General features: G+C 43.4%; 5 protein-coding genes and 1 non-coding gene across 22 annotated transcripts; 3 read left to right on the forward strand and 3 right to left on the reverse strand.

The window, feature by feature from the left end:
• Positions 1 to 25,406: 25,406 nt before the first annotated feature.
• LOC144498462 (glioma pathogenesis-related protein 1-like) lies at positions 25,407 to 35,930 on the reverse strand. The gene is made up of 6 exons (XM_078219611.1): positions 35,757 to 35,930; positions 31,352 to 31,597; positions 29,120 to 29,232; positions 28,952 to 29,034; positions 26,510 to 26,533; positions 25,407 to 26,416 (listed from the first exon to the last, which is right to left on the reverse strand). Exons 1-6 carry the CDS (start codon positions 35,928 to 35,930, stop codon positions 26,286 to 26,288), a joined length of 771 nt encoding a protein of 256 aa, XP_078075737.1. The 3' UTR covers positions 25,407 to 26,285.
• Positions 35,830 to 59,365, forward strand: LOC144498461 (uncharacterized). Of its 4 annotated transcripts, none has more exons than XM_078219609.1 (6): positions 35,830 to 35,949; positions 46,986 to 47,185; positions 48,974 to 49,046; positions 51,301 to 51,391; positions 56,725 to 56,822; positions 58,092 to 58,640. In XM_078219609.1, exons 1-6 carry the CDS (start codon positions 35,895 to 35,897, stop codon positions 58,382 to 58,384), a joined length of 810 nt encoding a protein of 269 aa, XP_078075735.1. In that variant the 5' UTR covers positions 35,830 to 35,894; the 3' UTR covers positions 58,385 to 58,640. The 4 variants fall into 4 exon arrangements, with proteins under 4 accessions (XP_078075735.1, XP_078075736.1, XP_078075733.1 ...); XM_078219610.1 differs by having other exon boundaries at positions 58,095 to 58,637; XM_078219607.1 differs by lacking the exon at positions 35,830 to 35,949 and adding an exon at positions 39,407 to 39,579 and having other exon boundaries at positions 58,092 to 59,365.
• A 1,604-nt stretch (positions 59,366 to 60,969) lies between these two features.
• On the forward strand, positions 60,970 to 102,657 carry caps2 (calcyphosine 2). Its single transcript, XM_078221132.1, has 18 exons — positions 60,970 to 61,029; positions 61,211 to 61,282; positions 68,078 to 68,124; positions 70,102 to 70,147; positions 72,999 to 73,124; positions 77,567 to 77,755; positions 80,448 to 80,570; positions 81,098 to 81,165; positions 82,105 to 82,227; positions 83,462 to 83,536; positions 85,471 to 85,566; positions 87,281 to 87,374; positions 88,791 to 88,909; positions 91,960 to 92,027; positions 94,686 to 94,840; positions 95,402 to 95,521; positions 96,265 to 96,361; positions 101,403 to 102,657. Exons 2-18 carry the CDS (start codon positions 61,217 to 61,219, stop codon positions 101,576 to 101,578), a joined length of 1,788 nt encoding a protein of 595 aa, XP_078077258.1. The 5' UTR covers positions 60,970 to 61,029; positions 61,211 to 61,216; the 3' UTR covers positions 101,579 to 102,657.
• Positions 102,658 to 105,072: 2,415 nt separating this feature from the next.
• rlig1 (RNA 5'-phosphate and 3'-OH ligase 1) lies at positions 105,073 to 119,270 on the forward strand. 2 transcript variants are annotated; one of them, XM_078219623.1, is made up of 7 exons: positions 105,073 to 105,366; positions 107,742 to 107,859; positions 109,898 to 109,990; positions 114,658 to 114,774; positions 114,881 to 115,075; positions 116,027 to 116,196; positions 117,079 to 119,270. In XM_078219623.1, the coding sequence occupies exons 1-7, from the start codon at positions 105,277 to 105,279 to the stop codon at positions 117,274 to 117,276; spliced, it is 981 nt and encodes a 326-aa protein (XP_078075749.1). In that variant the 5' UTR covers positions 105,073 to 105,276; the 3' UTR covers positions 117,277 to 119,270. The 2 variants fall into 2 exon arrangements, with proteins under 2 accessions (XP_078075749.1, XP_078075750.1); XM_078219624.1 differs by lacking the exon at positions 109,898 to 109,990.
• cep290 (centrosomal protein 290) lies at positions 119,252 to 234,737 on the reverse strand. Of its 13 annotated transcripts, none has more exons than XM_078219613.1 (55): positions 234,644 to 234,734; positions 227,188 to 227,315; positions 227,020 to 227,097; positions 225,023 to 225,092; positions 224,879 to 224,925; positions 223,199 to 223,342; positions 219,494 to 219,547; positions 218,912 to 219,064; positions 217,265 to 217,447; positions 215,675 to 215,764; positions 215,440 to 215,562; positions 215,228 to 215,248; positions 212,424 to 212,547; positions 208,743 to 208,915; positions 206,068 to 206,230; positions 203,765 to 203,865; positions 203,575 to 203,662; positions 201,352 to 201,446; positions 195,668 to 195,760; positions 194,785 to 194,869; positions 190,168 to 190,310; positions 184,642 to 184,806; positions 180,986 to 181,135; positions 179,889 to 180,004; positions 179,083 to 179,185; positions 176,961 to 177,191; positions 175,512 to 175,685; positions 174,070 to 174,181; positions 171,588 to 171,793; positions 170,733 to 170,884; positions 169,599 to 169,710; positions 168,348 to 168,803; positions 166,380 to 166,544; positions 164,154 to 164,261; positions 163,161 to 163,295; positions 162,109 to 162,378; positions 160,118 to 160,225; positions 158,817 to 159,016; positions 157,008 to 157,221; positions 155,640 to 155,777; positions 154,336 to 154,557; positions 153,082 to 153,213; positions 147,481 to 147,626; positions 143,484 to 143,639; positions 139,850 to 139,973; positions 135,766 to 135,900; positions 135,465 to 135,551; positions 133,479 to 133,643; positions 132,070 to 132,192; positions 130,860 to 131,032; positions 129,214 to 129,355; positions 127,019 to 127,092; positions 125,840 to 125,940; positions 122,893 to 122,993; positions 119,252 to 120,762 (listed from the first exon to the last, which is right to left on the reverse strand). In XM_078219613.1, exons 2-55 carry the CDS (start codon positions 227,287 to 227,289, stop codon positions 120,574 to 120,576), a joined length of 7,515 nt encoding a protein of 2,504 aa, XP_078075739.1. In that variant the 5' UTR covers positions 227,290 to 227,315; positions 234,644 to 234,734; the 3' UTR covers positions 119,252 to 120,573. The 13 variants fall into 13 exon arrangements, 10 of the variants coding, with proteins under 10 accessions (XP_078075739.1, XP_078075738.1, XP_078075740.1 ...); XM_078219612.1 differs by having other exon boundaries at positions 201,352 to 201,455; XR_013498704.1 differs by lacking the exon at positions 129,214 to 129,355 and having other exon boundaries at positions 201,352 to 201,455.
• On the reverse strand, positions 151,953 to 152,035 carry trnat-ugu (transfer RNA threonine (anticodon UGU)). Its single transcript has one exon. It is a non-coding gene; the product is annotated as a tRNA-Thr (tRNA).
• Positions 234,738 to 245,691: the final 10,954 nt, after the last annotated feature.

Here is a 245,691-nt window from a genome sequence, read left to right on the forward strand (position 1 = left end):
TATGTGCTTCGCCGAGACTGGCAAGATTGCTACCAAATACAAAGCCAGTATTATCTTGACGAACTGGTGGTGACGCTACTGTTTGTGGTAAAGGCAACCGGCTAATTGCATCTGCATGTGATTTTTGTATTCCAGGGCAATGATGAAACGCATAACTACGCTGCCAACAAAACAGTCCATCTCTGCACCCTTGCAGCGGCAATTGGCAGCAAGGCTTATCTCCTCTGAATAGATCGAACAATGGCTTGTGGTCTGAAACTATTATAAAATGTTGTCCATAAATATACTGATGGAACTTTTTGACCACATAGATGACAGCCAAGCTTTCCTTGTCTTTTTGGGTATATTTCCTCTCTATATCTAGAACTTCAACGTTCTAGAAGTGACGGTAATGGGCCTTTCTGCACCAACATTGAATTTAGGAGTCGTAGCGTTATGTTGCAACTGTACACAACTCTGGTGCGGCCGCACTTGGAGTACTGTGTGCAGTTCTGGTCCCCACATTACAGGAAGGATGTGGAGGCTTTGGAGAGGGTGCAGAGGAGGTTTACCAGGATGTTGCCTGGTATGGAGGGGAGATCCTATGAGGAGAGGCTGAGGGATTTGGGATTGTTTTCGCTGGAAAGGCGGCGGCTAAGAGGGGATCTTATTGAAACATATAAGATGATTAGAGGTTTAGATAGGGTGGATAGTGATAGCCTTTTTCCTCTGATGGAGAAATCCAGCACGAGGGGGCATGGCTTTAAATTGAGGGGGGGTAGTTATAGAACCGATGTCAGGGGTAGGTTCTTTACCCAGAGGGTGGTGAGGGATTGGAATGCCCTGCCAGCATCAGTAGTAAATGCGCCTAGTTTGGGGGCGTTTAAGAGATCCGTAGATAGGTTCATGGACGAAAAGAAATTGGTTTAGGTTGGAGGGTCACAGTTTTTTTTTAACTGGTCGGTGCAACATCGTGGGCCGAAGGGCCTGTTCTGCGCTGTAATGTTCTATGTTCTATGTTCTAACAGGGCATCTGGTGGGACAAAACAGCCCCAATGCACACAGAGAAGCATCATAGCTACTACCAAGGGTTTTTTTGGGTCAAAATGCAGTAAGGCAGATAACGGTAGAGCCTGTTTTTAACATTTATGAAGGCTTCCTTCTGTTCTTCTCCCCATTTCCATCTTTGGTGTTTTGACAGCTAGTGAAGTGGAGCTAAAATGGTGGGTTTAAGAGGGAGTTTAAAATAATTTGGGACTAAAAAACTAACAAACCAGAGTAGATTAATTTAGAGTGAAGTCACAAAGTGCCTGGAATATATTTTACAAAGGTACAGTTTGCATGGAGACACATATAACCACTTTAGAGAATTTAAACATGTATTTTTGAAAACACATTATATTCTGTATTAAAAGCATACACCTTGGCTAATGACACACTGCTCTAAAGCATGATAGGAAGTAAAACAAAAAGAACCACATTCCTCAGAACAATGCGGCTGCTGAGCAAAGGGAAAAAGTTTATTGGTATGGGTTCCAGACAGTGCTAGAGATCTCAGACAGGCCAAATGAATAGACCGTACATTACACAAGATAAAACAGTGTCAGGAGACTGTGAGAAATTCTTAAAGTTCATGAATTGATCACATAGATCCATGCTGTCTGAGAGTAAATGTTATTGGCCAATGTAAATAATAATGTTTGGCTCACACCCTGCTGTGGTGGGCAAGAAAGCAGGCAAATGAGTTTTGAAAATTGTATCATTGTAATACTGAGTGATGTAACTTCAGAGTAGATTTGGACTTCCCTAAATCTCTCTCCCATATACATTGGTCAATAAAAGAACGTCTTTATCCAGAATACTGTCTCCACGAGTCTGTGTTAGCAGAGAAAGCCAGCATCATACATGGTCTCTGAAAAACACTCCTACAGGTGAAAATATTTTTAAAATATCTGCCATTGTAGTTTACCATCCCCAGAAATGATTTCAGCTCGGTTACGTCCTTTGGCTGTGGGATCTCCTTGAAGGCTTTTGCCTTTTCTTCTAAACAATGTAGTCCTTTTGAATCAATCCTGAATCCTAAGTAGATAACTTCTTCTGACTGAAATGCATATTTCTCCCATTTCAGCCAAACCCTGCTTCCTTAAACCGTCTCAATACTTCTAAATTTGATGTGTTCTTCAGGCAAAGTACCAGTGATCAGTACGTCTTCCAGATAACCTACTACATTGAGATCTCTTGACTCTCCATATGCTGGAAAATGGCACAGGCATCTGATGAGACTCCAAAAGTCAACCTTGTATACTGATACAAACCCTTCTGCGTTTTGACTGTCACCAGCTTTAGCGAGTCCTCATCCAACTCAAGCTGCTGATAGACATGGCGAAAGTCCAATTTAGTATACTTGAAACCTCCTGTTAGGTTAGCATAGAGATCTTCAATTCTGGGTAAGGGGTACCTGTCTCTCTGTGCTACTCTATTGACAGTTAATTTTCAATCCCCGCAAATTCTTACTGTCTGATTCAATTTCAAACTGAGGACTATGGGTGCAGCCAATTCGGAGAATTGTACTGGCTTTATAATGCCTAAATCTTCCAGTCTCTTAAGCTCGATTTCCACCTTCTGATGAACAGCATAAGGTACCGGATGGGCCTGAAGAAATTTAATTGTCGCTTTCTGATTCAGATAGATTTTAATTTTAGCTACTCATATATATCCTGCTTTGTCTAGTAAAAGACCTCAGAATATTTATACAGTAGCCCCTGAAAACCTCCATTCCTCAGATTTAAAATTTCTAGCCAGTTTAGCGGTTAATCACACCCCATTAAACAAGGGCACGGAGGCAAGCACTGCTGTCTCACCCGGGTTCAATTCCGGCCTCAGGTCACCATCTATGTGGAATTTGCACATTCTCCCCACGTCTGTGTGGGTTTCCTCTGGGTGCTCCGGTTACCTCCCACAGTCCAAATATGTGTGGTTTAAATTGATTGACCATGCTCAACTGCCCCTTAATGTCAGTGAGATTTGCAGCTTAAATACATGGGGTGACAGGGCTAGAGCCTGGGTGGGATTGTTCTAGGTGCAGGTTCGATGGGCCAAATGGCCTCTTTCTGCACTGTAGGGATTCTAGGGACTTTTAGCTTTGATTACCAATACCGGCAGCTTTGCTGCCTATTTCTGATATGGCACTGTTACTATACATTAAGTTTGCAGTGTCTCTCTGGCATATGTGGACAAAATGAAACCTGACTCACTTAGTCTTAATGGCTGGACTCCTTTTTGAAAAAGGCGAAATGCCTGTTCCCTATGACTATGGCCATCGTCTCTGTATCAATTTACATTTTGTGCGTTTTGCCATTTACCTGCAAAGTTATCTCTATTGGGGGCACTTTGCTTAGCCGAACCTGTTTGAGGGTGAATGACTCAGATTGTTGCCAGGCTCCTCATCCAAATTGTTTAAGGGAGTTAAGTGAATAGGCCCTTTTATTTGCACTGACTGTACTGACTGCTTTGCTCTGTATCACACCTTTAAATGACCTTGACACTTGAAGCACACATAGTTCTTCCATCAACATACCTGTTGGGAGTGTTTTGCACCACATTGAAAACACACTCCAGCCCTTACTGTTGCACCTCTTCTATCAGGCACTGTTACATCAGCTCCAGGGCTGCCTTGTGTCACAATCGTTTCCAGCCACAAATGACTGACCTCATTTGGCATGCCTTGCAAACCTTGCAGCACAGTTACAGCCTGTTCCGGCATGCAGTTGCCTAGGTCAGCCTTGGTTTCCGTCAGTAATTTTGTTTGTATTATTAAGCTGTTTATTCTACAGACCATTCTGCCCCTTAAGCTATAGTTCGAGTACTTTAGAGGGGTCGGTTTTTGTCCAGTGTGTGCAGGAAGGCTTCCTGACGCAGTATGTAGATAGACCAACAAGGGGCGAGGCCACATTGGATTTGGTACTGGGTAATGAACCAGGCCAGGTGTTAGATTTGGAGGTAGGTGAGCACTTTGGTGACAGTGACCACAATTCGATTACGTTTACTTTAGCAATGGAAAAGGATAGGTAGATACCAAAGGGCAAGAGTTATAGCTGGGGGAAAGGAAATTATGATGCGATTAGGCGAGATTTAGCTGGCATAGGTTGGGGAAGGAAATTGCAGGGGATGGGCACAATTGTAATGTGGAACTTTTTCAAGGAACAGCTACTACGCGTCCTTGATAAATATGTACCTGTCAGGCAGGGAGGAAGCAGACGTGTGAGGGAACCGTGGTTTACTAAGGAGGTTGAATCTCTTGTGAAGAGGAAGAAGGAGACTTATGTTAAGATGAGATGTGAAGGCTCAGTTAGGGCGCTTGAGAGTTACAAGTTAGCCAGGAAGGACCTAAAGAGTTAAGAAGAGCCAGGAGGGGACATGAGAAGTCTTTGGCGGGTAGGATCAAGGAAAACCCTAAAGCTTTCTATAGGTATGTCAGGAGTAAAAGAATGACTAGGGTAAGATTAGGGCCAGTCAAGGACAGGAGTGGGAAGTTGTGCGTGGAGTCTGAAGAGATAGGAGAGGCACTAAATGAATATTTTTCGTCGGTATTCACACTAGAGAGGGACAGTGTTGTTGAGGGGAGTACTGAGATGCAGACTGTTGGACTGGATGGTATTGATGTTCATAAGGAGGAGGTGTTAGCAATTGTGGAAAGGGTAAAAATAGATAAGTCCCCTGGGCCGGATGGGATTTATCCTAGGATTCTCTGGGAGGCTAGAGAGGAGATTGCAGAGCCTTTGGCTTTGATCTTTGTGTCGTCATTGTCTACAGGAACAGTGCCAGAAGACTGGAGGATAGCAAATGTTGTCCCCTTGTTCAAGAAGGGGAGTAGGGGCAACCCTGGTAATTATAGACCGGTGAGCCTTACTTCTGTTGTGGGCAAAGTATTGGAAAGGATTATAAGAGATAGGATTTATAATCACCTCGAAAGGAATAATTTGATTAGGGATAGTCAGCACGGTTTTGTGAAGGGTAGGTCGTGCCTCACAAACCTTATTGAGTTCTTTGAGAAGGTGACCAAAGAGGTGGATGAGGGTAAAGCGGTTGATGTGGTGTATATGGATTTCAGCAAAGTGTTTGATAAGGTTCCCCATGGTAAGCTTTTGCAGAAAATACGGACACATGGGATTGAGGGTGATTTAGTGGTTTGGATCAGGAATTGGCTAGCTGTAAGAAAACAAAGGGTGGTGGTTGATGGGAAATATTCATCCTGGAGTTCAGTTACTAGTGGTGTACCGCAAGGATCTGTTTTGGGGCCACTGCTGTTTGTCATTTTTATTAATGACTTGGATGAGGGCGTGGAAGGATGGATTAGTAAATTTGCGGATGACACTAAAGTCGGTGGAGTTGTAGACAGTGCGGAGGGAAGTGGCAGGTTACAGAGGGACATAGATAAGCTGCAGAGCTGGGCTGAGAGGTGGCAAATGGAGTTTAATGCGGAAAAGTGTGAGGTGATTCACTTTGGAAGGAGTAACAGGAATACAGAGTACTGGGCTAATGGTAAGATACTTGGTAGTGTGGATGAACAGAGGGATCTGGGTGTCCATGTGCATAGATCCCTGAAAGTTGGCGCCCAGGTTGATAGGGCTGTTAAGAAGGCGTATGGTGTGTTAGCTTTTATTGGGAGAGGGATTGAGTTTCGGAGCCAGGAGGTTATGCTGCAACTGTACAAAACTCTGGTGCGGCCGCATTTGGAGTATTGCGTACAGTTCTGGTCGCCGTATTATAGGAAAGATGTGGAAGTGTTGGAAAGGGTGCAGAGGAGATTTACCAGGATGTTGCCTGGTATGGTGGGAAAATCGTATGAGGAAAGGCTGAGGGGCTTGAGGTTGTTTTCGTTAGAGAGAAGGTTAAGAGGTGACTTAATAGAGGCATACAAGATGATCAGAGGATTAGATAGGGTGGATAGTGAGAGCCTTTTTCCTCGGATGGTGTTGGCTAGCACGGGGGGACATAGCTTTAAATTGAGGAGTGAGAGATATAGGACAGATGTTAGAGGTAGGTTCTTTACTCAGAGAGTAGTAAGGGCGTGGAATGCCCTGCCTGCAGCAGTGGTGGACTCGTCAATGTTGAGAGCGTTCAAGTGGTTATTGGATAAACATATGGATGATATTGGAATAGTGTAGATTAGAGGGGCTTTAGATTGGTACCACTGGTCGGCGCAACATCGAGGGCCGAAGGGCCTGTACTGCGCTGTAATGTTCTATGTTAACATTTCTGTTAATGCTGGGCCAAATTCACAGCATTCTGTCAGTTCCCTAAGTTTGATTTATTATTGTCACATGTATTAATATACAACGAAAAGTATTGTTTCTTGCGCGCTATACAAAGCATTCCATTCATAGAGAAGAAAACGAGAGAATGGAGAATGTAGAGAGTGTAGAGAAAGATCAACGTAATGCAAGTCCATTCAAAAGTCTAAAAGCAGCAGGGAAGAAGCTGTTCTCCAGTCGGTTGGTATACTTTTGTATCTTTTCCCGACGAAAGAAGGTGGAAGAGGGAATGTGTGGGCTGCGTGGGGTCCTTAATTATGCTGGCTGCTTTGCCGAGACAGCGGGAAGTATAGACAGAGTTAATGGATGGGAGGCTGGTTTGTGCGATGGATTGGGCTACATTCACGACCTTTTGTAGTTCCTTGTGGTCTTGGGCAGAGCAGGAGCCATACCAAGCTGTGATACAACCAGAAAGAATGCTTTCTGTGGTGCATCTGTAAACGTTGGTGAGAGTCGTAGCTGACATGCCAAACTTTCTTTGTCTTCTGAGAAAGTAGAGGTGTTGGTGGGCTTTCTTAACTATAGTGTCGACATGGGGAGACCAGGACAGGTTGTTGATGTTCTGGACACCTAAAAACTTGCAGTTCTCGACCCTTTCTATTTTGTCCCCGTTGATGTAGACGAGGGCATGTTCTTGCCACAAAGCCTGAGCCTGTCTCCCCTGGCTCACAGCTTGCCATGAGAAATTTGTATCTCATCGTTAACGATTGCAGGACAGAGGTTAAAATGATTTTTGACCAGCTCCACAATCGGGGGTGGGGGGGGAAATGATCAGTGATGGGGGAAAACACAGGTTTCTCAAAGCATTGTGTACACTTGTACATTACCCCGGGAGATCAGGGCACAGAAAGCGCCCCTGCAGCTGGCTTCCAGCTGTGAATAGATTCCGCCCACTCACTGCTGGCAAGAATCATATTTTGCCTCATTTTTTTCTAAGTGCCCTACAATTGCATCTGGGAGCTCGCTCAAAAAATGGGCGCGATTCCCTCCCATTTTCATGCTTGTCCAGCACTTTTTTTTGGTAAGATCGCCCCCTTTAAACTTTAAAAAAAGGCTTGGTTATCTGCTGTACACGCTGTGCAATTGTTCATAATAAGTGTACCACTTATACTGACATTGCAAACTTTTTGCAGGAAGAAGCCTCGTTTCTGCAAACCTGGGATTAAAAAATCGGCGAACAGTTTAGACACGATAACCTTGATAATATTTCGCCCAGTGGATGCTGATTGGATGTTATAAAGTCCATACACTAAATATTTACAAACACCAAATGAGTCCAAGAGGGTATATCAGCTATTTTTTAAAAAGATGTCGAAACCATATCGAGCGTCGAGCGCGGATTTTAATTCCATCCCGCCCGCTAACCGCTCTGCGCATTCTCCAACCTTCCTTGGTGCAGGGTGGCCTTAAAACCGCCTCGAGGGTTCCGCCTTCCTCGGCGGAGGACAGCCTTGAAACCGCCTGACGGTGCCAACACGCAGGCGCACTCGCCCCTCCTCCCGCACTGATGCCGGCGACCAAACCACCATTCCCGCCACTTTCTCCCCTCACCCACGCTGGGCTCGCACCCACAGTCCGGATCTTTCCTTTCCCCCGCCAACTACTTCTCCGCATCACTGTTGGCTTCAAGTGACTTTAGCAAAGTTGTTTGTCGGACATAAGGTTTACCATGAAATGCATGTTACTGGCTCCGGGAGTCACCGCAGAGCGGTGCTTGTTGTGCTCGTCCACGCACAGCTTGACAAATTTCGCGTCCATGGGGTACTTTTCCGCGAGCGATGGGACGAAAAGCAGCGATTGCAGCAGGAAAGGTCCAACGGCCGTCGCCGCCATGGAGCCGCGTGAGTGGGAGCGCGGCCAGGGAAACGTCGCGAGATGGGGGCTGGGAGAGCGAGAGGAGGGGCGGGGCGGAAAGCATGAGGGGGCGGGGCTGAGAGCGTGAGGGGGCGGGGCGGAGAGCGTGAGGGGGCGGGGCGGAGAGCGTGTGGGGGCGGGGCTGAGAGCGTGAGGGGGCGGGGCGGAGAGCGTGTGGGGGCGGGGCGGAGTTGACAGGGGAAATGAAGGTATAAATTGTCAAATGTGTATACATCCTCAAAGAAACGCAGAGATTAAAGACCTCAAAAGAAACTAGAAATTATTGAACATAAAGACGAACCTGCGAAAAGAATTGAAGTTCTAGAAAAGGCATTAAACAACAAGATGACATGGTGGAAAGAAAACTCAGGGAAAAAAGTTGCAAAAAAATTACAAAATGAAGTTAAAAAGGAGAATTTAAATGAGGCAATAGTGAATAAGCTGAACTCTAGGCAAAGCAACTAGAAATAAGGACTCCAGTGAAGAATTGAATCAGGAGAATAAGAGCTTGAAGAATGAACATTAACATTGAGAAATTAACTGAAGAGGAAAAAAACACTGAAATTGACAGCGCAAAGAAACTGAGATTACATGCCAGAACAAGATTGCTGAGATGGTCATTAATGGAAAAGCACAATCGCCAAAATGATAAAATGGCAGCTGAAAAATCTGGTGATTTGAAATGCTGGAAAGGGAAGAAACTTTATCACACAACCTAAGTACCAGAAACAGTGTACAATGAGCATTCCTTCACACATGACATACCAAGATTGTGAAAGGACTGTCAAGACTGTGTTGTATTGTGATGGGAAGTAAACATTGTATTGTATTCTCTATTAGAAAGGAGAAATGTTTTTGGAAAAGAAAGGGGGTTGTGATGATATGTACTTGCATGCATTATAATGTAATGTGCTCAGCAGTGCAAGGGTAGACGTGGCACTGGAGAGTGGCACCACCCATAGTATGATCTACGTAGTTACATGTCAAAGAACAGTCAAGAACTGAATTCATTAAGCGGCATGACTGCATAGATTAGCTCCATGCAAGACTATACTTGGAACTGTATATACTTAAAGCCTATCAGTAAACATGTTCATACTTAAATAAACAAGCCTTAAGATCTCACCAATAAGCCACCACAACATAAAGAACCCATATTATTTACATAATATGATATCTATGTATTTTGACCATGGCTTTCTTCAGCTTGCAATCTGCTGTTTTACCTATTTGATGCAGTTTCTTGCTTCACTGATTATTCCTCTGGTTGGATATATTAAGCAACGATTCTACTAAAATGAATGGCTCCTTTGCAAAAAACAAAATACTGAAGCTGCTGGAAATCTGTAATAATAACAAAAAATGCTGGGGCTAACATTTCCAATCAGAACCCTTTCATCAGATCTTTTGCAAATTCCTCCTCAAAATTGCAACACATTCACAGATAGTGTGTGTTGTTTAGTTTCTTTCTGCGGTGAAACATTTCACATTTGTCTGCATTCAGTTTGCCCTTCTATCTTGCCTTCCCTGATAAATCCTAAAGAATGTGCCCTCATTCGCTGCATTCTATTGTAAACTTTCTCTAATAGTTTAAGTTTATTTATTGGTGCAATGAAATTACTGTGAAAATCCCCTAGTTGCCACACTCCATCCAGTGCCAGTTCAGGTACAGTGAGGGAGAATTTAGCATAGCCAATGCACCAAACCAGCATGTCTTTTGGACTGTGGGAGAACCCGGAGTAAACCTACACAGACATGAGGAGAGCGTGCAGACTCTCTGCAGACAGTCACCCAGATAGTGTTCTGAAGTCTGCACACAGTACTGCAGCTGCAAATTAACTTCTTAGTAATTTATTTTTAAAAATTCATAAGCCCTCAATAAAGCTTGTTCCTTTTTCTGTAGTTTACAAGTTCTCATTTTTCGAAGTGCAATATAACCATTTAAGTTAAAACAACGTTGATGTAGAATAACAAAGCCTGAAATTCCTATATAGAACCATAGAACCATAGAAAATTACAGCTCAGAAACAGGCCTTTTGGCCCTTCTTGTCTGTGCCGAACCATTTTTTGCCTAGTCCCACTGACCTACACTTGGACCATATCCCTCCACACCCCTCTCATCCATGAACCCGTCCAAGTTTTTCTTAAATGTCAAAAGTGAGCCCGCATTTACCACTTTATCCGGCAGCTCATTCCACACTCCCACCACTCTCTGCGTGAAGAAGCCCCCCCTAATATTCCCTTTAAACTTTTCTCCTTTCACCCTTAACCCATGCCCACTGGTTTCTTTCTCCCCTAGCCTCAGTGGAAAAAGCCTGCTTGCATTCACTCTATCTATACCCATCAAAATCTTATACACCTCTATCAAATCTCCCCTCAATCTTCTACGCTCCAGGGAATAAAGTCCCAACCTATTCAATCTCTCTCTGTAACTCAGCTTCTCAAGTCCCAGCAACATCCTTGTGAACCTTCTCTGCACTCTTTCAACCTTATTTACATCCTTCCTGTAACTAGGTGACCAAAACTGTACACAATACTCCAAGTACTCACCAATGCCTTATATAACCTTACCATAACACTCCAACTTTTATACTCCATACTCCGATTTATAAAGGCCAATGTACCAAAGGCACTCTTTACGACCCTATCCACCTGTGACATCACTTTTAGGGAATTCTGTACCTGTATTCCCAGATCCCTCTGTTCAACTGCACTCTTCAGAGTCCTACCATTTACCCTGTACGTTCTACTTTGGTTTGTCCTTCCAATGTGCAATACCTCACACTTGTTTGCGTTAAATTCCATTTGCCATTCTTCAGCCCATTTTTCTAGTTGGTCCAAATCCCTCTGCAAGCTTTGAAAACCTTCCTCACTGTCCACTACACCTCCAATCTTTGTATCATCAGCAAACTTGCTGATCCAATTTACCACATTATCATCTAGATCATTGATATAGATGACAAAGAACAATGAACCCAACACCGATCCCTGCGGCACACCACTAGTCACAGGCCTCCACTCAGAGAAGCAATCCTCCACAACCACTCTCTGGCTTCTTCCATTGAGCCGGTGTCTAATCCAATTTACTACCTCCCCATGTATACCTAGCGACTGAACCTTCCTAACTAACCTCCCATGAGGGACCTTGTCAAAGGCCTTGCTGAAATCCAGGTAGACAACATCCACCGCCTTCCCTTCATCCACTTTCCTGGTAACCTCCTCGAAAAACTCTAATATATTGGTCAAACATGACCTACCATGCACAAAGCCATGTTGACTCTCCCTAATAAGTCCCTGACTGGAACAGACTGGAATGACTGGAACAACTCTAAATGACTGGAATGCAAGGTACAGGGTGGTGAAGATCAATACAACTTTACTTCTGCCTTTTGATTCTGAAGTTATAGTGTATATAGGGAAAGGAAGCCATCTTGGGAGCATGTGCTATACAACACATACCAATATGCTAGCTATCAGGCAGGCAGAATTCTAAGCAATGTTAGACTGTGTTCCGTCAGTAAATATAAATTGGATTAATGGTTGATTATACTGTATCACAATGTTTTAAAACAAGCATTTTCAATCTTGAATATCACCAGCAAGCCCAACATTTGTTACCTATCCCTTGAGAAGCTAATTATGGACCATTCTTCGTGAACCACTACAACCTGTGTGGTGAGGCTAATTCAATGGGGAAGTAGCGAGTTCCAAGATTTGATCAGGCATCAACGTACACAAGAGTCACTTGGAGGGAAGTTGAGGATTAACGGTGTTTCCATACACCTGCTGCCCTTGTTTTATAAAGTTGTGAAACTTGGGATTTGGGAGTTTTTTAATTCTTTCAGGGGGTATGGGCATCACTAATGGCTAGCATTTGTTGCCCATTCTTAAGTGCCCTTGGAAAGGTGTTGGTGAGCCACCTTCTTGAACTGCTGCAGTTCAAATGGTGCAGGTTCATCCACAGTGCTGTTCGGGAGATTCAGGATTCAGTGATAGTGAAGGAACAATCATGTAATTTCAAGTCAGGATGGTGTATCTATTGATTCTGAAATTATAGCATACATAGAGGAATAGAAGCCATCTTAAGAGGGAGCATGTACTATACAGCAGATACCAATATGATAGTTATCAGGCAGTCAGAATTCTAAGCAATGTCGGACTGTTCTGTCAGTAAATATAAATTGAATTAATGGTTAATTATACTGCTGAGTTAAGTATTCACAGTGTTTTAAAGCAAATATTTTTGACTGACATTTGTTATCCATCCAAGAACATACAAAATAGGAGCCCAACATTTGTTATCCATCCAAGAACATACAAAATAGGAGCAGAAATAACTCATTCAGTCCCTCAAGCCTGAAGATCATGGCTGATCTGTTTGTGTTTCAAATTTTACATTCCCATCTATGCTGAAACCCTTTGATTTCCTTGCCTAACAAGAAACTAACTACCTCCGCCTTAAAAATGTTGAATGACACCACTTTCCGAGGCAGAGAGTTCCAAAGTCATACAACCCTTTGGTAGAAAATAATTCTCTTCACCTTAGTCCTAAAAGAGCAACCCTTAGTTCTGGCATCCCTCACAAGAGGAAACATTCTTTCTACATCTACCTTGTCATAGAAACTCTACAGATTGAGGCCATCCGGCCCATTGAGCCTGCACCGACAACAATCCCACCCAGGCCCTATCCCCGTAACCCCACGTATTTACCCTGCTAATCCCCCTGACACTAAGAGCCGGTTTTAACCTCGCCAATCTACCTAACCTGCACATCTTTGGACTGTAGGAGGAAACTGGAGCACCCGGAGGAAACCCACACAGACACGGGGAAACCATGCAAGCTCCATTCAGACAGTGACCCAAGACCGGAATTGAACTTTGGTCCCTGGCGCTGTGAGGCAGAAGTGCTAACCATTGTGCCACTGTGCCGCCCACTTGTCAAAACCACTCAGGATCTCATATACTTGGATCAAGTCACCCCTCACTCTTCTGAACTTCAGTGGGAAACAAGACTAATCTTCCCTCGTGAGACAACCCGCTCATTCTAGGCATCAATCTAGTAAATCTCAACTGAATCACGTACAACTTATTTACATCCTGCCTTAAGTAAGACCAAAACTGCATGCAATATTAAAGATGCAGTCTCACCAATGAAGCATAACATCCTTACTGTTATGTCAAATTCCTCTCCTAATAAAGAATAGTGTCCAATTAGCCTTCTAATTACTGTACCTGAATAATACTTTGTGACTCGAATACCTAGATTTCTCTGCAACTCAGAGTTCTGCAGCTGTTCTCAAAACTCTTGTTTTTTTATTCTTTCTGCAAAGTGAGTTATACTCCACCTGCCAAAGTTTTGTCCATTCATTCAACCAATCGATATCCACGTGCAACCTATTTATGTCCTTTTCACAACATATTTTCCTACCTATCTTTGTGTTATCTGCAGATTTAGCTCGCATACCTTCACTCCCCTCATTTAAGTCATTGATATAAATTGTAAAATGTTGAGGCCACAGCACAGACCCCTGCTGGATTTGCTCGTGATCAGCATTTTTTCTGCTCCCTGCCAGCCAGCCAACTTTCAATCCATGCCAATTTGCTACCATGTACACCAAGAGCTTTTATTTTCCGCAATAACCTTTAATGTGACACTTTATCAAATGTCTTCTTGGAAACCCAAGTATTTAGTCTACAGTGCCCCCCAGCCACCCCCTCCCCCAACCCCCCCCTTATCCAGAGTGCATATTACTCATAGAAACTAGGAGCAGGAGTAGGCCATTCGGCCCTTCGAGTCTGCTCCGCCATTCATCTTGATCATGGCTGATCACCAAATTCAATGTCCTGATCCCTCCCTTCCACCCATATCCCTTGATTCCCTTCAGCCCCAAGAGCTATATCTAATTTCTTCTTGAAATCAGACATTTCCTTCTAAGAGCTCCAATAAATTGGTTAAAAAATATTTCCTTTTCACAAAACTATGGTGACTCTTCCCAATAACCATGAATTTCGCCAAGTGTCCAGCTATAACTTCCTTAATGATCAATTCTAACATCTTCCTCATGACAGATGTCAAGCGACCTGACCTATAGTTTCCTATTTACTGCCTCCTTCCTTTTTTGAATAGAGGGTTATATTTGCTACTTTCCAGTTTGATGGAACCATCCCAGAATCTAGCAAATTTTGGAAAATTAACACATGGTTAATCTATATCTCATTAGCCACCTCTTTTAAAACCCTGGGGTGAAATCTGTCAGGACCTATCCACCTACAGCTCCATTTGCTGCTTTTATCCTTGATGGTAGAAGTCATGGGTTTGAAAGGTGTTATGGAAGGAACATTGGTGAGTTGCTGCAGTGCATCATGTAGATTGTACATAATGTTGCCAGTGTGTCTCACTGGTGGAGGGAGTAAATAAATGTTTAATGTGGTGGATGGAGTGCCAAACAAGCTGGCACTTTGTCCTGGATGGTGTTGAGTTTTGTTGGAGCTGCACTCATCCAGACAAGTCAGGAGTATTCCATCTATTTTTGTTGTTAATTTGTCTACCTTATTGCGAATACTCTGTGCATTCGGATAATTTAATTTATTGAACCGTGCTAGATAAAACGTGGACTGCAGCGATTCAAAACGGCAGCTCACCACCACCTTCTCAAGGGCAACTAGGGATGGGCAATAAACGCTGGCCAGCCAGTGACGCCCATGTCCCATGAATTAATTTTTAAAAACCTGCTTATTTGAAAACTTTGTTGCAGTTTTCAATCTCTTTTTTAAATCAGTTTGTGGCTGCCAATGACTGAAACGAGGTACAGCTACAGCTGTCACTAACCAAGTTTATAACCATGGATGCCTTTTACCCGAAAGGTTAAAGCTTTGTTCACTGATACTTGTACTTGCTCTTTCACTGCTAGTTTGCATTTAATTGTTTTTAGTGTTTAACTGAATTGTATTGTTGTGAAATTTCTGTTGCTGCAACGTTAGCCTCTTGGGCAGGTTGTTTTTATAAATGAGAAATAGTTCTGAATTGACTTATCTGGCTAAATTATGGTTAAATTTTTTAAAAAGACATGTTTCTTTAACATTTTTATACTTTGTTAGTACGATGGCCCTATTTGCTGCTAGTTCTTGTTTTCTCTACTTGCATATTTGCTAACTACTTTTCTCTCTTTCATTTCTATCTGTTTCCCTTTCTTGTGCCTCGCTGCCCAGGTTCCAATCCCCTGGCCACTCTACTTCAAATCCCTCTCTCACAGTGCTAATGAAGTGAAGTGAAAATACTGTGCTATTTATCTATTTTATGTTTCTGTAGAATGTTTTAAAGTTCAGTATTTTAATACAGGCAGTTGGTGTGTTTGGAAAACATACAGCTCAGATGCTGGACGACAGGATAATTACTCATTTTAGCCATGTTTTGTTTATTTAGGAGAGGGCTAAAGGGACTATTGTTTATAAATGGTGATTTCCCTTGGTTTTTTTTGATTAAAGGAATGGAACGTATGATTCGGTATGCAAGGTCATGTGATGACATAGTAATGGGTGGAGCTAGGTTTTGTAGCTCTCTGTTTTCAGTTTAGAGTTCAGTTGCTAACTGGAGCTGTTTAAAGTCAGAAGTCTGTGGTATGATCTTACTGGCTTGCTGCACCAGTTGATCAGCATAGCAAACCAGGAGGATGGCATGAGAAGCCAAAAATCCAATTCATGATGGGCGTAAGCTCCCGCCCCCGCCCCCACTGGCACAAAGCTCCCAGCTGTCAAAAAAATTGACAAAGTGCCGGATGGTTGCAGTGCTGAGCTCACCCAAAGGACCGGCATGGAGAACTCCCATTTTCACGCCGTTATGACACTTAGAAACCTTTGGGAAGATTCTACCCTTGCTCTCTCTCTCTCTCTTTGCAAAGTCTGTCTCTGAAAAGTCTCTGACAGCTTCAAGACACTCTTCACAAATTTATAGCAAGTATGCCTGGATTTGTTAACTGTATTTAAAGTTGCAATTAAGTCTATAGAAGAATGTTGCTTATTTGGAATTGAAATAATGATAAATTAGAAATTAGAGGGTTTTTTATGTTTAAAGATTGTTCAACAGTTGCGAGTTAAACTGTTTCATTTTGATTGACATATATTTAACTGTCATGAATGAAGCTTGTCTTAATAAAAGATCCCTAATTTGACAGTAGAATCACTCCGGAGCAAAGTATCCTATCCTCACATTTATGCCAAAAATAAAAAATGTGAGAGTCCAGTCTGACTTCATAATATATCTTTGGGTTCTGATCCGCGAGGGTTGCGGATCAGAACCCAAATCAAAACCCATGAGGATATTGGTCCCAGTCCTGTTGGGGTGTAACCTGTCTCGCTTGTACAAGTCCTATCTTTTCCAAAATTGGTCCCAATGCCTCAGGAATCTAAATCCTTCCCTCCTATGCCATCTCTCTAGCCATGCATTCATCTGGTCTATTCTTCTATTCCTGATCTCACTAGCATGTGGCATTGGGAGTAACACTGAGACAATCACCTGTGAGATCCTGCTTTTTCATTTATTTCCTAACTCCCTATATTCTGTTTTCAGGACCTCAGCCCTCATTTACCTATGTTGTTGGTACGAATATAGACCATATTCACCCCTCTGCCTTCAGAATATCCAGCAGCCGCTGTGTGACATCCTGCACCCTGACATCAGAGAGGCAACATACAATGCTGGTCACGTTAGTGGTCGCAGAAACATCTATTTATTCCCCTTACAAGAATTCTCTAACACTATTGCTTCCCCCCAGCCCACTCCCCTCCCCTGCGCAGCTGAGCCACTCATGGTGCTACGAACCTGGCTCTTGTAGCATTCACCCGAGAAATCATCTCTCCCCACAGAACACGATGGAAAATCAGTTCGAGAGGGAGATGGACCCAGGGGAGTCTTGCACTTCCTGCCTGGTGCTTTTACTCTATCCAGTGGTCACCCATTCCCTATCTGCCTGTGCACTCTGTCCATGAAGATCTCATCCTTGTGGATTCTCCATAGTCACCAGCTCAGCCCCATATCAAATGTGAATTTTGAGTAGCTGTAACTGGAGATAGCTCTGGACTTATGATCACCCTTTACACTGTTGCTGAGTTTCCCCATTGAACAGGAGGAGCATCCCATGTGGCTGAGCTGCCCTGCCATGATGTACCCTTAAAGTACTACTTCACCTAGTTTAAGAATATTATGGACAGTAGATAATATTCACCAGATCCTGTTTACCAAGGCCACTGTTCTTCTTTCTGAAGAAAGGTAGAAACGAAAGGATCACTTTGTTCCCTCCTCACTCCCTCAGTCACCAAACTCCAACTTAAAACCCGAATGGTGCCCAAAGCAGCACTTCGGTCCCTTGTAGGTGGGGAGTCAGGAAGTGAGTCATTTTCTTCAAAAGACTTCTGACCTGTTCGAGCAGCTACAATGTTTATTTTGCAGCAACAGTTTTTAAGAAGGGTCATTAACCTGAAGCATTAACTCTGCTTCTCTCCAGAGGTGTGCCTGATTGCAGAGCAGTTCCGGCATTTCCTGTTTCTATTATATATCAGGCTCAGTTGAGTTTCTGATCAATATGGGCTAATATCAGTGCTATTGAATCTCTTATGAAATTCAAACATATCTGTCTCTAGGGTGTTTGCTCAGCAGAGGTCAAAGACTACGGGTCCTGGCATGCCTGGCAGAACCAGTCCATGTCATGCATGCTCAACTCAGTGTTCTGGAACTCGAGTGCCTGCGTTGCACAAAAACAACAATCATAGACTCAGCAAGGCACCATAAAAAGAGGGAGTACTACGACAGAAGATGATCCAAAGGATGATCCACTGATATCCACTGGGGCGGCACGGTAGCACAGTGGTTAGCACTGCTGCTTCACAGCTCCAGGGACCTGGGTTCGATCCCGGCTTGGGTCACAGTCTGTGTGGAGTTTGCACCTTCTCCTCGTGTCTACGTGGGTTTCCTCCGGGTGCTCCAGTTTCCTCCCACAGTCCAAAGATGTGTGGGTTAGGTTGATTGGCTATGCTAAAAATTGCCCTTAGTGTCCTGAGATGCGTAGGTTAGAGGGATTAGTGGGTAAATATGTAGGGATATGGGGGTAGGGCCTGGGTGGGATTGTGGTCGGTGCAGACTCGATGGGCCGAATGGCCTCTTTCTGTACTGTAGGGTTTTTTTAAAAAAAGGTGGGTGAGATCCAGAAAGAGGGACCACTGGAAGAAACCATCAGGACAGGAGCAAAGAGACTCCAGACAATAAATGAAATACTATGTGATCGGTCCATACAAGTAGTGCTCAAAGAAGCCACAGGAAGCAGAAGACCATTGATTGTGTGCTGTGGGCCAGTGGAGTAAAAGTAACTCTTGGGAGCAGTGTTCCTCTGCTCAGTTTGGCCAAAAGAGCTGAACTTTTGCCCATGTGCCGGCACTGGAATGCAGCCTTAGGAACCCAGTGGAACGGGGCTCGAAGAACAGAGATTAAACCATTGAAAGGTGTGCAGCTGTTGATTCAGTCCAAATTGGGGTGTCTTTTGAGGGAATGCAAATGCTAGGGGACGATTTACCCCAGTCTGAAAATGGGTGTGTTCCACATCTGTATTTTGGACAAGTTTGGCACTGCAATCTATCCACTCAGTTTTTCTGACAGCGGGGAGATTTGCACCGGTGGTGGGGGAGGGTAACACCAGCAGTGATTCTCGCCGTTGTGAGGTAACGCCAGCGAGGGGGAAGCATCCGGGAAGCCGAAAAATGCCAATCCAGACGTGCAAAAACGATTGAAATGCAGTCTATCCTAAGGGCATGAAGCCAATCTCACTGGCAAAACAGGGCCGGGAACATTGCGTGCGACACCAAACTGATTCACGCCCAGGAATGCTGATAGTGGGGATTCAGCAATAGTAATGCCATTAAATATCAAGGGGCAATGGTTAGATCCTGTTCTGTTGGCGATGGTCATTGTCTGGCACTTGTGTGGCCTGAATGCTACTTGCCACTTGTAAGCCCAAGCCTGGATATTGTCCAGGTTTTGCTACATTTAAACATGGAGTGCTTTAGTACCTGAGGAGTTGCGAATGATGTTGAACATTGTGCAATCATCAGCGGACATTCCCATTTCTTATCTTAGTGAACCAGATGGATTTTTACAACGGTCAATGATAGTTTCATGGTCTCCGTTACCGAGATTAATTTTTCAATTCCAGATTTAAATTTAATTGAATTCCATTAGTGCCATTATGGAATGTGAACTCATGTCCCCAGAATATTAGCTTAGGCCTCTGGATTACGAGTTTAGTGACATTGCCACTATTGCCATTATAGAATATGAACTCATGTCCCCAGAACATTGGCCTAGGCTTCTGGATTACTAGTTTAGTGACATTGCCACTGTTGCAGTTTAATGATATTGCCACTGGAGCACAATCTTACCCGTTGCTTTAGATGACAATTTGACACATTTATATTTTAATTTCAAAACTAATTTTGTTTTAGACATACCAGGAACAATTTGATGATATTAATGCCAGAGTGAGGGGGATATCAGTAGCCTGTTGATTCATATCTTCACAATGCTAAATAAAAGTGAGTGAGTCCATTTATCTCATCTAACTCATCCTTGCATAAAAACCTATAACCATTGCTCCACCCCCAGTTCACAATATCTAATGGGAATGGAATAACTGATTTATCCCGCTTGTTTGAAGTGTCTGAGAAGCAATGCTCCAGGGCTTATGGCAATGAGCTTGTCCCTATCTAGAGCAGGTACATTATATATAACTGAATGATATCTGTGTGTTTGTTAAATTTCTTATAGACAATTAATGAAGGAAGAAACATAAATCAGTTTCAGATTTATTCACAAAATAAGACATTACAAATGTACAGCTCCTAATTCTACAACCCACCATCAGTCAATAAGTGTCTCTTTATATGTGCTTAGGTCATTATTTCATGGGTGCCCCACCTCCAACTGTGGACACAGACTTAATTTATACAATCAGGATTCCTTTTTTCGTAAACTTAAAAAAATCACAAACAATATTTTAAAACAAATCAAAGAAAAATTATTTTCCAAATTGTCTTTAAAACATTACAAGACACCTCTCGCCGATTGGATAGGTAACTGGCTGTCTGATCGAAGACAGAGGGTGGTGGTCGATGGAAAATTTTCGGATTGGAGGCAGGTTGCTCGCGGAGTGCCGCAGGGATCAGTGCTTGGTCCTCTGCTCTTTGTGATTTTTATTAATGACTTAGAGGAGGGGGCTGAAGGGTGGATCAGTAAATGTGCTGATGACACCAAGATTGGTGGAGTAGTGGATGAGGTGGAGGGCTGTTGTAGGCTGCAAAGAGACATAGATAGGATGCAAAGCTGGGCTGAAAAATGGCAAATGGAGTTTAACCCTGATAAATGTGAGGTGATTCATTTTGGTAGGACTAATTTAAATGTGGATTACAGGGTCAAAGGTAGGGTTCTGAAGACTGTGGAGGAACAGAGAGATCTTGGGGTTCATATCCACAGATCTCTAAAGGTTGCCACTCAAGTGGATAGAGCTGTGAAGAAGGCCTATAGTGTGTTAGCTTTTATTAACAGGGGTTGGAGTTTAAGAGCTGTGGGGTTATGCTGCAACTGTACAGGACCTTGGTGAGACCACATTTGGAATATTGTGTGCAGTTCTGGTCACCTCACTATAAGAAGGATGTGGAAGCGCTGGAAAGAGTGCAGAGGAGATTTACCAGGATGCTGCCTGGTTTGGAGGGTAGGTCTTATGAGGAAGGGTTGAGGGAGCTAGGGCTGTTTTCTCTGGAGCGGAGGAGGCTGAGGGGAGACTTAATAGAGGTTTATAAAATGATGAGGGGGATAGATAGAGTGAACGTTCAAAGACTATTTCCTCGGGTGGATGGAGCTATTACAAGGCGGCATAACTATAGGGTTCGTGGTGGGAGATACAGGAAGGATATCAGAGGTAGGTTCTTTACGCAGAGAGTGGTTGGGGTGTGGAATGGACTGCCTGCAGTGATAGTGGAGTCAGACACTTTAGGAACATTTAAGCGGTTATTGGATAGGCACATGGAGCACACCAGGATGATAGGAAGTGGGATAGCTTGATCTTGGTTTCAGATAAAGCTCGGCACAACATCTTGGGCCGAAGGGCCTGTTCTGTGCTGTACTGTTCTATGTTCTCTCTTCTGTGAACCCCAATAATCGTTTGGTACAAGTTCCTCTTGTAATCTTCTTATAAGTAATCTAATTAATAACATAGTTCTGAAATTCCACAGTGTCATGAAGATGCCTGGGTATCCTTGTACACCAGTCAATGAAAGTGGAGAGGCAGGTTCAGTAAACAATTAGGAAAACAAATGGTATGTTGGCCTTTATTGCAAGAGGATTTGAGTTCAGAGTTAGAAATATCTTATTGCATTTATGCAAGATTTTGGTGAGACCACACCTGGAGTATTATGTGTAAATTGGTCTCTGAAGAGGGAGTACAGCAGAGGTTCACTGGGCTGATACCGAGGTTGGCAGGGCTGTCCTATGAGGAGAGATTGGTTTGACTGGGCCTGTTTTCACCAGAGTTTGGAAGGATGAGAGGAGATCTGATTGAAATGTATAAAATTCAAACAGAGTTGGACAGACTAGATGCAGGGAGGATGTTTTCCCTGGCTGGGGAATCTAGAAACAGGGACATAGTCTCAGGATATGGAGTAGACCATTTAGCACTGAGATGAGGAAAAATCTCCTCACTCAAAGGGTAGCGAACTTGTGGAATTATCTATCACTGAAGGTTGTAGAGGCCAAGTCACTGAATGTATTCCAGAAAGATTTTTTTTAGATTTTATTGGCATTAAGGGGTATAGGGAGAAAGAGGCAGCATGGCATTGAGATCAGGGATCAACCATAATCATATTGAATGGCTGAGCAGGCCCGAAGGGCAGAATGTCCTGCTCCTGCTCCTAGTTTCTATGTTTCTATGCCTGGCAGTTTCCCCTTTTAATACCAATTGTCATTGTCGTATTTGCTTTTAGTTGAACAAATCCTCTTTTCAGCAAAATTGATCTCACTGAAAAATGTCACAACCTCAAGATCAGGCCAGAGATGCATTGTTTAGTTTCTATAGTTTCCCTCTGCATCACTTGCCTCTTTAGGCCATTTCAGAGCAATCTCTCCCTGAAATTTTCCACTCTGTGAAAACACAGCTTTTATGTCAATTGATCCATATGCCCATTAATATGTAACCAAAGAGCTAAAAAAAAAGATTTTCAGGATTACTTTTCCAAATGTGAGAGAGTCCACACTAACAGCTGCATTGCTCAGTCATGCTCCAAACTGAGCAACTAGCCTTGCTTTAACTTTGAGTCCCATCCGCACAGATCTTTTCTGTACATATCCATCTATGACAAGACTGCCCTTGCATCTGGTACTTCAGAATAAACTTCAAATTCCTTCCAATATCTAATTCCTTTGGTTTTACCTCTCAAATTGGTTTACCCTCTAGTTTATTGGCAGCCACCAAAATGGCATAGTCATAAGGACTTCTGTTGCTAGTCCAGTCTAAAGACTGTCCCCGTAGCCCTCCTTTCATTGTGTAATTTATTCAACCTGCATTTCAATGCATTTTGGGACTACTACTGTAAGATCACTCTCTCACATGGCAGATACTCTTTCTCCGGTATTTGATTGTTTTCTATCAGTCAAATCATTTTTAGACATGCTAGGCAGAATCTTACCAAAAAATGGCACAGTGACAGGACCTGACTGAAAACCGGCGTGTTCCTCTTCAGAGAAACAGGCAGGTTTTGTCGCCAGATCTTATGACACTTTGTTAGAAAGTAAAATGGGGGGAATGATTCATGCCATCATAGAATCCCTACGGTGCAGAAGGAGGCCATTCAACAACAATCGAACCCAGGTCCTATCCCCGTAACCCCACATAATGCCCCAATACTAAGGGAAAGTTTAGCATGGCCAATCAACCTAACCCGCACATCATTGGAGTGTGGGAGGAAACTCAGAGGAAATCCACGCAGACACAGGGAGAACGTGCAAACTCCACATAGACGGTCACCCAAGGCCGGAACTGAACCCGGGTCTCTGGTGCTGTGAGGCAGCAGTGTTAGCCACTGTACCGTCCCTGCCACCGTGCCGCCCCATCATATTGCAGGGCAGGGCCTAAACATGCCAGCAAAGGGCTCTCCAATCAGAGGAAAGAAATAACCTCCCCCTCCCACTCTACCATGCAGGTCTCATTTCCCCCTCCCCGCCCCCACAATGAAAACTGGCAAGCAACACCCTCTTTCTCTCCCCCTCCCCCATGAGGCAGCACTAGGATCCAATCCCTGGCATTGCTCCCAAGCACAGTTTGGCACTGCCAGGTTGGCATGGTCAACTGGCATAGGGCACTGCCTTGCCATGCCCCTCTTCCCCAGGAGCTATACTCACCTTTACTCCCCCGCGGGGATCCCCACGACAGGTTCATGTCTGGGTGAATCTGTTATAAACCTCATGTCAGGTCAGCAAGGTTTGAAAATATGGCTAGTGGTCAACATATGGTGGGTAGGGGGGGTGTTTAATAATATTAAAATTTATGTAAATGCAGTAAAATGAGATTTTCGCCGTTTGTGAGCATGAACCTAGCTACGTCACTGGAAAGGTGTGGGGAAAATCGTGGAATGTGATATCTCCAGAGAGAATCACATTTCCTGATTCTCTCCAGATTTTCAGTTCGCGTCACCGTTCTCTCTAATGGCGAATGCAGCCTCGCACTATTACAACTTGTAACACGTGTTCTTACTTTGCATTATTTCACCCATTCTGACAGTCCATAGACCTCGCTTCTTGGCCATTTAACCAAAATTTAAACCTGTTAGTCATTTTTCCTGTGTCTCACAAAAGTCGCTTCCCTCCATTCACTGAATAATTCTAGGACATATTTCACCCAAATTTTCACTTCAGGCCTTTGGATGCGCTGTCTTGTGCTTCATGATCACTTAGCCTACCACAATCCAGCCCTGATCTATTGGATTATCTCCAGATCTTTGGTCAGTTGCTCCAATATCTTCTTCTGTGATGCAGTGTGAAATGGTGTTTGGTTGTATCCCTGTGAAGTACTACATAGATTCTATATAAATGCTAATTGGCGTTATTACCCCAATGCTGGTATTTTTCACAGTATAATTTTTGGGGTCATTTGAGTGGATGGAAGTTTCATCCCAACGGCTCGTCAAGAATTTTGAGGCTACTGTTTTAACATATAACCATATATTCTATGTTTATTCAGGGAAGTCGATGAAAAATACTTCCTATATTTCATTGACTATGGGCCCGATTTTACCATCAGGTTGCGCCCGTTTTTAGGTGCGAAAACTCGGTAAAGTCGGACATGAGGGAATAGAAATGACCCTGGTAATTATAGACCAGTTAGTCTTACTTCGGTGGTTGGTAAATTGATGGAAAAGGTCCTTAGAGATGGGATTTACGACCATTTAGAAAGATGCGGATTAATCCGGGATAGTCAGCACGGATTCGTGAAGGGCAAGTCGTGCCTCACAAATTTGATAGAATTTTTTGAGGAGGTAACTAAGTGTGTTGATGAAGGTAGGGCAGTTGATGTCATATACATGGATTTTAGTAAGGCGTTTGATAAGGTCCCCCATAGTCGGCTTATGATGAAACTGAGGAGGTGTGGGATAGAGGGAAAGTTGGCCGATTGGATAGGTAACTGGCTGTCTGATCGAAGACAGAGGGTGGTGGTCGATGGAAAATTTTCGGATTGGAGGCAGGTTGCTAGCGGAGTGCCACAGGGATCAGTGCTTGGTCCTCTGCTCTTTGTGATTTTTATTAATGAGTTAGAGGAGGGGGCTGAAGAGTGGATCAGTAAATTTGCTGATGACACCAAGATTGGTGGAGTAGTGGATGAGGTAGAGGGCTGTTGTAGGCTGCAAAGAGACATAGATAGGATGCAAAGCTGGGCTGAAAAATGGCAAATGGAGTTTAACCCTGATAAATGTGAGGTGATTCATTTTGGTAGGACTAATTTAAATGTGGATTACAGGGTCAAAGGTAGGGTTCTGAAGACTGTGGAGGAACAGAGATCTTGGGGTTCATATCCACAGATCTCTAAAGGTTGCCACTCAAGTGGATAGAGCTGTGAAGAAGGCCTATAGTGTGTTAGCTTTTATTAACAAGGGGTTGGAGTTTAAGAGCCGTGGGGTTATGCTGCAACTGTACAGGACCTTGGTGAGACCACATTTGGAATATTGTGTGCAGTTCTGGTCACCTCACTATAAGAAGGATGTGGAAGCGCTGGAAAGAGTGCAGAGGAGATTTACCAGGATGCTGCCTGGTTTGGAGGGTAGGTCTTATGAGGAAAGGTTGAGGGAGCTAGGACTGTTCTCTCTGGAGCGGAGGAGGCTGAGGGGAGACTTAATAGAGGTTTATAAAATGATGAGGGGGATAGATAGAGTGAACGTTCAAAGACTATTTCCTCGGGTGGATGGAGCTATTACAAGGGGGCATAACTATAGGGTTCATGGTGGGAGATACAGGAAGGATATCAGAGGTAGGTTCTTTACGCAGAGAGTGGTTGGGGTGTGGAATGGACTGCCTGCAGTGATAGTGGAGTCAGACACTTTAGGAACATTTAAGCGGTTATTGGATAGGCACATGGAGCACACCAGGATGATAGGGAGTGGGATAGCTTGATCTTGGTTTCAGATAAAGCTCAGCACAACATCGTGGGCCGAAAGGCCTGTTCTGTGCTGTACTGTTCTATGTTCTATGAGGCGAATAGCGCGATCCGCGCCCACCTCCGCGCCAGTTCCCCCTTTACCAAGGCCCGAAAATGGCCACGATCGGGACCGCGCCCAAAACGGCGCGACAGCCATTTAAATGCATTTAAATTGACTTAATGGGCTGCACACCAAACCTTACCGGCACTTCCCCCTTTACCACCACGTTCGCCCATCCAGAATCTGCCCAGCACTTAGAATCGAAATGGTAAAATAGGGCCCTTTGTAACCAATTCATTTTTTGCACATCAAAATGCAGTTGTTTGATATAAAATGCCACTTCCTCCTGTCCCCTCAAACATATCAAACTTAATGTTTAACTGTACAGTGATCTAAAATCAATAGAATATTGATGTGTTACAGATAAGCAAATATGTTTGGAAATTTTCTTTGTACAATATATACTCCAACAGCAATAAGAATACAAGACAATGTCCTTGTTACTAAAGCAGCAGTACAGTAATTATCACATGAGGAATCTGAATCACCTGCAAGAAACAAAACAAACAGAAGCAATTAAGTAAATCACATTCCCTTACATTGAAAAGTAACTTTTGGGTGTATACTAAAAGCATACTCACTTGACATCTCAAGTGTCCCATTCCCTGATAAAAAAAGAAAAAAGAGAAATAAATAGGTAATACAGCAACTCCCCTTTTTAAGTTGCTTCATTCACTGCTAGATATAATGGGGCAGCACACGTAGCACAGGACATTTGCTTTAGTGTGGTTTCCTGCCAGGCCAATGCCCCGATTGGTAGCAGCATTTTGGAGTAGCCTCTCTTGCTGTATCCCTCCTCAACACTCGCGCTCGCCAATTCCCTCCCTGACACTCCTGCTTTCGGTTTCTCTCCCCAACTCCTGTTCACCACTTCCTTCCCCAACTCTCCCACTTGATGCTGCCTCCCCAACCCTGCCGCTTTCTGCTTGCCTCCACGACCCTCCCACTCATCGTTTCTATTCCCAACCCTCTCACTCACCACATCCCCCCCTTCCCCCCCGCCCCGAACCTCCTGATCATTACTTTTACCCCCCACCTCATCGACCCTCCTGATCATTACTTTTAACCACAATCCTCTCACTTGCAGGCTCTCTCACTCTCAGACTCGCTTTCTGTCTTGCCACCCCTTTCCTGAGTCATAGAAATAGAGTAAGAAGTCTCACAACACCAGGTTAAAGTCCAACAGGTTTATTTGGTAGCAAATACCATAAGCTTTCGGAGCACAGCTCCTTCGTCAGATGGAGTGAATATCTGTTCTCCAACAGTGCACAGACACAGAAATCAAGTTACAGAATACTAATTAGAATGCAAATCTCTACAGCCAGCCAGGTCTTAAAGGTACAGATAATGTGGGTGGAGGGAGCATTCAACACAGGTTAAAGAGATGTGTATTGTCTCCAGACAGAAATAGAACCATAGAACCATAGAAAATTACAGCTCAGAAACAGGCCTTTTGGCCCTTCTTGTCTGTGCCGAACCATTTTTTGCCTAGTCCCACTGACCTGCACTTGGACCATATCCCTCCACACCCTTCTCATCCATGAACCCGTCAAGTTTTTCTTAAATGTTAAAAGTGAGCCCGCATTTACCACTTTATCCGGCAGCTCATTCCACACTCCCACCACTCTCTGCGTGAAGAGGCCCCCCCTAATATTCCCTTTAAACTTTTCTCCTTTCACCCTTAACCCAGGCCCTCTGGTTTCTTTCTCCCCTAGCCTCAGCTGAAAAAGCCTGCTTGCATTCACTCTATCTATACCCATCAAAATCTTATACACCTCTATCAAATCTCCCCTCAATCTTCTACGCTCCAGGGAATAAAGTCCCAACCTATTCAATCTCTCTCTGTAACTCAGCTTCTCAAGTCCCGGCAACATCCTTGTGAACCTTCTCTGCACTCTTTCAACCTTATTTACATTCTTCCTGTAACTAGGTGACCAAAACTGTACACAATACTCCAAATTCGGCCTCACCAATGCCTTATATAACCTTACCATAACACTCTAACTTTTATACTCGATACTCCGATTTATAAAGGCCAATGTACCAAAGACACTCTTTACGACCCTATCCACCTGTGACGTCACTTTTAGGGAATTCAGTACCTGTATTCCCAGATCCCTCTGTTCAACTGCACTCTTCAGAGTCCTACCATTTACCCTGTACGTTCTACTTTGGTTTGTCCTTCCAATGTGCAATATCTCACACTTGTCTGCGTTAAATTCCATTTGCCATTTTTCAGCCCATTTTTCTAGTTGGTCCAAATCCCTCTGTAAGCTTTGAAAACCTTCCTCACTGTCCACTACACCTCCAATCTTTGTATCATCAGCAAACTTGCTGATCCAATTTACCACATTATCATCCAGATCATTGATATAGATGACAAACAACAATGGACCCAACACCGATCCCTGCGGCACACCACTAGTCACAGGCCTCCACTCAGAGAAGCAATCCTCCACAACCACTCTCTGGCTTCTTCCATTGAGCCAGTGTCTAATCCAATTTACTACCTCCCCATGTATACCTAGCGACTGAACCTTCCTAACTAACCTCCCATGAGGGACTTTGTCAAAGTCCTTGCTCATAGCGAGGGCAAGAGAATTGGTGAGCAGGAGAGGTGACGAGCTGAGGAGTGGGAGTAAGTCAGTGAACGGGACATCAGCAGGAGAAGGAGTTAGCATATTTATTTTATATTTTTCAAATTTATTTTAAGCGGAAAGCTATTTCATTTATGGATATAGCAATTCAAGAACATTCAGTATTTCAATTTATAGGGTATTTTCTTGTTTAATTTCCGACGACGAAGATCCTACAGAACCATAACTACATCTTTAAATTGATTGTAATCAAAAAATCTGATTCGCTTAAAAGTTTTTTCTATTAAAGTTGCACAATTTAGGAACACAGCTGCAACATTAAACAAGAAATTACTGTTTGCTGACAAAATTACCGAGTTGGCTTTTGCCTGTATTGTGGGCATGAGACACCACATATACAAAGAGAAAAATGTGCCTCAAACTTACTGCACAAATTATTCTCACAACGATCTTTAAAGCATTCACTGCAGGCTTTTCCTGTTAAATAAGGGTGCGTTGGATAATTTCCACTGCAAAGAAAAGAATGGTGCGTAAATATTTATATTATGAACATTAATGCCATCAAAAATGAATCCAATACTAAAAGTGACTTACGCTGGTCCATAATCACAAACAAAATTGACTGAAGTGCGAGCTGAAAAGCGAGCAATTCCTGATGGACAGATGTGAAATGCACAGCCAACTTTGTAACTTGAAGCCCAGACCAGCTTGAAATAAAATAGGGAAGAGAAATCACAAATTGTGAGTTAAAGCAAAACCTGAAACATAATCACCTGAAGTATTAAACTCAATTGGGTACTTCACAATTCTCTCCTTTATTAATTGATAGTTTATTCTGATTTATACTCTATAGCCCCTTGTGCAATCTCCTAGTGAGGTAAGGCATGGTTTAGTGGCAGCTAAGTTGATACAGAGGATATTAAAGAGTAGCCAACAAACTGATTTTTTTTTGACAAATCAGGGACATTTGGTGATATTAATTCTAATTTAATGGGCACAGTTAAAATTGCCCTCCTGGAAAGCACTGGTAATGCCCCGTTTTAAATTTTATCTAAGCAGCTGACAAAGACACTCAAAATCACCAGGGTTCTTCTTTAAATATGCATGTCGGGTCCCAATGTCATAATTGAGACTAATTTTAGTTGAAATATGCAGGGAAACTAGGTTGCTTTTTTTCTTGTCATTTGCTGCACTACTGTAGAATAGTTGTATAGGAACCAGACTTATTAATCAAATTCCTTAAAGATAGTTTAAAATCACTCAAACCAGAATCACATTAAGACTGCCTATTTCTCCTATCTCTTAACTTCACACTTGTCTCAGGTCTTCTGATGCTGAAATCCTAATTCATAGCTTTGTTACCTCAAGACTTGACTATGCAACTGTTCTATTCAAGCTTTGCCAGATCCCACATTCTACCCTCTGTTAAACTTGGGGTAAACTGCTGCCCACATCTTAACTCGTACCAAGTCCTGTTCCCATCGCCCTTGTGTTCGGTGATTTACATCGGCTCCCAAACAAGCAATATATTGATTTTAAAATTCTCATTCTTGTTTTCAAATCTCTCCATGGCCTCATCCCTTCCTATCTCCATAATCTCCACCAGCCCCGCAAACCTCTGAAATATGCAGCACGGTGGCACAGTGGTTAGCATAGCACAGTACCAGGGACCCAAGTTCAATTCTGGCCTTGGGTGACTGTCTGCGTGGAGTCTGCACGTTCTCCCCGTGTCTGCGTAGGTTTCCTCCGGGTGCTCCGGTTTCCTCCCTCAGTCCAAAGATGTGTAGGTTAGATGGATTGGCCATGCTAAATTGCCCCTTAGTGTCAAGGGGATTAACAGGGTAAATACATGGGGTTATGGAGATAGGGCCTGGGTGGGACTGTTGTTAGAGCAAGCTTGATGGGCCAAATGGTCTCCTTTCTGCACTGTAGGGATTCTATGATTTCGCTCCTCTTGTGCAGCACTGATTTGAACCGCTCTACCTTTGGTGGCTGTGCCATCAGTTTCCTGGACCCCAAGCTCTGGAATATCCTCCCTACACTTTTCCACCTCTCTACCTTCATGTCCTGCTTTAAGATACTCCTCAAAACCAACCTCTGACCAAGCTTTTTGTCATCTAAACTAATATCTTCTTCTGTGACTTTGTCATACACTGTTTTATCATGCTCCTGTGAAGTGCCTTGGGATGTTTTGTTATATTAAGAGTAGTCTATAAATATTATTATTGTTGAAAGCTAAATCTTACATTGCGACAGGGAAGAAATGAACTAAAATGCTCTAATTCCAACATGTTGATTAGTTTTACTTTCTATAAAACATTGAGTATATAAAAAGGACGCACGAAAGTGGATACCTGATAGCCACATTGTTCAAAGAATGATACACTGTCAGTTGTACCTGCCCACCTCTTAATGTATTTCCTGAATGTTGTAGATAGACTAGTGTGTCCCTACCAAAACTGGTTAAAAAGCTAATAGATGGCCCAGTGAGTCATGTGTAATATGTACATTTAGGCACAGAATATAAAAGTAAGAGGACATAATTCTGTAAGACTCAGATGTTTTAGGATAGGACAAAAGAAACATGTTCAAGAAACACAGAAATACCTGCTTCTAACATCTTGAATACATGGAAGTTCAAATGTGAAAATGGGCCATTTAGCCTAACCAATCTATGTCAGTGTTTACCAGCCCTGTGAGTAAGTAGTCCTAATCATATTATTTTGTAAAATAAAATCAATAAGGAGGATTTCAAAAAACAGTAATGGAAATTCTATTTTTGATTTTCAATTTGACCTGTGAAATTATTTGTACAAAATAGATTACCTGGGTGTAGTGGCCACATATCTTTGAACACTGTCGTGAAGCATAATCGTAATATTGAACCTCATTATGCCAGCCTGTTATTGCCCTGGTGACGTTTAAAGAGGAACCTTCTGAAACATAGATGTTTTCTCCGACAACATCGAATACTGGATGAAGTTTTCCTCGCACTTGCAGGTCTTTGTTATGTTCAAATTTGCAGTTCTTACTCCATTTTAAGGCTACATTAGCAAGAATCTGATCCCAAGACTAAAAAAAATGAAGAAGAGAGATGTGTCTCAGATTTCAAAAACATAACTTCTTTATTGGATATTTGCTGCAAACAGTCTTCTTAAAACCTTCTCCACCTGATACGTCAACAAATGCGGAGACTTCCTTTGCTAGTATGACTGAGATCCTCTGCTCAGCCACCCTCCCACTTCCACTGGGCCAAAATTCCTCCAAAGTTACCCACTGCCTCGCCCTGAACTTGCATGTTTCTCTCGTGCCTTATTTTCTCTCATGTCCTCTCCAAGCTCATTTTGTGCATGAGATTCACCTCCTACTACCTGGACAATTGCTGTCCAGATGTTACTTTTTAGTTCCCAAGTTAGGAAGGCAGCTCACCACCACCTTCTCAAGGGCAATAAATGCTGGTCTAGCCAGCGACGCCCACATCCCATAAATTAATTTTTAAACAACTGATATTGGTAACAGTTCTCTTTCTTCAGTTGTTGTCCAACTCTCAAAAGCTGCCATAACCACCTCTATACAAAATAAAAAGCCTTGATCCCACCATTTTTGCAAATATCCATGCCACCTCCAATCTCCTTTGCGTCTCCAAAGTTATTAAACATTCTATTGCATCCCAAATCTGTTCCCATCTTTCCTGAAATTTCAAGCTTGAATTCCTCCACTGAGGTGTATACCCCCGTCACAAGACTGAAATGGCTCACATCAAAGTCATACGTGACACCCAAAGCCACTGTGACAAAGGTTAGCTATCCTTCCTCATTCTTCTCAGCCTGTTTGCTGCCTTTGATGCACGTAACTACCTCCTCCCCCTCCTACGTTTATGTTTCTCCGTCATCATCCAGTTGGGTGGAACTGCAATTGTCTGGTTCCATGCTTATGAATGAGCAACTCACCCAGTACCAATCCACTATTACCCTGAACATTCTTTTTCAATTAACAGTCTGTTTCTTTTTTGAATGTTTCTACTGAACCTAGCCCCACCACACTCAGGCAGTGTATTCCAAACCCTAACTTCCCTAAAAAGGTTTCTCCACATATCACTTAATAATTACTTTAAATCTGTGCCCTCTTGTTCTCGATCCTTTTATGAGTGGGATCAGTTTATCACCAGCTACTCTGTCCAGACACTTCATGATTTTGTGTAGGTCTATCAATCCTCTTCTTAACTTTCTTTTTGCTAAGAAAAGCAGTCCCAATTTCTCCAATGTTCATCACTGAAGTTTCTCATCCATGGAACCATTCTAATGAGTATCTTCTGCACTTTCTCTAATACTTTCAAATCTGCCACTTGCTAATAGACAACTGAATACCCCCTGAAATAAGGTATATAAACAGGCTGTCAAGAAGGAACAATCACTTCAGATAGGAAAGAGCTTCTTGAGGTGGACTAAAGTTGGCTTTGGACTAACACTTTGGTTAGCTCAAAAAGACAGAACAGAGGGCACTGCCACCTCCAGCCATGGAGATCAGCTCATTCATCCGTCCATACTATCTAGGGCCAGAAAACCATTCTCACCTGTTATGGCTTAAATATCTTTCCTGTCTATTTAGATTATGTATCATATCCAAAACATTGCTTCCTAATGAGCTGCTCTAAAATCACCTATGACTTTGACATCCTTTTTGGGTTATCTACGAATCTAAAAATGGCAAGAAAAGCACCCAATTCTGAGCGGAAAGCACTCTAGCTGAGTGATAGTAATCGGATTTAGTTAATGACCGCAAACACCTGGCCATGATTTTCATCTTAGATTCATAGGGTGAATTTTCTCGTCCCACCCACCATGGGAATCGTAGTGGGCGAGGGGCAAATCATGGAAAGGTCTGTTGACCTCTGGCGGGATTTTCCAGTTTCGGGGTGAGCCCAGCCGGAAAATCCCACCCAGAGAGTTTCCCAGCGCAGAAACAGGCTCTTCGGCCCATCGTGTCTGTGCCAGCCTCAGACGTCTGTTTTAATCCCGTTTTCCAGCACTTGGTCCGTAGCCTTATATGCTGCAGCATTTCAAGCGCTCATCTAAATGCTTCTTAAATATTGTGAGGGTTCCCGCCTCTACCACCCTTTCAGGCAGTGAGTTCCAGATTCCCACCACCCTCTGGGTGAGAAAGTTTTACCTTAAATTCCCCCTCCAAATCTCCTGCTCCTTACCTTAACTCTATGCCCCCTGGTTACTGACCCTTTACGAAGGAGAAATGTTTCTTCTTAACCACCCATCTATGTCTCTCATAATTTTGTACATTTCAATTAGGTCCCCCCTCAGCTTTCTCTGTTCTAAGGAAAACAACCCCAGCCTAACCAGCCTCTCTTCATAGCTAAAACGCTCCAGCCCAGGCAACATCCTGGTGAATCTCCTCTGCACCCTTCCTAGTGCAATCACATCCTTTCTATAGGTGACCAAAACTGCACACAGTACTCTAGCTGTGGCCTAACGACTGTTTTATACAGCTCCATCATAAATTCCTTGCTCTTATATGTTATGCATTGGCTAATAAAGGCAAGTATCTCATATGCCTTCTTAAACACCTTACCTATTTGTCCTGCTGTGTTCAGGGATCTTTAAACATGAACCCCAATGTCCCTCTGATCCTTTACTTCCCCGCGTCCTATCGTTCATTGTGTATTCCCTTGCCTTGTTAGTCCTCCCAAAATGCATCACCTCACACTTTTCAAGGTTAAATCCCATGTACCACCATTCTGCCCATCTGACCAGCCCATCTGTATTGTTTGACAAGGTGCCGCATAAAAGACTTGATCCAGAAGAGGATTGGGATAGAGTACTAGATTGGATTGAGGATTGGCTGACTGACAGAAAGCAGAGGGTTGGGATACATGGGTCCTTCTCTGGCTGGTGAAATATAACTAGCAGGGTGCCGCAGGGGTCCATCTTCAGACCTCAACTGTTTGCAATCTATATAAATGATTTGCCCTCTTTTTAGGTCAAACCAAATAAACAAACTCAGATTAAGTCAGGAAAATATAAATGATTTGCAAGCAGGGCCAGAGATAAACTAGCAAAATTTGCGGATGATGCTAAAATAGGTGGGAAAGCAGGCAGTGAAGAAAATATAAAGATTTTACAGACAGACATAGATAGGCTCGGAGAATGGGCCAAAATTTGGCAGATGGAGTTTAATATGGATAAGTGTGAGGTCATCCATTCTGGCAGAAAAATAGTAATGCAAATTATCACCTAAATAGAAAGCAGATCCAAAATATATCTGGGAAGAGAGACCTCTGGCAGCTCATACATCGCAGAACATCATATAATAAAAAAGCAAATGTGATGTTAGCATTTATTGCAAAAGGACTGCAATATGAAAGTAGAGAGGTGTTAGAATTGTATAGGGTGTCGGCGAGACCAGATCTGGAGTATTGTGTTCAGTTTTGGTCTCCTTATCTGAGGAAGGATATGGTGGAAGGATATGGTGGCATTGGAGGCAGTTCAGAGAAGGTTCATCAGATTGATTGCGGGGATGAAGGGGTTGGTGTACGAGGAGAGATTGAACAGTTTGGACTTGTACTCGCTGGAGTTTAGAAGGATGAGAGGGGATCTGATGGAGGTATATAAAATTTTAAAAGGGATTGATAAAGTAAATGTGGACCAAATGTTTCCTCTTATGGGGCAATCTAGAATAGGAATAGGTTGAGAGGCAGTAGATTTAAAACTGAGATGAGAAGGAGCTACTTCTCGCAGAGGGTGGTGAACTTGTGGAACTCGCTGCACGGTGGAGGTATCCTTGAATAGTTTCAAGAAGGAGATAGATGTATTTCTAATAAAAAAAGGGATACGGGGAACAGGTGGGGAGGTGGATTGGAGACCAGGGAGAGATCAGCCGTGAGTGCTCTTAGGGCTGAATTTGCCGATTTCAGCTTCCTAATCGCTATTTACCACACAACCAATTTTCGTGTCATCTGTGAACTTGTGGATCATTGAGATGACAACCGTTTTGACAAATAGGTTTGGTCCACTCACTTGAATAGTTGAAAGTTAAGAGTTCACAATTTCACCCAAACTACTTCAACTTAAAATATAAGAACTATACTTCACCGCAGAACGAAGCGAGAACAGACTCGTTTCACAGGAAATAATACGCCCAATCTGTCCCTATATTTCGCAATCATATCAATTGAATGATAAGGTTGTAAAAACATTTTTAAGGTGTCCCGTTTCCATACCATGTACAGCATGTTGCTTGCAGGAGGGTTTACTTTCGATCGATACAAGTTGTGACTGCGGATGCATTCCCTGATGAAATCTTCATTATTAATGTCATTTGATAATGCGATACCAAGAACAGCAAAGTAGAACCACAAATGAAGCGAAACGCTGGAGCACCACGATCTCCACATTCTGCCACCCGTCTTCAGAGTAAGTTAAACTTCCGTAACTTTGCAACTTATTCAACAGAAGTTCTCCAATTTCACGCCAAAAAGTGTTGCAAGTTATGACTGCAAAACAGATTTTCATACGAAATGTAACTTCCCTTTTAATTTCCGTCGAAAAAGATCATTTTTAACTTCATGAAACCGCACCGTTTGGATTGACACAATCAAAAACCAAGGGGTGTGTCCTGAATGTCCGCCAACACTCCTTCAAGGCACCTTTACTCAGAATGATGTGGAGATTGGGGATAATGTCCTGATACCGGCCAACCTAACACTCGCAAAGATTGCACACGGGCTTGAACTGAAACCCAAGTTTTGCAGCTCCGCTTCCGAACTCACAGACCAGGGAATCTCACGGAAGGAGGCCATTCGGCCCGTCATAGAGGTTTGCCGCATGGAAACAGGCCCTTCGGCCAGACGTGTCCACTCCGCCCAGTTTTTACCACCAAGCTCGTCCCAATTGCCCACGTTTGGCCCATATCCCTCTATACCCATCTTACCCATGTAACTGTCTAAATGCTTTTTAAAAGACAAAATTGTACCCGCCTCTGCTACTGCCTCTGGCAGCTCATTCCAGACGCTCACCACCCTCTGTGTGAAAAAATTGCCCCTCTGGACCCTTTTGTATCTCTCCCCTCTCACTTTAAACCTATGCTCTCTAGTTTTAAACTCCCCTACCTTTGGGGAAAGGTGTTGACTATCGTGTCTGCACCGCTTTCCAAACAAGCATCATGACTCAGTGCCTGACGAAAATGCTGGAAATACAGGCAGAAGAGGAGGCAGAAACAGAGGAAATATTTCAGCTCCATGACATTTTCATCAGAACTGGAGTGCGGGGGAGTGGGGGAGCGATGATGGAAAAAAGGCAAAGGTCTCTGATAGAGTGGAAGACAGCTAGGAGATATTAAATGACAAAAGGATTGATGGTGCAAAGGGAGTGGTCATGAGACAAGTAAAGAGGCAAAAGGGGCATGAGATTTCTGTCCCGCTGCATGGTCAAAGAGCAGGGTGGGAAATTTGAGTAGGAGCCTAAAAACTCGAATCGCACCCACAGTTGGACCATTCGCGATCCTCCCAGGCCATTTTTGCCAGTGCAATCTTATTTAAATGCTATTGGTGAGCCCAGGAAATAATAGTCCAGGCTCACTTACCTTTCCCACCTTGCTGGTGGAGGCTTTCACCGGTGAGGATCACAGGTGGTCCCCACCAACGGGGACCAGACGTGATGGCCTCGCCGGTGGGACCAGGGGCCATTGAATCTCCCCAGGTGGTCAGGGGGGGTCACTGGGGGGGGACTGGTGATCAGGAGGGGTGCTCGGGGGGGGGGGGGGGGGGGTCTGTGGGGTACTGGTGGCAATCGGGGGAGGTGTATCTATGGGGGAGATTGGCAATGGGGGGTTCGTTGTGAGGGTGGGTGATCGGGGGTGGCGATCATGGGGGGGCGGGTGGGAAAGGGGCAATGTCCACGGTGGAGAGGGTTGACAGATCTCCCATACAATTGTACACAGTAAATGGGAGATTAGGGCGCATGCCTAGCAGTCAGCTTCCCCACCAAGCTAGCCCCGCCCCCCCACTGGCTGAAACTCCCAATTGCCAGACAGAGTGTGGGAAAATTGTGTGGGGTAGCTCGCTGATTTTGACACTTGGAATTATTTTGGTAACAGTCCACCGAAGATGTCCAGTGAAGGGATGAGTGGCAGAATGAGGCCCCTCGGGCCTGCTCCGCCATTCAATAAGATCATGGCTGATCTTTTCATGGACTCAGCTCCACCTACCCGCCCACTCACCATAACCCTTAATTCCTTTACTGTTCAAAAAGTTATCTATTGGCTGGTATATACATCAAAAGATACATAGAAAATAGAAGCTGGAGGAGGCCATTCAGCCCTTCGAGCCTGCTCTGCCATTCATTTTGATCGTGGCTGATCATCCAACTCAATACCCTGATCCCTCCTTCCCTCCCATATCCCTTCAGCCCCTCGAGCTACATCTAATTCCTTCTTGAAATCACACAACTTTTTGGCCTCAACCACTTTCTGTGGTAGTGAATTCCACAGATTCACTACTCACTGGGTGAATAAATTTCTCCTCACCTCAATCCTAAAAGGCTTACTCCTTATCCTCAAAACTATGACCCCTAGTTCTGAAGTCCTCCACTATCAGGAACATTCTTTCTGAATCTATGCTGTCTAATCCTGTTAGAATTTTATACATTTCTAAGAGATCCTTCTCACTCTTCTGAACTCCAGTGACTATAATCCTAACAGACTTAGTCTCTCCTCATCTGACAGTCCTGCCATCTCAGGAATCAGCCCGGTAAACCTTCATTGCACTCCCTCTATAGCAAGGCCATCTTGCCTCAGATAAGGACACAAAAAATCACACACAATATTCCAGGTGTGCCTCACCAACACCTTCTACAATTGCAGTTTCCACCTGAAAGCAAAGAAAGAGCAAGAGAGTAATACTCTCTTCCTCGTTCTGTGAGACAGCAGTGCTAACCACTAGATGTGGCACGGTAGCATGGCATGGAAATTTCCACTCCATCTGACGAAGGAGCAGTGCTCCGAAAGCTAATGGCATTTGCTACCAAATAAACCTGTTGGACTTTAACCTGGTGTTGTTAAAACTCTTACTGTGTTCACCCCAGTCCAACGCCAGCATCTCCACATCTCCACATTTATTGCCCAACCTTAGTTGCCCTTCAAAAGGTGGTGATGAGCTATCTTCTTGAAATGCTTCAGTCCCTGAGGTTTAGTTACATCGGGTAAACACAGTAAGAGTTTTAACAACACCAGGTTAAAGTCCAACAGGTATGCCTTATTTATGAGCAGATATCCACTCCATCTGACGAAGGAGCAGCGCTTCGAAAGCTAGTGGCTTTTGCTACCAAATAAACCTGTTGGACTTTAACCAGGTGTTGTTAAAACTCTTACTGTGTTTAGATACATTCAGTAAGAGTTTTAACAACACCAGGTTAAAGTCCAACAGGTTTATTTGGTAGCAAATGTATTTAGGTACATCCACAGTGCTGTTAGTTTTGGGGAATTCCAGGATTTTGACCCAGCGACGGTGAAGGAACAGTGATATATTTCCAAGTGAGGATGGTGAATGACTTGGAGAGGGACCTCCAGGTGGTGGTGTTCCCATAGAGAAGGTGCTCCAGTTGTGTCATTGATAAAGCTGCCACATCTAATTTAAGGAGGCTGGGTTCTCCCAGTCATTAATCCACAAAAAGTTGTAACTACTTTTAAAGAGGTAGAATCAGAATTATAGAAAAAAAATTAACAACTTAACAGTATTTCCTGCATCGACCCGACACTGCAAACATGTATGTTTCTACCTTTCCCACTGTCGCAGAGTGAGAGGGGCAGGCTGGGCACTCAGTGCTGGGGGAACGCGATTGAGTTTCGAAACCGCTGGTGCGGCGGCTGCGGCTGACGATCCGTAGGAGTGAGCGGGGCGGCGGGCAGGCCGGTGCTGAGCATGGCGCTGGGGCAGCAGACAGCGCTGGCCCTCTGCCTCTTCCTGTGTGTCTTTGTGCTGATCCCCAAACTCTTCCCATGGGGAGAGGGACAGACCCCGCACCGGCCAGCAGGGCACCGACCCCCAGGTGAGGGGAGGGGACTGAGCAATGGGGGGGGGAACTGACCAATGAGGAGGGACTGACCAATGGGGGAGCCGCATGGGGGGGCATCATTGGGAGGGACTGATCAATGGGGTGGGGGGGGAATCGTAGGAAGGGACTGACCAATGGGGGCATCATAGGGAGGGACTGACCAATGGGGGGAGCATGGGGAGGGACTGACCAATGGGGTAGGGGGAATCGTAGGAAGGGACTGACCAATGGGGGCATCATAGGGAGGGACTGACCAATGGGGGGAGCATGGGGAGGGACTGACCAATGGGGTAGGGGGAATCGTAGGAAGGGACTGACCAATGGGGGAACATCATTTTGAGGGACTGCCCAGGCGGGGGCGGGGGCGGGGGCGGGGGCGGGGGGGGGGGGGGGGGGCATCATTGGAAGGGACTGATCAATGGGGGAGCATCATGGAGAAGGACTGACCAATTTGGGGAGGGATGGTTGGAAAATTGGGCACAGACCATGATGAGGGATATGGGCATTAACCTGTGGGGGTGTTTAGCACTGACAACGTGGGTATGATGTGGGCACTCACTTGATGAAGGGGCAATGCCCCGAAAGCTCGTGCTACCAAATAAACCTGTCGGACCTTAACCTGGTGTTGTGAGACTACTTAATGTGGGCATGGGAGGAGATACAGGCACACTGGGCGAGTGGTATGACCACTGTGCAGCGGCTACAGTGACTGACTGGCAGAACTAAGTATGGACAATGACTGGCTTGGAGTATAGACAGTGACGAAAGGATTGGTCAGGAGGCCAGATAAAGTGTTTATATGCACTTTGTGGCAGCCAGCATCCTGCAGGGGCCATGGACTGACGAGCTGTAAAACCAGAATGGGAACATGGGAGAACTTCCCTGCTCTTCTTCAGATAGAAGTCTCACAACACCTCCAACAGGTTTATTTGGTAGCACAAGCCACTAGCTTTCGGAGCGCTGCCCCTTCGTCAGGTGAGTGGGAGTTCTGTTCACAAACAGGGCATATAAAGACACAAACTCAATTTACAAAATAATGGTTGGAATGCGAGTCTTTACAGGTAATCAAGTCTTAAAGGTACAGACAATGTGAGTGGAGAGAGGGTTAAGCAAGGTTAAAGAGATGTGTATTGTCTCCAGCCAGGACAGTTAGTGAGATTTTGCAAGCCCAGGCAAGTCATGGGGGTTATAGATAGTGTGACATGAACCCAAGATCCCGGTTGAGGCCGTCCTCGTGTGTGGAACTTGGCTATTGGTCTCTGCTCAGCGACTCTGCATTGTCGTGTGTCGTGAAGGCCGCCTTGGAGAACGCTTGCCCAAAGATCAAACACCATCCACCAGGTACACGGTACATACACCATGCAGACGCTATGACAACGGATGAATGAACACCGCTCAACAACCACCAGGCAGGAGTGTTCTCTTCCTGTCGGGGAACACTTCAGCGATCATGAGCATTTGGCCTCTGATCTTCGGCTAAGCGTTCTCCAAGGCGGCCTTCACGACACACAACAACGCAGAGTCTCACTAACGCAAAATCTCACTAACTGTCCTGGCTGGAGACAATACACATCTCTTTAACCTGTGCTTAACCCTCTCTCCACTCACATTGTCTGTACCTTGAAGACTTGATTACTTGTAAAGACTTGCATTCCAACCATTATTTTGTAAATTGAGTTTGTGTCTTCATATGCCCTGTTTATGAACAGAACTCCCACTCACCCAATGAAGGGACAGTGCTCCGAAAGCTACTGGTTTGTGCTACCAAATAAACCTATTGGACTTTAACCTGGTGTTATGAGACTTCTTACTGTGTTCTTCAGATAGGACCATGGAACCTTTTACATCCACCTAGGAGTCTAGATGGGGCCAGAGTTTCATTTCTCATTGGAAAGACAGCACTTGTGCTATTGCAGCTTTCCCTTTGTATGAGTGTCAGCCAAGATTTTGCCCCCAGCCTGTAGACTGGGTCCTGAAAACAAAACCTTCTAACTCAGATGAGTAGAGTGCTACCAACTGAGCTGTGCCTGACAGGATAGGTGTTTGTGTTTTAACAGTCTACCAGATTTGATGCAGTGACGAGTAAGGTTTCTTTTCATGAACATCCTGTTTTTCTAGATAGATTATCTTTGTAAATGTGGAGATAAGTATCTGGCAATATTTTAGTCTCTAGTTGCAGTGATGAAAAGTAGTAAATCTTTCATTTACAGGAAGCTTCACTAAGATAATCATAATGTATCCTAACTAATTCCGTTTGTTTTCTCACAACACTTATTAATTTTGTGACCTGTTATGGTTTGTGCTTATTCAAATAGAACATAGAACATAGAACATTACAGCGCAGAACAGGCCCTTCGGCCCACGATGTTGCACCGACCAGTTAAAAAAAAACTGTGACCCTCCAACCTAAACCAATTTCTTTTCGTCCATGAACCTATCTACGGATCTCTTAAACGCCCCCAAACTAGGCGCATTTACTACTGATGCTGGCAGGGCATTCCAATCCCTCACCACCCTCTGGGTAAAGAACCTACCCCTGACATCGGTTCTATAACTACCCCCCCTCAATTTAAAGCCATGCCCCCTCGTGCTGGATTTCTCCATCAGAGGAAAAAGGCTATTACTATCCACCCTATCTAAACCTCTAATCATCTTATATGTTTCAATAAGATCCCCTCTTAGCCGCCGCCTTTCCAGCGAAAACAATCCCAAATCCCTCAGCCTCTCCTCATAGGATCTCCCCTCCATACCAGGCAACATCCTGGTAAACCTCCTCTGCACCCTCTCCAAAGCCTCCACATCCTTCCTGTAATGTGGGGACCAGAACTGCACACAGTACTCCAAGTGCGGCCGCACCAGAGTTGTGTACAGTTGCAACATAACGCTACGACTCCTAAATTCAATCCCCCTACCAATAAACGCCAAGACACCATATGCCTTCTTAACAACCTTATCTACTTGATTCCCAACTTTCAGGGATCTATGCACACATACACCTAGATCCCTCTGCTCCTCCACACTATTCAAAGTCCTCCCGTTAGCCCTATACTCAACACATCTGTTATTCCTACCAAAGTGAATTACCTCACACTTCTCCGCATTAAACTCCATCCGCCACCTCTCGGCCCAACTTTGCAACCTGTCTAAGTCTTCCTGCAAACTACGACACCCTTCCTCACTGTCTACCACACCACCGACTTTGGTGTCATCAGCAAATTTGCTAATCCACCCAACTATACCCTCATCCAGATCATTAATAAATATTACAAACAGCAGTGGCCCCAAAACAGATCCCTGAGGTACACCACTTGTAACCGCACTCCATGATGAATATTTACTATCAACCACCACCCTCTGTTTCCTATCCGCTAGCCAATTCCTGATCCAATTTCCTAGATCACCCCCAATCCCATACATCTGCATTTTCTGCAGAAGCCTACCATGGTGAACCTTATCAAACGCCTTACTAAAATCCATATATACCACGTCCACTGTCTTGCCCCCATCCACCTCCTTGGTCACTTTCTCAAAAAACTCAATAAGGTTAGTAAGGCACGACCTACCTGCCACAAAACCATGCTGACTATCACCTATCAATTCATTACTCTCCAAATAACTATAAATCCTATCCCTTATAATTTTTTCCAACATCTTGCCGACAACAGAAGTGAGACTCACCGGTCTATAATTCCCGGGGAAGTCTCTGTTCCCCTTCTTAAACAATGGGACAACATTCGCTAACCTCCAATCTTCTGGTACTATACCAGAGGCCAACGACGACCTGAAGATCAGAGCCAGAGGCTCTGCAATCACTTCTCTTGCCTCCCAGAGAATCCTTGGATAAATCCCATCCGGACCAGGGGATTTATCTATTTTCAGACCCTCCAGAATATCCTGCACATCCTCCTTATCAACTGTAATACTGTCTATTCTACTCCCTTGCAACCCAGTGTCCTCCTCAGCTATATTCATGTCCCCTTGCGTGAACACCGAAGAGAAATATTGGTTCAATGCTTCACCAATCTCCTCCGGTTCCACACATAACTTCCCTCTGCCATCTATAACTGGCCCTAAACTTGCCCTAACCAACCTTCTGTTCTTGACATACCTATAGAACGCCTTAGGATTCTCTTTAACCCTATCCGCCAAAGTCTTCTCATGTCCCCTTTTAGCCCTTCTAAGCTCGCTCTTCAACTCCCTCTTAGCCAATCTAAAGCTTTCTAGTGCACTACCCGAGTGCTCACGTCTCATCCGAACATAAGCCTCCTTTTTCTTTTTAACCAACAAAGAAACTTTTTTGGTGCACCACGGTTCCCTAGCCCTACCAATTCCTCCTTGCCTGACAGGGACATACCTATCACAGACTCGCAGTAGCTGCTCCTTGAAAAAACTCCACATGTCGGACGTTCCCAGTCCCTGTAATCTCCTAGTCCAACCTATGTTTCCTAATTCTCTCCTAATAGCCTCATAATTACCCTTCCCCCAGCTAAAACCACTGGCCCGAGGTTCATGCCTATCCCTTTCCATCACTAAGGTGAACGTAACCGAATTGTGGTCACTATCACCAAAATGCACACCAACTTCCAAGTCTAGCACCTGGTCTGGCTCATTTCCCAGCACCAGATCCAATATAGCCTCACCTCTAGTTGGCCTGTCTACATACTGAGTCAAAAAACCTTCCTGCACGCTTTGAACAAAAACTGACCCCTCTAACGAGCTAGAGCTATAACAATTCCAGTCAATATTAGTCAAGTTAAAATCCCCCATAACAATTGCCCTATTACTTTCACTCCTAAGCAGGATTGACTCCGCAATCCTTTCCTCAACCTCTCTAGAACTTTTAGGAGGTCTATAAAAGACTCCCAACAGGGTGACCTCTCCTCTCCTATTTCTAATCTCCGCCCATACTACCTCAACAGATAAGTCCTCATCAAACCTCCTCTCTGACACTGTGATACAATCTCTGACCAATAATGCTACCCCTCCCCCTCTTCTACCTCCTTCCCTACTTCGACTAAAACATTTGAACCCCGGGACCTGCAGCATCCATTCCTGCCCCTGCTCTATCCATGTCTCTGAAATAGCCACAACATCGAAGTCCCAGGTACTGATCCACGCTGCAAGTTCACCCACTTTATTGCGAATACTCCTGGCATTGAAGTATACACATTTCAAACCCTGCTCCACCCCACCTCTGCAATGCCGTGCATTGCAGTCCCCATCCATGCATCCCTCACTTTCAGCCCCACTACTCAGGATCCCTCCCCCCCCCCGAATCAGTTTAAACCTCCCTGCATGGCCTTAGCAAATTTACCCCCCAGGATATTAGTCCCCTTCTGATTAAGGTGTAGACCATCCTTCTCATAGAGGTCACACCTTCCCCAGTACGAGCCCCAATTGCTTAAGTACCTGAACCCCTCCCTCCTGCACCATCCCCTCAGCCATGAATTCAAACCTTCCCTCTCCCTAGAGGGAATGACTAGCTCCTTTTCTAAAAGTGCATTTTATGACCTTTTTAGGCATTATTTTATCTGGCTAAAGTTCAAGCACCAATGCTTGATGTGTGACAAGTTAATTCAAATAAATGTGCACGGGAAGTTGTGCAGTTAATTCCCACTGGGACATTTTTAGTTTTTGGTGGAAATTTTCACAGTATTTAGCATCATGCATCATTTTAAGTTGCACTTGGGGACTTTTGCGAGTTCCACTTACAAACATTGACTGGTGGATTCTGGAAGGATGTTTCCTGTTGTGGGAGAAACCAGAACTAAGGGACACGGCTTAAAAATAATAAGTCTCCCATTTAAGATGGAAATGAGGAGAATTTATTTTTTCTGAGGGCTGTGAGCCTGTGGAACTCTCTTCTCCAGAGATTATAAGATAAGGGAGCAGAAGTAAACTAGTCAGTGAGATTTTGACTGATCTGATGTGATAATTCACAACTCCAGTTTCCCGTCTTAACCCCATAATCTTGATTCCCTTACTGATTAAAAATCTGTCTCAGCTTTGAACATACTTAAGGACCCAGCCTCTATAGAATTCCACAGATTCACTACCCTCTGAGAAAACAAGTTCTTCCTTACCTCTCTTATGAAATGGACGACCCCTTACTCTGAGATCATGCCCTCTGGTCCTCGATTCTCCCACAAGAGGAAACAATCTATCAGCATCGATCCTGTTAAGCCCTCTGAGAATCCTATATGTCTCAATAAGGTCACTTCTCATTCTCTTAAACTCCGATGAGTACAGGCCTAACCTACTCAACCTCTGAGAGTGGTAGAGGCAGAATTATTGAATATTTTTACGGCAGAGGTAGATAGACTCATGGGAGTAGGCAAGAATGTGGCATTGAGGCCATTATCCAATCAGCCATGACCTTATTGAATAATGGAGCAGGCTTGAGGGTTCAGATGGGCCTACTTCTGCTCCTACTAATGAAATTCCTGGGATTGAAGCACAGAAAGGCTATTGTCCACGCTTGGCAACCAGGAATGTGGGGTTTGACTAGGAATTTACCGTCCCTTGGTTCTTTTCAAAATTATCCTCTTTATGTCCCCTGTAGGTTACGTAGGAGCAGGAGTAGGCCAGTCAGCTTTTCAAGCCTGTTCCACCATTCAATAAGATCATGACTGATCGGGTTGTGGTTTCACCTCCACTTTCCTGTCATTGTTGTTCCCCCACTATCACCACTATAACCCTTGACTATCAAAAATTAGTCTAACTCTGCCTGGAATATATTCTCCCTGACATCAATTTTGTTGCTGATTTTTACCTCCTGGTCTTTTAGCCCTGTTTTTACCTTTTGGTGGAGCATAAACACTGGCATGAACTGGTTCGGCCGAATGGTCTGTTCTGTGCTGCGTATGCTGTGTCATCCTATTTGATTTGTGCAGCTGTTGTAACACAAAGGAACGTGTCTCCACACTGAAGAGATTTGGTGTCCTTGATAAATTTCCAGTTGATAAGGTTGCCTGCTGATACTTGGTTCCCTTAGGAACATGGCTGCCTCTGACTGCTGTCCTATCTTGCCTATGCTTTTAACATAGGTTTAGCCAGATAAGTTATTACTTCTCTTCAAATTGTCTTGTTTTTACCCTTGTCAACTTTTACTACTTCACAACTGTCATTTGCCGGAGCCAGTGGGCCTTTAAGATCACAGAAAAAGTGAAATATAGCAATCGTGAAAGGCACCAGCAGTCTAACATAGACACATTTTGATGAAATGCTTGTTCTAACTGAGCAGTTAATAGACACTGGAGCCTTCTCAGCTAATGCATCATTTTATATCACTGAATTCGACTCTTTCAGTGCATGGTATCACTGGATAAATCAGTTATATGGAGTATCATGTCATGTTGAATGCCTTTTCCTCAAATCTCTTCATTTGATACATATTACAGTTCCTGGAAGAGACCAGCCTTTGATTAGACACTCCCAACCAAATAGTCCCAAAGGGCCACCTAATCTCAGGATGAGAAGTATAAATCAAAACAAAGTGACTGGCGAGAAGACTCAGGGCAGAAACAAAGGATTTGCTTTCCAATTGATGCCACTTTATGCAATAGGAATAAGTATATATGCAGTTTACAAACTTGTGCAGGTAAGCACATCTCTGTAGCACACTTTATAAATAAAATAATATTGTAAGAATGCTTGTGAATGCTGCTCACCTTTGAGACTGACAAAGTGTTCATATTTTTACTCTTTCTAATGTTTTATCATTTGCCAATATGACAGTAATTTTTTGCTCTGTCGATCCGTGTGTACAGGACATTGCTTTTCTGTCTATGACATCGTTTTCCAGTATAACAAATGTATCAGTGATTTGGCAATGTAATATTTACAATTCCACAGGATGTGGGCACACAAGCTAAGCCAGCATTTGTTGCCCATTCCTAAAATCTTGAGAAGGTGATGGTGAGCTGCCATCTTGAACCGCTGCAGTCCATGTGGTGTATGTACACACAACACACAGTCCTGTTAGGAAGGGAGCTCCAGGATTTTGACTCAGCGTTGATGAAGGAACCGTGAGAGAGTCCCAAGTCAGGATGGTGAGTGGCTTGGAGGGCAACTTGCAGGTGATGATATTCCCATGCATCTGCTGCCTTTGTGCTTCTAGGTGGTAGAGGTCATGAGTTTGGAAGATGCTGTCAAAGGACCCTTTACAAGATGCACTGCAGCAACTCGTCGAGGGCACGCACTGTTTCTACTGTGCGTCAGTTGTGGAGGGAGTGGATGTTGAAAGTGGTGGATGGGGTACCAATCAAATAGGCTGCTTTGTCCTGGATATTGTCGAGCTTCTTAAACGTTGTTATTTAAGTAGGGCAACGCACATCATCATAGGAAGAAAAGGTCCTGCATTTATACATTTATCTTTCACTTTTATAGCCAGTAAATTATTTCCAGAAGTTATAAGCAAAGCAAGGATGCCAATTTGTGCACAGCAAGGTCCCACTAATCGAGGGCTGCCTTCAAATATTGCTGTTATTCGGCTACAAATTTAATCTCTTTCCTCTTTGAGTCGCTTCAAAATCCCTTCAACAAACTTCTGTTTATTTCACTTTAGGTACCAAACTCAACCTTACAATTTAATTATTTTACTGAACATTAACTCTTCACTGAACATTAATTCTTTACTGGAAACAGATACTACTGGTTTAGAATGAAATGGCCACATCCATTCCTGATGTCGATTCTGTCCTCATGGTCCATCTCTGAAGATGCTCTTAAGGGCACTCTTGCGATGGTTGAGCTCTGAGTTATCGCTGGAGACAAAGGGCTGAAACGTGGTTTAATCCTCAAACTGTCCTAACCTTCCAGAAAGTTCTGTGGCACTCAGACCAATGAAGTTGCTCGCAGAAAACTCCATGATGTTTAGCATAAATGGCATGTCGATCACATTGCCTTCACTCATATATGGGTGTGGCTTCGCCATGTCTATCTCCAATTAAACAACTTCCCACATTTGACCAACACAGGAAGTGTCAGGTCACAGCTCACAGACCAGATCACACCTTACAGCTATAACTTGCATCTGTGTTTGATTATAGCTTGACCAAAAATCCCAGCATGCTTAACTCTTAAGTCACAATTGCTCTTTAAAGCCAATATTGCCATTATTGCTGTTAAAATCATTGTTGGTAGTTGTTCTTTCTCCATCCACAGAGCCATGGGAGTTTTTACATCCAGCTGAGCAAGCCTCGCATTCAGCAGAGAGTTGCACTGAATCGTGAAGTCTAAAAAATGAGCTCTTGTGGATAGGCTGCTTCCAAAAATCAATGATCCAGGCATCCTATTAGAGTGAAAGCAGCTTGCAGTTATTATAAAGGTTTTACAGAGCTCACTGCCGTACCTATAATTGTTTGAAATATCTTTTCTGGCGTTTCAGGTAAAATTCGATGAAAATGAAAGGAAAAGCAACGAGAAAAATAAGGAAGTTGACAAAAAAAGGAAAAATACAGGTATATATTCAACCACACATTTAACTGTGTGGGACGTGCAATATTTCGGTAATGACTAGTTGATACAGTTTGTGGTACAATTTTGCTTCTGCAGAAATCAATACCATTCCATTGTGACGGTGACTGTCAACTATAACTTCTGAGCCCCAGGGTATTGGGGCAACCCCAAAGATAGCTCCACTCCCAGAAGTTCCCCAATAAGAATTGCATGGCAATTTCCTGGGAAATTCACATTTCTTTTGGGCAATTGCAGTGCACTGGGAACCATTCAATAATGCGACTTAAATTGCAAAGTTTGGCTGGTGCTGACTGTCATCCAGCAATACTAATCCAGGAACAGTTAGAGTTATAGAGTCATAGAGGTTTACAGCATTGAAACAGGCCCTTCGGCCCAACTTGTCCATGCCGCCCTTTTTTTTTAAACCCCTAAGCTTGTCCCAATTGCCCGCATTTGGCCCATATCCCTCTATACCCATCTTACCCATGTAACTATCTAAATGCTTTTTAAAAGACAAAATTGTACCCACCTCTACTACTACCTCTGGCAGCTTGTTCCAGACACTCACCACTCTCTGTGTGAAAAAATTGTCCCTCTGGACACTTTTGTATCTCTCCCCTCTCACCTTAAACCTATGCCCTCTAGTTTTAGACTCCCCTACCTTTGGGAAAAGATACTGACTATCTAGCTGATCTGTGCCCTTCATTATTTTATAGACCTCTATAAGGTCACCCCATCAGCATCCTACGCTCCAGAGAAAGAAGTCCCAGTCTATTCAGCCTCGCCTTCTAACTCAATCCATCAAGTCCCAGTAGCATCCTGGTAAATCTTTTCTGCACTCTTTCTAGTTTAATAATATCCTTTCTATAATAGGATGACCAGAATTGCACACAGTATTCCAAGTGTGGCCTTACCAATGTCTTGTACAACTTCAACAAAACGTCCCAACTCCTGTATTCAATGTTCTGACTGATGAAACCAAACATGCCGAAAGCCTTCTTCACCACTCTGTCCACCTGTGACTCCACTTTCAAGGAGCTATAAACATGTACCCCTAGATCTCTTTGTTCTGTAACTCTCCCCAACGCCCTATCATTAACTGAGTAGGTCCTGCCCTGGTTCAGCCTACCAAAATGCATCACCTCGCATTTGTCTAAATTAAACTCCATCTGCCATTCGTCAGCCCACTGGCCCAATTGATTAAGATCCCGTTGCAATTGGAGATAACTTTCTTCACTGTCCATTATGCCACCAATCTTAGTGTCATCTGCAAACTTACTAACCATGCCTCCTATCTTCTCATCCAAATCATTAATCTAAATGACAAATAACAGTCGACCCAGCACTGATCCCTGAGGCACACCGCTGGTCACAGGCGTCCAGTTTGAAAAACAACTCTCTACAGCCACCCTCTGGCTTCTGTCAAGAAGCCAATTTTGTATCTATTTAGATACCTCACCCTGGATCCCGTGAGATTTAACGTTATGCAACAACCTACCATGCGGTACCTTGTCAAAGGCCTTGCTAAAGTCCATGTAGACAACATCAACTGCACTGCCCTCATCTACCTTCTTGGTTAAAAGAATTAAAAATGCTTTAGCTTCTGGGTAATAATAGCACTGACCCAACTCACCACCCTACCTGCCACACCTTGCAGGTCCCCCTCCCCACCACACCTCAGACTCTCCAAGGGACTCCCACCAGTTCTCACTTATCCATCCCAACTCTGCTCCCGACCCCCCCATGGAACATCCATGACCTCTCCCATGGGACTCCCCTCACATCTCAACTGTCACAACCCCTGACTACTGCATCTTCCCCACCCCCCACCTGATCTACCACTGGGCTTTCCTCACCCTCCAGACTATCACCACCTCCCCGAATCCCCACAGGACTCATCCCACCTCCCACTACCATCTCCAGCTACTAATCCCCAGCCCAATCCAATTGGACTTCCACCCCATGATCTAGGCAAGTTCAATTCAAGAGAGCATTGGATGATTAGAAACAATGTGCAAGGATATGGGAGTAAAGGCTGGGGAGTGGCACTAAGTCATAATGCTCATTTGGAGAGCCAGTGCAGACACAATAGACTTAATGGTTTCTATCTGCATCATAACAATTTTGTGATTCTGCACTGAAAAGTCACCTGACATAGTGCACTCAAGTCCCTAGCTGAGCCACAGGTAATATTAAGACTTGGACTGCGAGCAGCTCTAGGTAACGTTTTAGTAACTTCAGAAACTTTTGTACTAGAAATTCAGCTTTCTGAATTGGAAACGCGTTTGGCACAGACAGAGAGAATGCTGGACTCATTAGTAAAAGAATTAGATCCACTCACCAGCTGGTAAGTGATTGTTGCTCTTTCTCAGGTTTGTTTTGTACTAAACATCCTTATTGGCTAACCAACGCGTTATCCCTCTTCAGCCTATTGGTAATTTTGATTCGATTAACCATTGCGTCATCCATTGTTTCTCTTCTGTGACTCATCTCTATAGCATTTTCTTTCATGGCTCCCTTTTAGTTTCTATACCTATCTTCCTGACTTCTTCCAAAGGCAATAGCATCGTATTATTTTCACTAGACTAGGAGACCCAAAGTAATTCTCTGGGGACCAGGGCTCAGATCTCACCATGGCAGATGGTGAAATTTAAATTCAATTAAAATCTGGAATTAAAAGCCTAGTGATGACCATAAAACTATTGTTGGTTTGTTGTAAAACCCAACTCATAGTGCAGAAGGTGGCCATTCGGCCCATCAAGCCAGCACAAACAACAATCCCACCCAGGCCCGTAACCCCATGTATTTACCCTGCTAGTCCCCCTGACACTAAGGGGCAATTTAGCACGGCCAATCCACCTAACCCACACATCTTTGGATTGTGGGAGGAAACCAGAGCACCCGGAGGAAACCCACGCATACAAGGGGAGAACGTGCAAACTCCGCACAGACAGTTACCTGAGGCCAGAATCGAACCCGGGTCCCTGGTGCTGTGAGGCCGCAGTGCTAACCACTGTGCCACCATGCCGCCCGGTTCACTAATGTACAGCAATGTGGTTGACTCTTAAATGCCCTCTAAAATTACCCTAGTAAGCTACTCAGCTCAGTTCAAGGGTAGTTAAGATGGGCAATAAATGCTGCTCCAGCCAGCGATGCCCACATCCCATGAATGGAACAAAATGCCCACTTCATGTGTCAATATGTTATCTCCAGTGTCCCACAAGGTTCAGTTGTTGGCTCCCCTCCTTATTACTTTATATAAACTGAAGCCATTCCATATATGTACATTGATCTATAGCTTTGCTTCTCTGCCATCACCCATGAATTCATGATTGTTGCTATGCTGACAACAATTGTTGATAAGCTGAACTGACTAACTTTGACCAGGACACCTTGCTTAGTTCTCACCATAACCTCCACTTTTCAGGCTCTGTTTTGAACCCTCTCCCTAATTGCTTGTTCCGGCCACCCTTGACCCTACTTAATCTTAGTCTGCTGTTCTTCCCAAACTTAAGCTACAAATCACATACACAGTCAATCACCAAGATTGCCTCTTCAATCTCTGTAACGTTTCCAGCATGCCCAATGGTCCACTCACTGGCCTCAGGCTCTCCCCGGAGAAACCCAGCTCATCCAAAACTGTCTGCAACCCTCCTGGTCCTAGTTGCCTGTCACACTTGTCCTCACCAACCTCCATTGGCTCCCACATCTCTTGGCGTATTTAGCTGAAGATCTTTGTTCTTATCTACAATTCCATTTGTGTGATTGCTTTACTCTATCAATATTGCAGCTCTTCTTCTCTGCTCACACGTTCAGCTGTGCTGAATTTGGACGACATGTTCCTTTCTCCATGCCCTTCCCACTATTTCATTGGTGGCAAACCCCACAGCTCTCATGGTTTTCCCATTAGAGCTGCCTTACTTCATCTGTTTCTGTTTTTAAGAGTCCTCCAAACATACCTCTTTGACTTTGTATTTGGTCGCCTCGCCTAAATCTTGAATCCTTGCCCAGTTTGTACATTTCCCACCTTCCACCTCCCAATGAAGTGCCTTCACTGTTAAAAGGGCTACAGCTAGCTGCATCAGTGATTTAAAATTGAATTTATTCACTTGGGATATAAATAAAGAACAAAGAAAAGCAAAGCACAGTAACAGGCCCTTTGGCAAGATGCCTGCCTAAACTAAAACGTATGCACTTAGGGAATCTGTATCCTTCTGTTCCCATCCTTTTCATGTATTCGTCTAGATGTCCTTAAATGCCGCTATCGTACCTGTTCCCACCACCTCCCCAGGCAGCGCATTCCAGACATTCACCACCCGCTGTGTAAAAAAAACTTGCCTCACACATCTCCTCTAAACTTTTCCCCATGCACCTTAAACCTATGTCCCCTAGTACTTGACTTTTCTAACCTAGGAAAGCGCATCTGACTATCCATTCTGTCCATGCCACTCATAATCTTGTAAACCTCTATCAGGTCACCCCTCAACCTCCGTTGTTCCAATGAGAACAAACCAAGTTTATCCAACCTCTCCTCTTGGCTAATACTCTCCAGACCAGGGTATGGGGTCTACCACTTGCTCAGTCCCAGTTAATTAGCTATCCAATTAATTCAAGCCTAATTGCTGCTCTTCAAATCCTAACCCCGTACCATTTTCCTAAATCTCAACAAGTTGTGCATTCAGCAAAGACTGCTCTGGTTATTTATAAACATTTTATACTCTGTGCATTGTGCCTCTAGTTGTTGGAAACATAGGACTGTACAGGATCGGAAAAGACTCTACAGTCCACCTGGCAGATCCCACAGATAGTTATTAGGTAGGAAAATCTTAGTACTGAAACTATTGTAAACTATCCACCTCTGGTTGATGTTAATCTGTAATTGCATTCATGGATTTCTGCTTTATGGCAGCCCCTGCCATCTGCTATCATTGACCACTTATCATAAACAGAGGATTAGAACTTAACGTGTCTGACGAATTTCCTTATACAAAAGAAAAGTCTGAAGATATAGCGTAACTTCTAATTTGGCCTCTATGCCAGATTACTGAGGTACATGTAAAGGTTTACCCCCTGAATGAATTAGTGTTTGCTAGCTTGAAATAAATCACTGTTGCAACTCAATGCTGTAAGCTCAAACAAGAGGCAAAACAGAAGCGTGGGGCAACAAGTGGGAGTTGTAGGCTTTTACTCTGAATGGAAATTGACATTAAAGAAATTGTAGGGCTGCTGAGGAAAGGCAGGGGAGTGGCACTAGGTGAATTGCTCTTTCAGGTGATTAGCACAGGCACGACAGGCTGAATGGCCTCCTTCTGTGATATAATCATTCTAGGGCCCTGATTTTACCGGCACGGCCGCCTTGAAATGGGGATGGGCGAGGCTCGCAGAACGGCATTCCCCATTAGCCTCGGGTGCGACCTTACGAGCCTCGGGCGGCCGTGCCGGTTAAAACAGGGCCCCTGATTCCAAATAAGTTTTACAATGAGCTGGAGATGATAACAGTGCGTGAATTTGTATGAATGTGTTCTATGCCTGGGCCAATGGAATGTAAACATTGTCTGGACCAGTGGAATGAACAGACATTTACAATATTGTAACAAATGAAGATCATGCTGATCCAGCCTTTGTTTAATACACAGCTGATACAGGAACTAATCCCACGTAGTACATTATATAATTTACTTTCTCCCCACATTATACAGAGAGTAAGCTTTGGTTGAGCAGGAGAGAAAAGCACGAGAGTTAGAGTAGATGGTGAGAAAAACACGTGTTGGGGCATGCAGAGGAAGAAAGTCACTAGTTGGAATGTGTAGGCGCAGAAGAGAGAAAGCTACAAGAGTTGAGCTGAGTAAAGAGAGAGAAGCAAGAAAGTTGGGCTATTGAGTGAAGGTGAGAGGTAGCAGCTGGGATGGAATTAAGTCCAGTAAAGTTACTGTCGACCAGGACTGTCTTTGACCATAGCTCCAGACCCTTTGAGAGAAACAGGAAAACAAAACTCCGGGTAACGTTTTACAGTTAACCTGCTAGTTGCCAAAAATTGATTCAGCCAAAGTAACAAAACTTTACCTGTTTCCGCTCAGAGCCAAGCTCTGGAGTTAGAGACAATGAGATCTTCTGTTTATTTGCGATGCCGACATTGTAACTAGCAGCTAGGCCTCAGTTACCCTGAATTATTTGTGGCTACTTGATGTATTTAGCTTGCACCAAGTTTTTGTTTTTTAGGAGTTGCCAATGAATGGAGAAAAATTACATTATGCTACTGTGCAGAGGGACCTGGGGGTCCTTGTGCACGAATCGCAAAAACTCAGTCTGCAGGTGCAGCAGGTGATCAAGAAGGCGAATGGAATGTTGGCCTTTATCGTGAGGGGGATAGAATATAAAAGCAGGGAGGTCTTGCTGCAACTATACAAGGCACTGGTGAGGCCACAGCTGGAATACTGTGTGCAGTTTTGGTCCTCTTATTTGCGAAAGGATATATTGGCCTTGGAGGGAGTGCAGAGAAGGTTCACCAGGTTGATACCGGAGATGAGGGGTGTAGCTTATGAGGAGAGATTGAACAGATTGGGTCTGTACCTGTTGGAGTTTAGAAGGCTGAGGGGTGATCTTATAGAGACATATAAGATAATGAAGGGGCTGGATAGGGTAGAGGTTGAGAGATTCTTTCCACTTAGAAGGGAAACCAGAACTAGAGGGCACAGCCTCAAAATAAGGGGGGGCCGGTTCAGAACAGAGTTGAGGGGGAACTTCTTCTCTCAGAGGGTAGTGAATCTCTGGAATTCTCTGTCCATTGAAGCAGTGAAGGCTACCTCGTTGAATATGTTTAAATCACAGGTAGATAGATTTCTGATCGATAAGGGAATTAGGGGATATGGGGAGCAGGCGGGTAAGTGGAACTGATTCGCTTCAGATCAGCCATGATCTTGTTGAATGGCGGGGCAGGCTCGAGGGGCTAGATGGCCTACTCCTGCTCCTATTTCTTATGTTCTTATGAATGTCTTTTTTATAATTTACTGCTTAAAGAACTAGTTAAATTGCACAAGATCTAATATACTTACAACATTTTGTTTGAACCAAAGAAGAAGCACGGGAAACAACAATTAATAACTATCTGGAGTGAAACTTGTTCACAGTTAAGTATTAATTTGTGCCAACAAATCTCACGGTAGCACTGTGGTTAGCACTGCTGTTTTACAGCGCCAGAGACCTGGGTTCGATTCCCAGCTCGGGTCGCTGTCTGTGCGGAGTCTGCACATTCTCCCCGTGTCTGCGTGGGTTTCCTCCGGGTGCTCTGGTTTTCTCCCACAGTCCAAAGATGTGCGGGTTAGGTGAATTGGCCATGAAAAATTCTCCCTCAGTGTACCCGAACAGGCGCCGGAGTGTGGCGACTGGGGGATTTTCACAGTAACTTCATTGTATTGTTAATGTAAGCCTACTTGTGACAAATAAATAAACTTTTACTTTACAAAGTATCCAACTGTTCTGTATGATTAGAATACTTAAAGCAGGGACCCTATTCCTAGCAGCCCTGTGTTTGCTATTAGTTGTAATTGATATAATATGATGCTTAGTTTGCAAGGTAACTGCATTTCCTAGGTGAAACAATGCTAAACAGCTATACCAAATAATATCTTGAACCCTGCTTAACTTTAACATTTCACTCTTGTTATTTTGCATTCACTATAGTGTCGATGCCGTCGCTTCTGAGCAGAAGAATGAAATTATGACACAGCTTCTACAATTAAGACAGCTGGTGAAAGAGAAACAGGCACCTCAAATTGATGGTAAATGATTATACAGTAAAGCATTGAGGTTTTCTTGTCAGTGTCACTTCAGTTTGTAGCTTTTCCTTTTAAAGCTCTTCTTAAAACCACTTCTTTGACCAAATATCATGATGTGGATTTGCCGGCGTTGGACTGGGGTGGGCACAGTAAGAAGTCTCACAACACCAGGTTAAAGTCCAACAGGTTTATTTGGTAGCGTGAGCTTTCGGAGCGCCGCTCCTTCATCAGGTGAGTGAAAAGTTGGGTTCGCAAACAGGGCATATATAGACACAAACTCCAAGTAAGGCTTACATTAACACTGCAATGAAGTATTTCCTCCCACATCCTGAAAAATGTGCTGGTTAGGTACATTGACCCGAACAGGCGCCAGAGTGTGGCAACTAGGGGAATTTCACAGTAACTTCATTGCAGTGTTAATGTAAGCCTTACTTGGAATTTGTGTCTATATATGCCCTGAGTGTGAACCCAACTCTTCACTGCCCTGTTGAAGGAACGGCGCTCCGAAAGCTCGTGTTGCCAAATAAACCTGTTGGACTTTAACCTGGTGTTGTGAGACTTCTTACTGGACCAGATGTCATTCAGTGTCAAATTGTTTTCTGATATTGCGCCTGTCCCCTAGGGGTATTTTACAATGTTAAAAGTCCGATGTAATTTTTAAAAATTCATTCATGGGACATGGGCATTGCTGGCTGGCCAGCATTTATTTGTCCATCTCTAGTTACCCTTGGAGGGCAGTTGAGAGTCAACCACATTGTTGTGGCTCTGGATTCACATGTAGGCCAGACCAGGTGAGGATGACAGATTTCCTTCCCTAAAGGATATCAGTGAACCAGATGGGTTTTTCCGACAATCAACAATGATCATCAATAGAATCTTAATTTCAGATATTTTTTATTGAATTCAAATTCCACCATCTGCCCTGATGGGATATGAACCCAGATCCCCAGCTCATTAGCTGAGTTTGTCTAGTGATAATATCACTAGGCCATCACCTCCTCAGTTGTTGATCCCATAACATGATGGTAATCTGTATATTTTTAAATGTTCATCAATGCAAAAGCTTAAAGTACTCTTTTAAAAGAGATAGTACTGTTGGAATTAAAGGGGATATTTGGAGAGAATATTATATTAAAAAGGCAGAATTTTTTCTTATTTTTCTTTAATTCTTAGGAAACTGCTATTTTTCTCCCAGTGAAATACAGTTTAATATAATTAAAAATATATATTTGTGTTTAGTATTGTGATTGAAATGTTTTCTTCCAAATCCAGAAGAAATGACTCCAGTATCTGAGAATCTCAAAGAATGTATGCAGGACATCGAGATAAAGACAGAAGTGTTTGATGAGCAGGCCTCCACAGAGAGTGAGGAAGACTTGATAGAGGACATTGATCCAATAACTGACAACCTGCTTGCATCATCCTATTTTGATGAGATTGAGTCTGGGAGCAGCATTTCCACAGAGGACACTGAAGGGGATTCTGAAACGGTTGCAGATTTGTCAGAAACTCAGGAACCTATGGAGTTGAGAAGACGCAACAAAGTAATTGAGCTTGGGAAATGAATTGATGAAGGACCGTGTATAGCCATACTTTGTGCATCACTGATCCATTTTGCTTATTGTTGTGTTGTTTTGCAGAAATATTGATCTGTTGCTGGTGGTTTATTATTTAAAAACACAATCCAGTAGCAGATAATTTTTGAACTTTTTTTCCATATATACATAGTACCATACAAATATGTTGTATTTAACACCATTATTTGCTTGTTCTGTGATAGTGATAATGATCTTGGTTGTTTTTATATTAAAAACACTGAAGAAAATATGTAGCATTGCTTTATTTGGGTCAATTAGTAATTATACAAGTGTTCAATTTACTATGTATGCACAGAATTTTCCTTTTTGCCAATTGCTAGAGTCAAAGCTGAGAGATATTGCCATGCTTTTACAGTGAGGGATGTTTGGTGTATTAATTATTCATACATAAAATTTTCTGCATAATCTTTGACTAAACTAATTAACAAATTAAACTAATTAACAAACCAAATTGACAGTCACCAGAAGGAAAATGCACAGACCACAAATTGTATTTATTTCAGCGGTGGTCTTGCAGACCCCTGGACACAGTTCCGATCTGCCTGCCTTCCAGACACAGCTCTCAGTTGCTCATGCAATCTCCTTTCACATTCCACTGGGCACTACACAGGAGATTGATCACTATCTGCAAAGGGAAAGGACAGATTAATGAATTTGATTCTTCATCACAGCAGGGAACAAGTCAAAAAATAATAGAAGCTAATGGCCTGAGAGCATAAGAAATAGTTGGAGTAGGAGCCTGTTCAGTTGGATCATGACGAACCATCTAATTCAACTCTGCCTTCCTACACTATCCACATATCCGTTAATTCCCATAGTATGCAAAAATCTATTGACCCTATGTCTTGAATGTACCAATGACTGAGCATCCATAACTTTTGAGACAATTCCTTTGAAGAAATTTCTCTTTATTTCAGCCTAATAAATAAACTTTAAATGGATCACCCTGAATGTGCTTCGTGCCGATTGCCAGGACTAACAAAGTTGGAAATTGTGCTTTTTATCAAACAAATTCCTTGTGTGATTCAATGCGAATTTGAGGCCAATAACAATTTGTATTTATATAATGCCTTTAACATTGTAAGTGTACCCAAGGCAGATTTTAGGAGCTCTATCAAACAGACTTGATACCAAACACAAGCAGATATTGGGTGATCAAAATCAGAGTTCAATTTTAAGGAGCTTCTTAAGAGAGATGCAGAGAGACTCTGTATAGGAATTCTAAAGCTTATGACCTAGACAGCTGCCAATGGTCAAGTAATTAAAATACTGAGTTTTGAATCGGAGGGCCATCTTGGAGGGTTATAGGCTGGAGGAGGTTCACAGTGATCAGGAGGGAGAAGGCCATGGAGGGATTTAATAAGAAGGATGAGAACTTTAGATTTGAGGCACTGCAAGTCTGGGAACCACTTTCTTTAAAGCTTGTGTGGCGCTGTAGCACAGTGGTTAGCACTGCTGCCTCACAGCGCCAAGGACCCGTGTTTGATACCCGGCTTGGCTCACTGTGTGGAGTTTGCACATTCTCCCCGTGTCTGCATGGATTTCCTCCGGGTGCTCTGGCTTCCTCCCACAGTCTGAAAGACGCACTGCGGTTCGATGCATTGGCGATGCTAAATTCTCCCTTAGTGTACCCGAACATAGAATAATAGAAACACTATGATGCAGAAAGAGGCCATTCGGCCCATCAAACCTGCACTGACAATCCCACCCAGACCCCATCCCTGTATCCCCACATATTTACCCTGCTAATACCTCTACCTTACGCATCCCGGGACACAAAGGGGCAATTTAGCTAGCATAGCCAATGTGCCTAACTCATATTTTCAGACTGTGGGAGGAAACTGGAGCACCCGGAGGAAACCCAGGCAGACATGGAGAAAACGTGCAAACTCATGGGCGGCACGGTAGCACAGTGGTTAGCACTGCTGCTTCACAGCTCCAGGGACCTGGTTCGATTCCCGGCTTGGGTCACTGTCTGTGTGGAGTTTGCACATTCTCCTCGTGTCTGCGTGGGTTTCCTCCGGGTGCTCTGGTTTCCTCCCACAGTCCAAAGATGTGCGGGTTAGGTTAATTGGCAATGGTAAAATTGCCTCTTAGTATCCTGAGATGCGTAGGTTAGAGGGATTAGCGGGTAAATGTGTGGGGACGTGGGAGTAGGGCCTGGGTGGGATTGTGGTCGGTGCAGACTTGATGGGCTGAATGGCCTGTTTCTGCACTGTAGGGTTTCTATGATTCTCACAGACAAGCTGGGAACTGAACCCAGGTCCCGGAGTGTTGCGAATAGGGAATTTTGCACAGTAACTTCATTGCAGTGTTATTGTAAGCCTACTTGTGACACCAATAATTGAACTACTCCAGTCTAACCAGAGCTTTCTCTATCTGATGTGCTGTGCGTTAAGGGGTAGGAGCAGCAAATATAATATCACTGAGTGTAATTTTTCATTTGTTGTAAATGCGACTCAGTAAAAGTGTGAGTCCAATGGTGCAACTATTGTGGTTCCATATAGACTCTGTAAACGCTGGTACGCATGCGCTTGCTGAGGCCGGAAGTGCGGACGGACGCGGTGGGTGGTCATGACAACGCGGGGTGATTGACGTGAGGCAGTCGCCAGGTGAGTGACAGCAGGCCCGGCCAGGGACTGGGAGCATCCCCAGGGCTCAGGTAAAGGTGTCGCTTCACCTCCTACAGCATCGCTCACCCACTTCCTGAGGAATCCCACAGCTTTGTAGTGGACGACTGAACTTTTTTTTGAAATCCCCTCCAGTTGACCTTTGTTTGACTTCATTTTACAGCTTTAAATGGATCTGGAAGTGAAAGGCATTGGCACAGCATCAAGGAATTTAAAAAGGCAGAAATCTGCACAGGTAAAAATCAAGAATGCCCCTTTCCGACTTGTCCACTTTGGCAGGAAGAATTGAAAAGCAGTATAAGTTTAAAGTTTATTGATTAGTGTCACGAGTAGGCTTAATTAACACTGCAATGAAGTTACTGTGAAAATCCCGTAGTCGCCACATTCCGGCGCCTGTTCGGGTACACTGAGGGAGAATTTAGCATGGCCGATGCACCTAACCAGCACGTCTTTCTGATACACGCATACACAATGCCAACGTCCAGACTCCGCACAGACAGTGACCCAAGACATGAATCGAACCCGAGTCCCTGGCGCTGTGAGGCGGCAGTGCTAGCCACTGTGCTGCCCATAAACTATTTAAATAGAGAGAGATAGCACAACTTGGTAGTACAGAGGGGTGTGACAATCAGCCCCAGATGAGGTTGGCTAAAAGTTGTTGCTCCAAGCAGTGCCCTTCAATTTGACACCATCCAGTTGGGATATCCCCAAATTTTCACAAACCCAGGTGAGGAATCATAGAATCTATAGTGCAGAAAGAGGCCATTTGGCCCATTGAGTCTGCACTGACAACAATCCAACCCAGACCCTATCCTTGTAACCTCACATATTTACCCTTCTAATCCTCCTGACACTAAGGGGCAATTGAGCATGGCCAATCCACCTAACCTGCACTTATTTGGACTGTGGGAGAAAACCAGAGCACCTAGAGGGAACCTATGCAGACACGGGGAGAATGTGCAAACTCCACACAAACAGTGGCCCGAGGCCAGTATTGAACCCGGGTCTCTGGCACTGTGAGGCTGCAGTGCAAACCACTGTACCACCGCGCCGCCCACAGGAGGGATGGCTGGTTCTGTCTTTATTCGACTCACCTTTTGCTGGTAGCAGCAAAGTTTTAAATAAATGAGGTTCCCTTTTCCACACCCAATAGTTATGTTTAAAAAGGCAGACAGGGAAGTGGAGTCCAGACCACAACTGGCTCAGCCGTGATCTTATCAAATGGTGGGCCAGGCTCAAAAGGCCGAATGGCCTACTCCTACTCCTAATTCCTATGTTCCTATGACTCTTCCCCAAATAAAATATTTCCATGTTCAAATTGCAAACCCACAAGAGTTTTTTTTAAGGTATTTATTAAAATCAAGATGATGCACTGTTTATTATCCCACTTTTAAATGTTAGTGACTGAAATTGTTAAATGAGAACAGAAGCTGCTGGAAAACACTCAGTTGAGCAGCATCTGCAGAGAGAGAAACAACAACAACTTGCATTTATATAGTGCATTTACCAAAGCAAAACGCCCCAAGATTTCTGCAAGAGAATTATCAGATGACATGTGACTACCAAACCACAAAAGATGATAATGGGACAGGTGACCAAAAGCTTGGTCAAAAAGGTAGATTTCAAGGAATGTCTGAAAGGTGAGAGAGTTAACTTTATGAACGAAATTCCAAAATTTAGGCTTGCAGCATGGTCACTAATGATGGAGTGAGAGAAATTGGGGATTATGCCATCAGTTATCCCTCAACTAATGACACTAATACAGATTATTTGGTCATTATCTTGTTGGTTGGATCTTACAGTGTGCAACTGGTTGTTATGTTTCGCCACATTAGAACAGTGACTATTCGGTTACGTTCACCTTAGTGATGGAAAGGGATAGGCATGAACCTCGGGCCAGTGGTTTTAGCTGGGGGAAGGGTAATTATGAGGCTATTAGGAGAGAATTAGGAAACATAGGTTGGACTAGGAGATTACAGGGACTGGGAACGTCCGACATGTGGAGTTTTTTCAAGGAGCAGCTACTGCGAGTCTGTGATAGGTATGTCCCTGTCAGGCAAGGAGGAATTGGTAGGGCTAGGGAACCGTGGTGCACCAAAAAAGTTTCTTTGTTGGTTAAAAAGAAAAAGGAGGCTTATGTTCGGATGAGACGTGAGCACTCGGGTAGTGCACTAGAAAGCTTTAGATTGGCTAAGAGGGAGTTGAAGAGCGAGCTTAGAAGGGCTAAAAGGGGACATGAGAAGACTTTGGCGGATAGGGTTAAAGAGAATCCTAAGGCGTTCTATAGGTATGTCAAGAACAGAAGGTTGGTTAGGGCAAGTTTAGGGCCAGTTATAGATGGCAGAGGGAAGTTATGTGTGGAACCGGAGGAGATTGGTGAAGCATTGAACCAATATTTCTCTTCGGTGTTCACGCAAGGGGACATGAATATAGCTGAGGAGGACACTGGGTTGCAAGGGAGTAGAATAGACAGTATTACAGTTGATAAGGAGGATGTGCAGGATATTCTGGAGGGTCTGAAAATAGATAAATCCCCTGGTCCGGATGGGATTTATCCAAGGATTCTCTGGGAGGCAAGAGAAGTGATTGCAGCGCCTCTGGCTCTGATCTTCAGGTCGTCGTTGGCCTCTGGTATAGTACCAGAAGATTGGAGGTTAGCGAATGTTGTCCCATTGTTTAAGAAGGGGAACAGAGACTTCCCCGGGAATTATAGACCGGTGAGTCTCACTTCTGTTGTCGGCAAGATGTTGGAAAAAATTATAAGGGATAGGATTTATAGTTATTTGGAGAGTAATGAATTGATAGGTGATAGTCAGCATGGTTTTGTGGCAGGTAGGTCGTGCCTTACTAACCTTATTGAGTTTTTTGAGAAAGTGACCAAGGAGGTGGATGGGGGCAAGGCAGTGGACGTGGTATATATGGATTTTAGTAAGGCGTTTGATAAGGTTCACCATGGTAGGCTTCTGCAGAAAATGCAGATGTATGGGATTGGGGGTGATCTAGGAAATTGGATCAGGAATTGGCTAGCGGATAGGAAACAGAGGGTGGTGGTTGATAGTAAATATTCATCATGGAGTGCGGTTACAAGTGGTGTACCTCAGGGATCTGTTTTGGGGCCACTGCTGTTTGTAATATTTATTAATGATCTGGATGAGGGTATAGTTGGGTGGATTAGCAAATTTGCTGATGACACCAAAGTCGGTGGTGTGGTAGACAGTGAGGAAGGGTGTCGTAGTCTGCAGGAAGACTTAGACAGGTTGCAAAGTTGGGCCGAGAGGTGGCGGATGGAGTTTAATGCGGAGAAGTGTGAGGTAATTCACTTTGGTAGGAATAACAGTTGTGTTGAGTATAGGGCTAACGGGAGGACTTTGAATAGTGTGGAGGAGCAGAGGGATCTAGGTGTATGTGTGCATAGATCCCTGAAAGTTGGGAATCAAGTAGATAAGGTTGTTAAGAAGGCATATGGTGTCTTGGCGTTTATTGGTAGGGGGATTGAATTTAGGAGTCGTAGCGTTATGTTGCAACTGTACACAACTCTGGTGCGGCCGCACTTGGAGTACTGTGTGCAGTTCTGGTCCCCACATTACAGGAAGGATGTGGAGGCTTTGGAGAGGGTGCAGAGGAGGTTTACCAGGATGTTGCCTGGTATGGAGGGGAGATCCTATGAGGAGAGGCTGAGGGATTTGGGATTGTTTTCGCTGGAAAGGCGGCGGCTAAGAGGGGATCTTATTGAAACATATAAGATGATTAGAGGTTTAGATAGGGTGGATAGTGATAGCCTTTTTCCTCTGATGGAGAAATCCAGCACGAGGGGGCATGGCTTTAAATTGAGGGGGGGTAGTTATAGAACCGATGTCAGGGGTAGGTTCTTTACCCAGAGGGTGGTGAGGGATTGGAATGCCCTGCCAGCATCAGTAGTAAATGCGCCTAGTTTGGGGGCGTTTAAGAGATCCGTAGATAGGTTCATGGACGAAAAGAAATTGGTTTAGGTTGGAGGGTCACAGTTTTTTTTTTAACTGGTCGGTGCAACATCGTGGGCCGAAGGGCCTGTTCTGCGCTGTAATGTTCTATGTTCTATGTTCTACTACATTGCAAAAGTACTTGATGGGCTGTATAATGCTTTGGGATGTTCTGAGGTTGTGAAAGGCTATATTGTTTTGTTTTAGAAACCTATGCCAGGAGGCCATGGATTCAAAGAGAACTCAAGGTGTCAAAAAGGGAGCTTTATATTTGGGATGTTAAGGGGTATGGAGTAAAGGCAGGGATTTATGATTTTAAAAAAATGAATCACAGTGGACCAACTTCCAGTCATGTTCCTAAACTTCTGTAACCCAAAATAAATTTAATAATTAATTATTAACTTAATGATGAGCCAATTTCAAAATAATCACAGTACAATTTTCTTTCGACAGCCTTGAAATAGCAGTCTGAACTTTGTCTTTTAAAGTGTGACCTAAATCCCTAATGCCGTTTTAATCTTTGGTGAGGATGTAGAAAGCTGTAATATGGATTTTGTTTTCGACATTATTAACATTTTGCTTATCATTTTATCATCCTGCCTACAGCTAATTCATCACACCTGCTGGTGCTTTATTTATTCTCACTACTGGTACATTACACATTTCTGGCTAATTAAGTTCACTTTCAGTTCATCTACTTGTGATGTTTGTGAGGCTATTACACTCCTTGCTAACTCATTAATCCAACTGTCAATTTGTCACATTTGCTGTTAGTTGATTTTGCTAACTGTTAGTTTTATGATCAGCAGAAGCTCATTAAGATGGAGGGCTTATCTTACAAAGAAATGTTGAACAGATTGAGCCTATACCCATTGGAATTTAGAAGAATGAGAAGGTGACCTTATTGAAACATACAAGATCCTTACGGAACTGCTTGGAGTCAGTGGACTGGTCAGTACTTAAAAACTCTGCGACCAGCCTGAACGAGTACGCCACCACACATTAATAAGTGTGTAGAAGACTGTGCCAAAGAAGCAAATCCGTGTGTTTCCCAACTGAAAACCATGGATGAACAGGGATATCCACTGCTTGCTGCAGTCTAGGTCAGGCGACCCTGACCTATACAAGAAAGCCAGATACGATCTAAGCAGATCTATCAAAGATGCCAAGAGACAGTACTGGACCAAACTAGAGTACCAGGCTAGCAACACCGACCCCTGTCGACTATGGCAAGATCTGCAAGACATAGCAAGCTACAAGATGAAGGCTCCAGTGCACCACTCCCTGATGAGCTCAATGCATTCTATGCCTGATTTGAGCAAGAGGTCAGCAAGAGCATGCCCTCCACCCTGGAAGCCTTGGATGAACCTGTATCTGGGGTCACCATTGTAGATGCCAGAGTAGCTTTCTCAAAGGTTAACCCATGGAAAGTGATTGGCCCGGATGGGGTCCCTGGCCGAGCACTCAGATCCTGCGTGGATCAGCTGGCGGAGGTATTCACAGACATCTTCAATCTCTTCTTACAACAATCTGAGGTCCCTATCCCCTTCAAGAAGACGACCATCATCCCAGTACCAAAGAAAAGCCAAGCAGCGTGTCTTAATGACTATTGTCCCCCGGTGCTCTGACATTCACCATTGTGAAGTGCTTCAAAAGACTAGTCATGGCACGAATCAATTCCAGTCTCCCTGACTGCCTGGATCCACTACAGTTTGCCTACTGCCACAACAGGTCCACAGTAGATGCCATCTCCCTGGCCCCGCACGCAACCCTGGAACACCTAGATAACAAGGACACCTATGTCAGACTCTTATTTATTGACTACAGCTCAGCCTTCAACACCATTATTCCGACAAAATTCATCTCCAAACCCTGTGGCCTGGGCCTCGGCGCCTCCCTCTGTAACTGAATCCTGAACTTCTTAACCCACAGACCACAATCAGTAAGGATAGGCAACAACAAACACCTCCTCCACGATCATCCTCAGCACCGGTGCTCCACAAGGCTGTGTTTATCATCCCTCTACTATGTCCTTGTACACCTGTGACTGTGTGGCCAAATTCCCTCCAACTCGATTTTCAAGTTTGCTGACGACACTAATGTAGTGGGTCAAATCTCAAACAATGACGAGACAGAGAACAGGAATGAGGTAGAGAATCTGGTGAACTGGTGCGGCAACAATAATCTCTCCCTCAATGTCAACAAAACGAAGGAGATTGTCATTGACTTCAGGAAGGGTAGAGAACATGTCCCTGTCTATGTCAATGGGAACGAAGTAGAAAGGGTCGAGAATTTCAGGTTTTTAGATGTCCAGATCACCAACAACCTGTCCTGGTCCCCCCATGCCGACACTATAGTTAAGAAGGTCCACCAATGCCTCTGCTTTCTCAGAAGACTAAGGAAATTTGGCATGTCAGCTATGACACTCACCAACCTTTATAGATGCACCATAGAAAGCATTCTTTCTGGTTATATTACAGCTTGGTATGGCTCCTGCTCTGCCCAAGACCGCAAGAAACTACAAAAGGTCGTGAATGTTGCCCAATCCATCATGCAAACCAGCCTCCCATCCATTGACTCTGCCTACACTTCCTACTGCCTTGGCAAAGCAGCCAGTATAATCAAGGACCCCCCGCATCCCGGACATTCTCTCTTCTACCTTCTTCCATCTGGAAAAAGATACAAAATCTGAGGTCACGTATCAACTGGCTCAAGAACAGCTTCTTCCCTGCTGCCATCAGACTTTTGAATGGACCTACCTTGCATTTTGATCTTCCTCTACACCCTAGCTATGACTGTAACACTACATTCTGCACTCTCCCATTTCCTTCTCTATCAACGATATGCTTTGTATAGCGTGCAAGAAACAATACTTTTCTCTGTATGCTAATACATGTGACAATAATCAATCAAATCCTGAGAGGATTTAATAGGATGGATATTGGAATATTGACTTGTTACTAGCTATTACTTTATACAATCACTACAGCTTAATTTAAGTTGACTGATAATGGCATTGTAGCCACTATCATTTAATAATGCTTGTTTTATAAATTACCTTTTGTAAACAGGGTTGGAGGATACGTTCCAGTGATGCATATGGTCCTCGCCCTGATGAGTAAGTTATCAAACTTAATTTATTAATATACTTTGATTTTAACTTTGCTTTCATGCACAAGCCTTTCCATCTTCACTTGCCTTTAGGCGGGATGGTAAAACTGCTACGTGTGGTTTTTCTCCACGATCACGTCCTCAAGCAATCTTCCTCTAATCAGTTGATAAGTGGAGTTTTACTTGGTGCTGGTGTACTTGGTCACCGCCTTTGTCCTTTCCGACACGGCGTGCTTGGCCAGTTCCCCGGGCAGCAGCAGGCGCACGGCAGCCTGGATCTCCCAGGAGCTGATGGTGCTGCGCTTGCTGTAATGGGCCAGGTGGGAAGCTTCACCCGCGATGCGCTCGAAAATATCGTTCACAAACGAGTTCATGATGCCCATGGGCTTGGAGGAGATGCCGGTGTCGGGGTGTGGATGTAGATGGAGTAACTCTTCTTTCTGGAACTTTTCCTCTTGTCGCCCTTTGCTGGCAACATTTTCTTGCACTTTCTTGGTGCCCTTCTTGAAAACCGGTGCTTTCTTCTCATCAACCATTGTCACAGTTAATTTCAGAGCCAGAAGGCAGTTTTATTTGCCCATTAAAGGCAATAGCCCAATTCCTATTGGGCTCACCCAGGCTTTAGAGACTGATTGCATTTGCTCTGAATCATTCTTGAGGTTCTCCTTATCTTTTGGAACTCAGGATATTTGTTCTATTTTTATTTTATCCACATTAAGTATTCTAACTCTTTCTTCTTCAATTGGTCTCTTCTCTATGGCTGTTCTATACATTCTTGCATTCTATGCTGGTATTTCTTGGTGAAATTCTCGGCAGCACTGTGGAGGATAAGGGTCTATTGACTGGAAATTCTGAATGTTTGGGGCATGCAAATAAAACACCCGAATCTGGGGAAATGTTCAGAAAGGGGGTTAGAAACACTGGTGTGTGGGCATACCCAGGGATCGATCTGCCAGCATTGGAACGGGTGCACTGGAGCATTATGGGGATGGGAGATTAACCAGTGGGAGAAATAGGTTTCTGGGGACCTTTGAATCTTTGACAGGGTGGAGTGTGAGCACTGAGGTGGGATTCGGGAGAATCCTGGGTGTCAGACTGGAAACACTTGGAAGCAAGGGCCTGGTGAGGTGCCAAGAACATAGCACACACAGGAGGGAAGCAGGTCAGAGATGCCACCTGGATATAATGACACGGGGAGGGGCAGAGAGGGTGGCCAGGAGTGGAAGCAATGCAGCCACTGGAGGTAGTAGCTTTTTGTCTTTCAGGGTGACGGTGGTCCCTTGAAGCAAGATTAAATTGTGGTCATTGTATCTTAAGCAAAGTTAGTGGAGCAGAGTTAGTGTTGAGTCAAAATATAATGAAGCATTGGGACCTATCTTTAGCACTGCTCTTTGGAGGTGTAAGCTGGAAAGGGGCTGAAACACTTTCAGGTAAAATTTTATTTCTGCAACTTGTGAGGTGTGAAGATCTGGCTGCCAACGTGCTAAATACATTCTGATGTATCAAGGCAGGGTTCCTATTCATGTAAAAGACCACGGTTGTCACTCACTTATATATTTTTAAAAATTAATTCACAGGTCAATGACAAAGCTGACATTTATGGCCCATAACTATTTGGCTTTGACATCCGGGTCATCTTGATTCACTGCAGGTTGTGGTGAAGGTCATCCCACAATGTTGTAGGGACGGGGAGTTCCAGGATTCTGACCCAGCGACGGTGAAGATATTTGTCCACGTTCGAATTGTGTGAGACTTGGAGGTGGTGATATTCCTGTGCACTTATACATCGAGGTAGCGGAGGACAGGGTTTGGGTGGTGCTATTGAAGAAGCCTTGACGAGTTGCTGCCGTGCATCTTACGTATATTGCATACTGGTACGCCGGTGGTGGAGGGAGTGAATGATTTTTTAAGGTGGTTACAGGGCTTCTGATTTGTACTGTAACACTCTCTCCCTGCAATTACAGCAAAACTTTCTTCGTTTCAGTGTTCCTGCATTAGACTTGAGGAGACTTGCCGATTCAGATAGTGAGGTAAGCAATGATTCGTTCTCTGAAAAAGAATTTTTAAAATGCCATTGTGATTTTGCAACAGCTTAGTCCAGAACTGAGAGTGTTTTTGTTTTAAATATTTTCCTAATATGGATTGAAATTACAGCTGCAGTCCCAGAGAATGATTCAGATTTCGTTCATATGTTTGAAGAATGCTGGCTTTATGAAGTATTCGCTTTCCTATTCTGACGATAAAGAAGAGAAGCTTTAATACTAGAGAATGAAAATACATTGTTTCTGTAGGAATTCTGCGTTCTTAACCTCTTTGTTTTATTTTGTTGCTACAACTTGCGTGCATTTCTTCTAACCTGAACATTGTGGTTTGGGCACTAAAATAAAAGCAAAATACTGCAGATGCTGGAAATTTTACAGACTCGAAACATTCCTTTCTACTGATGCTGCCAGATCTGCCGAGTTTTTCTAGCATTTTCAGTTTTTATTGTGGTTTGTACAGTTGACACACACTCTTAGATTGCTGCAACGTAAAAACACACTGCTCAACCCACAAAATATACACTGGTGCTCTTGCTCCAATGGTATCATCTAATCTAATCTCACTCTTTCCCCACGGCCTTTTAATGATATCCTTTCTCAAAGAAAATCTTGCTCCAATGGTATCATCTCATCTAATCTCACTCTTTCCCCACGACCTTTTAATGATATCCTTTCTCAAAGAAAATCAATTACTTGAAAGATGCACCTGAACTGTCCTTCAACATTACTTGGTGGCATTTACGTGTTGATAGTGGTGTAGCGATATTGTCCCTGGACTAGTAATCCAGAGTCCTAGCATAATGTCCTGGGGATACTGGTTCGAATCCAACCATAGCAGATGGTGGAATTTGAATCCAATAAAAATCTGGGTTTAAAAGTCAAATGATGACTATGAAACCATTGTTGATTGTTGTAAAAACCCATTATTTATTGACTACAGCTCAGCCTTCAACACTATTATTCCCATGAAACTCATCTCCAAACTCCGTGGCCTGGGCCTCAGCACCTCCCTCTGCGACTGGATCCTGAACTTCCTAACTCACAGACCACAATCAGTAAGGATAGGCAACAACACCTCCTCCACGATAATTCTCAACACCGGTGCCCCACAAGGCTGTGTTCTCAGCCCCCTACTATGTCCTTGTACACCTATGACTGTACGGCCAAATTCCCCTCCAATTTGATTTTCAAGTTTGCTGACGACACCACCGTAGTGGGTCAGATCTCAAACAATGACGAGACGGAGTACAGGAATGAGATAGAGAATCTGGTGAACTGGTATGGCAACAATAATCTCTGAATGTCAACAAAACGAAGGAGATTGTCGTCAACTTCAGGAAGCGTAAAGGAGAACACGCCCCTGTCTACATCAATGGGGACGAAGTAGAAAGGGTCGAGAGCTTCACGTTTTTAGGTGAACAGATCACCAACAACCTGTCCTGGTCCCCCCATGCCGACACTATAGTTAAAAAAGCCCACCAACGCCTCTACTTTCTCAGAAGACTAAGGAAATTTGGCATGTCAGCTATGACTCTCACCAACTTTTACAGATGCACCATAGAAAGCATTCTTTCTGGTTGTATCACAGCTTGGTATGGCTCCTGCTTTGCCCAAGACCGCAAGAAACTACAAAAGTTCGTGAATGTAGCCCAATTCATCACGCAAACCAGCCTCCCATACATTGACTCTGTCTGCACTTCCCGCTGTCTCGGCAAAGCAGCCAGCATAATTAAGGACTCCACGCACCCCGGACATTCTCTCTTCCACCTTCTTCCTTCGGGAAAAAGATACAAAAGTCTGAGGTCACGTACCAACCGACTCAAGAACAGTTTCTTCCCTGTTGCTGTCAGACTTTTGAATGGACTTACTTTGCATTAAGTTGATCTTTCTCTACACCCTAGCTATGACTGTAACACTACATTCTTCACTCTCTCGTTTCCTTCTCTATGCATAGTATGTTTTGTCTGTATAGGGCGCAAGAAACAATACTTTTCACTGTAAATACATGTGACAATAATAAATCAAATCAAATCTGGTTCACTAGGGAAGAAAATCTGCTGTCCATACCTGGTCGGGCTCATGTGTGTCTCCAGATCCACAACTATGTGGTTGACATCTAACTGCCTTCTGAAATGGCCTAGAATGGCAATTAGAGATGGGCCTTAATGCTGCCCACATCCCATAAAAGAAAGAAACTCATGTAAGGACACTCCTGTGGAACACCTTGGAATGTTTTTTGTGTTTCCTCTTCAGTTCTGTGCTCAAAGGTAGATCCAAGGCACAAAGCATCACAACCTCCTGATTCCAGCTGGAAAGAGATGATCAGCTGTGTCAACCATGTTGTAGGCATCAATCTGATCCACAGTGACTGTTCAACCAACTCAAACAACCAGCCCTCCCACCCTGTAGAGTTCAAGTTACTGTGACAACATACATTTTTACATGAATGTTGTAGTCTGGATAGTGATGGAAGAGCCTCTAATTTATTTCCTTCACATGGGTGACCTTGATAATCTTACCACCTGCCACTGGCATTTGTTGGAAGGATTGAAAAGTTGATACTCTACCTGTTTGGCCATTTTAAGAAGGCACCTTCCTTGGCCATCAAGGATGGGATTTGAATCTGGAGCCTCTGGCTCAGATGCAGGGACTCTACTCACTGTGCCACAAGACCTCCCAATGGGGCATTTAAAGGGTTTTAAATGGAGCTCTTTAAAGTATAAGTTATTCAACACATAATTGCAATAGAGGCAACCTGCAATGATAATTGTTATTGGACCACAAAGGGAGAGCCTCTTTGAGGTGATGAGTAATGTCAGTATCAATCTTGTTCTTGCAGAATGATTTATGCTACACACCTTTAACGAAAGAACATCCTCGCTTAGCGCCTCCCGATTCTACCTCGACTGTTAGCTGGGGTACACCCTTCCCAGCTCCATTCTCCCGTCGTCGGGCCACCCCTCAGGTCTGTTTGTTGGAAGAAGTGGCTGACCATTCATCAGAGTGCACTGGTCGGCACAGTACTTGTTTTTATTTTAAATTATTCTGATTGCAATGGAATCAAAGTATCATTCAGTACATCATGCCTGTGTCAACTCTTTAAAACATCTACGCAGTTAGTTCCACTCTCCCAAACACCTTCCCATAACCTTGCCTAGTTTTTTTTTCTCAAGGGGACATCCAGTTTCCTTTTTAAGCATTTCCATTGGATCCGATTCCACCGTCGTTTCATGCAGTGCATTCCAGATCATCATATGCCACTTTTTTAATTTAAAAAGCCGCTTCATCTACCTCCACTGTCACCCACCCATCCCTGCCCGTCACAGCTGAGCACCTTAGATCAGTACCCTATGGTTATTGGCCTTCTTGCCTCTATCAAAACCCTTCATAACTTTGAATACCTCCCCTAAACCTCTTCTTAACATTGTCTGCTCCAAGGAGAGCAATCCTAGTTCCTCCATGTAATTAAAGCCCCTCATTCCTGGCACCATTCTAGTAAATTTCCTCTGCACCCTCTTCAAGGCCTTGGCATCTTTTCCAATGTGTGGTGCCCAGAATTGGACATGATAGTGCAGCTGATAGAACAACTGATTGACAGATAAAATAATGACTCCTGAATTAATTGAATGAAGTAACCATAAATACGAATAATGTGTGTCCCCTCGCACCCCAACTAAGGTAGGTAGTCTGACACCGCCCCAAAATGCTGTCAGAAGGCCCATCCATCCTCACCTGCCAATCAATTTCCAATTGAATCTGACCCCACGATATCCACTGGGGTCAAAGTGGGGGTGGTGGGGTGTGGTGGGGGGGTTGGTGATATCCCATCTTGATGCACTTCCACAGAGGAGGGTTGTGGGATTCAACACAGCTGAAATCCAAAAATAACCCAAAGCTCCATTTATATAACATAATTGATAAGCAACAAAATCACCGGTTAGAACTTTTAATCATAGAATCCCAACAGTGCAGAAGGAAGCCATTCGGCCCATCGAGCTTACACTGACAACAATGCTACCCGGGCCCTATCCCCGTAACCCCACATATTTCCCCTGCTAATCCCCCTGACACGAAAGAGCAATTTATCATAGCCAATCCACCTAACCCGCACATCTTTGGAGTGTAGGAGGAAACCGGAGCACCCGGAGCAAACCCACGCAGACACGGGGAGAATGTGCAAACTCCACACAGACAGAGACTCAAACCGGGAATCGAACCCGGGTCCCTGGTGGTGTGAGGCAGCAGTGCTAACCACTGTGCCGCCGTGGGCATTGGGGTTGGGCAGTAAATGCTGGCATCGCCAGCAAGATTTGTATCTTATAAAGGAATAATTAACAAAATAAAGCAGATATTCTCACACTCCTTCCCCAGGTTTGCACGTTCTGAAATCAGCATAATTCTATGGCCTATATATTATGTATTATGTATTTTTTGAATTGTAACATCTTACATACAGCAATCTCCTACAATCAGCAACGTGATAAAGACCAGATAATCTGTTTTTTGGTGATGTTGATTGAGCAATAAACATTGGGCCAGGAATCCAGGAATAACTTCCCTGCTCTTTTGCAAAATGGTGCCATAGGATCATTTGCACCCACCTGAGTGGGTGGGTGTACATAATGTTGTATCCCTTATTGAACAAAAATCTATTGATTTCTGTCTTCAATGAGTCAGCGTGGAAACAGATCCTTCAGCCCAACTTGTCCATCCCGCCTTTTTTTTTAACCACTAGCTAGTCCCAATTGCCCACGTTTGGCCCATATCCCTCTATACCCATCTTACCCATGTAACTATCTAAATGCTTTTTAAAAGACAAAATTGTACCCGCCTCTACTACCACCTCAGGCAGCTTGTTCCAGACACTCACCCCCCTCTGTGTGAAAAAATTGCCCCTCTGGACCCTTCTGTATCTCCCCCCTTTCACCTTAAACCTATGCCCTCTGGAACCACAGAACCATAGAACATTACAGCACAGAAACAGGCCTTTTGGCCCTTCTTGGCTGTGCCGAGCCATTTTTTGCCTAGTCCCACTGACCTGCACCTGGACCATATCCCTCCACACCCCTCTCATCCATGTACCTGTCCAAGTTTTTCTTAAATGTTAAAAGTGAGCCCGCATTCACCACTTCATCTGGCAGCTCATTCCACACTCCCACCACTCTCTGTGTGAAGAAACCCCCCCTAATATTCCCTTTAAACTTTTCCCCCTTCACCTTAACCCATGTCCTCTAGTTTTTTTCTCCCCTAGCCTCATTGGAAAAAGCCTGCTTGCATTCACTCTATCTATACCCATCATAATTTTATACACCTCTATCAAATCTCCCCTCATTCTTCTACGCTCCAGGGAATAAAGTCCTAACCTATTCAACTTTTCTCTGTAACTCAGTTTCTCAAGTCCTGGCAACATCCTTGTAAACCTTCTCTGCACTCTTTCAACCTTATTAATATCCTTCCTGTAATTAGAACAAAGAACAATACAGCACAGGAACAGGCTCTTCGGCCCTCCAAGCCCGCGCCGCTCCCTGGTCCAAACTAGACCATTCTTTTGTATCCCTCCATTCCCATTCCGTTCATGTGGCTATCTAGATAAGTCTTAAACGTTCCCAGTGTGTCCGCCTCCACCATCTTGCCCGGCAGCGCATTCCAGGCCCCCACCACCCTCTGCGTAAAAAACGTCCTTCCGATATCCGTGTTAAACCTCCCCCCCTCACCTTGAACCTATGACCCCTCGTGAACGTCACCACCGACCTGGGAAGAAGCTTCCCACCGTTCACCCTATCTATGCCTTTCATAATTTTATACACCTCTATTAGGTCACCCCTCATCCTCCGTCTTTCCAGTGAGAACAACCCCAGTTTACCCAATCTCTCCTCATAACTAAGCCCTTCCATACCAGGCAACATCCTGGTAAACCTCCTCTGCACTCTCTCTAAAGCCTCCACGTCCTTCTGGTAGTGTGGCGACCAGAACTGGGCGCAGTATTCCAAATGCGGCCGAACCAACGTTCTATACAACTGCAACATCAGACCCCAACTTTTATACTCTATGCCTCGTCCTATAAAGGAAAGCATGCCATATGCTTTCTTCACCACCTTCTCCACCTTCTGTGACGTCACCTTCAAGGATCTGTGGACTTGCACACCCAGGTCCCTCTGCGTATCTACACCCTTTATGGTTCTGCCATTTATCGTATAGCTTCCCCCTACGTTAGTTCTACCAAAATGCATCACTTCGCATTTATCTGGATTCATCTGCCATTTCTTTGCCCAAATTTCCAGCCTATCTATATCCTTCTGTAGCCTCTGACAATGTTCCTCACTATCTGCAAGTCCAGCCATTTTCGTGTCCAATTAGGTGACCAAAACTGCACACAATACTCCAAATTCGGCCTCACCAATGTCTTATACAACCTCACCATAACATTCCAACTTTTATACTCAATACTTTGATTTATAAAGGCCAATGTACCAAAAGCACTCTTTACGACCCTATCTACCTGTGACACCACCTTTAGGGAATTATGTATCTATATTCCCAGATCTCTCTGTTCCACTGCACTCTTCAGTGTCATACCATTTACTTTGTATGTTCTACCTTGGTTTGTCCTTTCAAAGTGCAATACCTCACACTTGTCTACATTAAATTTCATTTAGACTAGTTTTAGACTCCCCTACCTTTGGGAAAAGATGTTGACTATCTAGCTGATCTATGCCCCTCATTATTTTAGATCTCTATAAGAGCATCCATAAACCTCCTACACTCCAGGGAAAAAAAGTCCCAGTCTATGCTCCAATTGTCCCAGCATCCACAGCTTTTTGTGGAAGTAGGACATTGATGATCCAGGTTTCTACTATCCTTCATGTTGGAGGGTTGGGATGTGGAATGGTTTCTGATTTCACCCCTGACCTTCATTGCTTCTATGAAATTAGCTATAGGTCTAGGGGCTAAATGGATCAAAGGATATGGAGGAAGGGGAGGAAATCAGGATATTGAATTCGATGATCAACCATGATCAAAATGAATGGCGGAGCAGGCTCGAAGGGTCAAATGGCCTACTCCTGCTTCTAGTTTCTATGTACATCTTTCTAAAAGGACGATTTTAACTGAACTGTGTATAATTGGGCGGCATGGTAGCACAGTTAGCACTGCTGCTTCACAGTTCACGGTTCGATTCTAGGCTTGGGTCATTGTCTGTGCGGAGTCTGCACCTTCTCCCCGTGTCTGCGTGGGTTTCCTCCGGGTGCTCCGGTTTCCTCCCACAGTCTGAAAGACGTGCTGGTTAGGTGCATTGACCCGAACAGGTGCTGGAGTGTGGCGATTAGGGGAATTTCACAGTAACTTCATTGCAGTGTTAATATAAGCCTTACTTGTGACTAATAAATAAACTTTAACTTTAACTTTCAGCCATGTCCGGTAGAACAGTTGGCCATACCCGAAACTCTGCCTGCACCTTCAGAGAGATACAAGCTGAAATATCAGCAGTTGGAGGAGGAGATGAAGATGAGTTACAAGCAACACAGCCAATCAACAACACAGAGGAGCAAAGCAATCTCTTTGTGTCAGCAGCCTCCATCAGCCAATCTCCAGATGCAGGTATCTTGTCTAGAAAGTAGCAGAAAAATTCAACTTGCTTTTGATTCAGGGCAGGTTTGTGAAGATCCGTCCTCATGTATGTTTTTCCTTAATTCCTTCACGGGATGTGGGCATCATTGGCAAGGCCAACATTTGTTGCCCATTCCTAATTACCCTTGAACTGGGCTATTTCAGAATCAACTGTATTGCTTTGGACCTGGAGTCCCATGTAGGCCAAATCGGGCAAGGACGGCAGATTTCCCTCCCTAAAGTGCATTAGTGACCAGATGGGTTTTTACAACAATCGATGATAGTTCCATGGTCACCATCGCTGAAACTAACTTTCAATTCCAGATTTATTAATTCCACCAGCTGCCATGTTGGGATTTGAATCCATGATCCCAGATTTTGACCCTGGGCCTCTGGGCCAGTGAAATTACCAACTGGGCCACAATTTCCTCCTGAAGTAGAGGGCAGTTGAGAGTCATTCACATTGCCGTGGCTCTGGAGTCACATGTACGCAAGACCAGGTAAGGACGGCAGATTTCCTTCCCTAAAGGACATTCGTGAACCAGATGGGTTTTTCCCACGATCAACAATAGTTTCATGGTCATCATTAGATTCTTAATTCCAGATTTTTTTTATTGAATTCAAATTCCACCAGCTGCCATGGCGGGATTCGAACCCGGGTCCCCAGAACATTAGCTGAGTTTCTGGATTAATAGTCTAGCGATAATACCACTCGGCTATCATCTCCCCTGACCTAATTGAGGAGTTTAAAGATGATTAAAGGAATCAATGTACAAGATACAGCAAAGTTATTTCTTCTTGTGGGGGAATTCAGTACAAGAGGGCATAGCCTTAAATTTAGAGCTAGGCTGTTCCGGGGTGATGCTAGAGGCTCTTCTTTACACAAAGGGTTATGGAAATCTAGAATGTACTTCTGTAAGAAGCAGTTGAGGCTGGGGATTGATTGACAGTTTCAAAGCCAGGATTGATTGATTTTTGTCATGTAATGGTATTGAACGGGAGGCCTTGTGGTGCAGTAATGTCCTTGTCCCTGGGCCAGAAGTTCCACATTCACGTCCTGCTTGAGGACTTGATGGCCCAGGTCATTGGGTTCATAACATGGCCAAATAAGAACAAAGAACAAAGAACAATACAGCACAGGAACAGGCCCTTCGGCCCTCCAAGCCCGCGCCGCTCCCCGGTCCAGGATTGAATCCTGAATCCAGGATCCCCGCCCAATTTTCCAGCCTATCTACATACCAATATCCTATCCACCGAGCTGTCCCTCACAGCTACGATGCTTTGTTCATTACAACCTATTAACTTACCACCACCCCCCCATTCCAGACCATGTGATCTCCAGGGAGAGGCGAAAACCCAGAGTGAAAAACCCCAGGGCCAATATGGGGAAAAAAAAATCTGGGAAATTCCTCTCCGACCCCCTGAGGCGATCGAAACGAGTCCAGGAGATCACAATGGCCCCGATCGGAAAATGCTTCCCAACCCTAGTCATTTCCACTTCCACGAACACCATATGAATCCCCTGCCCCCGAGACAGGTTCCCAACTATCCGCAGTCTCACTCTGTACTGGCACCAGCAAGATGATCGTAGAATGAAGCCTTGAAACGAGAAACCAGGAACAATTAGCCCGCGCCGCTCCCTGGTCCAAACTAGATCACTCTTTTGTATCCCTCCATTCCCACTCCGTTCATATAGCTGTCTAGATAAGTCTTAAACGTTCCCAGTGTGTCCGCCTCCACCACCTTGCCCGGCAACACATTCCAGGCCCCCACGACCCTCTGTGTGAAATATGTCCTTCTGATATCTGTGTTAAACCTCCCCCCCTTCACCTTGAACCTATGACCCCTCGTGAACGTCACCACCGACCCGGGGAAAAGCTTCCCACCGTTCACCCTATCTATGCCTTTCATAATTTTATACACCTCTATTAAGTCTCCCCTCATCCTCCGTCTTTCCAAGGAGAACAACCCCAGTTTCCCCATTCTCTCCTCATAACCAAGCCCCTCCATACCAGGCAACATCCTGGTAAACCTCCTCTGTACTCTCTCCAAAGCCTCCACGTCCTTCTGGTAGTGTGGCGACCAGAACTGGACGCAGTATTCCAAATGCGGCCGAACCAACGTTCTATACATCTGCAACATCAGACCCCAACTTTTATACTCTCTGCCCCGTCCTATAAAGGCAAGCATGCCATATGCCTTCTTCACCACCTTCTCCACCTGTGACGTCACCTTCAAAGATCTGTGGACTTGCACACCCAGGTCCCTCTGCGTCTCTACACCCTTTATGGTTCGGTCCCTCTGCGTCTCTACACCCTTTATGGTTGATTATCAGCCTGTAAATCCTTGCAATGTGCTTGATGGCAGGCGGTAAGAGTGAGAGAGTTTCCTGGCCAGCCACACTGCAGAAGGCAATGGCAAACCACGACAGTACTTTGCCAAGCATAATCATAGAGCGATAAAATGGAAGTCCATGGTCGTCAACGCCCTCTTAGAACAAGGTACCTGAAAGAAGCGGAGGAATGGTATTAAAAAACATGGAACTAAGGGGTGTCAATGGAGTTAAGATGCAGATCAGCCATGATCTAATTAAATGGCAGAACAGGCTGAATTGGACTTGAATGGCCTCTTGTTCCAATGGGTTGATAATGTATATTTTTTTGAATTTGTACATTGTTAAAAGAAATCTCCTGTTGATGATGTGAATCCCGAGGGCCTGACTTCCCTTGACAAGAAAGCAATTCTACAGCAATGTTACACCAGCAAGCCATACACCATGGAGCAAAGCATGAGGAGGTTGGAAGCTGTGAGTCGGTTGCTATTCTACTTTTTTTTATGAACAGACTTGCATTTTCTTTTTAATTCTTTAGCCCCCATTGCATTCGCCAGCCAGAAGAGCAATAACATTGCCTGTTCTCAGGCCCTTCAGTGGCTTTGAGAATATCGCAGTGTGTCTTCTCTCTCTCCCCGAGGTTTCTTTGCATTTTCTGGAGAAACACTTGGTCTATTGGGGTCTGAAATTTGTACTTTTTCCCCTACTTTTAGTATACTTCTACTAAAGAAATAATGCATTTCAAAAGTACTACATTGGTTATAAAATACTTTGGGGAAATCCTGAGGCCAGGGAAAGCACTATATAAATGCAAGTTCGTTCTTGCTGTGAATAGCCTGGTTTTGTGCTCCATTTATAGCAAAAGCTGGTAAATCTGGAGCAAGGTATTTGTAGTTTAGGTATTCAGATTGTAACCTGCAGCAGTTCACACTCACTGTTAGGTTAGATGTGTGGTTGAAATTTCTACAAAGGGTGTAAAATAATTCTAACTTTGCACATAGGAAGATCTTGCTGCGGAGAAGAGAAAGCAGGCAGTGGTGGAACAAGTGTTGGTCGATCAGCTTTCTAGGTAACTAAAAACAAGGCTGACTTTCAAAAAGATTTGGCCTAAAAGATTTTCAGATAAAGGGTGTTTTTAAAGCAATAACTGTTCTGGGATTTTGTTCTGTGCTTCACCAACTTTTGCTGCTGCAACGTAATTTAACCCTCTTTTATATAATATATATATAGAGTAAAACTTGTGCTGGTACTTTTGACAGATGAAGTGAAGAAGCTTTACAGTGTGCACAAACACTGAGTGTTTAAATGGGTTTAAGTGCATACCTTTTGTATATGCAAATTAGTATTTTGCATTATATTGAAGCAGGGGTGGCACGGTGGTTAGCACTGCTGCCTCACAGCACCAGGGACCTGGGTTCGATTCCTGGCTTGGGTCACTGATTGTGTAGAGCCTACATGTTCTCCCCGTGTCTGCGTGGGTTTCCTCCGGTGCTCTGTTGTCCTCCCACAGTCCAAAAAATGGGCTGGTTAGGTGAATTGGCCATGCTAAATTCTCCTTCAGTTTACCAGAACAGGCGCCGGAGTGTGGCGACTAGGGGATTTTCACAGTAACTTCATTGCAGTGTTAATGTATATAATACTTGTGACTAATAAATAAACTTCCGTAATAGCAAGGTGGTGAATTTTTATTTATTCATGGGATGTGGTCTTTGCTGGCCCTAGTTTGTGAGTTGTAGATGGTGGTGGTATTCTCTGTAATGTTTATTTGGTTGTTGTCCATTGCAACATTTTGAAGGCAATTATTTGAATACCTTGGCCTTTCACAATAGCAATTGAATATTTTGGCTACGTAACTTATAGGCATCTTGATCCTGTTCTCTGAATTTCCTTCTCTAAACCTCTTAATTTTCATTTGTCCGTTACTTTCTTCACCTCTCCCTTCCCCCCTCTCTCTTGATGATTAATTACCAGCCTTACTGTACCCTCTGACCATTCCCATCCAAAACAGGGCCGTCATCAGTGACCCTGGACAAGATGGAAGCACTACCGATCGGAGTCAGCAGCAAAGTACTCGTCCAGGTCTCGGCTCTGCACCTCTGCGCTTTAGAAATAGAAAACTACATCAAACCAAGTATGTGTCTATGAGATATTTTAAGATATCTGCAATCATAAATACTATGCGTGGCTCTGTGGTAGCACTCCCACCTCCGAACCATTCTAGAGACTTGAGCACAACATCGGAGGCTGACACTTTAGTGTCAGAGGGAGTCCTGCCAGGAGGTTCTGTCCTTTGGATGAACTGTTCAACAATGACTACACAAAATGAACGGTATCTCATTGGCTGTGAAATTCTTTGGAATGTCCTAAGGTTGCCCAAGTCTCTTCAATGGAACACCATCAAACAAAATTTGATTCTGAGCTATGTAAGGATATATAAAGAGAAACCAGGCCAGGGATAACTTTTAAGGGACGTATTAAAGGAAGTGGGGAGATGCGAAAACAGAAAACCTTGTGGCCATTTTCAATGAAAATTGGGACCTTATTCCCCAACAAACACTAGGACACCAAACAAGAGCATGGTTAGCAATGGTGCATCAATAATTAACTTCCCCCTCTGCCTCATATATCCCAGTGCCCATAGGAACATAGGATTGTCCCAATACTGGAACTGGAAATACTGTAACACTGGACTATACCAGTGAAAATCCCTGGCCTTGTGAAGAAGGCACCGAGACTAGGATGCTTTGGTGAAAACTATCTAATGTTTGTCTCAGGCTTTACTTTTCCACTCTAACTCCAGACTCACAGTGCTGGCTGACTCTTTTTTTAAATATACATGCCTTAGTATAATTAACCAATCAATATCCAACACTTATTCACCGTATTGCCTTAAATAATTAGATATTTATCATCCAACAACAGACTAAACCCAAAAATCAAAAGACAATTTCTTATCTTCTCCTCCATTCTCCTGGTGTTAGAAACAACATCCTACATAGGTTTGTTTTACAAATTACAATGCACAGCACAGGAACAGCCAAATTGATCCATGCCTATGTTTATGCTCCACCTGCCCTGTGACCAGCCCTGTGACAACCTTCTGTCTTATAAGATGATGGTTTTCTCCATGTGGTGGTCAGCTGTGCATGAACTCCTCCCACCTTTCTTAGTCCAGCTCCATCACCATGTCCGAGTCCTTTCTTCCTCACACACTTATCCAGCTCCCCTTAAATGAATCTATGCCATTTCCCTCAACTGTTTCCTGAGGTAGCGAGTTCTATATTCTAGCCGCTCTCTAAATAAAGAGATTTCTTCTGAAGTCCTTTATTGGATTAGTAAGTGTCTGATATTTATTGCTTCGATAGGATAAAGACAAGTTCAACGTTGACAGAAAACCTGCTGTCAAATAAGTTGCGATTCGATGCCCGAATTATTTCAAGGTATGTTGCAACCTTGTAAAGTGTTTCACCTTTATTACCTTGTGTGATGGATAGTGTATTTGGCCTGTTAAAATTTCAGTATTGCTTTTCTTTTAAAAGTTGTTGCTTGTTCTGGTATTTTCAGAGAATGTGGGAAGCGATTAAGCAACGATTGAAAACCACGTTGGGAGTAAATCAATGAATGAAGTAGGATGATCAGAAGCATAGGGTGGAATTTTCCTGTCCCACCCACCATGGGAATCGTAGTGGGCGGGACACGGACCATGCAAAAGTCCGTTGACCTAGGGCAGGATTTTCCGATCTTGGGGTGAGCACAGCTGGAAAACCCTGCCCAGAGAATCATAGAATCCCTACAGTGCAGAAAGAGGCCATTCAGCCCATCGAGCATGCACTGACAACAATTCCATCCAGGCCCTATCCCCGTAATCCCAGATATTTACCCTGCTAGTCCCCCAGGCATGATGTGGAGATGCCGGCGTTGGACTGGGGTAAACACAGTAACAGTTTTAACAACACCAGGTTAAAGTCCGACAGGTTTATTTGGTAGCAAATACCATTAGCTTTCGGAGCACTTCGTCAGATGGAGTGGAAATCTCCATCTTTCCACTTTCCAGATTTCCCCTCCATCTGACGAAGGAGCAGCGCTCCGAAAGCTAATGGTATTTGCTCCAAATAAACCTGTTGGACTTTAACCTGGTGTTGTTAAAACTGTTACTGTGAGTCCCCCAGGCGCCAAGGGTCAATTTAACATGGACAATTAATCTAACTTGCACATCTTTGGAGCACCTGGAGGAAACGGGGGGAATGTGCAAACTCCACACACCCCGAGACCAGAATTGAAGCCGAGTCCCTGGAGCTGTGAGGCAGCAATGCTAACCACTGTGCCACCGTGCCGCCCCAATGGCCTTCCTCATCATGATGGGATGGGGCGGGACAGAGTAAATAGAAACAGACTGTTTCCAGTAATTGAGGAGTCTAGAATGAGATTCAAATGTAAGACGTTTAGGACAGAGAGCAAGAGAAGGATTTTAGTCAGAGGGAAACAGTTAACATTTTAAGTCGAAGGTGACTTTTCTTCAGAACTTGAGTTCTTGATTACTCGAAATGTTAACTCTGTTTCCCTCTCCACAGATGCTGTCAGGCTTGCTGAGTATTTCTTGCATTTTCTCTCATTTCAACCATTTTCGTTACGGAGACAAATTTTGCAGCTGTCACATTGTTGGCATTTACTGGTCCTAATGGAGGGTCAACATCCTAACGGGTTAGGCCAACTCTAGTCAAATTGGATTTGAACATTGGGTGGGATTTGCTGCCCGCACCTCAGTAAGGCATTGGAGTCTCAGCCTAGTTTTCTTCCCTAAATTCCCTGGAGTTGCACTCGGACTCAGACGGGAGCCTTCCAGCCCTGATCCACAGGCTGCCACAAGATAGTTTATTATCCATGCCAAAAATTTGACCGACCAACAAAGCATCCATTAACTTTGGGTGGGAATGTCCAGTCCTGTTGCAGGGGGGACCACCCAATGACTCTGTTCCTCACTTCAGAGATGTTGCTAGACTTGCTGAATGTTTCTATCAATGGTGACAGTTGCCACTTTGATAACGGTGCTTGATACTTTCATTTATATATTGTGCAGGCACACTCCAGCTGATAGGGTCTGTAGCTCACCATTAGGAGCCACTTTGGTCATTTACATCTCTGGGAAATGTATATGCTCCATTCTATCCAGCTATAGATAATTTGGGGTTAACTGCTTGAGGTCTTGCTACTGGTCTCGTTAGTGAGGAGTGCCAGGACAATTACAACTATAGCTCCATTTTATTGAGACTATAGCCCAATCCACACTCTGGTCTCACAAGGCTCTGTATCAATATCAGCTCACTGCATGTCTGAGGAGCTTCCCTAACTTGTATGCATTTCTTTCTTTCACCAGGAATGGACGGGATGCATGCAGAGAGCTAATTGGTTTCTTCTTTGCTTTCGATAAGTCTTTAACGGTATATGAATATCGTCAGTTTGGGAAAAACAGGTACATCTCCTTGTATAAGACAGGAAATAAATATTTAGAGCACAGATTCTCTACCGCAGACGTTTGTGGTTGAATAGACAGATATTGGGTTTCTCAGTGAATCAAGGGTTATGGCGAGAAGATAGGAAAGTTTTATAGTTTATTTATTGGTGTCACAAGTAGGCTTACATTAACACTGCAATGAAGTTACTGTAAAAATCCCCTGGTCACCACATCCTGGCGCCTGTTCGGGTACACTGAGGGAGAATTTAGCATGGCCAATGCACCTAATCAGCCATGGTCGTATTGAATGGTGGAGCAGGCTTGATGGGCCGAATGGTCTATGCCCTGCTCCTATATTGAATGTCCGAAGAATGTGTCTGATTTGTATGGTTGGAGATGGATCATGGAAGATGATTTTTTTTTCACTCTGGCCTGCAATGATCATTTGCTCATCCGTAACAAATATCTGCGACTAAATTTTTTTTAAAAGCTATTGTGAAGTAATGTTTCTGATCAAATACATCACCATAAACTGATGGGATAGGCATGTTTGTTATTTAGGCTTCTTTGGAACAAAAGAAAGAACCTGTATTTGTTTAATGCCTTACACAACCTCTGTACTTTATAGCCAATTAAGTACTTTTATTTAAGGCAGTGTGTGCATTGTGCAATAGAGAGAACCAAGGCTACTATTTGTGCACAGCAAACTCCCATAAAACAGCAATGCAGTAACTGATCAGATGATAGAATTTAAGGGCTAAATATTGGCCAGGAGACTGGGGAGAACTCCACTGCTCTGCAAAATATTGAACTTGTGATCTCCCCCATTCACTTAAGAGGGCAGACAGAGTCTTGGATTAACATCTCACCTGAAAGATGACTCCTTTGACGGTGCTGCACTCCCTCAGTAATGCATTAGAGTCTCAGCCTAGATTTTTTCCTCATTTCCCTGGCGTTGGACTCAAACCCACGGCTTTCAGACTCAGGTGGGATCATTTGCTCATCTGTAACAAATATCTGTGACTAAATTATAAAAAGCTATTGTGTAATGCTTCTGATCAAATACATCACCATAAACTGATGGGATAGGCATGTTTGTTATTTAGGCTTCTTTGGAACGAAAGAAAGAACCTGTATTTGTTTAGCACCTTACACAACCTTTGCACTTTATAGCCAATTAAGTACTTTTATTTAAGGCAGTGTGTGCAATACAGAGAACCAGGGCTACTATTTGTGTACAGCAAGCTCCCATAAATCTCCCTAGCACTGAGCCACAGCTGACACGAGATAGTTTTTTTCCAGGCCGACAGCCTGGCAAAAGAGACAAGACTACATCTACCAGCTGTGAAAATGTGTCCTGAGTGAGCAATCCGCCACTTAGTTGTCTCCGGCTCACAGGAAGGATCTCCACTATTTTTGCCCGTGTCATTTCAGAAGGTGCAAGCCACACCAGACATTTTCAAGCAGGAGGAATCCGCAGAAATTTAATCTCGTGTGATGGGGAAGAAGTCTAGACTTCCGATCTGTCACAAATTCCCATTTCTGACATTCCTGCTCTGTATCTACTTTGTTCTGTGTTGCACGGAATGTGTAATGATGTCAGCCTGCAGTCCGACAAATCACAAATGTTTCTCCAAGGATAGACAAAGGTGTTGACACTGGGGATTGACCTGTATCGTCACACTCTGCTTCGGCTATGACTGTCTGACGGTAAAATTGTATCTTTTTTCAGGACAAAAGCACTTCCGTTCATTCAGAAGGGCATTTACTATCATCAGTATGGCAGGCGAAAGAGAAGGCAATATGATGTTGGAGATTTTTATGTGGTAGGTGGCAGAATCATAGAACTTTTCAGGCCATTCAGCCCATCACATCTGTATGGTTGTTTTAGTCAATGATTGTGATGTCATCCTCCCCTTTCCTGTTCGTGCTGCAATCTCGTAGGGTGGGATTTTCTGGCCTTGCCATGGCGTGTTTTCTGGCTCGCCATTGGTTGCCAGCAGCATTTTCCAGTCCTGCCGAGGTGTACGGAACTTTGCGCGGCTCACCCGTCCCTCTGCTTGGGAACTTGCTGTGGGGAGAGGCGGGGCTCAGCTTCAGCGGGACTGGAAGATCCTGTTACTGGGTCGGGCTAGAAAATCCCACACCTAGTTTATAATATTTTATAAAACAACTGTCCATTTCTCTTTGAAAAGATTCCTGCAACGATGGCTTTGCAGCAGGGAATTCCAATTTTTAGCCAGTGTAATTTTTCAGATCTCTCCTGGTGACATCCTAGTGATTGCATACTGCATCTTTCCCGTTGTTTTGGGGTTGTGCATAGAGCTGTACACACCATATTCCACCTTCAAGCTAACCAGGAAAGAGAAGCTTCAATTTATATTGCACATTTTGTAACTTCAGGATGTCTGAAAGCACTTTTCAGTCACTCTGTATAATTGAAGTGTAGGGTCTGCTGTCACCGAGATAATGGAACAGCGATTGAAGACAGGAAGCTTCCACGAACAGCAATGTGACAATGATCATTTAATTTATTTTAGTAACATTGGTTGAGAGATAAACATTGGCCAGGACTCTTGGGATAACTTCCTCGCTACTCTTTGAAATGCTCTCATTAGATATTTTGGATTGATCAAGGAGGCCGATGGGGCCTCTGCTAATGCCTCCTAATAAAGACGGTGCCTCTGGCAGTGCAGCAATGCCTCCGTACGGCACTGGCAGTGTCAACCCGGATTTTCTGCTCGAGTCTGTAAATGACACTTCAGTCCACAACCTTCTGACCTGGCACAAGACTTGAACCACACAGGACAGCCACAGTTTTTAGCTTCCTCACTTTTGTAGATCCAGCCTCTGGTTCCAACAACAGGAATTCCATTTGCCTGTCCGTGGGCTTACCGACATTCATTAATACCTTTTAAAACCTGTGTATGATTCATCATTTTACCTTTCTAAGTTGAGGGGATGGTCTTTCAGATCATCGTAAGAAATCAAATGGTTCATTAATGTCCTTTTCGGGAAGGAATTGGACCATCCTTACTCAGTACACGTGACTCCAGTTCCATGCCTAAATGGTTGGTTGATCGGCATCAAGCAGTTTAAGCAGAAGACTCACCACCACCTTCTCAGGGCAATCAGGGATGGGCACTAAATGTCGACCTTGCCACCAATGCCTGAGGATTTAGAAAAATTATTGGTTGTACTTCAGCTTGTGTACTTTTAAATTTCTCTCTTTTCTCTGCCAGGGTGCAGATCTGACCTTTCTGACTGCACAACATGTTGGTCTCCCAACAAGTGTCCAAGAAAAACCGTTATTAACTTTACGGGTCATTGGCATTGATGAAATGGCAAAACGCTCATTGCTGTAAGTACTCGAGGAATCTCTTACCATCTTCTTCTACAAAACTCAAGATAGAAATTAATAAGTTACAGAGGATAATAAAGTGAAGGTCTCAAGATACCATCAAGATAGGTTTTGAAGAGCCAATCCATTTAGGGCAGAGTTTAAACCGCACAATCAAATGAGGTTGTATCGCAAACACTGCAAAGTCATTGACCTGCAACACTAAGGCCTGAATTTTCAGGATGTCGCGTGCTTGGCGCCCGCCATCTTGAAGGTCGGTGGGGAACCCTAACCCTAACCCACTGACTGACAGTCCCGGTGTCGGTTTACGCTCAATCGAGTGTTGACTTCCATTCACCCACCATGCAGAGCTTAAGTCCCGGGACTGCTCTTCCGGTAAGGAGCGGGGTCAGGAGGGTAAGGGATGCCCAGGGTTCAGAAGGTGGGGAGTGATCTTGTTGTTGGGAAGGGTAGGCCAGGGGGGGCGGAGAGAGAGAGAGAGATGGAACTCCAGGGTTCCTGAGGGGAGGATGCCCCAAATCTAAAGTGGCCTTCATATTGTGGTGACCCCCTCCACCCACACCCTTCCCACCCGAGACCGAAGGTGAAGACTTTTTCTATTTGGTACCCTGATCAAAACGGCACCCACCAGCCTAAAGATTGAGGCTGGGCAGGAAGAGGCCATTAAGAGGCTTTGTAAGGGCCTTAACAGGGGCATGGGTAAGTGTAAGCTTTTGGACTAACTCTGTTTCTCTCTCCATAGAGGTTGTCAGACTTGCTAAATATTTCCAGCATTTCCTGTTCTATTTTAGATTTCCAGTATCAGGAATATCTTGCTTTTGAAGTAAATCTTTTAACACAATGACAAAATGAATGTGAATGCAGTCCCTGTTGTGGCCTTTGTATCAAAGTGAATTCAGCCCTCGTATTAAATTATTATGAAGAATTTTAGCGTGTGATAGACTGAATCTCCGTACCCAATTGCTGCTGTGTGTGGCTGTTTAAAATACAAGGGCAGTCTGACGCCAGTCTGGTAACTCGCTTTTGGCTTCTGCCTTTAGATAGAATGGTCTCCTTTATAGACATTCCTTAAAACCTACTTGTTGTCCCAAAGCGCTTCATAAGAACATTACCTAACAAACTTTGACAGTTAGACACATGGGGCAGGATTTTCCAACCACGCTCGCCCCAAAACAGAAAAATCCCGCTTGAGGCCGTTTGTATGGTCTGCCTCCCGCTCGCTACGATTTCCGTGGCAGGCGGGATAGGAAAATTCCCCCCATAGGGTTTGCTGAAATAATTGAACCTGGAGGCAAAGGTGTGGATTTTAGCAGTAGGAGGCTGAGGTGGTCAATATTATGTAGGTGGAATCAGTATAATTAGGTGGAAGTTGGCAGTCCTGGACACAATGAGGATGTGGGGTTGGAAGCTCAGCTTGGAGTCAAATAGAATGTAATTATTGCCCATCCCTAATTGCCCTTGAGAAGGTGGTGGTGAGCTTCCTTCTTGAACCACTGCGGACCATGTGGTGTAGGTGCACCCACAGTGCACTTAGGGAAGAAGCTGGCAAGGAAGTGTTCCATCACACTCCTGACTTGTAGATGGTGGACAGGATTTGGGGAGTCAGGGGGCGAGTTATTCACCACAGGATTCTCAGGCTCTAATCTGCTCATCTGTCTATGTGGCGAATGCACATTCTCCTCGTGTCTGCGTGGGTTCCCTCCGGGTGCTCCAGTTTCCTCCCACAGTGCAAAGATGTACAGGTTAGATGGATTGACACTGCTTGATTGCCCCTAGTGTGTGGGTTAGGTGATGAGCTCTGATGGATGTGCTGGTTGCAGTGATGGGGCAGGGGGATGGGCCTGGGTGAGATGCTCTTCAGAGGATCGGTGCAGACGCGATGGGCCAGATGGCCTCCTTCTGCACTGTAGAGTTTCTATAATTGAACCCCTACAGTGCAGCATGAGGCCATTTGGCCCATCAAGTCTGTACCAACTCTCCAATGGAGTATCTTACCCGGGCCCTATCCCTTTCACCCCACATATTTACTCTGCTAATCTCCCTAACCTAGACATCTTGGGACACTAAGTGGCAATTTAGCATGGCCAATCCACTTAACCTGCACATCTTTGGACCGTGGGAGGAAACTGGAGCACCCAGAGGAAGCCACTGCAGACATGGTGAGAATGTGTAAACTCCACACAGACGGTCACCCAAGGCTGGAATTGAACCTGGGTCCCTGGCGCTGTGAGGCAGCAGTGCTACCCATGTGCCACTGTGGCACCCCCACAGTAGGCGCAGTATTAATATGGCTGATCCAGTTAATTTTCTGGTCAATGGTAACACCCAAGATATTGATGGTGTAAATGTAACGCTATTGAATGTCAAGAGATGATGGTTAAATTCCTTCTTGTTGGAGGTGGTCATTGCCTGACACTTGTGCGGCGTGAATGTTACTTGCCACTTGTCTTCCCAAGCCTTGATATTGTCCAGATCTTGCTACATTTGGACCTGGACTGCTCCAGTCTGAGGAGGAGACGCCGGCGTTGGACTGGGGTGAACACAGTAAGAGTTTTAACAACACCAGGTTAAACTTTAACCTGGTGTTGTTAAAACTCTTACCCAGTCTGAGGAGTCATGAATGGTGTTGATGATTTGTGAAATCAGCAGAGAACATCCCCATTCATGGTGAAAGGTGATGAAGCAGCTGATGATTGTTGGGCCTAGGACACTCCCTTGAGGAACTCCTGCAGTGAGGTCTTGAAACTGAGACAACCTCCACCAACCCTCTTCCCTTACGCTCGGTATGACTCCAACCAGTGTTTGAAGAAGGAGGTTCACCACCACCGTCTCAAGGGATATGAGGGATGGGGAATAAATGTTGGCCTGACCAGCGCCTCCCACATCCCACGGACTGAATTAGAAAACGATATCAGTATCAGAATTTATAATTGAATTTAGTGGCTAGAATATAAATAACTGCAGGTACCTTTGCAAAGTGTATGTGTTCCAGCCAGTTTTTATTTGGTTTAAAATCTAACTATTCTTTTCCCTGAATGAATTTGTTACAGAGCCAGCTGTAATCCAGCTTTCAGTAAGCAGGAGATGGACGACAGAAATATCGTCATGTCTGTGCAAGGTAAAGATTAAAGGATATACCTGTGATGCAAGAACAGTAAATGACTGAAGTCTTTGCACTGATCGTCCTTTATCTAATACATTGATCAAATTCTAAACACAAATGCCACATTTTATAAATTTGCTTTTTCATTATGTTACACTTCCTCACAGATGCTGTTTCAATTCTTTTACTTTTCCATTCAGAACCTTTCATTACCTTCTTGCCAGCTGCGTCATCTGGGCAGAGTTCAGTCAGAGTCAAGGAAACTGTCAACTCTTTTCTTTACTCACATTTTGCAGATTTTGTTTTTTGTTTTGTCTATTAGGGCGGCATGGTGGTACAGTGGTTAGCATCGCTACCTCACAGTGCCAGGGAGACCTGTGTTCAATTCCGGTCTCGGGTCACTGTCTGTGTGGAGTTTGCACGTTCTCCCCGTGTCTGCGTGGGTTTCCTCCGGGTGCTCCGGTTTCCTCCCACACGCCAAAGCTGTGCGGGTTAGGTTGATTGGCCGTGCTAAATTGACCTTAGTGTCTGGGGGATTAGGAGGGTAAATATGTGGGGCTATGTGAATAGGGCCTGGGTGGGATTGTGGTCGGTGCAGACTCGATGGGCCGAATGGCCTCCTTCTGCACTGCAGGGATTCTATTCTATTCAAGTAGAAAAGTTGTGAAATTCCACTTTTTAAAAAATATGTTCTTGGGACGTGGGCCCATCCTTAATTGCCCTTCAGAAGGTGGTGGTGAGCTGCTTCTTGAACCGCTGTAGTCCCTGAGGTGTAGGTACACCCACTGTGCTGTTAGGGAGCAGGTTTCAGCTTTTTGACCCAACAACAGTGAAGGAACGGCCGATATATTTCCAAGTCAGGATGGTGAGTGACTTGGAGAGGAACTTCCAGGTGGAGTGTTCCCAGGTATCTGCTGCTCTGTCCTTCACTCTAGACAGTGGAGGTTTGCATTTACAAAGTGGAGACACTGGCAGCTATGTGTCTTTTCAATTGGGGTGTATCAACTTTCAGGAAAAACATTTTTCTTCCAAACTTGTCGGTAATAGAATCATATAAGCCAGAAGGAGGCCATTCAGCCCAGCATGCCTATTCCAGCCCTTTAAAGGAGGACCCAATCCCCTGCCCTTTTCTCATAGCCCTGTAAACGTTTGCTTTTCAAGAAGCTATCCAATTCCCTTTTGAAAGTTACTATTAAACCTGCTGTCACCACCCTGTCAGCCAGCGCATTCCAACTCACAACAACTTGCTGCTGTCAAAGTTAATGCCTGAATAAAAGTACAGGAATGTAGCAGGTGCTTGTTGATCTGGAGTGTATGAATCTGTAGATGGGCGGCACAGTTGTTAGCACTGCTGCCTCACAGCACCAGGGACCTGGGTTCGATTCCCAGCTTGGGTCACTGTTTGTGTGGAGTTTGCACATTCTCCTGGTGTCCGTGTGGGTTTCCTCCGGGTGCTCCGGTTTCCTCCCACAATTTGAAAGACGTGCTGGTTCGGTGCATTGACCGTGTTAAATTCTCCCTCAGTGTAACCCGAACAGGCGCCGGAGTGTGGCGACTAGGGGATTTTCACAGTAACTTCACTGCAGTGTTAATGTAAGCCTACTTGTGACAATAAATAAATTAAATCTACTCAAGTCCCAGTGTGTGTGGCTGGAGCAATCTGACCTCAGTCTGATTTGAAAAGATTTAGCCGCCGATCTTGCAGTGTAAAGCTGAGGGTTCAGTGAATTCAGCAGTTGTTGTTTCTCCAGGTCTTGGAGGCCTGGAGTTGCATCGGCTGCGTTTAGAATTTAAAAAGGTTTTCTTATCTCATTTGGTTCTTGACGATTCTCTATTAAATCTGCCATAAATCTTCTCCAGTTTAAGGAGATCTGCAAAATTCAAACAGAAGGTCACCAAAATTAGAAATATACGTTGAAAGAGATTGGAGTGGTAGAAATATACGTTGAAAGAGATTGGAGTGGTAGAAATATACGTTGAAAGAGATTGGAGTGGTGTGCGATCTTTTGGCCAGATGGGTGAGAGTGAAAGCAAGCATGGAAATATGGAGAGAAACCATCTTTTGTTGCAAAGCATAGGGACTTTACCCCAATAAAGTTGCTGTTCCTCCTATATCTGAGGTCTTTGGGTAGCATCTCTACCTCTGAGTCAGAAACTCTGGGTACGAATCCCACCCCAGGACCTGATGACCAAGGAAGATGCGTTGATAACACGGCCAATCAGGTTGTGTATTAACCATCCACCATTGGCCAATGACAGGCAGTAAGAGTGGGAGAGATTCCTGGTCAGTCATGTGATGGAAAGGACATTGGAACCTCAACCATCGCTATCTGTAGTTCCAGTCTACAACATGTATGTAAAACGTGCATGTTTACCACCACAACTTGTACTCTCTGAGTGAATTGTAACACATCACTAGGTCTAACCTGGGTCTTAAATTTGCAAACAATTTGCTGACCTAGAGTTGACCTCTCTGATTCTCCCCAGGGCCTAACCAAGCAGGGCACGTTAGCGATTAAGCCCCACAATTAATGACCTGTGATGATTTATGAGCACAGCCACAGAACAACTGCTGACATTCTCGATCCACTTGGAGGAAATTAGAAAATAATAATTGAAAGTTCCGCTGCACGTAGGAATTCAAATTTAACTCTTTTTGTTGCTTTTACTAAGGACTGCTGAAAGAAAAGCTCAAGAAAAGAGGAGTTCGCACCATGACGGGCTTGGTGAAATATTTTCACCAACGTGACCTGTGTGGAGGGGGTGTCCTGCAGAAAATGGAATTAAAACAGGGTCTCAGGACGTTCCACTTGGAGCTGCCCAATCAGGTCAGGACAAAAAGCAACAATCTATCTAGCGCCTTTAATCTTGTAAAACTTCCCACGGTGCATTGTGGGGACGATTATCAGACAGTTTGTCACTGAGACCCGTAAGGAGATCCACTCACACGTATCTTGGTAAACTTGCAAATAATTCGTCCTACATCACCTAAATCATGAGATGGACAGGTGAGTTCAGCTCAAGAGAAAGAACCAGTTTTCAAATGGCTGTTTTCAGTGAAAGTAGCAACAATATTTGTTATGCTGATATAATTGTGCTCTGATAAACTCCTCCTCCAATCTTCAGTTTATCCATATGCAACTTGTTGGTGTGGCCTGCACCATGGACCTTGGTCCCTCCATTTTTTTTCAAAAGAAGTGCAAAAGCAATTTACTAAATGTTCTAAAAGATTTACTCCAACACGAACAAATAATAAATTGTTTCAGTGAATTCTTTATATGGAAGTTAATTTTTTTGTGATCGAGTTTATCAAAATGAGGAGGATGTTTAATTCTGCGGGTTACTTAAAATAATGCTTTGTGCGCTGAAAAAGCTGTCTCTTCTTGCAGGATTTTGAGTCTATATGGTGTATACTGGACCAGGATGATGGTGGCGAGGTGGATTATTACCAGTTTATTCGAGTCGTCATTGGAGAAATGAATGAGTTTCGCAAAGCGTTTGTTAGGAAAGTAAGACTTCCTCTGTGTCTTGCTACCAGTGTGTTAGAAGAGATGGTCCATAAACTGGGCCTAAGTCAGGCTTCTGCTTGCAAATAATAATATTCTGAGGGTTTGCTTTTCAGACTAAAAACTACAGACTCCCAACTGTTCCATAATAAAAGATTTTCATTCATCCAATGCACATCACATCCTCAGAATGTCTCGAGGGCCTTCAGACAATTAACTCGTTTTGAAGTACAGTCATTTTGTTGTTTTGTAAGCAAATGAGATCGCCAATTTGTGCATAAATGGGTCGCACAACTGGGTCAGACAATGGCAGCCCTGTAATCTAAGGCTTTCTTCCTCGCTATTTACCACACACCCATTTTTGTGTCATCTGCAAACTTACTGACCATACCTCCTACTATATAACACTCAGTATTATTCTGCTGGTAAGATGAAGTGATGTTTAAGCTGGACTTTCATTTAAAGACCAGGAAGTTAATTTGGTAAAAGCAAACACAATCTGGGGTCGCACAGAGTTTAATTATTCATTGGTAACTACAGATCAGAATATGCTAGACAGTTTTGTGTTGAATTTCTGAAAATTAATCATTAACCTTTATCAGTAACAATGTGTAACATGGGTGTATTTGACATATCATTTTAATAAATAAAATAATTAAATGTATTTGCGTTGGATAGTGTGATGTTGCAGCCTTTTTTTTTAGCTTGCATGTTATTTTAGTTATAACACTATTTATTTTTCACAGGCCTATATGAAGCTTGATCCAAACAAGACTGGTAGCATTTCTGTGAATGACATTAGCAAGTTCTACAATGGAAGGAAACACCCTCAAGTTTTATCAGGTAATAAATTAAAAGTCTGCTCGTAATGTACATCTTCCAACAGTAAATATTCATTCTTACTCTTTAGAGATAAGGGAATGGGGTTCATTACTTTAATGACCCTATCCACATTATCCTCCTTTACTCAAGCAAGTCTCAGGCAACACTGGGCAACTTAGACCATCAGCAAAAAGCAGCATCCTGAGGGTTGCCATTGACCAGAAACTCAACCGGGCAAGCCATCTAAATACTGTGGCTACAAGAGCAGGTCAGAGGCTAAGAATTCTGCGGTATGTAACTCACCTCCTGATTCCGCAAAGCTCGTCCACCATCTACAAGGCGCAAGTCAGGAGCGTGATGGAGTATTCTCCACTGACCTGGCTGAGTGCAGCTCCAACAACACTCAAGAAACTTGACACCATCCAGAACAATGCAGCCCGCTTGATTGGCACCCCATCCACAAACATTCACTCTCTCCACCACCAATGCACAGTGACAGCCGTGTGTACCATCTACAAGATGCACAGCAGGAACTCACCAAGGCTCCTTAGACAGCACCTTCCAAACCCATAAACACTGCCATCCAGAAGAATAAGGGCTGCAGCTACACCCACTTCTGGAGGTTCCCCTCCAAGTCACTCACCATCCTGACTTGAAAATATGTTACAGTCACAGAGTCATAGAGGTTTACAGCATGGAAACAGGCCCTTCGGCCCAGCTTGTCCATGCCACCCTTTTTTTTAAACCCGTAAGTTAGTCCCAATTGCCCGCATTTGGCCCATATCCCTCTATACCCATCTTACTCATGTAACTGTCTAAATGCTTTTTAAAAGACAAAATTGTACCCGCCTCTACTACTACCTCTGGCAGCTCGTTCCAGACACTCACCACCCTCTGTGTGAAAAAATTGCCCCTCTGGACCCTTTTGTATCTCTCCCCTCTCACCTTAAACCTATGCCCTCTAGTTTTAGACTCCCCTACCTTTGGGAAAAGATATCTAGCTGATCTATGCCCCTCATTGCTGGTCCTTCACTGTCACTGGGTCAAAATCCTGGAACTCCCTTCCTAACAGCACTGTGGGTGTACCTACACCACATGGACTGCAGCCTTTCGAGAAGGCAGCTCACCCTCACCTTCTCGAGGGCAATTAGGGATGGGCAATAAGTGTTGGCCCAGCCAGTGGCGCCCACATCCCTCGAATGAATTTTAAAAGATTACAGCTGATGGAGAATTATCAGCTGTTGTCTGATCAGGAACTTGGCAGAAAGAACAAGATAACTACACAATCATATCTGAGTTTAATCTTCCCACACAGCCCAGTCACACAGCCCAGTCACATGGACTGAACGCTGCTTCCTGATTTGTTGTGCCCTTTGCCAGATTTAACCAACACATGACTCAATGTCACCATCTAATTCGTCAGCAGACCCGCTGGATTTATGAAGAATATATTAGATACGGGGTGGAGGGATTTGGTGGTTGATATTTATTGTCCTTTGCTGAGAGGATGCTGGAAAGCTGTATTCTTGAATCCCTTCACTTCATGAGGTCCTATGCGATGTTGGCCTGTTCCGGGGTAACGATGCAACTGTGCCATGTGCAAAGTAAGGAGGGAGTTTTGTCCTTCTCCACCGTAAAATTATTCTGTCACAGAAGGAGGCCATTCAGTCCATGCTTGTTTTAGAGCAATCCAGTTAGTCCCATTCCTCCGTTCTATTGCTGTAGTCCTGCAAGTTACTTTCCCAAATTTCACTTTGAAATCATTGAACATCTCTGCTCACCATCCCCATTCAAGTTAGAATAGAATCCCTACAGTACAGAAGGAGGCCATTTGGTCCATCAAGTCTGCACCAACCACAATCCCACCCAGGCCCGATTCCCGTAACCCCACAAGTTCTTTGAAGATGTAACAAGCAAAGTGGATAATGGGGCTCCTGTGGATCAGAACTTGAGTGGGCACCTCAACATTGAGGTGCAAAGCCATTAGGCGTCCGTATGAAGGAAACCTCTCTGGGTAAACGTTTGGGCTCCTGATGTGGCCTTTCCTATTGGCCACCTCCTCTTTGAGGCTCTGATGGTCCCTCGGGCTGCTGCAGGATGGACAACTCCGTTGAGCTAGTGGCCTTCCTGCAGCGGGCTGGGTGCTGTCCTGCCACTGAAAAAATACTGGTGAGGCCACGAAATTTCCCCGAACCGAGGCCTTAAACATCTTCACCAACTGACCGTGTTTGTGGAACAGACACCCAATCTTCTTCCCACGGTGGCACAGTAGTTAGCACTGCTGCCTCACAGCACCAGGGACCCGGGTAAGTGGAACTGATCCACTTCAGATCAGCCATGATCTTATTGAATGGCGGGGCAGGCTCGAGGGGCTAGATGGCCTATTCCTGCTGCTATTTCTTATGTTCTTATGATTCCTGGCTCAGGTCACTGTCTGTGTGGAGTTTACATGTTCTCCCCATGTCTGTGTGGGTTTCCTCCGGGTGTTCCGGTTTCTTCCCACAGTCCAAAGATGTGTGGATTAGGTGGATTGGCCATGCTAAATTGCCCCTTAGTGACAGGGGGACTAGCTGGGGTAAAATGCATGGGGTTGTGGGAATAGGGCCTGGGTGGGATTGTTGTCAGTGCAAACTTGTTGGGCCGAATGGCCTCCTTCTGCACTGTAGGGATTCCATGATTCTATGAACCCATCACTGGGAATGTTGCCCAACGACGAGAATGTTTCAGGGAGCTGTCCTGGTCTCCTCCCCCCCCCCCCCCCGCCCCCCTTTCCCCAGCCCCTCCCACCTTCAAGCTTCCAAACCCAGGGGAAGGGAAATTCAGCCCAAACGTGTTTAACAATTCATAAGTGAGTTCCTCCCTGATGATGGGAGTTGTCAATATTACGATATTGTTAAACTCGAGGTGCATTGGAATTAAATTTTGTGCTTTTGTAAAATAAAAAATAAATTCATATATTCCCCCTCTCTCTCCGTTTGCATCGGGAATGCTGCCAAACTGGGATGGAATAACAATAGTAGCTTAGCACAGTAATGTTGCATCTCTTGAAGTACTGTGAACATTAAGAATGCAGTGACACCTAAGTGTGGGAGGGGGAGCAAGATAGGATGCAGCTCTACAAACAAACACTTGGATTGTCCAGTACGGGGCAAATACATTCCTGCTGTAACATCAACATCAACTGGTGTTTAGAGTCATAGAGATTTACAGCATGGAAACAGGCCCTTCAGCCCAACTTATCCATGCCACCCTTTTTTTTATAAAACCCCTAAGCTAGACCCAATTGCCCGCATTTGGCCCATATCCCTCTATACCACATCATACCCATGTAACTATCTAAATGCTTTTTAAAAGACAAAATTGTACCCGCCTCTATTACTACATCTGACAGATTGTTCCAGACACTCACCATCCTCTGTGTGAAAAAATTGCCTCTCTGGACACTTTTGTATCTCTCCCCTCTCACCTTAAACATACACCCTCTAGTTTTAGACCCCCCTACCTTTGGGAAAAGATATTGACTATCTAGCTGATCTGTGCCCCTCATTATTTTATAGACCTCTATAAGATCACCCCTCAGCCTCCTACGCTCCAGAGAAAAACGTCCCTGTCTATCCAGCCTCTCCTTATAACTCAAACCATCAAGTACCGGTAGCATCCTAGTAAATCTTTTCTGCACTCTTTCTAGTTTAATAATATCCTTTCTATAATAGGGTGACCAGAGTTGCACACAGTATTCCAAGTGTGGCCTTACCAATGTCTTGCAACTTCAACAAGACGTTCCAACTCCTGTATTCAATGTTCTGACCGATGAAACCAAGCATGCCGAATGCCTTCTTCACCACTCTGTCCACCTGTGACTCCACTTTCAAGGAGCTATGAACATGTACCCCTAGATCTCTTTGTTCTGTAACTCTCCCCAACGCCCTACCATTAACTGAGTAAGTCCTGCCCTGGTTCAATCTACCAAAATGCATCCCCTTGCATTTGTCTAAATTAAACTCCATCTGCCATTCGTCAACTCACTGGCCCAATTGATCAAGATCCCATTGCAATTGGAGATAACTTTCTTCACTGTCCACTATGCCACCAATCTTGGTGTCATCTGCAAACTTACTAACCATGCCTGCTATATTCTCATCCAAATCATTAACATAAATGACAAATAACAGTGGGCCCAGCACTGATCCCTGAGGCACACTGCTGGTCACAGGCCTCCAGTTTGAAAAACAACTCTCTACAAGACAGAAGCCAATTTTGTATCCATTTAGATACCTCACCCTGGATCCCGTGAGATTTAACCTGATGCAACAACCTACCATGCGGTACCTTGTCAAAGGCCTTGCTAAAGTCCATGTAGACAACATCAACTGCGCTGCCCTCATCTAACTTCTTGGTTACCCCTTCAAAAAACTCAAATTTGTGAGACATGATTTTCCACTCACAAAGCGATCCTGACTGTCCCTAATCAGTCCTTGCATCTCTAAATGCCTGTAGATCCTGTCTCTCAAAATACCTTCCAACAACTTGCCCACCACAGATGTGAGGTTCACTGGCCTGAAGTTCCCAGACTTTTCCCTGCAGCCCTTTTTAAACAAAGGCACAACATTTGCCACTCTCCAATCTTCAGGCACCTCACTTGTGACTATCGATGATTCAAATATCTCGGCTCGGGGACCTGCAATTTCCTCCCTAGCCTCCCACAATGTGGGCTGTGGGCTGTTTGCAGTTGGACTCTTAGCCTTGTCAATACAAGTGTCCTGGGTTCACCAGTGATTGTGAGACACAGTTTGGAATATCAATGCGCGTTGGTATAAAGTGATGGGACGTTGTTGGGTCTTTTGCTGCACCGAGTGCCCCATTTCGACCTCATTGCTGAGGGAAGCCCTCATCGGGGAGGGTGAGGAATCTTGAGGGAGAGTCACTGAGCACTTGCACACTTTCTCCTCGATCGAGCGTGTTGTTGGATGGGCAGGAGGTTTGTCTGCCCGTCTCCCAGCTTCTCCCCACCAGGGTTCTGGAGCACTGATTCAATATTGTTCTCTTTACAATCCTGTTGCAGGAGAATGTTCAGAGCCGCAAGTCCGCGCTGCATTCATGGACATGTTACAGGAGTGCTGTGTCAACCCTAAAGAAGTCACTTACTGTGAATTTGAAGTTTATTATGAGGGACTCAGCCTTGGAATTACAGATGATGAAGATTTTGCCAATGTGATGAAAAATTGCTGGGCGGTGTGATATAGGAGGATGCGGAATAACCATTATTCCTTTATTCCTGTGCAAGATATTTTACATCAATGTATCTTTTATAAAATGTGTGAAAGTTGTTCGCAGTAAAGAACACCAATGTAATGGTACAAAATGCTTTGGATTTTTAGACAGTCGAGGTATGCGTCCAATACTTTTTATAACATTTCACTTCTTGCGAGGTCAACTTCAGAATAAATTTTCCTGGTATAGGAAAACCAGACTGGGTGGGAATCCTTGCAAAGAGGGAGGCCCTCGCAATTCTCTGTCCATTAGAAAAACCTTACAGTTGTGCCCTTTTCCCTGCTTGGTGAATCTTGTTTTTATAATGGGGGTCGGACCATTGAAATATGGCCTAAGTTCTAACAGCGTATTAGTGATGACGTGGAGATGCCGACATTGGACTGGGGTGGGCACAGTAAGAAGTCTCACAACACCAGGTTAAAGTCCAACAGGTTTATTTGGAGTCATGAACTTTCAGAGTGCTGCTCCTTCATCAGGTAAGTCAGTGCTCTGAAAGCTCGTGACTCCAAATAAACCTGTTGGATTTTAACCTGGTGTTGTGAGACTTCTTACTGAACATATTAGTGCTAATGTTTGATGTTTTACAAGCTGACTAGATGATTTTGCAATGTGTATTTTTATTTGGAACTATTAGGGGCAACAAGGAAATGTAATCTTTTTAAAGCCACCATATCCTAAATTTTGAATGTTTAAAATCCCAGGAATTTTGTATGTCAATACCACCTACCAGAATTGAGCTATTCCTGGTGTTTCAAACACTATTTTATTTACTCAATTATAAACTCTTATTGCAACAGGTACAACACTACAAAAGTACTTCATTGATCGAAAAGCACTTTGGGACATCCTGAGATTGTAAATGGTGCTATATGAATGCAAATCCTTTCTCATATTAATAAGTTTAAGTGCAGAGTATGTATCAGAATCCTTCAATGTATCCTCAATGGTACATTGACTGGTGATTGGCACCCTTCTATCTGCGAGAGATGGTGGGATGTAACGTCAGAACTTTGTTGAGGTTAGATGAGATCAGCTGCTGCATTTCTTTTGATGGTTGAACCAACTGAATCTGGAGAGGCAAAGTCTACCTGCAGGTGCCACATGTGTATAAGTCTCTTTCCAGCGGTGCACTTCAACTAAACACGGGGAACCCCTTTACCTGGAGTCTGAGCTTTCTGAAGAGAGGGAGGCACAATTGTATAGGGAGGCACGGTAGCACAGTGGTTAGCACTGCTGCTTCACAGCTCCAGTGACCTGGGTTCGATTCCCGGCTTGGGTCACTATCTGTGTGGAGTTTGCATATTCTCCTCGTGTCTGCGTGGGTTTCCTCCGGGTGCTCCGGTTTCCTCCCACAGTCCAAAGATGTGCGGGTTAGGTTGATTGGCCATGCTAAAATTGCCCTTAGAGTCCTGGGATGCGTAGGTTAGACGGATTAGTGGGTAAATATGTAGGGATATGGGGGTAGGGCCTGGGTGGGATTGTGGTCAGTGCAGACTCGATGGGCCGAATGGCCTCTTTCTGTGCTGTAGGGTTTCTAAGATTTCTAAGATTGAACAGTGCAAATGGTATTCCACTCTGTTTGAGTAAGAATGGCAGATTGGTACAAGGTTATTTGTTTATTTATGGGTGGCATGGTGGCTCAGTGGTTAGCACTGCTGCCTCACAGCGCCAGGGACCTGGATTCGATTCCAGCCTTGGGTTGCTGTCTGTGCGGAGTTTGCACGTTCTCCCCATGTCTGTGTGGGTGTCCTCCGGGTTCTTCGGATTCCTCCCATAGTCCAATGATGTGTGTGTTAGGCTGATTGGCCGTGGGAAATTGACCCGAGTGTCAGATAGATTAGCAGAGTAAATACATGGGGTTATGAGGATTGGCCCTGGGTGGGATTGTTGTTGGTGGATGGGCTGAATGGCCTCATTCTGCACTGTAGGGATTGTATGATTCTATGATATGTTTCCATGACACATTTCAGTGATACCTCACATAGAATTATATAGCATTTTACTATTTGTAAATTTACTATATACATTTTATTTGTGCTCAACACATGCCTCCTCCCAGCCCTCCTCATTAGCATACTCGGCTATTCCTTTCAGATAGTTCTTCAGTTTTTGCCTTAAATGAATCTGTCATTTTCCGTCAACTATTCTGTGTGACAGCGAGTTTCACATTCTCCCCTCTCTCTGGGAAAAGAAGTTTAATCTGCATTCCCAATTGGATTTCTTGGTGACTGTCTTATGTTGATGCTCTCTAATTTTCCTCGTTCCCACTGAATTTTCCATTGAAGTGTATAATGGTGGATGGACAATTGTATAGAAATCTGCCTAGCAATGCCCCATCTCACCAACCTTGCAAACACCATGAAACATATAAGGAGATAATTTGAGGGGCCGATCAAGAATTGTGTTACTAATAAAATGCTTCTTTCCATTTAAATATATAAAAATGTTGCTGTGAAAATAGACAATTAAAATTTTTGTGACAGTGTTTTAATATATTTGACATTAATTAGATGTCAACTTGGGCTACATGTTAAACTGTAACTTTCATATCTTGAAATGAAAGATGTACGCCATAATTTAATAAATTGTTGAATGCAATTTTATTTGATGCAAATATTATTTGTCTTCAACATTGTAAAACAAAGGCAAGGGAGGGGCAGAATCTAGAATTGTCAATTAAAGGACATATTTGAAGTCAGAGGTGGGAGTGTTACTGCTGATCCATGACTAACTCGCTTTACTCTCAATCTTGAGTTAGAAAATCATAGGTTCCAGTTTCACTCAGGACCTGAGTACAAATTCCAGGTGAACAGGAACGAAGGGAGTTCTATATGAAGACATCGCCTTTCAGGCATGACTATAAACCGAGTTCCCGTCTTCTTTCTCAAGTAGATGTACATGTTCCCAGGATACTATTCGAGGAAGAGCTGGGGGGTTCTCCATAGTCTCCTGGACGATGTTTATCCTTCAATCAACATCATAACAATGATTCAATTGATAGTTTGTCTTATTGTTGTTTGTGGGGTTTGCTGTGTGTAAATTGGCTGGCCCGTTTCCTAATTACAAAAGTGATTGTGCTACAAATAGGGTGATTGGCTGTGAAGCAGTTTGGTAAGATGCTCTTTAGGAGAGCCGGTGCAGACTTGATGGGCCGAATGGGCTCCTTCTGCACTGTAGGGATTCTATACATCAACATATCCTCTTCAATCCTTTCTCCTTTGTGTTTATATCCAGCTTCCCGTCCAATATATCTCTGCTAATTTGCCTCAGCCACTCGTTGAGATGCAACATCCCCATTCTAAACCCTCTCCCCAAAGTCTACTGCTGCATTGCCTCCCTGTCCATGCAATGCAGCTGCATTGCTTCCTTGTCAAATTGCAATGCTGCTGCAGCCGCTGAGCGTCTCATTTCCCCCCAGTCCAGACTGGGGTTGCGCATGCGCCTGGGAGAGGCGGGGCGGAGTTGTAGCGAATGTTGCGATTCGGGGTTAAAGGTCGCGGCGCAGCGGGAGGGGAAACTCGCGGGAGGGGGGAAACTCGCGGGGGTGCAGCATCGGCGCAGGAGCTGAATGCAGAATATCAGCGCGATTGCATTGGCTGCCTGCTTGCATTGATCGGCTGGGATAGTCTGTGAGCGGGGGGAAGGCCGGAGTGGCCGCAGGCGCCATGCAGGAGCCGGGCTCGGTGCAGAGGAAGATCCCATGCGCCTTCAGCACCCAGGTGAGGCAGGAGCCCGGGAGCAAGCGGGCCGGACAGGTAAGCAGCAAGGACTGGGCTCCCTGCCAGCCCACACTCACTCCTGATTCATAATTAACTGCAGTTTGAATGGATTTTACAATTAAATTCCTGCCTCACCTGTGATCCCAATTTAGGGAGTCACAAAGTCAAAGAAGAGTACAGCACAGGAACAGGCCCTTCGGCCCATCAAACACAGGGCAGCTTTCTAAACTAAAGACCGCTTGTCTCCACATGGTCCGTATCCATCTTTTCCCTCCCTATTCATGGATCTGTCAAGGTGCCTCTTAAACGTTGCTGTTGTATTTGCTTCTACCTCCTCTGGCAGCGCATTCATAGAAATCATAGAAACCCTACAGTGCCATTCGGCCCATCGAGTCTGCACCGACCACAATCCCACCCAGGCCCTACCCCCACATATTTACCCGCTAATCCCTTTAACCTACGCATCTCAGGACACTAAGGGGCAATTTTTAACCTGGCCAATCAACCTAACCCACACATCTTTGGACTTTTCCTGGCACTTACCCCCTCTGTGTAAAAGAAAACCTGCCTCTCACATCTTTATTTTCCCCCTTTTACCTGAAACCGATGTCCCCTCGTGTACATTGCATTTTCACCCAGAGGGTGGTGGGAATCTGGAACTCACTGCCTGAAAGGGTGGTAGAGACGGGAACCCTCACAACATTTAAGAAGTATTTAGATGAGCACTTGAAACGCCATAACATACATTGCAAAAAGAGGCCATTTGGCCCATCGTGTCTGCATCATTTTAATCCCAATTTTCCAGCACTTGGTCATTAGCCTTGTACACTCTGGCATTTCAAGTGCTCATCTAAATGCTTCTTAAATACTGTGAGCGTTTCTGCCTCTACCACCCTTTCACGCAGCGAGTTCCAGATTTCCACCACCTGGGTGAAAAAGATTTTCCTCAAATCCCCTCTAAATCTCCTGCTCTGTACCGTAAATCTATGCCCCCTGGTTAGTGACCACCAAGGGGAAAAGTTTCTTCCTATCTATCCTGTCGAGTTATATAGAATGTGGTTAGGCTACATTTGGAATACTGTGCCCAATTCTGGTCACCATGCTACCAGAAGGACATGGAGGCTTTGGAGAGGGTACAGAAAAGGTTTACCAGAATGTTGCCTGGTATGGAGGGTATTAGCTATGAAGAGAGAGTGAATAAACTGGATTGTTCTCCCTGGAAAGACGGAGGCTGAGGGGCGACCCGATAGAAGTTAATAAAATTATGCGAATTATAGATAGGGTGAACAGTTGGAAGCTTTTTCCCCAGGGCAGAAATGACAATTACAAGGGGGCACAAGTTCAAGATAAGGGGGGAACGGTTCAGTGGAGATGTGCGGGGGGAGGTTTTTTACACAGAGGGTGGTGGGGGTCTGGAATGCACTGCCAAGTGAGGTGGTTGAGGCAGATACGTTAGTGACATTTAAGACTTATCTGGATAGACACAAGAACAGACGGGGAATAGAGGGATATAAGCGGTTGGTCTATATAGGGTAAGTATGATTGGTGCAGGCTTAGAGGGCTGAAGGGCCTGTTCCTGTGCTGTACTGTTTTTTTATATCTATGCCCCTGATAATTTTGTACACCTCAATGAAATTAAGAAATATTTCCACAAACTGGTGGAAGTTTGTAACACTTTCCACAAACAGTAGTTGATGCAAGATCAATTGTTAATTTTAGATCTAAGGTTAATAAGATTTTTTAAATCCCAGTCAAAGATATCAGTGGGTTTGGGGCAAAGGTGGGTATGTGGGGTTAGGTCACAGATCAGCCTTGGTTTCAGGCTCGAGGGACTGAATGTCCCTATAACCTCCGAAGGCAATTGTTGTCAATAATTGTCATTGGAAGAACTAAATGAGTAGCAGAGGAAGCAGATCGGAAGGTTGGATTTCTAGCAGAACTGTGGCAGCAGAGCAGAGTGGTTTGTCAATGTAAAATTTGAGATGGAGCGGGAGAGTGGGACTGATAGAAAAACTCATTCAAGGAGCTGACACGGGCACAATGGGCTGAATGGGGTGAGAGGGGAGGGGAATTTTCCCCACAACTAATAGCTAGGGTCTGGAACGCACTATCAGAGTGTGTGGGGACAGGTTCAATTGAGGCATCTAAGAGGGAATTGGGGGATTATTATCTGAAAAGGAAGAATGTGCAGGGTTATGGGGAAAAGGCAGGGACTGGCACTCAGTGAATTGCCCTTGCAGAGGGCCAGTATAGACATGATGGGCCGAATGACCTTCTGTGCTGAAACAGTTTACCCGGTTGTTTTACTTCACGTATTCGACCAGGTCACCCAGTGGTAATTTCCAAACTGATTGGATTGATTCGCTGATCTAACCTGTTCAGACAGAGCCTTCACTCAGACCTGTTTTCAGTCTTTCAGAGTTTTGGCCAGTGGCGATCTGAGTTTGAAGGCACTGGAAGCAGATATACACCACGCACTCGCCACAGAGAAAGTGGATGGCTCCTGCTGTTACGTCACTAAGTACAAAGGTAACAGACATGGCCTGGTTTCGAAAAGAAAATTAAGTGATTTTTAAATTCTGGAAAAAAAAGTGCATTACAGCGCGGACAGAAGCAGGAGTGATAATGTTACTGGATTAGTGATCCCGAGGTCTGGGATAATGATCCACAGACATGTATTCAAATCCCACCAAGACATCTGGAGGAATTGAATGCAAGTAATTAATAAATCTGGAACAAACACTTGTACAGAACTTGAATCTTGCTGAAAAAGTGAAACATGTTGCTGAAGTTTTTTGTCTTGGACTCATCAGGATAAATAAATCAATGCTTTCACACCAGCATTGAAAACAATTTCATGATGCTACAATATAGTGGTGGCATTTTCCCCAAAATCTGCAAATCTTTCCCCTTTGACTATTTAGCCAATTCCCTTTTGCAAATTATTATTGAACTAGCTTTCATCACCTGTATTAAACAGCAGGACAGGTTCAGAGGGCTGAATGGCCTACCCTATTTCCTGATGATAACAATCTGATGTCTAATTTAGTTTCCTCATGTCACCTCTGGCTCTTTCATTCATTGCCTTAAATTGGTGTCCCTGGATATAACCCTTCATAGAGTCACAGGGCAGAATTTCCCCATCCCATTTGGGTGGGATAGGACCGTACCATTTACCTGGGGTGGGATTTTCCGATCTTGGGGTGAGCGCGGCTGGAAAATCCCGCCCAGAGTTTAACAGTGCAGAAAGAGGCCCTTCAGCCCATCGTATGTGCATCAGCCATCAAGCACCTCCCTATTCTAATGTCATTTCCCAGCACTTGGTCCATAGCCTTGTGTGTTGTGTTGTTTCAAGCGCTCATCTAAATGCTTCTTAAATGTTGTGAGGGTTCCTGCTTCTACCACCCTTTCAGGAAGCGAGTTCCAGATTCCCACCACCCTCTGGGTGAAAAAGCTTTTCCTCAAATCCCCTCCAGATCTCTTTCCTGTCACTGGCAACAGTTTCTCCTTATTTACTCTAACGAAAATCTTCATGATTTTGATCACTTCTATCAAATCTCACCTTAACACTTTCCTCCTCTTGGTGGACCATTCTAAGTTTCCTCCAGTCTTTCCATATCACTGAAATCTTTCATTCTAATAAATCCTCTTGAGCCTGTCTCAAAGACCTTGCCATCCATCCCCACGCGTGGTGCCCAGAATTGGTCACGAAACTGCCAGTGAGGCCTAATTTGTAAAGGTTTAGCATAACATCCTAGCTTTTCTACTGTATAACACTGAAGATCCCATTATGGGTGGCACAGTGGTTAGCATTGCTACCTCACAGCGCCAGGGACCCGGGTTCGATTCCCAGCTTGGGTCACTGTCTGTGCAGAATCTGCATGTTCTTCCCGTGTCTGCGTGGGTTTCCTCCGGGTGCTCCAGTTTCCCCCCCGTAGTCTGAAAGGTGCATTGGCCATGCTAAATTCTCCCTCCGTGTACCCAAACAGGAGCCGGAGTGTGGCGACTAGGGGATTTTCACAGTAACTTCATTGCCAGCCTACTTGTGACACTCATAAAATAATTTTCCTTCTCCACTTCTCTTGCTCCATTCAAAGACTTGTGTGCATAGCCCCAGATTTCAGTCTTTTGCACCCCTTTAGAATTGTAGTTTATTTTGCCTTTCCCCATTCTCCCTTCCAAAAAATCCATCACTTCACACTTTCCTGTATCAAATGTAATCTGCCACATGTCTGCCCATTTCACCAGTCTGTCTCCTCCGGAAGTCTGCAATTTTCCTGTTTCCCATTCACAGTGTTTCTGAGTTTGTAACTCGGGCAGTAATGGGCATTATCCAGTAACCCTTCCCCAGATTTGAAGTTATAATGGTTTGATTGTTGTTGGCTGGTGACGTACCACACCAGGTTATTGTGAGTGATCAGTAGGAATCTCTATGAGGGAAACCAACCGGCCTTTCTCTTGTGTTGTAAAGCTCTGAAATTCTAATGCTTTTATCCTTAGTTGTGTGGCTTCAATTAACGAGCAGCAGTCAGTTGGTTGATTAACTTTTGATGATGAATGTTGTCAGATTTTCCGTATCTCTGGGCTCGGTTGGACAGGAAACCTACCAAACAAGCTGAGAAGCGATTCAGGAAATTTCAGTCCTCCAAAACAAGCGCTGGTAACGACAGCATTTTTCCTTCTTCATGTTCTGTTTATATCAACAATTTATTGCAATTTTTACAAGTATTTTGCTCCCTTTCTCTCCAGTGACTAGATTAGATTTGGTTTGATTTGATTTATTATTGTCACATGTACTATATACAGTGAAAAGTATTGTTTCTTGCGCGCTATACAGACAAAGCATACTGTTCATAGGGAAGGAAAGGAGAGGATGCAGAATGCAGTGTTACAGTCATAGCTAGGGTGTAGAGAAAGATCAACTTAATGCGAGGTAGGTCCATTCAAAAGTCTGACAGCAGCAGGGAAGAAGCTGTTCTTGAGTCGGTTGGTACGTGTCCTCAGACTTTTGAATCTTTTTCCCGATGGATGAAGGTGGAAGAGAGAATGTCCGGAGTATGTGGGGTCCTTAATTATGCTGGCTGCTTTTCCGAGGCAGCAGGAAGTGTAGACAGAGTCAGTGGATGGGAGGCTGGTTTGCGTGATGGATTGGGCTATATTCATAACCTTTTGTAGCGTCTTGCGGCCTTGGGCAGAGCAGGAGCCCCATACCAAGCTGTGATACAACCAGAAAGAGTGCTTTCTATAGTGCATCGGATAGATTAGAAGAATTGCCCTTTTTCTCCAGTGGATAGATTAGAGGAATTGCCCTTTGATTAGAAGAATTCTCATGCGTTTCGGGGATGTTTCCAACAACAATAGATTGTCTCGGACCGTGTTTTCCGGATTCTTAAGGGGGAGGGGAAACAGTCACAAGTCGTGGTACACATTGGTACCAACGACATAGGTAAGAGAAGGGACGGGGATTTAAAACAGGAATTTCGGGAGCTGGGCTGGAAGCTGAAAGCCAAGACACAACATGTGGTCATCTCTGGTACGTTGCCGGTGCCACGTGATAGCGAGTTGAGGAACAGGGAGAGAGTGCAGTTAAACATGTGGTTGCAGGGATGGTGTCTGAGGGAGGGTTTCAGATACGTGGATAATTGGAACACATTCTGGGGAAGGTGGGACCTGTACAAACAGGACGGGGTGCACCTGAACCAGAGGGGCATCAATATCTTGGGAGGGAAATTTGATATGGCTCTTAAGGGGGGTTTAAACTAATTTGTCAGGGGAGTGGGAAAAGGAGTTGTAGTCCAGAAGTCAGTGTTGAGGGTGGTGAGGTATTGGAGAAGGTATCAGGGTCAAGGGTGGGTACCGGTAGACAGGAAGATGGATTGAAGTGTGTCTACTTCAATGCAAGGAGCATCCGGAACAAAGTAGATGAACTTGGGGCGTGGATTGGTACTTGGGACTACGATGTTGTGGCCATTACGGAGACGTGGGTAGAACAAGGACAGGAATGGTTGTTGGACGTTCCGGGGTATAGATGTTTCAGTAAGTGTAGGGAAGCTGGTAAAAGAGGTGGAGGAGTAGCATTGTTAATCAAGGATAGTTTAACGGCTGCGGAAAGGCACTTAGAGGGGGATCTGCACACTGAGGTAATATGGGCTGAGGTTAGAAATAGGAAAGGAGCGGTCACGTTGTTAGGAGTTTACTATAGGCCCCCAAATAGTAATAGAGATGTGGAGGAAGAAATTGCTAAGCAGATTATGGATATGTGTGGGGGTCACAGGGTAGTTGTCATGGGGGACTTTAACTTTTCAAATATTGATTGGAACCTTTGTAGGTCAAATAGTTCGGATGGGGCAGTTTTTGTGCAGTGTGTGCAGGAGGGTTTCCTGACACAATATGTGGATAGGCCGACAAGAGGTGAGGCCACATTGGATTTGGTACTGGGAAATGAACCGGGCCAAGTGTTAGATTTGGTTGTGGGAGAGCACTTTGGAGATAGTGACCACAATTCGCTGTCTTTTGTTATTGCAATGGAGAGGGATAGGGCCGTACGGCAGGACAAGGTTTACAATTGGGGGAGAGGTAATTATGATGCGATTAGGCAAGAATTAGGGGGCATAAGTTGGGAACAGAAACTGTCAAGGAAAGGCACTAATGAAAAGTGGAACTTTTTCAAGGAACAAATACTGGGTGTCCTTGATGGGTATGTCCCTGTCAGGCAGGGAGGAAATGGCCGAGTGAGGGAACCATGGTTCACGAAAGGTGGAATGTCTTGTGAAAAGGAAGAGGGAAGCTTATGTAGGGATGAGGAAACAAGGTTCAGATGGCTCGATTGAGGGTTACAAGTTAGCAAGGAACGAGCTGAAAAAGGGGCTTAGGAGAGCTAGGAGGGGACATGAGAAGTCCTTGGCGGGTCGGATCAAGGAAAACCCCAAGGCTTTTTACTCTTATGTGAGGAATAAAAGAATGACCAGGGGTGAGGTTAGGGCCGGTCAAGGACAGTAGTGGGAACTTGTGTATGGAGTCAGTAGAGATAGGCGAGGTGATGAATGAATACTTTTCTTCAGTGTTCACCAAGGAGAGGGGCCATGTTTTTGAGGAAGAGAAGGTGTTACAGGCTAATAGGCTGGAGGAAATAGATGTTCGGAGGGAGGATGTCCTGGCAGTTTTGAATAAACTGAAGGTTGATAAGTCCCCTGGGCCTGATGAAATATATCATAGGATTCTTTGGGAGGCAAGGGATGAGATTTCAGAGCCTTTGGCTTTGATCTTTGGGTCCTCACTGTCCATGGGGATGGTGCCAGAGGACTGGAGAATGGCGAATGTTGTTCCTCTGTTTAGGAAAGGGAATAGAAATGACCCTGGTAATTATAGACTGGTTAGTCTTACTTCAGTGGTTGGTAAATTGATGGAAAAGGTCCTTAGGGATGGGATTTACGACCATTTAGAAAGATGCGGATTAATCCGGGATAGTCAGCACGTATTCGTGAAGGGCAAGTCATGCCTCACAAATTTGATAGAATTTTTTGAGGAGGTAACTAAGTGTGTTGATGAAGGTAGGGCAGTTGATGTCATATACATGGATTTTAGTAAGGCGTTTGATAAGGTCCCCCATGGTCGGCTTATGATGAAAGTGAGGAGGTGTGGGATAGAGGGAAAGTTGGCCGATTGGATAGGTAACTGGCTGTCTGATCGAAGACAGAGGGTGGTGGTCGATGGAAAATTTTCGGATTGGAGGCAGGTTTTTATTAATGACTTAGAGGGGGCTGAAGGGTGGATCAGTAAATTTGCTGATGACACCAAGATTGGTGGAGTAGTGGATGAGGTGGAGGACTGTTGTGGGCTGCAAAGAGACATAGATAGGATGCAAAGCTGGGCTGAAACATGGCAAATGGGGTTTAACACTGATAAATGTGAGGTGATTCATTTTGGTAGGACTAATTTAAATGTGGATTACAGGGTCAAAGGTAGGGTTCTGAAGACTGTGGAGGAACAGAGAGATCTTGGGGTCTATATCCACAGATCTCTAAAGGTTGCCACTCAAGTGGATAGAGCTGTGAAGAAGGCCTATAGTGTGTTAGCTTTTATTAACAGGGGGTTGGAGTTTAAGAGCCGTGGGGTTATGCTGCAACTTGGTGAGACCACATTTGGAATATTGTGTGCAGTTCTGGTCACCTCACTATAAGAAGGATGTGGAAGCGCTGGAAAGAGTGCAGAGGAGATTTACCAGGATGCTGCCTGGTTTGGAGGGTAGGTCTTATGAGGAAAGGTTGAGGGAGCTAGGGCTGTTCTCTCTGGAGCGGAGGAGGCTGAGGGGAGACTTAATAGAGGTTTATAAAATGATGAAGGGGATAGATAGAGTGAACGTTCAAAGACTATTTCCTCAGGTGGATGGAGCTATTACAAGGGGGCATAACTATAGGGTTCATGGTGGGAGATGCAGGAAGGATATCAGAGGTAGGTTCTTCACGCAGAGAGTGGTTGGGGTGTGGAATGGACTGCCTGCAGTGATAGTGGAGTCAGACACTTTAGGAACATTTAAGCGGTTATTGGATAGGCACATGGAGCACACCAGGATGATAGGGAGTGGGATAGCTTGATCTTGGTTTCAGATAAAGCTCGGCACAACATCGTGGGCCGAAGGGCCTGTTCTGTGCTGTATTGTTCTATGTTCTATAACAACCTGACATTTTGTACTGAGGGATCAGGAGAGGAGTTGAGATTGACACAGTTGTCTCTGTATTATCTCTCTCAGCTCCTCCAGCTCTACAACCGTCCAAGGTCTCTTCTTTCCTCTGACCCTCTGTCCACTACCCACCCCATCACTGGGGCCGTGTCTTCAACTGCCTGGGTCTTAAGTTCTGGAATTCCCTCCCAACGCCTCTTTGCCTCCTTCGCGGCACTCTCGGTCATACCTATCCCTCTGATCAAGATTTTTACCATCCATCCTCGACTTAAGCGGCTCGGTGTTGATTTTGTTGGATTACGCTCCCCTGAAATGCCTTGAGACATATTAGCCCATTAAAGGGGCTATACAAATGCAACTTGTTGGATGGCTTAGGGAGAGATTGTTGTTGAGAGATTGTTCTATGTCCACACCCAGCTGTGATCAGAAAATCCCAGTCCCTGTGTGGGTCGATGTTTGTACGAACAGTAAACTGTACAACCTGCCGTAACAGAGGGCAGATATATGAAGTGACAGAGTTATTGTTAGTGATGAAGGGAAGTGGTTAGCTAATTTCTGGTTGACATTGCTCTGTAGGCATTGGCACTGCGTGTGAATCGGGTGCAGTAGCATCGGACCCTCTCACGCACGTTCACTTTACTCCTCAGAGTTCACTTGGAATCTTGACGATGACTTCAAGACTGTTACCGATTCCTGGCTCCCGGCCCACGGAGTCGTCCAAATAAATGGCCAACTGCAACCAGATGAAAACGGGCACATTCCCGGTATGAGGAGGTTTTGATTCGCTAGATGATGTTGCCTTAAGATTCTTCAAATAGGCTTTAGAGAAATTCATTTTCATTCCTTCTTTTGCCTCCACACATTCCCAAGGTTGGATTCCAGTCGAGAAAGGGAGTAAACCTTACTGCTGGCACCTCTCCACTGTGGATTACGATTCCGGATTAGCGCTGGTTTTGAGACCCTGCTCAGAGAAGAATATTCTAGAAATTACCACGGTTCCATTAGTGGAGCTTCTTGAACAAACTTTGGAGCTTATAGGAACTCATATTAATGGCAACCCATACGGTACGCAGACTATTTTAGTTTCATTGTGCTTGGTAATTTATTTTTAATCTGACCTCTTGGCCTCCCCTTGTTTGGGTGTCAGCCGTGGGATACATACTCACCTCTGAGTCAGGAAGACATGGGTTCAAGTTTCAGTCCGAGACCTGAGTGCCTAATCCAGGAGTGTCGCGCTGCAGGAGTGCTGCACCGTCGAGGGTACTGTCCCTCGGATCAAATGTTAAACCATCTACCCTCTTAGACGTGTCATGTCCGAAAGGCTGGGACTCTAACAGTGCAGCTCTCCCTCAGTACGGTACTGGGAGTGCCTGCCTAGACTTGTGCTGAAGTTCAGAGCCCACAACCTTCTGACTTGAGAGGTGAGAATGCAACTCACTGGATCACAGCTGGCACCTGAAGTGGTTGAAATAATGTGGTTATGGATTGGTGAGGTAAAGAGAAGGGGACTGATTCAAAAACATCATGAAATAATACAGGGTAAATAAAATGATTGTTCTTACAAAGGATGGAGAAAAACCCTTCATGGATCATTAAAGTGCAGCAAAGAAAGTTTACCATTGCTCCTCAGCCATAGTGAGATTAACTGGTCTCCCATCCGATGTACTGTTTGTTGGACTTTGCTGGAGTCTATATAATAATGAGCGTGTGAGTGCATTAGCTGTCAACGCTCTACCATGTCCCTGGAGAGGACGAAAGGAGCGACAGCGATTCAACTTCCTTTTTTCACCAGCGTTTTATCAGGCACTTTCTCAAAACTAACTGGTTTTGGGTAGAGATGAGGGGAGTGGGAATATCACCTTCATCATTTTGGTTGAAAATTTTCCAATTTCCAACCCCCCTCCCCATCCCTCCCCTGCCTCGGCCCTGCTTCAATCTCTTGTCCGGATATGTGAAGTGTGAGGAAATGTTTGTGAGTGTGGGGCTGACAAGCCTTTGCTCGGAATTCTGTTCCAGGTCTGGGAAATAAGAGGCGACCTGTCCATTTTCTGATTTCTCATGGATCCCTGCAGATTGCGAAACCTCTGACACTTAACCTCGCGGATCTGATCTCGTGGTTTGAGGAAAGCCCAGAGGGGAAAGTCGAAGGCATTGTGTGGCACTGCATGAATGGTGTATTAATTAAAGTAAGTGAACCGTCGGAATATAGTTCCTGCACCACTGAAACAGAAAGATATTGCAGTTTGAGCTTTAGAATAAAGTGTATCAATCCTAATTGTGAAATTGAGTTAGATGGTGAACCAATAGGCAGGCTGTGAGATATTATGCTGGATAAACTCCTGTATTTTTAATCCTTGGCTCTGCTGAGTTGCACTAGAGGCTTTCTGGATAAGCAAAGTATGACTCTGCGTTCATGCACTTCGTCTTCATTTGATCAAAGTGTTCGATCTGTGGATTCAGCACCTTGAAATGTTGATTCATCTTCCTTTTTGGCGTGGTTTGAATTCCATTGTCTTGGGCGGCACGGTGGCCCAGTGGTTAGCACTGCTGCTTTAGGGACCTGGGGTTTGATTCCCGGCTTGGGTCACTGTCTGTGCGGAGTCTGCACGTTCTCCCCGTGTCTGCGTGGGTTTCCTCCGCGTGCTCCGGTTTCCTTCCACATTCTGAAAGACTGTGCTGGTTAGGTCTATTGACCCGAACAGGCACCGGAGTGTGGCAACTAGGGGATTTTCACAGTAACTTCATTGCAGTGTTAATGTAAGGCTTACTTTGACTAATAAATAAACTTTAAAAAACTTTTGTGTTGAGGGACTAAATTTGCTGATGTTTTTGCTTCGTGGTTGAATGATCTTCGCTCCGCTGCCCCAGATTTCACTTAGTTTGGGGGGGTGGGGGGCTCCTCACAGCTTTGTACTTTGTGGTGGCTGTGAGGCTAACATCTCACTGTTGAGTTACTTCCGAATCTCATGGGTTCTTATTGGGTTGTGTTTCATATCTTTATAAATGCTGCGGTTGTGAAGGAGAGACCAGCTTTCCAAATGGTTAACATTTATCTTCCTCATTTTCAGCTTCATCGCCATCACCTGGGCTTACAATGGCCACTGCCAGACCCGTATTTGACTGCCCGCCCTTTGTCCGTTAACGTTGATCTATCTAAGTACGAGTGCGATCTTGATGCTAAATCATCATTCCTAATCTTCGCAAGGCTCAATGGGAAGCAGTTTGACTTCTTCAAAGACATTCCCTGGGAAGACGCTGAAAATTAATATGTTAGCCACACTGGTCAAGGAGTTCCAATTCAGCAGGTTGGCGTTTGAAAGGCAGAAGTGGCTGGAGTGTTGATACGATCGTGGGTTGTTAGGGCTTGTGCTGCCTTTGATCTCAGTTCTGCTCATGGGATGGTTCTAACCAGAATGTTAAAACATTTCTCTTTACATGAATTGAAAATGGTGAACTGTGACATTTACATTTACATTTTAATGTAGAAACTGACATATCATTGTGAAGGAAAATCCCAAACCTGAAACCAGCTATTGACATGACTCATGTGGGTTAACCAGCATCCCGATAGGTGAGTGAACAAAGTCCATGTTAGTTTAAAATTAAAGATTCAAACACTACATTGAACCAGACTTGTTTCCTCTAAACTATACCATCCAGCTAAATGCATGGTTGCAAACATTGACGGACTGTTAGATTTTTGTATTTCAATGCAGTGTTACTGCTCTTTCTATCTTCAAAAATCTGTAACTTGTCTCTGTTGCTTTTGGGAAGATGCATGTATTAAACATTGGATTTGGTTTACAGGATTTGAAACTTTGTTTAGTCACTGCAGTATTATTTACAATGTGTTAGTGGGTCCTAATTCTCCACTCTTTGGTGGAGAAAAACTTTTATTTTATGGTTGGAACATAGGAGGAGGCCATTCGGCCCATCAAACCTGGATAAAAGAAAATTACTGAGGATGCTGGAATCTGAAACGCTGGAAAATCTTAGCAGGTCGACAAAGGGTCATCTGGACTCGAAACGTCAGCTCTTTTCTCTCCTTACAGATGCTGCCAGACCTGCTGAGATTTTCCAGCATTTTCCTTTTTAGCCCATCAATCCTATTCTGTCATTCATCAAATAATGGCTGATCAACTATGTCAACATCACTTTCCCACGCTAACCCTATATCCTATGATGTCATCAGTATCCAGAAATCCGTGGATTTCTGTCCTAAACAAGCTCAATGATTGAGTTTCCGTAGCCCTCTGGAGGTAGAAAATTCCAAAGAATCACCATCCTCCGGGTGGAGAAATTTCTTCTCAACTCGAGTCTTAAATGGCCTACCCTTTATTCTGAGACTGTCCCCTGGTTTTAGGCTCACCAGCCAGGGGAAACCTCTTGTCCACTTCCACCCTGTCGAGCCCTGTAAGAATTTTGTAAGTTTCGATGTGATCACCTCTCAATCTTCGAAACTCGAGAGACTACAGGCCCAGTCTCCTCAATCTGTCCTCATTGGACAATCCTGCCATCCCAGTAATATTTCAGCCTATTCACTGAAAACACATTTTACAAGAACCAAAATACTCAGTGCCTTTAAAAATAGGAATTGCTGCACAAGGACAAAGACACTGTGTATCTGCCCTCTGGTTGGAGCCTAACTCCAGAATTCTTCTCTTTCATTTACTGAAAATGCAATTGAAAACATTTTGGGCCTTCACACTGTAAGCATTTACTTTAACATAGTAAAATGCCCAAGATCCCTGACAAGAGTGATTATCAAAGAAAGTTTGACAATCATACCAGATGGTCAAACGGGTCAGTTTTAAGGAGCATCTTAAAGGAGGAGGGAGGGAATTCCAGAGCTTGGGGCCCTGAAACTGAAGGCACAGCCACCGATGGTGGAGCGATTAAAATTGTTGGATGCACAAGTGATCAGAATTTTTAGATCAGTGTTGTTGGGCTGGGAGGGTTAAAAGGTTACTCCAGGTAAGAGAAAAAGGAGTCAGTGCTGGGAAGACATGGTAATTATGGTCAGAGACGGTTTAAATTGGGGATGTTTACAAATAGCAGAAGTTAAAGAGGGAAAACAGATGATGGTATTCATCCATTTTATATTGTAATTTGGACGAATGAGTGTCCTAACCAAATTGCTATTTCTAAATGACACTAAACAATGGCTTTGTTAATTAGGTTTCAAAATAGTGTACACATTGCATTCTGTCACATGTATAAAAAACAAAGATTCAACTTCCAGACCAGACATTACAGCTTTTACCTTAATGAAAGTTTAATATTTCCCTTCTTAAAAAAATTGAGAAATGTTTGCGCTAAGAAATGGAACACATTTCCCAAATTAGATCGAGCTAAACTCCCTCGATGGCCTATTTTCAATTGTAAACAACATGTAATAAATAACAAAACCTTCTACATATAGTCTTTACAGTACAAGAAATGATCTAACATAAATATTCTACAAAAATACTTTTCACTCTTCCTTCAATGTCAGCTACTTTGTAATATTTTCAAAAATAGGTGTAAAAGTCCAATAAATTGCCAATTCAGTACAGTGAGAGAACTTGAGTGAATCCTGGAATGACTCATTCCTGTATGTGTGTGTGTGTGCACATATGTTTATGTTGATGTGTCCGTATGTTTGAGGACAGACGTGTCCCACCATTATGAATGTGCAAAAGGATTGTGGGCAACTGAAAGAAAGTTGTGCTTTTTTTTGGGGGGGGGGATAAAGTGTGACAATACTAAGTTCTGTGTCACAAGATGGGACTGTCAGACATGTGATATGGTCAAGTCTTTAAACTGGCACCCCATTACAGATCTTTAATGGACACTAACACAGTTACAATGCTGACACAAAGTTGTCTCTCACACACACATTGTCCTTCAGTGGGAAGGATCTATAGTATGGATTTCAAATAGAAATGTGTTGCTATCTTCTTGGGTGGAGTGTTGTGTTGGGTAAATGAGTTGGACCGTGACTGCAAAGAGGGGATTCACCACTGGGATGGGATTCATTTTGCTGATGTCAGTTCTGGGAATCAAACCAATGGACAAACCGGGGGATCCCAGACAGGAACTGTCTGAAGTGAGGATTGCTCCTTCACAATGTTAACCTTTGTGGAAAGGAACAGAGCACGTGGAGCTGGAACACTGGAGTTTTTCTGTAGAAGAAATGTTTGGTCCTCGTGGGAAAGTGAAAAACACAAACTTTGTGCCCATTCCCCGCCCCCCCCCCCCCCCCCCCCTTGGATTAGCTTCTGGTGCAGACAGTGATTGGTAAAAAAGTGAAACAAAGTTGGGTTGTAGAAATCCAGAACTCTGACCCCAAAAGGCTGTGAATACTGAAGAGCTTTCAAAACTGCGACTGCGAGATATTTGTTGGGTAGTGGAATATGGAGTAAAGGTGGATAAACGGAGGTGTACAGACCAGTCCTGATCTGACTGAATGCAGGAGCGAGCTTGTGAGGCTCTGCTGAATATTGTAAATTATTGTAGTGAAACATGCACCCAAGAGAGATCATCAAATTCAATGATCTAACCTGACTGGTGATGCTAACATCTTAATCAATGGAAACATTTTCTGGGATGGTCACTTGGACTCCAAACTGCTCCGCTAACTTCTTTAGCTGTTCTTCGAGAAGGATGTTCCGTTTAACTTCCTGATTGTAGTTAAATTTCAAGTCCTCGAGCTCTTCAAAAAACGAAGGGTCAAAGTTCTTGAGCTCCTTTTTCAAACTCTTTATTTCTTCCTGAAAATCAAGAGGTTAATTAGATTACTGTGTAAATAAAGTTTAACCAGTTTGGGAACTTTTAACAAAAACCTATTAGTGGGATTGAATTTGGATTTTCTTGCCATTCTGAATTTTAAAAAATTCATCTGTGGGACATGGACATCGGTGGCTGGGCCATCATTTATTGCCCCATCCCTAGTTGCCCTTGAATTGATTGGCTTGCTAGGCCATTTCTGAGGGCAGTTGAGAGTCAACCACATTGCTGTGGCTCTGGAGCCACATATTGTCCAGACCAGGTAAGTGCGGCAGATTTCCCTTCCCTAAAGGACATTAGTGAACCAAATGGATTTTTTCCAACAATTGACAATGTTTTCATGGTCATCAGTAGATTCTTAATTCTAGAGTTTTTTTATTGAATTCAAATTCCACCATCTGCTGTGGCGGGATTCGAACCCGGGTCCCCAGGACATTTCCTGGATTAATAGTCTAGTGATAATACGACCAGGCCATCACCTTCTTTGCTGTGATTTTTCTGTTCAGAAGCCCAGCTGTAATACCCAATATTACGATGCCAGCCAGATAGTAGGGAACAATAGAATTCAATGGATATAGCCAGTTTTCTGCTAACAAACCCTTATAGATTTGATGGGCTGTTTTTATCAACTGCTGTCCCTTCACGCTGTCCTCATGAAACTGCCTCACATTCTCCTTCCAAAGCAGAATGCTACATAATGGTTATGTTAAGGGGATGAGTAGTTCAGAGGCCTGGACTAATGATTGAGAAATGAGTTCTAATCCCACGACAGCAGCCAGAGAATTTAAATTCAATTAAATGCACCTGGAATTAAAAAGTGAGCATCAGTAATATGTTGACTATGAAACTTGTGAACCAGATGGGGTTTTATGGCAATGCAAATAATGTCCTTTAGGGAAATAAATTTGCTGCTTTTACCTGGGTTGTTGTATGTGACTCCACTCCACAACAGTACTTAACTTCAATGAGCAAGTTACTCAGGAGGTTCACCACCTTCTCAAGGGCAATGGGGGATGAGCAGTAAGTGCGGACCTTGCCAATGATGCCCACACCATGGATGTCGTTCAGACAGGTTTCTGACTGATCTCTTCAGCTGTGACCAATAGCATCAGGTACACGAGAACGACATCACCTCTGACTTCCTCTCCCAGTCACACACAGTCGGAAATATACCAGCCATTACTACATTGTGCCCGAGTCAAAATCCTCCCGAACAGCACTGGGCATGTTAGGACTGCACTGGTTTAAAAAGGCAACTCACTGCCAACCTCAGAAGGGCAATTATGGATGGGCAATAAATATTGGCCTTGCCAGCAATGCCCCTATCTTGTGAATGAATGAAAAATCTATAACTCTTATACTGGTTGCTGTTAAAGTTGGGTTGTATTCGAGCTTCTAATTGTTTTTTTCCATAATTCTCAGGGCAGCTAAGTGTGAGCGATGAATGCTGCCTTAACTGCCAATAAAAAGAAATTCTGCTTTATGCCATTTTACTCATCTAATCGTAGGCAATATGACTCGGTAATAATCAGAAAGATCTGCGGAAATACTCTGCTGTTTAACAGGAGGGTACAGATTCCCTGCTGCTTGGCTAAAATACAAAAATTCTGAATCTCTCAACAGCTTTAAGGAATTTTATTTGTTCATTACGGGAGCAGTCTTGCTGAGAATACGAGTATGTGACGGGCTGTTTAAAATAGTTCAGTTGTATCAGGTATTTATAGTAATTTGTGCAGAGCTTCTAATTGGATTAGCTGAGTTATAAAACCCATCGAGAAGTAAAACTCAGGTTTAATTTCTGGTTGTTCACACACAAATACTTGTGAAAATCATACACTATGTAGCACAGAAGGAGGCCATTGGGCCCATCATGTCAGTGCTGACTCTTTGAAAGAGCTATCCAATTAGATCCTCTAATCTCATAGCACTGACTTGTTTTCCTTTATTAAAAGGATTTACCAGATTCCCTTTTGAAAGTTACCGACTTCCACCAGCGTTTGAGGCAGTGCATTCCAGATCCCAACAAGCCACCGTGTAGACTGACACCAGTTTTAAAAAGTTCCAGCCCGATGTAAAGCGTTGCTGAGTTCACTAAACCAGGCAAGGCTGCTTACCTGTAATTGTTGCTTCTCCAGATCTGATACCTTGAGCTGTGTTTGCAATTCCACTAGTTCACCCATCAGTTTGTCTTTTCCGTCTAATGCATCATCACAAACTGTAACAGGAATACACAACTAACTTTACATCACTATTTTACATAGAAAAGTAAGGCTTTTGTGACAGAAAGATATAACCTTATCGGATCTGTTTATAGCTGTGACTGTTACACGATTCTAAGATGGCTTCCGTTCTGTTGCTCTCAGATTGAAATGGAGTCTGTTTCAGCTGACTGATCATGAAGCTTTCTAATCCAAGTGTGGATTAGATTGTGCGTCTTAAATTCATGTGAATGGGTAATTCTAGATGTTCCTCAAAGCAACAATTCTTAGCAATAGCAGTGCTCCTCTAACTCTGGCTTCTTCAACACCTTTGATTTTAATCCCTGCAGCACTGGTGGATGCAACTTCAGATGCCAGGGTCCTAAATCTCTGGAGTTCCCTCCCTAAACTCTCTTTGCTCCTTTAAGGGGCTTCCTAAAATCTACCTCCTTTGGTCACCTGTCCCAATTTCTCCTTATGAGGCTTGGTGTTAAATGTTACAATAGATTCCCGACTGTGCAGAAGGAGGCCATTCGGTCCATCAAATCCGCACCGACTCTCCGAAAGAACATCTTAACGAGGCCTCCCCCCCATAACATGGTTACCATGGCTAATCCCCTAACCTACACATTTTTAGACTGTAGGGGAAATTTTACCCTGTCTAATCCATCTAACCCGCACATCTTTGGACTATAGGAAGAAACTGGACCACCCAGAGGAAACCCATGCAGACACAGGGAGAACGTGCAAACTCCACACAGTGACCCAAGGTTGGAACCCAGATAAAAGCAAATTACTGCGAATGTTGGAATCTAGAAGATTCCAGCTTTGACAAAGGGTCATCTGGACTCGAAAGGTCAGCTCTTTTCTCTCCTTACAGATGCTGCCAGACCTGCTGAGATTTTACAGCAGTTTCTCTTTTGGTTTGGAATTGAATCCGATTCCCTGGCGCTGTGAGGCAGCAGTACTAATCATGTTGTTTGATAACGCTCATGTGAAACACTTTGAGATGCTTTATTAAATGTGCTACATATAAATACAAGTTGTTGCTGCTTCTGGCACATTGGCAGGTGTCTTCATGATGTAGTGGTAAATAGCGAGGAGGAAAGCCTTAGATTACAGGATGATATAGATGGCTGGTCAGATGGGCAGAACAAAAACAATTGGTTTTTAATGAATGGTACGGAGGGACCTTGGGGTGCATGTCCACAGGTCCCTGAAGGCAGCAGGACAGATAGATAGGTGGTTAAGAAGGCAATATAGATACTTGCCATTATTAACCAAGGCATAGAATATAGGAGCAGGGAGATTATGATGGAGCTGTATAAAACGCTTGTTAGGCTACAGCTAGGGTACTGTGTGCAGTTCTGGTCACCACCCGAGATGAAAGGTGTGACTACACTAGAAAGGATGCGGAGGAGATTCACCAGGATATTGCCTGGGATGGAGTGTTTCAGCTATGAAGAGAGGCTGGTTAGGCTGGGGTTGCTTTCATTAGAACAGAGAAAGCTGAGAGGAGGACAGGGTGGGCGGGGAAGGTAGGAAGGAACATTTCCTATTCGTAGTTAGTCATTAACCCTGGGGGCATAGATTTAAGGTAAGAGGAAGGAGATCTGGAGGGGATTTGAGGAAAAGTTTTTTTCACCCAGAGGGTGGTGGGAATCTGGAACTCGCTGCCTGGAAGGGTGGTAGAGGCAGGAACCCTCAACATTTAAGAAGCATTTCAATGAGCACTTGAAACGCCACAGCATACAAGGCCATGGACCAAGTGCTAGAAAATGGGATTAGAATAGATAGGTGTTTGATGGCCGGCACAGACATGATGGGCCGAAGGAACTCTTTTTGTGGTAAAATTCCTAGATGCTGACGCTAGTGTTTTTTTTGGGGGGGGGGGGGGGGGGGTGTCATAAACAGAGACTGCATTCATGCCTGGCTCCCAGCTCTAAAAGCTCCGGTTTAAAGCGGCAGATTGCTGGATCAGCCGGGATTGTCCCTCCCCCTCTCTCCATCGGGGCAAGAATCACACTTCTGCTTTCTTACAACCCAGCAATTTTGGCCAATACCCTTTTCGATGATTAGGCCGACAGCTGGTTTGTGGTGAGTTCGCTACTCGACTGCGAGGGAGAACTAGTGTTTAAATGTCTGACCTGTAACAGGGAAGGAAAATTCCCAAATCGGCTTCCAGGGTAAGGGAATCTGTGACGGGCATGTCCATCCCATTTCCTTACTGTAAATCTCCAAGAGTGCCCCACAATACCTGAGTCAAAGGGAAAGTCCACCTCGATAGATTCTGTTGGATCGGTCCAACCAAGATGGCATCATTTATCATGATGCACATGCGACAGTCTACAGGGGATATGACCTTAGAATCCTACAGTGCAGGAGGAGGCCATTCAGCCCATCGAGTCTGCACTGACCACAATCTCACCCAGGCCCTATCCCCATAACCCCATGCAATTACTCTAGCTAGTCCCCCAACACTAAGGGGCAATTTAGCGTGGCCAATCCACCTAACCTGCACATCTTTGGACTGTGGGAGGAAACCGGAGCACCCGGAGGAAACCCACGCAGACACAGGGAGAACGTGTAAACTCTGCACAGACAGTGACCCAAGCTGGGAATCGAACCCGGATCCCTGGTGCTGTGAGGCAGCAATGCTAACCACTGTGCCGCCCCCAGCTCACTAACGCTAAGGCTTGTTGGGTTGAGTCAAGTTGACAAGTGCATCCTAGTAAACCATCTTCCACATGTGCTAAATAGATTCCTGGTTAAATGAATATAAAGAAACTCCGCTCTGATGATATACATATTCGGCACCGTGTAGTCTGAATGTTGAAGGTGAGGACAGTATTGGGAGGGTTACCATTTCTGCTGCTGCTGCTTTCTGCTCCTGTTTGCTTCCTGCAGACATGGAGTTCATGGAGAAGTTCAGCTTTTTCTTTTTCCAATCGATCATTTGTCAATCTTCCAGTTAATCAAATGAAAAGATAGAATTAGAATTTGCAGCCACAGATGACATTTTAAGTTCTCAAAGATCTCGATTAACGCACACCCACATTTCTGCTAATTACTGTGAGTGGTGTTAATTACGGGTGCGAAACACCCTTTAAAATAATAAAATACTGCAGGTGCTGGAAATCGGAAATAAAACAGGAAATGCTGAGTAAACTCAGTAGGTCTGGCTGCATCTGCAGAGAGAGAAAAAGTTAATATTTCGATACGGACTCGAAACATTAATTTTGTTTCTCTCCACTGATGCTGGCTCCACTGATCCCATTGGGTGGGATTTAACGGCCACCCTCGCCCCAAGACTGGAAAATCCCACCTGAGGTCAACAGATCATAGAACCCTACAGTGCAGGAGGCCATTTTGGCCCATCGAGCCTGCATAGACCACAATCCCACCCAGGCCCTATCCCCATAACCCCATGCATTTATCCTAGCTAGTCACTCTGACACTAAGGGGCAATTTAGCATGGCCAATCCACCTAACCGCATATCTTTGGACTGTGGGAGGAAACCGGAGCACCCGGAGGAAACCCACACAGACACGGGAAGAATGTGCAAACTCCACACAGATAGTAACCTAAGCCGGGAATTGAACCCAGATCCCTGGCGCTGTGAGGCAGCAGTGCTAACCACTGTGCCACTGTGCCGCCCAATCTTATAAATCTACAATTCTACATGGCGGGCAGGTCAGTAAAACTCCGGCCATTGAATTTCTGCAGCATTTCTGTTTTTAATAAAGCCAGTCGCTGTAATTTATAAGCATTTGGCTCTGTAGACGTGGCTACAATGACCTGCATTGGCAGTTTACAATAATGGCCTTGAAAGGAACAGGTTAGCCCATCACAGAATGCCAGAACCAGACCCCAGGCCACTTTTCAGCAAAGACAACTGATCATGTAGCTTTTGGAAAGACGTGGAGCTGGATACAGAAATCCAATTTTTGCGCCATGTACAATTTGTGCATTTGCTGCATTAAAATCCTGACTGCTTGTGGTCCCGAGTTAAGCTGCCCATTTACAAAGTACAGTTCATACCTTAGTAACTGGAGCTCTCTGGTTAGGCCCGGCTCTGTTTTAGCTTCTTCAGGGAAATGCTTAAGTACCTCAATCTGAAGAAAAGAAGCAAAATGCAACATCAATCAAAATGGTCCTGCCCCATCACTTTGACATTATGAATATTAATTCAAACTAAGGGAATAAGCAGTTGGCAATTCATTTTTGTATTTCTTTCTGAAACATAGCTGATTATGTCCAGGAATCAGGACCCAGCCTGTTCAAAGACTGCTCGCTATTCCAGATCACATTCAACTCTTCGCAACTGACATTGTTAATTCAAGTCTCCACTCTGGATTCAATTCATTTCCTGGAAGCAAATTCCTGAACAAGTGGGATTTTTAAATCAAACGTTTCCATTATTAACATTGATTCAAAATATTGTACAAAAAATTTAGATTGACAATTAATATTGTGGAGGTCATTCTTTAACTTTCATATAATTGTCTCATTTTTATCTCTCTCCTACTGGAACAATTCACTGCTTTTCCCCAGAAGGCTGAGTGTCAACAGGCCATTCATTCAGGGAGCTACTACAAACTGACTCTTGGGAAACAAATAGGTTGGAACAGAGGAGTTTCTCTTCAGTGATCTCAGGATTGTGAATTTCTAAAACAGAGGCACTGCAGGGCGATGAAGATCTTCCTCTACGTAATGGTACCATTGTGAATGGCTTTCTGTTTCCCACGGCCAGCTAGTTATATCACTTCTCTGTGACAATAATGAGAGGTTTAAATGGGCACATTCGCAACAAAGGAAGTTTGGGTTTTGTAAACACAAAATGCACATATTCACGAATACGGGTATGCTAATCCTTGTGCACAATTCATTTTAACTCTTGCTTATTGCAGGATGACCATTGGGATTGTTCTACGTACGTGGCTCACCATTTCTGGAACTTGACAGTAACACTGCTAAAACAAATAATTTTCTGCCGCATGAAGTTCTTAATCTTTTTAATCTGAAATCTTTATGTCTCAAATCATTGAGATACAATGCAGCCTAAAGCAGGATGAGAAAGCAAACTTAGCTTGCACTCAACAGGAACTTAGTGCCATAAAAGGTCTGGGGAACATATTGTTGCTATCAGGCTTTCTCTCGATCGATTTAATTTTCAAAGATAGCAATGTGACCGAGACCAATAGTCTCACAGCTAAAGATGCCACAGATAGATATTCCACCCAGTGAAATTTCCATTGGAACACTAAACACACTGGTACTAAAGTCCTCTTTGCATTTTTACAATACAGGAGCTAACTGATTTAAAACAAAACGTACAGAACATAAATAACATGAAACTTTCACTCAATGTTGTTATTGTTTTGCATTTTTGTTAGAGAACACTTTGAGGTATTTAACCACTACAGACTGGAGCGTATAATCTACACTGATATTTTCATAGAATTATAGAATCCTTGCAGTGCAGAAAGAGGCTATTTGGCCCATCGAGCCTGCACTGGTGATAATTCCACCCAGGCCCTATACCTGTAACCCCATGTATTTACTCCGCTGATCCCCCTGGAACTAAAGGGCAATTTAGCAAGGCCAATCAACCTAACCAGCACATCTTTGGCCATAGTGCAGCACTAAGGGAGTGCTGCATTGTTGGGGATATGTTTTTTTTTGGATGGGCTGTTAAATTAAGGCCTTGTCAGTTCTGCCTATGCTCATATAGATGTAAAAGATCCCTTAGCACTATTCGAAATGGAACAAAGGAGTTCTTCCTTTACTTTGGTCAATGTTTCTCCCTTAATCAACACCAACATAAATGGACTATCCAGTCATTCAATTGCTGTTTGTGGAACTTTAATGTGTGCAATTTAGCTGCCACATTTGTCTACCCAATACAAAAAAAAGTCCACAGTCTTTAGTTTATTGTGAAATCCTGAGGGTGTGATAAGGCACCATGAAAAACAAGGTTCATTCATTCTTTATATTTGTGAACCCAGGTGTTCACTGACATTAGATTAACACAGAGAGGAATTTAATATTGGTAGGTTATGGCAAGGAATTGGATAAAGACTTGAAGTGGAGGAAATACATGGCTATGAGGAAAAAGCAGGGAGCAGAATCATTTGCAAAGAGCTACAATGGACCAAATGGCCTCTTTACATGTTGTAAGATTCTATGCGTTTACACACTACAGAACGAAAAGGGTATCACAATTCTTCTCTCACCTGTTCCTCCAGGACTCTTATTTGTTTTGTCAATTTTTGCTCATTATCAGTTGTTTCTCTCAGCAGCTGTCTAAGGTCGGTGAGGGTTTGATTCTTTTTTGTAATGTCTGTCTCCATCTCCTTTAATTTACTCTCATACATTCTTTAAAGCATGAAGGAATGAATTACTCTTTGTCTTTTTAACAATGTAAGCGATTCCCCAATTGCTATTAAAGTTGGCACGATTGCAGTTTTAACAGGTTGTCTTATTAATCTATGCGGTTTACTTTTAAAAATCTCACTGTTATTAAGTGAACAGCTGACCACGTGAAATGTGTCAAAAGTAAAACTGCATAATTTTTAACTAAGTAACTGCTGTTAATTCTAAAAGAGAAAACCACAATAATGCTCGGGAGCAGAGGAAAACCATCGGTTCAATCAGCCTATCCCTCCAAACCTCCCCTCTGTTTTTAGAACTAGTGACTCTTTAGCCTTTCAAGATTCAGCCAAACCATGGTTTTCCATTCAATGCACCCATTGGTTAATCTGTTCTAAAATTCTTTTGGTAAAATAAATCCTCACCTCCTTTCTTATTTTTTTCCGATGCCCTCATTTTAAATATTAGAGGATTATTTTTTAAGAGTCTTGGGCCAAACAGAAGAACCTTCCTCAATCCAAATTCCCTCTCCTGAAAACTACAAAGACCCCAGCACCCTGCAGTCCTCCAAAGATCGAACCCCTCTGGTCAAATCTTCCCCTTAAGTGAATATGCAAGATCCACATCTCCCACCACACTGACTGCCAATCCTTTGTTGTTTTTTCCATTTTGCTGATATTTCTTTCATTGTTACGTACGAGAAATGTCGGACAGAAAAAGATCTACTGATGCATGCGGTTGTGATGTCTTAGTGGTAATATCACTGGATAGTAACCCGAGACCCAGGCTAATGCTCTAGGGAAATGGGTTCAAATCCCACCACGGCAGCTAGTGATATTTTAAATTCAATTAATAACATTTGGAATATAAAACGAGTAGATGGTTACAAAAACCCATCTGGTTTAAGGAAGGAACTCTGCCATCCTTACCCGGTCTGGCCTACATGTGACTACAGAATAGCATTGAGACTGACTCTTAACTGCCGTCTGAAATGGCCTAGCAAGCTACTCAGTTCAAGGACAATGAGGGATGGGGCAATAAATACTGGCCTTGCCCTCAGCCCATGAAAGAACAAACAAGAAAAACATTCCCTACCCCAGTCATGTAAACGCCTGGAAGAGGCAATAAAAAACAGGTAAGAACATACAAACATATGAATTAGAAGCAGGAGTAGGCCATTTGGCCCCTCAAACCTGCTCTGCCATTTGATAAGACTATGGCTGATCAGAGTGTGGTCTCCACTCCCATTTCCTGCCTATCCCTTATACCCTTTGACCCCAGCACCCTGCAGTCAAGAATCTAATTAACTCTGCCTTATCCAGAGCAATTAAGGAAAAAGAAAACTGTAAATAAAGTGCCCAAACTTTCAAGAGTTTCTGAAATGTCGATATTAAATGCTCAGTAAAGTTCTCATTTTGTCCCAGCACATTAATATCTACCCTGAGTGACTAATATTATGTCAGCCTAGCAAAAGTTTCTGTGTTTTACATATCAGAGAGTAAAGTGATACCTTGTGACTACAATGGACTTCCAACTTTTGCTGTCTGCACCCTCAAGTTGTGGACCCCTACTCTCTGCAAAGCTCAATCGTTTATTGGTCTCTTCCAACTGCACGCTTAGCTTCTCATTCATAATCTCCACGTTGCTTTTAGCAATTCGCAGCTTTTCAGCACAGTCACCTTCCTGTCACAAAACAAATGTTCAGCAAAAAAAAAATCTCAACTCCACCTGCGGTGAGCTGTGTGTGGGTCGTCAGAGTTGACTTGTAACATTTTCAAGAGAGAAATTATAGAATCATAGAAACCCTACAGTGCAGAAGGAGGCCATTCGGCCCATCGAGTCTGCACCGACCACAATCCCACCCAGGCCCTACCCCCACATATTTACCCACTAATCCCTCTAACCTACGCATCCCAGGACTCTAAGGGGCAATTTTTAACCTGGCCAATCAACCTAACCCGCACATCTTTGGACTGTGGGAGGAAACCGGAGCACCCGGAGGAAACCCACGCAGACATTATGCGGTACAATCAAAATCGAAAAATGCTGGAAATACTCAACCTGGTCAGGCTGCATCTCTGGAGCGAGAAAGAGTTTACAGCTCAACGGCCTCTCTTTAGCTGCTCATCTTCAACACCTCCCAGTTCAGATCACCGAGCTGAAACGCTTCTCTTTCCACAGGTGTAGTCTGACCCGCTGTGCGCTTTCCAGCAGTTACTACTTTTATTTCCAATTCTATTTAGCTTTGCCTTTATTATCTAGTGTGACTTTTGACTTGCCAGAATACAGTGTAATTGCAATAATGGCATTTACAAAGAATCTTCATTTGGGGTCTGACTTACAGAAAATAAACACTCTTTCCCTCTCCATAGACACTGCCTGACCTGCTGAATATTTCCAGCATTTTCTGTTTTCACCATAGAAAAGTGCTTAGAAAAATCCCAGTCCACTTCACTGGTGAGTTGAGTAGAGAGGTGGGAGGTTCTGAGTGGGCTGCAGTGTCTCCCCAAGCTACAGGGTTGGGGAATATTGAAGAGTTCATTGCCGATGTACGTTCAAGGCCCCTTTCCCATCATAACGAGGATTCCAATCTTGGAATTGGACCATGTGCCAGCCTTCTGTGTTGAAGGCAAAAAATGAATAAACACTAATGTTAAAAACAGCGACACTAACTAACCTGACAGCAGAGGCGACTCCCGCTATTGACCTAATAGTTTTACCTTTTTAAGCTCCTTCCGTAATCGCTCATTTTCAGCTAAGATCTTTTCCACACCTTTCGTTTTGGACTCGTAGCGCAAGCTGAGCTGCCCGCCCATCTGCATCTTCAACTTCTCGAGTTCTGACTGAAACAAAGTAAGGCAATAGATTTAGCTTGCTGTTGATGTGATAGCCTTGATCCTGCTAAATTAGATAGTCGTGTGAAATGTTAGTTTAGATCCTCCGACCTGCACTTCTATAACAGTGATGCCAAAAACATGCAGAGCTGTAATTCTAGGTTATCTGGTCTGGAAGTTACTGAGAGCAAACCTGGGATGCTTTATAGCTGTCACCAAATGTGTTATTTCAGTAGAAAATCCTTTGAGGCCAATGAACTGAGTTCAGTATTGATGTTATATTGGAAAATAAATGTGGGCCGATTCTGCGTTTCAGAACAGTTTAGATCAATCGCTCCATCACATTTACTGTCCCCTATTACACAAGTACCAAAAATGTGCCACTTTTGAGATCACTCTTCGATACCTGGTCTCAAAGAAAAGAAAGAGCTTGCAGTTAAAAACATCCTGAGCTTTCAGAAGCTCAGGATGTTCCAAAAACCTTCACAGTTAAATTAAGGACCTTCTGAAGTATCATCACTATTGTAACCTAGGAAATGCAGCTCTGCAAGGTCCCATGAACAACAATGTGATAACGACCAGATGATCTGTTTTTGCTGATATTAGTTAAGGGTTAACACACAAATTAGGAGCAGGCGTAGGCCACTCGGCCCCTCAAGCCTGCTCCGCCACTCAATAAGATCATGGCTGATGTGATTGTAATTTCAACCCCACATTCTAGCATTTTGCGATTCATGCACTAGGACACCCAGATCCCTCTGCAATCTCTCACCATTTAGATAAGCTTCTTTTTCCTGCCAAAATGAACAATTTCACGTATGCCGACATTATACTTCATTTGCCAGATTTTTGCCCACTCACAACTTACCTATGTCCCTTTGTAGCCTCCTTAAATCTGCTACACAACTTACTTTTGACATCAACCATTTGCACCTGGTCTTAATTTTTGCCCTAGCCATGATAGTTGTCCATTGTAAATCATAGAATCCCTACACTGCAGGAGGAGGCCATTCGGCCCATCGAGTCTGCACTGACCACAACCCCACCCAGGCCCTATTCCTGTAACCCCACATATTTACCTTGCTAATTCCCTGACACTAAGGGACAGTTTAGCACGGCCAATCAATCTAACCCGCACATCTTTGGACTGGGAGACATCTTGCTTCTCAAAAATCTTGGTGGTGATTTTTAACTCCACTGCCTAGGTCGCTGGGGAAACTATTTCTACAAGTATTGCAGGCTGTTGTGTATTTATAAATTAAAAAACAAAAAGACCTTGTGGTGTTAGCACAAACCTTTAGCTTCTCGTTTTCCTTTTCGAGGCAGGTTAGTTTCTCACTGGCCACCACTCCAGGAGCCTTTTTCAGCTCCTCATTCTCTCGCTGCACTCTCTCCACCACCTTCTTCATCAAGCCAATCGTTTTTTCTAATTCAGGCACTGTCTTGCCGCTGCGTCCAGACTGTCAAACAATGAGTTAATATAAAATAACAAGTCTACGTCAGTCAGAGATTGAGTTAAAAAAACTGAACACCTGTTCATAATTTAACAAGTTCCAAAGACAGAAATAATCCCCTGGAATTTGCACCCACTAAACAAGCACTCATAATTAAAACTTCTACACAGATACAGGCTCACATTACAGCACTATCTTCAACAACTCAAACTGCAATGATTTCTCTCACTTCACAATGGTTTGAATAAGGAATATGTACTTATGCAGCCTCTTCAATTCCTCAAATTGTCTCAAAATATTTTTATTCATTCATCTGTGGGACATGGGTGTCGCTGGCTGGCCAGCGTTTATTGCCCATCCTGAGTTGCCCTTGTTCAGAGGGCAGTTGAGAGTCAACCACATTGCCGTGGCTCTGGAGTCACATGTAGGCCAGACCAGGTAAGGACGGCAGATTTCCTTCCCTAAAGGACGTTAGTGAACCAGATGGGTTTTTACAACAATGGTTTCATGGTCATCGGTAGATTCTTAATTCCAGATTTTTAAAAATTGAATTCAAATTCCACCAACTGCCGTGGCGGGATTCGAACCTGGGTCCCTAGAACATTAGCTGAGTTTCTGGATTAATAGTCAAGTGGTATTACCACTAGGCCATCGCCTCCCCATTTTCAGTATATATACATTATCACTGCAGACCTGCGCACCGCAAGATCTCACAAATGCTAATCAACTAAATGAACAATTTAGCCAGGATGTTGGGAGAATCCCCTGCTCTTGGAATAATGCTGTGGACTTTTGACACTTATCTTAAAGACATCACTTCAGCAATGCAGCAGTCCATTTCTAGCACACTGAAATTTCAGCAATGATCATAGAATTCCTATAGTGTAGAAGGAGGCCATTTGGCCCATTGAGTCTGCACCGACTACAATCCCATTCAGGTCCTATTCCCGTATCCCCATGCATTTACTCTAGCTAGTCCCCCTACACACTAAGGGGCAATTTAGTATAGCCAATCTACCTAACTCGCACATCTTAGGACTGTGGGAGGAAACCAGAGCACCCGAGAAAATCCACACAGACACGGGGAGAATGTGCAAACTCCACACAGACAGTGAGCCAAGCCAGGAATCGAACCCGGGTCCCTGGCGCTGTGAGGCAGCAGTGCTAACCACTGTGCCACCGTGCCGCCCAGTCATACACTCAAACCCCTCATGTTCTGGGGATGCTGCATTGTGAATTGGCCCCTAATTATTTAAAGAGAGATCACAATAAGTTGCCCAAGATCTGTAGTAAAATGGTATATTTCACATGCCCAGAGATTCCTGTATAATGCTTCCAGATATGATGATAGATTATTTTTAGTTCGGCAGATGGTTGAGGACTAAGGGAAATGCGTTTTAACTTTGCAAAAAGATAGCAGCAAATGCAAGGCCAGTGGACTAACATATCAATCACATTCCATCCACATGATCTCTTGAATTGGCTTTGATTACATGAGGGGAATTTTCGGACATGGATGTAGCCACAAGTGAGGGGCAAACAGGAAGGTGGCCCACTCAACTGCCCGTTATCGAGACATCTTAATGGCCACCTTAGCCAGGCTCAGGAATAGACCATGAGGAGTATCCCTGCACTCCCCCCCGGACCCCACTATCCGTTGACTCTCTTTAAATGTATTCTCAGTCCTTAATCAAACAATGCCAACATCTGTGTATCTTTAACAAATTAATTAATCAACCAATCATTAACATTGAGGGTTTGTCAGGACAGTGTACACCCACTAGTTTACGCACACAACTAGCTTGAAAAGCACTGCATCTTGCTTACCCCTCGAATATTGCCAAGTTTTCTTTCCAATTCTACTTTCTCCTTTTTGAGAAGTTGATACATTTCCTGCAAATTAGCGATTTGATCCTGCGAAAAGGCAAGAAACAGACAACACACCTTAAATCAGATTAAACAAATACAGCAGAAAAATGAATCATCTTTCTGGTAATACCATGCCAAGAAGTAAAAAAAGATTTTAAACTTAATTTCAGCGGATGCACATGGGGAGTATTATAAAACCTCCACAGTTGATTCCCACATTTATTACTGTGAATAGTATGCGTGCTGACGCGTGGCTTACCTTTAATCGTGGCAAATCTTTATTCGCCTGCTCCAGTTGGAAACGCAGCTCTACATTATCTGCAGCCAGATTGAGATTCTCTCTCTGAAGTTCCTGCTCCTTCTGAGATGAAGCAACAGAACCAATTCCAGAGGTCTAGAGTAGAGTAACAGAACAGGTAATCAGAAACATCACTTCTCCCAAACACACTACTGCAGAGGAAGATTCTTCTAAAGTAAACTAAACCCAGATATAAATCTAACAGCAAAGGAATGGATTTCAATGAAATGCAACTAAGACTGGAATTTACTTTGGGGGTATATACACACTATGAATATTTCAGACTTTTGAAAAATTTAGCTACTGGGCAAAATAAAAAACAGAATGTACTGCTTGGGGGCAGGACAGGGGGTATTCTTTCTGTTAGATTTCATGGGCGGATAACCTGAAGCAGTTTTTCAGAGGTCTCCGATTCCACTCCTCCCGGATCTTCTGCAGGATCTTCCTCTGTTGTCTGTTCCACTTCTCTCCCTTTTGCAATACCCGGCTCATTCCTGCTACTTGTGTTCTCCGAGTCACTTGCTGAATCCGAGGGAGAATCATTTCCTTCAGTTTTTTCGATATCAATCCCCAAGTCATCGTCAGGTCCGTGCTGCGCTTTCTCCTTTTCAGCTGCCTGCTCCATTTCTGTCTTTTTCTTGATTGAGGGCTGATCTCCATTCGTATTCCCCCCATCAGCTGGATCACATGTGGAAGCTGTCGAAGGCTCCTCTGCCTGGATTTCAGTACATGCCTCCTCTGGTCTCAAAGCCGAAGGCACCTTATTATCATTGAAATGTTCATCATTTTCACTGCCCTGGTCAGCAATTTTGCCAGTCCCATTCGAAGATATATTTTCTTGCTCGTCGCAAACCTGATTACTCTTTCGCAAACTCAATCGTGATTTCTTTAAACATTTCTTACTGGTTTGCATTTTTAGACTTCTGTCAGTCCTGATTTCAGGGATACCATCAGTGGCTGCTGTACGTCCTTTAGATACAACCTGTGCACAGGGATCCGAAGTCTGCATTGGCAGCATGTGTATTGTGTACAAGCAGAATATACGCAATATACGAGAGAAAGAGAAAGACAGTCGGATGAAAGATGATATGGAGAAATACAGCAACACTTGACATTCTGAATATGTGATGAACCCAGTAAAAGCCCCATTCGAATACTGACTGCACTTTCTTTAACCGATTCAGTCAAATCACTCTCTACATTTTAGACTTTTAAAAAATAAAGTGCTGTGTTAAAGTTGCCTATCCCTGTGCTTTCGGTAAGGAGGCCTTTTCAATGATGTTCAACCGATACATCAATGGTGTAAACTTAAGTTATTTGTATCGGAAGCAAGTTCAAACAAATGGGAGGTTTTAAGAAACTTTTCTTCACAATATATTTCAAAACAGAACCAAGGGTTTAGTGGCAAGTGGACAAGGATTAATGAGCTTCAAGAACATTCCGTCTCTATTACCTGAATAGAGGTGTTACCTCATTTTAAATAATATAGTCAAAACAATAGAAAAGTGATTCTATTGTTTTTGATCGTAGAATCCCCACAGTGCCGGAGAAGGCCATTCAGCCTGTTGGGTCTGCACCTACTTTCTGACAGAGTATGTTACCCAGGCACTCTCCCCCGCCCTATCCCCGTAACCCCACACATTTATCATCCCATCTAATCTACAAATTTTGGGACACTAAGGGGCAATTTAGCATGGCCAATACACCTAATCTACACATCTTTGGAATGTGGGAGGAAATTGGAGCATCCAGAGGAAACCCACGCAGACACAGGGGGAATGTGCAAACTCCACACAGTCACACAAGGCTGGAATTGAACCAGGGTCATAGATTCACAGACATTTACAGCACGGAAACAGGCCCTTCGACCCAACTTGTTCATGCCATCCTTTTTTCCCACTAAACAAGTCCCAATTGCCCGCGTTTGGCCCATATCCATCATACCCATCTTACCCATGTAACTGTCTAAATGCTTTTTAAAAGACAAAGTTGTACTTGCCTTTATCACTACCTCTGGCAGCTTGTTCCAGACACTCACCTATGTGAAAAAATTGACCTCTGGACCCTTTTGTATCTCTCTCCACTAACCTTAAACCTATGCCTCTGGTTTTAGACTCCCCTGCCTTTGAGAATAAATGTTGACTAAGATTAAGTGGAAGGACCTTATCTATCCCCCTCATTATTTTATGGACCTCTATAAGATCACCCCTAAGTCTCTTGCGCTCCAAGGAAAAAAGTCCCAGTCTATCCAGCCTCTCCTTATAACTCAAACTATCAAGTCCCGGTAGCATCCTAGTAAATCTTTTCTGTACTCTTTCTAGTTTAATAACACCCTTTCTATAATAGGGTGACCAGAACTGTACACAGTATTCCAGGTGTGGCCTTTCCAATGTCTTGTACAACTTCAACAAGATGTCCCAACTCCTGTATTCAATGTTCTGTAAGAAGTTTAACAACACCAGGTTAAAGCGAGGTTATTCACTTTGGAGGAAATAATAGCAAATTGGATTATTATCTAAATGGAAATAAATTGCAACATGCTACTGTGCAAAGGGACCTGGGGGTCCTTGTGCATGAGACGCAAAAACCCAGTCTGCAGGTGCAACAGGTGATCAAGAAGGCAAATGGGATGTTGGCCTAAATCTCAAGGGGGATAGAATATAAAAGCAGAGATGTCCTGCTGCATCTGTACAGGGCATTGGTGAGGCCACAGCTGGAATATTGTGTGCAGTATTGGTCCCCTTATTTGCGGAAGGATATATTTGCCTTGGAGGGAGTGCAGAGAAGGTTCACCAGGTTGATACCAGAGATGAGGGGTGTTGACTATGAGGAGAGACTGAGCAGATTGGGTTTGTACTCGTTGGAATTTAGAAGGCTAAGGGGGGATCTTATAGAGACCTATAAGATAATGAAGGGGCTGGATAGGGTAGAGGTGGAGAGATTCTTTCCACTTAGAAAGGAAGCTAGAACTAGAGGGCACAGCCTCAAAATAAAGGGGGGTCAGTTTAGGACAGAGTTGAGGAGGAACTTCTTCTCTCAGAGGGTGGTGAATCTCTGGAATTCTCTGCCCACTGAAGTGGTGGAGGCTGCCTCGTTGAATATGTTTAAATCACGGATAGATGGATTCCTGATCAGTAAGGGAATTAGGGGTCATAAGGATCAGGCGGGTAAGTGGAACTGATCCACTTCAGATCAGCCATGATCTTATTGAATGGCGGGGCAGGCTCGAGGGGCTAGATGGCCTACTCCTGCTCCTATTTCTTATGTTCTTAAGTCCAACAGATTTATCTGGTAGCAAAAGCCACACAAGCTTTTGGAGCTTTTGCTACCAAATAAACCTGTTGGACTTTAATCTGGTGTTGTTAAACTTCTTACTGTGTTTACCCCAGTCCAACGCCAGCATCTCCACATCTTCAATGTTCTGACCAATGAAACCAGGCATGCTGAATGCCTTCTTCACCACCCTCTCCACCTGTGACTCCACTTTCAAGGACTATGAACCTGTACCCCTAGTTCACTTTGTTCTATAATTCTCCCCAACACCCTACCATTAACTGAGTAAGTCCTGCCCCTGGTTTGATCAACCAAAATGTATCACGTCGCATTTATCTAAATTCAACTCCATCTGCCATTCATTAGCCCACTGGCCCAATTGATTAAGATCCCGTTGCAATCCCAGATAACCTTCTTCACTGTCCAATATGCCACCAAGGGTCCTTGGCGCTGTGAGGCAGCAGTGCTAATCACTGTGCTGTCTCTCGATGATAGGGTGATTCCCAGCTTATGCTTTCTGTAATTTGGTTACACTCAATAATAACTTCTTGCCCTATTTCAGATGAACAGTGTTGTTCCAAAATAAACAACAACAACAAATGACTGATCTTCTCTCAAAGTGAAAGCACTGAGGGGAGTGAGAGTAACTGGATAGCTCTTTCAAAGAACTGACATTGGCACAATGGGTCTCTGGTTTTCTCTGCTACTGGATGATTCTATTCTATGATTCTGGTGCTAGCAGTGTTCCTAAAGCATTAAAACAAATACATACCGATGGTCTGGAAAATGTGCTTTTCGATAGCTGTTTTTCCAAAGCTTGGAGCTTTTCATGCAGGTAACGATTTTTCAAAGTTAAGTCTTCCACTACTGAATCCCGTGGTAAAGCTTGCTGCTGCCTGTGGTTTAAAAAGACATCAAACCCATGTTGTGTTATTACTCACATCAAATGGACCCTGATTAAGATAGAATTGAAGATACGTAAACAGAATCTACAGCCAGGATTCTGCTGGGCCGACCGGGTCTCAGCTGGAGAACTGGTAAGGAATCCCCGCAAGCTTTCTGGGAGAACACCTGACGGAATCAAGTGGAGTGGTCACCTGCAGGGTCCACCCGCAATTGAGGTCCTGCCAACCGAGAGCTGCCAGCCTCTCCTCACACTGCCAGTGCCAACAGGAGTGGTAGCAACTGGCAGCAATGTACATGACCAGAGGCCCAGGATCATGGCAGGGCTTCAGACTAAGTGAATAAGGGTGATCAGAGGCAAGGCCAGGGTGGTTTGCAGCAGGCTCCCCCCTTCCCGATGCTGGGTCCCTTGATGCAAGATGCCTTAGAGCTCCGAAAGCTTGTGTGGCTTTTGCTACCAAATAAACCTGTTGGACTTTAACCTGGTGTTGTTAAACTTCTTACTGTGTTTACCCCAGTCCAACGCCGGCATCTCCACATCATCCCTTGATGAGGTACAGAGTGCTTGATGACGAGGGACTGCACCTCAGGAGGTCACTGCTGGGCAGCCCTCTGAAGGAGCAGGAAAGCTGTGCCATTCCTGTTTAGTCCCTCAGCCACCACCAGAGGGTGTCGTCTGGCTCATTAATGAGCCTAACTGCCATCTTGCCGCTGTCTGCAGGAATCTCTGCTCAGCCCCATCTGCCCTCCCAACTTAATCAGGGATGATTTTGCACCGTTGACAGACTGATGTCAAGCCTCTCTTGCAATTTTTAAAAATACTTTTCCAATTCAATCAAATCAAGTCCAAATCATAGTCTCAACAAGTTGAGACATTTCCGATCCAGGCTGACAAGACAGGGCATGCAATCCTCTACCCTGTCTTGGACCTGATCTGCATGAGTCAAGCTGATTGGAGTAGGCGGAGAATTCCTCCTCCAAGGCTTGAACTCATTTGCATCTTAGCTAAATGGCCGAGATACCGCTTTTTAAAATTGCTTCATATGAAACATATGAAGCTTAAATGCAACCCAATGACCTCAACCAAGTGCAGCATCCGCATAACCACACTTGATCTTAGCCAAAATGACCAGCCACCAAGTATAGCTCCCAACATGACAGGCTGCATAAATTCAGCCCAACATCATCTGGCACCTAAAGATAGTAAAACTCTGAAAAGACCTGGACAACATTCACACTTGAGCTGATAAATGACAAGTAACATTCATACAACACAAGTGATAGGAAATAACCATTTCCATCAAGGCAGAATCTAATAAGTTCTCCATTTTAAATTGGATTGCCATCGTTTAATCCCCCATCATCGACATCCGGGGGTCACCATTGATCAGAAACGTAACTGGGACAGCTACATAAATACTGTGGCTACAAGAGCACGTCAAAAACTGGGAATTCTGCATTGCATAACCCACCTCCTGACTCTCCAAAGCCTGTCCACTATCTACATGGCCCATGTCAGGAGTGTGATAAAGTATACTCTCCACTTGCATGGATGAGTGCAGCTCCAACATTCAAGAAGCTTGACACCATCCAGAAAAAAGCAGCACTCTTTGGTATTTGATGCACAGTGGCAGCAGTGTGTAGCATCTCTGAGATGCACTGCAGCAACTCTTCAAGGCTCCTTCAACATCACCTTTCAAACCCATGAACATTGGCACCCAGAAGAACAAGTGCAGCAAAGGCGTAACACAATCGCCTGCAAGTTCCCATCTAAATCTCACACCAATTTGAACTGGAAATACACCCTTCACTATCATAAGACCATAAGACCATAAGACATAGGAGCGGAAGTAAGGCCATTCGGCCCATCGAGTCCACTCCACCATTCAATCATGGTTGATTTCAACTCCATTTACCCGCTCTCTCCCCATAGCCCTTAATTCCTCGAGAAATCAAGAATTTATCAATTTCTGTCTTGAAGACGCTCAACGTCTCGGCCTCCACAGCCCTCTGTGGCAATGAATTCCACAGACCCACCACTCTCTGGCTGAAGAAATTTCTCCTCATCTCTGTTCTAAAGTGACTCCCTTTTATTCTAAGGCTGTGCCCCCGCGTCCTAGTCTCCCCTGTTAATGGAAACAACTTCCCTACGTCCATCCTATCTAAGCCGTTCATTATCTTGTAAGTTTCTATCAGATCTCCCCTCAACCTCCTAAACTCCAATGAATATAATCCCACGATCCTCAGACGTTCATCGTATGTCAGGCCTACCATTCCTGGGATCATCCGTGTGAATCTCCGCTGGACCCGCTCCAGTGCCAGTATGTCCTTCCTGAGGTGTGGGGCCCAAAATTGCTCACAGTACTCCAAATGGGGCCTAACCAGTGCTTTATAAAGCCTCAGAAGTACATCCCTGCTTTTGTATTCCAAGCCTCTTGAGATAAATGACAACATTACATTTGCTTTCTTAATTACGGACTCAACCTGCAAGTTTACCTTTAGAGAATCCTGGACTAGGACTCCCAAGTCCCTTTGCACTTTAGCATTATGAATTTTGTCACCGTTTAGAAAATAGTCCATGCCTCTATTCTTTTTTCCAAAGTGTACGACCTCGCACTTGCCCACGTTGAATTTCATCAGCCACTTCTTGGACCACTCTCCTAAACTGTCTAAATCTTTCTGCAGCCTCCCCACCTCCTCGCTAGAACTCTTCTCCTAACAGCTTTACGGCTGTACCTATACCACGTGGACTGCAGAGGTCCAAGAAGGCAGCTCACCACCACCTTCTCGAGGGCAATTAGAGATGGGTAATAAATGCTGGCATTGCCTGCGATGCCCACATCCTATGAAAGAATAAAAAAATGTTGCATGTCCTTATTTCTGCAGCAGAATATGAAAACAATGAGGGAGAATTAGTAACACATTGGAAGGTGTTTTATTGGAAAGTAACATATTTCTAAGGGCTTAAAGTATTAAATTATGAGAAAAGGCTGCATAGTAATTTAAATAAAATGGGTGGCTGCCTGTACTACCAAGGCATACCTTGGACAGCTGATTTGGTCAGGAGGCCATAATATTCAGCTCAATGGTGTCACAATCATCTCCTTGAATATCAGACAACATCTTTGAAATAGGGGCTAAAGAGGGCTAAATTAAACCTATTAGCTTCTTCTCTCTGTGTATGTGAGCACATGTGATGGGGTTGGTGTCCAGGTCCAGATCACGATCCAGGCTTGAACGCTCAGATGGTCCCAGTTCCACCCTTTGATGAACCAATACTCCTGTTTCCAGCTCCCCATAAGGCAAAGGACAAGGAACCTCCCAACCTCCACCTCTTGCCGAAACTCCATCCAGCATCGCTGGACCTACTTGGGACAGGTGAAAGTTCAGGCCCCTAAGTGGACCAATGAAAACAACTGAGACAGTCCAGGCACCTGTGTCGGCGCAGACTTGATGGGCCGAAGGGCCTGTTCCTACGCTGTTCTGTTCTTTGTATTACTCACCTCATGCTTGCAATCTGATCTTGCAGCTCTGCATTCTTTCTCCTTAAATCTTCTATCTCTCTGTCGACTTCCATTGTTCTGACGCCTATTACTTGGTCAGCTGTAATTCCACGAGCTTTCAGCTTCTTCTGTAAAAATGCCCTTTCCTGGTCAGCTCTGCCAATGAACACAGTGTTAAGATCGGTATATTAATGAAAACCACGTACAGGGTGCACTTCAAGTCTGCAAAGCTTACTTATTGTTCTGACATAACGTATTATTGTGTGAGAACAATAATTTCTCCCTCAATGTCAACAAAACGAAGGAGATTGTCATCGACTTCAGGAAGCGTAAAGGAGAACATGCCCTTGTCTCTATCAACGGGACGGAGTAGAAAGGGTTGAGAGCTTCAAGTTTTTAGGTGTCCAGATCACCAACAACCTGTCCTGGTCCCCCCATGCCGACACTATAGTTAAGAAAGCCCATCAACGCCTCTACTTTCTCAGAAGACTACGGAAATTTGGCATGTCAGCTACGACTCTCACCAATTTTTACAGATGCATCATAGAAAGTATTCTTTCTGGTTGTTTCACAGCTTGGTCTGGCTCCTGCTCTGCCCAAGACTGCAAGGAACTACAAAAGGTCATGAATGTAGCCCAATCCATCACGCAAACCAGCCTCCCATCCATTAACTCTGTCTACACTTCCCGCTGTCTCGGCAAAGCAGCCAGCATAATTAAGGACCCCACGCACCCCGGACATTGTCTCTTCCACCTTCTTCCTTCGGGGAAAAGACGCTAAAGTCTGAGGTCACGTACCAACCGACTCAAGAACAGCTTCTTCCCTGCTGCTGTCAGACTTTTGAATGGACCTACCTTGCATTAAGTTGACCTTTCTCTGCACCCTAGCTATGACTGTAACACTACATTCTGCGCTCTCGTTTCCTTCTCTATGAATGGCATGCTTTGTCTGTATAGCGCGCAAGAAACAATACTTTTCACTGTATGTTAATACATGTGACAATAATAAATCAAATCAAATCACACATTTGTTGAAGATGCTTTTCTATCAACATTTCGCATTCAATTTTTCTATGTCAACTGTCACAATGTAGCGTACCTCATCACCTTCAGATGTCTATATAGAGTGCATTTCTGAAGCCTCCGCATTATCAATATTAAAAAGGTATTTGTCAACTGACTAGGGAGAATGCTACAGGCAAGTTGAATATAGATTTCTCTCAATTAGCTTCATTGTAGTCATTTTAAAAAATTAACTGCAGTGAATGATGTGTGTGTTTTATACTACAAGCAGAATCACAGATGCTGCTGTGGGTGGGAACTTATCACAGGTACCCGGTGTTTACTATTCAGAGATGCAGCTTACTTTTCTAGTCATTTTTATTTACTTTAGACTAGAGTTAGCTTTGGCCATTGTACTGCAGAGACTTAGTCCTATATGTGATATCTGAGAATGGAAATATCTGAAATCCAAAACTCAGTTGGCCCCAAGGTTTTCAGATAAAGGATACTCAATTCTGTTGTAAATAAGTCAGATATGAGACCTAGCAAATCAGGAAAGTCCAATTTAACCAGACAAAATAAAAAGGAGCACAGAGAAAGATGTACACATTAAAGTGTAAAACTGCTCTCATTCATTATAATACTCCTCATGTAGGAGAATATTTCAGGATGCTTAAGAAGCACACAAAGGCAGACATTAATTGATTGAGAGATTAAGTGGAAGGAGAAAAGCACGACAGAAGATATGGGTTTAAAGAGCTTCAGAAGGCAATGATCTAAGTGGAGATCTTAGAGGGAATGGCTTAGTGACTGAATGATCAACCACTGATGTTAGTGTGGAGTGATGCAGAACAGACTGAACCAGAGTCAATGGAGCAGAGAGTGCAGGAGGTTATTCAGCTTGTCAGAGGTGAGACTGTGGAAGGATTTGTAAATGGGGACAAGGGTCTTGAAGGAAACGTGCTGGTCGCTAGAGCTCAATAACATGTGGGAGTGCCAACGGTATGAAAGCTGACATTCTGCAGAGCTTGGAGTTGATTGAACTTTCTGAAAGATGCAGGGGTGGAGGCCCTTGAACATAACATTCAGCAAAAAATCCTCAATGTGATGAAAGCATGGATTATAGCTTCAGAAGCAGTCGGAGAAAAGTACTAAAAAAACTGGAGACCCATTCCAGGCATGGAAAAATGCAAGCCTTAGAAAACAAGAGGACTCAAGATCAGGTCAGGATTAAAATGATGCCAAAGTTGCTGAATAGCTAACCCAGGTTGGTTTCAGAAAAGGGTAGATACTGATGAAAACCAAACAGGATGGTTTAGATCTTGCCAGCATTGAAGTGAAATAAATTATAAATCATTCAGGACTTGAATCAGTCATGGAAGAGTATTCAAACTGGGCGGAATCAGCCTTTATGTGAAGGTTGACTAATTGTGGATCATGCTACCAAACGGAACTTGTTTTTTAAATTAATAAAACAGTTGTCCATAAAATTGACAGGTCAATTTTTTAAAAAGGTGAGTTACAGGTAAATATGACAGCATATTTACTGAGATAGCCATACATCAGGGAAGAGAAGGAGAAGGCAACATCAGTGCAAAGTACACCAGATTCTTTTTCACTTTTCCCCTTACAGCATATTGATATGCTGCTGATAATTACATACGCTTAGAAAATCTTTAAGCCAAAACAAATCATTTTATAGTCTAGAAAATATATTTTATGCTTTGGCAATTAAGCTGACTGGTAGAAATTGGATGATTACCTACAGGCCAGGGCAACGTTCAGGTGTGGGCCGGTAAGTGGCAAGTTACATTCATGCCACACAAGCACCACAAGAGAGAATCCAACCATCTCCACATTTAATGGCATTGGGGGAGGCGATGGTATTATCGCTAGACTATTAATCCAGAAACTCAGATAATGTTCTGGGGACCCGGGTTCAAATCCCACCACGGCAGTTGGTGGAATTTGAATTCAGTAAAAAATATCTGGAATTAAGTATCTACTGATGACCATGAAACCATTGTCGATTGTTGTAAAAACCCATCTGGTCCATCAGAGCAGGAAATCTGCCATCCTTACCTGGTCTGGTCTACATGTGACTCCAGAGCCAAAGCAATGTGGTTGACTCTCAACTGCCCTCCAAGGGCAATTAAGGATGGGTAATAAATGCTGGCCAGCCAGCGATACCCATGTCCCACGAATGAATAATTTTTTTTTACCATAATTGAATGCCCTACTATCAACATCTTAAGAATTACCACTGACCAGAAATTTAAATGGACTGGACATATATATGCTGTGGTTACAAGAACAGGTCAGAGGCTGGGAATCTTGTGGTGAGTAGCTCATCTCCTGACTTTCCTAAGCCTGTCAACCATCTACAAGGCACAGATCAGGAGTGTGATGGAATACTCTTCCACTTGCCTGGATGAGTGCAATTGCAATATCACTCAAGAAACTTGACACCATTCAGAACAAAGCTGTTCATTTGATTGGTACCCCACCCACATCAGCTTAAACATTCACTCCCTCCTCCACCAATGCACAGTGGCATGCACTGCAGAAACTCATCAAGAATCCTTCGACAGCACCTTACAAACTCGCGACCTCTACTGCCTAGAAAGACAAGGGTAGCAGATGCATGGGAACAGCACCATCTGCAAAGTTCCCTCCAAGTTACACACCATCCTGACTTGGAAATACATCGACATTCCTTCACAGTCACTGGGTCAAAGTTTTGGAACTCCCTTCCTAACAGCACTCTGGGTGTACCCACACCACAGACTGCAGTGGTTCACAGAGGCAGCTCACCAACACCATCACAAGGGCAATTAGGAATGGGCCATAAAGTTGGTTATGCCACTTACTGTCAAAGAATAAGTTAAAAAAAGGGTGCATGTGGTCTGGTTTCATACAATCCTACCAGCTAATTCCACAATAAGAATCATCAGCGGTTGCATGGAGACACACAACATAGCAAACATTAAACTTACTTTGCATACAGCTCCTTTAGAGTGGTCATCTGCTTGGTCATAGCTTCCAGCTCCTTCTCTTTTTCCTTCAGCTTGTTTTTCACGCCTTCCAATCTGGTCTGCCACTTTTTACCTTCTTCCCATCTCACTATTTCCTCTTTTGGGGTCTGTGGTATAAAAGAGAGACAAACGTATCACGTAGAGTACTGTTTATTTCAAAAGACACAGTAAGAAGGAGCGCTGCTCCTTCATCAGGTGAGGAGCAGCGCTCCGAAAGCTCGTGATTCCAAATAAACCTGTTGGACTGTAACCGGGTGTTGTGAGACTTCTTACTGTGCCCATCCCAGTCCAACGCCGGCATCTCCACATTATTTCAGAAGAAAGTAGACTTCCTGTTTAGATGCAGCAGTTCAAAGTTCCCGTTTAGATGTAGCAGTTTCCATTCTTTCAAAGAAATGATTAAACAGGCTGGGCCTCTCTATAGAAAAGAGAAGTCTGGGAGGTGACTTGACAGAGGTCAAGATTGTGAAGGCATGTAACTGGGTATTTGTAGAGACGATTATGGGGAAACCAAAATTAAGGGTCCAAAAATATAAGGAATAAATAAGGAATTCAGGAGAAACTTTTTTTTAAACCCAGAGAGTAGTTGGAACCCCTCAACAGCATGTGGAATAGTTGAGGTGAATAGTATAGATGGATTTCAGGGGAAGCTACATAAGAGGAAAGAAGAATTGGATATGTTGATGGGGAAGAGGAATGGCAGATGGTTTATGTGGAACATAAGCACCGATACGGACCAGTTGGACTGATTTTCTTTTAACTCATTATTGGGATGTGAGCATCACTGGCTAGGCCAGCAATTTGTTATCCATCCCTAATTGCCCTTGAGAAGGTGATGGCGAGCTGTTGTTTTGAACTGCTGCAGTCCATGTGCTATAGGTACACCCACAGTGCAGTAAGGTGGGGCAGTTCCAGGATTTTGATCCAGTGACAGTGAAGGAACAGCAATATGATTCCATGTGTGACCTGGAGGGGAACTCGCATAAACATGCATCTGCTGCCCTTGTCCTTCTAAGTGACAGAGGTCGCAGTGTTGAAAGGTGCTTGTTGAGTTCCTGCAATGCATCTTGTAGATGGTACACATTGCTGCCACTGTTTGTGGTGGTAGAGGGAGTGCCAATCAAATGCGTTGCTTTATCCTGAATAGTGTTGAGCTTCTGAGTGTTATTGGAGCTGCACTCATCCATGCAAGTGGAGAGTATTCCATCACACTTCTGATGGATTCATTGTGGGTGGTGGACAGTTGGACTATTCTTATGCTGGAGATAGTCTGCAGTACTTTATTACATTATCCTCCACATCATAGAATCGCTACAGTGCAGAAGGAGGCCATTCAGCCCATCAGGTCTGCACCGATCACAATCCCAGGCCCTATTCCCGTAACCCATTTACTTACACTGCTAACCCCCCTGACACTAGAGTCAATTTAGCACGGCCAATCCACCTAACCTGCACATCATGGACTGTGGGAAGAAACTGGAGCACCCGGAGGAAACCCACGCAGACACGGGGAGAACATGCAAACTCCACACAGACAGTGACCCGGGTCCCTGGTGCTGTGAGGCAGCAAGTGCTAACCACTGTACCACCGTGCTGCCCCAATGGAGACTTTCAGCCCCTCTGTTTTACTATATTCAAATTCATATCAGAGAGATAAAAACATTATAGGGGGGATGGGGAGGGGTTGGGATTTCATGCTCCTATTTTCAGGGAGTGAGAACAGTGGCGGGGACAGAGAATCAAGTAGGCGTCTCAAAATGGCTTTTATGCTGGTGGGATTTCCCCAATCGATTGTCCCAACCCCCCACCCACTGACTTAAGGAAATCCTGAATTTGCATATATTTTAATATAATTATCAGGCCTTTATGCTTGATAGTCCCGTGTTAAAATTGTCCATTCATGTCAGCGTGGACACATGCCAAAGTGAATTATAACAGATCCTCTCACAATCTGCTCCTGATGAGCAGAACTGGCTGGAGACATACAGACAAGGACAACCACCAGAGGTGGGACGGTCATGTCTGGGCAATATCCTGGCACAGTGCCAAGGGAGGTGTTCCGTGGTACTGGGGGGGTGGGTCCTGTGATTTTGGTGTCAATCTATATTCTTTTACATCTGTGTGCCATTTTCCATCAGCATGCCATTGTGGTACCCTCCCCTTACATTCTTTTTGTCCATCTTTTCAAAAATACAGCGCCTGCCAAAACCACTGGCAGACTACCCTGTGCATTTTTTGCCCGAGAGTTGATTGGATTTATTATTGTCACATGTATTGGTATACAGTGAAAAGTATTGTTTCCTGCACACCATACAGTCAAAGCGTACCGTTCATAGAGTACACAGGGGAGAAGGAAAGGAAAGGGTGCAGAATATAGTGTGGCAGTCATGGATAGGGTGTCGAGAAAGATCAGCTTAATATGTGGTAGGTCCATCCAAAAGTCTGATGGCAGCAGGGAAGAAGCCGTTCTTGTGTAAGTTGGTATGTGTTCTCAAACTTTTGTATCTTTTTCCCGACGGAAGAAGGGGGAAGAGAGAATGTTCAGGGTGTGTGGGTTCCTTGATTATGCTGGCTGCTTTTCCGAGGCAGCGGGAAGTGCAGATGGAGTCAATGGATGGCAGGCTGGTTTGCGTGATGGATTGGGCCACGTTTACAACCCTATGTAGTTTTTTGCGGTCTCGGTCAGAGGAACCATACCAAGCTGTGATACAACCTGTCAGGATGTTTTCTATGGAGCATCTGTAAAAATTGGTGAGAGTCGTAGCAAACATGCCGAATGACACTTTACCAAAACAAATGGCAAAATTCCACTCTGCAACAGTGTTTTGTAGAACTGCCTGCATCTCCTGGTTATGAAAGCAGAACAGATTGTTTTAGAATTTAGATCCATTTTAGTGTTATAATGGCCCAGAAATTACTGGAGCGGAGGATCACAGAGTGAGGCTGTAAATTGGATTGTTTACTTCATCTGATTGTAACACATCAGTTCCGGGAATGTGAATAATTAACTGGATCAACGGGGCATCTAGGAGAGGCCAACAGCTTATCGCCCTGACCAATTAAATTTAAGTATGGGAAGAAATAGAGTAGCGACAAAGATATAAATAATGTGAACCGGAGTCAAATTAGACAGCAAAAGAGAAATAAGAGGGAAAGAAAGATTGGATGAGGAAAAGAAAAAACAGACAGTAAAAAGAAAATTTAAATTTAAGGAACCTCTATGAATAATTCACTATCCAGGAGATTAGGCAATGCAGTTTAAAATATTTTCTTCTGTGTTCTCTGAGTTTAGTTACACGCCAGGAACATAAACACACCTAATGAGGTTCCTTAGACAAATTACTAGCTCTAAATGGCTGCTCCAAGATTCATTTGTAGGGATCCAGCAATCTCGTGACACAAAACAGAGAGGCTCACGGTGAGATGGGAATTTATTGGGTTTACTCTCGGCTAATGGCGAAGCAGCAACAATCCATCCAGCAACCTATGGTGATTTGGAACTCATTACAGATCCCTTCCTCGTCACAAATTACTTATGCACCAGTAATGCTGGGTGCCGTGACCTCAGTGTTATTTTTCCAAACTTCTCCAAAGTTTGGGCCATTATGTCAGCTATTTTATGGATCTAAAGCTGCCCGAACTTCTTAGTAGCTAATTGGCGTAACCAGAGGGTATGAAGAGCAATTGAAAAAATCATATTACAATACCTTGTTGTTGTCAATGGAGAAAGAAAAACCATCTTTTTATGCAGCCTCTATGAGCTAATTAAATACAGTTCTAAACAGGCATTTATCTCCAGCAAAAAGAACTCCAGCAGTTGTAATTTCATTTTTGTTGATTGTGTATCTAGAGACTCCAGCTAAGAGCTACCATGGCAACATGGTTAAAGACCATTGGCCCATAGGTTAGTCAATCATGTTATAATCCACTGAAAACAATTTCAACCTAGCCTTTATGTAGAATATAGAATAGATTCTAATGGAAAGAATTCAACAGTAAACCTTTCAGTAAAAGTAGACTAAAAGAATAAACGTTCAAAAGGGTTGCTGTAGAGTGGCCTCAACATTATCTGTAGTTCATGACCTTGGTTATCAAGTGTGTCAGATCAAATTAAGTTTGCTCCTACTCTAACGAAGAAATATAAAAAAAAGTTGCATTCATATAGCACCTTTCACAACCACCGGACATCTCAAAGTGTTCCACAGCCTAAGAAGTAGTTTTTGAAGTGTAGTCATTGAACAAAGAACAAAGAAAATTACAGCACAGGAACAGGCCCTTCGGCCCTCCAAGCCTGCACCGACCATGCTGCCCGACTGAACTAAAACCCCCTACCCTTCCGGAAAGAAAAGAACAATAGGAATTGTGATTAGTTTTCCAGTCAGTGATCAGCCCTCTGGAAGTGATTAAAGAGAATAAACAGCTTCAAACACACTCGCTGCGAGCAGGGCTCGAACCTGTGTGGGGAAACCCCATTGGATTTACAAATCCAACACCTTAACCACTCGGCCACTGCAGCTGTAACTGTTGTTATGTAAGAAACATGGCAGCTAATTTGCGCACAGCAAACTTCCACAAACAGGAATGTGACAATGGCCAGATAATATGATGTTGACCAAAGAATAAATACTGGCTAGGATATCTCCCTGCTCTCTTCAATGCAGTGTCATGGGATTTATTTGCATTCACCTGGTGGGGCACACGGGCCTTTGTTTAATGTTTTATCTGAAATATGGCACCTCTAACAATTCAGCACTCCTTTGGTGCTGCAGTGGAGTGTCAGCTTAGATTCACAGATAATCATAGAATCCCTACAGTGCAGAAGGAGGCCATTCAGCCCATCAAGCCTACACTGGCACCAATCCCACCCCAGGCCTAGCCCTGTAAACCCACGTAGTTACCCTGCTAATCCCCTGACGCTAAGGGGCTATTTAGCATGGCCAATCAACCTAACCAACACATCTTTGGAGGTTGGGAGGAAACTGGAGCACCCGGAGGAAACCTACACAGACAATGTGGAGAACGTGCAAACTCCACACCGACAGTGACCCAAGGCTGGAATTGAACCCAGATCCCTGGCGCTGTGAGGCAGCAGTGCTAACCACTGTGCAACCGTGTGCTTAAGCCCAGGAGTGAGGTTTGAAACCACAACCTTCTGTTTCAATGGCAAAACCAACTGAACCATGACAAATGCAAACTTATCGTGGGAAAAGTATTCGGATTTTATTTTTGATCATTGGATAAGAGAAAAAAAAATTGATGACGTGGAAACAGAATTTTTTGATGGGATAGTTCAAAATTAGTTCCTGTCACTTTATTATGCGATAATGAACAGAAAAACAGGCATTGATCTAATATTTATGGCAAGGGAAAAAGTCAGGCACAAGCTTGTGCATTCTTATTAAGAAGCAAGTCTAAGTTTCATTCATCTCAAAGCAAATAGGTCAAGCTAAAAATTCTATAAGATCCTTCTAGAGTATTCAAATCTTACATTATTCATTTATATTGCAAATTAATATTTGGTGTTTCTTGGTGTTAAATGAGAAGCAGTCGCATTAATCTCACCTTGTCTTCTTTCAAAACTTTTCTCTCAATTTGCTCGGTTGCCACCTTCTTGTCTAGTTCACACTCCAATCTTTTGATCTTTCTCTGCAGCTCATCTATTATGGTCTGTTTATTGTCAGTCTCGGTCTTGGTCTGAAATATGTCAAAGTGGTTTGAAATTTTGAGATAAGCCTGTCAACATAACAAACATTGTTACTCTAGCTATCTTTCTACGTAAAGATGTCTGTATTAATAGAATGTATGCAAGTTGCACTTAATGTGGAAAATGATCGTAGCAACTTGTATTTTCGACTAATATTTTCTAAAGACTTTCCCTGCGTTAGATATTGCCACAGTTGTTAATAAAGAGATTTTTTTGGATAACTTCTCAGGCCTAGCAAGCTGCCACACAATATGTCCGGTTATCACAATTCTGGACAATGCTTTTGTGGAAATATTTACCATTCAATTTTGCTGTGGCAGCTGTCATAATGTTGTTGCTGGCTCTGGCCACAAGGTTTCTTAAATCATTCTCTCAAGTCTTACACCCTGTAAGGCAAGTATATCCTTACCTAAGGAAGGATATAGGTGCCATAGAAGGGGGTAGATACCATGAGGTTCACCAGGTTGACTCTTGGGATGTGAGGACTGTCCTATAAGCACAGATTGAGAATGGGCTCATATTCTCAGCGGTTTAGAAGAACGAGAAGCGATCTCATTGAAATGTATAGAATATTCAGAGGGCTTGATATGGTAGGTACCAAGAAACTGGCAGGAAAGTTCAGAACTAGGGATAATAGTCTCTGGAAAAGTGGGCTGCCAATTTGGACAGAATTAAGGAGAGAATTCTTCATTCAGTGAATTGTGAAACTTTGGAATTCACTATCTGAGAGAGCTATGGATGCTCAGATGATGAAGGCCAAGCTCAATCGATTTTTTGGGCACTAAGGAAATCAGGGGTATGAGTTTAGGGCAGGAAAGTTGACTTGATGTAGAAGTAATAAACCAAAGGTTCGAGTTTTGTCCCTTGCCACCACTTTCTGTAAGAAAAAATGCGATGAGAAAATGAAAAAAAAGAACAATTAAAAAATATAATTGTTACTTCCCCCGGGAAGCTTGCATTTTTGTTTAAAATATTTAAGGAGATAAGAAGATAAATGAAAATATTTCACTTGAAACCAACTGGTGTATGTACACATTTCAAAGAATTGAAATGGAGGATTGGAGCATTTTCTAAAATTACCCAGAAAGTAAGAGATAGATTAAAATTTGGACCTGCATGCTGTTGCACAGCCTCTTAATTTTTTTCTTCAGTTCCTCGTTCTCTTTCTCCAACTCGTCCTTCTCTGTTTGCAGCTTGTTCTGAACTCGCTGCTTTTTCTGAAGTTCTCCATTTAAGTTCTCAATTTCAGCCGCTGTGGTCACTTCCTTGCTCTTTGATGCCTTCAAGCTGTCCTTAGTTGCTGCAAGTTGGTCAGTAAGATCTTCTATACGCGCCTAAAAGTAGCACAAGTGGACAACGTTAAGTTGATGGAAAGCCAAGCTGGTGTGCAGCTACAGATGCGAGTGCTGATGATGCCATTGTCTGAGGAGAAATAGAAATGCTGCAAAAACCAGCAGATCTGTCTCTGTGGGGAGAACAGATGAAATAATGCTTCATTTGTGCATCCATCATCAGATAAATTACAGATAAACAGCATTTAAAAACAAAGAGAAAAAAGTAATAAGATGTGGAATGACCTGTACAGCACTTGGGAAGAAAACAGGAACTGGTTAAACAAAATAATATTAACTGAAGACAATTGGGAGCACAGTGATAGGATTTGGAGAAGTCTAGAGACAGAAAGCATGTGAGCAGTGCGGGAGAGCGGGGGCTGTTTTTATTTATTGCCCATCCCTAACTATCCTTGAGAAATTGATGCTGAGCTGCCTCTTTGAACTGCCATTCTCGGCGGGTACCTCATGCACTGTCTGAAAAAGCAGTGACAAACTCGTACTCACTCTAAGGAGGAAAGCCCGTTGTGAGTTCCGCCCATCAGGCAGTTAAGTGGACAGGGGTGGGCCTTTCTCCCGACTCAGGATCCCAGAATATGACACACTACTGACCAAAAGCTGCCAGCCAATCAAAGGCTGGAAGCTCTTGTACTTAGCAGTGCCACACAGGCGGCTGTGTCTTCTGCCCGAACAACACCGCCAGAAGTCCCAGGAAAAAGGTAACTTCTGTTGGGGGGGGAGGGCAGTGTCCTCAATCATGAACAGATTAGTGCAGATTGAGGGACCCTTCCCCCTCCCAACAAACATGCAATCTACATAGTTTAGCCACATATCAGCAGGCCCACTTGTAGCCTATCAGAAGGCTTCAAGGCTTGCTTATTCACTTGTTCAAGCCAATAGCCTTCTTTGCTGGAAAACCTCTAGTTAAAATACACAAACTTGTACCTCAGTAAATACACAATCTACAAAATCTCTGTTGCATTAAAACACAGTTCAGTTGCTGTAGTCTGTAAAACAACCCAGTGATTGATGAAACAGCTTAACAAGATGAATGGTAAACTTACACTTTATTGTCTAAGACTCACCCTCAGTTCTTTAGTTTGCTTATCAACAATTTGCTGAATGTTGAGGTGTCCCTCCTTTTGTGCAGCCTGGAGTATAATTTGCTGTTCTGCATGGGATGTCATCTCCGCTCGAAGGTCCAACAATGCTTTACTCAGAGCCTACAATATATAGAATGGAATCAGAACTTTGGAGAGAAAGCCTCCATCTGACGCAATGAGAAAACTTTATTTTTCATTCATGGGATGTGGGTGGTGATGATTTGTTGCCCCTCCCCAACTGCCCTTGAACTGAGTGGCTTGTTGGTTCATTTCAGAGTCAACCACATTGCTGTGGACCTGGAGTCACATAGAGTCATTGTCTGCACTGTCTGAAAAAGCAGTGACAAACTCGTACCCACTCTAAGGAGGAAAGCCCGTTGTGTGTTCCGCCCATCAGGCAGTTAAGTGGACAGGAGTGGGCCTTTCTCCCGACTCAGGATCCCAGAATATGACACATCACTGACCAAAAGCTGCCAGCCAATCAGAGGCTGGAAGCTCTTGTACTCAGTAGTGCCACAGAGGCGGCTGTGTCTTCTGCCCGAACAACACCGCCAGAAGTCCCAGGACCCAGGAAAAAGGTGAATGTGGGCCAGACAGGCAAGGATGGCAGATTTCCTTCCCTAAAGGATACTAATGAACCAGATGGGTTTGTAATACAATTGATCATAGTTGTCATGGTCACCGTTACTGAGACTATCTTTATATTCCTATTTATTAATTGAATTTAAATTCCAGCAGCTGGTGGGATTTGAATCTGTGTCTCTAGGGCACTAGTCTGGGTTACTGGTCCAGTGATAGAACCACTACATCACCATCTCCCCCAACTCCTGTAATTAGGAACGTGACTGAAGCTGACTTTGCCTGAAATCTGTGGAAGAATTTAATTGGACAAAATAATTGCCATTGATACTTATCATGCAGTGCATTTGCAATTGGCACCTATGGTAATGGCGAAAAGTTAGTGCTAGCCCTGATTTTACTGGCACAGCCGCCCCGAAATCCCGGGCGGGTGAGGCTTGCAGAACGGCATTCCCCGCTGGCCTCGGGCAGCCGTGCCGGTAAAATCAGAGCCACTGTCTGGGATAAGTTTAAAAGGTATAGGTTGTGGGAGCGAAATTAGCAAATAGAGAAAATAACATCCAATTGTGTTCTTAATTTTAATCTTGTTGGAAACCTACTTCTAGGACAAAAATGAGAAAACCTAGCCCACAAGAAAGTAGATTATATAAAAAGGCTACTTCCAAACATGTGGAAACTGCTAAGAAATGTGGTGCAAAGTACACAGTAACAGACCATAGACACTCAAAATCCAAGTCAACCCTTTGCTCTTCCATGTTTTACAATACCTACCTTTTGCTGCTTTTCTTTCAAAGCCAGTTGACCTTTTAACCTGTCCACTAAATTCTTCATGGTCATGGTGGGTGCGCTTGTATTCGCTTGTTTCTGAGCCTCCAGCTCAATCTGTAAGCACTGCAACTCCTTCTCCATCTGCAGCTGGGTGCACCTCAGCTCATCTACTTCACCGTGAAGCTTCGTGACCTCGGTAGCATGCTTCTCTTCAAGACTTGAAATAAAAGTTTAACAGAATGTTCCAATGCTCCAGTGTCCATTTTCAAGTAATGATCCAATTCCCTTTTGAATGCTGCGATTGAATCTGCTTTCACCACACTTCAGGCAATGCATTCCAGATCCTAACCAATTTCACAGCCTTGTTGATCTCTGTTAAAGTTTTAAAGTTTATTTCTTAGTCACAAGTAGGTTTGCATTAACACTGCAATGAAGTTACTGTGAAAATCTCCTACACTCCGGCACCTGTTCAGGTACACTGAAGGAGAATTTAGCATGGCCAATGTACCTAACCAGCACCTCTTTCAGACTGTGGGAGGAAACCGGAGCACCCGGAGGAAACTGACGCAGACACAGGGAGAAGTGCAGATACCGCACAGACAGTGACCCAAGCCGGGAATCGAACCCGGGTCCCTGGCGCTGTGAGGCAGCAGTGCTAACTACTGTGCCACCGTGCTGTTGCTTTTAATAACAACCTGCCCCCTTAAATCCCTTTGCCCCTCTGCCTTGTACTCTCACTCTAGAAGGAACTGGTGCCTGATTAAACTTACTCCATTAAAGTGGTGGGAAAAATTTGTCCTAAATCTGCTCCAGTGACAGGACTGCTGCACAAGTAAAAATGTCACGCTTTTCACAGTTTGAAGTTTGTACAGTGTTTCATGGCCAATTTTTGAATTCCCATCACACTGTGTGGGCACAAACCAATTCTGCTTGACAAACAGCAACTGAGATGTTATGGTGATGTTAGCGGGGAAATACTGGCTCCAACCAGGTCAATGGCATTGGTCTTGCAGCAGAAGGGTACGAAATGCAGCTCTGCCGTGATGTAATTTTTGTGTGTGCACTTTCACAAGGAAAGGACATCAACTTAAAAGTAAAGCCAGGACATACAGGGAGAGTGATGTCAGCAAGCACTTCTTCACACAGAGGGCAACGGAAATCTGGAACTGATTGTGATGGGGGAATGGGCAGTGACAATTGAAAAAAAATCAAAACCAAGGCTTTAGGTCAGGGTATTAAGGTGTAATGAACAAGGGTGTGTAAACAGAATTGAGATGCAGATCAGCCATGAATGATGGAACAGGTTTGATGGGCTGAATGGTTTACTCAATTCCAAGTTGCTATATTTTGGTACTTAAGTTCCCCACAATTTACCACCTAAATGGGGCGGCACGGTAGCACAGTGGTTAGCACGGGACCCGGGTTCGATTCCCGGCTTTGGTCACTGTCTGTGTGGAGTTTGCATGTTCTCCCCGTGTCTGCGTGGGTTTCCTCCGGGTGCTCTGGTTTCCTCCCACATTCTAAAAGACGTGCTGGTTAGGTGCATTGACCCGAACAGCCGCCGGACTGTGGCGACTAGGGGATTTTCACAGTAACTTCATTGCAGTATTAATGTAAGCCTACTTGTGACTATAAAGCTTTAGAAGTTTTACTCTTACATTGTGAAGAATATCACCAAATTTTAATTTGTCTCAAAATTTTAAAAAATGACATTTGAAATTACTTTTAAAGCAAAGCAAACTGGGTTCAAACATGTATGCAAATCACACAATGCCAGAAATGAGCCAAAACTAGTTCAGGATGTGAGCTTACTTTGCTTTTTCACTGCGGTGTTCCTTCATTTTCAACTGAGTGATACCTTTCTGCTTCTCGAGTTCCATGGTTGCTCTCTTCAATTTGTCCACCTGTGCCGACAGGGAACTGTCCTGATCGGTTACGGTCTGTTCCAGCTCTGCCAGGCGTGCCAGATGTTTGGACGTCGGAACTGGACGGGACGGTTTTTTCATCAGCTCCTGTTGTGAAAACAAAATACTTTATAGTTTTGCCACCGGATCGCCCATGTGCCCTTCTTTCCATTGTGTAATTCTCTCCACCAGAAAGCCTGCCCTTCTCAGTCTTTCCAGATTTTCCGTTTTCTTGACATACAAAATAGTAGGGTTTATTCTTCAGTTAGATTCGTAGTGTGTGGTCTTTGTACAACATCTTCCAACATCAACCTTCAGAGTTCAGCAGGTCAAAGGGTGCGGGTGAGCAAGAATCTTCTTCACAAAGTGGAACATTGACACTCCAGAGGTATGTTAACATTGATAATAATTCTCTGGGAATGAATTGCAGTAACTTTCGGGCAATTGGGATTAGCTTAGTGGTTAAAAAACAGGGGCGGCATGGACAAGTTGGCTGAAGGGCCTGTTTCCATGTTGTAAACCTCAATGACTCTATGACTATCTCCATTTTGAGGTTACTCATGTCAACCATTAGTCTCTATGAATAGTACATCGATTATTTTTAGTGTGTGAAAAGAGCGCAATTAAATAACAAAATAGGTGTAAAGAACATCAGAACTTGTGGTGACAAATAGAGGAAGATAGGCTATCTGTCATGTGTGATATGGAGTGCAAGATCACGATTAAATTGCAATGGTAAATTATTGAAACAGTGCGAGGGGAATGCTATGAGTGATTTAATGCAAATAAATGGCAATCCTGTGCTTCCAGTGAGGAGCCTGGGGACTGGCATAGGAAACGTCCTAAAATCAGGGCTACAGTGTAGTAGCCCTGTGTCTAAGTTTGGTTCCCGGGTGAAAATGCCTCTTGGAATCACAAACCCACCCAAAGAGCCAATTGCTGAATTGCCCACTGGAGGCTGCCCCTATGGTGAAGGGTGCCGAAAGGTTCCCCGCAGATAAAAACGGTCTTAGTGTTTTTCTGGTTCAGATGTTCTCTGCAGCCTTCAAAAAAAATTCAATAAATTGTTAAACCGGAGAACTATTGAAGGTACATCAAATGGAGAACTCTAATTAATTTCATGAGATGCTGCTGGCAAAAGAATTGCTCAAAAATTTCAATCATTATTTTTGCTGACAAAATGATCGGAAGAGTTTAAGTTAAACTAACCATTGCAGCTTGTTTAAATTTATTTAGTGATGCATCTGTGTACGAATCCAATTTCAGGTGCAAAACTTTAAGATCTTCTTCGTGTTTCTTTGCAATTTCTTCTTGGTCCTGTTCAGTGTGGGGGGAAAAAACACATTAAGTAAATCAACATGTCTTGATTGTGGCTGTATTCTGGCATTTGGTTTTCAGATAATTAGTGTTTGGCAAATCAGTACATAACTGAGTATTTCAAGCAACGATTTGGCTCTTCTTTCCTGCTTATCCAAAGAATCACAGTAGTTTAAAGCAGAAAAGTAGCCTCTTCAATCCATTGTTCTTTTCTTTTGCTAGAGTAACGCTTCTCTCCCCACATCATCCTCTGCAGGATTGGTCATGCTAAATTGCCCCTTTTTGTCAGGGGGACTAGCTAGGGTAAATGCATGGGGTTATGAGGATGGAGCCTGGTTGGTGCAGACTCGATGGGCTGAATGGCCTCCATTTGAATTGGCACCACATCTACAGACCTCCTTCTGCATTACAGGATTCTATGATTCTTTTTTTAAATTCTTTTGTGGGACATGGGCGTCGCTGGCTGGGTCAGCATTTATTGCCCATCCCTAGTTGCCCTTGAGAAGGTGGTGGTGAGCTGCCTTCTTGAATCGCTGCAGTCCACGTTCTGTGGGTTGACCCACAATGCCGTTAGGGAGGGAATTCCAGGACTTTGACCCAGCGACTGCGAAGGAACGGCCGATATATTTCCAAGTCAGGATGGTGAGTGGCTTGGAGGGGAACTTGCAGGTGGTGGTGTTCCCATTTATCTGCTGTCCTTGGCCTTCTAGATGGAAGTTGTCATAGGTTTGGAAGGTGCTGTCTAAGGATCTTTGGTGAATTGCTGCAGTGCATCTTGCAGATAGCACACACTGCTGCTACTGAGCGTCGGTGGTGGAGGGATTGAATGTTTGTAGATGTGGCCAATTCAAATGCTTATCTGTTTTTTTCCCCTTAAAAGGTCCAAAGATCTCTGTGTTAATTTCTGCAAAGTATTTAACACTATGTAAAGGAATGGTTCTTAAAATCTCTATGCCGGCTCAGTTATAATTTTAAATTCATGAATCTTCATCACTGACTCCCCAACCCGAGGAAGTTGTCTTTTCTTGTTCATCGTATCAAAATCATTGGTATCTTTAATAAGCTCTCTGCCCCAGTATCTCTTCTCTCCTGATAATTGTAGACTCAGAGATCTTTCTAATGTTATTGGGAGGCAGTGACATAGTGGTATTGTCACTGGACTCATAATCCAGAGACTGAGGACAATGCTAGAATCTCACTGCGGCAAATGGTAAAATTTCAATTCAATAAAAATCTGACATTGAATGTCTAAGGATGACCATATCGATTGTCGGAAAAACCCACCTGGTTCACTGTTGTCCTTTAGGGAAGGAAATCTGCTGCCTGGTCTGGCCTACACTCCAGACCCAAGGCAATGTGGTTGACTCTTAATATCCAGCAAGCCATTCAGTTGAAGGGCAATAAATGCTGTCTCAGCCAGTGATGCCCGCATCCCATGAATGAATTAAAGATCAAGTAATTGATCAAGTAATTGATTGCCACAGAATGCACATATCTGCTTTTCACAGGTGGACATCAAACGCTTCATGGACAATGTTCTTGGTAAGTAGTGGGCACATCAGGGTAGCAGCAACTCAGAAGGTACAATGCAGACCTTTCACAAGTGGTCTGCTATAAGATGCTGTGCTGTCTTGCAAAAAAAATAAAGATATTTATCCCTTAAACAAGGTCATTAAATCAGATTATCTGGTCATTATCACATTGCTGTTTGTGGGGCCTTGCTGTGTGTAAATTGGCTGCCACGTTTCCTGTATTTTAACAGTGACTGCACTTCAAACAGTACCTCATTGACTCTAAAACACTTTGGAATGTCGGAGATTGTGATAGGGGCTATATAAATGCAAGTTTGTTTTTTTTTCTTTCAACAACATAATTTTCCTGACCTGGTGAGCTCTTGTCAGCAATCGTTGGTACTTTTGCAGGACCTCCTCCTTCTGATCTAACCTGGCCTGTAGATTAGCGATAGTCTGATGAGCCACTTTCAAGGCCTTCCTGCTTTCTATATCATCCTCTGTCCTGGAGCTGAGGTCCGCCATCAGCCTTTCTCGCTCTGCTGTCGCAGGTAGGCGAAGTCTCAGCTCGTTTATAACTTGGTCTCGGGACAGCACATTCTGTTCTGCCTTCCACAAAGATTCTTCCTTCTCTTTGAGTTTCTGTGAAGGGAAAGGTTGTGCTAACAAATTCAATCAATATAATACAAGTTAAGATTTGTTGAATTACCCAAAGAAAATTCCAGGAATGTATTCCAGCAGAATGGATTCCAAATTCTTAAGCTATTTCTTCAGCTTGCATGACTTACTAACGAAAAAGCAGAATCCATTAGTTACATGTCGAGGTTTTCCAATACTGATGACCTACTGGAGGTAATTACTTCTCCCATTGTGTACTCTGTCAGTTTCTAATTTGCTTCATTTTTTTTGCTATGTCTCTCTATCATACACAAGCTAAAAGAGAAAACATTTAGACAGGCTGCACAAATAGCACTTTTGTAGCCCCGAGGGGAGGGGGGAGGAGGGGGGGGGAGGAGAGGGGGGAGGAGGGGGGGGGGAGGAGAGGGGGGAGGAGAGGGGGGAGGAGAGGGGGGAGGAGAGGGGGGAGGAGAGGGGGGAGGAGAGGGGGGAGGAGAGGGGGGAGGAGAGGGGGGAGGAGAGGGGGGAGGAGAGGGGGGAGGAGAGGGGGGAGGAAAGGGGGGGGGAGAGGGGGGAGGAGAGAGGGGGGGGAAGAGGGGGGGGAAGAGGGGGGGAGAGGGAGAGGAGGGGGGAGGGGAATCACCAAGCTGGGGAGGTCGAAAGGCAAAGGAATTTAGAGATGGAGTACCAGAGGGTTGAATCTGCAACCCACTGTTTTTTTTATAAAATGTTAGCACAATAAGTTATTGCAAGCTTCACTGACCTACTTTACATCACAAACTATTAATTCTCAATTCTTCTTTTACCTCTTTTAGAGTCCTGCAGGTTGATTGGGTTTCAAGAATTACGTAGATATGCTCTCTGATCTTTTGCAAAGCCACATTTAGCTGCTCCGGTAGTGGTTTGTTGGGGTCTGGGATGGAGCCAGTAGCTTCCTCAAACTGTCAGGAATGATACACGATGAGTACAGCAAACTCTAAAAGTCTGTTCGCATTAAAGACGTATTTTACCATATTAGATGTACATTCTATTCCTCAAATGTTCCTTCCTTCCTGAATGCCCGCTAATTTAACCAAGATTTAAAAAATACATAGTGAACTGGATGGCACAATACATTTGGTACTATCCTTTATGTAAAGAATTATTTCGATAAATTAGGAGAAACTGTTTCAATTGTGGGCAGGGCAATAACCAGAAGAGACAGATTTAAAGATATTGGCAAAAGAACCAGAAAAGGTGAGGGTACTTGTTTTAAGAAGCAAGTTGTCATGATCTAGAATTCACTGGTTGATAGGATGGCGTAAATAGCTGCAATATCAGCTTTCAAAAGGAACTGGATATGTATGAATCATAGAAACCCTACAGTACAGAAAGAGGCCATTCGGCCCATCAAGTCTGCACCGACCACAATCCCACCCAGGCCCTACCCCCATATCCCTACATATTTACCCACTAATCCCTCTAACCTACGCATCTCAGGACACTAAGGGCAATTTTGAGTATGGCCAATCAACCTAACCTGCGCATCTTTGGACTGGAAAGGACTTGGAAAGGAAACATTTGCGAAGCTATGGGGAAGAGCAGTTATTATTTGGATAGTTCTATCAAAAAAAAAGCAGGCCAAATGGCCTTCTTCTGTGTTCCATCATTCTATGATTTATCCTGGGTTATGTGACTAGAAGCTGTACAAAGAGGTTATCTCCTCACTTATAGAATACACAATCTGATTAATTGAAAGTAATTATGATTTGTATCTTAAGTTTTACATGCATTATCGATAAGCCAAAGAATGCATCCACCTTTTGAGCCGCGCTCAGTACTTCGGTGTGTTGATGTTCGTACATGTCCAAGTGGTGCTGTAGCTCTAATTCTCTGCGATCCCATGCAATCTGCCGCTCTTCATGGAGCTGTTGGAATTGGGTAAAGAAAGCAAATGGTTAATTTAAGGAACAGGCTTCTTAAGGTGGTGGTGGAAGCAGTTAATATTGATTTATACAAACGAAAATTAGAATGAATTCTTTTAGAAAGTAATATTTTGAAATACACGAGTAATTTAGGAAGTGCCATGTACTTGGGAGGAACAGTCAACTTTGAACCGATGGTTCCCAAAGCTCTCTACTGTGGAAATTAAGTTACAATAATTGTGGAATTTAAGTTATGACAAACAACTCTGTCAAGTAATGCTTATCAGCAAACAAGACCTTCAGTGAGGCCAACGCTTGCGTACTCAGGATAAGAAACTAATCTAACCTTGTGTCAGTTTCAGAAACACTACGTTTCAGGGCTCGGCCACAGGATGAAAACAAAGTTACCATGAAAAATACCAAAAAACAAGATATGTTGACATATTACGCTAGTGAAGGAGACAGTTTTCTATTGGATAAGAAAGGGCAAAAGGCTATGCTATGGTTGGTGGACTATGTATGCAAATGAAGGATTATAAATTCTATTGGTTGAAAATACACACCAAACTGTAAGGCTATTGGTGTTTTAACTGGCATGTTTTCTCTCATTGGCTATGAAGTGCTATAACTGACACTGTTTGTGGAACTCTGTTAGAACACCATCGTGAAATTCACTGTGTCTGTTCTCCTTGCTAACAGGTAATAAAAACTTAAGAGATTTGAGTACTCTCTGTACATTGTCTGGTTAATCCTCAACACTAGCAATGGGGGTTTTCTTTGCCTCATGCCTGTTTTTCTTATAGACTAATTGATAGCGATTGCCATGATTAGTCAACTACTCACTTACGATCGTATCTCTCGACTAACAAGATGGTAGAAAATGACCCCAGTGGACAAAATGGGCTTTGCAGTCAAGAAATACCAACATTGAAAGTACACACCAACTGTAAGGTTACTGGTGTTTTAACTGGCATGTTCTCTCTGTGTGGCCAAATTCTCCTCCAATTCGATTTTCAGGTTTGCTGATGACACCACCTTGGTGGGACAGATCTCAAACAATGATGAGACAGAGTACAGGAATAAGATAGAGAATCTGGCGAACTGGTGCGGCAACAATAATTTCTTCCTCAATGTCAACAAAATGAAGGAGATTATCATTGACTTCAGGAAACGTAGAGAACATGCCCCTGTCTATGTCAATGGGGACGAAGTAGAAAGGGTCGAGAGCTTCTAGTTTTTAGGCGTCCAGATCACCACCAACCTGTCCTGGTCCCCCCATGCTGACATTATAGTTAAGAAAGCCCACCAACGCCTCTACTTTCTCAGAAGACTAAGGAAATTTGGCATGTCAGCTACGACTCTCACCAACCTTTACAGATGCACCATAGAAAACATTCTTTCTGGTTGCATCTCATCTTGGTATGGCTCCTGCTCTGCCCAAGATCGCAAGAAACTACAAAAGGTCGTGAATGTGGCCCAACCCAAAACGCAAACCAGCCTTCCATCCATTGAGAGAGAAAACACTGGAAAATCTCAGCTGGTCTGGCAGCATCTGTGAGGAGAGAAAAGAGCTGACATTTCGAGTCCAGATGGTCCTTTGTCAAATGGTCTTCTGGACTCGAAATGTCAGCTCTTTTCTCCCCTTACAGATGCTGCCAGACCTGCTGAGATTTTCCAGCATTCTCTCTTTTGGTTTCAGATTCCAGCATCCGCAGTAATTTGCTTTTCTCCCATCCATTTACTCTGTCTACACTTCCCGCTGTCTCGGCAAAGCAGCCGGCATAATTAAGGACCCCACACACCCCAGACATTCTCTCTTCCACCTCCTTCCGTCGGGAAAAAGATACAAAAGTCTGAGGTCATGTACCAACTGACTCAAGAAGGGCTTCTTCCCTGCTGCCGTCAGACTTTTGAATGGATCTACCTTGCATTAAGTTGATCTTTCTCTACAGCTTAGCTATTACTGTGACACTACATTCTGCGCTCTCTCGTTTCCTTCTCTATGAACGGTATGCTTTGTCTGTATAGCGCGCAAGAAATAATGCTTTTCACTGTATGTTAATACACGTGACAATAATAAATCAAATCAAATCAAATTTGTCATAGGTTGATGATATTCACCTTGTTTTGTTGAACTGTCTCTTCTTCCAGATTGTTGATGATAAGTTCCTGCTCAGTTATTATATTATTTAAGTACTTCAGTTCTTCCTTTTGATTGTTTATACATCGATTCATTTTGAGCTCTTGAAGGCGGAGATCTTCAATTTTCTTGTGCCATTCGATTACCTATTGAAAACAAAGTGAACGCAATGGCACAGAAAGATTGAAATTGGGAAAACAAATTAAAAAAACAATTTGAAAACAACTTCACCTAAAATGGCATGTCTATAAATTTTCAGCCAATGTCAAATCTGGAAATGTCTAAACAATTTCAGGACACCAACTAGTACAACTGAATTTAATCAATTATTTACTTCCACAATTTGTGCAACTTTCCTTTCCACAAGCGTTACTGTTCCTGTTGTTAGGTAATAACTCCAATTTCTGTCAGCTTCTCCATTACAAATCCATAGGTCCATACTTAGACTAGAAACTGCCAACATTAACTTGTCATAATGCTATTATACTCTCCTGCCACTGATAGTATTGTGATGTTTTAGTTTTGCACCTTTCAGCAATTTAGTCCGTACTGCAGGGAAGCTTCTATGCTCCATTCAATCCTACTTCACTGCTGTCCAAATTGCTGTATGTTGCCAAAGTGTTGTATCTACTTATTAATAATATCCAGTTATATGGAATAAAATAAACAGAAATCATAGAAATCATAGAAACCCTACAGTGCAGAAGGAGGCCATTCGGCCCATCGAGTCTGCACCGACCACAATCCCACCCAGGCCCTACCCCGACATATTTACCCGCTAATCCCTCTAACCTACACATCCCAGGACTCTAATGGGCAATTTTTAACCTGGCCAATCAACCTAACCCGCACATCTTTGGACTGTGGGAGGAAACCGGAGGACCCGGAGGAAACCCACGCAGACACAAGGAGAATGTGCAAACTCCACACAGACAGTGACCCGAGCCAGGAATCGAACCCGGGACCCTGGAGCTGTGAAGCAGCAGTGCTAACCACTGTGCTACCCAGAAGGTGTGACTTTAAAATTATACCCTGTTTTCGAATCACACTTCACCTGGAGACTTGGTTCTGTCTCCTCCCCATGTATTATACAACGGATGACTGTCCCCATATTAGCCATAATGGAGGCGATTTCCCACCAGTTATGCCCGGAGACCACTGGGCTATAAGTGATGTGGATTGATTTTACCCACATAATTTGTAATGTTTTTATATTGCTGGGTCAGAGCCCTGAACTCCCTAACGGCACTGTGCGTATAGCAAGATGGACTGCAGTGTTTCGAGAAAGCAGCTCACCACCACCTTCTCGAGGGCAATTAGAGGTGACAAATAAATGCTGGCTTTTCCTGTGGTGTCCCCATCCCACAAACGAAAAATGAAAAAAGTTATGTTAACTATCCTCGACTGCCTGTACATTACTAGAGGAACAACCCTGCTTTTATCAGGACATTTTGCTGTAGGTTCAGTTAGGAATTTTCTTTGTTGTAGTCCATTGAGATTCTTTTAAATAGACTTGGGCGGAATTTTATGGCCTTCCCACGGTGTGTTTTTCAGCAACAGAGGTGGCTCGCCTGTTGCCGCTGGCAAGATTTTTTGATGTCCACGGCGTTTTGTGTGGCTCACCTGTCCCGCAGAGGGTCACTTTCGGCAGGACCAGAAGAAACCACTGGCGGGAAGGATCAGAAAATCCTGCCTCCTGTTTGCTGTAAAACAGACTGTTTAATGTAAGTCCTGCTATATATCCCACCATACCTCCAACACACGGGCTAGCAAAGTGATACCAATACTTATTTTGCATCTAGTATGCCTTTGCTGTAAGTATGACAATTATTTCCAGGCATACTTCATTGTATACACTAACTTCCCATGAGCCATTCCACATGAAGCCTATCGGTTCATTATTAATAGCAAGGAGCAACAACCATCATTCGGTTTTAAAACTTTCCAACCTTTTGTGCTCCTTTTGCATCCTTTAGTGATCCTATTAATTCTTCTAGTCCCTTCAGCTTCAGTTGCAGTTCCAATGCCTTATCCTCTGCCACTCTTCTCTCCTCCTGGGCAAGTTTAACGTCCTGCATTATCTTCAGTTTGTCATTCTGCAGTTGCACCATGGTCTTTGAGAACTTCTCCTGCTGTGCAAGAGGCAGGGCGCCACTGAACTGCCTGCGCAGGGACTGAACGGTTTGCCGCAGGTGCATGGCCTTGTTTCTACCTTCTAGTCGAGCATAGAAAAGGGCCTGATCCTTCTCATCCAGTCTCTGCATCAGCCGCAGGTTGCACGCCTCCATCTTTTGCAGCTTGCTTGCAAATGCTTCCAGCTTGAGAACAGCAGTGGCTTCACTCACCTGTAACGCAACAATGTGCTGATGCAGTGTTGCAATGAGAGCTCTCTCATCTGACTGTGCCTAAATAGGAAGAATATGATACAGTCATTTATACTGACAATGTACAACATTGCATTGCCCTTTTGGCAATTTTCTTGGTGGGTTTGTTATTTCTAGGCTTTAAGAATGTTAATTTAAAATAATAATTATTGGAAGGCACTCAGCAGGTCACACAGAATCCAGGGAGAAAGGAACAGATTTAATATTTCAGATGAGAAATGGTTCATTTCGACCATTCTATTATCCTATTATTTAGACCATTCGGTTATCCTGCCCATTCTGGCCCTTTGTAAGACTTATCCGGATAGTCTCATGCTTTGCTCTTCCCCTTAGCCCTGTAGATATTTTCCTGTAAGCATTTATCTAATTTTCTTTTGAAAGTTACTATTGAAGTTGCTTTTGCCAACATTTCAAATTCAAGTGAGAATAGAAGTAGAGAATATCAGGCTAGTCAAGCAGTCGCATTGTTAGGTAAGATTGAAATGGAGTTTAAAACACTACTCTCCTTGTGCCTTTTCAATAACTGCAATGATCAACTTCTGAAATAAACCAACTGTTAAAAAACTTCCGCAATTGACTCAAAAGTTATATTCACAAATTAGCAATCAAAAGAAAACATAGGCAAACAATACTGTCAGTGTTTTGGAAAACATTCTTATTCACAAAGAAAACTGGACCAATCAAATAATTGTTTATTCCGAGGATTTGTGGGCAGCAATATAAAATCTGAATGTAAAGCTTGACAGAAACTTTGTGAATGTGTTTTTCTGAATGAATAGCTTTTTCTAATAGGCATAAAGGAAAATGTATGCTAACCTGGTAATCCAGCACTTGCTTCCGAAGAGCCTCCACCTCTTTATCCCGAGACTGCTGCCGTGCTTCCAAGGCTACAACCTGCATTTTCGCGACATCTGTAATATCTCTTAACCTGACAAATAAAGGAATTCCATGAATGTAGTTAACACTTCTATGTATAATACAGGGGCATTAGAGCATTTGAAACCTGCATTACCCTAGGCAGTTTGTTTTCTCACATATGCATGCACACACACACACACACACACACACACACACACACACACACACACACACACACACACACATATCTGGGTACATGGCAGCTGCTGGAATTCAAATTCAATTAATAAAATAAATTTGGAATTGAAAGGTACTCTCAGTAATGATGACCATGAAACCATTGTCGATTGATGTAAAAACCCATCTGGTTCACTAACGTCCTTTAAGAAAAGGATATTATTTAGTCTGGTCTAAATGTGCCTCTAGACCCACAGCAATGTGGTTGGCCTAGCAAGCCAGTTCAAGGGCAAATAGTTATGGTCAACAAATGCTGGCCTTATCAGCGATGCCTACATCCCATCGCAGAGTAAAAAAATGATGGTATTATAAAAGCAAGACAATACACAATGCGCTAGAATCTTGTGGCAAAGAACCAGTGAGCTCAATGGTGTTCATCCCTTGAACGCCTGCCTGGTGACCCCCGCAGGCCTTCCCTACCCTCCCTGGTCTAAGAACCCTTACACTTACATCATCCTCCAACTCTGGCACTTACGTTGGTGTAGTTCCTCTTCTTTCCCCTGTCGTGCCGTCACTGCAGGGAGTGGAGAGCACCCGGCCAATCTCTAAGGCGGGACTCCCTCCTGAGTGAGGAGTGAAAGTCCCATCTGGAGCCAATCAATACATATTGGAGAGTAACTTGGTGATGGGGCAATCGGCATCGGCAGGGATGTGTGTCTTCCCCACCAACTCTTGGTGACAGGAGGCAAGCCTCCTCCATCTGAAAAATTCAGGCCAGAAAGTGCTGTAAAAACTCAGATACTCCCCGATAGACCTGCTGAGTTTTTCCAGCATTTTCCGTTTTTATTTCATCCTCTCTTTGTACAAGCCAAATAATAATGTCCGAAATGACATTTTCTGGCACTATTAACTTACTTGGAGACCTCAACTTTTAATTCAGATTCCGATTTCTCCAGCTCTGTGATGTGGCTCCTATCTGCATCACTCACTGCTTTGCTTACACTGTTTATCAACTCGTCTCTCAGGTTCTGTTCCACCTTCTGGGCCTCCAGGTTTATTTTGGTTACCTGGAAAAAAAAACAGGAGGGAATAATTGTTACGCCTGTGCCTATTTATTATTTTATATTCTTATGCAGCAAACATACCTCAGGACATCACAATTTGTAGGGCAAGTATGGCATGGGGGTAATATAATTGAACTAGTAATTCAGATCCCCAGGCTAATGCTCTGGGAACATGAGTTCAAATCCCACACTGGCAGCTGGTGGAATTTAAATATGATTAATAAATTTGGAATTAAAAACTAGTCTCAGGTCAAGTCCATTGAAGCCATCATTGCTCGTCTTAAAACCCATCTGGGTCTTAATGTCCTTTAGGGAAGGAAATCTGCCATCCTTACCTGGTCTGGCCCACAGCAATGTGGTTAACTCTTAACTGCCCTCTGAAATGGTTGAGTAAGCCACTCATTTCAAGGTCAATTAGGATGGGCAACAAATGCTGGTCTTACTAGTGACGCCCACATCCCATGATAGAATAAAGAATAAAAAAATGTCCAGGTAGCAAAAGCCACAAATCAGAAAATGGGAACAAACTGCAGAATGAAACAGAGGAAAGCCAATCAGCTAATTGTGCCTGCAATGACTCTCCATCTATTCTCACACAATGTGATAAAGTAGTCTCTGTATTTGTTACAATGCTGAACGAGAATGTCAACAAACCCAATAGAATTTTTATACACACAAAAACATATATACAACAAGTGCAACATACCTCGGAGAATTTTGTTTCCAGTTCAGTGTTCCGTTCTTCCATTTGTTTCAGCGTGTTTCGTACATGTTCATACATCTTCTGAGCATGTTCGGCTCGCTGCCTTTCATTTAATTCTTTCATTTCGAGCATGGTAATCTTCTTGGAGATTGACACAATTTCACTATTGGTAATTGCTTTTGTTTCTTTATCCATGGCAATGGGACCCCCTACAATAAACCAAATACTTTAATCTCTTTGAAACGTACAAAACTCTCTCAGGGCTCAACAGTGTAGGTGGAAGCAGGATGTTTCCCCTTAATAGGGGGGCTAGAACCAGGTGACACAGAATCACAGAACTGTTACAGTGCAGAAGGAGGCCATTCGCCCTAACCTGTCTGCTCTCCAAAAGAGCATTATGACTTGGTGCCATCCTCCTGTCATTTCTCCGTAACCCTCCACATTGTTTCGATTCAAATAATCATCTAATGCCCAGTCTCTAGACACAGTCTCATAAAGAGATAGGTCATTTATGACTGAGATGAGGAGGAATTTCTTCACTCAGAGGGTGGGGAATCTTTGGAATTCTCTGCTCCAGAGAGTTGTGGAGGCTCAGTCATTGAGTATGTTCAAGACGGAGATAAATAGATTTCTAGATATTAAAGATATCATGGAATATGGGGATAGTGCGGGGAAATGGCACGGAGGTAAAAGATCAGCCATGACCGGGTTGAATGGTGGAGCAGGTTGAAGGGGTGGAATGGCCTGATACTTCCTACATTAGGTTTATAAACCTCCCCCAGAACAGAAAACCTGCAAGTGGCATCTATCTTGAACACTCAGACACCTCTGAGTATTTGCAAGTCCATACCAACCTGCAATAAAGCGAATTACAATCAATGGATCAGAGCAAAGCCCTGTACGGCCCTATTACATTCAGGCAAGAATGATGGTATTGAATTGGGCAACAAACAGGAGGCTCCATGACCCCATGCCAGCTCCATGTAGACCAACCCAGATCAGTCCCACTCCCTCGTTCGGTCCCCGTGGTTTTGTAAGTTCATTATCTTTGAGAGCCATTTCAATATCAAGATGTCATCAATGCTGCCATCAATCAACCCACTCACCAAAGCTCATTCATATTCCCCTGAACCCTGACCTCCAGGCCACATAACACCCATGGACGCAAGAACTGCAATGTTCAGCTCCAATTGTGATGAAGCAGCTTATAGCAGCCTACAACAGTAATACGCAGACTTGAGCTGACAACTGGAAGGTAACATTTAGGCCACACAATTGACAATTAATGGCCATCATTGGTCTCCTAAATACTTTTGACCATGTCAGGGACCGGAAAGCAATTTTCCAACTTCCTGTCTACCCAATAGGCCTGGTTATTCACCTCTTGCAGGAGATTACATGGTTACTGGATGGAGCAGAGTGTATGTAATATAATTCTCAAGATATCATTATTTGGGACAAGATGGAAGAACCAGTATTTTTTTTTCCAGTTCATCATTTGTCATATATTATTTTTTATAAATCTCAGTCAAGTGAAAACCATTTTTCCTTGATGTTCAATAGCACAATCATCACGGACACCCCACCGTCAATACTGAGGAACACCAATGATAACTTAAACATATCTAATGGAAATGTACCCAAAACAACACTCAGGGAGCTCGGTATTACCTAGGACTCTAACTGACAATAGTGTGAGCAACTCATGCCTCTCTTACTGGATCCAATGTCTACCCCTTTCACCACTGGTTGGGCTAGGCACTACAACCAGCATGAGTTGAATTTTAATCTTTGAGGCAGGTAGCGGAAATCAGGAAATTTCTACGCTCAGCCTCAAGAGAAAGTGCCAGCAAATGCAGAATCTTTGCTCAGGTTGCAGGGGGTTGATGTTATAACAGGAGTTGGGCCTGACACTCTCTGGAAGGTGTTTGCAGGCAGCCACAGCAGCTGCCAGGAGCCAAGTCAAGGTGGGCTGTTAAAAAGCTACACACCTCAGTGTACTGGGACTTCATCACAGTTATAATAGAATCATAAAACAAAAAACAGCCCTCTAACCTTCATCCCTCATCCCCACACACTCTCTGTGCCCCATCCATGCCAACTCATGCCCCCCAACCAGTATCCATGGCCCCTAATAACTTCCATGCCAATCTATGGCACATCCATAACCATTCACCCATTACACACTATGTATCGAAACAATGAACCCTATAGCACCTCTATGAGAAACTATCTCCACCAGGGTTGCAGCAATTCAAGGATGTTGGGCTTCTAGGGACAGGCAATATGTGTGGTCTTTCTGGTTTGCCAATAACTCAAGATCAATTTTTTTTAAAAATAAGAGCAATACCAATGTCTTACAACAACATAAACTGTTAAACAAAAGACATCAAATTAAACAGGAGAAACGTAATACACTTACAGCACAGGTATTTATTCAAATGTTTAAAATAATTTGGGTCTGTCACAGTCAAATGCCACTTGCCTAGTTTATCCGTTTGTTCCCAGGCTTGTTCCAACGTGTGCAGCTTTTCCTTTGTAATTTCCAGTTCCTTGTTTAATGTGTTAATCTGTTCAAGTAATACTGCGTTTTCACCCTTAAAGAAAAACATGTCGTTGGTATATTAAACTTGCCATTTGTTTTATTTTGCAGCCCCCATTATTGCTAGCATCTCTGTTTAATAATCTCCTCAAGTGCACAAATAGCAGTAAAACACTATGTCCAAAAGCAAAAAGTAAACAGTTTCCATTTTCTTTATAGTCTATTCCGAACAGAGATACGCTTTGAAAATGTTATTTAATATTGGGGTGCTTTTCGTGGAATCACAGAGTCATCATAGCACTGTAGGAGATTATTCAGTCCACTGAGTCTATGTCCAGCTCTCCATACAGCAATCCAGTCAGTCTCTGGTCTATCCCTGTAGCCCTGGAACTTTATTTCCTTCAAGTGTCCATCCAATTTCCTTTTGAATCATTCATTGTCTCTGATTCCACCAACCTCGAGGGTGGTGATTTCTAGGTCATTACCAGTTGCTGCGTAAAAATGACCAGCAATTCTTGCCCAGAACCTTAAAATGTGCCACCAAGTCTTATCCGATCAGCTAATGCGAAAAGCTTTTCTTTGTCTACCTTATATAAAGCTGTCATTATCTTGTACACTTTTATGAAATCTCTCCTCAGTCTCCTTTGCTCTGAGAACAACCCCAGCCTTACCAATCTAACCTTGTAGCTAAAATCCCTCATCACTGGAACCATTCCGGTAAATCTCCTCTGTATTCTAACATGTGGTGACCGGAACTGGGTACAAGACTGGAGGGCAGGGTGGGGTGCATTGCTCGTTGGTAACAGAACCATTTAAATTTATGGAAGGAAAATCAGGTAGGGTCTATAACAAGTGGGCCATGCTTCCAGCCCAGATTTTCTTTAACACCCAGGTAGTGAAAACAACAATTTGCTCCATTGGATAAAACCAATATTTCCTGAATAGTTTTCCAAAGTAAGAGTTTTAACAACACCAGGTTAAAGTCCAACAGGTTTATTTGGTAGCAAATGGCATTTTCCAAAAGCTAATGGCATTTGCTACCAAATAAACCTGTTGGACTTTAACCTGGTGTTGTTAAAACTCTTACTGTGTTTATCCCAGTCCAACGCCGGCATCTCCACATCATACTTTTCCAAACGCAGAGGTTTTCAGTTTTTAAAAAAGTTCCTATAATTTTAAAAGAAATCAAGACTCCTTTTCACATAAAGATTGATGGAATGATCTACTGTCCTAAAAGGCATGTTTCCAAGACATGAATATTGCGTCACTCACGCCCTTTCCATATTACTCACACACCTTTTCCCATCATGCTCAAGAAACAAAAGTGAAAATAAGTTACCTCAAGCTATGATAAAACAAATTAAAAATTGTATTTATTTGCTTACCTCCAGATGTTCTAGACTCGTGGTTTTCTGGACTAACAGGTTGTCTTTCTGCAGCAGGTCCCTATACTTAGCTGTGAGTTCATTGTACTGTCTGTTAGCTCGTTCCAGATCGGAGGTAGGAACACTTTCATCCAAAGCTTTCTGCAATGCAGCAATTTTAAAACTAGCCATGTCCTAGAAATAGATAGAAAATAAAACAAATAAACACTACAAATGTTATGATACAAAACAAAATGGTAAAGCACTGTGATGTCCTAACTATGTTCGGGGTTTAAACAAAAAGAAAAAGATGCGGTTTGCACACGTGGATTCAAAGTAACACACAGGTTTATTGAAGAGATGTTTTCTACACGAACAGAAAATGAAATGAAACAGAAACCTATGAAACATCCCAAAGACATCACCATCAAATCATGTGACTGGCTCTTAAAGCAATCATACAATCACTTAAATATATATTTATGTTCTCATTGAATGGTGGAGCAGACTCATTGGGCTGAATGGCCTACTTCTGCTCCTATGTCTTATGGAATGTTTCCAATAATTTGCATACATTGAATCATACAAACTAACAGATCCTGTTGTTCTGAGATGAATGCAATCTTCAAACTGGACAACTTGAACCAGAGTTCTGTGGGCGTTCAAACATTTTTCCACACAACAATTTTGGGTATTTTAAATTATTTTTCTGTAAGTTAATAAAGAGGTTCCGAGGTCATAGGTAGTTAATATGTTAATGAGATAGCTTTGATGATTATTTCTTTGCAGAGTGTAAATAATAAGCAATTCGCTAGCTTCCCTCAGCAATTGGAAAACATTGAACAACAAACATGCAAATTGTCTTGATCTCTCTTTGACTGAACAAAAGGAGATAGACGGCAGAGATACGGGCAGTCGGCCTGTGTGTTTAAAGGGGAAGCTGTGAGGCCTTTAACCAAAACCAGGAGGGTAATTGGAAGTCATCTCATTTAAGCCAACTAAGATGACTCAATGATATGGAGGTACCATGGCACTCCTTATTTGTCCTGTAATGTAAGGAAAAGTTGCATCATTGAATTAAATGAGTTTGATAATTACCACAGGCTTGTACTGTGAAATGAAGCAAATTAGGATTTATCTTCCCTTATCTTCCCCTTGGGTCAACATGGAAAAAATGAAGAAACTCAGGTGTGAATACAAATATTTGGTTTGGAGGATAGCATTGATACACCCCCGTGTGGGAATGGTGCGTAAGTAGGATTTAGGGCACTGTGAATATGACACTCAAACCAATTATTGAAAGCGAATAATGCCATAGCATCTGAGAAGATATCTAAGGCAGACCTGAATTTTTAAAACTAGGTTTGTGCATTGGTCATCAACCACATAGTCATACATATTTACATGTGAAAAAAAGTCGAAGGAACGAGTTTCCATCTTATTCCCCTTCTGCCTTTAATTGGCACTTGCCTTGAATCTCTGCAGGTATCCAATTCTTTCACCAACAGCTGTCTCCATGGCTATTATTTCATTCTTGAGTTTGCTATTTTCTTTCCTTAGGTGCTGTTCCATTTCCAGCAGGGTTGTGTAGCGTCTCGTTAAGGAACTTTCATTAACCCGCAGCACAGTTAATTTGCTAGTAATCCCAGCAAGCTTTTTCTTGATGTCATCAGGGTCCATCTGAAGGGTTTCCAGCAGTTGCTAATTTAGAAGCGGAGGAGAATTTACAAAGTCATACAACATAGTTTATGATTTCCTAGGGGCAGAAACAGAACTTGAAGAACAAAATTCAGATGTGCTCAGTTACAAGCAGCTGAGGACACTTTTTCTGCGTCAGAATGCCAAAGTCTCCTGATACTGGCTTCTTGCCTGTTATTTTATGGCCCCAGATGCCTGAGCCCGAAGAATTGTGCTGTAATTTCCACACCAATATACTTGAGATTGATCAATGAAACAATTTTTAATTTTCCTGGTGGTGTGGTGATCTATATCCTGATATCACCCCTCAACTGCCTCGTTTTAATTTGAAGGACCCGTGTTTTAGTTTCTCCTGACAGGAAAAAGAATAGTTTCTCTACATCAACCTATCAAATCCTTTAATCATTTAGATCACCCCTCAACCTTCTATATTCAAGAGAACAGAAGCCAAGTTTAGACAACCTGCTCTTATAGTTTAACCCTTTTAAGACAGGTAACATTCTGGTGAATCTTAACTATACCAACGCTAGTATATCTTCCCTGCGGCTTAGAGCCTAAAATAGAATTCCTGATGGAGTCTGACCCAGACTTTACAAAACTGAAGCATCACTTCCTCTCCTCTCCAATTTCCTTGAGTGAATAGCCAACATCCCATTGGGTTTTTTTTTATTATTTTCAGTACTTGCGCACTAACATTTAGCAATTTGAGTATTTGCTAAACAAAGACATTTTACTGAAGCTTTTCATCTTGCACTCATCAGGACAATCGCAAGAATACCAATGTCAGGGGAAACAACAACTTTACACTGTGTGAGAAGAGAGTGTTGACTGGTTGGCAAGTGGACTTCTTACAATTCCACAAGCTATAAGATTGGCCTTATCGGCAACCTTGTAAATAAGGCCCAAGCCATTTGATCATCCTGAAAGCTTGATGCTGAAATAGGGTGCATCAAGGATAGCCTGCAGCATAATCGCTACCCTGGTCAGGTCATTTGTGCAAGCTCATAAATGGGCCTACGGTCATCATTTTTGGCCCTGCAAAGTATCCAGTCTACCTCAGATTACTCAGGAAGGGCAAAGTATCTAAAAAAAATGAGCAACAGATGAAGCTAGTCGTTTCAAGCTGCTACTATGCAGTAGCAACACGAGTGGTATTCGCCACCAACAGGATGCTGCCATTCAGTTCGAAAAGACGTTCTACCTATCACACAAATGAGTAATGTGGTATATGTATTTCAGTGCCAGTGTGATGCTTGGTTTGTAGGCAGTACATCCCAAACACTGTCAAACAGCATGCCCTTTCCCATGTTCACAACGGGCAAGGTGCAGACTATACCCGACGAGCCCGAGTTTGCAAAATCCAAGAGTGTCCATCATTAGATGTGATTCGGGAATTGGACAACATTTTCTAACGATCCTCAGTGCATTAAAACTTAGCTGACGACCAACTTAAGGTAGGCATTCGGGGCCCACTATGGTATATTTGCATGAATAGGTACTGAAAGCTAGATATATTAATACACAGGGCCCTGTTCTTTGCAGACTGAAAGAACATGCACATGCATTGTGCCTGTTTCAGCTAAACAAAAGAAGTGACAGCCATTCACTGCTTCATTCCTCAGGGAAATGCCTTGACCAGAGTCAAGTTGTCTAGTTTAAATTTTCAAACAATCCTTAGCTGTTAACTGTCAGTCACCATTAACTGGTGCCTTCTCCATGGCAATGTCTCTACCAATCAGAGTCCACTTGCCAATCAATTAGCAATCTCTTCTCATAAAGTATAGAATTGTTGTTTCCCTGTGATTACAAAAAGTTTCGACAAAATGTCTCTTTACAGCAATACTCAAGTTCTGTACAATCAAATGACTACTTTAGTAATTTGTATAAAACTTACATTGTATTCCTCAATTTTTACTTGATCTTGTTCCTTTAAATCCTCAAGCTTCTTATTGTCTTCTTCAATTTTCTGAACATCTTTCTGCCAGGATTCCCTTTCGCTGTACATAAGAATATCACAGTCATTATTTTTAAGTTAGATAAGTATCACAAGGGTTTACACCAACAAAAAGATCATCATTGCTGCTTCGGTTCCTGAGTGGAGAATGCGGCCATTGCTTATTCAGGGAACGACTAATCTGGCATAAATTACTTTTCGCATCCTCTGGAATCCAGAGGCCTAGAATTTGGCAGGTTTTCGGCCATTACTCTTTGGCTACTGCGAGTAGGTTGAGCATGCCAATTGAGATTAGGTTCTCAGGGCATGGTGCTTAAAGCCATTGAGAGACCCTGGGTAGTCGTTAGGACCAACTGCAGGGAAAACTACCCTTCTAGATGCAGATTATTTTAACCATGTAGCAGTACCTCTTTTAAGACTAAACTCTCACTATGATGCCAGGTAAGACTAAGGAAGCACTGAAGAGACAAAGTCACGAGTAACTTGTCTCAGAAAGGAATGCAGATGACTGACCCAGTCAGGCAAATTCAGAACCAGTAACAGTGGGGTCAATTAATTTGGTTCCATTGTCACTGTTGTGGTACACCAACTTTATTCAAGAACAATGGGATTCATTTCCAGTCTTCAAAACCAGACTCCAGTGTCTTGGTTTCAATTAAAGAATAAAATAACCAAACTGTATGGGATTATTCAGAATAACCAATCACAATTTCAGAATTAGATAATGATCTGTACATTGAGAATACCTTTGATATTCCTTATACAGCAATCCTTGTTGATGGCGAATTACTGCAAATTTACGTTTATAATCTTCAGCCGCCTCTTGCAGCTTTGTTCCTTCTTTCTCTTTATTTGTGATCTCCTAAGCCACCGGTAAAAAGAAAATGTTGTTGTTAGGAATAACTTTGCTGGCAAAATGGTTAGAGGAAAAATTCCTATTTTAAGTAAGTTTGCATTTGATGAAGGACTGTGGCAGTTGGTTTCTTGCCTACATTTCTATCATTGGAGGGTATTTAGCATGGACAAGGTAGTTGACCCGGCTGAGCGGTTTTGGGGTACTGAACCTTAACACTCTACTGGTCGGTAGAGGACCGCAACCATGGATTGCCCAGAAAGTTACTTATTTTCAAAGGACAAAAGAAAATAAATTAGAAATTGAATTGCATGCAGTGTAATTATTTTTGGAACAAGGGAAATATGCCAAAAGCTGCTGCAAAAAATATCTGAGGGGGAACTCAAGTAAATCAATAAAGACAACACCAAAACATTGGCATATTCTGCTTTGAGGAAATGGACACTGATAACAAACCTGGAACTCTCATAATTTTCTACCATTCTTCATATTGTAAATTGACGATAAACTTTTTTAAAAATTCATTTGTGGGACATGGGCGTCACTGGCTGGACAACATTTATTGCCCATCCCTAGTTGCCCTTGTTCAGAGGGCAGTTGAGAGTCAACCACATTGCTGTAGCTCTGGAGTCACATGTAGACTAGACCAGGTAAGGACAGCAGATTTCCTTCCCTCAAGGACATTAGTGAACCAGATGGGTTTTTCCAACAATCGACAATGGTTTCATGATCATCAGTAGAATCTTAATTCCAGATTAATTATTGAATTCAAATTCCGCCATCTGCTGTGGCGGGATTCAAACCCAGGTCCCCACAACATTAGCTCAGTTTCTGTATTAATAGTCTAGCGATAATACCACTAGGCCATCGCCTCCCCACTTTAACTTAATCAAATGCACATTCATGACTTTACATTGAAAACGGTAAGAACAGAATAAATGTTGGGACATAGTATTGACTATTAATTCCAATGGGGAAAGGTTTACATACCTGTAGCAGCTGCACTAAGTATTCATTAAGAGTGTTGATCACATCAATACTGGAGGGCACCATTCCTTCTGGCAGAGCAAGAGGTTGGAACTGAACACTGCAACATCCAGATTGACGCAGCAGAGATAACTCACTTTCAAGGTTTGTAATCTAAAGGAGAAACACATTTCATTGAAGGTTTTGGTAGGATTTTGTTTTAGAAATGTATTCTTGGGGTTTGGGCATCACTAACAAGATTGATCTTTATTACCCATTCTCAGATGTCCATGAGATGGTGGTCACTGAAGAATCCTGTTTTGGACATAAAGTAAGCTTTGTAGTCTGGAGTACGTCTTTACTAACAACTCATAACTATAGAGTTGACTCCATCCTAGGACTTCACACATCTCATAGAGTCATAGAGGTTTACAGCATGGAAACAGGCCCTTCGACCCAACTTGTCCATGCCGCCCTTATTTTTTTTTTAAAACCCCTAAGCTAATCCCAATTGCCCCGCATTTGGCCCATATCCCTCTATACCCATCGTACCCATGTAACTATCTAAAGGCTTTTTAAAAGATAAAATTGTACCCGCCTCTACTATTACCCCTGGCAGCTTGTTCCAGACACTCACCACCCTCTGTGTGAAAAAATTGCCCCTCTGGACACTTTTGTATCTCTCCCCTCTCACCTTAAACCTATGCCCTCTAGTTTTAGACTCCCCTACCTTTGGGAAAAGATATTGACTATCTAGCTGATCTATGCCCCTCATTATTTTATAGACCTCTATAAGATCACCCCTCAGCCTCCTACGCTCCAGAGAAAAAAGTTCCAGTCTATTCAGCCTCTCCTTATAACTCAATCCAACAAGTCCCGGTAGCATCCTAGTAAATCTTTTCTGCACTCTTTCTAGTTTAATAATATCCTTTCTATAATAGTGACCAGAATTGCACACAGTATTCCAAGTGTGGCCTTACCAATGTCTTGTACAACTTCAACAAGACGTCCCAACTCCTGTATTCAATGTTCTGACCGATGAAACCAACCAAGCACCACTCTGTCCACCTGTGACTCCACTTTCAAGGAGCTATGAACATGTACCCCGAGATCTCTTTGTTCTGTAACTCTCCCCAATGCCCTACCATTAGCTGAGTAAGTCCTGCCCTGGTTCAATCTACCAAAATGCATCACCTCGCATTTGTCTAAATTAAACTCCATCTGCCATTCGTCAGCCCACTGGCCCAATTGATCAAGACCCCGCTGCAGTTGGAGATAACCTTCCTCACTGTCCACCATGCCACCAATCTTGGTGTCATCTGCAAACTTACTAACCATGCCCCCTATATTCTCATCCAAATCATTAATATAAATGACAAATAACAGTGGACGCAGCACTGATCCCTGAGGCAGACCGCTGGTCACAGGCCTCCAGTTTGAAAAACAACTCTTTACAACCACCCTCTGGCTTCTGTCAAGAAGCCAATTTTGTATCCATTTAGATACCTCACCCTGGATCCCGTGAGATTTAACTTTATGCAACAACCTACCATGCGGTACCTTGTCAAAGGCCTTGCTAGAGTCCATGTAGACAACATCAACTGCACTGCCCTCATCTACCTTCTTGGTTACCCCTTCAAAAAACTCAATCAAATTTGTGAGACATTTTCCACTCACAAAGCCATGCTGACTGTCCCTAATCAGTCCTTGCATTTCTAAATGCCTGTAGATCCTGTCTCTCAAAATACCTTCCAACAATTTACCCACCACAGATGTGAGGCTCACTGGCCTGTAGTTCCCAGGCTTTTCCCTGCAGCCCTTTTTAAACAAAGACACAACATTTGCCACTCTCCAATCTTCAGGCACCTCACCCGTGACTATCAATGATTCAAATATCTCAGCTAGGGGACCCGCAATTTCCTCCCTAGCCTCCCACAACGTCCTGGGATATACCTCATCAGGTCCCGCAGATTTATCTACCTTGATGCGCTTTAAGACTTCCAGCACCTCCTTCTCTGTAATATGTACACTCCTCAAGACATCAATATTTAATTCCCCAAGTTCCCTAACATCCATGCTTTTCTCAACAGTAAATACTGATGAGAAATATTCATTTAGGATCTCACCCATCTCTTGTGGATCCGCACACAGATGACCTTGTTGATCCTTAAGAGGCCCTACTCTCTCCCTTATTACTCTTTTGCCCTTTATGTATTTCTAGAAGCTCTTTGGATTCTCCTTTACCTTATCTGCCAAAACATCTGTCCAGCTCTAGACTGACCCTAGCTCTGGGTAATGTGCCTTCTTACATCACTGTGTCTTTAGTTGTGGGGATCGATTTAGCTCAGTTGGTTGGACAGCTGATCCATGTTGCAGAGCAATGCTAACAGCACGGTTCCAATTCCGTACCGGCTGAGATTATTCATGAAGGCTCACCTTTCCAACCTTGCCTCTCACCTGAGGTGTGATTATCCTCAGGTTAAATCACCACCAGTCAGCTCTCCCCCTCAAAGGGGTCATCTGGGACTATGGCGACTTTACTGTATTTAGTCCCACATTAACCCTGTATGTACCAGACCCTTCTACTAAACCTCCCCCAAAGTCTTTATCCCATTGATATATTATTTTTGTTTACTTCATGTCTTACATTGTCAGAAATCTAGTGTGTTTACCTTATTGTTACAACTTCAATGCTATTCCAGCATTATTGATATTAACAATATTCTCACTAGCTCATCTCCCCTTTAAGTCCTTGAAGTTAGAGGTTCTCATTCTTGAGAGGATGAGGATTTTGATCCCGATGTTCCCAATATGAAGAATCCTGCTCCGGGTTCCAGGAAGTAGGCTTCATAGTCTTGGTATATTAACAGCAAGTCTTTATGAACAACTCATAACTATGTACATACATACAATAAAGGGTACAAACCCTGCTACGACAGTGGTGAGCCATCATCCTGAAATGCTGAAGACATTCCCAATGTACACTTGGTTCAGGAATTCCAGGATTTTGACTCAAGTCAGGATAGTGCTTGTGACGTGGGGAGACTTTGGAGTTTATGGCTTTCTCATGCACTTGTTCTTTTATCTGATTAAATATTTATTCTTGAGATTTGGGTCATACCAGTATTTATTGCCCATCCATAATTGCCCTTGAGCAGTTGGTGGTGAGACGCCTTCTTGAATACAAATGAGTGGCTTGCTAGGCTATTTCGGATTGCAAGTAAAAATAAACCACATTCCTGTGAGCCTACAGCAGCATATAGGGCAGACAGTGTTAAGGACCTTCTCCAAAGGTGGAGATTGTGGATTTGCAGAAATACAATTATACATAAATGATCTTTCTTCACATGATATCTAAAGCTATTATTTGATGTTCTCTGTCCTGACAACTTATTAAAATTATGTAGCTGAACTGAAGTGCTAACCTGTGCACAGAGGAACATCATATGTGAATGTGAGCATAGTGCTGTCTATAACTTCAACCTCATGCAATCTAGCTTTCTGAATCCCTTGTCTTTCTGGTTGAGGTTTCAACCATGGTGTCATTTGCGAATTTACTTTCATTACCCTCTCACCCTTGACCTTATTGGTTCATCTCATACATAATTCCTTGATTCTGTTATGAATTGCAAGATACATTTGCTAAACAGCACAATAACACAGATTTTCAGTGTCCAAACCTTTTCAGTTGCTTTCGCCAGCTGATTGCCGGCAATGCCAGCCTCTTTTCGAGCCTCTTTAAGCTCATGTCGAAGTTCCTCATTTCTCCCTGTCAGTTGGTCTACCTGAACTTTGGCGTGGCCATTGTTGTCAAATTTAACTATCGAATTCTTTGTCTCGATTGCCTGAAACAACATTTGGTGCAGCTTAATTAGCATGTAAGCACTCATTCCACTTTTTATCAGGTTAACAAGGCAAAGTCACTTTGTCACGTATATAATGGGAAGAGTTTCAGTCAGAAATGGCTCTATAGGCCAATACGCAACATATATCATTGGTCAGTGGTATCAGGTTTCCACTGCTGCCCGTCTGCCAACTAACTTTCACCGACTTTTCTATGACTACAAAATTTACTACTGCTGTCAATAGAATGGGACTAAGCTTCACAGAAAAATAAAGAATGTGTAACTGATGGCTGATTTTCCCAGGTTTTCTAGTTGGATCTCCCAGTCCCCACTTCTTTATTTTTTGGTATCTCTGAAAGGCTTTTTCTGACCCCCTAGAATATGGTTTTTGGATGATGTTTGTTCAGTCAGCATCCATGTCCCACTGGAATTGCACCTGTTAACTACGACACTAGGAACATAGGAACTGGGGTACTCTATTTAGCCCCTCAATTCAGTTCCACCATTCCATTAAATCATGGAAGATCAGTATCTTAACTCCATTTACCAGCAGTTACCCTGATGTTAGCCATTGATAGATAGGATGCAAGACTGGGCGGTGAAGTGGCAGATGGACTTCAACACAGATAAATGCGTAGTGGTCCATTTTGGCAGGTCAAATGGAATGAAGGAGTACAATATTAAGGGAAAGACTCTTAGTACTGTAGAGGATCAGAAGGACCTTGGGATCCGGGTCCATAGGACTCTAAAATCGGCCCCGCAGGTGGAGGAGGTGGTTAAGAAGGCGTATGGTGTGCTGGCCATTATCAATCGAGGGATTGAGTTTAGGAATCCGGGGATAATGATGCAGCTATATAAGACCCTCGCCAGACCCCACTTGGAGTACTGTGCTCAGTTCTGGTCGCCTCATTACAGGAAGGATGTGGAAATGATTGAAAGGGTGCAGAGGAGATTTACAAGGATGTTGCCTGGATTGAGTGGCATGCCTTATGAGGATAGGCTGAGGGAGCTCGGTCTTTTCTCCTTGGAGAGACGTAGGATGAGAGGAGACCTAATAGAGGTATATAAGATGTTGAGAGGCATAGATCGGGTGGACTCTCAGAGGCTTTTTCCCAGGGTGGAAATGGCTGCTACGAGAGGACACAGGTTTAAGGTGCTGGGGGGTAGGTACAGGGGAAAGGTTAGGGGGAAGTTTTTCACACAGAGGGTGGTGGGCGAGTGGAATCGGCTGCCGTCAATGGTGGTGGAGGCAAACTCAATAGGGACTTTTAAGAGACTCCTGGATGAGTACATGGGACTTACTAGGATGGAGGGTTATAGGTAGGCCTAGAAGGTAGGGATATGTTCGGCACAACTTGTGGGGTCGAAGGGCCTGTTTGTGCTGTAGTTTTTCTATGTTTCTATACCACAGCCTTCAGCAATCATTTGTCCATCTTGCCAATTAGCTTGTCACAAAGATCATACACAAATTGGGTGAAATCTTTCTAGCTACTTCATGTATTAAACATAGTTAGCAGTGAGGAGCCGAATAATTAACTTCCAGAAGACACAGACAGACTAGTGAAACAGCAAGACACATGGCAGATGAATTTTAACGCAGTGAAATGTGGGGTGATTCATTTTGTAGGAAGAATGGGGGGAGGCAATATCAACATTAAAGTGGGTGCAGGAACAGAAAGATAGAGTGTATAGACGCATACCTCTGACAATGACAAGATAAATTGAGAATATTATTAAAAAGGCATTTTGGATCCTTGGCTCTATAAACAGGGAACATATTACAAAAGCAAGAAGCTATCATAGAATCATAGAACCCTACAGTGCAGAAGGAGGCCACTCGGCCCATCGAGTCCGCACCGACCACAAAGCTATGTGAAACATCTTGGGCTCCAGCTGGAATATATTGGCCAATTCTGAACTATTAAGGCCCTGGAATGGGTGCAGAGGAGATTTATCAGAATGAGAAACTAGGAAAGTTTGTTCTCAAAGAACAAAGAAAATTACAGCACAGGGACAGACCCTTCGGCCCTCCAAGCCTGCCCAACTGAACTAAAACCCTTTACCCTTCCGGGCACCATATCCCTCTATTCCCATCCTATTGATGTATTTGTTAAGATGGCCCTTAAAAGTCACTATCGTAGCTGCTTCCACTACCTCCCTCAGCAGCGAGTTCTAGGCACCCACCACCCTCTGTGTAAAAAACACTTGCCTTGTGCATCTTCTCTAAACCTTGCCCCTCGCACCTTAAACCTATGCCCCCTAGTAATTGACCTGGCCTAATTTTCCTTACAGTAGAGAAGGTGAAAAGGATATTTGATAGAGGTGTTCAGGAAGAAGAATATAATAGAGTAAATAAGGAGAAACAGAGTCCTGTGGCAGAAAGATTAGTAACCATTGCACACAGATTGACAATTGACAAAATAACCCAAGCTGACACTAGAGATTTTTTACAGTGAGTTGGTGATCTGGAAATGCATTGCCTGAAAGGGTGTTGGAAGCAGATTCAATGGTAACTTTTCAAAAGGAATTAGAAAAATAAATATTTACACAAGAAAAATGTGCACGGTGATGGGAAAAGGCCAGGGCAGTGGGACTAATGGGATAACTCTTCCAGCACAGGCATGGTGGACTGATTGATAAAGCACAGAAGGAAGTCAATTTCCAAAGGTCAGTCTTTAGAAGCCAACTCCCAAAGGCAGGGTGCAGGAGTAAATGATTCAGCAAAATTACAGACTTAAGAATGGGGCCAATCTGCATCCAACTGATCTGATTCAAATTAACAGGTATAACGAGTGTCTCAGATTGGTAAAGAGGTCCCAAAAAGGCTTCAATGCTTCTTTAGATTGCAGAATTCAGGGTGCCACAAATGGGGAGAGAAAAATAGGAGAGAAAGATAGATGGAAAATGTGAGAGTGAGAGAGAGAATACGTATAAATACCCTAAACCATGTCAGTAAACAAGGCAGTTAGGCAGTGTCAGGTAGACAGCAGGAATTGGGATCATGTTTCAAGCTACCCTAGAAGTAGCTGAAGTCTGGAATGTGACCTTTTTTAAATTCCTTCATGGCATCTGGGTATCGCTGGCAAAGCCAACATTTGTTACCATTCTTAGTTGCCCTTGAACTGAGTGGCTTGTTAGGCCATTACAGGCAGTTCAGAGTCAAACACATTATGACGGGTCTGGAGTCACAAGGACAGACAGACCAGCTAAGCATGACAGATTTCCTTCCCTAAAGCACATTGGTGAACCAGATGGGATTTTATGACAATTGATGATAGCTATCATGGTCATTATCGCTGAGCCTAGTTTTATACTTTAGATTTATCAATGGAATTTAAATTCCACCAGCTGCCGTGGTGGGATTTGAACCCATGTCCCCAAATAAACATTTGAATTAGGAGCAGGAGTAGTCTAGTCGGCCCTTCGAGTCTGCTCTGCCATTAATCAGATGGTGGTTGATCAGACTCTAATCTCAATTCCACATTCCCATCTATCACTGATAGATTCTTGATAAGCAAGTGGGTGTAAAGGCTATCTACCTCTTCCCTTCAAAATATTCAAAGACTCTGCTTCCACCACATTCTGAGGAAGAGAGTTCCAAAGACTCTCAGCCTGAGAGAAAAAGATTCTCCTCATCTCTGTTCTAAATGGGTGACCACTTATTTTTAAAAGTTGTTTTTAGTAAATTAGATTTTCCCATATCCTCCCCACATTGACCCTGTCAAGACCCCTTAGAATCTTACGTCTCACTCAAGTTGCTTCTTACTCTTCTAAATTCCAGCAGATACATCCAACCTAGATTATCCAACCTTTCCTCGTAAAACAATCTGTCCAATCCAGGTATTAGTTTTATAAATCTTCTCTGAACTGCTTCCAGCAGATTTTCACCCCTCCTTAAATAAAGAGACTAACACTGTTCACAGCATTCCAGATGTGGTCTCACCAGTGTTAGAACAAAGACAGTGTATAACTGAAGCATAACCTCCTTATTTTTGTATTCAATTCCATTTGTAATGAAGGATCAAATTCTCTCAGCTTTCCTAATTACTTGTTGTACATGCAGATGAACCTTTTCTGATTCATCCACTAAGACCCCCAGACCCCACTACATCTCAGAGCTCTGCAACCTCTCACCGTTATTTATTTGTGTCACGAGTAGGCTTACATTAATACTGCAATGAAGTTACTGTGAAAATCCCTTGATTTTTAGAAATATGCTTATTTTTTATTTTTCCTGGCAAAATGGACAATTTCCCACATTATACTCCATTTGCCAGGTCTTTTCTCACTCACTTAACCTGTCAATCTGCCCTTCATCTAACTCATTTATATAAATTTTAACAAGTTGAAACCCCAGCACTGATCCCAGTGGCACACCAGCCATTACATTTTGCCAATCAGAAAATGACCCATTTATGCCTACCCACCGTTTCCTGTTAGCTAGCCAATCTTCTATCCTTACCAATACGTTACCCCCTACACCATTAGCTTTTATTTTTCTCAGTAACCTTTGATGTGGCATCTTATCAAATGCCTTCTATAAATCTAAGTAGGGTACATCCACCGGTTCCCCTTTATCCACAGCATAGGCTGCTTCTTTAAAGAACTTCAATAAACTGGTTAAACACAATTTCCCTTACACAAAACCTTGTTGATGCTGCCTGGTTACCCTGATTTTTTCCAAGCGTCCGACTATAATGTCATTAATAACGGCATCTAACACTTTCCTTATGACAGATGTTAAGCTAATGGACCTATAGTTTCCCTGCTCTCGGTCTCCCTCCCTTTTTGAATAAAGGAGCCCGGGCTTCTTGATTACTAGTCTAGTGACGTTACACTGAGCCATCATCTCCCCTGAGAGGTAATAATGGGAACTCAGGAAACCTGCCAGCATCTTGCATTGTTATTAGCAATATACACCGTCCCTTTCTGCATCTATTCACACTTACATTTTATCATTGAAAATCCTTGTTTATTTCACAAGATGTAAATAACTAACTGCTCCTTGCCTCTCAGGCTTATGACACAAAACTGCTGTCAGGGAGGAAATGGTCCTTCAAGCATCAGTGCACAAGGTCCCCAACATTCCTTACTGCATCAGTACAGTAAGAAGTCTCACTACACCAGGTTAAAGTCCAACAGGTTTATTTGGTAGCATGAGCTTTCGGAGCACTGCTCCTTCATGAGACTCACCTGATGAAGGAGCAACGCTCCGAAAGCTTGTGCTACCAAATAAACCTGTTGGACTTTAACCTGGTGTTGTGAGACTACTTACTGTGCCCACCCCAGTCCAACGCCGGCAACTCCACATCATGCATCAGCAAATTAGCCAGTGAAATTAGAACTTAAAAAGATACTTACAGTAACTAGTCTCTCCAGACTTTCTATCCTCAGGATTTCTTCCCTTTGATTTAGAGCAGTTTCCACTGGTGTATTCTTTATGGCTTGTAAAATGTCTTTCATACCACTCTCAAATTGCAAATTCTCTTCCCCAAGTTCTTTTACTATAATCAACCAATATTACTCAAATTAGTAAAGGAACCAACAGCTGTCAGTCAAATCTAGCTTACTGAAAATAATCTTACTGATACATGCATTTTTACAAAGCGTGTCATTCATGTATATCACAACAACTACTTACATTTATACTGTACCTTTAATGTAACAAAACATCTCTTGGACACCAGAGGAGTGTTATATAACAAAGTATGACACTGAGCCATGAAGGATATATTGGGGGAATATTATGGCCCCTCAGCCAGGTGTGTTTGAGGCAAGGGGGGGGTGAGGGAGTACAGAAAATAGGATAGGTGGCTAGCGCACCACCTTTCCAACCACCCTTGAATGGTTCCCCCATAAAATGGTGGCCAGCCTGTCCACCCTTAAACAAACATAAAGCCTGACAGGAGGTCATCCAGACTCGAAACGTTGGCTCTATTCTCTCCCCACAGATGCTGTCAGACCTGCAGAGATTTTCCAGCATTTTCTGTTTCAGATTCCAGCATCCGCAGTATTTTGCTATTATGCACCCACTCTTAGGCCTATTGAGGCACTTAACTGGCCAATTTCGGGTCAGCTCTGGGTCTAATTCTGCCCCTGCCATCCTAATATAGTGGGCACCAATTCTGGTGAAAAGGCAGAAAGAACAGGAGGGTACCCTACTCACCAAACTGGCACTCCCATTTTGTGCTCCCCCCTATCGACCTCCAAAATCCAATCCCCTATCCTTCTCACCCTATTTCCTAGGGTCCCTGACACTTCCTCGCCTAAAAGCCCCAACTTACATTAGTCAGATATCCATGATAATTGCTCTAAATCAAGTGGTGGAAGAAAGAGGGGAACTTGGTGAAATTATAATCACTAGGGCAGCTGTACTGAACAAACTGATAGAGCTGTGGGCTGACAAGTCTCTCAGTCCGAATGGACTTCATCCCAGAATCGTAAAAGAGGTGGCTAATGAGGTAGTAGGTGCATTGGTGTTAATTTTCCAAATTTCTCTAGATTCTGGAAAGTAGTAAATATAACCCCCCTGTTCAAGAAGGGAGGGAGGCAGAAAATAGGAAAATATAGGTCAGTTAGCCTGACACCCTGTTGTGGGTAAGGCGTTAGAATTCATTATTAAGGAGATTATAGCTGGACACTTAGAGAAACTCATGGTAATTGGGAAGAGTCAGCATAGTTTTGTGAATGGGAAATCGTGTTTAACCAATATATTGTTCATTGAAGGAGTAACATGCACTGTGGGTGAAAGAGAGCATGTAGGCGTGCTGTACTTGGATTTCCAGAAGGCATTTGATAAGGTGCCACATCAAAGGTTACTGCGGAAAATAAAAGGTGTAACACACTAACATGGACAGAAGACAGAGATTGGCAGAATGTGATGAATGGAGTCCTGCAGGGGTCTGTGCGGGGACCTCAACTTTTTCCAATTTGTATCAATGACTTAAATGAGGGGAGTGAAGGTATGCTAGCTAAATCTGCAGATAACAAAAAGATAGATTCGAATGTACATCGTGAAGAGGATACAGGTTGCAGATAGCTATAGATAGGAATGGAGAATGGCTGCAGAATTCCACGGTGCAGAGGGATCTAGGTGTTGGAGTGCATGAGTCACAAAAAGTTAATTTGCAGGTACAGCAAATAATTAAGACTAATGGAATGCTATCCTTTGAGAGGAATTGATCATAAAAGAGTGTTATGTTTCAGTTATACAGGGCATTGGTGAGACCACATCTTGACTACTCTGATATGGTTTAGTCTCCTTATTTAAAGAAAGATGTAAATGCGTTGGAGGCAGTTCAAAGGAGGCTTACGAGAGTGATACTTGGAATGAATGGGTTGTCTTAGCAGGAAAGATTAGTCAGACTGGGCTTGTTTCCAGTGGAATTTAGAAGAGTGAGGGGTGGCCTGACTGAAGTTCATAAGATACCGAATAGTCTTGACAAGGTGAAAGTGAGTTCATTTGTGGATGAATCCAGAACAAGGGGGCATGGATTTAAAATTAGGGGTCACCCTTTTGGGACAGGGGTGAGGAAAAATCTTTTCTCTCAGGAGGTTTACGCAACTTTGGAACTCACTGCCTCAGAAGGTGGTGGAGGTGGTCATTGAATATTTTTAAAGAGTTAGATAGATTCTTGTTAGATAAGGGAATTCAAAGTTAGATGAGAATCTAGAGCTTAAAACACAAACAGATCAGCCATAATGTTATCAAATGTCGGAGCAGGCTTGAAAGGCTAAATGGTCTACTTTAAGTCCTTCCCTGCGTCTCTCTTGTAGTCATGATATGGAGATGTCGGCGTTGGACTGGGGTAAACACACTAAGAAGTCTCACAACACCAGGTTAAAGTCCAACAGGTTTATTTGGTAGCACAAGCTTTCGGAGCACTGCCCCTTCATCAGGTGAGTGGCAGTTGTGTTCACAAATAGGGCATATATCAACACAAACTCAATTTACAAGATAATGGTTGGAATGCGAGTCTTTACAAGTAATCAAGTCTTAAAGGTACAGACAACGTGAATGGAGAGAGGGCCAAGAACAAGTTAAAGAGGTGTGTATTGTCTCCAGCCAGGACAGTTAGTGAGACTTTTGCAAGCCCAGACAAGTCGTGGGGGTTACAGATAGTGTGACATGAACCCAAGATCTCGGTTGAGGCCGTCCTTTTGTGCGCGGAACTTGGATATCAGTTTCTGCTCAGCGATTCTGCATTGTGGTGTATCGTGGGAAGGCCGCCTTGGAGAACGCTTACTCGAAGATCAGAGGCTGAGTGCCCGTGACTGCTGAAGTGTTCCCCGACTGGAAGGGAACACTCCTGCCTGGTGATAGTCGAGCAGTGTTCATTCATCTGTTGTTGTAGCGTCTGCATGGTCTCCCCAATGTACCATGCCTCGGGACATCCTTTCCTGCAGCGTATTCCAACCATTATCTTGTAAATTGAGTTTGTGTCTATATATGCCCTGTTTGTGAACACAACTCCCACTCACCTGATGAAGGGGTAGTGCTCCGAAAGCTTGTGCTGCCAAATAAATCTGTTGGACTTTAACCTGGTGTTGTGAGACTTCTCTCTTGTAGTCCCAGCAATGGCTGCTGCTTACTTTTGGCACTAGTGGAACTACTCAGCTGCCAGTCAATCAGGCTGGTTGGCAGCTCTCATGCATGGGAAGGACTACACAAACCTTTTTTGAGGCTGCCTCCAACATTTTATCACCGTGCGACCGACTTTTCTACCATTTCCCCCCATAAATCTGCTGATCAAAAGCTTGCATGATCAAAAAGGTATGTTTTAAGAAATGGTTTAAAGGAGGAAAGCAAGGCAGAGAGGTGTAGGAAGGGAATTCCAGAATTTGGGGCCTAGGCAACTATAGGCATGGCCACCAAGGATTATGGAGATAAAAGTTGGATACAGCTCCATTCACTTGACAATATTGGCAACAATGATTAGTAGCCTTTAGAGATTTGTCTATATCACTCACTATACAGAATAGTGAAAGAAAGTCCCATTTATGAAAGCACCAAAGCTTTTAGATCCAAAGTGATTAATTCCTTATAAAAACAAACTTCTGTTCCTAACCCCAATACTTCAATAGTTCCTTTAAGCTATCAATCAAACTGTGAATTCACAATCCCCTGATCAAATGACTGTGGCATTTGAAATTCAGCCAAGCATTCATAATGAATAGTCCTTAGGGAAATATCAACAAATCACCATTGAAACTATTTGAACAAATCCTACACCATCTAGCTTATAATCAAAGCAGTTCAGCAGAAGTTTTTATTTAACCCACTGACAGCTGCAGCAAGATTATTTTAATAGTTTAAAGAGTAAGATCAAAAAACTTCAGGTCATGATCATTAAACAGACCTCATCTGTCCTTCAAGAGCATTTACAAGTTTACTCCATCAATTTAATGACTCCCACACTGTGGGTTAAGTCCCTTGTAACAGCCAAAATGGAGTCTATTTAAACTCAGCGTTTATTTCAAATACACTGTTGAGTTTGAGTTTCTCTCCTGTGTGAATCACACCCTGGCCCCTTTCTCCTGCTGGCAAAAATGGGATACCTCAGAAATAGCAGGGGGGCAGCTCAACCCAAGCCCAACCTTCTTGATAAACGCAGGTTCCTGGCATCACCCGAGGAAGACACTTGTGAATAAACTTTCCCCTTTTATTTCGAGTATTCTCAATGTTTCCCAGCCAGCACCCTTAAAGGACTGCCAGTCTCTCCCAGCCCATGGAAATCCAGCCCTTACACTTAAGAGATAGTAATTTTTGATTGGTTTAGTTCTAATGAATGGAGGGTTGAGCAAATTGAGGCATTTAGCCAATCCCTAACGACATACCCAGTGCAAGATTTCGGCACTGTAAACAAACTAATCAAGGTTTCGTTAAATGAAGGTGCCAATGAAAATTCCTTTATCTAACGTATCTTTCGTTTATAGGTTATAAAAACAGTTCTTCTTTTAAAAAAAGAAAGGGCTTACAGTTAGACTTCAGCCGAGCAATTTCAGTCCTCGCTTGTTCCAGTTCTCTTGCCTTTATCTCCAGTTCTCTTGAAACACATTCATTCTAGAAAGTGATACAAATATCATTCACTGTCCGAGAATGGTAGAAATATTTACCATTTCTCTCCAGAACCACAGAATCATTGAATGGTTACAGCACAGAAGGCGGCCACTTGGCTTGTCATGTCTGTGCCATGCCTCTGCAAAAGCAATTCATCTATTTCCAATCTCTCTCTTTTTCCCCATTTAATCGAGTGCCACCACCCCACTCTCAGGCAACGCAATCCAGAATCATCGCTTTTTGGGAAGACCCACCAAATTGTTTGCCAATCAGGTACTTAATTGGACAATGGTGGGCTTTCCTTGGGATGAAAGACTCTGGGGGCAGAAGGTGCACTCACTGAGAAGCAGGCAGCTCTTCACTGCTCTGCAGCGCCACTGGGTAGCTGGTGGTTGCTGCCAGTAATATACCCGCCCAAGATCTAGGACTACCCAAGCACAGGTGAGTGATGGTGGGATAGCGCTCCAACACCCCCCACTTCCCAAGCCAGGCACTGAGAAGCCCAACCACGGGCTTCCTGCCATGAACTTAATCAGAGCAGTGCGGTGAGAAGTCAGCCATCCTCCTGCATGATTAAATGCCCATCCCGTCACCTCAATCAGCAGGTTCACCAGAGGGGAGAACATGAAATTCCCCCCACTCTGTTTTCAATGAGGGGCCCCTGGATCTGTTTTCATTGTTTCCTATATTTGCATTATAAGAAAACTCTCACTGAGTCGCTGCAAAACCCAATAAAACACCCACTCAAACCACTTCCCACCTTCTTGGTTTTGCTAGTTGTGTGCAGGTAACATGTACTACCTGCATTAGTTGTCTGTTGAGCTTGGCCACTTCGAATTCTGCATTTTGATGCGCTCCTTCTTTGTTCAGTAACTCCCTGCGTATCTGATAATTCTGCAGAGATGTATTAACTTAGTTAGAATACACAGAGCAGTTAAAATGTGGAATTTGTCTCACTCATTGAGAAACATTCCTAAGGGAGTTAATCAATTTACAATGTTAGATTCAGTCCCTTCACTGGGCATTCTTCCTATTGTGATCAAAATTTTCCCCCCACACACATAAGGCAAGTTCACTTTCAAAAGGAATAATCATTAAGAACTTGTTTTGTGGAAGTCATGAAATTACCATCCTGTTTTCTGTGTTACATGAATATTAGAAGTGTGGATTAAGGAATTTTAAGTGTGAAGTGTTAGATTTTGGTAGGAAGAGAATGGAGACCCTACTGTTTGGAAAATAAAGTGTCAAAATAGGGTAGAGGAGCAAAAGGATCCAAGGATAGGTACACAAATTATTAAAAGTAGCACCAAGAAAAATCCTTCGATAGGATTGAAAATAAAGAAGTTGCATTAATATGGATCAAACCTTGATCAGATCATACTTGGCAAGATCTGTGTGCAGTTCTGGTCTCCATATTATAAGAATGATCTAGAGGCACTGCTAAAGGTGCAAAAAAGATTCATAAAGATAATACCTGAACTCAGAGGTTGCACTCAGCAAGAAAGGTTGAACAGACTGGAACTCTTTTCTCCAAAGAAGTGGAGGTTGAGAAATAATAGAGGTATTTAAAGTTACGATGGGTTTGAGAGGGTTGATGAGTGCAACCTTTTTTCCACTTCTGAAGGAGACCAAAACTAATGGCTGTAAATATTAGATAGTCATTAACTGATCCAATTGGAAATTCAGAAGAACATTCTTTGCCCAAAGTGATCAGAATGTGGAACTTGCTACCACAGGGAGTGGTTGAAGTGAAGTGCACAAATGCATTTAAGGGAAACTCGATAAAGAGAAGGAATTGAAAGACATGTAAATAGGGTGAAATGAAGCGGGATATTGGAGGTTCCTATGGAGCATTGTCACTGGTACAGACCAAAGGATGAATTGTCTGTTTCTGTGCTGTGCATTCCGTGTAATTTTCATTCCCTTTTAACTAAAACAGGATTGAAGGCTTATACTCAACTAGAGAACTTTTGTCAAAACATAAATGACAAGGACTCTAAATTAGAGACAAACTATTGAATAAGAAGGCAAGAACCGTGGGAGCGATTCTCCCAAAAAAATTCTAAGTGTCGAATTCACGTAAAAACTGGAGTAAATCAGGCTGGTTTTTTCAGCGGGAGTTTCAAAATGACTCTCCCACACTCCGTGCACCGCAGTGAGCACTCGCTTGATTTATGCTGAAAATCAGTGGGCTGGGCGGGGAGGTGGGGGGGGGGGGGGGGGGGGCGAGAGAGGAGAATGAGTAGAGGCTAGCGGGTCCGGAGACTTCAGTCCTGGGCCCATTAATGCTATTTAAAAGAGATGGTGATGAGGATGTCAATAATTTATTCAGCTCTGCGCCAATTTCTGGCACGGAGCTGATGGCGCCGGAAATCTGGCTGCTGGAGAATCATGGAGGACGTGGCACCCAGCAGAATGCCCGCAAAAATTGCCCCCTTCCCACCGTTTGTGAAGGACAAATCATAGAACTCAGGAAGTCCTTATCAACAGATGGTCTTTTCTAACTTTTTTCCTCATTTGATCACACATAAATCCAGTCAGGTGGAAATTGGAGGCAATTCATTATCAATGATTAATTTCCTTTAGGCACAATTCAATAAAGTGTGCAACTTCTTTAGAATCAGAGAGCACAGAAGAGCCTTCGGCCCAGAGTCTGCACTGACACATTAGAAACACCTGAACTTCCAACTAATCCCATATGCCAGTACTTGGCCCATAGCCCTGAATGTTATGACATGCCATTTGCTCATCCATGTACTTTTTAAAGGATGTGAGGCAACCTGCCTCTACCACCCTCCCAGGCAGCGGATTCCAGACCATCACCACCCTCTGGGTGAAAAGGTTTTTCCTCACACCCATCCCTAAACCTCCTGCCTCTCACCTTGAACCCACGTCCCTTCGTGACTGACCCTTCAACTAAGGGGAGCAGCTGCTCCTTATCCACTGTCCATGTCCCTCAATCTTGTACACCTCGATCAGGTCGCCCCTCAGTCTTCTCTGCTCCAACAAAAACAACCCCAGCCTATCCAACCCCTCTTCATAGCTTAAATGTTCCATTCCAAGCAGCATCCTGGTGAATCTCTCTGCACCCCCTGAAGCGCAATCACATCCTTCCGATAATGTGACACCTAGTACTCCAGCTGTGGCCTCACTAAAGTTCTATACGACATCATCATGACTCCCCTGCTTTTGTAATCTAAGCCTCGATTGATAAAGGCAAGTGTCCCATATGCCCTTTTCACCACCCTACTGACATGCCCTTCCGCCTTCAGAGATCTGTGGACAAACACACCAAGGTCCCTTTGTTCCACAGAACTCCTAGTGTCATACCATTCATTGAATACTTACTTATCAAATTACTCCTTCTAAAGTGTATCACCTCACACTTTTCAAGCTTAAATTCCATTTGCCACCTATCTGCCCATTTAACCATTCCGTCTATGTCTTCTTGTAGCCCAAGACACTCCGCCTCACTGTTAACCACCCAGCCAATCTTTGGGTCATCCGCAAACTTACTAATCCTACCCCCCACATAGTCATCTATGTTGTTTATATAAATGACGAATAATAGGGAACCCAACACAGATCCCTGTGGTATGGCCACCGGACACTGGCTTCCAGTCACTAAAGCAGCCTTCCATCATCACCCTCTGTCTTCACCAACTAAGCCAATTTTGAATCCACTTTATCAATTTACCCTGCATCTTATGTGCATTTAACTGTTTTACAAGTGTCCCATGTGGGACCTTTTCAAAGGCTTTGCTGAAATCCATATAAACTACATTGACTGCACTACCCTCTCATATGCACACCTGGTCACCTCCTCAAAAAATACAATCAAATTTGTTAGGCATGACCTCCCTCTGACGAAGCCATGCTGACTATCCCTGATCAAGCTTTGCCTCTCCAAGTGGAGATCGATGCTCTCCTTCAAAAGTTTCTTCAATAGTTTCTCTACCACTGATGTGAGACCCACTGGTCTATAGTTTGCTGGTTTATCTCTACAAACCTTTTTAAATAGCAGAAGCACATTTACTGTTTTCCATACATGTGGCATCTCCCATGTGGCCAGAGAGGAATTGAAAATTTGGGTCAGAGCCCCTGCAATCTCCTCCCTTGTCCCCCACAGCAGGCTGGGGAACAATTCATCCAGACAAAGAAGGTGAGACTAAGTATAAATCAATGTTCTAGTGTTCTATTATAGAATGCTCAAACTGATCATACGTAAATATTTGCACTATGTGAGAAGAATTAGAAACCTTTGACAAAAAATTGTGTTTTATTATCTAACCTGCGACTTAAGGCTTGATAGTTCTCGCCTTAACTGTTCTAGGAGATCATCTAATAGATCGCAGTCCATGGTAAGGTTCTTGGCTGGCTCTTCAGAATCAGTCACCTGCACTGATTGAACATTCTCAGTCATGGGGACATCTGCTTTCTCAAGTAACTCTGCTGCATTATTCTCTGAAATCTCTGGTAACTTTGCCACAGGGATTGGCAATGACTGTTCATTTGGATCAGCTTGGACCTTGTCAAAAGACCTTTTCTTTAAGAAACGTTGTGTTGTGGCCTGATAGTTAGTGAACAGACCTCCTCGCTGGGAAGTTACCGAGTCTCCCCAACGCGAAGACTCCTTCCGAGAACTTCCTGGCTGCCCTACAGACCTCTGAAGAATATCTGAAATCTGGCTGGACATTTGCCTTAATGCAATATCCCTATAGTACTCAATTTCATAGGGCACGTCAGTAAAGTTTCTTCTGTCCTATATAAAAACAGAACAGATGTAGTTCTAAATTATATGACACTTTCCACTCAACACCCTGGTTATTCCTCAGCTTTAAGCTAGAAATAAACATAAGTTTCAAAAGAGCAGGGAAAACAGGTACAGAATTACTTTGAACCATCAATGGTCACTTACTTGATCTTTTGTTTGGCACTACAATGCAATAATTCCTGCAAAAACTATAAATAAGTGTAAAGAAAATCCTTTACTCAACGGTACATATCTTCGCATCCACCCTGCCAAGATTCAGGGCTGGCTTGCTTTATAAATACCTGTTCCTTTGGGCCCACTCACAATGGTTTATCAAAAGGAGGCTATTCAAGAGATGTTATACAAGCTTACACGCTGTAAGTGTGCAATCTTACAGAATCGGACCTCTTTAGGAACTATCTCGCTGCGGCTTCTTGGGATTATGGAGTTTTAGCAAAGATACACTGACACCACTGGGTTGGGTGCATGTGCATACCTACACAAGAGTGACTGGTCAACGCCCCCTCTAAAATGTTAGGTCAGAAGTTATATTTGCAGAGTGTTGAGAAGGCTAGTCTCGGAGGTCGGATATTTCATACTACATTCCTAGGTCCAATGTTGGACAGGTGGCTTTGTCACATAGGGAGTAAATGATTTTAAAATGATTTCCTCAGATGAACATGTCAATTTTAATATTCCGATATATGATGATTGTTGCGTGTTGCTTCCCAAGTCATTTTGTTTTCTTATCAATTTTTCCTCTGTAAAGCCTACCTGTGCCAAACAATTACTCTGCATTAGAGGCCCAATCTTACACCATTGCTATGCGATAGCCAGTTACTAAGAGGAGCACAAAAGTGGTTTGGATACACTAGCTGTGTGATTTTCTATCCCTCCCTAAAAGGATGCACCTAGTTACAGCTGAGGTTAGGAACTCATGATGTGCACCTAAGTGCATTGGAATTCCATTATTATGGGCAATGTAAGATACCGATTGGTTTTGATTATCTAGGGCGGCACGATGGCACAGTGGTCAGCACTGCTGCCTCACAGCGCCAGGCACCCAGATTCGTTTCCCAGCTTGGGTCACTGTCTGTGCGGAGTCTGCACATTCTCCCCGTATCTGCATGGGTTTCATCCGGGTGCTCTGATTTCTTCCTACAGTCCGAAAGACATGCTGGTTAGGGTGCATTGGCCATGCTAAATTCTCCCTCAGTGTCTCCGAACAGGCGCTGGAGTGTGGCAACTGGGGGATTTTCACAGTAACTTCATTGCAATGTTAATGTAAACCTACTTGTGACAATAATAAATAAACTTTAAGGTGATTTGGAAAGGAATTTCCCAATTCTCTTATTCCAAATCACCCTTGGATTTTATTCCTGGTTTTCCCAGATCAGGTGAAAAGGGGAGTGTAAATATTATGATCCACATAGCACAATTATTTGGGAAAGGGTGGATAAGAGTATCTTTTTCCACATTTTGTTGTATTATGCTTGTCAAAGTACTAAATTCTATTCACTCCTTCTCTATGACAGAATTAGGATAATACTTGGCTTTTCATTTCAGACTACATTGGTCAATTTCAGTGCCAGAGAATCTACATGTTAACTCAATCACTGCAAAAGCAGTAACTCTATTCTTTACACCGGACACTGGTCAGAATTATTTAACAACATAAGGTTACAGCATCAGAATTTAGAAATGCTTGACAGAATTAAACATATTGCATTACCTTGTTTAACTCAAAGTCGGAACTACTCAAAACTTGTGTTTCTTTGGTCGCAATTAGCTTTTCGTTTAACTGATCCACCAACCCCAGGTCCTCTGCTGAAATTCCTCGAAGGAGCAACACATTGATTAATCAGAGTAGTTTATGTAATAGGATCAAAGATAAAATTTACATGAGAAGAAAACACTTAATTCAACATTTCAAATTGAATTTCAAACCCTATCTGATACCTGGAGTATTATTTCAATTTATTATACTTAAAAGATTTGTGCACAAGGGTGGACGAAGCGTATAATAATCTATAAAGAAAATTTACAATAGCAGACGATCTTCTTTTCTGAACAACAACCACAGTTCCCTGCAGTTGCTTTTGTACAGGTTGTTTCTGGAGGACAGTGATTATTAATATAGAAACACTATCCTTCCTAATCTCTTCCTTTGCCTTTCACGTCCCTAACATTATCAGCAATTACCGGATGTCTGACAATGCAGCATTCTCGGAACTGCATTTTCGGGCTGTAGTTTCCCATGGACTTCAAGACATCAATGCTGGGTCCAAATGGGGTTCCCAAGCCCACACTTACCAGCAGGGCGGCACGGTGGCATAGTGGTTAGCACTGCTGCCTCACAGCTCCAGGGACCCGGGTTCGATTCCCATCTTGGGTCACTGTCTGTGTGGAGTTTGCATGTTCTCCCCGTGTCCGTGTGGGTTTCCTCTGGGTGCTCCGGTTTCCTCCGGGTGCTCCGGTTTCCTCCCACAGTCCAAAGATGTGACCCTTAGTGTCCCAGGATGTATAGATTAGAGGGATTAGCAGGGTAAATGTGTAGGGTTGTGGGATTAGGGCCTGGGGTGGGATTGTTGTCGGTGCAGACTCGATAGGCTGAATGGCCTCCTTCTGCACTGTTGGGTTTCTATGATACAGTGTGTGCAATGGTGCAATCTTCCCTGGGGTGGCCTCCAAACTGGATGCCTCTGAGCATGCCATCCTATTAAGGACAAGGGGCAGATTCTCAATGCTGCCAGTCAGAGGGCCGGCATCTCTGCAGCTCCAGCAGGTGAGGTGAGAGATGCTGAGGCAGGTGGATACCAAGAGATAGCCTTAACATGGAGGTATACATTAAAAGTTAAAATTCTTAGAAGCAAAGGCATTTGCCTCCTCAAAGCAAAGGGAAAACCACTCTGGGTACAATGTTGGTCACCAGGTGCCACCTTTCTGCTGGGAGGCCATTTCCATGAAGTTGGTGGCATCTGCACATGGAAGAGGCCTCTCCGCAACTGGCAAAATGCCCGCATGCCCACAAAAAATAAAATCGAATTAGGTCCACGATCAGCTTAATAGGCTGCCGCCTTCTTGGTGCAGATAGCCATTCCGGGATCCTGTTTGCCCAGGGGAAGATTTCCCCATGACAGAAATGCATCAGGCAGCCATCCTGACACAGCAAATCACCCTTCCCAACCCATTTTCTAGTATTCATCCCAGATACATCCCCTCTACCCTCAAGCTTGCCATCTTGGAGTGAAGAAAATTCAGCCCTTACGTGTCAGTCTGGATTACATGCCCCAGCCCTGGAGTGACAGTTGAATCCAGGACGATCTGATTCTGAAGTACGAGACAAGTGGCTGCCCACCGAATCATCGATAACTCAGAGTTCAGTGGTGGTTATTAAGGGGGGAGTTGCTGTGGTTGCAGTGCTTCTTTTTAACCCCTGGCCTCCCATTTTAGGCCTTGGTTTTTCCCCAGCGGTCTCAGCCACAAAAATTCCTCCGCCTCCTGAGAAGCACCAAACCACTTAGAGGAGCTCAATGCTGTTGCTCAATGTCAGGCAGCTGATGCTGTGATGTTTAGCCTTCTCTCATTATGCCATTCACTTTGTTATTTAGAAGTGTAGTTTGCCCCAGTATAACCAGAGAAACTACTGTGCACGTTCCTCTAATAGTAACAACAGCACACGTTTTTTTTGTACTACGTTTGCAAATACATGAGACAATAATTTTCTATTTGATGGTGCTGTTTGACCGTGCAGTGTAAGAAGTCTCACAACACTAGGTTAAAGTCCAACAGGTTTACTTGGTAGCACAAGCCACAAGCTTTCGGAGCAGCCTGTGCTACCAAATAAACCTGTTGGACTTTAACCTGGTGTTGTCAGACTTCTTACTGTGCCCACCCCAGTCCAATGCCGGCATCTCCACATCATGCCCATGCATTGACAGTGCATAAAACTTACCTCCAGCACCTGCTCGCATGCCTTTATCTTGAGCCATCCTGCGAATTTGCTTCTTTAACGTGAGTCTTTCCTCCTCCAGGCGTTCAACCTGAATTAATAAACATTGTAGGTTTTTGGGCTTTTAAAATGGGATAGTCCGACAAAATATTGTGACAAACCAATTGCAAGACAATTAAGGTGATTAACAAACCTCTTTCAGCAGAACTTGGTTCTCAGCTTGAAACTGCTGCTGTTTCAAGTACTTGGTTTTCCTAAATTCACTCAGATCAATTACTTTGTTTGCTTCGAGGCCTAAACAGAAATTATTTTCATTATGGCAAGAAGAAACAGAACATTTAAATCAACCTGCTTCATCAGCGGAGTTCAGGAAATAAGGGGCAAAATATCACTGGCGTTGTCAGTTATTGTGATGGACTTTAGTGGCACTGGATACTGATTTATATTCCACTTTCCGGGTTATGTACTGTAAGAACATAAGAACTAGGAGCAGGAGTAGGCCATCTGGCCCCTCGAGCCTGCTCCGCCATTCAATAAGATCATGGCTGATCTTTTTGTGGACTCAGCTCCACTTACCCGCCCGCTCACCATAACCCTTAATTCCTTTACTGTTCAAAAATTTTTCTATCCTTGCCTTAAAAACATTCAATGAGGTAGCCTTAACTGCTTCACTGGGCAGGGAATTCCACAGATTCACAACCCTTTGTGTGAAGAAGTTCCTCCTCAACTCAGTCCTAAATCTGCTTCCCCTTATTTGAGGCTATGCCCCCTAGTTCTAGCTTCACCTGCCAGTGGAAATAACCTCCCTGCTTCTACCTTGTCTATTCCCTTCATAATCTTATATGTTTCTATAAGATCTCCCCTCATTCTTCTGAATTCCAATGAGTATAGCCCCAGTCTACTCAGTCTCTCCTCATAAGCCAACCCTCTCAACTCTGGAATCAACCTAGTGAATCTCCTCTGCACCCCCTCCAGTGCCAGTATATCCTTTCTCAAGTAAGGAGACCAAAACTGTACACAGTACTCCAGGTGTGGCCTCACCATCACCTTATACAGCTGCAACATAACCTCACTGTTTTTAAACTCCATCCCTCTAGCAATGAAGGACAAAATTCCATTTGCCTTCTTAATTATCTGCTGCACCTGCAAACCAACTCCTTGAGATTCCTGCACAAGGACACCCAGGTCCCTCTGCACAGCAGCATGCTGCAATTTTTTACCATTTAAATAATAGCCCATTTTGCTGTTATTCTTACCAAAATAGATGACCTCACATTTACCAACATTGTACTCCATCTGCCTCGCCCACTCACTTAGATTATTTATATTCCTTTGCAGACTTTCGGCGTCCTCTGCACACTTTGCTCTTCCACTCATCTTAGTGTCATCTGCGAATTTTGACACACTACACTTGGTCCCCAACTCCAAATCAGAGATAGGAAGGGAGAGTGACAAGGGAGCGAGAGATTGAGAGATGGGGAGGGCGGGTGACAAGAGGGCGAGAGATTGAGAGATGGAGAGGGAGAGAGACAGGGTGATAAACTATAACCACAGCATCAGTGGAAAACGTTTACTTATCCATTTTCCATTACAACTGATTACAAAGACATTTTCAATACTGAATGTTAACATTGAAGCATGGCCAAATATTGTGACAACGGAAAGTGAATTGGGTGAACAAGAGATGCAATAAATGTTTTTGTTCCCATCAATTTGCCTTTTTCTTCACTGCTGCTGAACATCGGGTTGCTTTAAGATTACATTTGTTACAATAGTTCTTTCTGAAAAGTGTATTAATAGTTTATTAAATGATCATACGCAGAAGTATTATCTCCATATCATGTAAATTATGATTTGTGAATCAGAATTAGAAATAAGAGACAGAGATAGATAGGTTCTTGGTCAATAAGGGGATCAAGGGTTATGGGGAGAAGGCAGGAGAATGGGGATGCGAATCATATCAGCCATGATTGAATGGCGGAGCAGACTCAATGGGCTGAATGACCTAATTCTGCTCCTATATCCTATGGTCCAATAATAACAGTAGCTCAGTTAAAATTTGCATCAACTGACTACAGAAAAACTAAAGTTAAAAAAAGAGTCTTGCTCCACCTTGTCCTGAGGTAAATATTGATTTAAGTTAGGTACAAGAAGATACAATTTCCAAAACCGTTCAGGGCAATCCCTGGTGTTCCATTTCACAGATGGCAAGAGGTCCTGTGGATCTGGACCAACATTACTGAACACAATGGGAGCTGGAACTTTGGGCTGGCTCGGTAGGCCATTGGAGCTGCATGTTCCTGGCACAGCATACTACTCAAATTGAAAACCCTCTGAGTGCTGGCATTGAAACTGAGTAATACTATTAATTTAAGTTCAATATATTTGGAACAATGTGAAGTTCAATGTAGAAAACCACTATCACTTGTTGATGAGGAGAAGACATTGAGTGCATTTGATTATCACTAATAATCTCATAATAATCTTAACACACACCTAAGCGTTCCCGGAAATTTTCGTTTTCATCCAAAACATCATTTATCTTCATTTCGAGCTTGTTGATCTCCCTAGTCATCATTTCAATTTGATGATCTCGTATTTTGATATGGTTCTTGCATTCCTTAATCTCTGCAACAGCATTTTCCAGTCCATATACACCCTAGTGCAGAATTATACCAATCAGTGTTTTCTTTCTGTTATGCCAAGATGATACCAGCATCAGGGTTTAAGGGATATGGAACCAAGGTGAGTAAATGTACTTAAGATAATGTACTCATAATCTAAGTGAATGTGGGAACAACCTGAATAACTCCTGTGCCTATACTCCTTCCAATGTTAAGTGTTACTAAGTTAAAAGCATGTGTACTTATATGTGAAATATATCGTCTTGGATATATTTCACATCTTCAAAAGCACCCAAGGAGAAAATGACCTGGTAATCCTGTTTTCTAAGTGACAACAATTGAGAGAAAAATATTGGTTTGTCACTCCTGAGAGAATCCTCCAGTACCTTATTGGGAATTGTAGCATGGTGGTTATGTACTGGACCAGTAACCCAGAGATCAGGACTAATGACATCGAGACCCCAGTTCAAATTCCACAATGACAACTGGGGAATTTAAATTCAGACAATCAGCGAATCTGGAATAAAAAGCTGATTCCAGTCATGGTGACCATGGGTTGGATTATACACTCTCCCGCTGGCGGGTTTGAAGTCAGGGAACCATGTTAAAATCTAGTGGGAGGCCTGCCTGTTATCTATCCTCTTCAGCAAGGGTGGTGTTGGGAAACCCTGCCTGCCAATGGGCCAATTGAGACCCTTTGGTGAAGTTCAAACCGGGAGCAGGAGTTGCCTACAACAAGGTCGGCAAATTTCCCTCTAATTAAGATCCACACAAAATGTTCCTAAAATTTCACTGGTGCGTGCATTCATTTTTTAAAAATTAGATAATAAAGTGAAAAGAAGTGTCCATTTATCAGGGGCTGGGAATGTAACAGAGGATTGGCCAGGGGCAATATTAAACCTTTATATCTTTGGTCACGACCCCCATATCCTTACACACATTATATAATTCTATTATATGAAACTTTTAATTGGTCCTCTGGGTCATTCTGAAAGCACCCCTCCAACCAAGGTGCAACCCCCACACCACCCCAAGTTCTAATCTCCACACGGCCTCTCAAACACCAGCTCCCACCCATCTTGCCAACATTCTGACCCCCGCACACAATGTTTTGATCCATCGCTAAATGCTCCCTCAAGCCCTGATTGCAGTACCGTCAGTGGCCACCTCTCACATTGGCACTGCCAGTACTCTGTGAGGCAGGACTTCCTGCCGCTGGAGGGAAGAAATCTCGCCTCCAGCCTAATGATGGCCAATTGGTCATCAGTATTCTCCGAGGCAATTCTTCCCGCCATTTTAACCAAGGAGGCCAGGAACCATGGTGTCCCATTTAATTCAGCCCATATAACAATTGAATTGTCGGAAGAACATATTTGGCTCTCCTTTGGGAAAGGAAATCTACTGTCCTCACCTGGTCTGGCTTATTTGTGACTACAAATCATTGAAATATGGTTGAGTCTGCCCTCTGAAATGGCCTAGCAACTATCTTATTAAAGACAATTAATGATGGGCAATAAATGCTGGCCTTACCAGTTAGACCCACATCCTGTGAATAATGAAACAAAAATATTGTATATCCACTTGAGGGGGAAGACAAGGCTTTAGTTTAATGCTCATCTGAAAGGCAGCATGTCCCTCACAATTGCACTGGAGGGTTAGTCCGGAATCGAGAATATTTGAAGTGGGACTTGAACCCACAATGTTCTGCCTCAGAGGCTACAGTGCTACCATTGAGCTAAGAGTACATTACATACTTATTGAACATTTTTACAAAAAGTGATCTTCAAATTAAAGCTATGTGTTCTGTATCTTTAAGCACATGACAATCAAGTGATTAGAAGAAGCTGCAATGCCACATTGGTGAAAATTAGCAGATTTACTAAGGGGTTATAAATTTGACACACCAACGTTTTACAAGTGTTTGAACTAAGATAATACAATGTTCATGAAATTTAATGGTGCGTGCATTCACTTTTAAAGAAAGATAATAAAACGTAAAAAAATTGTCAAGGACTGGGAAAGTGACAGAGGAATGACCAAGGGTCAAAGTCAACCTTTATATCTTTGGTCACGTCCCACAGCCTTCCACATGCTGTATGTACTTCTGATTAATGAAGCCTAAGTTTGCCAATGTATGTCTTGCTTGGCAGCAACCACGAACCAGAGAAATTACAGGAAGAAAATGTTCATGAAAGCACATTCCCCATATCTGCACTTAAATCCATGATGGAATGGGATCCCAATTTGAATGGGCCATAGCTGAAAGAACCAGCGCTGTATTAGCACTATCTCAGCCCCTTGCTCCGTCAGTCCGTGGTTCCAACTCTGCTGCAAGCTCAGGACTGGTGAATTCCCCCCCACAGCGTGAAATCTATAATCTGTGAATTCTAGAATTGTTCTTAGCTTGCTGGAATTCTTTTAAAGCCACGGTCTCCTGCTGCCAATCACTTCCATGCCAACCCTGTATTGCACTTATTTCAATCGTGCTGTTTAATTTAACCACAGAATTAAGAGGGATTATTGGTGTACATTCTTGCGGCCACTTACAGATTCATATGCCCTCAGGTGGCTCAGCGATTCCCCCAACTCCTTGTCTTTTTCCCTGGCGTCTTTCTCTGCAAGCTCAGCCATTCGGTTGGCTTCAGCAGCTGTCTGCTCAGCTTCCCTCACCTTTTGTTGGAGTGCAGTGATTTTGGACTGCTGATTAAGTGCTGGAAAATCTTGAAGAAATCAGAATGATATTTTAATAGCAAAGATATGCACGCCAATCAAAATTGCACGGCTTCAATAAAAATAATAATACAAGACCAAGTCATTCTCCTTTGTATTGAAATTTTAGAACCAAGCTGTGATATTTATCCTCCCTCAAGCAGTGGTCCAGCTTTGCTCACTGCCATCCCATGATAACTGCTTCAACTATCAATCTACAGTAAGTTCTCACTTCAAGTTGCGGTTGCATTCCTGGATTGATTTCGGAGGAATCAGTGTTAAAGTTGGAGTTAGGTTTCTTCAGAAGTTCTTTGCCCAGAAAAACCGAAGTACAATTTTAAGTACTGTACCAAACATGTGCAGCACTGTGTACTCCTGACTGGAATAACTTGAAAAATAAAATAAATCACTGAATATAATAGCTAAATACATTGAAATTAGATAACAAAAAAATCACCTAAACAAGTCTGGATAAGCATAGTTTCTGTGTCTCACCCCCATCACTCCTGAAACTCAGCTCAACCTTTTGCTCACTTTCCTTTCCCAGTCAGTATTCTTTTCTTTATCTCTTCCTTCCCAGTCTGTCTCTCTCATTTCCCACTCAGAGGATGGAAGTTTAACTCAGGGGATGGAAGTTTAACTCTATTTCTCTCTTCATAGATATTGCCAGATCTGGTGAGCATTTCCAGAATTTTCTGTTTTTATTATTCATAGAATCATACAGTCCCTACAGTGCAAAAGGCCATACGGCCCTTCGAGTCTGCACTGACCACAATCCCCCCCCAGGCCCTATTCCCGTCACCCCACATATTTATCCTGCTAATCGCCCTGACACTAAGGGTCAATTTAACATGGCCAATCAACCTAACCCGCACATCTTTGGACTGTGGTAGGAAACTGGAGCTCCCGGAGGAAACCCACGCAGACATGGGGAGAATATGCAAGCTCTACACAGACAGCGACCCAAGGCTGGAATTATTCCCTAGCTATTTCCATTGATCCTCAGAATTATTTACTATGCTTCCCATTTTATCATCTATGAATTTCGACACTACTCCAATGTGAAGTGATTTATTTTGGTAGGAAGGACACAGAGGGACAATAAGAAATAAAGGGTGCAATCCTAAAGGGGATGTGGGAACAAAGAGGTTTGTGTGCAGAAATCATTGAAGATGGCAACACAGGTTTAAGGCATGATTAATAAAGCATACAGCATCTTAGACTTTATTAATAGGAGCAAACAGTATAAAAGCAAGGCAGTTGAGTTAAATTTGTACATGTGAGGAATATGAAAGTCTTAATATTTATTTTTTACAACATCAGTGTCATATTTTCATATACTAGGAAACAAGCGTGTGTGGGTGTGACTTGTTTAATTGAATTGGAGACAGTAAACTGCAAAGGTCAAAACATCAATGAAGGAGGTGTGAAGACATGTGGTTTAAAATTATAATGAACAGAGTTACGCTGGAGTACTAAGCAAACAGCAAGAACGGAAATTTTAATGAGAGAGATAAGAGAGGTGACTTGAAGTTAACTACTGTATTTCAGAAGGAATATATACAATTGAGAGATTGTAGGTGGATAAATTTAGTAGCCACAAAATAATAACAGAAATGGGTTGATCAATTGTGTAAAGAGAAACTTCTATTGGATTGTAGAAACAATAGAGTGGAAAATCAAAGGGAAGAAAAAGCATATTTAAAGTGAGACAGAAGGTAGTGGGTGGCTGTGAGATTTTGAAAAGACAGTGTGCATTTAAGTGTATGAAGGCATGGAGTGCAGAAAAGATTCATGGGAATGGTTCTGGGATGAGGAACTTCAGTTATGTGGTTAGATTAGAGAAGTTGGGGCTCTTTTCCTTCGAGAAGGCCAAGAGGAGATTTGATAGAATCATGAGGAGTCCAGACAGAGCTGATAGGGAGAAGCTGTTCCTATTGGTGGAATGATTGAGAACAAGAGGGCACAGATTTAGGTTAAATGGAAAAAGAAACAATGACGATAAGAGGAAAAACCTTTTTCACACAGCGAGTGGTTAGGATTTGGAATACACTGTCTGAGAATGTGGTGGAGACAGGTTCAGTTGGGACATTCAAGAGGGAATTGGATTGAGCAAGAAAATGCAAGGGTTATGGGGAAAAGATGAGGGAATAACACCAGGGGAACTGCTCATTCAGAGAACCTGCACTGACACAACAGACTGAATTCCGTCTGTGTTGTAACCATTCTGAGATTTAACCATATTTCTGAACTATTTATATATAATATAAACAGTCCCAGAACAGAGCTCTGTGGAACAGAAACCAACTCCTATCCATTCTGAGAAGCTGTTTTCAATTCCTCTTCACTGCCTTCACCTTTCTAGCCAGTTTTCCACGCAGTTTTCTATCCCAACTTCCTAATTCGAAAACCCTTGAAAATTTTCCAATTGCTTCCTTGCCAACAGCTTTCAATGATACATTTCCCCTACATCCATTGTTTAACAAATCCATCTGTACCATCATCTCCTCCGTAAGAAATCCTCTGAAGTCTGTATTAACAGCTTTCAAATACTTTCTCATTATCTAGTTATTAATGTCATCTTTAATTAAATATTCTAGAACTTTCCCAAGCAGAGATGCTGAGCCAACTAGCCTATAATTATTAAGCTAGCTTCCTTTCCCTTTTTGAAAGCAGCCATTACATTGGCCATCCTCCAGCAACATCCATAATCAATGGTCCACAATTTCAAGTACACCCCTCATTTTCCTCAAGATCCTTAGATTGAATGCGTCACCTCCCAGCACTATTCTCTCCTTACTCTACTTCTCTAATACTTTCTTTTTAAATATTATGGATCTACTTTTTAACAATTCACAATTGACCTCCTCCTGGGTTAGACCATAAAACATAGGAGCAGAATGAGGCCACTCGGCCCATCGAGCCCACTTCGCCATTCAATCATGGCTGATATTTTTCTCATCCCCATTGTCCTGCCTTTTCCCCATAACCCCTGATCCCCTTATTAATCAAGCACCTATCTATCTCTGTCTTAAAGACACTCAATGACCTGGCCTCCACAGCCTTCTGCGGCAAAGAGTTCCACAGATTCACCACTCTCTGGCTGAAGAAATTTATCCGCATCTCTGTTTTAAAGGACCGTCCCTTTAGTCGGAGTTTTTCCCATTAGTAGAAACATCCTCTCCATGTCCACTCTCTCCAGGCCTCGCAGTATCCTTTAAGTTTCAACAAGGTCCCCCCTCATCCTTCTAAACTCCAACGAGTACAGACCCAGAGTCCTCAACCGTTCCTCATACGAGAAGCTGTTCATTCCAGGGATCATTCTTGTGAACCTCCTCTGGACCCTTTCCAAGGCCAGCACATCCTTCCTTAGATACGGGGCCCAAAACTGCTCACAATTTCAAGTTCTGTAATATTTTAGCAGCCTTAATCACCTTACATAATAATCTTGCATACAATGCATGTCAATTATTTACTTCAGAACATATAGAAAATATATATATATATATAGATTGGTACTTGATTCTTTCTCTAGCTGTATTTTCAAGTCTTCAATGATTTGCACATTATTATTTGCTTCTTTGGTGTATTGTTCTATTTGTCCCACCAGAACTTTAATTTCACTGTCACGTTCTTGCAGAACCTGTAGAAAAACATTTATTCACTTGTTAATAGGGAAACTTTGATTTATATAGTAATAGCTACACGAGGAACAAACATAAAGACAAATGAGAAAAATTGATTTTAATAAGATCACAATGTATGTGGCAGAACTTAATAGTGTGACAATAACAATGTTAATCACAAGTTCACCACAGCCTAATTCCCAGGGCAAGTTTAAGCAAGTCAGCTGGAATATCAAACAATCATAACCTGGGAGCAAAGGAACAGGAGGTTGCCATTTATGCTCTTCGAGCCTGTTCCAGCATTCAATGAGATCATGGCTGACCTGAGGCCTAATTCTACATACTGACCGTTGCCCATTATCCCTTAATAGTGTTGGTTAATAAAAATCCATATTCTCAGTTTAAAAATTAATAATTGATTGAGCATCAGTTGCCAATTGTAGAAGAAAGTTCCAAGCTTCTACCATTATTTGGGGGAAGAAGTGTTATTTAACCCCTGAACGGTCTGGCTCTAATCTTTTTAAGACTAAGCCCTTGAGTCCTAGCACTCCCCAATTGGTTGAAATAGTTTCTCTCTTTTATCCTATCTGTTCCCCTTACATCTTGAAACATTCCAGGCAATATATCCATAATTTGTTTAATCTTCTCTTGCTGTTTAACTCTGAAGTGCAGCTAACATTCTGGTAAATCTATGCTGCACTCCCTCCAAAGCCACCTTGCTAAGATGTGGTGCCCAGAACTGGTTGCGCTAATCCAAGTATGTTCTAAACAGGGTATTGTACAGCTCAGGCATGACTTCTAAACGCACTCGCCCCCCTTATATTTCACTCCACACTAGCTACTTTTAAGTATTTACTGTAGCTATTCGGGGCATTTTATTTGTGTATCGCATGGCTGAGAAATTACTATTAGTGATATTAACAGATGAAGAGTTAATAATTTGTGGGACATTCTTCTGTCTACTATTTTAATCAGGTTTTAGCCCACATAAAACTAACAGGTTTATTACCTGCTTTAAAAGTGGACAAAATGTCATACAAGGGCATTAAGCATTTATCCACAACATAAGCCTATAGGCTCATACAGAAGATGTACAATTCAAGGATTAAGCTCAGGAAAACCATAAACAGCCCACTCTGAGCAGTGTTGACAAGAATGGCCAAGACCTATGCAGCAAGCAATGGGCCAGGAATTCTCAGATGGCAGGGTTTCCCGCCCCGCCACCAAGAGTCAGCCTGAAACACATCCTCACCAATACTAGCTGCCCTGCAAATGTTGATTGGCTGGAGGCATGATTTCCATCCCTCACTCAGGAGGAAGTCCTGCCTCAGAGAGCTGCCAGCCAATCTGATTGGCCAGTGGCTCTAATACCAGCAGTGCCAGACAGAGTAGTGAACACTGCTGGGACTACAAGTAGTCCCCAGAGTCTCAATGCCAGAGTCTCAATGCCAGAGTCTGGGACTAGATAAGTGCAAGCGGTCTTCGGGCAGGGAGAGACATTGAGGTCCGGGGCAGAAGGTTGTTCTTCGAGGGGCCAGAGTAGGAGGTGGAAGTGGGGGATCAGGAGGTGACCAGTGAGGGTAGACTGTCCAAGGCTTGAACAGCATCACTCTTGGGGCCACTCCCCTGCCCCTGGACTCTTCCCACCAGCCTGAACATCAAGGTCGTGTTGCAAATGACTCTCTAGTGGTCAGTTATTGGGCATTATTTGGAGCAAAGGAGGGTGGGTCAGCCTCGGCCTTTCCCATCCCACCGTACGATTGGGGAGAGGTCAGGGCAGGTGGGAGGGCAATGGGAAGGTTGCCTGGGGAATATTAGGAGTAGTATAAAATTCTGCCCATGAGGTTTGCACTCAGAAAATTTATGTATTCCTTTCAGAGAACTGAAGGATTTTAAGCCAAGAAGGAGTAATAAAAATTACTCAAGTATATATCAGGCACGCAGGAAGATATGAAAATAGGCAGTCAATAAGATGAATAAAGGGAAGGTACAAGCTCAGCCATAAAGCTATGTATGTGTACAGCGCAGGAGGAAGTAATTCACCGCATCATGTCTATGCCAACCATTTACTAGAGCGATCCAAAACCAATCCATTCCCTGACTCTCTCTTTATAACCATATAGCCCTTGCTTCAATTATCTTTGGGACAACGTAGATTATTACTTAAATTATTTACCCAATTTAAAAAAAAAATTCCACGGGTTCAATAAATTATTGAATACTGGAAATGGTTTATAAAATATGGTAATTTTCATTCGAGCACAGATCTGCAAAGTAAAATTGGAATGCCGCATAGCAAGCAGAAATCAAGGAGCACCATGAAGCATTTCTTTCTGATATTATTCAACAAAGCTACAAACTTAAACATAATTTGGAAAAAAAGACCACTGAGCGAACATTAGAAAGTTATTTAGGGAAAATAATAAAAGTAATGATAGGTGAAACTATTTTTAAACATTTAGTGATCTCAAGTAACTTTTCCAATTGTGATCCAAAACATAATGACCAATTTTAATGCTATTAATCCTTAGTAAAGGCATTCTGTGTCAGATACAAGATAATTATAAAATTGCTGTTGTGCTAAATGAGCAGAGTTTTTTTTTACAAAGAAAGACAGAGGAGGAAAGCAAAGTTACAGACAGTGAGTGAAGCAAAATTGTTACCCACTTAATTATAAAGTAATAGAAATGTACTTACAATTAAGAGTTCTTCTGTGATCTATTATATGACCATGAGAAAAGGAAAGCAACAGGAAAGGATGAAGGCAAATATGTTTTTAGAAGTTGTGGGAATAGTTTACAGTTTAAACAGGTGAAAAGTAAATCTGGCAAGAAATTCAAGTATGGTATGAATAAAAAAAATTACTAAAATGTCAAGGTAGGAAATCGAAATTGGCCCAGTTGATGTACCTGTTGGAGGGTAATGACGCTGCTCTTATCAGTGTCAAACTCAGCAATTACTAATTTAGTTCGGAGTTCTTGCAATTTCTCTTGATACTCGAAGATTTCTTTATCCTTCGCAGACAATACTTTCTGTAAGAGGTGAAAAATAGCCTTAAACCATCAGTTACCACTGTTAATTAGAAGATAAGTTTTCAAGAAGCAGTGATAATTCAACACTTCTTGTGGGTAATTTATAATTTACCTTCCATTCCTCGATTTTTGCGTTCACTGCCAACATCACGGGATCTTCCTCTTCCGTTATGACCTGCAGCTGGCTGGTCAGATCTTGCACCTGTTTACAGAGACAACGTGACTGCACTGCAGAAACACTCCGAATTCTCAAAGGCAGGTTTTACAACTGATTTAATTTCAGTCCTCCAGATTAACAAACTCAATCACCTTCGCGGCACACTACCTAGCTTTTCTTTTTAAGAAATGAGTTTTGCCTTGTCCTTAACTAAACTTGCCTATAATTCATTACAGCAGTTATCACCATCTGTGACGCTTGTCTTAGGTTTGCCATGCACCATTCTGAACCTCTTAAGCTGCTACCCTGCCACATTGATTCAGCTTTACTTTCTCTACCTGATTAGTTTATATACCCCTTTACAGATTTGAATATTTCCCAACATGTCTCTCTGTTGCCCACAGCATTTCAGCAAGCAAGCCAAAATATCACGTAAACTGAAATCTGCTCCTTTATGTAGAGAACAGCATGCACAGAATTAATAATTATCCTCTAATCTCAGTGCCTCACATCAATGACATTGCATGCCAACCTAAATGTGGTAAATAACATCGGTGGGCCACCATATTAAGGTTAAGACTTAAAAGTCAGATTTATTTGTGAAATAAACTTATATACAGAGATAGAAACATAGTATAAAATCATGATGTCTCATACTACATTACACAATGAATAAAGTAATTAGGGACAATGAAAGAATTGTTGTCTGAGTCCCTGGTAACAATTAGAAAGACAAATGGCACAGTTTATTCTGAACCAGTTTATTTTTTATGCTCCTGCCATTTGATCCAATTTTTGTCTTTGCTCTGTCTTCTGTCTATCTGGTTGTCTGGTCGAGGTAGAGTAGCGCAAGGGCTAAGGTACTGGTCAAGCAACTCCAATGTTTTGAATTCCAAGGCCACCATTGTATCTTGTGAAACTGAATTCTATAAAGCTGGTCACTTATCAAAGCTTATTAAAAAATCCCTGAATCACTAATGATTTTATATTCTTCCTATAAGCTATCATTTACATTTCCATAAAAACTTCCCGTGTCTTAACTTATATTAAAAGCAAGTAACCTAGTTTGAAGTGGGAGGTAAAAGGAGTTTAAAACATTTGTAATAAATTAGAACTTCGCAATTAAGAGCGGTTACTAACTTGCCTTTCCTTCCATTTATCCTCTGTTTGCCATTTCTCAAAATGCACTTTCTCAAGTTAGCCACCTCCCCCTCCTCCTCCAATTAAACCTCACCACTGGGACAATCTTGTCTACAAAAGCATCCAGTAATGTTGCAAATATTTTGGCAGAGCTGTAAGGAAGCAAGTTTGACAGTGTGGAATAGTGTCTCTCCCTTCACAATCACCTTGCCCTTCTATCAAAGGCCAGGCTGAGTCTGCCAAGCTGAGCCTGGAGAGACCAGAGTGTGAACTTCAGGCACCAGTTTTAAAAAATGCTACTTGGATTTCTAAAGTCCTGAGGCCTGTGCTCTGGCATTGTTGCTCCCTGCCGACTTAAAACTGATTCAGTTCATTTTGATTAATGGAAGTAAATCTGGGCCTTGCCTGAAGCAAGAGCTGCCCCTTTTCCCGCTTGAATTGGTCCATGGCACTATCGGTTTGCTGAACAATCTGTTTCATTTTGTTATATTCTTCGGTCATCTTCTCCATCTCTTGCACAGACTCTGCCAGGTTTTCCTGCAAATGCTTGTTCTGCGCCTCCAGTTTCTCATTGGCTTCAGAAAAATTCTAGATGGTGTGGAAAAGAGAACCAGTAAAATTTAGCAATTTGTAACGAAAGAGAGCAACTGCCTGGGCTTTCTCAAAGTACTGTACTGTACTGAGAAAGGCATCTGGTGCGGAACATTGTGCCTACCTGCATGACATCAATTATCAAATACTTAATCTAGAAGGCTCAGCCAACTCTTACCTTAAGAGGCATTAGCTAATCAGTTAAAGCAGGAAGGACTCTCTTAATCTGTTTTGTATCTTTTTTGATTTTGGAATGCATGTGACATAAAGAAATAGGAGCAGAGTAGGCCATACAGCACCAGAAGCCTTCTCCATCTTAAATAAGATCATACCTAACCTGTCGCAACTTCACATTCCTGCACTATCTCCATATCCCTCATTTCCCTTGATGACACAAGTGAGGCCACAGTTATTATCCTACCCTTGCTACCCTAACAACCTGGTGGTGATGGCTATTTTTATGGTAGCTGACTCCTTTTACTATGGAAGATGGAATCTCGTGCGCTCCCTCACGGCAAGTTTGGTGTTTGGGGAAGTAGTCATTTAAATAGACAGGAGGATGGTGGATTTTGGTCATGACACCTTTCTGCCTCCACACTGATTGAGCCTGTGGTGGGAAGGCCTGTGGACAGCCTACCCACCTTGCTGCCAAATGAGGCTCTTAAGTGGGTAATTAATGCCCACTTAAGGGCCCCATACCATCAGTGCTGGTATTAACAGCAGCAGGTAGGGGACTCACCATCAGGGGGCATGACATGCAAATACTGGCATGTTTGCTTGTGGGCCACCCAGCAGATGGTTGGGGGGGGGCGGGGGGGGGGACCCTCATTCAAGGCATTCAGTGCCTGATTGAGGGACCTGACATCTAGAAGTTGGGGGGTGGGGGAAGCACTGAAAGGCATTACTCATGTCCCCGCTGTTGACCCCTCCTCACCGGCTCCCTCCCTACTATCACCTACCTTGCCTAGGTCCAATCTCAATCCAAAGGTTCAGGTGGGTGAAGTACCGGCAGCAGTCACCAACAGTGTTGCTGAGTTCATTCCAACTGCCAGCCTCTAATTATTTGGCAGCTCTTGGAGAATGGGACTTCTGTCCCATGGTCCTTGATCCATGGAACGGCCTGTGGCATAAGATGCGGATGGCCTTCTCGAAAAGAGGCGAGGCGGAGGTCTCACTGGCTCTCCAGCCAGTGCCAAGGCCCCACTGCCTCCACAATATTCCCCGCAGTGTCCTTTGTTGGGACACTTTGGAGAACATAAAGAGCCAATCACGTAGATCATAACTAGAGTCAGATTTGGCCAGACTGGATATGGGTAACTGGTTTCCTTCCCTGAAAAACATAACTTGCCTTATTCTGGGATATAACCATGACATCCATGGAAGGAAAAAAGCAGGATTGTAATATATATGGAGGAAAACCTAGCTATAAAATACAAGGCAATGCTTAAAAATGTGAAGTACCTGAATTTCATCCAAATATTGTGCAAGCTCTTTGTTCTTTTTGGAGAGCTGCACTCTGAAGTCTGAATCGTCTCCTCTCCTGTTAAGGAGAGTTTCCCGCTGAGAATCTATTTGTTTCTGATAATCAATAACATCTTGGCGTAGTTGATCATTCTGCAAAAGAAATCAGTACTCAGAAAATTCGCTACTATTCCATCAACAGGACAGCTGAAAAACATTCCAGAAACTAAAAATAATTTAACGTAAAGTGCACTAATAATGATCATGTTAATTGGGTAATTAGTAATTACTTAGTAATTACGATTACTCATCAATCTTTATAGGGCTCTTACCTCTTTTTTGAGTCCTTTTTTCTTTGACAAAGAAAAGTGAATGATATGAATGAGAAAGAAAAGACTAAGATGGCGTATGTTAGCAATAACAAACGTTTCAGTGAGAAAATCACAGCAACGAAAGGTAAACAAGCAGAATTGAAGATATAAAAGGAACTGAAAGTTGCTATAAGTGAGCTGTAGACACGTTTTTAATTTACCCTTTATTCATAATCAAATGTTAATCGGATTTATCGGTTCCCACACTAACCTCTCTTCTTAGCTTATTGTTTTCATTTTCTGTCTCCTTGATGCGAATTCCCACCTAAAGAACACAATAAAAGGTAAATTTTGGTATACACAGCAAATATATGTGGGGGCCAGATGCAGTTAAAAACACATATCTTTCTGATGCCAAGAACCAAAACTAAAGCACTTACTGCATACTGAAACTACCCCTTTAATGCATGTCGCAACAAATCCAGATGTTAAACAGAACCAAGATGAGCTGGTTGCTGAAATAGTAGATGCATTCGTTTTAAATTCTGGAAAGGTTTCATCAGATTGGAAAATAGCAAATGCAACTCCACGAGTCAAAAAATGAGGGAGACAGAAAGCAGGAAATTATAGGCCAATTAGCCAAACATCTGTTATAGGAGAAATGCAAGAATCTATTATTAAGGAGTTTAAAGCAGGGCACTTCGAAAATCTTAATGCAATCAGGCAAAGTCAACAGGTTTTGTGAAAAGAAAATTGTGTTTGACTATTTTTTTTTTAAAGTGTTCTTTGAGGATGAAGGGGAACCTCTCGAAGTGGTAAACTTGGATGTCAAAAAAGGCAGGGCGTCACAACAAAAGTTTCTGCACAAAATAAGAGCTCATGGTCAAGGTGGCAATATATTAGCACAGATAGGAGATTGGTTAGGTAACAGGAAACAGAGAGAAGGGACAAATGGGTAATTTCAGGTGAACAAGTTGCAACCAGTGGAGTTCCAAAATGAACAATGCTGGGGGCCTCAACTATTTAGAATCTATTCCAGTGACTTGGATGAAAGGACTGAGTGTATGGTTGCTAAATTTGCTGATGACACAAAGATAGGTACTAGAGTATGAAGTGAAGATGATGAGGTAACAACAGTATAAAGTGGAGGTGACATAAGGAGTCTGCAAAGAAATATAGCTAGGTTAACTGAATTGAGAAAATAATTGGCAGATGGAGTATAATGTGGGAAAATGTCAACTTGGCCACTTTGGTAAGAATAGAAAAACAGCAAATTATTTAAACAGAGATTGCTGACCCCTACAATACAGAGGGATCTGGATGTCCGGGTACACGAATTGCAAAATGTTAATACACAGGTACAGCAAATAATTAGGAAGGGAAATGGGATGTTGTCATTTATTGCAAGAGGAGTGGAATATAAAAGGAGGCAAGTTTTACTATTGTTGCTACATTTGGAGTACGGTGTACAATTTTGTTCTCCTTATTTAAGAAAGGATATAATTGAATTCGAAGCAGTGCAGAGGTTCACTCAATTGATTGGTGGGATAAATAGGTTGCCTTATAAGGAAAGATTGCACAGGTTCAGCCTGTATTAATTAGACTTTAAAAGAATGAGAGGTGATCTTACTGAAATATACATGATCCTGAGGAGGCTTGGATGCTGAAATGATGTTTCCCCTTATGGAATTTATAAAACTTGGGAATACAGTATAAAAATAAAGGATCTGCCATTCAACATGGAGATCAGTAAAAATGTTTTCTCTCCGAGTCATTAGTCTATGGGATTCTCTTCTCCAGAAATCAGTGGAGGCTGGGTTATTGAACTTACTCAAGGCTGAGTTAGATAGGTTCTTGGCCGACATGGGAGTTGGCAGGAAAGTGGAGGCCACAATTAGATCAGCCATGATCTTTTCAAATGGTGAATCAGGCTGGTGGAGCTGAATGGTCTACTCCTGCTACTAGTTCATAAATGTCTATGCATCTCTCACCAACTTTTACAGATGCACCATAGAAAGTATTTTTTCTGGTTGTATCACAGCTTGGTATGGCTCCTGCTCTGCCCAAGACCGCAAGGAACTACAAAAGGTCATGAATGTAGCCCAGTCCATCACACAAACCAGCCTCCCATCCATTGACTCTGTCTACACTTCCCGCTGCCACGGCAAAGCAGCCAGCATAATTAAGGACCCCACGCACCCCGGACATTCTCTCTTCCACCTTCTTCCGTCAGGAAAAAGATACAAAAGTGTGAGGTCACGTACCAACCGACTCAAGAACAGCTTCTTCCCGGCTGCTGTCAGACTTTTGAATGGATTGACCTTGCATTAAGTTGATCTTTCTCTACACACTAGCTATGATTCTGACACTATATTCTGCAGTCTCTCATTTCCTTCTCTATGAACGGTGTGCTTTGTCTGTATAGCATGCAAGAAACAATACTGTTCACTGTATGCTAATACATGTGACAATAATAAATCAAATCAAATTAAATCAAATCTTCCAGGCACTGCACAAAGCAGCTTGCAAGTTGTTTGAGATCATGCGACTTCTCGTGCAAAGAGGAACAGCTTCTGAAACTGTAATAACATTAAAGACTGGCCGCGCCAGTTAACCTATAAAACACAATGATTTATTACAACTATAAACAACTATTTACAGAGTGCTTTAAACAGTCTTTCCATATTCAGCTCTAGGGTCCAACTGCTGGGACAAGTCCCAACACATCCAGTGAATCCCCAACTCCATCCCTGGTTGGACAAGTGGGTCACCTAACTCCTCCCTCAGAGAATGTTTCTCCATGGAGCAAGCCCGCCAGCTACTACAGACACAGAACCATCGTCTCACAAGATCTGCTGCTGTGCAATCTGTCGTAGCCTGGGATTTATGGTTCTTAAGCTTAACATATTTTGAACAGATGTCCTGAACTTCTTTCAGACCTCTGTAGCTTAATTACAGGGCTTAACAGCTTTGCAAATCAATTTTTGAGACACTGGACTGTATAACCTGCTGCTTGGTGCCGCAGCGCTAACAGACAGCAAAGATATTAATAACATTTCACACTTTCCACAAACCATTCTTAACCCCGTTTGGCAGAGCCAGGGATTCTTTTTAAAGCAGTGACAGAATCTTGAACTGTGCACATTCCAAATTGAGAAAGATGCTGTGGTTTTCAAACGATGTGATCCAACAGTCCAGAGTTTCCCATCCTCACCTCATTAGGATTAATCTACGGAAAACAGCAGCTCAGAGTAAAACACTTCAGCCACCACATCCTTGTTCAATGGCTGAAAGATCTCAGTTCAGTGTTTGAGCAAAGTCTTTAAAGTGAGGATATCTTTCAGTTGATAGATTTTCTCACGCAGATACAGCAGTTAAAAGCACTTGTCTTTATATGGTATATGCTTCATCATACACTACGTAGTTATCCCCCCCACCCCCCGCAACCAGAGGTCAGTTGGCTCACTCAAAGGACATGCAACTCCCATGGACAAAAGGGGACATGTTTATCACAGACGCATATGGGTAGCATTCCAGAAGTCTTCTTCTCCGATGGCTAGTCCGCCCCTGCCTCTGATACTTATTATATCCTGAAGATTTATGCCATAATTTAATCCCATGCCATCCATAAACGCATTCAGAGGTGAAGGGTTGCAATCTATAAACTTCTTCGTGGAGAGTGGTGAGAACGTGCAACTTGTTACAAGTGATTGTGGTGAAGAGCACAGTTGAATTTAAAGTGGTAATCATAAGGGAGAAAGAAACTGAAAGTTATATTGATGGGGGTGAGATGAAGGAGAGTAGTGAGAGCAGGGTTAGATGTTGAGATGGGTGAATGTTTTCTCGGCTGTAGATTCTAATTTCACATCATCGTAACCCAACTTTTCTTTTCTAACTGAGTCCAGTTTTAAAGAAAAACTGAGATAATTGTGCCAGCAGATTGCATTCAAAGTCGTTCCTGTTTCAGGCTGCTTACTTGCTCCACGATTTTCTTCTCCTTGTTTAGCTCTTTCTCCATTTCAGAAACCTCCCGATCCTTAAATTGCAGCTGGTTTTCCAGCTGACGAAGTTCTTCTCTCAAGAATCGGGTATCCCGCCCTCCAGCACTCACTTGGGCCACCTGCACAGAAACAAAACAGAGCATCACTCGCGCTGAACTCTCACACACCTTTTATGTAATCAATAAGTTACATTCGCAGAGCAAATCTCCTAGTGTGAGTTATGTCAACACAACAGATCAGAATAGGTCTGATGGGAACAAGGCCGATATCTCTCTTCATTTCGATAAACTAATGTCAAAAATCACCCTAGGTTAACAATCATTGGTATCAATTCTGTAAAGGTGATGCTGTCATTCAGAAAATAATTAAAACATAAAAGTTAGAATTCTATTTGCAGATCTCCCTTTATTCAGTGTTTTACAACTGAAATATTATACCATGTACTTTACAAAGCATTACTCTGCTGCTATGGTGCAATGTGTTTATTTGGATTGTCCCTTTAAGATCACAAATCTCAGTTGCTTACTGGCACATCCTTAGGTCAGATACAGATTGGGAAGCAAATGTCATTTGCAGACTGCAAGATGTATGTGTTAGCTGTTAGCAATCCCAGGCATACTTGCTTTAATTGTGGTAATGGCCCTGAAGCCTCCAGGTAGAGATGTTGTGGAGAGAGAGAGCTTGCAGATCCAGCAAGCAAACTGAAAACTCGGAAAGCTGTTTCTCTGCTCCAGAACTAGCTCCTCCAATTAACATATTACCACATGACCCTGCATACCAAACTCGCCTTCCATTACTTTAATTTAAAAACCCTAGGGGTCCTCTCTATTTAGACAAAAGAATCCATTAGCCTTCTGCTAAATAAACACTACATGGCTAAAATAAATCATTATCTTGCTCTTCAGCATCTGAGCTGTGTTTTCCAGACACACTGACTCCATGTAGGAAAAAAAATGGAATCTTCAAGCATTCTACAGAAACATAAAATATATCAAAGCACAGTATCATCACACACAAGTCAAAAAAAGAAGCGTTGGCTGCCTTCCTTAATCTTTTTATGCTAAATTGTGCAGACCTTCTATATATACACTGATGAGAAACACTAAGGTTGTCTATAATCTGTTGGATGTTACTTCACAATGAATAAATTCCTTTTGAAATATAATTACATTTCACAAACCAGCAGCCAGCTGTACAGCAAAGTCCCCAAACATCAAATTGGATTGTTAACCAGTGTTGGCTAAGGAAAACGCTGGCCAGAATGGAGCCTTGCAATCTTTTGCAGTCTTTCTACCAAGCAGACGTGATCTCAGTTTAAGATCTAATTCGTAAACTGCACCCTAGATAATGGAGCATCGCCTCAGCTGAAGTGTCAGCCTTGATTGATCTGGTCAAATGCTGGGTTGGGGTTTGAATGCACGTGCTTCTGACTCAGGAGATGCAAATCCCTTACTGAAAGCAATTTGATACTTACTCAGGATTTATTGCAAGTTATTCGGCTTAGTTTGGTACGGTTAGATGCGTGTGAGACATAGAAACTGGCATGGACCAAATTTAGCAAATGGCCTGTTTCTGTGCTGTAGACGCAATGTAGTTCGATTTAATAACATAACTCAGAAGTATATTAAAGGAAGAAATTAAAAGTTCACACAAACCTCCAGTTCATTTTCTAATTTAAGAACTTTTGCTTTCAGCTGGTTTTCTGTGGAGAAAACAGATGACAATTAAGTGCATACATTCAATTTTCAGTGATCTGAACACACAGACCAGGCCAAACTGACTGTAAAACAGCCACTTACCTGTTTTAGCTTGTTCTTCACCAGCTTTTTCAACTTCTTCTAGTGCCAACTCGACCTCTTGTGCTTTCATCTGTATATTATTAAAATAAACCACAAGCACCTTGGTCGCATGTGAATCTAGAGCATTGTGAACTTTAATGAGTACAGGATAAATTCAACATGAACTAACTATGTCCCTTTCCATCCCTAACGCATTTCCAAGTTTTCTTTTGCCAGATTTCCACTCCTTAGAAAAACCACTTACCAACTAAAGTTAAGTTTATTTATTTATATTCACCTTAGATTGGATAAAGTGTTATTCAAAAATATTGCACAAAATAGGATCACATTCAAAACTAATGGTAAGTCATTATAGTTCAGAATTTTTTTTGGTTTATCTTCTTCCCTCTGCCCTGGGGCGGCACGGTAGCACAGTGGTTAGCACTGCTGCTTCACAACTCCAGGGACCTGGGTTCGATTCCCGGCTTGGGTCACTGTCTGTGTGGAGTTTGCACATTCTCCTCGTGTCTGCGTGGGTTTCCTCCGGGTGCTCCGGTTTCCTCCCACAGTCCAAAGATGTGCGGGTTAGGTTGATTGGCCATGCTAAAATTGCCCCTTAGTGTCCTGGGATGCGTAGATTAGAGGGATTAGCGGGTAAAATATGTAGGGATATGGGGATAGGGCCTGGGTGGGATTGTGGTCGGTGCAGACTCAATGGGCCAAATGGCCTCTTTCTGTACTGTAGGGTTTCTATGATCTATGATAATGGTCTGGACCTTCCCAGTACGGCAATGCTCATCAGATTGCTGCTGTGCTTGTAGATATTCCACGACCCGACACTGCCACACATTTCTACTGGAGTCTTTTGAACCCAGCTCTCACAGAAATGCTCAGAGAGGAGCTCCATCAGGGCAGAGATGCGTCCGTCGAGGAACTCCATCAAAGGTCCACACATTAAGATCTCTGCAAGGTCCCGAGGCACATCTTTAGTCGTTTATCCAATCTCCAACAATCCAGAAAGCAGACAAAGTGGTCCATTGATTCTATACGGGTGTATGATGTTTCCACATGTGGCCGTGAAAATACAAATCTTGCCCAAGGAGCACTGCTTTACACCCTATATTTATATAGCATCTCTAATAAAATGTCCCAAGGACTCTTCACTGGGCATTAAAAAAACAAAAGGACATCAAACCACGTAAGGAGATATTAGGGCAGAAACGAACATTGGTTGAAGGTTTTAAGAAACATCTTTCAGGAGGAAAGCAGAGAGGAGATTCAAGGGAGGGACTTCCTGAGCTTATGGGGCCCAGCCAGCTGAAGGCATAGCTATCACTTAATAATGATTACTAACAGACTATTTGAACATGGCTGGTGAATAATTTCAGTTTATGCCAATATGTCTTCTATTGTCTTGTTAATATCACTTCACCCACTTAAGCTTATTTTCATTTAGACACTTTACAGATCGTGTGCGTGTGTGTGCATGCGTGTGCATGTTTGTGGGTGTGAGTTTGTGTGCATGTGTTTGTGTGTGCATTTCCTCTCCCTTTCCTTGCTCCTGCTCCTTTTCAAAAACACACCTGTTTGACTCCAATTTCCTTCAGTTTGGGTAAGAGCCCCAGATTTGCAACATTCACTGGTCGAGCCTCTCCAAAGATGCTGAATATTCGACTGAATGCTTCCAGAATTTTTATTTCAGATTTCCAATCTCACCAATTTTAAAAAATCAGTTCTATAAACCTTCTTAATATTGAGTCAAAAGATCCAGATGTGTCCCTATCTCTCTCTCTCTGTCAATGCAGCATTAAAATTCTTAATGGTCAGCTATACAAGGTGAAATAAGCTGTTTCGTGTATAATCAAACAATCATTCAGTACTGAATTACTTACCCCGTTAAAAAAAGATACTGCATGTTTTCCATGTCTCATTTGTGGTGACACGAACACTTTACCACTTTTGTTAATAAACATTCATTGTGGAAATGGAGAAACAAATAAGCATCTACAAACACAAACCTTCATTAAGGACTGAGTGATGCGGAAAAGCCGAATCAGCTTCTCTGGGTTCTCTGCTGGCAACTCATTTCCTTCAACCTATGCACAGAAATTCATCATTAGGTTTCTAAAATTACTAAGTGCAAAAATATTATCATTACTAAACATCAAACTGAAATAAATAAAGACCTTGGATATCGAGTCCAACAACTTATCTGCCAGTTTCTCTCGACTTGGCAAAGAGTCTGGATCAACTTTCATTAACTTATCCCAATCCAGATTAGGCGCCATTTTGGTGTATGGCTGTTGGGTTCACCCTGTAGGACAAAATGTTTAAAACGCCAGTTATAAATTGAACCATTCCATTAATGACATGTATTGCTGAATAAAAAGACATGCTGTCAAAGTTTTTCCGAATTGCATTTATCAGGGCAAATACAAAAATGCCAAATTTTAAAGGCAACAATAATTTATTTATTCTGCATGAGAAAGGGTGCCGAGTGGTTGGCAAATCCACTAATTGATAGAACCATTGTCATCCATTCTTTTGTTTAATTCAAAGAAGTCACAATGCCTGGACATGTTCCTTTCTCTTGCAGAGGAGAGGTCCCTATGTATAAATGTATGTAGCTTCCAGCAAATATACTTTGGATCTAAAAGACCTCAATTTGGCATTGAAGAAAAGTGCAAGTAATATTTTGGAAGAAAAAAAAGCTTCTGTAATCACTGTAATGTTAGGAAGGTGACATCTTCTCAGTTATCTATTTGTCTTTCTGGTGCAGGTAGAATAAAGACCATAATGGATTTATAAACAAATCCGGTGAAATTTTTGAGCTTTTTTTTGAAGAAAGTTGCAATCCAATAAAAAAGGTACTTTTACACATTACTCTCAGCAAGGTTCCCGCAGATCATATGCTCTACCCAAATCTTTATCAGCAAGTAGCTGTCACAGGAAGTGTCACATTTATTGCAAATCCTTAATTCACCTTCAGAAGGTATTGGAGGAAGTTTCTTCTTGAACCACTGCAGTGGTGGCATTCCACCCAAAGTGCCTTTAGGCAGGGAGTTACATGTGTTTGACTCTGCAACAGTGAAGGGATGGTGCTGCACCTGCTACAGAGGTCCTGGGTATGGAAGGTGCTGTTGAAGACGTTTTGGCAAGATGCTGCAGTGTATCTTGTAGATGGTGCACACTCCTGCCATTGTGTACCAGTGGTGGAGAAAATGAATGTTGAAGGTGGTAGATGGGGTGCTGATCAAGAGGGTGACTTTGTCCTGGATAATGTTGAGCTTCTTGACTGTTATTGGAGCTACATTCATCCAAACAATTGGAGAGTATTCCACCACACTCCCAAATTGTGTCTAATAGACGGTGGACAGGCTTTGGTAAGTTAGGAGTTAAGTTACTCACCACAAAATCCCACCTCTGACCTGCTCTTTTAGCCACAGTATTTATGTACCATATTCAGTTATCTATCTGATCAATTATGACCTCCAGGGTGTTGACTCAATGATGGTAATGCCATTAAATGTCAATGGGAGATGGTTCTCTCATGTTGGAGATGGTCATTGCCAGGCACATGAATGGCACAAACGTTACTTGCCACTTATCAGGCCAAGCCTGAATATTGTCCAGCTCTTGCTGCATTCAGGCACAGACTGATTCAGTACTTGAGAAGTTACAAATGGGCCAGATCTATGTGCAATCATCAGTGAATAAGTCCCCTTCTGACCTTATGATGGAGGGAAGGTAATTGATGAAGCAATTGAAGTTAGTTGGACCGAGGACACTATAGTGAAGAACTTCTGGAACAATGTCCTGGGGCTTAAACCAGCTTCTTTTGTTCTAGGTGTGATCCAGACTGTCCCTGATTCCCATTGACTTCAATTTTGTCAGGAATTCTTTATGCCACATTAAAACTGTCAAATGGTAAATGTTGATTCACATCACTAGTTAAACTTACTGTTTTAAAAAAACTTCAGCAATTGCTGGATAGAGTAATTATTTGGCCAATGCTTTGTCAAGCTACATTAAACCTGGATTACGGAAGCCAAGCAAAATGCTTGAAGACAAGGTCTAAACCATTTGCTATTAGGCCGAAGATGGAGGCTTACTTGGAGTGACTGGTGAAGACTGAAATTTTGGAACCTGTCAGCATCAGTGAATGGGCCACGCCTATGTTCCAGTATTCATGAGAGATGGATCTGTCAAGATTTGCAAGGGTTTCAGGGTCACCACAAAACCAGTGTTATGTGCTGAACAGTACCCGTTATCTTGTATTGAAGATCTGCTTGCAGGATTTCAGGAGGCCAAATTTCAGCAAAATTGACCTGAGCCAGGTTTACTTGCAGATGAGTCTGGACAAGAATTCACAGCAGCTTCTGACAATCATGGCACACAAAGGCTTATTGTGGTACCGAAGATTGCTTTAACAATTTCTTGCTGGTCTACTGGAATGCCACACATTCCGCGACCAAGTCCTCTCCTATTTTACTCATGATAAAAAGGCATTCCGCATTTGATATATTAAAACCTCCAAAAACTAAGGAGATTGTGTGGACAGCAACACGCACAAGTGGAACAGCAGGAAAGCAAGGCAAAACACTGCAATTTCCAGCAAGGACAAGGAATTTTGGCTCAGAACTACTCCACAGGGGAGAAAAGGGTTCCTGGCACCATCCTTGCTCAGACTGGACCTGTCTCTTACACTGTCCAGACCACAGATGACATTATCTGGATGAAACATGCAGACCAGTTATTGGCTGGAAGAACAGATCTGCCAAATCTTGAGCCAGGTGCAAATTCAGGATCAGACTAACAAAGTCATGACTTGAACCTTCCTACAATCCCTACACTACCAGGCATTGTTGAGGAAAGCAACACCTCACCTTCTGTTCTGAAGCAGAAACCACCTCTAGTTCCTACGTCAACGCCAGTTAAACAAACCATTGATGATGTCCATGCAAATACAGTTGTCAGAGGTTCTCATCAGAGTGAAGCAGACACCAGAGACTTGCTGTCGACTGTTCTGAGAGTGACGACTTCCAGATCGTCTGATTTATAAATAGTGACGGACTTATTGATAATTGTTCATGTTGAACTTGTTTGGGGATGTTCAATTTAGGGGGGAGAAAATGTTATGTATCTATTCCTATTGGCTCACTGGCGCTCTGCTGTGTTAATGTATGCACCGCAAATGATGTCATAGATCTAGCGTGGAAAACAGAGAGAGGGCAGCAGCCATGGAAGAGATCACACAGCATTAATAAAGCTCCATTCATTTTTAACCAAAGTCTGTCCCGCGTATCTCGTCTCTAATGGCCTCCCATTTGCCAACATTGAAATCCATTTGCCACAATTTAGTCCATTTGCTTAATGCATTAATAATTTAATTCAAAACTTCTTCTACAGTGACAACCTATCTATCTTTGCCTCATCAGTAAATTTGGAAAGGTGGTTTTCTATCCCATCACTAAGTGGGCAATTACAATAGTAAACAGTTGAGGCTTCAGCACAGATCCTTCCACTGGTAGGTGAAACTAGAACTAAGGGGCATGGCCTCAAAATTAGGGGGAGCAGATTTAGGACTGAGTTGAGGAGGAACTTCTTCACACAAAGGGTTGTGAATCTGTGGAATTCTCTGCCCAGTGAAGCAGTTGAGGCTACCTCATTGAATGTTTTTAAGGCAAGGATGGATAAATTTTTGAACAGTAAAGGAATTAAGGGCTATGGTGAGTGGGCAGGTAAGTGGAACTGAGTCCACGAAAAGATCAGCCATGATCTTATTGAAAGGTGGAGCAGGCTCGAGGGGCCAGATGGCCTACTCTTGCTCCTAGTTCTTATGTTCTTATCACTGCGTGTCAGTGGTGGAGGGAGTGGATGTTGAAGGTGGGGAACAAATCCAGCATGGTGCTTTGTCCTGGGTGGCGTACTTGTCAATGTGTCAACCTGCACCATTCAAAAAGATTCCATGTTAATGTAATGTGTGTGAGTAACAAGCTGGGAGAAGAGATGTGCATCATTTTAATTAAGAGAGAAATAATAAAGTTCCCAAAAATTAAAGCAGGGACCTTAGTGGCAGCCATGACTCTAAATAACGAAATCGCATTTGGGTTTTGGGTTCAGAGTTACAAGATACACTTTCTGAGCATTGATCTTGATAACAACATTGTTACACATGCTCACCAAATCTGCAAAGAACAAACCATTACAACACCTGGCAGTGATGTGATTTTTCCAGGTTTGGTAAGGGAACTGGAAAGACCATTCATAAGGAGAAATGCAGATCTGTATAATTACCTTCAGCACTTTTTCAAATGTTAGAATTATAATTTTATTGACTTCATGGTCATTATTTATTGCACATAAAGCCTCAAAGTTGAGCTTGAATTTGATCATGCAGCGAATGACAATCCACACGAATAGTTAGAATTTGATTGAACTGTATATTAACTCAAACAAGGTAACCTTAAGGAAACAGCATCAGTGAAAGCAATGCTATAATATGGTATCAATATTTTATTTAACAGAAGAAGTTGTTTTGTTTTATGATGGAATGAATTGTAGCTGAAATAGCTGCACAGACCTGAATCATGATAGCTTAATGGTCATTTATCACAGGATAAGCAGGACAAAAAACTCAGGATAGGAACATATGAAGCACAATCGACAACCGCTCTCAGTTTATTCCTTCACCAAATTCACATAACCACCAACCTGCATTTACCCAGCGACTTTAACACCCTAAAATGTTCCCAAGTGCTTCGGGAGAGCACTATCAGACAAGATGTGATGCCAAATCACATGATGGATGATTAGGGCCAGTGATCACAAACTTAGTCAAAGAGGAAAGTCTTAAGGAACGTCCGATAGGAAGAGAGAGTTGGAGAGGTTGAGGGAGGGAATTCCAGGTCTGAGGGCCCAAGTTGCCAAAGGCACGCCGCAGATGGTGGAGCGATGAAAAAACCTCAACTGAAGGAACACAAAGATCCTGGAGGATTGTAGGCCGAGAGAAGGTTACAGAGATTAGGAGAGGCGAGGTCATGGAGGGATTTGAATACAAGGAAATTTTGAAATGGAAGCACCTCTGGACTGGTAGCCAACATAGATCAGCAAGCACACTTTTCCTGATGCTGGGGGAATCAAAAGCGTACTTTCAACATTTTTTGTTTTAATTGAGATTGGCATTTTCTACTTCTAAATAATTTGTGTGCCTGCTCCAAGGAAGATTTCTCCCATTTCTGTGACATACGGTCTCGAATACCAAAAGTGACCATACTTAGACAAATGTCATGTAACAGCCTCCTGTATACAGCCCCAGAGGCAGAGTAACAGCCTCCTTTCCACTTCACCAGAGACAACAAAGTCACATCCCCAGAGTAACAGCCTCCTGTACACATCCCAAGAGTTTGCGGTGTCGATGGTAAGCCATGATGTGGAGATGCCGGTGTTGGACTGGGGTAAACACAGTAAGAAGTCTCACAACACCAGGTTAAAGTCCAACAGGTTTATTTGGTAGCACAAGCCACTAGCTTTCGGAGCGCTGCCCCTTCATCAGGTGAGTGAGAGTTATGTTCACAAACAGGGCATGTAAAGACACAAACTAAATTTACAAAATAATGGTTGGAATGCGAGTCTTTACACATAATCAAGTCTTAAAGGTACAGACAATGTGAGTGGAGAGAGGGTTAAGCACAGGTTAAAGAGATGTGTAAAGAGATCAGAAGACAAACACGGGACACAGCGGACAGAGTACCCTTTGTCGTCCAGTACTTCCCTGGAGCAGAGAAGCTACGACATCTTCTCCGGAGCCTTCAACATGTCATTGATGAAGACGAACATCTCGCCAAGGCCATCCCCACACCTTGCCTTCAAACAACCGCACAACTTCAAACAGACCATTGTCCGCAGCAAACTACCCAGCCTTCAGGAGAACGGTGACCATGACACCACACAATCCTGCCACAGCAACCTCTACAAGACGTGCCGGATCATTGACACAGATGCCATCATCTCACGTGAGAACACCATCCACCAGCTACACAGTACATACACTTGCAACTCGGCCAACGTTGTCTACCTGATACGCTGCAGGAAAGGATGTCCCGAGGCATGGTACATTGGGGAGACCATGCAGACGCTATGACAATGGATGAATGAACACCGCTCGACAATCACCAGGCAAGAGTGTTCTCTTCCTGTTGGGGAACACTTCAGCAGTCACGGGCATTCGGCCTCTGATCTTTGGGTAAGCGTTCTCCAAGGTGGCCTTCACAACACAGGACAATGCAGAGTCGCTGAGCAGAGACTGATAGCCAAGTTCCGCACACATGGGGACGGCCTCAACCAGGATCTTGGGTTCATGTCACACTATCTGTAACCCCCACAACTTGACTGGGCTTGCAAAATCTCACTAACTGTCCTGTCTGGAGACAATACACATCTCTTTAACCTGTGCTTAACCCTCTCTCCACTCACATTGTCTGTACCTTTAAGACTTGATTACCTGTAAAGACTCGCATTCCAACCATTATTTTGTAAATTGAGTTTGTGTCTTTATATGCCCTGTTTGTGAACAGAACTCCCACTCACCTGATGAAGGGGCAGCGCTCCAAACGCGAGCGGCTTGTGCTACCAAATAAACCTGTTGGACTTTAACCTGGTGTTGTGAGACTTCTTACTGTGCACATCCCAAGAGGCAGAGTAATAGCCTCCTGTACACATCCCCAGAGTGAAAGCCTCCTGTACACATCGCCAGAGTGACAGCCTCCTGTACACATCCCCAGAGTGACAGCCTCCTGTACACATCCCCAGAGTGACAGCCTCCTGTACACATCCCCAGAGTGACAGCCTCCTGTACACATCCCCAGAGTGACAGCCTCCTGTACACATCCCCAGAGTGACAGCCTCCTGTACACATCCCCAGAGGCAGTGATAGCCTCCTGTACACATCCCCAGAGGCAGAGTGACAGCCTCCTGTACACATCCCCAGAGTGACAGCCTCCTGTACACATCCCCAGAGGCAGAGTGACAGCCTCCTGTACACATCCCCAGGGGCAGAGTGACAGTCTCCTGTACACATCCCCAGAGTGACAGCCTCCTGTACACATCCCCAGGGGCAGAGTGACAGTCTCCTGTACACATCCCCAGGGGCAGAGTGACAGTCTCCTGTACACATCCCCAGAGTGACAGCCTCCTGTACACATCCCCAGAGGCAGAGTGACAGCCTCCTGTACACATCCCCAGGGGCAGAGTGACAGTCTCCTGTACACATCCCCAGAGTGACAGCCTCCTGTACACATCCCCAGGGGCAGAGTGACAGTCTCCTGTACACATCCCCAGAGTGACAGCCTCCTGTACACATCCCCAGGGGCAGAGTGACAGTCTCCTGTACACATCCCCAGAGTGACAGCCTCCTGTACACATCCCCAGAGTGACAGCCTCCTGTACACATCCCCAGGGTGACAGCCTCCTGTACACATCCCCAGGGGCAGGGTAACCGCCATTTGTTGCTGTCTGTGCGCCGCTCTCACAGGGACGGGGAAGAAGCTGAAATTCCGCCGCCACAAAGCGAACCCGGAGCCGGAGCCGGGGCGGCGGGATGGGCCCGGAGTTTGTCACAATGAAGGAGAGGAAATCGCTTACCTCCCGCTCCGGATCAGGCCCGGCTCGGAGGCGGCGGCCGGTGGAAGCTGCTGCTGCGCTGCTAGGCAACCATTCTAAACTTTACGGCAGTGGCACCAATCTGCTTTACGGCAGCGTGGATAACTGGGCTCCTGTCGCGAGATTGAGGGGGCGTGGCGCGCGGGGGGCGGGGCGTGGCGCGCGGGGGGCGGGGCGTGGCGCGCGCGGGGCGGGGCGTGGCGCGCGGGGGGCGGGGGGCGCGCGGGGGGCGGGGCGGGGGGCGCGCGGGGGGCGGGGCGGGGGGCGCGCGGGGGGCGGGGCGTGGCGCGCGGGGGGCGGGGCGTGGCGCGCGGAGGGGAAGCCTCAGGTAAATGGACACGGTCCCAGGTAAGAATCCCTGGCTGTGCGCAAACTAGCAGATCAATGATAGAATGGTGTGGAGATGACCGGGAAGAGGGAACCAAAGAGAAGAAGTTTAGAGTTAAAGTTTATTTATTAGTCACAATCAGGCTTACATTAACACTGCAATGAAGTTACTGTGAAAATCCCCAAGTCATCACATTCCGGCGCCTGTTCGGGTCAATGCACCCTAACCAGGACGTCTTTCAGACTGTGAGAGGAAACCGGAGCACCCGGAGGAAACCCACGCAGACACGGGGAGAACGTGCAATCTCCACACAGGCAGTGACCCGAGCCAGGAATTGAACCCAGGTCACTGACGCTGTGTGTGAGGCAGCAGTGATAACCACTGTGCCACCCCAAATTAATTAGAACCAAATTAATGTTGACAAAGGGTCACCTAGACTCGAAATGTTGGCTCTATTCTCTCTCCCCACAGATGCTGTCAGACCTGCTGAGATGTTCCGGCATTTTCTGTTTTTGTTTCAGATTCCAGCGTCCGCAGTATTTTGCCTTTATTCAATTAATACAATCACCAGGCAGGACTGTTCCCTTCCTGTTGGGGAGCACTTCAGCAGTCACGGGCATTCGACCTCTGACCTTCGGGTAAGCGTTCTCCAAGGCGGCCTTCAAGACCCACGACAACGCAGAATCGCTGAGCAGAAACTGACAGCCAACTTCCGCGTGCACGAGGACGGCCTCAACCGGGGTCTTGGGTTCATGTCACACTACATGTAACCCCCACCATTTGGCCTGGGCTTGCAAAATCTTACTAATTGTCCTGGCTTGAGACAATTCACACCCCTTTAACCTGTGATTAAACTTCTCTCCACTCGCACTGTCTGTACCTGTAAAAACTTGATTACCTGGAAAAACTCGCATTCCAACCATTATCCTGCAGTTGTGTCTTTGTCTATATATACCCTGTTTGTGAACCCAACTCTCCACTCACCTGATGAAGGAGCAGTGTTCCGAAAGCTCATGCTACCAAATAAACCTGTTGGGCTTTAACCTGATGTTGAGACTTCTCACTGTGCCCACCCCAGTCCAACGCCGGCATCTCCACATCAATTAATGTAGCCTGTGTTTACAGCCCTCCCAACTCTCTGCCCTCTTTCAATTCTGGTCTACTGCAAGGCCCTATTTTAATTGAGCCAACACTGGTGGCCTTGCTTTCTGTTGTCAAGGACCTGAATTCTAGTATTATAGATGTAAGACAGCACAGTGGTTAGCACTGCTACCTCACAGCACCAGGGACCCAGGTTCAATTTCAGCCTCGGGTGACTATCTGTGCAGAGTTTTGCACATTCTCCCTGTGTCTGGGTGGATTGCCTCCGGGTGCTCCAGTTTCCTCCCACACTCCAAGGATGTGAAAGTTAGGTGGATTGGCTATGCCAAAATGGCCCTTAGTGTCAGGGGGATTGATGAGGAGATGCCGGCGTTGGACTGGGGTGGGCACAGTAACAAGTCTCACAACACCAGCTTAAGGTCCAACAGGTTTAATTGGTATCATGAGCTTTTGGAGCGCTGCCCCTTCATCAGGTGAGTGGGGATTAGCAGGGTAAATCCGTGTATTAGTGGAATAGTCCTGGGTGGGATTGTTGTCAGTGCAGGCTCAATGGCCTCCTTCTGCACTGTAGGGCTTCTATGATCTATGAACTGTGGCAGCACAAAAGACCATTCAGTCCACCATATCTGCACCAGCTGAAAAACAAGCCACCCAGCTTCATCCAATTTTTCATCACTCTCTTTGCAGCTCTGGATGCTACGGGACTTCAGATGCACATCCAGACTCCTTTTAAATGGGATGGGAGTTTCTGCCTTGGGGCAGTAAGTTCCTGATCACTTTAGATTTGTGCCTCCTAGTCATGAAGCTCCACCTTCTCAACTTTGCCCCTTGCCTGAGCTGTGGTGATCCTTAGGCTGAGTCACCACCAGCTAGGTCTCCCCCCTCAAAAGGGGAAATCTGCCCATGGTTATCTGGAACTATGGCAACTTAGACTTTACCTAGTAACTGATTTATCTTCACTATCAACCACACAGCTAATTTTGTCATCTGAAAACTTCTTGATTGTGCCCTCTATGTTTATATCCAAATTGTTAACAAAAAGCAGTGGACCTGATGTTGAGACTTGTGGAATCCCACTGATAGGAGCCTGTCAGTCAGAAAAACACCGTCAACCATTACCCTTCATTTCTTGCCAGAGTCAATTTTGTATCCAGCTTTCTGCATTCCCTCGAATCCCACGGGCTTTTATTTTTGTTAACCAGTTTGTCATGTGGAAAGTTGTCAAAAGTCTTGCTAAAATCCATTAGACCACATCAACTGCACTTCCTTGTCAATCCTCATTATTTCCTCAAAAAAATTCAATCAAGTTCGACATGGGGCGAGATTCTCCGGCCTCTCAGCCACGTGTTTCCCAGTGGTGGAAGGCAGCATGCCATTTGCCAGTGGCAGGATTCCCTGGTTTCACCGTCGACAATGGGATTTTCCATTGATGTCTCTCTACACTGCTGCAAAACCCACGGGTGGGAATGAGCTGCTGGTAGGACCGGAAAATCCCGCTGACACAAATGGCTGAAGATTTCCGGCCATGATTTTAACAAATCCATGCTTACTGTCAAGGTAGTGGCATAGTGATATTCATAGAAAGAAACCCTACAGTACAGAAAGAGGCCATTCGGCCCATCGAGTCTGCACCGACCACAATCCCACCCAGGTCCTACTCCCATATCCCAACATATTTACCCACTAATCCCTCTAACCTACGCATCCCAGGACACTAAGGGCAATTTTTAGCATGGCCAATCAACCTAACCCGCACATCTTTGGACTGTGGGAGGAAACCGGAGCACCCGGAGGAAACCCACGCAGACACAAGGAGAATGTGCAAACTCCACACAGACAGTGACCCAAGCCGGGAATCGGACCCAGGTCCCTGGAGCTGTGAAGCAGCAGTGCTAACCACTGTGCTACCGTGCCGCCCATTGTCACTGGGCTAGCATTTAAAAAACCCTGGGTCATGCTCTTGGAAAGGTTTGAATCCCACCACAGCAGATGATGAAATTTTAATTCAATAAAAATCTGGCATTAATAAATCAAGTGATGACCATCAAACCATTGACAATTGTAAAAACCCATCTGGTTCACTTAAGTCCTTCAGGGAAGGAAATCTGCAGTCATACCTGGTCTGGCTTACATGTGACTCCTGAGCCACAGCATTGTGGTTGACTTTTAAATACCCACAAAATAAGGGCAATTAGGGATGGGCAAGAAATGCTGGCTGAACCAGCGACACCCACATCCCATGAATGAATAAACTGTTCTCTATTACTCTATGTCTTTCTAAGTGACAGTTTATCCTGTCTCTCAAAATTGATTCCAATAATTTGCCCACCACTGAGGTCAGACGGATTGACCCTTCATTACTCAGTCTATCATCTGCTCCCTCTTTTTGAAACAAAAGTGCATCATTGACAGGCATCCAATCCTTTGCCACACGTGTATTGGAAAATGATGCTCAGAGCATCCACTATTTCTCCCCTGGCTTCTTTTATCAGCCCGAGGCACATTTCTTCCAGGCTTGGTGATTTATCCACTGTCACGGATACTAATCCCCTTCATTCTTCCTCCCTGCATTTATCACATCCAATACTTAACATTCCTCCCCAATTGCAATAATCCTCCTTTGTTACAAACACTGCTGATGTTACATACGAGAGTGTCTCAACTTGGAACACTTGTTCATAACGGGTGTATATTTGAAACAATCTACAATATGGTGAGAAAACAGTCCAGCCTTTATGTAAACAATTAATAAAGAGTATTTATTAAAGTAAAAATACAAGACAATAATACTATGACACTTTAGGATATGAATGATTAAACACACACTGTTTCTGAGATTCTCTCTTGTTCCCAAACAATACTCATGGCCCCTGAACTTACTCAGACACCCCTTTTCCCAAACCACATCCAATTTTGTAACTAAGTCAAATCCAGCTCATAGTTACCACATAATACAGATTAGATTACCGGGTCTCCCAGAAGCATCTTTTGTTGGTTTGGCGAAGATATGAAACTACATCTTGAAAAGAATATCTGCAGTCTCCTGCTGACTCTAAATGTTAGATAGAACAGGCCTCTCTGAAGAGTTTGAGCTGATTATCTGTTAGGTGGAACCTAGCCTCTTGGGCTTTTGGATGTAAACCTACATTCTCCCCCCCCCCCCCCCCCCCCCAAGGGTGTTGCCGATTCCATTTGGTCCCTGATATTTCATTCTGTGGATTTGGCTGTCTGCATCTCCCAAGTTCCTGGTGTTTAGAAATTAGCATGTGTATACCTTCACTGATCTCTCAGTCATCTAGTGTTTAAACTAATAGGGTAATTTCCACCTGGTTTTGTCTAGATGCCTGCTAATCTTGTTACTGGGCAATCACATCTCATCATGCCTTTATAATGCTGGCTACTGATTTGTCACATGTATTAGTATACAGTGAAAAGTATTGTTTCTTGTGCGCTATAGACAAAGCATACTGTTCGTAGAGAAAGAAATGAGGGAGTGCAGTACTGCTATTGACAGGCAGGTTTCTACCTGTTGCTGGGAAAATTGCATCCTATCTTGCCTTTTTAAAATCCTTGTTACTGCTGTTGCTAGGCAGATCGCTAACACCTTGTATTACGAAGACAGACACAGTATTCATTAAGAACAATACCCACACCGTCTATCTCCACACATAGGTTATCGTTTTGGTCTTTTATGGGCCCTATTCTTTCTTCAGTTATCCTCTTACTCAATGTAAAACCTCTTTGGGTTGATTTTTCTTGTCAATGTTCTTTCAAGTGCCTTTCTCTGCTTTCCCAATTTTCTTTTTGATTTCACCCCTGTACTCTCTGTGTTGGCTTTCTGTAGTATTGACTTTGCAGTGTCTCACATAAGCTTTCCTTTTCTGCCGTACCTTGGAAGCTCTGACATCCAGAGAGCGCTCTCTAGAAATGGCCATTCCATCCTTTTTTTTTGTGGGAGTATGTTTACTGCGAACCTCTTGAATCTTCCCATTGAACATCTCCCACAGCTCTGACACTTATTTGCCTTCAAGAATTCCCTCCCAAAACCTGTCCACATCCTTTAAGACACTCCTTAAAACCCAACTCTGCAGTGCTTTGACCTCCTATTTTTAACTCTGTCAAGTGTCAGCTGAAAATGCTGTCTTGGGTTGTTGTATTACATTCATGGTGGTATTTAATTGAAATTCATTGTTGAAAGATGTTTCTAACATATTTATTCTACTTGTTGCTATTTATTCAGCTCCTTGATATATTCTTAGTATTTGTTTGACTAGTACAGAACATATTCTGAGCCTGCAGAGCCATGTAAAACATGAGCTTTATTGGAACACATCTTACTGCACTGGCTACATATTCCACATGGCAATATGAGAGCAAATCATGTGATATTGTTATGGGACAACAAATGGGAAATGCCGAGCTGTCCAAATCCCAGAAGGAAAAATTGAAGCAGCTGTCAAAACGTTTTTGTCTGCAATTTGTACGTTATGAGGAGAGGTCCTGAATTCTAGAAATGACGACCTATTTATGACGATTTCATAGTGAATAAATGTTTGAAAAATTAAGGAAAAAATAGAATTAGACTGAATTCTAAAATGGCTTCACAAAAGTAACAATATCTAACAGTTTCAGAAGATCGCAACCTAACTTCCTTCAGAGCTAGCCCTCCCCCCCACTTTCTCATAGAAATCATAGAAACCCTACAGCACAGAGAGAGGCCATTCAGCCCATCGAGTCTGTACCGACCACAATCCCAGCCAGACCCTACCCCCATATCCCTACATATTATACCCACTAACCCCTCTAACCTACACATCTCAGGACACTAAGGGGCAATTTTTAGCATGGCCAATCAACCTAACCCGCACGTCTTTGGACTGTGGGAGGAAACCGGAGCACCCGGAGGAAACCCACGCAGACACGAGGAGAACGTGCAAACTCCACACATACAGTGACCCAAGCCGGGAATCGAACCCAGGTCCCTGGAGCTGTGAAGCAGCAGTGCTAGCCACTGTGCCTACCGTGCCGCCCCACCATTCTGTTTAACAAAGCCTTATCGATTTTAAAATCTATAAAATTCCAGTATTTTTAAACCGCGCAGTGCCTTTATTTTCTCTTGAGGTTTCCTCTGAGACTAACAGCAACTGGTTCTCCAGGTCTGGCTTTGTCCACACTGCTTTCTGGAAGTTCTGACTAGCTATTCCTGGCTGTGAGATCCAAACAGCTACTCTCCTCACATAGGTTTCAGCATTTCCTTAGCTGCATTATTTCCCTTTGATCTCTCCAGTGTCCTCTTTAAAAATACTTTCTTTCCAGAATTGATTAACTTAATTTCTTTACTTTAGCTCTTAGGATATAGAGGAAAAGTAAACTTACCCTGTCTTTACCTACTTACACCTTTCTTTTACAACGTGTATATATTCACCTTTGAACCACAACAACCCATTCAAATCTCCTCCTGTAATTGCCTTAAGTAAACGTCAGTTTGATGTTCCTCTGGACTCATTCACATATCAACCACTTCTTATTAATTTAAATTTTCAGTCAGCTTATCTCTGACTTCATTACCTTCCTCGTAAATCCCCAACAGTTTAAGATTTATGACAAGGATTATTACCAACAAAAAAAAGTTACTATTTCTTTGTATATTATATATCACCTCCTGTGATGCAACAATTAGAATGAACCCATTAACAACCCGATCTAACACATTATACTACATTCCCCCCCCCCCCCCCCCATCCCTCTCAAAGTCTTTGATTTCCATTTTTAATATCATGATCAATCAAACCACAACTGTAAACTTTGATGTGCTGCAGTCTCTCAGACTCTGCTGGGCAGGACGGCAATTGGTAGATGATTCAGGTTCACTAGTCAGGTTCTCTGCTGGATTGGTGGATCCAACATTTCTGGCTGGTTGGATTGGGTAGCTGACTGCATCCACAGGGTAACAGGTTGCTTCTCTATGCAACCAATGCTCCGTTTGAATGAAGGACCATGGGTGTGGTGTTCATTCAAAGGGTAACTTGAAGTAAAACCTTCGAAATGGTGTAATGAAGGTTACAAACAATTTAGACTCTTCATTGAGGGCTAGTTGCCACCTAGTTTTGTGAAGGTTGAACTCTTTCCCAATTTTGCAACCAATACAAAGTAAAGTATACACAATTTGTAATAGTTCCGTGAAGTTGCAACCAATGCTCCGTTTGAATGAAGGACCATGGGTGTGGTGTTCATTCAAACACTTACTTGTCCATAGTGAGCTTGGTCTCGGATCCTCCTACTTGGAGGTCTGGCAGGTTACATTTGTCACAGTTCCAGATCTGGCTGGAATGATACTTTGTCCAAATCTTCAGCTCATACTTTCGACATGTGTGCCTGTGGGAGAAGAGGGAGTTGACTTCTTAGAACTCTCAAAACAACTACTCTTGTCATAGACGAGTATACCAACATCTCCACTGAGATGTCCTCTTTGATTATAGTATTGTCTGAGAATGAGATTATGTGGCGCGTCTGCTGGCCATCCTTCGTTGTAGCACTCTCTGACCCGAGCACATTCTTCAGCAGAATTCTGTGCATCCAACAGTTTTGTTCAGTCGCTGAGCTGTTGTCAATACAAAGGTTTCTACCTCTTCAACAAGGGCTACATCACATTGTCCAGGCCTTGCCACTGGGATAAGGGACAAAGCATCTGTTACTCTGCTGTTTTCCCAGGACACACTCTGTCTCTGCATCAAACCCCATCATCCTCAGTCTGAATCGTCATACTCATGGAAGCATTTTTTTGCTAACTCCTTACAACTTAATTTTCACTAAGGGCTTGTACTCTGTCTCTATCTTGACATGGGGACAAAGAACATAATCTGCAAACTCTTTGCAAGCCCGTGCAGCAACTCATCCGTTTTCTCTACCACTGCATATCTGTTTCTTTCAGTAAAAGGGACGTATATAAACTGATCCACATTTTCCATTCATCTGTATCTGAAACAACACAACTCCCAGTCCTGTAGAAGATGCATCGACAGTAATGATAGTGAGTAGCTCTGTGTCACAGCAACTAAAATATCAGGTAATATCACCAGCACTTTGATTTTGTCTGCTGTGCTTCCTCTCAGCACCACGTACCGTACTGTCATTACAGCTGGTGTAGTGGCTCATTGCTGAGCTCGGTGAGATTCATAGAATCCCTACAATGCAGAAGGTGGCCATTCAGTCCATCGAGTCAGCACCAGCTCTCTGACAGAGTATCTTACCCAGGTCCTCTCCCCTGCCCTCTCCCCGTAACCCTACACATTTACCATGGCCAATCCACCAAACCTGCACATCTTTGGACTGTGGGAGGAAACCCACGCAGACATGGGGAAGATGTGCAAACTCCACACAGAAGGCTAACCACTATGCCACCCCTAAGAACTTGGGCAAGAACATTCTGACTTGCTTTTCAATATTCATGAATCTCTGGAGCTTAGTCACAATCTGGGGATCAGGGACTACTTGATTGCCCTTGTCTTGTGTAGATCGACGTTGGCACTGGACACATTCACAATATGCCCAAAGAACATTGACAGTCAGCTGTGAGAAATTGCATTTGCTCAAGTGCAACACCTACTTCCTATAGGTGTTGCAGCACAGCTCCCACTCTGGTGTTCTGTTTCAGTGGATCAGGACATCATCCACAGGATATATGACTCCATCCAGTCCTTCCAGGAAACTTCATAGAATCATAGACATTATCCTCTGGATGATTTTCCTGGCGCTGATGTGATACCAAAGGGTAACTTGAAGAAGTAAAACCTTCGAAATGGTGTAATGAAGGTTACAAACAATTTAGACTCTTCATGGAGGGCTAGTTGCCACCTAGTTTTGTGAAGGTTGAACTCTTTCCCAATTTTGCTAAGCTCTTGTCCACAAAGGACATAAGATGAACTTTGCATGGAACTGTTTTGTTCAGCTGTGTAAAGTAGACACAATTTGTAATAGTTCCGTGAAGTTTTGGCATTGGATCCATCCCCAAGCATCAGCTTGTCAGTCCTGTCGCATGTAAAATAACTCCTTGCTTCAATATAGAGTCAATTTCCTTCTTCACTTTTGGCAGGAATGGATAAGGAACTTTTCTGGGTGTAAACAGGCACATTGGTTTTGTTTCTGGAGGGAGGGGGATGGGGTACGCTGTCTTGCATCCTTCCTAGTGCTGTGAAAAGCTGTGGGAATTCAGCTCTGACATGTTTGGCCCGATTTTCCCACACCCCAGTTTCTCTAATCTGAAAAGTAGGTGCAAGTCGGTACAGGCTTTCCTGCTCAAAAGTGAGCAACTCTGGTTCCGAATTACATACAATGTTTCTGCGATTCCTCTCTCTCTGTACTGAAGGATTGCGTTCAGTTGTCCAATAACCTCGAGTTCTGTCCCTCCTGGTCCATATAGTTTTTTTGATGATGGCTGAAGGGAGCGTCTCTCCAACCACGATTCAGCATCAGAAAGAACTGAAACTGCTGCCCCAGTGTCTAACTTAAAGCGTGTCTTGTTTCCCTCTACGAGGATTTCTGCACTCCAACAGCTTCCATTTGGTCCCTGGATCTCCCCAAGGAAAGGCTCCTCACTATCGTGGATATTATCTACTTCATAGATCTTGCCAGCTTTCACAGACTTTCCTTTGTGTGTGTTCTTGCTATGGCACATAATCTGGAAGTGGCCCATCTTGCCACACAAGTGGCATTGAGCCTCTCTGGCAGGGCAGTTTTCACGCCTGTGCTTTTCTTTGCCGCACCAGGTACAGTTGGTTTGCGCTGTAGGTGAACGCTCTTCCTGTCTGCCCTGCTTTTTTATGAAAGCATTTCCTTTTTTATATTTGACATACTCTACAGAATCAACTCCTTTTGAAAATGGTCTCTCCCTGTCAGCTCGAACCATGGAGCGATTTGGTTTACTGATCTCAGCTTGCCTGCTCAGTTGGATTGCCTTTTCTAAGGTTAGATCATCTCTCGATTGCAAGTGGTAAGACAGAGCATCATCCAAGACTCCCACTACAATTCTGTCTCTGATCAGTTCATCTTTCAAGCTGCCATATTCACAGTCCTCTGCAAGTCTATACAGGTCATTTATGAATGCATCAACACTCTCCCCTTGATGTTGAATACGTTTGTTAAATTTTGCCCGTTCAGCAATAATATTCTTTCGCAGGTTGAAGTATGTATCAAGTGCTTTGATTACTTCCTCGTAAGTGGCATTTTCTTCATCGATCCCCTGCCTAACAAGAATATCATCCGCACAGTCACCCATCGCATACAACAGCGTGCTGACCTGCTCACTGCTCGTCTTTGCAGCGAGGCCTGAGGCCGTGCGATATCTGGCAAATCTCCGATACCATCTCGGCCATGCTTCTGCTTGGTTGAGGCCAGCCACCTTCTCAAAGATTTCCGGCAACGGTATAGACTTCTCCATGACTATTCCTTCAGTTGCTGCCAGCTTAAAATATTGCTGGTCTAATGCAGCATGTATAATGGGCCTGCAGAGGTGTGTAAAATACAAACTTTCCTGGAACACGTTTTCCTTCACCTGGCTACATCTTCCAGCTGAATGGAGGGGAAATGATGTGACATTACATCA

This window comes from Mustelus asterias, chromosome 9 (genome assembly GCF_964213995.1).
Source record: "Mustelus asterias chromosome 9, sMusAst1.hap1.1, whole genome shotgun sequence".
NCBI classification, from domain to species: Eukaryota; Metazoa; Chordata; class Chondrichthyes; order Carcharhiniformes; family Triakidae; genus Mustelus; species Mustelus asterias.

Bases quoted from the DNA above. Each gene is read 5' to 3' on its own strand.
- LOC144498462 (XM_078219611.1), bottom strand. From the start codon at position 35,930: ATGTGGAGATCGTGGTGCTCCAGCGTTTCGCTTCATTTGTGGTTCTAC. The intron at 29,035-29,119 runs GTAAGTCACTTT...TTTTCTTTGCAG, and splicing joins GTTTGTGATTATGGACCAGC to TGGAAATTATCCAACGCACC. The intron at 26,534-28,951 runs GTAAGTTTGAGG...TTTTTTTATCAG, and splicing joins TTGTGAGAATAATTTGTGCA to GGAATGGGACACTTGAGATG.
- LOC144498461 (XM_078219607.1), top strand. From the start codon at position 39,453: ATGGCGCTGGGGCAGCAGACAGCGCTGGCCCTCTGCCTCTTCCTGTGT. The intron at 39,580-46,985 runs GTGAGGGGAGGG...TACATATTACAG, and splicing joins AGCAGGGCACCGACCCCCAG to TTCCTGGAAGAGACCAGCCT. The intron at 49,047-51,300 runs GTATATATTCAA...CTTTTGTACTAG, and splicing joins CAAAAAAAGGAAAAATACAG to AAATTCAGCTTTCTGAATTG.
- caps2 (XM_078221132.1), top strand. From the start codon at position 61,217: ATGGATCTGGAAGTGAAAGGCATTGGCACAGCATCAAGGAATTTAAAA. The intron at 94,841-95,401 runs GTCAGGACAAAA...CTCTTCTTGCAG, and splicing joins ACTTGGAGCTGCCCAATCAG to GATTTTGAGTCTATATGGTG. The intron at 96,362-101,402 runs GTAATAAATTAA...ATCCTGTTGCAG, and splicing joins ACACCCTCAAGTTTTATCAG to GAGAATGTTCAGAGCCGCAA.
- rlig1 (XM_078219623.1), top strand. From the start codon at position 105,277: ATGCAGGAGCCGGGCTCGGTGCAGAGGAAGATCCCATGCGCCTTCAGC. The intron at 107,860-109,897 runs GTAACAGACATG...GAATGTTGTCAG, and splicing joins TTACGTCACTAAGTACAAAG to ATTTTCCGTATCTCTGGGCT. The intron at 116,197-117,078 runs GTAAGTGAACCG...CCTCATTTTCAG, and splicing joins TGAATGGTGTATTAATTAAA to CTTCATCGCCATCACCTGGG.
- cep290 (XM_078219612.1), bottom strand. From the start codon at position 227,289: ATGGCGCCTAATCTGGATTGGGATAAGTTAATGAAAGTTGATCCAGAC. The intron at 219,065-219,493 runs GTTAGTGTGGGA...TTTCTTTTGCAG, and splicing joins ACAATAAGCTAAGAAGAGAG to AATGATCAACTACGCCAAGA. The intron at 162,379-163,160 runs GTAAAAGAAGAA...TTCCCTTCACAG, and splicing joins CCTGCAGGACTCTAAAAGAG to AAACTCAAAGAGAAGGAAGA.